The sequence below is a fragment of the Podarcis raffonei genome, chromosome 1, assembly GCF_027172205.1.
Source record: "Podarcis raffonei isolate rPodRaf1 chromosome 1, rPodRaf1.pri, whole genome shotgun sequence".
NCBI lineage: Eukaryota > Metazoa > Chordata > Lepidosauria > Squamata > Lacertidae > Podarcis > Podarcis raffonei.
This window is the reverse complement of record NC_070602.1, coordinates 79,399,765-79,688,122: the sequence shown is the minus strand read 5'-3', so window position 1 is coordinate 79,688,122 and position 288,358 is coordinate 79,399,765. Positions and strand designations below refer to the sequence as shown.

At 43.9% G+C, this 288,358-nt stretch overlaps 8 protein-coding genes and 2 long non-coding RNA genes across 16 annotated transcripts in view; 5 read left to right on the top strand and 5 right to left on the bottom strand.

The window, feature by feature from the left end:
• LOC128417672 (acyl-CoA (8-3)-desaturase-like) overlaps positions 1–8,745 on the bottom strand; it is a 20,369-nt gene extending 11,624 nt beyond the window's left edge. The window contains exons 1-4 of the mRNA XM_053396665.1: positions 8,465–8,745; positions 2,178–2,288; positions 1,098–1,295; positions 721–822 (exon numbers count right to left, since the gene is read on the bottom strand). Of these exons, the coding sequence (XP_053252640.1) occupies positions 721–822; positions 1,098–1,295; positions 2,178–2,288; positions 8,465–8,686 (633 nt within the window). The 5' untranslated portion in view covers positions 8,687–8,745. The remainder of the gene's footprint in view (positions 1–720; positions 823–1,097; positions 1,296–2,177; positions 2,289–8,464) is intronic.
• Positions 8,746–80,982: 72,237 nt separating this feature from the next.
• Positions 80,983–98,716, top strand: LOC128417631 (acyl-CoA (8-3)-desaturase-like). Its single transcript, XM_053396577.1, has 12 exons — positions 80,983–81,373; positions 87,660–87,770; positions 89,008–89,205; positions 91,350–91,451; positions 91,883–92,011; positions 92,243–92,300; positions 93,090–93,166; positions 93,721–93,818; positions 94,812–94,908; positions 95,156–95,235; positions 95,609–95,734; positions 97,104–98,716. The coding sequence occupies exons 1-12, from the start codon at positions 81,152–81,154 to the stop codon at positions 97,153–97,155; spliced, it is 1,350 nt and encodes a 449-aa protein (XP_053252552.1). The 5' UTR covers positions 80,983–81,151; the 3' UTR covers positions 97,156–98,716.
• Positions 98,717–109,638: 10,922 nt separating this feature from the next.
• On the bottom strand, positions 109,639–145,457 carry LOC128417642 (acyl-CoA (8-3)-desaturase-like). 2 transcript variants are annotated; one of them, XM_053396610.1, is made up of 12 exons: positions 145,240–145,457; positions 131,769–131,879; positions 129,874–130,071; positions 128,129–128,230; positions 127,853–127,981; positions 122,711–122,771; positions 120,956–121,032; positions 119,194–119,291; positions 117,587–117,683; positions 116,152–116,231; positions 115,194–115,319; positions 109,639–113,840 (listed from the first exon to the last, which is right to left on the bottom strand). In XM_053396610.1, exons 2-12 carry the CDS (start codon positions 131,829–131,831, stop codon positions 113,789–113,791), a joined length of 1,083 nt encoding a protein of 360 aa, XP_053252585.1. In that variant the 5' UTR covers positions 131,832–131,879; positions 145,240–145,457; the 3' UTR covers positions 109,639–113,788. The 2 variants fall into 2 exon arrangements, with proteins under 2 accessions (XP_053252585.1, XP_053252578.1); XM_053396603.1 differs by lacking the exon at positions 145,240–145,457 and adding an exon at positions 137,684–137,995.
• A 337-nt stretch (positions 145,458–145,794) lies between these two features.
• LOC128417635 (acyl-CoA 6-desaturase-like) lies at positions 145,795–171,070 on the top strand. Its single transcript, XM_053396589.1, has 12 exons — positions 145,795–146,337; positions 153,069–153,179; positions 156,640–156,837; positions 157,374–157,475; positions 159,596–159,721; positions 162,945–163,005; positions 164,129–164,205; positions 164,413–164,510; positions 166,103–166,199; positions 167,226–167,305; positions 168,558–168,683; positions 170,475–171,070. The coding sequence occupies exons 1-12, from the start codon at positions 146,131–146,133 to the stop codon at positions 170,524–170,526; spliced, it is 1,335 nt and encodes a 444-aa protein (XP_053252564.1). The 5' UTR covers positions 145,795–146,130; the 3' UTR covers positions 170,527–171,070.
• Positions 171,071–171,541: 471 nt separating this feature from the next.
• LOC128417682 (uncharacterized) lies at positions 171,542–176,545 on the top strand. The gene is made up of 2 exons (XR_008331524.1): positions 171,542–175,981; positions 176,017–176,545. It is a non-coding gene; the product is annotated as an uncharacterized LOC128417682 (long non-coding RNA).
• A 12,175-nt stretch (positions 176,546–188,720) lies between these two features.
• LOC128417614 (eosinophil peroxidase-like) lies at positions 188,721–210,279 on the top strand. 2 transcript variants are annotated; one of them, XM_053396533.1, is made up of 17 exons: positions 188,725–188,898; positions 191,606–191,705; positions 192,270–192,363; positions 192,522–192,697; positions 192,790–192,922; positions 194,632–194,761; positions 195,215–195,421; positions 196,153–196,513; positions 197,309–197,469; positions 199,661–199,919; positions 201,194–201,364; positions 201,509–201,746; positions 203,947–204,158; positions 204,828–204,992; positions 206,042–206,173; positions 207,198–207,294; positions 208,957–210,279. In XM_053396533.1, exons 2-17 carry the CDS (start codon positions 191,636–191,638, stop codon positions 209,048–209,050), a joined length of 2,700 nt encoding a protein of 899 aa, XP_053252508.1. In that variant the 5' UTR covers positions 188,725–188,898; positions 191,606–191,635; the 3' UTR covers positions 209,051–210,279. The 2 variants fall into 2 exon arrangements, with proteins under 2 accessions (XP_053252519.1, XP_053252508.1); XM_053396544.1 differs by lacking the exon at positions 201,194–201,364 and having other exon boundaries at positions 188,721–188,898.
• Positions 210,280–211,277: 998 nt separating this feature from the next.
• RAB3IL1 (RAB3A interacting protein like 1) lies at positions 211,278–240,251 on the bottom strand. 5 transcript variants are annotated; one of them, XM_053396622.1, is made up of 12 exons: positions 240,021–240,251; positions 226,457–226,706; positions 224,875–224,970; positions 223,950–224,027; positions 221,722–221,934; positions 221,085–221,213; positions 218,935–219,063; positions 218,699–218,811; positions 217,452–217,475; positions 216,485–216,584; positions 214,941–215,007; positions 211,278–214,065 (listed from the first exon to the last, which is right to left on the bottom strand). In XM_053396622.1, the coding sequence occupies exons 1-12, from the start codon at positions 240,029–240,031 to the stop codon at positions 213,983–213,985; spliced, it is 1,293 nt and encodes a 430-aa protein (XP_053252597.1). In that variant the 5' UTR covers positions 240,032–240,251; the 3' UTR covers positions 211,278–213,982. The 5 variants fall into 5 exon arrangements, with proteins under 5 accessions (XP_053252597.1, XP_053252609.1, XP_053252606.1 ...); XM_053396634.1 differs by having other exon boundaries at positions 221,085–221,162; XM_053396631.1 differs by lacking the exon at positions 217,452–217,475.
• Positions 240,252–259,675: 19,424 nt separating this feature from the next.
• Positions 259,676–263,880, bottom strand: LOC128417686 (uncharacterized). Its single transcript, XR_008331525.1, has 3 exons — positions 263,801–263,880; positions 260,586–260,788; positions 259,676–260,230 (listed from the first exon to the last, which is right to left on the bottom strand). It is a non-coding gene; the product is annotated as an uncharacterized LOC128417686 (long non-coding RNA).
• Positions 263,774–277,911, top strand: BEST1 (bestrophin 1). Its single transcript, XM_053396679.1, has 9 exons — positions 263,774–263,931; positions 264,952–265,046; positions 265,979–266,212; positions 267,263–267,417; positions 268,440–268,517; positions 271,284–271,436; positions 272,432–272,512; positions 273,287–273,438; positions 275,016–277,911. Exons 1-9 carry the CDS (start codon positions 263,780–263,782, stop codon positions 276,223–276,225), a joined length of 2,310 nt encoding a protein of 769 aa, XP_053252654.1. The 5' UTR covers positions 263,774–263,779; the 3' UTR covers positions 276,226–277,911.
• Positions 277,912–279,474: 1,563 nt separating this feature from the next.
• Positions 279,475–284,906, bottom strand: FTH1 (ferritin heavy chain 1). The gene is made up of 4 exons (XM_053396518.1): positions 284,628–284,906; positions 282,148–282,294; positions 280,601–280,726; positions 279,475–279,805 (listed from the first exon to the last, which is right to left on the bottom strand). Exons 1-4 carry the CDS (start codon positions 284,736–284,738, stop codon positions 279,641–279,643), a joined length of 549 nt encoding a protein of 182 aa, XP_053252493.1. The 5' UTR covers positions 284,739–284,906; the 3' UTR covers positions 279,475–279,640.
• Between the last annotated feature and the right edge of the window lie 3,452 nt (positions 284,907–288,358).

The window sequence follows — 288,358 nt, the reverse complement described above, 5'->3', positions numbered from 1 at the left end:
GTAGACTCAGGTTATATATACATGTGTGTAAATAAACCATATATCCTAAAGACAACACAGTCTCTGTTGTGTCTCATTTCCAAATGGAAACATGAACCCTGAGTAAGCGCCTGAAATCACTGGAATCTTGCACCACTCAGAGATTAGGGTGGCATGAAACAGTGTATTCTATTGGCCGAAGACTCTTGTAAAGTTTTAAGACGATATCTATGTTACAGAGATACGTAGTGCTTATTTAGTACCTTGACTTTATTTGTTCTTTACTTCCTAGTGAACCAGGATCCACTGCTAGGTAGTACCCAAATTATTCTTTAGCCATGATGAACTGAGGTATTCTAAAGAGCCCCCTTACTGCCAAAGTGAGGGGAAAGAGTTGCCATAGTCCTTCACCAGAGTGTTTTAGCCCCAACAGTTGGTGTTGTGTAGCAAGCTGTTCAAATCTCACCAAAATCATGAAGCCACTTAAACCATGCTTTTCATCACTTTGCCCCCTGAGTATGGACTGAGGCAATACTAATAGAGTTGTTGTAGGAATGAGTGAGATCCCATATCTGAAGCACACTGAATGCTTGAAACATCATATCATCAACGCTATTTTCATTATCCTTGTTATCATCACACCAGACAAGCCCAAGAAATGATCCTTCTTCCCCCAGTGAAGTGCAAAGAGGGCACTGCTATTGGGACATTGCCATTGTATCCATTTGCATATCATTTTACCTTACATATTCCCATCACAATGAAGTGAAATGGTCTGTTCCACTTGGCCTTCTGGAAGACTGAAAGATGCCCAAGATCATGTTGTAAAAATGCATACTGGATCTGGAAGGCAAAAAGCAACGCTAGGACAATGTGATGCAGTATGGCACCATATATTTGAGAAATGGTGAAGAATTCTGCTACTGCTTTACACGATAAACTCAGGAGCATCAGTGCTAATTTATTGACGAGAACGCCAACAAAGAGGCTGAAATTCCACTGACACAATAAAATTCCAGCATTGTGGCTAGGGAGAATACTATGAATCATAAAGCAGTTCATTGATCCTGGAGGTGCTGAGAAACACCCCAGAGATCTTCATGACACAAATACATTACCTGTGCAATGGTGAACAGTGCCACACCAACAAGGAAGGGCACCCAAGATACTCCAAAATACCAGATAGTCAGCCAGGATGCAGTATCTAGCAGGAAAGCATGCAGAAACATGAAGCCAAAGAAGAGAAAACGAGGTTGTAGGAGTCCCATCCTCTTCACTGTGGTGCGCAGCTCATGAAAATCATTGACCAGCATTGCCTGTGAGAGGTGCCTAAAGTTAATATCTCTTATCTGTGGTTATATATGATGCAGACTGCGCATGGAACAGACTTACTCACAGAAACATACTCTGGAAGGCACCCAGCCAGCAGGGGGACTGTGAGACCAGGGGATCTCCTTTAGCTCAGTGTCTAACCAGGGACAGGTTAAAAAAGCAAACAATCCCATCTCCACTATCTCCCCATCTTCATTTCAATGAGGGATGAAGAGGAAGCTGTAGCAAGCAGATTCTCCATAGGGGTAGGCGTCTTTGTAGCTTGGATTGTCTGCAAAAGGACAGCTGGCTACATTCTAATAATTTGAAATACTGAGCTTCTGCAGCATCATGAAAAATCACATGCCCAGTGTGTGTTTTCTATTCTTCAGTGATCTCTAGGACACAATTACTTAAGATGTTGAGAGCAAGGTTATAGGGTTACAAAGGGAGTCCTACACCCAGTTAGGTGCCACAACTAGAACATGTACTAAGCATGTTACAGAATTGTAGTTGCAAGCTACTGTATATTTCCTGTATTTGTTATCTACAGCGTTATTCCTACCATTAGGCAGAGTTGGTGAGGGAGGGCAGTACCAGACCCCCGTATTTCCTCCTAAGTCCCCCAGCAACTCCCCTTTATCAGAAAACAAAACTGTGTATGTCATGCGGCCTACTTAAGATATCCTGCTGGTCTCAGGTGTGACGATGGACACTGTCCTGACACCAGCATCACCAGCACTGAAGCTATGGGTCAGATTCCAGACCAGCAATATTCAGTATGTGTAATGGAGAGGGTGCCATCTTATCCTTCCTCCCAGGCAGCAAAATGTCTTGAGGCTGGCCACACCACATATCCTTAAAAGAAAGTTGCGAGGGAAACTCACATTTTTGGTTGGTTCACAGCTGGGTTGATCAGGTGCCAGCTCCCCAATTAGTAGGGGGCTCAGGTATTTCTTGACTAAGTCCTCATCCTTGTGGAAAGCGGTGAAAGCATCCTAAAACCACAGAGAGAACAAAATAGGGTGTAAAACGGAGGAGGCTGCTATGCTGAAGTGATGGAGCTGATATTCTGGGAAGTTTGTTTTGAGCTCCGCAACAAATGATACAAGGTGCTGGCTGGTTCTCTTCCTTGAGGGCTGGTAGTCTCAGTGATGCAGGCTGATGGGTGATTTTGGAATTACAGTTCATTGGACAGCTGGGATTGGGAGTCAAGAGCGGGGAGGGAGGTACAATCAGGGTTTTTTATTTTAAAAAAACAGTCAAGTGGTGTATAATTTTTATTAAATAAATAAATACAAATTCTGAACAATGAAGGAGATACGACTTGACATTTGGAAGGGGAAGTAACAGGATCTCTGTGGGCCAGTGAGGGGTGGGGGGAGAAGCAGCAGTAAAATGAGGGGGAGGAACTGTTGTGAAAGACTGAGAGAAATGAGAATGGAGGTAAAGTAGGTGGAAAAAATAAAGAGAAGCTTAAGAAAGGACAACATACTGAGAATTTTGCCTGGGGGATGTGTAACTTTGGGCAATTCCCTCTTGCAGATGTATGATGAAAGAAAATCCCAGTGACACATTTGGGAGTGACATACATTTCACCCGTTCACTGTTAAGTCAAATAAGGCACATATGAAGGCCACTCCCTACAGAATTTCCCCGCTGGTGCTGGTTCTCATTAGTGGTCCCCCACACAATTCCCCCCCCCAAGTTTCCTGAGTTTGCTGATACCTCCCTCTCTCAAGTGTGGGTGTCCTGCTGTTATCATTCCGTAAGTCCAAGCACTCCAAGACTGGGGTAAAGATAACAGTTGGGAAATGCTTTTTTTCTTCTGCATTCCCTTGGGGACATTTGTTTCTGGGCTGGCATATCAGCAATAGTTAGGGCCAGAGCCACACCATTCTGTCTCTGACTCTCTCTTAAAGGTGAAACAGGGAGATGTCCAGGGAAGTAATGAGGGGTGCTGGCTATCTCAAGATTATCACACACACACCCTACACTATACTCTTTCGATCTTATTCTCTCTCAAACAGAGTCAGAACTGGGTGTGGATGGATCCATTAAAGGATGGCTGTCTAAAACCCCCTCTCCCCACCACCCAAAGTAAGACCACTAACTCCAGCTTCTAAAATTAACCAGCTGCATTTTTGCACTCTCACTTTCACACCTGAACATCCAGCAGAGGCGGATTTAAGGGAGTAAAACTTTTCCTCCAAAGAAAGCAGCACAGGGAGAGTTTCCTCACCTTCTTTGTACCAGGCTCTTCTGCCAACTCTGTGAATGTGAGTATTTGTGTCCTCTGGACAGTCAAACTGAATGACCGAATTCACAGCAGAGAAATCAAGCCCCCGAGCCGCAAGATCCGTAGCAAAGACAACTGCTGATTTCTTGCCACAAAATCAGTGTAGACTTCCATTCTATTCATGTGCTGCTGTTTCAAAGTTGCTGGGGTACTGAACTTTGCCTTCTGGTGTACCCAGATATATGCTGGGTCTCTCAAGCTCAGCCAAGCCAGGTCCTCCACTGATTTGGTTTGCATGGCTGAGAAAAGCAGAGTCTGGTGCAATGCTGGGAAGACCCCAGAAGCCAGAGATGTAGTTAGGGCATTTCCTCATGTGCTGTGACGAGATTCTTGTTGTGGGAGTTTGTGCATGACTAACTGTCATGGTCCTGTGTGGCTGTGGCGCTCTGCATTTGGGAATTGTGTGGAGGAGAATATCTCTTTCAGGGGACTTAGATTTTCTTCTCCATTCCGGTTTGCCCTGCCCTGTGGACTGCAAGTGAACTGCTTTCAACCTTCCCACTTGGCCTGAGTGAAAGGAACTTAAACACAAGGACTACTAATGGTCACATTCTTCATCTTTTCTACCCTCCTCAAAGACGCAGAGGAAAAAAGACAACCTGATGACTTCTGGCTTAAATTGTTTTGGAAGAAATTCAGATAAATGGTTGGAGGGGAGTTGTAGCAACAGTTATTGGTCATAATAGCTCAATTGTCCCTAAACATGATGAACAGGTTGCAATTAGTCCTTTTCTTCTAGAGAAAGGGTGCCAGCACTCACCATGAAGTTGTTAAGCAAGTGCCACATTTTTAATTAGTGCTTTTCTTCTAGAAAAAGGGTATATACACTTGAGTACCCACAAAAAAAGATGCACTGGTGGCAACCATTTTTTATCCTGGCATCTGAGGAGCATCAGTCAGTGACAGACTTGTTCTGTGCACCATAACTCAAATCTAAAAACTCTGAAAAGTTCTACTCCCTCTGGAGTAGAAATCATATATCAAACAGATGGAAAGCTCTTTAATCTGAGCAGGCTGAAAGCAAAGAGTAAGGTTACTGTAACTTCTGTCATAGAGCTGATGACAACGTGGTGCATGTAGACTCAGAGGATGAAATCCAAACCATCCTAAATATCTTCACAGAAGCTTACAAAAAGCTTGGCCTATTGCTCAACATCCAAAAAACCCCCAAAGTGCTGCACCAACAAGCACAAAACAACCCCTCTACGGCACCACAAATCCAACTCAATGGTGCAACATTGGAAAATGTTGATCACTTCACCTACCTGGGCAGTTATCTTTCCACAAGGACCAACATTGATGTCAAAACCAGCATCGCCTGAGCTCTGTGAGTGCAGCTTTCTCCCAAATGAAGTGCAGAGTGTTTGAGGACTGGGACATTCACAGGGAAACCAAAACGCTTGTTTACAAAGCTATTTTACTACCAGCCTTACTGTATGCTTGTGAAACATGGGCCACTTATAAACGCCATCTCCAACTCCTTCGAAATATTCCATCAACAGTATAGCTGAAAAATTGTACACGTCAACTGGGAAGACGGGCAAACTAATGCCAGTGTACTAGAAGAAGCAAAGATCACCAGAGTCGAAGCAACGATCCTTCAACATTAACTTTGTTGGACTGGTCATGTTGTTCAGATGCCTGATTATCATTTTCCAAAGCAACTACTCTATTCCAAACTTAAAATAGAAAGCGTGCTGGTGGTCAACAAAAGAGGTTTAGAGACTCTCTTAAGGCAAATCTTTAAAAATGTAGTATAAACACCGACAACTGGGAAACACTGGCCTGTGAGCACTCCAATTAGAGAACAGCCTTTACCAAAGGTGTCATGGGCTTTGAAGACACTCAAACTCCAGTCGCAAGGGAGAAACATGCTAAAAGGAAGGCACACTTGACAAATCCACACCATGATCAACTCCTGCCCGGAAACCTATGTCCCCACTGTGGAAGGACATGTGGATCCAGAATTGGCCTCCACAGTCATTTACGGACTCACTGTTAAGACCGTGTTCACGGAAGACAATCTTACTTGGCTACAAGTGATCTCCAGAGAAGCAGAAGAACCCAACTCTGATCCAGCTAGACCAGCAGTGAGTCAATGTTAAGAATAGATAGGCCAGAACAAGTCGTGTGGCACACCTTTTTCTCTATAAAAATGTATAGAGCTTGCTTGCTTGCTAGTCTGAACAAAGGAACAATTGCATAGTTCCTATTTAATTCAGTGGATAATCAAGCATAGTGAGGCAATCCAAGTGTGGGCATGGTCCAATAACTAGAGTCATGAGACAAAGTCGAGTCAAACACAGCAGAGCGGTCCAATGGTAGGCATGATTCCAAAAGCAAGACATTATTGGCAGGCACAGGCAGTTTAGCGTAGGCCACAGAACAAGCTTCTAGGTTGCACATAATAATTAGATAATGATTTCTGATGTAATTGTGATGCTTAGCTTATTTTTTAGTTGCTGCTTTTTGAATAGTGTTTTATAGCGTGTAATTGTTTTATTGATGATTTGTTAATTTTGTGTTTTATGCTGTATTTGTGACGTTCTATTATGTCATTGGTTTTTTATTGTTTGTAATCCACTTTGAGATTCATTTGAATGAAAAGCATCATAGAAATAAAAGCAATCAATCAAAGGAGATTAAGAAACATCTAGGTCATGTCCAGGTGCTATGCCATTTCCAACATGAATGCTATTTTTAGTTGTTATAATGCTCATCGTTTTAGCAACAGAAATAAACTATTAGTTATTTCTTTTGAGATTAATTTCAAATGTGTGCTGCATACCACGAACCAAGTAAAATGTTATCAGTGCTAACTTTAATTCATCAAGGTATCCCCATTCATTTTCCTGCTTTATTGGATTTATTTTTTTATATAAAAAAAAGCTGCAGATGAAAAGACATAAATTATGCCCCTTACCAAGAATGCTCAATGAAAACAAGTTTTCTTTCAAACTCACCAAGTAGACCCACTAAAATGAATTTACTTAACTAGTCATGTTCATTAATTTCATTGGGTCTACCCTGAGTAAAGCTTAGCTGAATGCCACCCAAATAGCCTTTTCTTAGGCTACCCTTGATCATAGGCAGTGCTTTATGAATTTCAACTTCACTGAAAACACCACTGAATGAATTTGGTTGGGAAGCTATTGTGAGAGTATAAGGCTGTGCAAATAGAGAAATATGAAATCCTAAGCATAACTTAACAAGAAACCACACCCACCCACCACCCAAACCTGAGAAATCTCATTGATGTTTCTGAAATTCCTCGAGGCTCCCCAGCGTTATTGATATTTTGTCTGAGGAAAACCCCTCAAATCCACTTGAATATCACCCGGACAAAATTTAGGTGGTGCTTCTGAGCAAGCATTTTTTGAAGACGCTTTGAAGCTTAAGGTTGCAATCTCACACATTATTAGGCTGCTTAAATCCCCTGGGGTTGAAATGCTGTGGGATTTAAGCAGGCTAACATTATATAAGGTTCTAATCTACTATTTGCCCCATTTCCATGTCTGAAAGAGGAGTTGCAGACTCTTGCTTCATCCATCCATCCATTCCCAGATACAACCCAAATTCTTTTCTGAATAGCCTGCGACTTCTGGAATTTCCTTTTCTGTCCCTTCAGATGCTTCTTCCCTTAGTCTAAATTTTTTATTTTTTTTAAAGATATTTATTAAATTTTCCAATTTTTTATAAAAACACAAAAAAACAAAGAGATTAAAAAAAGAAAAAACACATATAGTTCATAAAGCATACTTTTCAATAACAAATTTCTCTGACCTCCTCATACCTCCCCTTCTTGTATTCCATTTCAAATTATTTGTTCAGCAAATCCTTAACTTAAAGCATTACAGCTTATAATATCACCTTATTTTCAAAACCCTTTTTTCCCATCCATGATCCTTTATATCATTACAGCTAGAAACCACTCAATTTCAATCCAACACCATTCAACTTTCCTTAATTTTACAATATTTCTGTAAATAATTCTTAAATTTTTTCCAATCTTCTTCTGCCAACTCTTCTCCCTGGTCCCGGATTCTGCTCGTCATTTCTGCCAGTCCCATACAGTCAATCAATTTCATCTGCCATTCTTCCAGAGTGGGTAGATCTTGCGTCTTCCAATACTTTGCAATGACGCTGCTGTTGTAGCATACATGAAAAAAGTTCTGTCCTTCTTTGGCACCACTTGGCCGGCCATGCCCAAGAGAAAGGCCTCTGGTTTCTTCAAGAAGGTATATTTAAATACCTTTTTCAATTCATTATATATCATTTCCCAGAAAGCCTTAATCCTGGGGCACGTCCACCAAAGGTGAAAGAATGTGCCTTCATTTTCCTTACATTTCCAACATTTATTATCGGGCAAATGATAGATTTTTGCAAGCTTGACTGGGGTCATGTACCACCTGTATATCATTTTCATAATATTCTCTCTTAAGGCATTACATGCCGTAAATTTAATCCCGGTGGTCCACAACTGTTCCCAGTCAGCAAACATAATATTATGTCCAACGTCTTGTGCCCATTTAATCATTACAGATTTAACCGTTTCATCCTGAGTATTCCTAGTCTAAATCTTTTTAGCACCCTCATATATTATACAACGTTGGCAAGTAAGCACCATATCATATGATCATCTGAGGCTGCCTTACATTAAGTCTAACCATTGCCCATCTCACCCAGTCCTGTCCATTTTGCCTGGCAGTGGTTCTCCAGGGAACCAGGCAGATACTGTACCTTGAAATCCACTGAGATAATAGGCAGTGCCAAGATTGAACCCGGGACATCATGCATACAAAGCAGATGTTTGGCCATTAAGCTATGGTTCTTCCCAAATGCTCTGGGTCCCCAGGCCCCACTACAAGCTCTCACCGTGGCATCTTGTCCTGCATAATGGCTGATGACACGGGTTCCTCCAGGGTGTCGCAAATGGAATTGGCTGATATCATAGATCTTCCTTCGGATTACCAGCCATCTCTCCTCCTTGAATTCTCTGTTGCCTGTGCGGAGTCCTATCTCCTCCCAGGTGAAAAACTGTGGGGCACCCGAGGCAAGTTCTGGCTTTCCCACACTAGTGCCCGACTCTGGAGGCATCCTGACCGTCCACTGAGCACGTACAGCTCAGTTTTCCAGCTAACTACTCTGCTTCCACTCTGTCCAGTGGAAAGGTTGGGGCAACTGTGTCTCTGTGCTCCGCTTTTATAGAGACCTATTGTCATCAGCACACCCCCCCCTTTCCATTCCATTGCTCCAGGCGTTTTCTTTCGGAGCCGTCCTATTTTGCTCTTCAGCAATGCTTCATAGGAGTCACCCTTCACCAGTCATGTCAGCTCATGATTCTTCTTATGAGATTCAATGAACACATCAGCGTACATAACATTTTATCCTTTGGGGCTATGCATTGTGCAAGAGCTACAGCCCATTCTAACAAAGCCTTTATCTACAAGTGCTATAATCCTCACCAACACTTTGAATTTCTTGAGCCACACAATGCGTGATTTCTATACCACACAATGTGTGGTTGTATGTTGTGTAATGCCAATTATACTAATCGCTAGTGATCTCTGCTCTGATACAGCCTTGAGTGTTGGTCTAGAATTCCTAGGCTTTGTGATCTGCTATAGCTCTATATTGTGGTAACCACTACTTCACAGCATTAGGCCCTCACTCTATTCAGTCAAAAGTATTGCTTCCCTCACTTGAGTGGTAGCCCCAAAGGCAGAGATTTGGGGGAACCATAGGGACAAGTATGGTAGAGGAACAGTATATGGCTGATGGTGATACCAGCAACCTCCTCCTTGACTAAGTAGTAATGAGAATATTTTCATTTGTCCCCATTCACAATGAATACATGGCAATGTCAAGAAACCACTTGACAATTTTGATTTGACAGTCTTGTCGATAACATTACTATTTTAATCCTGTGCCGCAGAATCTTAGTTCTTAGGCAGGAAGAACCAGATGCACAAATATAGGATGAGGGAGCTCTGGCTTACTACCAGTACATGTGAAAAGGATCTAGGGGTCTTGGTGGACCACAAGCTTAACATGAGTCAACAGTGTGATGCAGCAACAAAAAAAGCTAATGCTATTCTAGGCTGCATCAACAGAAGTATGGTGTCCAGATCAAGGGAAGTAATAGTACCACTCTATTCTGCCATGGTCAGACCACACCTGGAATACTGTGTCCAGTTCTGGGTGCCACAATTTAAGAAGGATGTTAACAAGGTGGAATGTGTGCAGAGGAGGGCAACTAGGATGACCAAGAGTCTAGAAGCTAAGCCTTATGAGGAATGGTTGAAGGAGCTGGGAATGTTTAGCCTGGAAAAGAGGAGATATGATAACCATCTTCAAATATCTGAAGGGCTGTCACATGGAGGATGGAGCAAACTTGTTTTCTCTTGCTCTGGAAGGTAGGACTCGAACCAATGGCTTCAAGATGCAGGAGATTCCGACTAGACCTATGAAAAAATGTTCTGACAGTAAGAGCTGTTTGACAGTGGGACAGTCTCCCTCGGGAGGTTGTGGACTCTCCTTCCTTGGAAGTTTTTAAGCAGAGGTTGCCAGGGATGCTTTAGCTGACATCCTGCATTGCAGGGGGTTGGACTAGATATCCCTTGTGTCCCTTCCAGCTCTAATATCCTATGATTCTATGAATCTTTAGAGCTGAGAGTATCCCAGCCCACCTGTTTCAACTAAAGAAAGCAACAACTTAGACTAGGTCTAGATTGATCCACCCCATGTCCTGGAATGAAGACATGAGATATGAATGCTGTAAAGGCCTCTAAGGCCTTACAGCAAAATATTATAAAGCTTTAACAGAATTTACAATTAACATTTTGTGATTATCAGAATTGAATAGAGAGTAAAGAGGGGAAATATGAAATGCAATTTAAAAAGATATAATTTAAGGTAATCATGGACTGGGAGGGGGGAGTCGTGTGCTCGCGAGAGCGGAAGATAATGTGAAAAATTTGAGTATTTATATAAAATGGAAACTTAATAAAAATGATTTTTTAAAAAGGAGATTCAGGTCTCCTTGTCAGATGTGTCCTTGTGAGCCCAAGTATCCTTTGGCCCAGGCGCACCCTGTTAGCTCTGGGCCAATCTACACTGTGCCCATCTCAGTAATTGTAGTAAAAATGCTGCAGACAGCATTCACTATCTGAGAAGGACTCACCTCCTCAGCTGAATGTCTCAGCTTCATTCTTCCTGTTTCTCCCCCCCACCCCCAATTATTTTTATTATCTATGCATATCTATGGTACGACAAGGTAAAGGCCCACAGGGGTTTTAAGAATCATGTAATTAGAAAGGCATTATACAATGTATGGACTAGATACAAAGATCTCTTAGTAAGAAAAACACCAAAATGGATTTCACCAATGGAAGCACAGGCCCAAAAAAAGTTAAATATGGAAAACAAATGGTTGAGGTATTCAGATTTGTTGTTAGAGAATCAGGAAGGTTTTAATTTAAAACCATTTGAACAAATTAAAGATAAAGTGAATTGGTTGCAATATTATCAAATTAATGAATTATATAAGATGGATAAGAGAAATGGTTTTGCAACAGAAAAAAACAAATTGGAAACGGAGTTGTTAGATACTAATGATAAGAATATGTCTAAAATGTACAGTTTGTTGTTGGAGTGGCATACAAAGGATGAACAAGTTAAATCGGTCATGATTGATTGGGCAAAGGATGTGGGACATAATATAATGATGGAGGACTGGGAGAGGCTATGGAGGAAATCCATACGATCCATGATCGTACATCACTGCATGTACGATGTTAAAGGAAAATATTATGAAGACGATGTATCGATGGTACTTGACCCCTGTAAAATTAGCAAAGATTTATCACAAAAGTGATAATCTTTGTTGGAAATGTAAAGAAAAAGAAGGTACTTTTTTCCATATGTGGTGGACTTGTCCCAAGGTGAAAGACTTCTGCGAGAAGATTTATAATGAACTGAAAAAAATGTTGAAATATACATTTATTAAGAAACCAGAGGCCTTTCTCCTTGGAATAATAGGTTTAGAATTGCCGAAGAAAGATGTTAAATTATTTTTGTATGCCACAACGGCCGCTCGAATATTACTTGCTAAAAATTGGAAAATACAAGAACTACCAACAGTGGAAGATTGGCAGATGAAGATGATGGACTTTTCGGAGCTAGCTGACCTGACAGGAAGAATCCGCGACCAGAAAGAAGAGGAGTTTCAAGAGGACTGGAGGAAATTCAAGGACAATTTGAACAAATATTGTAATATAAAAAATTAGAAATTACTTGAAAGAAACAAATAGGCCTAGGACAAATTAAGTTATAATAAAATAAATGGGATTCAGAATGTCAAGAAAAGTGGACTTCCGGAGGCGGCGCAAAACCGTGATGGCGGACCTCTTCGAGCTCTGAAGAGGGGCACCGCAGAAAAGGGTTGCTCGCGACGGCGCAGCGGCAACCCATCAAGATAAACCACGGGCAGAGTGAGTCCGTGGCCGTGGGACCCGGCGGGCACCTGGAGCGACCCCGAAATCACAAAAGGAACCCCGTAAGGGGCTCCGGAGTGAAGGAGGGGGAGCGGTGCTGTGGGTTCATCGCTCTTTCTGCGGAGGCGAAGCCGCGCGGCTGTCACGGATGAGCGCTGACCTTTCTTCCAAGAAACATCGGGCTGAAACATCAAACCCGTGAGTAAGGACCTAAGATTCTACAAATCAAATCGGAAAATTTGGCTAAAAACGGGAGACGAGAAAGAGGAAGTCCGTCTTCCGACACTGCTTTCAAGATCAAAGCAGACGGTCTAAAGAGCGGAAAGCGCTGTGAACAGGGAAGCTTTGAAGCTTTAAATCGGGACTTTCGTGCACATTTGAATTTTACTTTTAAAGAATAAATACAGCATAAAATTGACCTGGAGCGGACACCCCAAGGGCAAGGGAAGACTCTAACCCCAAATTCCCGGGTGGCCGGGTAAAGTTGTTTAAACTGCGGAACTGTTGCAAGCTTCCAGATACTTTTGTAACTGGATAGTGTAATTTTGAGCTCACCTAGCTGAAGTGGATACAATTGCAGGCACCTTGCTGGAACTTTGTTATATGTTTAAAAGGGCTCTGCAGGACCTTTCTTTTAGCGTGCTGGAACTAATTTGCTTTTAAAATTGTTTTTAAAGTTGGAACAAAGAGACTTTAATTGCGGAAAGTTACCTTCTTCTTACTAAAACTTTGGTGGCACTCCCCCTAGAGGACATTGGGAATATAGAGGCCTGGGAAAGTTTCTCTGTTTACCTTCTCTCAATAGACTGTTTTTAATTCTGGACTTGCCTTTCCCATGGGATTACAACACTTGACCTTGAACGTTGACTGATGAGTGGCACAGGAAAGACAAGAGCAGCCAAAGCTAAGGAAGCTAAGGAGAAAGAGAAAGCAAAAAAGCAAGCACAGCTTTTGCAAACAACTTTAACTCAGGGACGTAGATTATCAGTTCCAGCTGTGCTTGCGACACAAAAAGTAGAAACCGAAAAGCCTGAAAAATCTGAAGAGGAAGATATGGCAGCAGGAGGAGCTGAGGCAGTACTGAAACAAGTTTTGGAACAATTGTCAGCAATAAATCAAAAAATTGATAACCAATCAACAAAAATTGACCAAGCAACATCCTCGATCCAGAAATTGACAGATCAGGTTTCCCAACATACCCAAGCAATTGAAAAATTGCAAGGAGCAACAGAAGAGAATCGTAAACTGGCAGGGGAAGCCGTTCAAATTGCAACATCAGCTAAAAAAGAAGTCGAGGAAGTTAAAGCGGAAGTCAAGCCTCTTCATAAACAGATAGGGGACCAACAAACCTATCTCTCGTTGGTGGAATTGAAAAATCGCGAGACCAACCTCAGACTAAGGGCAGTCCCAGAAATTGAACAAGAAGATTTGAAAGGACTTTTGACAACAGAGTTTACAAAGTTCTGGGACTTAAAAGAAGAAATTGATTTCAAAATTGTATCGGCTTTTCGGTTGGGAAGATTAGTAAGAAAAGATAGATCCAGAGACTGCTTAATAGCTTTGAGATCAAGGGAGGAGAGAGACAAAATACTAGGCCTACACTTCAAAAACTCAATTGTGATACAAGAGAAAAGGGTGGAAATTTACCGAGATATTCCTAAACAGTTATTGGACTTGAGAGCCACCTACTCAGATTTGGCTAAGTTGCTGAGACTCAACACAATTCCTTACAGGTGGGAGTTCCCACAAGGGCTATCATTCACTTACAAACAGAAGAAGGTTAAAATAAGATCACCAGAGGACTTACAAAAGTTCCAGCACGATCACGGAGAAGACCTCCAAAAAGAAGCAGCAGCTAATTGGCCTATACCCAACCCAGGTGGAGCAATACCTGCACCTTCGGAACCAGAGGAGAAAGAAGATACACCGCTCTAGGTGTAGCAGAATAGTTCAGGATGTCTCTGCGGCTACTCAGTTGGAATATAAATGGCGGAAATTCCCCGGAGAAAAGAAGGAGGTTATTTCACATATTGAAGAAAGAACAATTGGACATTATTTGCCTACAAGAAACCCATGTGACCAGGCTCCACAGGAAGGTTTTGGTAAATAAAAGATTAGGCCAAGAATTTATTTCGTCTGACAAAGTAAAGAAAAGAGGAGTGGTGATCTACGCTAAGGAGAGCCTGATACCCAAATTTCTATTTAAGGATGAACAAGGAAGAATTTTGGCAATTGAAATTCAAACCCAAGGAGAAAAAATATTGATATTAGGAATTTATGCCCCAAATGACGGGAAATCAGAATTTTTCAAGAAGCTGCATGAGACGTTGCTGGACTATCTGGATTATGCTAACATCATAATGATGGGAGATATGAATGGAGTGGTGTCTACACATATGGATAAGTCTTACAACCAAAACTTAACATCAGACGGCAGACTGCCCAAAACTTTTTTCGAACTGACTGACAATCTGGATTTGATCGACATATGGAGGACAAAGAACCCCCTAGGTAAAGAAGGAACTTTTTTCTCTGAGGCCCACCTGTCTTGGTCAAGGATCGACCAAATCTGGACCTCCAGGGGGCTGGCACCCAAGACTAAAAAGGTGGAAATCTGCCCAAAAACATGCTCCGACCACAACGCCTTGAAAATAGAACTTAGATTAACTCAACCCGGTTCCTTCAGATGGAGAATGAATGACACACTACTAAGAGATCAAGAGATTGTGAAAAAGGCCCAAAAAACATTAAAGGACTATTTTGAGATAAATCTGAATACTACAGTTGAAAAAAGAACGATCTGGGACGCAAGCAAAGCTCTTATGAGAGGGTTTCTGATACAACAGAATTCAATCAAGAAAAAACTCTGGAACGGAAAGAAGGACAAAATATTGGAGAAAATACACCAAGGAGAAAAAAAACTGAGAACCAAACCAAAGTCCAAGGAGGTGCTGAGAGAAATTAAATTCCACCAAGCAGAATACTCAAAATTGATTAATCAGGAGATTGAATGGAAAATAAAACAGATGAAGCAAAGATCTTTTGAATCAGCAAATAAATGTGGAAAGCTGCTAGCTTGGCAGCTGAAAAAAAGACAAAAGCTAAACACGATAACAAATCTAGAGATTGATGGAAGGATCGTACAGAAACCAGAAGAAATTAGGAGGTGCTTCCACAGATACTTCAAAGAACTGTATGCACAGGGGCCCCAGAAAGAATCAGAGATAGATCAATTTTTAAAGATAAATGGACTATCAAAAATAACTCAAGATAAAAGATCAATCTTGAACTCTACAATAACCTCACAGGAAATTGAAGGTGCCATTCAGAATATGCAACTAGGCAAATCTCCAGGCCCGGATGGACTTACCTCCAAATATTACAAGGTTCTGAAGGACTATTTGATACAACCTTTGTTGGAGGTATGTAACCAGATTATGGATGGGAAGAGGGCACCAGAAACGTGGAAAGAAACCTTCATCACATTGATACCTAAGTCAGAATCTGAAAAGACTCAGCTTAAAAACTACCGTCCCATCTCACTCCTAAATGTGGATTACAAAATATTTGCAGACATTTTGGCAAATAGACTTAAAAAAGTCTTAAATGAAGTAATTCATAAAGACCAAGCTGGCTTTCTCCCTGGTAGACATTTATATGAGAACACTAGAAACATCATTGACATTTTAGAACTTTTGCAGACTAACAGGAACACAAGGGCGGTGTTAATCTTTATTGATGCGGAGAAAGCATTTGACAACATATCTTGGATGTTTATGAAGAAGAACTTGGAAGGGATGGGAGTGGGACGGGGGTTTGAGAATGGATTACATGCAATCTATTCAGAACAAAAAGCTAAATTAATAGTGAACAATGTGGTGACGGAGGAATTTAAAATTGAAAAAGGGACACGACAAGGGTGCCCTCTATCCCCTCTGTTATTTATTTCAGTCCTGGAGGTGCTATTGAATATGATCAGAGAGGACCGGTTGGTACAAGGGATAGAGGTCGGAGTGAAACAATATAAACTGAAAGCTTTTGCAGATGACCTAGTTTTGACACTGCAGGAGCCAGAATCCAGTACAAAAAGAGTTCTCGAACTTATATCTGAATTTGGTCGGGTGGCGGGATTTAGGTTGAATAAACAAAAAACTAAGGTTCTGACCAAAAATTTAACAATTACAGAAACAGAGGGGTTTCAGAGAGAAACAGAACTGAATGTGGTTAAAAAAGTGAAATACCTTGGGATCTATTTGTCCTCCAAGAATTTGAATTTATTTAAGGATAATTATGAGAAATGTTGGTTGGAAGTTAAAAAGGATTTAGAAATTTGGTCAAGATTGAAACTTTCCTTGTTGGGAAGAATTGCAGCTATAAAAATGAATGTGTTGCCGAAAATGTTATTTTTGTTTCAAACCTTACAGATCGTGGACAGAGTGGATTGCTTTGGAAAATGGCAGAAGGATATATCTAGATTTATCTGGCAGGGCAAAAAGCCCCGAATAAAGTTTAAAATATTAACAGATTCGAAAGAAAGAGGGGGGTTTGCCCTGCCGGACTTGAGGTTGTATTATGAAGCTGCAGCCTTCTGCTGGCTGAAAGATTGGTTTTTGTTGGAAAACACCGATGTCCTAGATCTGGAAGGTTTTAATAATGCTTTTGGATGGCACGCATACCTATGGTACGACAAGGTTAAAGCACATAAATTGTTTAAAAGCCACATTGTCAGAAAAGCAATTTTTGCAGTCTGGATGAAATATAAAGACTTACTAGAGAGTAAAACTCCGAGGTGGCTATCACCAGTGGAGGCCAAGGCCCGAAAAAGACCCAATATGGAGGCCTATTGGCCGAAATATTGGGAATTGACTGAAAAAATTGGAGACAATTGGAAGTTGCAGAGCCAGGACAAACTAAAAAATAAGGTGCGAGATTGGCTACATTATGCTCAAATTCAAGAGGTTTTCAAAATGGACAAAAAAGTTGGTTTCCAGGTGGAAAAGTCGAAACTAGAGACAGAACTGTTAGAACCAAAGACAAAGCTGTTATCTAGAATGTATAACTTGCTGCTTATGTGGAATTTACAGGATGAGACAGTTAAATCTGCCATGATTAAATGGGCACAGGATGTTGGACACAACATTATGTTTGAAGACTGGGAAAGGTTATGGAACACCGGAATGAAATTCACGGCCAGTACGGCCTTGAAGGAAAACATTATGAAAATGATATACCGGTGGTACATGACCCCAGTCAAGTTAGCTAAGATACATCACCTGTCTGACAATAAATGTTGGAAGTGTAAGGAAGCAGAGGGGACTTTCTTTCACCTCTGGTGGACATGCCCAAAGGTTAAGGCTTTCTGGGAAATGATTTACAATGAGTTGAAAAAGGTATTTAGGTATACCTTTCCCAAGAAACCAGAGGCCTTCCTGTTGGGCATGGTAGACCAGAAAGTGTTAAAGAAGGACAGAACTTTGTTTATGTATGCTAGTACAGCAGCAAGAATACTCATCGCAAAGAACTGGAAGACACAAGATTTACCCACGCTGGAGGAATGGCAGATGCAGTTGATGGACTACATGGAGATAGCTGAACTGACCGGCAGAATCCGAGATTTGGATGTAGAAACAATTGAGGTGGACTGGAAAAAGTTTAAAGACTACTTGCAAAAGTATTACAAACTGTATGAATCTTAAGACGGTGCATGATTTGGAAATGATACGCTTTAGCAATTATGATTAAGTAAATAGTAAACTAAGTGATAAAAGAGAAAAGGAGATAATATGAAATTGAACATGTTACGTTTATTTTAAAGGTATAAAAATTGTGACATAATACATTGAATATAGATACATAACATGTAAAAGTTACAATAAGGTATGACATAAGGTAACAAATTGCTGACATTGTTAATATAAAGAACGCAGAATCGGAAGGGGTGGGGAAGTCCAAGTTGGGATTTTTGTTAAAAAAAAAAAAAAATGGTTTCTTGTAAACTCCTTATTTGTTTGTAATGTATAAAATTTGGAAAGAAACGTAATAAAAAATATTATAAAAAAAAACAGAATGTCAAGAAAAGTGAATAAGATGACTATAATTGGAAATTGTTTTAGTTTAATAATGATATTGGAAAGCTGTTACTTTTAAATTACAAGGAAACTCAGAAGGGAGGGATTTGAGGGAGTCAATCAAGAGGTTTAAAAAGTTGGATTTGTGAAGAATTAAGTTTGTTGTTATTGTTTATTTGTTTATTGTTCCCCCTCTTTCCCCCCTCCTTCCCCCCTTTTTTCCCTTTCTTTTCTTTCTTCTTCTTCTTTTTTTCCTTTTCTTTTTTTTTCTTTCTGATTTTCCTTTTTTTTTATTTTTTTTAATAAAATTTTTTATTGGTTTTTCCACATATAATATAAAACAATACAAAAGACAAACACAAACAAACAAACATATAAACATGTATAATTTCATAAATTTTTTCATGTACCCAATTTCAGCGACTTCCCCATGCCCCCCTTTTCTGCATCTCTGTTTTGAACTTTTTTTCCAGCAACCCCTGATCCAAATTATTATTAATTCCTTTCTTTAACCTCTTTCTTTCCTCTTATCCAATCATTTATCGCTGCAAATCTGTTATGCTTTACCCATGACATTTTAACACTCAGTAATTTTACAAATATTTTTAAGATAAAGTTTAAATTTCTTCCAATCTTCTTCCGCCGTCTCTTTCCCTTGGTCACGGATTCTGCTCGTCATCTCTGCTAGTCTCATGTAGTCGATCACCTTCGTCTGCCACTCTTCCAGTGTGGGTAGTTCTTGTGTCTTCCAATACTTTGCTAGTAAAACTCTCGCTGCTGTTGTAGCATACATAAAAAACATCCTATCTTTCTTTGACACCAATTGGCCTACCATGCCCAGGAGAAAAGCCTCTGGTTTTTTGTGAAAGGTACACTTAAGCACCTTCTTAATTTCATTATAGATCATTTCCCAGAAGGCCTTAATCCTTGGGCACGTCCACCAAAGGTGATAGAAAGTACCTTCAGTTTCATTACATTTCCAACATTTATTATTGGGCAAATGATAAATTTTTGCAAGCTTGACTGGGGTCATGTACCACCTATAAATCATTTTCATAATATTCTCTCTTAAGGCATTACATGCCGTAAATTTTATACCGGTGGTCCATAACTGTTCCCAGTCAACAAACATAATGTCATGACCCATGTCCTGTGCCCATTTAATCATAGCTGATTTAACCATCTCATCCTGTGTATTCCATTTCAGCAGTAAGTTGTACATTCTAGACAAATTCTTCGTATTGGGTTCTAACAATTCTGTTTCTAGCTTTGACTTCTCCACCTGGAAGCCTATTTTCCTGTCCTGTTTGAAGACTTCATTTATCTGGTAATAATGTAGCCAATCTCTTACTTTAAACTTCAGTTTCTCATAAATCTTTAATTTCACATTTCCACCTTCATGTTCTACAATTTCCCAATATTTTGGCCATTTAGATTCCATATTAAGTTTTTTAACTTCCTTAGCCTCCATTGGTGACAGCCACCTAGGGGTTTTATTTTCCAACAGATCTTTGTAACGAATCCAAACATTATATAATGCTTTCCTGACAGTATGATTTTTGAAGCTTTTGTGGATTTTTACCTTGTCATACCAGATATATCCATGCCAACCAAATCTATTATTAAACCCTTCTAAGTCCAAGATGTCTGTGTTCTCAAGAAGTAGCCAATCTTTCAACCAGCAAAAAGCTGCTGCTTCATAGTAAAGTTTTAAGTCCGGCAGGGCAAACCCCCCTCTTTCTTTTGCATCAGTTAATATCTTAAATTTTATTCTGGGCTTTTTGCCCTGCCAGACAAATTTCGATATATCTTTCTGCCACTTCTTGAAACAGTCCATTCTGTCCACAATCTGCAATGTTTGAAACAAAAACAGCATTCTTGGCAAAACATTCATCTTAATAACAGCAATTCGGCCTAACAAGGAAAGTCTCAAATTTGACCATATTTCCAAATCTTTCTTAATTTCTGTCCAGCATTTCTCATAATTGTCTTTAAATAGATTCACATTCTTAGTTGTTAAATTAACCCCTAGATATTTCACCTTATTTGCTACCATTAATCCAGTTTCACTCTGAAACTTCTCTCTTTCCTCCACTGTTAAATTCTTTCCCAATACCTTTGTTTTTTGTTTATTTAACTTAAAACCTGCCACTCGACCAAAGGCTTGTATTGTCTCCAAAACTTTTTTTGTACTAGTGTCTGGCTCTTGCAAAGTTAAGACTAGATCATCTGCGAACGCTTTCAACTTGTATTGTTTAGCTCCGACCTGAATCCCTTTAACCAGCTGGTCACCTCTGATCATATTTAGTAAAACCTCCAGAACAGTTATAAAAAGTAGTGGGGATATTGGGCACCCCTGTCGTGTCCCTTTTTCAATAGCAATTTGTTCAGTAACCACGTTATTTACAATTAGTTTTGCTTTTTGTTCAGAATAAATTGCACCTATACCATTCTCAAAACCTTGGCCCACCCCCATTCCTTTGAGATTCTTTTTCATAAAACTCCAAGAGATATTGTCAAAGGCTTTCTCAGCGTCCACAAATATTAATACTGCCTTAGTATTAATGTTATTCTCAAGTAGTTCCATAATGTCTATTATATTCCTCACATTATCAGATAAGTGTCTTCCTGGGAGAAAGCCAGCCTGGTCTTTATGAATCTCACCCACCAAAACCCTCTTCAATCTTTTTGCCAAAATGTCTGCAAAAATTTTGTAATCCACATTAAGCAATGATATAGGGCGGTAGTTCTTAATCTGATTCTTTTCCTTCTCAGATTTTGGTATAAGTGTAATATAAGCTTCTTTCCACGATTCAGGTGCCTTCTTCCCCTCTAAGATTTCATTGCAGACTTCCTTAAACGGTTGAATCAGCCAGTCTTTCAAAGCTTTGTAATATCTGGAAGTCAGGCCATCTGGTCCTGGAGATTTTCCCAATTTCATGTTTTGAATGGCTCCCTCTATTTCTTGCTCAGTTATTTTCTGGTTCAAAATCATTCTACTTTGATCAGATATTTTTTGTAGTCCATACTTTTTAAGAAATTCTTCCATCTCTTTTTCCTCCACCGGCCCCTGTGCATAAAGTTTCCTGAAATAGCTCTGAAAACAGTTTCTAATCTCATTTGGCCTAAAAATGTTCTTTCCTTCAACCTCTAAGCTTGTAACCATATTCAATTTTTGTCTTTTCTTCAATTGCCATGCCAGCAGTTTCCCACATTTATCTGCCGATTCAAATGTCTTCTGTCTCATTAGCTTTATTTTCCATTCTATCTCCTGATTCATCAGTTCCATATATTGTCTCTGATAATACTTTATTTCTCTTAAAATTTCATGAGACTTTGGCTTTGATCTCAGTTTCTTTTCACCTTCTTTTATTTTTTCCAAAATTTTATTTTTCTTTTCATTTTGCCTCTTCTTTTTCAGGGTATTCTGCTGTATCAAAAATCCTCTCATAACCGCTTTACTTGCGTCCCAAATTGTTCTTTTTTCCACCGCTGTTTTCAGATTTATCTCAAAATAGTCCTTAATAGATTTCTGGGCCTTTCTGTACACCTCTTCATCTCTAAATAGGGAGTCATTCATCCTCCATCTAAAGGAGCCAGCTGTTGTTGTGTTCATTTCCATCTTTACGGCGTTATGGTCGGAGCAAGTTTTTGGGCAGATTTCCACTTTCTTTATCTTAGGTGCCATTCCACTAGTTACCCAGATTTGATCGATTCTGGTCCAGGTCAATTTTGCTTCGGAGAAAAAAGTTCCCTCTCTCTCCAGAGGGTTTCTTGTTCTCCAAATGTCAATCAAGTCCATGTTATCTGTCATTTCAAAAAAAGTCTTAGGTAGCCTCCCATCCTTGGAAACCACCTGTCTTAGTGCTTTGTCCATATTTGTAGAGACCACTCCATTCATGTCTCCCATCATAATTATATTATAATCCAAATAGTCCATTAATGTCTCATGTAGTTTCTTAAAGAACTCTGACTTCCCTTCATTCGGAGCATAAATCCCAATTATCAATAATTTTTCTCCTTGGACTTGTATTTCTATTGCCAAATATCTTCCTTGTTCATCTTTAAACATCAGCTTAGGGGCCAATTTTTCCTTAGCATAAATCACCACTCCTCTTTTTTTCACCTTATCTGATGAAATGAATTCCTGTCCCAGTCTTTTATTAACAAGTAATTTTCTATGTGTTCTAGTCACGTGGGTTTCTTGCAGACAAATCAAATCCAATTGTTCCCTTTTTAAAACCTCACGTCTTTTTCTGGGAAGGTTCAAACCGTTACAATTCCAGCTTAAAAATTGTAGAGCCATGTTGTTGCTTACTTTGTTGCTCCTCCGACTGCCCCCAGCAGTTGTTCTTCCTTTGTTGGGGTCTGAAGTCCAAATGTCAAGTTCGATATGTCCGCTAAGTCCTTAGCCTCAGTAGTCAGGTCCACCACTCCCTTCACCAGGTCTTCTTGATTTTTTTCCAGAAACTGTTCTTTATCTTGCACTGTTTTTATTTTGATTTTTTTCCCTTTATAGTTAAAAGACAGGCCTTGAGGGTACTCCCATCTGTATATTATGTTGTTCTTCATCAACAAGGTGGTCAGATCCCTGTAGTAGGTTCTTACTTCCAAGATATATTTAGGAATATCCTTATAAATCTGAACAAAGGAGTCTTCAATCTCCAGAGATCTTTGGTATTGTAAATTCAATATTTTATCTCTCTCCTCCTTAGATCTCAGGGTTATCAGGCAATCCCTTGGCTTCTTTTTATTCTGTCTTCTTCCCAGTCTGAAGGCCGTAACTATCTTGAATTCCTCCTCTTTCAGATTCACTTGCCAAAAATCCGAGAATTCTTTGATGAGGTACTCTGCCAAACTGTCCTGCTCACTTTCTGGCACGGCTCTCAGTCTCAAGTTCCTCTCCTTTCTCTGAAGATCTATTAAGGACAGGGCAGCCTCATGTTCCTCTAGCTTTTTGCAAACAGGTTCTAATTTAACTTGCGTTGATTCAGCTATAATTTTTGCCTCTTCAGCAGTCTTACGAATTGCAACATTTTCTTCAATTAATTTGTTTATAGTCTCTGTATTAGATGCAACACTTTTAGTGTTCCAGTCAAGCTTCTCCGATAGCTCTGTTAATTGTTTAGAATTTTCTGTACCTTGTTTGGTCAAAGCCTCTAATGATTCATTAATTTTTATTAATGCTTGTGTCACTGTATCCATCCCTCTTTCCTGCCCTTCTACACCTGCAAGGGCAAGGCCTGATATGGAGCCTCTTCTCCTTTGTGCAATTTTTGTTTTTGCTCTTGTTTTTATCTCATCCTCTTGGCCTCTCATGTCCCAAGGTCGTTCCCACAGGAATTGTTTCCAGATGGAAAACTCCACTAACTTATTCTTTACACTGTTAAATTTTCCCTCAGCCCTCTAGAGGGAGCGATTCACAGTTCAAGGTACAGGGAAACAAAGAAAAGGAAAGCGAAAAATGGCCACAACTTTTCAAGTAATTTTCCAGTCAGAGAGCTATTACTTTGTATCCTCAGCCGCCAACAGTAGCAGATAAGGTCTCAACTTTGTATCCAACTTGCAATACACCAACTTTGTATCCAATCTCAAGTGACAGTATCCAATCCCGGTGAATTAGTCCTTTTTAAAGCAGTCCTTTCCCAAGGGTTTAAAACAGCGGGTAATTTTCCCTTTCATCTCTTTCCAGCAGGTAATGCTAGTTCAGGTTCATCCCCCCCCCGCTCCTGCTGCTAAGGGGGAAGGTTCAGATTCAATGTCTGGGTTGAGTATAAATAGAGCTATCTTCCGTCAAATTGCAGCTTGTTTATCGTTGCTTTAACTGTCATGCAGTCCGGGAAAGGCAGACTTCCTTATTTTAACTCTTTCCCGTTTTCAGCCAAATTTTCAAACCGTTTTGCTTTAAATCCCGGAGATTTCCCAATCTTACTCACGGGTAATTGTAAATCCAAATCCGAATGCCAGGAAGGAATCGGCGCTCTCCGTTATGGCGACGCGGCTTCGCTCCGCGAGCTGGGTTGCGACTCTCAGCACCGCGCTCTCACCCGATGCCGCTCCGGAGCCTTTAAAAAGGCTCCTTCGCAGTAAGGGGGGGCGCTTCAGGTGCCCACCGAGTCTCCTTGTTCACAGGCTTCCGCGCCTGTGATTTTAGGGGTCCCCGCTTCGCCGTAGCGGTCGGACCCGAACTCACGGAGTAGTCTCCCTGAGCGGAGCTCAGCAGGAGACCGCCATTAAACGCTGGCGCCGACCGGAAGTCTCCTTTTTTTCCTTTTCTGTTTCTGTGTATTATTCTGACGGAAGTCCAGCCGTCATTAAATGGTGCACAGCATAGAAAAAAGACACAGAGAGCCAGCTATATTTTCAGGATGGTAAGAGCAGCTCCTTCGTCCGCTCTCCCCCGATTTTATTCTCCTTTGTTCTCCTCTGCCCGCATGGCCGTTTGCCAATGTCTCACGTTACCTCATCCGGTCATGGCTTTTACTACACCCATCACCATATAAGGTAATCACTGCCCAGAGGAAACACAACTCCATTTAAGGTCAATACATTCTAATACATTGTAAGGCACAGAGGTGCTGGTCAGCCGAGGTCAGGGGGCTCCCTACAGTATTACAAGCCTCTGCCATGGCTTTATGACTCCCACATTATTCTGCTTTGTGGCTTGTGTTATTATGGTGGAAAAAATTAATAAAAAATTATTTTTTAAAAAAATTAATTAAATTTCCAAATTATTACAAATCAAACCAAATTAATTTAATTGAATGCAATTTCTTAAAATCAGGTTTCCCGCTCCTGTTCCAAACATATGATTATCACCTCTACTTTGTTCTCTTTTGCAAACCCCAGAGAAGTTGTGATCTTCCTTCCAGGAAGCCACTACAGTATTTCCTTTTGAAATGGTGGACACAGGAAGCAAATAATAAGCGACAACTGCTGATTCCCAATAACGGAGTTCAAATCTTTTGCCTCTTGTAGATAATCCTTCTCTGTTTCTGAAATGTAGTCCTTCGAAAGGAAGATACATTAGTATGAGGTTCACAAACAGACATTCACACTTTGCCAGAAACTCTTTGCCAAATCAAGGACATAAATTTGTACTATAACTAAAGTAAAGAAGGAAGAGTATGCAGAAGATTTGAAAATCAAAAATATAAATGGGACGCCCAGTCAGATTTGTTTTTTGTTTTTTTTTAAATAATTTTTATTAACTGGCCAGTCACATCAAATTAAATCACATCACATAAATTCCGAATTGCAAAGCCAAATTTTGAATTTTGTTGGGGGGACCCATACTTCAAGATCCGAAGGGGAATTCTGATCATCTTCTTGCTACTGCGTTCATGTCCAAATCAGTCCAAATCAGTCCAGACAGAGTTCGTAATTCTATCTCATCTTATCTTGCTGTTTCCACATCACATCTTGTTCATATATTTTCTCTTTTTTCTTTATGATCTCTTCTGATAGTCTCCTTAAGCCGATAAACACCAATAGTAATAATAATCCTGTGTGAATTTTCCGTTCTTCCAATCCTCAAATCAAGATGGTTTCCATATATCATCTCCTTCATAGATAACATCGCTCTTTCCATCATAATATTACGAAACTGTTGCTCTTAAGTCCCACTGAGGAGTTTAATCCACAATATATAAACAGCTTTGTTTCTCTCTTTCTCCTCCCAGACTCAAGACCTTCGACAGAGCTTCCCAATATGGCAATGGCATTTTTAACTGCGTCATTCCAAAGCTTTTATACCTTCCAGGCTCTTCTTGAAACATGCTTTGGTTCGAAAGTTTGTCTCCACACAGCCTTAAATCCACAGCTTAAGTCCTTAAAACGACATTTCTGACTCATAAGGGGAGGGGATTCTTGTTTAATCACATAGAAAAAGAAAGGAAAGTTTTTTCCCCTTCCCCCATCAGTCATTTGCCGTACCGTGTCTTGACGTATCTTCTCATGTTTTATTCTTGTCTTGTTTTATCAGAGATCTCTTCTGTCAGCAGTCTTTACTCCCCCTCCTTCCTTGAAGTATGTGCAATTCGCCTCGTCCAAATTGTTTCTTTTGAAGTTCTTGCAGCTAGTGGCGCGAATCAGGGACGGCGTCCAGGAGTGCCGAAATCCCACAGGAGGGCTTTGTGCCTAGTGCCCCCATCCCCACAAATTCAGGGGTGGTATAGGGCACAGCAGGCAAGGGCCGTCCCCCCCCCATCCTGGGGGGTTAAGGAGGCTAATTACCCCCATCATAGCCTCCAAATTACCTTGTGTGGGTCGGAGAGATGTTATTGTCAGCCATCTTCCGATGCGCCCCCTAGTGGCCCCCCCAGGACGCCCAGTCAGATTTGAGGCCTGATTGACCTGCAGGGCTTTTTCTCCAAAGTGAATTGGGGATCTCTAAAGAGTTTGGGGGTGATTCAGATATTTGGATGTTTAAAAAATTCTGTAGACATCATGTCTGCGAAAATTAAAACATTTCTCTCCAAACTTGCAATATAACGAGGGCAGGGAGAAAGGAAAGAGCTCTTATGTGAATGAGAGGTCTAGCTTCTATCAGAGAGAATTATTTTTATCTGGGTTTTTCCCGCCACAGTGCTTTGGGGACTGGATGTTGAAAGTATAATATATCCCCTTGTTCTGTTAATCTTTTTTTTAATGTTATCCACAAACTGTAAGACTGCTTTCGGAGAAAAACTGCAGCAGTGTGCTGATCCCGGGGGCTAACCAAGAGGCAACGTCTGAGTCCAGTCCGAGGTCAATGAAGGCTGTCCGTCAAAGATGTAGCTGGGTCCAAGGTGGGGAGTCAGGTGGGATCAGGAACTCTGGCAGAAGAGCAGGTCAGGGTGCAGGCAGGAACAGGCTAGCAACAACGTAGCTCAAGCAACCTGGGACTGGGGCTGACTGGCTTTTATCTGCCCTGAGGCATAGGGCGGCCCCGGTCCACAGGTGACTCGCCTCTCCTGGCCCAGAGGCGAGCACTCCTCCCGCAGGAACTTAGTTCCCTCCGCCTCTCTGCCCTGAGCCTCTGCAGCTCAGGAGAGGCTGGAGGGTTACCGGACCCAGAGGCAACCTCCTCTTCCCCTGATGGGCTGAGAGTGGAGCACCTGCAGGCAATTGGTCCTCCATCACTTCAGGGGCCAGAGCAGACTCAGCTGGTGCCTGCACCTGAGGATCCAGCACAGGTAAGGACCCTTCAGGCTCAGGCCCCAGCCCCGGCTCAGCTGGTTCTGGAGGCGGGGACTCCTGTGCAGGCTGGGATTCCTCAGGTTCAGCCTCTGAGTCCGAATCCCAGGCCGTCACAAGCAGCTATGCCCACAAATTTCATCTAACTCTGCCGAATATCAAAAAGTTTTAGATGGTTCTTGGGGGAGGGGGGAGTGTTTAAATTTGATAGGGGTCCAGCACAGAAACCCTTAGTCTGATTTGTCTGTAACCTGTCAGATATTTTCTACTCTAAAAGTTAATGAGCTTGGAGATAGCCCAGTCAGTAGAGCACGAGACTCTTAATCTCAGGGTCACGGGTTCAAATCCCACACTGGGCAAATGATTCCTGCATTGCAGGGGGTTGGACTAGATGACCCTCATGGTTCCTTCCAACTCTACAGTTCTATGGTTCTATGATTAATATTCCTGCAAATTTCATCCAATGCTGCCAAAAATATATATTTATATAGCAGTTTTTAATTTTCCCTATAATGGAGAATGGGAGTGGCAGAAAGCATTGATTTTCCCAGTTTGGAATCAGATTTGGACCTCAAGACAAACCAGTCACCCCCTGAAGCACTTCAAACCAAACCTTGCTGTTTCCTCAAGTGCCAAAGTAGAGTCTTTACCAAATCTTGTGGGCAGTGAACACCCCTAGCAAAAAGTTGCTATAATAGAGGATTCCTACTGCCATTCCTATTTCTAAATGTGTATTGCTGTTGATGGTATACTAAACAGCATACAGAAAAACCTGAACCCAGCTGTACAGCCTTGGTTCTTCACCAACATTAAATGTACTTCTTACTAATTCTAATACAGCCTAATTGACCGTAGCCATATATGGGTTATCTATCCATTGCTGTTGGGGTTCAGCTGATTGACTACTAGAGAGGACAGGTGTGGAATAAAGTTTAAGACTGGCTTTAGGTTAACTAGGCTTAAGGAGGCACTTGCAAAGCTTTAAGAGGTGGACTGAAAAAACTGTAAACATGGTGATAAGGGGGGTTAGGTTTAAAGGAGCAGATCCATCAGAAAGACTGGAAACACCTTTGGACATTAAGCCAGTAACAGACATATATAAAGCTTCCTATAATGACCAATAATCCTTTGTTGCCATTTCCTCTCTCTCTTTTTTTTAATTATAATTTTTATTAGTTTTTTTTAACATATCATTTTCAACAGTAATTAAACATACTTTTACATCTTATTCAAGTTTTTGACTTCCATCAATCCTGTCTGAAAATTTTCCAATCTAATCTCTCAGTATGCATTTCTTATCTTCCCTATTACATTTCAAACTCATAACCAATATCTCTATCTTTTTCTACTTTGTAACACTTTGTATATTTCTCCTTACAAAACCTCTTGTAGTCCTACTAGCGTAATTTGTTGATTACAGTTGCTCTTCAAATAATTCATATACTTCTTCCAATCTTCTGTAAATCTCTGGTCCCGCAGGTTTCGAATCCTTCCTGTCATTTTGTCCAATTCTGCATAGTCCATTAATTTCGTCTGCCATTCTTCTTTCATCGGAATTTCTTCTTGTTTCCATTTCTGGGCTAACAATACTCTTGCCGCAGTTGTTGCATATAAAAACAATTTAACATCTTGCCTATTAATTTCCTGACCAATAATACCAAGTAAAAATGCTTCTGGTTTTTTAAAAAATGCATATTTCAACATCTTTTTCATCTCATTATATATCATTTCCCAGAAGTTCTTTACTTTTTTACATTCCCACCACATATGATAAAATGTTCCTTCTTTTTCTTTACATTCCCAACATTTATTATTTGTCTTATACATTTTAGCTAATTTCACTGGTGTAATATACCATCTATACATCATTTTCATCATATTCTCTTTCAAACCATTACAGGCTGTAAATTTTATCCTTTCATTCTACAACCTTTCCCATTCTTCAAGCTGTATATTATATCCAAAGTCTTTTGCCCAATGTATCATTACCGATTTCACTTCCTTGTCTTTCAAATGCCATTCCAACGGTTTTTTATACATTTTAGACATTGTTTTACATTCATTGTTTAATATTTCTATTTCAAATTTTGATTTTTTTATCATCAAATCCTTTTTCCTTTAAATCCTCTTTATATATGTCATTGACTTGGCGATAGTGCAACCAATCATTTACATATTCTTTAACCTCTTCATATGGTTTCATTTTCCATTTATTTCCTCCCCCCCCCCAACAATTTCTCATAGGTAACCCAATTTTTACTCATATTTATCTTTTTCACACTCATAGCTTCTAATGGAGATAACCACCACGGTGTTTTACGTTCTAATAAGTTTTTATACCTGTCCCATACTTCATATAAAGATCTTCGAAATATGTGATTACCAAATCCTTTATGGATTTTTGTTTTATTATACCATAGATATGCGTGCCATTTCCTCTCTTGACAGTTGTAGCAGCAACCACTCAGAGCTGTGTATTTCTGTCACTGGAGTTCGTGTTTTCTTTCCAAGAAACAAAAGCCAGACTGCCTAATCCCTGATTCTCTAGGACTTCAGCAATGCTTTGTTTAGAGTTGTTTAGAGACAAGATTCCTTAACTTTTTGACAAGTGGCCTACCTTCTGTTCTTCTTTTCTTCTTATTATACATGACTAGTACTGCTGCAATCTGATAAACAGGACGTACAGTATTATATATGAGGGAAAACTCCACCATCTCCTTTGGGGCTTTTACTAAATCCCATCAAATATATTCAAAGTTTCTCATCAGGAGAGGATTAGGACATTCTGAAATAGCATCCCTGTAGCTTTTGGCTTCCCAAGTTGTTGTCATTATGAAGGCTTTAAAATTTAGCAACAGGTCTGTGATCAGATTAATTCACAGCAACGAGCAAACAAATTCTTCAAGTCTGAACTTGTACTCTTAAATATGAAGAAAAAATATCATCAAAAAAACCATAAGGAAAAGCTGCAGCTTTCAGAGGCACAGAAAAAGCTTTCCTAGAAGTCCTTAGATATTGTTAAGAGATTTATTTACAAATCACAGTGGATTATATCAGAGTAGTCCAAAAAGAGGTGTCAACTCAAATGATGTTTGTGTCCTACTGAGATGTATCCAGGGTGGGAGGTAGGTGAGACTAGACCTGACTTAGCACTGCATGCTTGGGTACTTGGTGCAGCACCAAGCCAAACTGCAGCAGCAGAGTGGGGGAATTGCTGCAGTCCACCAGGGTTTGCTGTCCATCACCAGGAAACCCCTCCTTGGAGTGGGACTAGTGGGCCTCCACCCAGTGCTGGACCAATGAGACAGGCTAAAGATGCGATTGTGGTGTTCTGCTCTCTCTTCCACCTAGTGGCCTCCCTGACCAAGCTGATCAAGGTGATCCCTGGTGTGGTGCTGGAGCCGTCTGGAATGGTGAGTGACATCAGCTTAATCTATGCTAAGGACACCTTGGGTTCGGCTTGGGATTTCATGGCTTCCAGAGCAACCATAGGGCCTCTCTCATATGGTTATCTGCACAATACACAGAGCAGGACACATACTTGATCTGGTCTTTGTGGGGAGCTGATAGACTGGAAGTTGTATGTTTTGATACTGCATCATAGTCATGGTTAGGCCACCTCTTGGTGGTCTTGAGGCAGCTATTCCCACCTGCAATTGATAAATACAATGGTGTGTGATAAGTACTGGCCAGCTACCAATACCCTTTTTTTCCAAGAGAGGGTGGTGGAGAAGGTAGTGTTGGAGCAGTTAGAAGAATTCCTAGATGACACTGATTATCTGGATCCACTTGAAACTGGGTTCAGGTTTGGCTTTGAGACTGAATTAGCCTTGGTCACTCTGGTGGATTACCTTTATCAAGAACAGGATAGGGGAAATGTGACCCTATCACACTTATTAAGAGCAAAGGCTTGAGTGAATACAAACATTCCCCTGGCACCTAAAAATTGATAGTGATGGTGTTAAGTGCATCTTTCTAGGGAAAGCATTCCACAGGTAGGGAGCCAGCACTAACCAGGCCAGCACTCACATTGCCATCCTTAGCATCTGCCCCAGGTTTCATTGGAAATCTTGCTTTGCACACTGACTGGCCAGCCTGCCTGCCTGCCTGCCTTTCTGCTCGCTTGCTAATTCTCTCTCCGTAACTTACTGCCCAGCATCTAGCCACAGTTCTTGTTTAGAAGGAAGAGCCATTCATTTAAATGGGACTTATTCCAAATGAAGCGGGTTTAGGACAACAGCTGCCAGTATTAAGTTCTGAGAGTACCGAAACTTTCCCAGATTTATTTTCTGTACAAGGCAAGTTGACACAAGAAGAGGGCAGATAGGTGATTGTGTGAAATAAAAAAATTCACAGGAGGTGACAAAAAGAAGACGAAAATTGCAGGAAAGGGAGAGAAGGTTCAGTTCCCCAGGTAAAGAGAACCTTAACCTTAATTAAATTAATTAACACAGCCTATGCATGTCTACTCAGGTCTAATTGTTTGAATGGAACTTACTCTCACATAATTGGGTACAGGGCTGCAACTACAGCGGCGATTTGGAGTGGAAATGGTTTGCAAAATGGCAACTGTGCAAACTAAAAGGGGGGGAACCCTTTTGTTCTTGGCATGCAACTACATGTTGCTTCAGTGTGGGAGAATCTGGGGAGTTTCGTCAAACTTCATCAGTAGAGGGGCAACAAAGACCAACTGCCAACTATATTAGGTCCCTTTCAGTCAGGTGTATACCATTGGAAATATATATATAATCATGACCAGGCTTGGCTCTATAAATCTATGTACATAGGGAGACAGTGGAGGAGAGAATAGAGTGGTTTTTAATTATGTTTTTTTGGTTGGGGGGGTGAAACCATGTGGTGAAAGAGGAAAGCAGGCTGACTGTTAAGCAGCTGCTTATATAGCACAGCAATATAACCATTGTAGAAGAGTCTTCTATGAGATGCTGGCGGGCAAGGTGTGTAGGAAATAGACTTTGCAACACCGGCTGCCATGGCTGGGCAGGCCTCTAGTGTGGAGGGATAGGGATGTCATCTCTCTCATTTTGGGGAGCCTTGTGATGCTTAATTGCGGGAGTGTCTTGTGGAATATATCCAGCCTCATATAATCAACATGTTTAACTCTAACGAATGCACAAAGAGGTTAAGACCACAGAGTAGGCTGTCCTGCCAGGCTTAGCTAGGTCACCTTGGGAGGAAGGGTTATCAAGCTCTTTGTTTTTTCCCTTCAACCATGTGAACACTACCACTTAGGAGGTCTAAACTGGATGGTCCAAGCTTAGACCAAGTGGCTTAAGCAACCATCTTTGGTGTTTCTATGCAAATAATTTAGAAGCCTTTTACATTTTGGAACCTAAATTATACTGCCTGTTGCTTCTTGCTGCTGTATGGAGAAGCATATGAATCTGATCTCTGAAGGGTTTGTAAGTAAACCATTTATAATTTTCCAAACGTGTGGTCTCCTTTCATGCTAAGGCAGGTGGGGAACTTTGGAAGCAACTGTTGAAGGCAATGCAACAGTGTGCACAGGCCAATGGGGCTTGAGGCCCCATATCATGGCCTTTCTACCACAGGTAAGTGGCTGCGCCCTGCATTTCTAGGGCCAACAAAAGGGAGATCCGAACCCACTCTTGGTGACCCTGGCAGTGGGTGCATAGGCATGCGGCAGTGGCGCTATTTTTCATTTTGCCTTCAGCTGCAAAATATCTAGGGCTGGCCCTGCTTCTTTGGATAAATCTGATTTCTATAGGGTTTCATCGCTAAATCTGATAACCTCATATTAGGAGATTATAATTTGTCCCTGTCTAGCTTCCAGTGTGTTTCATAGAGCTTAGAAATTTCTAGCATATTTTATGTAAGACAATAGTGCTGCTATCTCATATCTATCTGCTACCAGCCAAATCGTCATGTCCCAATAGCTATGTAGTCCTTGAAAAGATCGCCTCGTTAGGCAATTGTAATTTGTCATGAATTTAAAATACCGTAATTAGCACACATAGTTTAGCATTGGCTTTCTTTCCCCAGATAAAATGCCAATCTCACATAACTTTGATGGAGGCGGTGTTCTTAGCCTCCCCATTTCTTCATAATGATATATGCATTTTGTGCTGTCCATGGCAATTTCACGTTCTCAATTTGTGTCCAGGCCTGCATCACTGCTGTATAGAAGAAAGACCAATTGAACACACTGGATCTTACTTCGGTGTAGAGGGGCAAAGGATTTCATTGTTTGTTGATAACATGATCGGAACAATCAATTAAAAACAATGTTATTAAATTAAAAAGCTGTCCAAGTTCAATTGGGTAGTTGATTTTAAAAAAGTGTTTTTGAAAACACATTATCCAAAATTAAGCACCCACCAACCTCTGTAGAACTATTGTTTATTGACATGCGAAAGCATGTGATCTTTTAATTAATTAATTAATCAATTAAAGCTGCAATCCTACACACACTTATCTTGGACTTTGCAACATAGAATTCTGTGGGTCTTACTTCTCAGTACACATGTACAGGGTTGCACTATTAAACTAAGAAAATCAGTCAGCTAAGATTTATTTAGTCAGCAGATATCCACAGTGATATGTGATGCAGTGAAATGTGCTGCATTCAGATACCCACATTCAAATCGTCTTCAGCCATGAAACCCATTCTGGGAAAATTTATCATCCTCACATAGTTGTGAATGTAACTGAGGACAACTTATCAATATACCACTCTAAACACAGTTTAGCTGCTCAGTTATATTGGTGCAACCTCTGAAACCCTTTAGAAGGAGATGAAAAGTGGCAGCATTGTAGGAAAGAGATGGCTGTTTCACCTGGGATTCTATCAGTGCCATGTTGCCTTGAGTCACTCAGACCATGCAACTACACCCGCTTTTACGGCTGGGCCTCAAAGCATATGGTCTGCCACAAAACTACTCATTTCCCCAGCATCTCCAAAGCTAACGCATGGGGTTGGGACAACATGCTGAGCATGCAGGTGCATGTTGCATCCACACGAAAGCTACTCTGAGGTTAGCACAAGGGCTATCAAAGTCCTGCCAGCCCTCTGTGAATTCACCTTGGCACCCTGTAGGTCAGACTTTATTTACTCTATTGCAAATCCAAATCCAAAGTGGGTTATAAATTAAAACAAATCCTGGTGCATCAGACAAGTACTGGTACTAAAAACAAGGCAGATAGCTCCAACTAGCCAACTAAAATAAACTTATACACCGGCACTGAAGTCCACCCATATTTAGCAGGCATCAAAAGGTTAAAAGAGTAGGTGCTAGTGATATCTTGGGGGAGGGGAGGTCTAAAGCTGGAGCACCACCACTGAGAAGGCTATCCCCTGTGTTGCCTTACAGCAGATCTCAGCTGTATGGCACAGGTAAGAGAGACTGTTGTAAACAAAAATTGCCCTTTTCCCCTTCTGGGGTATCCAAGAGCCCATATAGAGACTGTTAAGTTGTGGGTTGACATAGCAGACGACACAGCGATTTCTCCAAAGCAGCTCTTTATTTTGTAAGCTGGAACAGAACTAAGCTGAGGAGCTCAGTCAGCCTGCTTATATAGAGCTCCAGAACAATGTAACTGTTGCCATTTTCTAAAACTATCCAATCACTGAACGTCACTTTTTGATCCTTCATTTGCATACAAAACTATCCAATCACTGAACATCACTTTTCAATCCTTCATTTGCATAACTATCTACAGTATCCCCCTGCTGGCCCAGGGTGAGAACTTCAGTACATAACAGAGTCCTTACACAGGTTCCCTATTGGTAGGAGAGAATAACAGAGGCCAACCAGAGAATATTGAGAAGCAAAGCAGCTAGTAAGCTTGATATTTATTGATCTGTTGCAACAGGGTGCTTCCCTCACCTGCAGGAGAGGAGGAGGAACCCAGAAAAATGGTGCGCAAGGCCTTATAAAGACTTTTGAAATTGCCACCCTGTAGATCAAGACCACCCCCATAAACATCATACATACATCACAGAAGGGGTGTAACCTAAGACCACCCCTCAGATACATCATACCTACATCACAAAAAAGGCGGTCTAAAACAGAAGTTCTGAATGTTGTTTTTCTCCTGTCGTTGTTTATCTCCTGTCTGGCAGGTTACTTGATTGGATTGCCTGGGTAGTCTGGCCAGTCTTTTGTAATGATAAATGCATAGTTCCTGGGCCATGTCACAGGCTCACACCCTATTCATATCTTAAATGTGCCCTTAAGACAGGATTTGTGAGGAAAGAGACAATGGGAGGTTTCCCACTTTGACCTTGCAGAGAAAACATTTGCTCAGTTTAGGAATCAAAATGGTTCCAGGTCGGTCTTCCTGTGCTGATCTATGTACGTGCTTGGTTGGTACACTTATGAACATTACCATATATCTAAGACCATAAAATTCCTATCACAGACTCCCTTGTAATATATGGTGAGCTGATGATACTGAAGGCTTTTCTTACTGTCTCCAGGTGCTGTTCAGGTATGAGCCCCATTTGGTACATATATCATGCTATTAATATGTTCATCCTAGCCACCATTTATCACTGATAATTTATCACCTTGGTTTATCAATGTAATTGATCCCAGAGACATAGGACTAAATGCATAGGAGCTAATCAATATATTGGAGACACCATCCGCACCCCAACGATAGAGATTATACTTTTATTCTAAGATATTAATACTCCATCAAAAAGTGATGTTATTCTGTTATCGCCTGGTCTATGTTGTAAGATGTTAGAAGCAAACATGGGGAATATCATAGTTTTGGATCACAATCACTGGAACTCAGACCAGACCAAATTTCATAAAATCATACACAGACTTTACTAAAACAAAACTATACAAGAGAGAAAAACTCCAAATAATAAAACAGATTAAAATAGCTCAGAAGGTAAGAAAACAACAAACACTAACTTATCCAGCTAATTAACATAAACGCTTACACTTAAATCTCAGTAGGCTGAGCAATGGAACAAGATGCTTTCAAAAGCCCAAATAGATGCTGACCTCGGCTTGCCTAGCTGCCAAGAGTTTCCACCAATCCAGGTTTTATGGGAATTTAGACCATGGGTGTTCACCTCTTCCACCCAGTTACCTTGTGACACTGGCCCTGAAGTCTTAATAGCAGACAGCTATATGTAAGCTTATTATTTCTGAGGTTCTAACCCATTCCCATAAAGCAGTCTTAAAAGGGGTGATATCATCACACAGCCTCCCAATGCTGTCTTTGGAAGGTACATCATATGCTTTTGCTGAATGAGACGGAATCGTCTTGCAACAAGCAACTCAGTTCCATGCTCTGAAGTTTATTACAGGTTCAAATTGCTACATCCTGTTACAGCCCATTATTTTTATTCCAACGATGTAACATACCTTCTCAGTGCCCCAATTTTGCTGGGACAGTCACGGAGTTCCTAAAGCCATCACAGCTTCTGACTTGATCATGGAAAGTCCCACTTTCTCCTGCCAGCTCCTGGGGCGGCAATGGCATTGTGAAGGAGGCATGAAGTGACAGCAGATGGTGACAGCACTCATGAAATTAAAAGACGCCTGCTTCTTGGGAGAAAAGCGATGACAAACCTAGACAGCATCTTTAAAAAGCAGAGATATCACCTTGCTGACAAAGGTCTGTATAGTTAAAGCTATGGTTTTCCCAGTGATGATGTATGGAAGTGAGAGCTGGACCATAAAGAAGGCTGATTGCCGAAGAATTGATGCTTTTGAATTATGGTGCTGGAGGGGACTCTTGAGAGTCCCTTGGACTGCAAGAAGGTCAAAGCTATCCATTCTTAAGGAAATCAGCCCTGAGTGCTCTTGTTTTAAAGCTGAAGCTCACTCAAGGGTATGTGAGGTAGATTTTTTTAGTATTAAAAAAAGAGAGATGAGTTGCACCTGAGTGTGTACTAAGTTCCTCTCCTGTCTTGCTATACGAAGCTCACAGTCCCCTTCGCTGCATCACTTAGGAAAAGGGGCTTCTTCCTTCCAGTCAGTCATGGTGGCTGCCTGACCCTCTACTCCCATATTCCAAAAAAGATGAATTATTTGGGCAGAGGACTTGGCCTCTTCACCTCCTCAATGCAACTTTGCTTAGTTTTTCAGGGAATGCCATCATTACTCTTCCGTTTCTTCAAAGTACAGGCTGTGGTGCATTTTGTTTTTAATAGCACAATAAATCACTCCATTAAAATCTACCCATTTCCTACTCTAACTAGCCAAATCTCTATAAAGGTTTTATGGCCCCATGATGGTAAAAATGTTTGGAGTTTTGAACAGTCATTTTAAATTATGATCCATAGCAGCAGGGGTGGGGTGGGGTGAGGAATTCCCAGTAAAATATAGGTTATTCAGCTTTATTCATCCCTTTCTATTTTTGGAAACAATCTTTTATTTAAGAGACATTGTTCACTACATATTGAAGCTCTGTTTGGCTCACTTAAAAACACCACTGAAATATTGTGCTCGTTCGTATATTCATTTTAGCCAGATCAATTCATGCTACCAAATTATGTATGAGGCAAAAACGTTGATGACCTAATAATAATAATAATAATAATAAAAAATTATTTATACCCCGCCCATCTGGCTGAGTTTCCCCAGCCACTCTGGGCGGCTCCCAATTGAATATTAAAAACAATACAGCATTAAATATTAAAAACTTCCCTAATAATTTCTCACACTGCCATCTGCTGTGGTTCCTGTGAAGTCAGCCACCAAAAACCTAAGAATGTAAGCTGGAACAAACCAAGATCCAGTATAACCAGACAGGCACCTCCTGCTTTCACAAAGGGGGCATAAAGATTACACCCTTCTCCTGGCTCTTTGCCATGGCCAGTGGTGCAACTAAGTAATTTTAGACTCTGGACTCTGGCAGCTGGGGGAGCAGAGCATAAAAGCCCTGTGGGATCAGGCCAAAGCTTCCTATCCTTGTTCCTGTTCCTGTTCTTCCTGATAAAGTCCAGCTACCTGTTCTTACATTGGCCGTCCAGATGCCCCAAGCGGAAGTCTACTAGCAGGACCAGAGTTCAACAGGAGCAACTCTTCCCACTTGTGATTCCTAGCAGCTGTTATTTGGAGGCACTTACTGCCTCCACGGTGGAGGTAGAATGCAGCCCTTGCGGCTAGCAGCCATTCATAGCCTTAACCTCCAGGGCACTGATGGCCATCACTACATCTTGTGGGAGAGAAATCCACAGTTTAGCTATGTGCTACTTGAAGAGGTTAAACAAATAAATACCATACTGCTGCTTCTGCTCTCATGTGTCTGGGGCTCTTGCTAGTGGAAAGACCCAATACCAGCTGATTCTAGTCATAAGGATAATTCAGTAAACCAAAGATATTGTCCATGTATAACCAAAATTATACACTTCCCCTTTAAAACAATTCACAATCCCCCTATTGTCAAAGAAAAACCAGTACAAACTGAGCTGGTTGCTTTATGTTGTTATTATTTTAAATGTAACTTGGATATAATCATATATTATCTGTCCATATTATCTGTCAGTGTGGTCTTGTGCGTTTGTTATGCTATGTTAACATAACAGATGTTCAACTCAGATAAGGATTGGAAAATTAAACTATGTATGCATATAAAGTAAATTCTCCAGAGACTGTGAGGTAAATGCAGCACTTTTTTCTGGGGGTACTCAAGGGTTTAGAACCAGCACCCTTTCCTCCCAAATGTTAAAAGTGTGGCACTTATTGTAACAACTTCATGGTGAGCACTGACACCTTTTTTCGGGGGGGGGGGAGTACTGGCTGTGAAGCTACCCCACTTCTTCTTTTTATTTATTTTATTTATTATTTGCTATTGGATTGATATTTTAACTTCATAATAAGGTCCTGAGTTTATTTTAATTTTTTTAAAAAAATATTTAGGCATATAAGAAAATCCAGAAGCAAACCAACTAAGAACTTGGAGGGCGAAACTGTTTTCTCTCACAATAAAAGGGATACTTGCTCTCCCCAGTCTTCCTTTTCCCTTTTCTAACCAGCTCTTATCTTCCTGAAGGAGCAGCTTTATAAACTTATTTCCCCTCTTTTTTATTTTAGATAGCAGGTTTTGTTGGAACTGATTAGCTCCCTGCCCACACACGACAAGTATTTCATAATAAAATACCACAACAGTGCTCAAGAGAATGGCAATGCTGTACCATAAATGCAAAACAAACCTTACATTTATTTCCACAGCAGCTATTCTCCCTATCACACACCTCCCCTTCGTCCCAACTTTGAGGGAAAACTTCTAATACATTTGTAAGCATGTGGAGCAAGAAATAAGTCCTCTGAGCTCAATGAGACTTATTTCCCAACAATATTCTATACATGAAAATCCTGCAGGTCTGCACACTCTCTAGACAAAAATTCACTTCTCCATACTTAAAGAATTGTGGCCAAACCTCATCATATGCTTCGCAGATTCTCTTGTCTGAACAAATTTCTTCCTTAATTCCGTGGTCCCCCAACTCCTGCTTTGCTGGTTGGTGGCAGCCATTTTCAGGCAGAAAACATGGAGAGAGAGAGAGAGAGAGAGAGAGAGAGAGAGAGAGAGAGAGAGAGAGGAGTGAGGGAGAAGCTTAGCTTTGTGGGCACAAGAGGAATCCTTCAAAGGTGTCATTGGACCCACAGGCACCAAGATGGTGATTCCACAATCAGGTGGTGTCATTACGCTTCTCTCTGACGTCTGTGCTTCATATTTTGCTGAATGCTGTCAGGGACTGGTCTGAGGAGGAATGGTGGAGACACCCCCCCCCGCACTTCCCAGAGAAGAGGAAGACAGTATAGATTTAAAACAGTGATTTGCAGAAGGCTGCAGAGGCTGCAGAGCGGAGATGCTGGGAAATATTGGGAGAGAAGCAGGAAGAAGAAGCACCAGGGGTGAGACAGCTGACAGACTCAGTGTCTTTAGACAGCATTCCTGACCCCTCCTCTCCCAGGACCCGGCGTGCATTGAGAGTAGGAGAACAGAAAGCACAGAGGCAGAAAGCACAGATCAGCTGGCGCAGGGATAATGTAGAATAGGAGAGATGGAAGGGGTGGGACCTTACTTGGAGCAACGCCATTATCTGAGAGGCGGCATCCTCTGTCTCTCTCTGTGAATATTGAATAAAATACCATGGTAAGAACTTCTTGTTTTCCTATTTCTGGCTCCCAGCCGGGAGGGAGGGGGATTGGATTCCCTGCAGCCTGACAAATGCTCTGTTGTTCTTGTTTCTCTTTGTGCATCACTTTGTGAGGGCTGGACCTGGAAATGTTACAAATAAATAACAGAAACAAATAATTTAAATTATTATTTAATTCAGGGAGTTATGCCTTTGGGTGTTAGATTTCTTCTTTCATTATAATACACAGTTATGTATAATCATTTTGGGAATGTCACTACTTCCAGAGCAGCCAGCTTCAAAGCAGGAATCTGGTCTTGATCCGGTTCAAGAAATAGCTGCACAGGTGTTTGGTGTACATTAAATCATAGAATCATAGAATCATAGAGTTGGAAGAGACCACAAGGACCATCGAGTCCAACCCCCTGCCAAGCAGGAAACACCATCAGAGCACTCCTGACATATGGTTGTCAAGCCTCTGCTTAAAGACCTCCAAAGAAGGAGACTCCACCACACTCCTTGGCAGCAAATTCCACTGTCGAACAGCTCTTACTGTCAGGAAGTTCTTCCTAATGTTTAGGTGGCATCTTCTTTCTTGTAGTTTGGATCCATTGCTCCGTGTCCGCTTCTCTGGAGCAGCAGAAAACAACCTTTCTCCCTCCTCTATGTGACATCCTTTTATATATTTGAACATGGCTATCATATCATCCCTTAACCTCCTCTTCTCCAGGCTAAACATGCCCAGCTCCCTTAGCCGTTCCTCATAAGGCCTTTGACCATTTTGGTTGCCCTCCTCTGGACACGTTCCAGTTTGTGAGTGTCCTTCTTGAACTGTGGTGCCCAGAACTGGACACAGTACTCCAGGTGAGGTCTGACCAGAGCAGAATACAGTGGCACTATTACTTCCCTTGAGCTAGATGCTATACTCCTATTGATGCAGCCCAGAATTGGATTGGCTTTTTTAGCTGCCACATCACACTGTTGGCTCATGTCAAGTTTGTGGTCAACCAAGACTCCTAGATCCTTTTCACATGTACTGCTCTCGAGCCAGGTGTCACCCATCTTGTATTTGTGCCTCTCATTTTTTTTGCCCAAGTGCAATACTTTACATTTCTCCCTGTTAAAATTCATCTTGTTTGTTTTGGCCCAGTTCTCTAATCTGTCAAGGTCATTTTGAAGTGTGATCCTGTCCTCTGGGGTGTTAGCCACCCCTCCCAGTTAGCATCCTATTCCAACAGTACAGGGCTCTTAATAGGCTTCATCTGAATCATGTGAATACATTTTTCTCATCAAAAAAGGAAAATCCACATACTGTTTAGTAAGAAATTCTAACTGAAATGTTGACATTGGTCTCCCCAACAAATATAATTTGAGCCCACACAAAAGATCCATGATCTATTGGTTATCTCACATGCTTATAGATTCTCTCTATGCTCATTCTTTGCCCTCATTCATAAAACACACCAAATATCAGCACTGTGTCAAAAGTATCCTCCTAGATAACATGCTGTTGTTTATTTTTTTTATAAGATATTTATTAAAGTTTTAAAGATTTATATAAAATAGAAAAAACAAAATTGCAAACAGAAACAACAAAAATACATACAAAACAAATACAACAACAAATATAATTTCAATCCCCTATATTCATAAAACTTACTTTCCCTACCTCCTCATACCTCCCCTCTCTGTATTCCAATCTCTAATTAGTTCAATTCAGCAAATCCTTCCCCTAATTTCTATATAGTTTTTGACCTTTCTTAATTACAGAATCATTACAGCTAAAAATCCCTTAATTTCAAAATCAACATCGTTCTAACATTCAATAATTTTACAATGTTTCTTAAGATAGTCCTTAAATTTCTTCCAATCTTCTTCCGCCGTCTCTTTTCCCTGGTCTCGGATTCTGCCGGTCATTTCTGCCAGTCCCATATAATCTATTACCTTCATCTCCCATTCTTCCACGGTGGGTAGATCTTCTGTCTTCCAATACTTTGCGATGAGTATTCTTGCTGCTGTTGTAGCATACATAAAAAATGTTCTGTCCTTCTTTGACACCAATTGGCCGACCATACTCAGGAGAAAGGCCTCTGGTTTCTTCAAAAAGGTATATTTAAATACCTTTTTCATTTCATTATAAATCACTTCCCAGAAAGCCTTAATCCTTGGGCATGTCCACCAAAGGTGAAAGAATGTACCTTCAGTCTCTTTACATTTCCAACACTTATTATCAGGCAAGTGGTAAATTTTTGCGAGCTTGACTGGGGTCATGTACCACCTATAAGTCATTTTCATAATATTTTCTTTTAAGGCATTACATGCCGTAAATTTTATACCAGTGGTCCACAACCGTTCCCAGTCCTCAAACATAATGTTATGACCAATATATTGTGCCCACTTGATCATAGCTGATTTAACTGTTTCATCCTGTGTATTCCATTCCAACAGCAAGTTATACATTTTTGACAAGTTCTTAGTTTTGGATTCTAACATTCCTGTCTCCAATTTTGATTTTTCCACCTGGAAACCAATTTTCCTGTCTAACTTAAAAACCTCCATTATTTGATAATAATGAAGCCAGTCTCGCACTTTATCTTTCAATTTCTCATAACTCTGCAATTTCAATATATCCCCTTCTTGTTCCAAAATTTCCCAATATTTCGGCCATTTGGACTCCATATTAAGTTTTTTCACAGCCTTTGCCTCCATTGGTGACAACCACCTAGGAGTTTTATTTTCCAGCAAATCTTTATACCTGATCCAGACATTATACAATGCTTTCCTGACAATATGGTTTTTAAAAGCTTTATGAGCTTTAACCTTGTCGTACCACAAGTATGCATGCCACCCAAAAGTATTATTAAACCCTTCTAGGTCCAAAATATCTGTGTTCTCAAGAAGCAGCCAATCTTTCAACCAGCAGAATGCTGCTTAACATGCTGTTGTTTAAACGGACATCAAAGACACCTGTAGAAAGCAAGATTTATACAAAGACCAACATATCAATTAATTGTGAGGAAAATTAGTAGCAATGAGTCTCATTTCAAAAGCTTGCTGATCACAGCAAAAGGATAATTAAGTCTAGCAGCTCAGAGGAAAAATAATTTATCATTATTGCTTGGATCAACCCTTTCCCTAAAGCAATGCAATCATATTCTGAAAATAATTAATATCATGATGCTTAAAGATTTGGCAGAATTACCTCAATATATGTATATTGCTACAATGTGATAGCACTGAATGCAGAATAATATTTAAATTAAAAATAATAATAATGCAGACCCTGAGTTGATGCAGTACTGAGTGAGGAAATATATTTAGCCCATTGAAATGAGAGAGAGAAAACTTTTTCCAATGCTGATTGCATTTTGAATACAAAAGAAGTACATTTTTAAAAGCACAAAACAGATTTCTTACATACAATATTTTTGGGGTTAGCTTATTTAGTTCTCTACTTTTAATGTTACTGAAACTATTTAATTATACTGTACAGAAAATCTTAGCGTAACTTTAAGTGCTACACATCCAAACTCATCAAATGGCATAACCTCAGAATTGTTCTCCTTTGCAACTTCTCATTTTAGCTGTCAGCTAACTTCTCTGCAGGTAATTGTTGCAGAGTGAGTTGTTTTCAGAAACCGTGAGCAGGAAAATACAGATATTAGCAAAGCTTAATTATGTTATATGATTGATTGTTTTTGCAACGGCATTTTGAAAACAGTTGTTTCGTAAGTCCTACTCTGCAGCACAACTAAGCATGAAATGGGATGAGCGTTAAGGTAGCATCCAGAATACATGTGTGGATTTGGTCCCATACTCTTCTGAATGCTTTCAGTAGTTGCCCATTAATGTTGTCACTGTGTGCAGGCGTACTTCCCATTTTTAAAGCTACACTGGTAAACAGTCAGACTTGGAAAATGGACTTACTTGCCATAGATTGATTCAGATTCCAAAATGGTGTGGCTCACAGAACATATTTTGTGTTGAACTGTTAGAAGCAGCAAAATAATTATCATACCCAAGTGGATCAGTACTCAGCAAATACCATCCCTAGGCTCTGGTAAGGGCTGAATACTTATTACTATCATAATCTAAGCCACGGGTGTCAAACACAAGGCCCGTGGGCCGAATCCGGCCCGCCAGACCTCGTCATGTGGCCCGTGTAGCATTTCCAGGATCGTGGGACGAAACTGGCCAGGCAGCCGCGGCCCCGCTCCCCCGGGAAACGTGCCCCGTCATCCTCCGCTTCTGCCTTGCTCCCTGTGACAGGAATTCCCCAAAGTGCATCAGCATCTGCCGCTGCCCCAGCAGCCCCGGCGCCGCCTTGCGCCCGGCGCCCCCGCCATCCTCGGCGCAGGGAGCGAGGGGCGCGCAGGCAGGCGCTGCCCGGCGGAGCGACGGCTCCTTCCGAGCGGCTGGCAGCGTCTGGGCATGACTGGCCTACCGCCTGGTCCCGCGGTGGCTGCAGACGCGGCCGAAGCAGCGCAGGGAAGGAGATGCCCGGCCGCCCAGCCCAGCCCCGCACGCTCCCGCTCTCTCTCGGCGGCCGGGGAGCGGGGCCAAAGCGGGCCCCCACCCGAGTGGCGGCTGCGTGAGCCAATAGGTGAGCTGGGGGAGAGGGGGAGGCGGGGCTCCGGAGAACAAAGGAGGGAGGGGGCACCCGGGAGAAGGGGGCGGGGCAGGAGGAGTGGGGAGCACGGCGCCCGGGACGCCCCAGTTCCGCCGGGTTAGAAGCCGGCGGCCTACCTCTGCTGGCCGCGGAAGGCAGCCGGGTCTGGGTCGCGCCCCGAGAGCGGCGGGGTCCCACGCGCAGCCTGCCCTCCAGGCCGGGAAGCGGCTCCTGGGCTCCGCCTGAAGCCACGCAGAGCCCGCAAGGCGCCCTCGGCGCAACTTGGCCGGGGCAAAAGGCGAAGCTCTGGAGGGAAAGGCGGCCGGATTCCCCTCCTCGGCGGGTCCGGTGGTCTCCCGCCTCCTCTGAGGAAGGGTCTCTTCTTCAGCTTTTCTGATCCTTCGTGGCCCCGTTGGGAGAAGCCGAAATAAATAATGGCCGTGCCATTAAAGTTCTCTCTTTTATAAAAGGGATCCTAATAGAATCGTAGAGTTGGAAGGGATCCCCAGGGCTATCCAGTACTGTACAACCCCTGCAGTGCAGGAATCTCAGCCATAGCATCCATGGCAGACAGACATCCCACCTCTGCTTAAAAACCTCCAAGAAGGGAAAAACCTCCCGAGGGAGACCATTCCCCTGTTGAACAGCCCTTACCAGCAGAAAGTTCTTTCCCATGTTTAGTCAAAATCTTTATTGTAACGTGAATCCACTGGTTTGAGTCCTACCTTCCCTAATGGAAGAATACAAGCTTGCTCCATTTCCCATGCGAAATGCCCCTTAGACATTTGAAGATGGCTATCATATCTCTTCTCAGTCTCCTGCCTTAGGTTGGTGGATCGGTGGACCTCCCATGGGAACGTAGTCCAGAGGGAGCATGCCTGGACTAGGAACCCTTGGCTGAATGCTGAAATCCTCACCACAGGCAGGAAACTCACTGCCATCAACAGAGGAATAGCAGCCCTTACTCCCCATGACCCTACAGTAGCTGCTGCAATAGTATTTTGACAGGCGTGTGACACCCATATCTTTATTCCAACAGAAGTGCATGCTTTTAGTACTTTCAGGTGGGATCTGTCTTGGTGGTGCATCCTGGAGGCTGCTCTTTAAAATGAAGGCTAGGGACCCTGTGAAGATTGAAGCACCCTGCCAGCTGACTATAAAAAAGCTGGCGGAACTGGGGATTATGACCTGGCCTAAGGTGGTGTGAGTGTGTATTCTGTGTCACTCCCCTCTACACTTGAGGTTCTGGAAGTGCAGTTGCGTTCCCAGGTGCCAGAAATGGTGGTACCTCCCTTCTTCGCACTAGAGCACGGGTGTCAAACACAAGGCCCGCGGGAAGTCACAGCTTGAAAAAGACAGTCAGACCTAACGCCAGACATTGATGGACTGACCTCAGGAAAATGATGTCAGCCATCTAGTCAGAAAAGTTTAAAAAAAGTTAATGCCTTGTGTTTGCCATATGTGTAATAAAAAGTGTTTGGCAATATTTGTATGTTTTTTTAAAAAAATACTGTCTGTTACCAAAAATCATTTTTCAATAAATTGTACAATAATTGTACATTTGAATATCTACTTGCCATTATTCTGACTATGTTTCTGCTTTCAGAGCTAGTTGTTACTTACATTATTACAAAAAACAGTAATAATTAAATGCAGTGACAATAATTTATGATAATAAAGAGCGGACACATAGTCCTACAGATACAACCGGCCCTTTGAGGGTGACCAAACTGCTGATGCGGCCCCCGATGATTTTGAGTTTGACACCCATGATCTAAGCCAATGTGCCCACCTTCGTCAACAACATGATCTGCTGATCTCTTCTTCTCCCACTTAACAAATGATGGGCTGTATCCAACTACCTTATTCCATCAGCGCAAGGATTTATGCCTGTGCAACAGAATCATCCCTCCCTCTTCCCACCATGCATGCCCCAGATCCTTCCCAAATCTGCTCCTGTGGGTTGAGGGGAAACCTCAGAACAGAGGTTTAAGGGGGTGCAGTAGGAGGAGGAGCAGCAAGGTTCTTTGCACAAGTGTAAATCCTTGTGCTGACAGACCAAGTTGTTGGATACCACCCTATGTCATTAAAACACAGCCACTATCTTTACCTGCCTTGATCAGGTACTCTTGCATTCCAAGGTGGAGAACTCTTCTCACAGCCCATCACAAGCATGTGTTGATCCTCCTCACTCTCACTCAACTTACTTTGGCACCCCTCAAAATACTCTGCTCTGGCAGCTTCTCCAAAGCCAGTGTGTCTTGTCCACGGTGGATTCTTCAAGAACAATATCGCTTGGGATACAGCTCCTGTTGTCCTTCACGAAGGAAAGGATCTCCAAGTATGCTGGTGTAAGCAACATCTTGAAGCTATTGTGGATTTTACCAGCAGAACAATTTAGTCTCCTGGAGCATGGGCGTACCCAAGGAAGAGCAGGGAGGGGAAGCTGCACCTCCCCATCAATAAAAAGACATAGGTAACTGAGGTTCTGCCCCCCCCCAACAAAATCCTGGCTACTCCCATGTCCTGGAGTGCCAATAGTCAATAGACTTATTGTCAATTTTATTCAGCCTGTGCAAAGATAGCTAGGAACTCTGTATGAGCTACATTGGGGACATTCTTGACCATCAAATTGATTTTTACCCAGATCCCTTGGGACATCGAAGTTCATACATGCATGCTTTCTTTCCTTCTGTCTCAGGCAAAATGGCAGATAACTGACCAGAGAAGGTGGTGCTCACAGTATTTCCCCAAATGCTGGTGACGCCTGAGGTAGAGTTTACATTCCTTAAGAAGGAGCCTGTCTTTCTTATGTTCCTCCACCTTTATAATATATTAAATAACCCGAGTCTTAGCCTCTCTTCAATGGCAAATTTGGCCCAGTGGGGACGGTGTGGTGCAGTGGTGGCTTCAGGGTAGAACCTTTGGGCAGATCTCCAAAACACTGTAATAGAATGAGCAAGAGAACTCTGAAATGCAGCAGAGCTGGCTTACTGCCTTTCAAAGGAAAAGAAGCAATACAAGTTACGATCTAAATAAGAGCATTATAACCAAATAAGCTCATTAAATCCAGAGTCTAAAATTACCTAACTACGCCACTGGTGCTGCTGCATGCTATCTTTGCCTGAGATCCATTCCCATCAAACAAATATTCTCAGGTGTCTCACCTGTCATATTTGACCCAACGCTATACCACCTTTGCTTTGGGCTAGCTGTTTTGTGTTACCATGCGTCAAACACTCTTTGTAATGCTTTCATTCTTATTTTGCAACAGGAATTGCTTGAATAATGCTAGCTGCATCTTTCATAATTGCAAACCTATTTCTAAACAAAGGATGCAATGCATTTGGATTTTTGAAATAGCCTTTGGAAGGATTTCAAAAGAAGGGATTTTGAAATTGGCAGGGATATATCAGCGATGTGACTTGCCTCAAAAAGCAGACTCATCCTAGCAGTGTGGGAAGCTCTGTTGCCAAACACGTAAGACTTCTCATATATGTGCAGAAATATGGGCCTTAGTTCTTTTCCAGTGAGTTGTTGCCCTGACCAGAGGTACTTTGTTCTGTTTGTCTCCCTGTATTTACCATAGCAGCAGAAATAGGGAGAGAACATCCTTCCTTCTAGGTGAATTTCAGGCTGGTGGCATTAGTACAGAAGTGGCGCTGGAAAGACTAAGGGGGGTGCGCAGGGAGTCGTAGATTTGCTGTGTAGTTGCAGAAGAAATGTCTAGGATTGTAGCTACCTGCGGGAAGAAGGAGAGTTTGGAAGCTGTGTTCCACCAAGTCACTTACTGTGGGTGCAGTGCTTAAGATAATGCGGAGAGGTGCAGGAGGAGGTAATGGTGAGCATTTTCTTTCCCCTTCCCATATGATAATCTAAAACATGTCATATGGATTCCAGTTTGTTAATCTGGCAACGCTATAGAAAGAAAATCCTAGCTACTTCACAAAAGTTAACACTATGTGTTTTTAGTCACTAAATAATTAAAATGCAACAAGTGGGACCTGCAACAAAATATTGCAGTTGGGATGGCCAGGTTGGGGTGGGGGGTGGGAACAGGACAGGACGGGGCTTCTGCATCTTTCATAGTTGCATAGACAATTGGCAGGTTCAATTGGCATGCATGCCCTTCCGTTAGGCAACCTGAGGCAATTGGGCGTAGGCTGGTAAATGTGAACCCTGGCTCACATGTCTGGCCACCAAGCTCACTCACCCACTGCTGCCGAGCTTTCCAAGTTTGCCTTGCTGTCTTGCTGTGTCCTCTTTTCTGTGTAAAAACCTACATTTTATTTTCCCCCACTCCTGGTGCTGGATTTGTTTGGGTGGTTTAAGTGTGAATTACCTTTCTTAAGCTGCAGCTTTTTCCTTTGCCCAGCACATGGTCTCTCCACCACCAGCGAGGTCTGAGTGTGAGTGCCGTCTTTCTATCTCCCTTGTCTCCTCACTTTCCTTCCCTGGCCTCTGCCTTGGTGGCTGTGCGTTTTATTTTAATTTTGGCCAGGGTGCCTGTATGTTTTTTCCCTCTATTGCCCTTGCCCGTCCGATTGCCTGGCTGGTCTGGGTGACTGAGTGGGTTTGCCTTACATTTTAATTTGTTGGCCAGGGTGCTTGTCCATGTCATTTTGGCTTCAGAAAAGAACGTTCCCTCTCTACCTAGGGGGTTTTTAGTCCTCCAAATGTCAATCAAGTCCATATTGTCAGTCAGTTCAAAAAAAGTTTTTGGTAGTCTGCCCTCTTTCGTTATAGTCTGTCTTTGTGCTTTGTCCATATTCGTAGATACCACTCCATTCATGTCTCCCATCATAATAATGTTGTTATAGTCCATAAAGTCCATCAATGTCTCATGCAGTTTCTTGTAAAACTCTGATTTCCCCTCATTTGGTGCATAAATTCCTAAAATCAAAAATTTCTCTCCTTGTGTTTGAATTTCAATTGCCAAGATTCTTCCCTGTTCGTCTTTAAAAAGAAACTTTGGTGATAGGCTTTCTTTTGCGTAAATTGCCACTCCTCTCTTTTTGACCTTGTCTGATGAAATAAATTCTTGGCCTAGTTTTTTATTAATTAACACTTTTCTGTGCAGCCTAATCACATGTGTTTCCTGCAAGCAGATCATGTCCAATTGTTCCTTTTTTAGTAAATGAAAAACTTTCCTCCTCTTTTCAGGGGAATTCAAACCATGAATATTCCAACTTAATAATTGCAGAGACATATCGAAATAGTACTATTTTCCTCCTGTTGCTCCCAAAAGTGGCGTCTCTTTCTCAGGATCTTTCAATCCCCCAGGTGCAGGTGTTGGGCTTGATGATCCAGGTCCTAAATCGCTTGGCTCTTCAATCCCTTTCTGAAGGTCTTCTCCGTAGTCCTTCAAAAATTTGTCCTTGTCTTCCACCGATTTAATTTTAACTTTTTTCCCTCTGAAGGTAAAGGATATCCCCGCCTTACATTTTAATTTGTTGGCCAGGGTGCTTGTACGTTTCCCCCCTCCCTTGCCCTTGCCTGTTCCTCTCTAATTTTAAGTCGTGTGTGTGTGTGCTGGCAGCGTGTGTTTGTGCCTGCCGTTTGTTGATTTATTACTCTTTTAGTGTGGGTTTGATTTACCCTGCCATCCCTTCCATTGGTACCACTTAAACCTCACCCCTCTTACTTTATCTAAGCCACACACCCCTCTTCGCTTGGCATTTGGGGGAAGAAATAAGGCAGGGCTTGGGGCGGACAATTCAGGGTTTCTGATCAGGGAACCATTCCTCAGCATTGTACATTCATACGTTTAGAACCTTTGAAGGTGTACCTCTGCCTGGTTCTTGTCATTGGCTTCACTTGCCAGTACAGGGTCCCTAAAGAAAACCACTTTTAAACAAACAAACAAACAAACAAACAAACAAAAGGTTGTGGCTTATAGACCCTTACTGAAAAGTCCAGGCTAACCCACGGTTTATATTTCCACTTCATTTTGGCTCACTGTAAAGGACAGCTATTTTCCTTTTCTTCTAAACTTTTCCTTGCCCTGAGTGTTCATTTTACCCCCTCCTCCCCCCCAACTCCCCCCAGGCTTTCCTTCTCCTCCCTCCACCCGTCCTCCCTCCCAGCACCCCCCACCCTTGCAGAGTTCCCTTTGCTTCTTGCCTGAGTCATCACAGTTACCAGACAGGTTTTTCAACTGAATTGATTGCTCTCTGAGTGACTGGCAGTTTGTTAGGCATTGTCTTTAAGCACCTGGCAGTTCAGCAGCTCTAGTTGCATTGTCAGTTTAACTAACCAGCAGTTTGACCATTTGCAGTCTTTTGTCTGTTTAAGCACCCTTATGGAGCTGACCTTGTGGGCAAAGATTTACTTTTTGTTTGGCAAAGTTTCCTTTGTTTGGTAGATGTTTTCCCAGTAGTGAGATATTCCCCTTAAGAGCAACCTCACCCCTCCTTTTCAGAGGGCCACTGGTGTGGGCCTGGAATCTTGTTGATTTCCTTTTCTCTTAATTTGGCTGCAGCTTCTGGGCATTTCCTAGTAAGCAGTTATTTTCAATTCTGTTTGATTACTTGGTGTTGCTTTGCGCCTAGATTTGCCTATCATTTAAAAGGGGCAACATTTAATTGTAGGCAATTATCTTCCAATTCTGTCTGACTGTAGTTGGGGTTTCTTTGTGTATAGGTCTGTTCCTTGGAGCCAGGTGCTAACAACTAGCTGAGTGCTGCTGCTTGAACTCTTGCTGGGTTGTGATTTAATAAATATAAATAAATACAAGTGGTGCATTTAAGTGACGTATAGCTTATTCTGTATGGGACCCCGTGCATATTCCTGCTTTGCAGAGGATTGAATGAGAATTTATTTATTTATTTATTTAAAAGGCTCACTGTTCTGCTGAAATGCTGGTAGAAGGACCATTTCCTTAAGTGTATTTTCCTACATTTTCATTTGATAGCAGTTCTTGTGTCTGTTGTTCTCTGATTGTTCTATTGTACCATCCCTCTAAATCACTAGGAGTTTTACCTGAGGAAGCAGCTCTATATAATTGATTGTGTGCATCTGCCTGAATTGTATATTGACTAACAGATACATAAATTAATAAGGAAATACGTTCTGAGCATACTATTGCATGGAATTTGCACAGTGTAGTTAATTCAGCTGAAGTTAAGAATTTATATAGCCAAGCGTTAATAATCAACTGAAGGAAACATTGTCTTTGGCAGCATTTTCCTTCTGCTGGGCCTCCAGCATTACCTTTTGTTTTGCAAAGTGTTAGTAAAGGACATTTCCCTGAGAGCGATTTTCTTTGATTCAATTTGATTGCAGTGGGGGGGCTGCGTTGCTCTGCTGTTCCTATTGTTTCATCACTACATGCTTGTGAGTTGCTCCTCAGGAGGCAGGTTTAAATATTTAGCTGTGTCTATCCACCTGACCCATTAGTTTGGTGGCAAATAAATAAATTTATAGACATATACAAACGGAACAGTCAAGTGAGGAATAATTATTTCATATCATCGTCAGTTACAATAGACAATTGATAGTATCAGCAATTAATTCTACTTACAGTGGTAATTGATTGAACAAATAATACTGGTTTAGATTTTAATAATAACACTAATAATAAATAATAATAATAATAATAATAATAATAATAATAATAATAATAAATAAATAAATAATAAATAATAGATAAATAATAATAGAATAATAATAATAATAATAATAATAATGGATAAATAAAAAATAAAATAAAGAATATTAATAATAATAATATATAATAAAAAAATAAAGAGAATAAGTGGAATGGCATCACATACCAAGATTAAATTGATTAATTAAATAAATAAATCTAAAGATAAATATATAAATAGACAAATAAAATTAATAATAATAAAAATAAAATTAATAATAAATAATTTACATATATTTTGGAATCCTCAGTTGCTTAGATCGTGGTGACAATAATGCCAAGGTTGCAGGTTCGATCCCTGTATGGAACAATTACATATTCCTGCATTGCAAGGGGTTGGACTGAATGACCCTCGGGGTCCCAAACAATTCTAGAGAGCCTGGATAGCTCAACTGGTTAGAGCATGGGGCTGATAATGCTCAACTGGTTAGAGCATGGGGCTGATAATGCCAAGGTTGCAGGTTTGATCCCTGTATGGAACAACTGCATATTCCTGCATTGCAAGGGGTTGGACTGAATCACCCTCGGGGTCCCAAACAATTCTAGAGAGCCTGGATAGCTCAACTGGTTAGAGCATAGTGCTGATAATGCCAAGGTTGCTGGTTTGATCCCTGTATGGGTCCCCTGCATATTGAATGAGATATTATAATATGAAGTAGGAAGCATCATATATATATATATATATATATATATATATAGTAATAAATAACACATGCACGCACATACTAATTGGATAAACAATTGAACATTTAACCAAATACTTGGAAAAATTGTTATTTATTATAAGTAAATCAATCGTTAATTAGTACATTCGTTTCAGAATCTATAACATGTGCCTGTACAACCGCTTGTAAACAGTAGCACGTGTTTGTGGCAGTAGCTTTAGCGCGTTATCCATGGCACCTAAGAGGAAGTGCTCTGTGGCGGAATCAGCTCACACCTCAGGCTGCATGGGTGCCACATGGACAGGATAATAACCCCAAACCTATTTCACACTACCTAAATGCCTTTAGATCGTTCATTGATGATTATGAGCAGCATTTTTTCGAGCAATCCCTAACCCCATGCCCTCCGCTGCTACCCCTGATATGATACTAGATTGCCACGTGGTTCCGGAGAGCCCACCTCTCACCCAGGTTGATGACCTCCCAGGCACCTCTGTCGCCCTCTTCAACGATTTTCAGTTCTCAGGCGCAGGCCCAAGCTCTCGGGCAGTAACTGCGGCAGTGCAAACTAGGCCTCTGGCCCTCAGAACTGCATTGGGTCGCCTGTGTGGAGCCCGCCAGCCTGTGTCAATAACCCTGTTGCATCCAGTTCTTCCGGTTCTTTGCAGAATAAGCAGCCCAGCAACTGGAGGGGGAGCTTCAGACAGTTGAGGGGGTACAAACCGTCAGGCAAAAGACGCACCAAGAAGAAGCACGTGTGTAAGAAGAGCAAGTCGAAAACGGGCGACATGATGAAGAGTCAGAACAGCCTGTGCGCTTTCTGGGGTGGCCGCCACCATTAGCTATGATAAAAGTCCGAAAGAAGGCTTCCAGGATCCCTCTAGCATGCTGGGATCAAATTGAAAATGGCACCAGGTCTGTGGCGGTTGTCCCGTATGTTGAGAAGAAGCCATTAGATTCTTATTGCATGGGTAAGCCGGACCTGAGAAGGGAGCCAAAGCGCAAGGTATGTTGGGAATTCAATAAGGGGTCATGCCAAAGGCAGTCTTGTAAGAATCTGCACGAGTGCGAGAGGTGTGCAGGGCTACTCCCAGCCGTAGCGTGTTACAAAGGGAAGCAGCCCTTTCGGGGAGGCGGGGTTCCAGTTCCAGAGAAGCCCCCGCAGCAGGGAACAGATGATAGGGACCCTCCGGGTCTAGCATTTTCCCTGATCCAGCTCCCTCCTCTCCGCATTCTTCGATCGAATTCTTCGATCGGGCAGGCTGTCAGTTGGTCTCAGACACCCACACCACAGGGTCCGACTTTCCAAGTCGGTTAAGGCAGACCTGAAGGTGTGGATGACATTTTTGGAACACTACAATGGGGTATCCCTATGGCAGGATGTTCTAAATTTGTCCTCAGATTTCCAGGTCCAATCAGATGCGGCAGGGTCCCTGGGCTTTGGCTTGTACTTCAGGGGATGATGGTGCGCGCAACGATGGCCAACGGGGTGGCAGGGCCAGGCCATCACGTGGGATCTCACCTTTCTCGAGTTTTTTCCAATAGTAGTGGCCGTTCACATCTGGACGGAGGAGTTTCGAAATCGCCGTGTGTGCTTCAGGACCGACAACCTGGCAGTGGTGAACATACTGGCCAGGCAGTCATCTCGGTCTGCGAGGGTCTCCTCCCTTCTGCGGGTGTTCGTTCTCCGGTGCCTTGAGTACAACATAATTTTTTCAGCCAAATTCATACCAGGGACCAATAATGATACAGCCGGTGCCTTGTCTCGCTTTCAGATATCTCACTTCCGGTCGCTAGCACCTGGAGCACAACTGTTGCCCGAACCCTTTCCGGAGCACCTGTGGAACGTTGGAGACGCAAAGTGATACAGGGAGTATTAGCGTCTGTCGCACCCTCCACTCTCAGGTCTTACAAGAAAGCCTGGTGCAATTTCCTGGGTTTCAGGTCTGGGATATCTGGGCTTTCGCATAACGTGCCACCCACCACTGATGATGTTCTGCAGTACCTTTCCCATCTTGACGATTTGGGACGTGCTCCCAAAACCTTAAAGATACACGTAGCCGCCATCAGCTTCTTTGCTAAAGCCACATTTTCCTCCGATCCGTGTAGTGACTTCCTGATCCGCAGACCTGTTGAAGGTTGGGGCAGGCTACAGCCCCCCAGGGCCGAGGGCCGTAAGCCAATTTCTTATGGGTTGCTATCTCAGATACACATAAAGCTCAGGTCAATTTGCTGGACCAGGTTTGAAGCCCGCCTCTTTTCCGCGGCGTACGCTATCGCCTTTTTGGCGCTCTGGGAGTTGGTGAAGCTGTGGTTGAAGTTAGCGCAGGAGGTTCAACGCGCGCCCTCCTTAGGGAGGACGTGCAGTGGTCCGAATCTAGCTTGACGGTGCGGATACGTCAGTCCAAAACTGATCAGGCCGGTATGGGTGTTCTAGTTAAGCTTACAGCGTCTGCGCAGCAGGGCCCATGCCCGGTAAAGGACACTAGATGGCACCTTTACCTCAGACCGCCCGGTTCTGGCCCGCTCCTGGTTCACGAGGATGGGTCACCTTTGTTGAGACACCAATTCACAAGGGCACTCCGCAAAGCTATTGATGCCTGTGGTTTATCTTCCCAGGATTATGCGGCACACTCATTCAGGATTGGCGCCGCCACAACAGCTGCATGCTTGGGCCTGCCAGCGGATAAGATTAAGGAAATGGGCCAGTGGAAATCCGACGCTTATAAAGGTTACACTCGTTAGAATGCGCTCTGCTCCTTTACCTCTACTTATCCGTAATTTTTTACTTTCCTTTATTCTCAGCCGTTCTCAGAAGTGTCTGGATTTGTGGCCATGGTATAGTCCACGGGTGTCAAACACAAGGCCCGCGGGCCAAATCTGGCCCGCCAGACCTCGTCATGTGGCCCGTGTAGCCGCCGCCGGCCGCCAGCCTTCACCTTTTATTCTCGCTTTTTTTTTTTTTGACACAAGAAAGCCGCCTCTTCAGCACATGCGCGGCAGCCTACAAGCCAGAGAACGTCTGCCCTCTAGCGGCACTGGCCGTTCTACACAGGAAACCTCCACTTTACATGCATTCCTACAGATACAACCGGCCCTTTGAGGGTGACCAAACTGCTGATGCGGCCCCCGATGAATTTGAGTTTGACACCCCTGGTATAGTCCATTCAGCCCACGTACAGTCAGTTAGCTGTGGCCTCACCCCTAACCTTGGATTGCCACCTGGAGTGCGAGTTTCCTGGTTTTCGAGACGAGGCATTGCTTATGCCATTGCTGAGTGTGAGTTTCCTGGTTTTCGAGACGAGGCATTGCTTATGCCATTGCTGAGAGGGAGAGTTGCCGCGTTTGGCCCTCCTGACATCCTTATCCTTCAATTAGGGGAAAATGACCTTGTTAGCAGAAGAAGTGTGGACTTGTCGTGGCACATAAAAAGAGATTTGGATGAGATTGCTGCCTTGTGTCCCGGAACAACGGTGTTCTGGTCCTCCTTCCTGAAGAGAGTTGTGTGGCACGGTGTGCAGAACTGTATGGCCATTGAAAAATCCAGGAAACTCTTGAATCGTGCAATAGCCCGTTGGGTGCACTTTTTGTATGGCCGAGTCATCTCTCATGACCGTATCCGGATTGGCGACCAAGCCTTGTACCGGAATGATGGGGTTCATCTTTCAGACCAAGGGAATGACATTTGGTTAACTAGCATCAGCAGCAGCATCAGGGATTGGTTACAGCTGTAAGGGTATTGGCGGCGAGCCTTTCGGCTCAGGTGGCGGTTAGGCATTGGAATAATGTGTTGTGGTGTGTCGAAGGGCTAGGTGTGGCCATCGCCTATGCCTTCAATTTTGGGGTATTCCGTTAAAGGAATCTGGTGGTCATGTATTCTGTCCGATGCCTGCTTGGCGGGAGGCGGGAGGCCCTCGGTGACATCAGGGGTGAGCCTATAGTTGGATTAGCATCAACAGGCTCCACCTACTGGTGAATAAACCCACTTGTTTTAGAGATCCAATGCCTAAGCCAATACCTTTTCACTGCTGTAATCAATAAAGTTGTGGCCTTTCCTTGCCCATTAACCTTATATCATGTGTCCTTGTGTATTCATTTCACATTGCGGGGGTCGGGTCCTCAAACCACAACACCAGCCCCATTTACAGTGGCGTAGCGTGGGTTGTCAGCACCCGGGGCAAGGCAAGTAATTTGCGCCCCCTAACCCGTGGATTTGCGCCCCCTAACCCTAACCCCCAGGTGTTGCGCCCGGTGCGGCTGGCCCCCCCTGCACCCCCCACGCTACGCCACTGCCCATTTATATGCCATACTCTGGGGAGTGCCTGATTTTCTGGAGTGGCTGGAAATTCTTTTTAAACATGAACTAACGCTTTGAAGTGACTAAAGTATTTTCAGCTAAATTTAGAAGATATTATCTAGCTACTGCAGAATAACGGTGATGGTGAAGGCTCTCTCCAAAGCCATGTCACCCAGAATGCCTCACTCTGAGGAAGTAACCTTTTCTTGGGAGAGAGGAGAGGGATGCGGCAAGACCCATCAGTGCTGCTGCTGTGCTGACAGCAAAATGCTTTAAAAGTAAGGGGCGGGGAGGAAGGGCGGTGGTAGCAGCTCCTCAGGTGGCACCATGTTTTGCACCAGCCTTATTTAATGACAGGCTATACCTGCTGAATGTTCCCTCGTTCCCACAGCTATAAAGGACGCAGAAGACCTGCAATGCTCCTGTTTGGAATTCTGGCCCCTCTATTCCATTCCCCTCTAACTCAGCATAAGTAAGCACATAAGCAGCTTCACGGAACAGAAAGAAGCATCACATTTTCACAGGTCAGGCTCTGCTACAGCGAGATTTCCCCTTTAGCTGCTTCTTCTGTCTGAGCCACCACTAATTATTGTGCTCCAGACGGAGACTTAATGTTGTGAATGGGCTGTTCGGGTATCGCAAATGCCCACTGGCAACAGGTGTTTTTCAGCTTAATGGGGGGGTGTTCTTCAAAAAGCCTACACAAACACCTTTCTTAAAACATATTTTGATATAAGTGAGGAGACGGTATCCTTTCTTGCAGAATAATCCGATGCATCAGTCAAGTCCCTTATGATGCGGTGGGGTTGCCCAGGTGTTCCTGTGAGGTGACTTTCTTATGCTGTTGCTTGGCATCGCAGGCAATTGGATCCCCCTGAACCCATACAAGCCTTTCAGGCCCCCCCCCCACTGTTTTAGTCCATCTCTATCCACCACAGTCACTCCCAGAACTTTGCCACCAGTCTCCACTCACTGGATGCCCTTCACAGACTCATGACCCTTTCTTCTTCCTGGCTAGCCCACCATTCCACTTCTCTTCTCTCTCCACTTTCTCAACACTCTGATCCCCTTGGCCACAGTTGCCCAAACTGTCCAGAATCTCCAACTAATCCCTTAAAAAAAACCCAACACCCTTGTTTTCCCCAGGCAACTAGCCTTATGAAATATATGAAAAACCAAAACAGGAACATCAAACAAAGTTTTCGTCACAGAACATGAATATGCATGCATTTTCTGTAACACATTGCCTGAAGAGAGCTGGAGCTACATTGCTGAGGCTGGATATTAAAGGCTCCCCTCCCTTTAGAGTTGTCTCTGCAGGATTACAGTGAGAATAAGAGTGCCACACCCTTTTTGTTCACCCAACGGAAGTAAGGAATGTTGTTTCCGCACCCGCTAGTGAAAGGAGGACTTGGTGATTGCTGGGAAATATTTTTTTTCATCAATGAGAAAGTGATTTGTGTATACCGTATATCTTCTTCCATAATTCTGCCCCAGGATTTATTAAAGACTATCTTTGACAGCCCTAAGGGCTACCCACAACTCATTTCTTAATCTTGATTAATTATGGCTAATCAATTAATTGTTAATAGTCTTCGCATTTTATTTCACTTTTCCAGGGCTGTTCATATTAATTCCTATAAAATTCCCCTTAAATATTTTATCAAGTTGAGCCTGCAACTTGCTGAGTGCATTTAGTTGGTTGGGGCAAAGGTTGCAATCGTGTACCCACTTGGAATAAAGGTCCACTGAACTCAATAGGACTTACTTCTGAGCAGGTATGTATAAGGGACTGGGCTGCACATCACTATTACCTTGTAATAAATCATAAAGACAATGTAGCATCAAATCGGCTACAGCTCTTTGAATCATTCCTTTAGATTTTCATCTTTTAATTAAATGCTTAATTGGCTTTTATCCCGGGGTTATCAGTCATCTCTCCTATTGTTATATATGCTTTCTATGTTATTGGACACTTTGAGTTACAATTCTTGAGTCAGATTTCTTCATCTATTCCCCATGTTCATTAGTTGCTCCATACCTCTGGAAACCATTGCCACTGTCCCAGGGCGTTCCCCCCGCCCTGCACCCTCCCCGTTTGGTTCTGATTCTGGGGCGGATGTAAGTGAAGTTGTTCCAGCTTGGTTCTGTTGCAAGCCAACAAAACAGTTTGGCAAACATCTAGAAGCAGCTGGCACGTAGAGGAAAATATCACTAATTATATTACGGTGCTCATTGGCACAGGGAGCCTTAGAGGCAGGGAGTTGTTATAGGAATTCTAAGGGCTCAAATACAGAATATATGTTGATAATTGCACAAGGTAAGCACACATACAATGGTACCTCGGGTTAAGAACTTAATTCGTTCTGGAGGTCCATTCTTAACCTGAAACTGTTCTTAACCTGAGGCACCACTTTAGCTAATGGGGCCTCCTGATGCCGCCGCACTGCCGTCACACAATTTCTGTTCTCATCCTGAAGCAAAGTTCTTAACCCGAGGTAATATTTCTGGGTTAGCAGAGTCTGTAACCTGAAGTGTCTGTAACCCGAGGTATCACTGTACATAAGTATATTAGCCACATTTCTAAAATAGTACAGGAGAGCAATCCAAAAGCCATCTAAAGACACTAAATATTTCCTCTGCCTCCTTAATCCCCCTTGCCTGAGAACATGTAGGCAGATAGCAATCAGGAGAAGTTCCTGAGTGGTTCCTCTCCTATATCTGTGAACCTCCTTTGCATTAATTGTCAGATACTCATCACTGAGGGATGCGGGTGGCGCTGTGGGTTAAACCACAGAGCCTAGGGCTTGCTGATCAGAATCCGCGGTTCGAATCCCCCGCAACGGAGTGAGCTCCTGTTGCTCGGTCCCTGCTCCTGCCAACTTAGCAGTTCGAAAGCACATCAAAGTGCAAGTAGATAAATAGGTACCGCTCCGGCGGGAAGGTAAACGGCATTTCCGTGCGCTGCTCTGGTTCTCCAGAAGCAGCTTAGTCATGCTGGCCACATCCCTCGGCCAGTAAAGCGAGATGAGCGCCACAACCCCAGAGTTGTCCATGACTGAACCTAACAGTCAGGGGGCCCTTTACCTTTACCTTTTATTCATCACTGAGGGATGGCTGATGGGCATCCTGATTGTCTTATCAAATGCTAATGTTTTATGTAAACTGTGTTTGGAACTATTTAAAACTTGTGGAATCCTCAGGTATATCACACCTTGACTTGCCTGAGCCACAGTAACCCCGCCTTATGTGTGATGTAATTTCTGACTCTTTGTAGAGGGGATGTCCTTCTTCTCCACCCCAAAATGCAAACCCTTAAAAGAGATGCTTCTTCTTGGTTCTGAGTCTCTCTTGTCTCCTTGCTAGGAGGGGAGGGAACTACCGGTATGTTGCAACAGAAAAATAAAGATCTACCTTGCTTTCGCTGCATCCTGCCTCCATCCATTCATCTCTGACCAGTCATGGACTTGGGGGACTCAGTCCCCTTAGGGAGTTGGGCAGCAAAAGCCAACAACCCCTATTTTTCTATATCGGAGTAATCCATGAAAGAGAGGGGAATATATAGATATGGGAATACAGTTCACTATAACTTAACCTCAGACTCTGTTTCCATTGTATGGGCTCAATCTTGAAACCAAAGAATTAATAATAATAGTGAACCCTGAGTGTGAACCAAGTGCCTTTCCTTGATTAGTTCATAAGCCCACATCACACCATTAAAATGGGAAGCTATTAGGTATTTAATAGGACTTCCTGGCAGGCTTGTGTCCTGTAGGATGCACTGGGGAAAACATGGGGCAAGCCTAGAATAACCATGCCTCTCAAGGGACAAGAGTAATGCTGCTAATACCTTCAACAGAGAGGTATTTTTGTTGGGCTCAGGTTCCCTCAGACCGTTTTTCGATAACTCACGGAAAGGACTAAAACTTTTGAGACTTACTTGTGAAAGTTTGCAAAGGCCTAGCAAACTGGGAGGAAGCTCCAACTGTAGCCAAATGCTGCAGCTAGACTGTTGGTGGGGCCAGACTACTCCCCTGAACAAAATAATAATACATAACTCTGGTGCTTAAAAGCTACCAGGACAAATCTGAGGCACTTGTAATAATTTACAAGGCCCATAACAACTTGGGGCCAGGGTACCTTAAGGTTTGCTTGATGTTTCATATCCCTGCCCAATCACTGAGCGCTTGGGGGGAGTTGCTGTTAGTGGTCCCCATAGTTTAGAAACATGGCTCTCAACCACCAGGAGCTGTGTGTTCAGTTTGTGGGCCCAGTTCTTTGGAGCTTCCTCCTGGCTGAGGAAATGATGATGATGCAATGGCAGAGCTAGCTGCTCCGGCTCCTGGAGCGGTGTTGTCAGGGAACTGCCATCGGAGCCAGAGGCGGAGGGAAGGCTCCAGAGGGATGCCGGAGAGGGTCACAGTAGGGAGAGAGGCAGCCCATCTGCTGGGGAAGGAAATCAGCGTAACACCAGTGGAGAAGGGGGGCAGATGGGGGAATCGACGAGGGGGCTCCAGGACTCCACGCCGGAGACCAGCGGGGAGAGCACGGGTCCTCCGCTGCCCACACCCTCCCTGCGCAGAAGACTTTCGCGCAGGGAGAGTAGGAGGAGACTAGGCGTCAAAGAACTTCTTTGCTGGAAGAAGTTCAAGAAACACCCACTGACGGATTCTGCCAGCGATTGAGACAGCCACGGATGGGTGGCTGTCCGGTCAGAAAGGGTTCACCCAGGTAACCCAGCCAGGAGTGGCGACAACTTACGCACGAGCAACCCCTAGAACCATTACAGGTGTGTACCGGGGGGCGGGGCTAGCATCCGGGGGGTGAGCATCCCAGATGGTGCACCGCCCATAGCGAGCATCCCAAGGGGTACACGTCTCAGGGGCGCACGTCTCAGGGGCGCGCTATCTATGCCGAGTGTCCCGGGGGGGGTGTCCGAGGGGTGCGTCGCCCACGCCAAACATCCCAGGGGGCAGGGCGCCGATGTCACCCCCCTCATGGATGACACCTGGGGCAGACTGCACCCACCGCACCCACCTTTCTCCGCCTCTGTGATGATGATGATGATATTATTTATATCCCGCTCATCTGGCTGGGTTTCCCCAGCCACTCTGGGCAGCTTCTATCACATATAAAAACAATAAAATATAAGACAACCTCCACCCTGTTGAACTTCCAGCACTTGGTGATGGTTTTTCTATTTCAGCAAATATTTTAAATCTGATTATGTTAATATTTTTAAGAGATGTTATGTTGTATCCGTTTTGCATCCCTCTTGGATACCACTTAGAAACTCTGGTATTAAGTGGCAAATAAACTATTCAGTTCATTTAAATAAATAAAATCTCACAATCACTAAAATAACTTCTCATTTTCTGAAAGCTGAAACAAACCTAACGAAAGGGCTGCTTCATTTCTGGCATGACTATGGCCTGATTTCTTGCAAGAATTTGTGTGCATTAACCCACACCCAACAATACACATTAGGTGGCCTGATTTGGCAGGCGGTGTATCTTGCCTTTATTCAAAAGTGAAGGCTTGCATCACTTTATTCTTATGAATAATTTTATCGAGGGCAGAAGATGATTGGATGCATTTAAGAATGCTTTGCAGGTGTTTTTATAGTTTTCAAAAAGAAGCGATAGATTAACATCACCACCTTTTTATATGTAAGCACATGCAACATATGAAGCAATATACTAAGCACCTTATGCTTTGAAAGATAAAGCTCAGCCTGCAGGCACTGAATCCAAATCAGATGAATTTATTTAAATAAAGGGAATTAAATTGGTGTTCTAAATTAGCAAAGAAATAAGACCAGTGTGAAGCTCCTTTTCCAGTTTTGGAGAATTGTGTTATCAGTACTTAAATCAGTGGCTTTATACATTTTAAGGAGGGGAAATCCCTTAAAGTGTGATATCAAAAGCTGTGTTTAGTGCGTAGATGTTCACCTCTGACCATTGCTCATGTTGTGGTCCAGAAACATCTGGAGGACCTTTCTCCCAATGACTGACCACTATGCATCTACACATTAAGAGGATTTAGTAAATCCATTTTCTTGACAACAGTATGCAACTCACAAAAATTGTTTGGATGGGGGAGAAAATTGATTCAGTTTGCATTCAAGGGCCTTGTTTGTATTTGGAGCATAAACAGTTACCACATTGAATTTTTCGCCTTGATGGTTAATTTCAACTCCCAAGATTCTTCCTTCGTCGTCTTTGCAAATTAATTCAGGTTCCCATTTCTCCTTGACGTAAATCACCAATCCTCTTTTTTTATTTACATCTGAATTAATAAATTCAACTCCCAACTTTTTATTTATCAATATATGTTTGTGTTTTTTGGCGACGTGTGTCTCTTGACAACAAATCACATCGTAATTTTTATTCCTCAAAACTTTCTCAATTTTATTCCTTTTAAATTTTTCATTTAGACCGTTTACATTCCAGGACAAAAAATTCAAAGACATTATTTAAATTAGTTTCTATTTATTCAATTTAATTTTTCAAACTTGTGTTTTGGAGCTTCTGTTCCCTGTATATTCTTCCTCTTCTGCTTCTTCACCTCCCACAGCACCTTCTTCCTCTTCTGCTTCTTCTTCATCTTCTTTCTCATCCCCTACCCCTCTCTTCTCTTTCTTTCCTCTTTCCTCGTTTTTGCTTCCTTCTCTATCTCTTAACCTATCCTCCACCTTACCAAGCTCTTTCTCATACCTTCTCAGGAATTTTTCCACCTCTTGGGCATCTGTTAGCTTAAATCTTTTGTCTTTAAAAAAGAAGGAAATCCCTTCAGGGAACTCCCATCTATATTGTATGTCATTTCTCTCCAGAGTGCCTACTATTTGTCTGTATCTTTCCCTTTTACGCAAAAGTCTAACTGGTATTTCTTTAAAAATAATAATTGATCTGCCATCAATTATTAATTTTTTTTGATAACTCATTTTTAATATTAAATTCTTCATCTCAATTGAATTAAAGATTACTAGACAGTCCCCAAGAGGTTTTTTTAACTTGTTTTGCCGGGATCTCATTCTTATTCTAAAAGCATTCTCTATCGTATATGCCACTTCTTCTTCTTTCAGTTCCAGCCATTTAGTTAACTCCTTAGTCATTTTCTCTTTTATATTCTCCTTCACTTCTTCTCCCACACCTCTGAATTTTAAATGAAGCTGTTTCTGTCGCATTTCTGTCATCGCTAAGTTATCTCATATTTGATCCTGCATTTTATTCACCTCTCTCATTTCTTCCTTTATTTTTTCTGTCTCCTTTTTCTGTTCTCTCATCTCTTTTTGGATTCTCTTATTAGCTTCTTCAATTGTTTTTGCCTTGGCTGATAAGTCTTGAATTTTAGTGGAAAGTTCTCCTACTGCTCCTTCTATCTTTCTGTCTATCATCTCCTGCACTTCTCCTAATTTATTTTCCATGTGTATTTCACTTTGTTTAAATTCCTCCTTAATTTTTAACCACAAAAAAATCTAGATCTTTGATTTCTTCTTGTCGGGATGTCTTCCTTTCCCCTGGAGTCCCTCCCACCTTTTCCCTGTTTTTCCCCGGCATTGTATCCTTATTTTCACGTTTTCTATTTTGCACCTAAATCTCTTCCTTAAAGGGCTCACAATCTCTTTCTTCCTTTTTCAAAAATTTCATTTATTTATTTATTTATTTATTTATATATAAGGCTCGGAAGACCCTTCTGTGGAAATTGTTAAATTATACTCCTCAACCACATCCAAAAATATCTAGAGTCTTACAGAGTGTCTCCATCCAATATCTGGACTATATCTGCGGGTGTAACTGCTGAGCCTAATTTACTACACTTTCAAATTATTCATCAATCATTTATAGGTCAGAAGAAGAATAACCTCATTAGATGAGCCCTTTAGGTTCTCCCTCCCACTCCCTCAATCCCAAAATAGATTCAGAGCGTTTCTTCCAGTTAGTTACTTCAGGTATCCTGCTGTGTTCAGTCAGATAGTCCCATCACACAAAATTATAGATATTTTCCGAAGGTAGTAAGAATATAAACCCAGCAGTAAAGAAGATTAACCCAATATTCAACAGTGAATATATCAAGCTAGTGAGGGTATTAACCCAACAGTAGAAATTTCCCTTCAGTTTAAAGTAGTTAACTGGGCTAGATCAGGTCAACAGTCTTTTTAAAATACGCAGAAAAAGATATGATCTAATTCGGAGATGTTTCCAAAATGTTCCAAAATATTTCACAATAATTAGTCCAACCAAATTTGAGCAGCCCTAGCCTCTTCAGCCACTTGGCGGCCTAATCCAGCATCGATAACATATGAAAAGAAATGTAATCCGACCCACTTGACATTCATAAAAAGAAGGGGAAAAACCAAAAAGAGAAAAAAGAAGATCACCCCTTATTCTGCAGCTTTCGTGTTCGTTCAAGAGATGTCCAATATAATCCAAAGGTAGGTGATAAGTATTTGTCCAACATGAACTTGAATGCGTCTGTTACTTTCAGAGTCAACTCTGGCTGGTTAGAAACACAGCCCTCTTATAATAAGGTGGGGTCTAATGCTCAAATTTATTATCAAGTTCTGCTCAGACACCAGAGGGGATAAAGGTCAAGTCACTATAGTTATTAAACAAGTGAAAAGGAAACTAATCCCACACGTCGGAGTGAAAGAGGAGAAAGGGGAAATTCCGGAAAGAGGACACGTGGGGGGTTGTAAATCTCCTTAGAAAAACTTTGCGCTCCCCACTATACTTTAACTCACTGTATTCAAATTTCCAAAGCGTCCATTGTGGATTTCCTTTTGTCTTTTCCTTTCTGTCTCTTAATATTTTGTCCTTTCAGCTCCACTCGCAGTAAACTCTTACAGCCTCTCTCTTTATCCTCCCCGACCGCTGGATTTGGTTAGTTATTAGAGACTATGTCCCAAAAGTAGGAAACAAAGTACGCGGGGGGGGGGTAAAAGAAACAAAATTCAAACAGGCGTCTTCTTTGCTACTTTGTGTTTAACAGTTAATTTGCCTTGGCAAAGTTGCCATAAACGTTCCGTACTCAGTCAGGCAAGCAGCTACTTCCTTTTTTACTCCTGCGATTCTGTAACCTGCGGCATTTTCTGTCCTCAACCGGATAGATTCCTTGCCAAAATCTTAAGGCATCCAGGATTCTCCTTGCTTAATCTCCAATTTTTTAAGATGTTTTAAATCATGACATGCAGGGGAATCCATTTTTATATTTGTGGAGGTTCGTCGCCTTTCTCAGCAGAACCTAGAGGCATCACAACACGGAGTCGGTGCTCTCCCATTTGCGCTCACGGTCTCGTCATCCCTGAGTTTCTTCCGAAAAAACCCCCGAAAAAAAACGTGAAACCGCTCCCACGCTGCTGGGTAGCCTATCCCCCAAGGGTTTCCCCCCTGGGATTTTTGGGGGGCGCAGTGCCTTTGCGGCTCCCCCAAGCCTCTGTGTTGCTCAGAAAACCCTAACAAGGGCTTTCTGCGCTTCCTCGCTGTCCGTGACCCAAACCGGAAGAAACCGGAGAAAACTCATTTCTCCCAAACCAGAGAAAACTCATTTCTAAGTATGCCACAACTCCATTTTGCCACTCCAAAACCGAAAGCATTCCAGCGTCTGGCTGTGACTCCTGGCTTACTTCCAGCACTTATCTTCTTTACTCCTTTCCAACCTTCTACTGTTAAGGTCTTGCTCCTGCCAACCATTGCAGGTTCGGCAGTAGTCACTTCAGGATACCATTCCTCATGGCACAAACGCTCTCCTCGTTCTCGCCATTCCTCGCTAACAGGGAGCTCTCACACCTACTCATCCATCAGCAAATTGTCTGTACACTTCACTGCCTCTCCAGTCCACACGTTACCCCCACAGACGGCTTTGGCTCACAACAGCGCGGCAGCTGAAACTGGATACCCCACAATGCCCACTTTCATCTACCTTCCATCGTGGAATTACAGACAAGACCTAGCGGACAAAGGGGTGTAGAAATTCACAGATGTCCTGAAGATTATCCACCACGGAAAGCCACCTTTCTGCAAGCCATCCAAGACATGGGATTGCCCACAGAGGAGGAGCTGACCGCATGGCTAGGGGCTGCTTCCTCAGGGCAGGCAAGATGTTCATCTGGTGGATGAACCAGGACTAGCACTCCAGCATGTTTGGGAACGGCTTGACTAATGCTATGGGGCGTTGAGACTTCATTTATGCAGATGGAGATTAAATGAGAATTTATTAAATGATCAAGAAAAATTAGAAAAGGAGGGATCTTAAAGGATTATTTCAGAATTAATTTAAATCAGGAGACAAATTTGAAAGTGGTATGGGATGCGAGTAAGGCAGTTATGCGGTGGGGGGGTGTTTATTCAGCAAAGTGCATACCAAAAAAAGAAGAGAGTAGAAAAAGCAATAAATTTTACAAGAAATAAAAGGAAAAGAATTGAGAAAATCCCCTCGAAAAGAGACAGTAAAACAGGATATTAAAATATTGATGTCAGGGGCTCAGAAGCACAGGGGAGAGACGAAATGGAGAGCGAAGGGGAGGAATCCGAGGGGAGCGTAGGGGAGTATGACAGTGACCCGAGAGATTCCATGAGCTTCTCCAGCGAATCAGAAGATTGCCAGAAGGGGGCGCCGATGGTGTGGGCAAGGGGGGTCCCAGGGGGGACGCACCAGAAGCAGGGGGCCAGCAGGGACTCCCAAGGCAGCAGCGGGGGATCAGGACCAGCTCCCCCACCAGAGCGCAGTGGGGGGGAAGAGTCACATGTGTCAGGGCCAGCCTCTCCTCCAGCAGGGAGAGAAGATGAGTCAGGGGTGACCACGCCCCAATCGGAAAGTGGGGAAACGGAGGGGAGGTCAGTTCCAGCTAGCCTCCCCGAAGGAGGGATTAGTGACAGCAGTGTAACGGTCAGAAGGAAAGTGGGAGGCTCGGCGCGCGCGCCAAGTTCAAATGTACAGGCGCGCGGGACAGCAGGAAACCCGGATTGGGAGCCAGGTCCTAAAGCCCGACAGAGGGAGGGGGAAGAGTCAGGGGACTCAGCGTCAGAGGAGTCTAGGAAGGGAGAGACCCCGACGGGCAGGCGGACCCAGAGGAGGAAAGAACAAAGGAGGAGGTGGAGCAAGGCTAGAATCTTAAACTGGTGTCAGGGGGGAGGAGATTCAGATGGAGCTTCGGCGGTCTAGGGTTTGAGACGTAGTGCTGCACGCTGTGGCTGTGGAAGTGAAACTGAACTTCAATAAAGACTTTTATACTAAACAACGAAGCAGCGTTGGTCCTTGGTGAGCTGGGACCTCGGGCGGCTCTGACAATTGCGAATGCGGTTTTCAATGATAATCAATCAAGAAATAGAGTGGGAAATTAAATATTTAAAACAGAAAAAATGCAAGCAGGCTAATAAACAAGGGAAATTATTAGTATGGCAATTTTTTTAAAAAGACAAGATAAATCCTGTATAACTAAAATTAATATAGGAGGTAAAGTTGTGGAAAATCCCAAAGAAATAACAGATCAATTTGTGAGTTTCTATATAGAATTAAATCGAGCTAAACGCAGCAATATAGATGAAATGCAAAAATATCTAGAGGATAGTGGAATATCTAAAATACCAAAAGATAAAGGAAGTATTTTGAATGCACCAGTGACAATAATGAAATTACAGTAAATAATCTCACAGGCAAAACTTTCAAAAGCACCCAGACCTGATGGACTTTCAGTAATATATTATAAGAAGTTGCAAGATTGCCTAATACAACCATTAAATGACATTATGAATATGACTTTAAATACAGTTGAATGGCCAAAATCTTGGAAGAATGCTTATATAACTTTCATTCCTAATCAAGACAGGGACTCTGAGCAGCTAAATAATTATTGACCTATATCTTTGTTGAATAATGATTATTATTCAATAGATTCAGGTAGGTAGCTGTGTTGGTCTGACGCAGTCAAAATATATTTAAAAAAATTAAAAATGTCCAGTAAGGAGTCAGGGCAATATATACTGAACCACCAGCTAAATTTATAGTACCGTAGATTCTGGCATATTAGGCGACTGGGCATATTAGATGACCCCCCAAATTGGCAGCTGCAATTTGGGGATTTGTCTTATAAGCCCATTCGCCTAATACACTGGGCAGTTCCGTGCCGGGAGAAAGCAGCCCGGTGCGGAGCTGAGCCTGCTGGTTGCTGCTGCTTCGGAGCCGCAGCAGCAGCAGTGGGGGGGGGGGGCAGGCTCCGCTCCACGCTGCCCACCTCTTTTCCAGGGTTAAAAAGCCGTCTTATACACTGGAATCTACGTTAAACAATGTCCTGACTGAGAATTGTAAAATAACTAAAGGAACAAGACAAGGCTGCCCATTGTCACCTTTTTTGTTTAAATTAGTCTTAGAAGTATTGGCGCAAAGAATAGGATGTAATCAAGACATTAAGGGTAAAAGAGTGGGACAGAGCCAATATAAATTAAAAGCATTTGCAGACAATGTCGTGATAGCTGTAGAAGAGCAAATAGAGTCAATCCCGAAAGTATTACAAGAGATTAAAAAAACTGAGGCGGTAGCAGGTCTTAAGATTAATAAAGATAAAACCAAACTCTTGGTTAATGAATGATGAGAGTAAAAATAAATTAATTGGCAAAAATGTATAAATCAAAATCAAATAAGTGTTGGAAATGTAAAGAAAAAGGAGGTTATTTTTATCAAATGGGGTGGTCTTGTAGTAAAGTTAAAGTTTACTGGGGAATGATATATAATGAATTGGAAAAAAAATGTTTAAAATAACATTTGTTAAAAACCCAGAAGCTTTCCTTTGGGGAATTATAGGGGCAGAACTACCCAAACTGTATAGAAATTTATTCATATATGCAACTACAGCAGCAAGAATGTTATTTGCCCAAAAATGGAAAGAAGAAGACGTCCCAATGAAAAAAGAATGGTACAAAAACTTATGGAATACACAGAAATGGTGAAAGTTACCAGAAAAATAAGAAATCAAGATAATGAACCTTTTATAAAAGAATGGAAATGGTTTATTGAATATTTACAAAGAAACTGTAAACAGATAAGAACATTGGCAAGATTATGTATAATAAGCTGTAGTTTTATAAGAGTATGTGTTTAAAGTAGGTGAATAAATGATTAAGTTACGTGAATGTGAAATATGCAGAAAATATAAAAAATAAATTTAAGGAACTGCAGACAGGGGGAAGGAAGTCGAGTTTTGAAATGTTAAAATGATTGTAAAATTATTGAAATGTATAAGATATAAAATCATATATATATATATATATATATATATATATATATATATATATATATATTACAGGAGAATTTCCCTTGGTAGCCTGCAGACGGTGCGCATTCCCTGTAGCTATGTGGCCACCTCTCCTGCCGCCGCTTCCCGCAAAGAAACACACGTGTTTTCAGATGCAGCGACTAAAGCAACAGCAGCCGTGGCATTTCTAAGGGTGAAAGCCAAGTGCACGTGGGTTTCGTCTTGGAAGGGCTAGCACCCCTCCAAGGACACACCGTTCCAAGGCTAGAGCTTTTCGGCACCATGTTGGCAGTAGAACTGTCAGAGTTGGTAGAAAATGGACTGGATCTCCAGTTTGAGGATGTGACGCTCTACACAGACAACAAGGTTGTACTGGGCTAAATACACAATCAGAAAAGAAGGTTCTGTGTGTATGTGAGCAACAGGGTGGAGAACATCAGAAGGTCAATATGTTTCCACCAACCAAATTTCAGTAGACCAAGCAACACGCTCCATTCCAGCAACACGCTCCATTCCAGCATCTCAGCTTGTTGGGTCAACTTGGCTAAAGGGCCCCAAGTTCCGCCTAGATCCAAACTACACAGCAGAGACTGAGAAGGCTCTCTACGAACTCTTATCCCCAGACCAGGATTGAGAAATGAAAGATGACAATTAGCAGGTTCAAGACTAGAATGAACAGTTGTTTTCCAGAGAGAGGGACTGGTGTTCCTAAGCCATTTGAAGAATTATCCAGTACAGTCATACCTCATGTTAGGTCCGCTTCATGTTACATTCTTTCAGGTTACATCCCGTGGCGACCCGGAAGTACCGGAAAGGGTTACTTCCGGGTTTCACCACTCACGCATGCACAGAAGCACAAAATGACATCACGCCCATGCACAGAAGCAGCAAATCGCAAGCCGCACATGCACAGACGCACTGCTGCAGGTTGCGCTCTTTTCATGTTGCAAATGGGCCTCCAAAACGGATCCCATTCACAACCAGAGGTACCACTGTAAACCATTTCTATACATAGAACAGATGCAATTAACCAGCTTCCAGAGCCTTGCAAAGTAATTAGATTTAATTTCAAGATCCAGACCAAATCATAAGTTGCTTTGTTGATGTGAGTTCTTATAGCTCATGGGATATTGAATACTTCCTTAATCCAAAGAGATTTAATACTGCAAAGTCAGTTGTGCGTTTTGATCTGTCCTCAGATAGTCTCTTTTCTCTAATCTCTTTTCTCAGCTTCATAAGAAACCTGTTCAAATGATTGGGATTTTCCTGATGAAACTATCTAGCATTTGTTTATTTGTTTGTTTGTTTGTGGAATATATACCCACCTTATTTCTGTGGTTGTAAGTTGTCTTTCAACTGTTTTAAATATTGTGCTTCCATGTTGTAGTCTGCCCTGGGACTTTGGTGGTGGTGGTTGTTAGAATTTATATACCACCCTATACCTGGAGGTCTCAGGGTGGTTCACAGAATAAAATCAAAATATAAAACAAAATACATAATCAAAATAAAAACAACAGCCCAATAACACCCCCCCCAAAAAACAACACATTTTAAAATGGCATAGGATGTCAATTAAATCAACAAAGGCCTGGTTATAAAGGAACGTTTTTGCCTAGCACCTAAAGATGTACAGTATAATGAAGGCGCCAGGCAAACTTCCCTGGGGAGATCATTCCACAGACGGGGAGCCACCGCAGAGGAGACCCGTTCTCCTGTTGCCACCCTCCAGACCTCTCGAGGAAGCAGTACATAGAGGAGGACCTCAGAAGATGATCTCAGGGTCAGGGTAGGTTCATATGGAAAGAGATGGTCCTTGAGGTATTGAGGTCCTGAACCATTTAAGGCTTTATAGGTCAAAACCAGCATTTTGAATTGGGCCTGGAAACTAATTGGCAGCCAGTGCAGTCAGACCACGATCGGTGTAATATGCTCAAACTGTCTTGCTCCAGTGAGCAACCTGGCTGCTGAATTCTGAAATATTAATGATAATTATAGTAATAATAATAATATTCCATCCTTTGACCTGAAAAGCAAGGCAACAAAAAATCAGATTTTAAAGAAAACCAGTTGAATCATAAAATAAAGCAGAAAACATCAACACAATAAATGCAGTAAATAGTAAAACAATAATATTATAAATAAGAAAACAGAAGATAAGAATCTGCTGGATCTCTCAGTGGGGTTTGATATCATCGACCATAACATCCTTCTGGACCATCTTGAGGGGCTGGGAGCTGAGGGCACTGTTATACAGTGGTTCCACTCCTTCTTCCTGGGCCGTGTTCAGAAAGTGGTGGTGGGGGATGAGTTTTCAGACCCCTGGGCTCTCACTTGTGGGGTACCTCAGGGTTCTGTCCTCTCCCCCATGCTTTTCAACATCTACATGCAGCCGCTGGGAGAGATCACCAAGGGATTTGGGCTGGGTGTTCATCAGTATGCGGATGATACCCAGCTCTACCTCTCTTTTAAATCAGAACCAGTGAAGGCGGTGAAGGTCCTGTGTGAGTGTCTGGAGGCGGTTGGAGGATGGATGGCGGCTAACAGATTGAGGTTGAATCCTGTCAAGACAGAAGTACTGTTTTTGGGGGACAGGAGGCGGGCAGGTGTGGAGGATTCCCTGGTCCTGAATGGGGTAACTGTGCCCCTGAAGGACCAGGTGTGCAGCCTGGGAGTCATTTTGGACTCACAGCTGTCCATGGAGGCACAGGTCAAATCTGTGTCCAGGGCAGCTGTTTACCAGCTCCATCTGGTACGTAGGCTGAGACCCTATCTGCCTGCGGACTGCCTCACCAGAATGGTGCATGCTCTGGTTATCTGCCGCTTGGACTACTGCAATGCGCTCTACGTGGGGCTACCTTTGAAGGTGACCCGGAAACTACAATTAATCCAGAATGCGGCAGCTAGACTGGTGACTGGGAGCGGCCACCGAGACCATATAACACCGGTCTTGAAAGCACATTGGCTCCCAGTACGTTTCCAAGCAGAATTCAAAGTGTTGGTGCTGACCTTTAAAGCCCTAAATGGCCTTGGTCCAGTATATCTGAAGGAGTGTCTCCACCCCCATCGTTCTGCCCGGACGCTGAGGTCCAGCACCGAGGGCCTTCTGGGGGTTCCCTCACTGCGAGAAGCCAAGTTACAGGGAACCAGGCAGAGGGCCTTCTCGGTAGTGGCGCCCTCCCTGTGGAATGCCCTCCCATCAGATGTCAAGGAAATAAACAACTATCTGACTTTTAGAAGATATCTGAAGGCAGCCCTGTTTAGGGAAGCTTTTAATGTTTGATGTATTACAGTATTTAAAAAAAAAAAATTGGAAGCCGCCCAGAGTGGCTGGGAAAGCCCAGCCAGATGGGCGGGGTATAAATAAATTATTATTATTATTATTATTATTATTATTATTATTATTATTATTATTATCTGTAAGTGGCAGGGCACGCAGCGTGGAGCATTGAGGGAGTGGCAAACAGCATCAAGAAGGAGCTTAGGAGGCACAAGTGCCAGGACAGCCGCCAGTCATCTAAGAAACGTAACCAGTTTGGTGGCCTGAAATGTCATAAAATGCATCTGGCTGCACTTATTTATTTATATTCTGAAAAAGCATTTGAGGAAGTTATATTGGCAGTTGGTGTTTTGGAAAAGCTTGGATTTATAAAATGGATCAGAATTTTATACAACTCTCTGAAATCACAAGGGGGGTGCAAATGGAATTCTTTCAGATCAGTTTGGCTTGGAGAGAGGTACAAGACAGGAGTGCTCTCTTTCTCCACTGATATTTGATTTATGCTTGGAACCACTGACATGTGCAGTTAGGCAGAATAAGGACCCACATACAGTTTCAACAACCTCATGCTGAATCAAATGATTGTGTCATCTAATGCAGGGATTAATGTTAGCTCAAATAGGATTAAAAATGTTGAGAAACATATCTAGTTTTGTTTAGCATTCATTCTGATCTGCTCGCAAGCAGTTTATTCAGGTTATTCACCCTGATTTGCATTTATACATCTTCCCACTGATTGGTTAGAAAAAGTTAAATTTCAAAATAAAGTTGGATTTGTTGTGCAAGAATGGCAGTGTTTTAATTCACTTGAATTGTGCATACCTTAATATCTGGTATGCACTTGAATCTCTCTTGCAAAATACTGACATTCTGGAGGCACCATAGTTCGTTACTGCCTTCCCTGACTTGCAAGTGGTTCCCCGGGGAGACAAGAAGCCTAAACACTTTTGCAAGGCAAAGAACTGGAGAAGAACTGAAGCAGCATTATCAGAACTCTGGCTAGATAAATTCAGTGATAAGGAAGCCCCTTCCTTACATATTTAGGGTATTCACATCTTGCCCACTACAGCTATTGGGTAAACAAATTAAAAACCATTAGAAGTGGTTTTCCCCATGTGAAAGAGATAAAACTGATTCAGGTTGAGCAATAAAATAAATTAAAAGGTCTGAGAAAATAAAAGGGTATTTGTGTGGGTAAGCATCTCTCAGGAGGGCATGCCCACAGAAAATACCCTTTTCCCTGTAATCAGCTGCCCTGCTACACTTCTTTTCATGTGAGTATGCAGAGAATGCTATGCGAAGAAGCATTTGGGGAGATCCTTGTGGAAACAGGTAGTACCTTAGTGGAGAACCTGTACCCCTCCAGATGATGTTGGACTCCAACTTTCCTCAGCCACAGGGGAGCTTGTTGCAGCTGGAGGGGGAGCCAACCATGACTTTTCACCAGTTGCGCTCATCTCTGCCTCTTAGCCTCTCTCCTCCCACCCTCCTGTTTCAGCTTCTGTCTCTGATTCTGGACTTCTTTCTGCCATGGACTCTCCCAGCTTACTAAGCCCTGTTACCTCTTCAGCTTCTGACACCTCCTCTCCCCAGTGTTTTCCCTCTTCTCCCTCTGACCACTCACTGTAGTCCTGAGCTGGTTCCTCCCACCATTCCTCTGCGTCCAACCAGTCCATTACACCCATTGACCTTCAACCCTGCGATCTACAGGCTAACACTAAGCATTGTGGCCAGGGTCTCTGTGTCTGTCACAAATAGCAAGAGAGATGTGCCTAAGGTTTAACACTAGGTTTCAGTTAACACAGCTAATATAATCTGTCAAGCTCTAAGAGGAACATCATTCTCTGAAATGCTTAAGGGTAAATGGAAAACATAAAATTCAGATGAGTAAATGTGTTGTGCTCTATAGCTTCAGAAAAGATCGGATAACAGCCCAGAAGCCAGTATGTAGAAGACTTCCTGTATATCTAAACATTAGGACCTACATCTTATCTTTGTAGCTTTTGTTTCCCATGTTATTTCCCCATTTCAGAGTTAATATTTAGCAACAAGCTTGTGACCAATTTAATCTATGCTAGTTGGGATTGATGTCTTCAAGTCTGAGCCTGTATCCTTAAACACTAACAACAGTGTTGTTATTAAAATCATAAGGGCAAGGAACATATTTTAAAAGCATTAAATTTGCCTTAATGTGTGGTATCACAGAACCTGAGATATTGTCCAGGATAATGAAATTTGCAATTTAAATTATGGGAGAGTAGCTAAAAAAGGAATGAAACAAGTCAAATCAGAATCCCATTTATAATCTACTGTCATGTGACTCTAGGAACAACAATAGTTTTCCTGCTGAGTTTTTCTTTCTTCAACTGTCCTAGTCTCTCATATATATATATATATATATATATATATATATATATATATATATATATATTCAATATTCTCTTGTTGTTATTTTATTAAGTGTAAACTCAACGAGTCTTCTATTTAATTGCTTACCTGGTTGTCATTGGAGACCTGCAATTCCATTCAGTCAAGTGCATGGAATTTCCTTGGGGCAAGTGATCAGCTGATAAAACAAGAGAGTGCTCAACTTCTCCTTTTCCTCTCTGGATCGCCATCTGTACTGAAAGCTCATTTCCTCCATAGCCAGGAAGGAAATGCAGCGGACGTCTTCCTCAGATCACTGTGCTTGTGGCCAGCTGTCAAGTAGGGTTGCCATATTTCAAAAAGTGAAAATCTGGACACAAAAGTTTGCCCAAAGTTGTTGATATATTTTTTAAGGAAATTCGCCAAAATCTAGACTTCCTACATGGGTTGTCATAAAGCCGGATTTTCCCGGACATTTAAGCAATTTCCACACAGACACTGTTTCCAACTGCAGTTTTCTGACTATGTCCGGGAAATTCTGGGATGTATGGCAACCCTATGTCAAGGGACCAGCTCCCAATAGCCTTGGAGCTAGCCTTCTTGCTGGGATAGCAGTAGCCAAATGAACAGAATTGAAAACCAACCCTAGAAGGTAGTATCACTGCCACCGCTTCTTAGTACAACAGCCTGGGCCAGGAGACTCCCTGAACCTCTACACCCACCGGCCGCTCACCCACAGTTCACCCGCATCAATGTGCCTGCCCTTCTGGGGGTAGAAGGAGATTAGAGATGAATGGGCATCAGTGGACAGGTGGCAGGTGGGCCATAGGCATGCAGCAAAAGAAGGGGGGGAAGGCGGTGAGCAGCATGCTCCTTGGAGGTCAGATCTGCTGCCCCCTAGCTGTCCAGAACCTGCCATCCTGAGGCAACTGTCTCACCTTGCCACATTGAGTATATGAGCTTGACAAGCAAAGCATGGCCCCACCAGTTTGTTTGTCATCCAGTGTCGGAGCCAGCCGTTACAAATGGCGCTTATTTAGCATAAAATAAAGACGCAGAGAGCCAGCATATTTCCATGGACGGAGGGCAGCTCATTCAGACATCTTCTCCTCTCCTCCGGTCACTTTTATTATCCTTTGTTCTCTCCAGCCGCATGGCTGCATTCCAGTGTCTCATGTTACCTCATCCGGCCAAGGCTTAAACCCACCCACACCATATAGGGTCATCACTGCCCAGAGGAAACACAACTCCATTTAAGGTCAATACATTCCAATACATTGTAAAGCACGGACATGCTGGTCACCAAGGTCAGCAAGGCACCAGGTGGCACTACAAGCCTTTGCCATGACTTCCTGGCTCCCACAATCCAGATCTACATGCCAAGCCTAAAGGGAACCTTGTGGTTGCTCAAAGCCATCTAGCAAATAATGCCACATATATCTACCCTGCCAGATATTTTTTTAAATCCCAAAGAGACACACCAAAAGTAGATGAGACAGCTTTTTAAATAAGATTACGGCTGATACATAGGACCTGTCATTTGCATCATATAAATGAAAACATATTTTCCATAAAAATCATTATCTTTCAGATTAGATATGTACAATTTTGATCTAGTTAAAATGTAATTCACAGATTCCTATATCATTTCAGAGGTAAATGTAGTGTAACTCTCCTAGCAAGTGTACTCAAGTGAGAACAGTGGTGTTCAGAACCAAGGGAGTGGATTGTGGGTTGAAGAAAGTCCATTTGCCCTCCCAGGCAGGCAGTTTTGTGGACAGGCCCTGAGCCACTCTAGTGAACCGGTGAATGGCAGGCTGGATCATCCACCTGCCAAGCATTTGAACTATGGTGGCAGGAGGTCTTTGGTGTTCCCCTGGGTGCAGGACCAAGTGACCAATAGGGGCACTGGGACCTGGGACAGGATAAATTGCAGCCTGCCAGAACAATTGGCCTCTTCCTTTTGGTGGATGGAGGGGATTGTGAGTTGAAAAAACTGCCCCCTTAACATGCAACCTGGAGAAAAACCTGAGGATCATAAAGTCTCCCTGCTAATTAAAATGAGATGAGGATAACAAGTTAATGTCGTAGTATTTAAAACCAAGGACTTGATGTTCTTTGGAAGCATCATTACTCAGATGCAAGCCCCACTGAACCCAACAAGTTGGAACAAGTGCAGTCTGAAGGCCTGATCTGCTCCACCAAGCTTTAGCTGGTGGCCCATGAGCCATAAACTCAATATTTTGGAGGTGGTAGTGATGCTACAGGGAGAATAGGGTGCAGACCTAGGCAGGACTTGTCTGACTTTCACTCATTCTCATTATGCTAGGCTGGCTGAAGAGATTTAATCTTCTCTTCATAGCCTGTGGCTGTAATGGGAATGAAAATCCCCACAGCATGGAAAGAACATTGCCTCCTCCTTAAGTGACCTACATGCATCAGCTGGGTGGGGTCTCTGTATGTGTATGTCCTATATGTATGTGTATGAAGGAGTTTTGTACGTGTCCCTAAATGTGTGTGTGTGTCTCAGGCCCTCCATATGTCCTTATTTTCCAGGGACATCCCTGATTTAGAGAAGCCGTCCCGGTTTCTGATTTGATGGAGTGCCATCACAGCTGCCCTCCCCGCCCGTGCTGGGCGCCACACCCCCACAGGTGGCGCACCATGACCCTGGGATGCGCGCCAGGCACTCCCCCGCCTGCTCTCCGCCCCCTAGTGCCAGAGCATGACCTCCGCCACTGGGCTTCAGGCCCGGTTTTGGTACAGAAACTGCTTTGGTGCCCTGTATGATGACCTTTGGGATGCGGGTGGCACTGTGGGTTAAAGCCTCAGCGCCTAGGACTTGCCGACCAAAAGGTCGGCGGTTCGAATCCCCGCGGCGGGGTGCGCTCCCATCGCTCAGTCCCAGCGCCTGCCAACCTAGCAGTTCGAAAGCACCCTCGGGTGGAAGTAGATAAATAGGGACCGCTTACCAGTGGGAAGGTAAACGGCGTTCCGTGTGCTGCGCTGGCTCGCCAGATGCAGCTTGTCACGCTGGCCACGTGACCCGGAAGTGTCTCCGGACAGCGCTGGCTCCCGGCCTATAGAGTGAGATGAGCGCACAACCCTAGAGTCTGGCAAGACTGGCCCGTACGGGCAGGGGTACCTTTACCTTTACCTATGATGACCTTTGCCAAGAGAGAGAGAAGGGAAATGTGTCCTTGTTAATTCTTATCAATGTTCTCTGTGGCTTTCAGGACAGTGGTATCATTCTGGAGCGGCTGTCTGACTTAGGGGTGAGTGGCACAGCTTTGTGGTGTTCCCAATCCTATTTGGTTGGTTGTTTCCAGAGGGTGATGCTTGGGAAATGCTATTCTGCCCCATGGAGTCTTCACTGTGATGTTCCTCAGGGTTCAGTCTTACCCCCCATGCTGTTTAACATCTACATGAAACCACTGAGTGGGGTTATCCAGAGGTTTGGACTATGTTGTCAGCAATATGTGGATGACACACAGCACAGGTGTGGCAGTGGATGATTGTCTTGCCTCAGTAATGGATTGGATGAGAGCCAACAAACTGATGCTCAATTCAGATAATGTTGAGGTGGGTGGTTTCTAGAACAGATGGATGGGGGGTGGCCCCATATCACTCCAGTGAGTAAAAAAGCTACGTGCTCTCTGAGGGAACACATACTTAGCTCTTTTCACTCACTGGAGCAATATGTGGCTAGGGATAAGGGTTTTTTTTATTCTCTCAGTTTCTCATTTGGTGCTTATTAAATCCAGTTATCCACATTTCTGCAGTAACTTGCATTAAAAAAAATCCTAATAAAAATTCATGCGGAATTTAATGTGAATTACTTTAATACAATTTTATACACAATTTTAACTAACATACAATTGTTTGCAAACAAGTTTCCCCAATATAATACAATTTTCTGTGTTATTTTCATTTTCATGCACACTTTCCCCTAATATATCTATTTTCGTAAACTATGGTTGGAGAACTGAATTGCATGATTTGAAAAATTGCAGGTATCAAAGGATGACCGTGTTTCAATTCTCATAATGTTTCGCAACGGGAAGATTTGGCTTCAAACACAAACATTAAATTTCTCACCTGTCCCTTCCTGTGGCATAATTGTTGTGATTATATCTCCATGTTCTCTTCTCTTAATGCTGTTGCTTGGAAAAGGAAGCAATATTACTCTGGAAGTGATCTGTGATGGTGGCTGGCAAATATCAAACTTCTATTGGGGTGAAGCTATAACTCTCGCACAATTCAGAGCACCCAAAGATAAATGGCTTCTATGTATGTGGCTGTATTTATTAAAGCGACAATTATTCACATGCTCGTTCTCCCAGTTCTGAGGTCTAGTAGGTGTGAAGGATGCACAGGCATGACGGAAAGGTGACTCTTGCAAAATTATGGGGAAAGGAAGCCAAAGGGAGGAGCAGGAGAAAGGCAGCTGTTTTGAAAGAGAATGCCTGAAGTAACAGAATGTCCTGGGTGGTGGGTTGGATTGCTGCAACAGGTGTGTGTATCTATATAAACCTGTCTGAAATATGAAACAGGTGGCTCCAACCCGGATAAAGAGCACAGTAACTAGCTGGAGAAGCTGGTGCTGCACTGTCAGTCAGAATGCCTCCACAGTCAGGCACTGTTCTAGGAGGAAAGGAACCTTGCTTAGATGCTCCACAGCTTTTCACCTGGGAGGAGATAGGACTCCGCTCGGGCAAAGGGAACTCCAAGGAAGAGAGGTGGCTGGTCATCAACCGGAAAGTCTACGATGTCAGCAAGTTCTATTGGCGGCACCCTGGAGGAAGGCGCGTCATCAGCCACTATTCCGGACAAGATGCCACGGTGAGACCTTATTGCGGGGCAGAGAGCAGTGGAGAAGGACCATCACGCAGTGGCAGAGCACATGTCTTGAATCAGGAGTAGAGAAACTCCAGCCCATAGACCTGCTAGGGGATCCCATTTGGTCCATGAGGTCATGGCAGTCTAACATCACTGGCTTGCATCAGCTGATGGGGATGGGGCTCGATCCTACTGGGTGCATCTTTGCCAGCATGTTCCCTGCAAGAAACACACTGGCAAAGCAGACCCTTGTAGAGAGCAGGGTTGCACCCTCTGCTCAACAGCTGGAGAGGGGAGAGTTCAATGCAGGGAATGCATTGGCAAAGCAGATCCATCCCTGCAGCCCTCTGAGTTTAACCCTGGTAAGTACACTTAGAATTACAGCCACAATTTTATATTTCACTACAGAATGTCTTAGCTTTGCAGATTAAATTGGCAAACTATGAAATATACTAATCTGTTGTACACCTGAAATTAAAATTTAGAAAACACCACCTGAGATTAAGAATAGTGTAAGTAAAGGATGTTGTGTTTGGGATTGTCTTGACTGAACAGTTATGAGCCGGATATTGACCTTGGTGATTTAAAGTTTTCTCATTTTGCCTTGGGCACACTTTCTAGCACACTTCTTGCATGTCAAAGTAAACTAAAGGTATTTTATTTTTACATATATATTTTCTGTTCCTAACCAAATGAACATTCTGGCACCCACAAAAACAGGTTTATTCAAATTACATGTAACTGAAGTTGGTGTTAATTGACATGGTGCAATCCTAGAGCCTGTGGCTCTCCAAATGTTGCTGGGATGTGACTCCTATTCTCCCTGATGACTGGTCATGCTGGCTGAGACTGATGAGAGTTAAAGTCCACCTAAATCTGAAAAGCTGCTGATTCCCTGATGTCTACTCAGAAGTAAGCCTCACTGATTTCAGAGGGACTCACTCCTGGGTAAAGGGTGTACAGCGTTTCAGCTTAATTTGCATAAAACCTGGTGCAATTTTTGTCTGATAATTCTCATCTGCCTTGTGAGGAAATTCCCATGACAAAGAAATAGAGATGGAGAAATACCATGGTGCACAAAGAGAGAAAAGAAGGCGCCAGAATGCAGGGTTCCAGTTGAAGGGTGGGGTTCTTTGAGAAATTCACATGCCTCTGACCTCCCCCCACCCCCGTTTTAGTCCAATCATGCCCCCCCATAGTCTTTTAAATGCAGCAACTAAAGGGGCTCTGACCCAGCATGCAATTTGAGCATCACCTCACGGGAAAAGTCTAGACTTCTGACATGGGTTGCCATACATCTGGATTTTCCCGGATGTTTAAGCAATTTACAGAAAGGGTTTAACTAATAACGCAGGTGCTCACATTCATGCACAGCCACCCTCACAGGGATCCAGAAAGTTGTGGTGGAGTTACACTGCCTAAAGGTGTCTTCTTTGAAGCGAGTAGCCAGACCAACTTTCCCCCTAGTAAGTCCCTGGCCACCTGTTTAATACCCACAGGGTAATACGAACAGGAATGAAACATTGGCTAAGAGTCGCAAACATCAGCTGCGTTCTCACATGCCTATCACTGCTTCAGATCTCAGAAGTAGTTGCAGCAGGTGCCAGTGAGTTATTCAGTGCCAAGAAGACTGAGGCAGGCAGCCCAACTCAAGTTATAGATTTAAGGACTAGTGTTAAAAGGCTGGAACGTGTCAATTATTTAGTTTGCCGTAATATTTCTACCAACATTAGGGTGTGTGGGCAGGAGAAGGTGTCAATCGGTTTCTCTACCTCAGGCAGAAAACATGCACTGGATTCCTTCTGGGCGGGGGGGGGGGGAGGAATATATCAGTTCTCTCGGTTCTCTTCCAATCTTCCAATCGATTCTCCACATTTCTACGGGAATTTACAATTATTCTTTTTAAAATCCTCATAAAATTCTTCAGTGGTTTTGACCAGTGCCATTTTTCTAGAAAAAGGTGCTGGAACTCAACATGAACTGCTCTCTTGTTCTCTTAAAATGGCAATGGCGCCCACCTGGGAGGTGCTGGAACTGAATTCCAGTGAATTCTGGCTGAGAAAAATCCCTGGCATTGACTAATGTACACATGTTGTGATGCATTTGTGTATTATTATTATTATTATTATTATTATTATTATTATTATTATTATTATTATACCCCACCCATCTGGCTGGGTTTCTCCAGGGTCTCTGGGCCGCTTACAGCACATATAAAGACATAGTAAAATGTCATTTTACTATTCATGCTATTTTCATGAACATATTTATTTGTATGCACACCTTAACCCAATATATGTATTTTGGTAAATGTTGTTTGCTTAAAGAATGGCATCGCAATATTCAGATAGGTGTGAATTTCAAAGGACAGCTGCATTTTGTTTATCATATTATTTTGGAAACTGTGAATTTATAGGTTTGAATTTAAATGTGAGCTGAATTTAACCCAGTCAGATGAGTGGGGTACACAAAATAAATAATTACTATTATTACATATTGACTTCCTCCCCCATCCTTGCTTCGGGGCTTACAACATGGACACATGGCTGATGCCCACAAGTTAGAATATTCCTCAGTACGACATGTGCTCACCATGCCCATGAAATCTCCTCATCTGATATGCCTTCACACCGCGTTTGTACCTCCTACTGGAATGGACTGGCTTAGGCCACAAGGGCCATTTAAAGATTCCTGGGACTCCATCGTGTTCTTACATGATTGTCTTTCAGTGTCACAAACCACAGACGCTCTTGGATTCAGATGCCAGCGAAATAATTAGGGTTCCACCTACCATTAGGCAAGTGAGGCAGCGTGCCTCAGGTAGTAGGATGGAGGGTACTTTTAAAGCCTATAAATTACCATTTATATTAAGATTGCTGCAATATGTTTATCAACACTGGGTGAGTGAAGGAGGAGATGTCATTGGGCTTTCTACCTCAGGCAGAGAAATGTCCTGGGCCATATCCAGGCTTACAGATTTTATCGCTTCTGAGAACATGAACAAGAGGCTGATGCATAATTATGACATCTGGTCATGCTAGATGTTTCTTAGTCTGATATGTCTTAAGCTGGAATGAATTGACTTATGGGGCCCTCCAGACTGTTTTGTTGTTGTTTGTGGGTATATTCTTCAACATGTCCTTGATGCAATAATAGTGCATTAGTAGTGAATTTACACTGGACTGTCCACACGCCATGCCACTTGGTTAGTTGTTCTCCAGTGCTTCATCAGTGTTACTGTATTACTGCCATCTGGAGGGATGTGCTTACCCTATAGTGCACCACCAAAAGAGGGAGAAAAGAATAAACCCAGAACATCAGTAGCATAAAAAGTTCCAGGATTACAGCAGGTGGTTAAAGGGTGTGTGTTGATTGGAAATGAAACAGGCTATCTGCCCCCAAAACATTTGCAGGCACAAACAGTATTGAAAGCAGGACTGTGTAAAAGTGCCCCAATATCATCGTGAATACAAATCATCACGAAGTGACATCTGGAGGGGTCGTCAGGCTGGAATGTACTGTTTTAATGGCACAACGTAACATAGGAGAAGGTATTCCTGGCACCACTTTTGAGTGCAAGCAGCTAATGGAATCACGGCACCATCTGATGTGCCACGTAAGCACAACACTGGAAAAGTTTTCTGACTGGTGATGCATGCTGTGTCGGGTTGTTTGAATATTACTTCTAAACATATTTATATACCACTATGTGATTTTTATTAAAAAAACAAAGCAGTTTCCAGCAACGAAAAATGAAACCACACAGTAAAAACCACAAAAAGTTAAACATCCATCAACCATTGCGAAAGGATTTGTTTTGAATTGCCCGCATAGACCTGGCAGAATAGAAAAGGTTTGAGCAAGTATTTAAAAGTTGGCACAGAAGACACATTGCTGTATCTATTGGCAGAGTACTCCACAAGAATGGGCCAATGGAAGCAGGAAGCATGTGTGGTAGGAGAACCCATGTTTACATCACTGCTGCTGTACTCTGTCACCCCAAATCAGAAATCGGCCTTTTAATCAATGCGGGTGGGAAAGATACTGATGTGCACTGACTCATGTTGACAACAGGGGGCAGTGCTCAGAACGCCTCTGCATTTGACTTCACCCACCAAAACTATAACTAACATAGGGTTTGCCATTTAGGGCATTGCTGAGTGCTTTGAGGTTTTGAGTTTTTTTCTACAATCAAGCAGTATATACATTTTATGAAGAAAATAATAACTATGTTCTTCCTTCAATGATTTTTCAAGTGCCTTCTGTCTTTAGCTGTGATTTTCATGTCTCCTCCTCTGAGGGAATAAGAAAACACGGAAAGACTTCTTGCCTATCCATCTGTTGAACTTTTGGTAATATATGTCGCTGGAAAGGTGTTTGATGAAACTGAAATGTGACGTGAGAAAGGAATTGGGTACAATAAAATGTGATTCATTTTAAAGTGAGTTCATTCTGAAGTTTGGAAGCTCCTTTGAGAAATCGTGTAAACTCTGTTGGCATCTACAGAAGCCTTCTGTGGGTGGAAGATTTCTTGCTGGTTATGAAACTCACAGTCATAAGCAAAGAGTCACTGCCTGAAGGCCTTTGGACTCAGCTGGACTGTTACATTAAAAGTTATTTGTATGTGTTGTATATGTGATATTGCCACCAGATAGTGGCCTGGAGTCCTGTTTTTCTTTACCTGCTTCCCCTGTTTAAACTGAAATGCTTCTTTGATGTGTCTAGATCCAGCCTCTGTACACACACAAAAACACATCCTCAACCCTCAGCATTGCTTCTTGTGCTCAGCCCATTTGGCTTCTGAGACCTCACCAGGCACACATGTTTCTGAGCTCTTTTCAGCCACAAGGCCAAGGCACTTGCTTTGTTTATTTTGAATGACCACTGAGATTCTATTGATGCTGAATTCTGAATGCAGTTAATTAGGGTAGTCTCTTTACAGGGCTAATTCAAATGTAATGCTAAACAAAGGCTTGACCTTCCTTAGGCTGATGTGCTCCCTCTTTCTCTCCTTGTATACTTCAGTTCTCTTCCATAGTTTCCTGTTACATCTGAATGAGCAAACTTTGGTTGCAAATTGTTGCTCCAGAGGACTACCGCAAACTATTGTTCATGGTTTGGATTCTATGGCAAACTATAGTTTGCCCGAACCAAAAATCAAGGAGGCCCATGGAAAATTAAAAAAAGGAGAGTGCTTTCCTGAAGATCAGACCAAATGACATCATAATGGGTGATCATTACTATCAGTCTTGGACCTCTAGTTTCTGTTAACTCATTTAACAGGAACTGTATACCAGTCTTGATTTGTGAATCACTGGCTTCACAAGTACTTACAGCAAAATGTGAAACTTACTTATCAGAAATAAAATATAGTTGTTCATTTGTTGTTGTTGTTGCTGCTGCTGCTGCTGCTGTTGCTGTTGTTGTTGTATATGTATTTATACCCCACCTTTCCTTGAGGGAACTCAAGGCAGCTTAAAGAAAAAAATAAGAACCGCTAAAAGCATAGAAAAAACAATAATTAAAAAACATAAACATTGATAAAATTAAAACTATATACATATATAAAATCTATTAAAACCATACCAATAATTACAATATAAATAGCACAGCACCAGCCCTTTCATTAAAAGCATCTCATTTCATCATAGGATTCAGTGAAGAATATCCTGCTAGATAGTCCTTTCTAGAATGCCCAAAAATAAAAATAAAAATGGAATGATCAACCCAGAATGAGCTTAGTGATCACTTACTGTCAAAAAGTTCTTGGTCAGAATATCAAAAAGTTCTTGTTTGGTCAGAATATCTTTCCTTGTAACTTTAACCCATTGGTTCAGGTCCTACCCTCTGGAGCTGGAGAAAACAAGCTTGCTCCATCCTCCATGTGACAACCCTTTAGTTATCTGAAGATGGCAATCATATCTCCTCTCAGTGTGCTCTTTTCCAGGCTAAACATACCCAGCTCCTTCAACCTTGCCTCATAAGACCCTTGATCATCTTGGTTACCCTCCTCTGCTCACATTCCAGCTTGTCAATATCATCCTCAAATTTTGGTGCCCAGAACTAGACACAGTACTCCAGGTGGGGTCTCACCAAGGCAAAACAGAACAGTACTGTTACTTCCCTTGATTGGGACCCTATAGTTCTGTTCCTACAGCTTAGAATAGCATCAGCTCTTTCTTCTTCTTCTTTTTGCTGCATCACTTTGTTGACTCATGTTAAGTTTGTGGTGTACTAAGACCCCTACATCCTTTTACATTATTGTTTGTTTGTGTGTGTGTGTGTTTAGGATGCCTTCACCGCTTTCCACAAGGATGAGGACCTAGTAAAGAAATACCTGAGCTCACTGCTAATTGGGGAGCTGGCACCTGATCAACCAAGCTGTGAACCCACCAAAAAAGTAAGTTTTCCATGTGGTGTGCATGGCAAAAGCAACTGGACTAAAATGCTTTACATGTTCTAATTGAGCAAAAGCACATTGTAGATACCAAAGAACTTAGCTGCAGGATTTCCCTTTGGTGGCTTAGGCCCCATGGATCCCTAAGGGTACACTTTTCATGATGCTTTAGAACCTCAATATTGCTCCTCACCCCTTGTCCCCATGGTAGAGATGTGAAAGAGAATGGCTTTGCACACAGCCACCATGGAAGAGACAACCATAAACTTGTGCAACTGGGTAGGTGGTGGAGGGATCTGGTTGGATATTTAAATCTCTCTGCCTTGATCCTTCACTAAGCACCTGCCCCATTCTTCACTGGTCACCAGTAAAGTTGTGTTTATGGCTAAAATGGGGAGATTTCCCGCACAATTTAGAACCCTGCAAAATTGAGGATCTAGATCATGTGAGGAGCAAAGGCATTCCACACTTTGGATTTCATCCTCATGGAAGGAGATGAGGATAGCAAAGCAGAGTTGGAGCCTAGTGAGATTGCCCTGCTTCCTTGTAGGATTTACATGCAACTAGCATGCCAAGTGCACTTCCCCTGCGTGCGAAGACAGGCTCTGGCAGATGGAACGGACAAGTGGCTCTCATGGTCAAGAAGGCAGAGAAGGGAAATTCTGGCCCTAAAACTCTGCTGCCTTGCAGGATATCTTTGTTAGAAGGAAAGGCTAAGGAGTAAACCCTAAACAGATCCAGAGTGGAATCCCTAAGATAGTTGGATGGTGTCTTAGATGCCTCATTCTGGCAACTCCAGCAACCAAGCTGGTGCCAAGTGTGTTGCTCTGCTTTCCTTTGGACCACATCAGTGAGGCTGAGAAGTCAGGGTCTTGACATCTGAGCATTCCATTGTCTTTCGAGATAGACAGATGCCAACAACAGCACAGGAGGCATCTGGGTAGAAAAACCTCAACTCTTACAGAAAATCCATTCATTACACTCCTTGAAGTTACTGTGGAGAGACAGAGCAGAGAGTGGTTTTCCACTGCTCCTGGTTAGACAATGCCCTGAAATCATCACGCCCCTCTTATCTTAGAGTCCTGTCCCATCCCACCCCCTGTTGAAGGAGAGCTGACCAGCTGGCTTGGCCTCTCTGTTACCATCGTGATCTCTCTAGAGAAAGTGTAGTAATGCTACAGTTCAAATCAGATGCATGTACTTTGTGAAGGGGGAACTTAACCATGGTCATTTCTCACAGGATATGCTGATACAAGATTTTCGTGAGCTGCACAGCACAGTGAAGAGATCTGGACTCCTGAAGGCCAGTTATCCCTTCTTCGCCTTCATGTTCCTGCATGCTTTCCTGATAGACATTGCATCCTGGCTCGTCATCTGGTACTTCGGAAAAACATGGACCCCTTTCCTCATTGGTATAGCATTGTTCACCATTGCACAGGTAAATGTGTTTGCATTACTGTGTGCAGCAGGATTCAGTCTGGACTATTCTGGACCAGTTACCTGTCTTAGTGCTTTGTCATATCCTCACCCCCCTAAGCATTTGGCATAGCTTGTGGAATTTCAGCATATCATGGTGATTAGCTAAATACTGCCTACAGTGACTTTCACATCCCTACTAAATGAGTTATCAGGCATCAAACCTGGGAACCTGAACACACAAATTTAATGTTACCAGCTGAAAATTGGTCTAGTTTGTCAAAGTGGGAGTTCAAGGTACCACTTAAAACTACAGCTAAACTTGCACTTTTAAAAGCGTGCTCTGCTCTGCAACAGGCAAAAGCTACTTATTTTTTATTAAAAGTTTTAAAATAAGAAAATTTCCCAAAGGAGTTAATTTGCAGTCATCTTATTCCCCATTGTCCAGTCAATCAACATCCACTGTTTGAGACTACTACTCCCTTTTTCAAATCCCTACTTTCATGAATTTCAGCCATACACCTGACCTTACTGACTGCAACAGCAGCTGGGAGGAACTAGCCAGGCATATAAATTTAGAGTGGGGTTTCCCAAACTTGGGTCTCCAGCAAACTTGGGTCCCCAGCTGTTTATGGACTTACAACTCCCATCACCCCTAGCTGGCAAGACCAGTGTTCAGCACTGATGGGAACTGCAGTCCCAAAAAAACAGCTGGAGACCCAAGTCTGGGAAACACTGATTTAGAGCAACCTAGCAAAAGGAGCCAGCTCCACAAGCTGCAGGGAGCCCCAGCGGACAAGTGTCAAAGCAAGTTAAACAGCCAGGCAAGTTCGGCAACAGGGCCTGGAAGCCAGGACGCACTATGCTGCCTGACCTTTCCTTGATCTAAAGAAAACCTGTCCTGAGAGAACTTCTCCAGAGGTGGAATGATCCTAGTAGTGGGCAATTTGACAACTGGGTGTGTGATCGGTGTGTAGGCCGTAGGATTTATTGCTTGTCTGATGTGAAGGTTGTGGATATCACCTGTCACCTAGATAGCATAGCATAGTAGATAGTAGTAGTAGATAGTGATGCGGAGGTTGCGGTGCACATTGGCACAAATGGCATGGGGAAATGTAGTTGTGAGGTCCCAGAAGCAAAATTAGGGTTGTTTGGTAGAACTCTGAATGCCAGCAGCTCCAAGGTAGTTTTCTCTGCAATGCTGCTGGTTCTGTGCGAAAGGCCAGTTAGACAGGCACAGCTTTGTAGTCAAAATGCATGTGGTCTCAATGTGTGTAAACAAGTATGAAGTGATGCATGTCAAGGCAAAAATAAAATAAAGTTCTTAATTTCACATGCATGTTCATGAGGTCTGAACTGGTGGAACTGACTGTCTAGGAAGGAGACCTTGGAGTCACAGTAGATTGATAAAGATGTCAATCCAGCATTTTCTTCTTCATTTTGAGGCAAAAAAAGTCAGTTGTTAACAGAGAAATAGCAAAAAGTTGCTTCATTGGAAAGAGATGCTGGCACCCTTTGATGTTATGGTAGTGCTGTGTGAGTTGCTTTTTTAGGAATTCACACACACACACACACACACACACAGCTGTTGACCTTGAAAGGCCAGTGGCCATTTGGTAGAGCCATTTGCAATGGAATGGGTCCTTATCATAAATATTATGCCTGGCTAGTATGGGAGCTGATGATTTCAAGGTGAAGATCTGTGTGACTGGCCTTGTTTACATAGTTGTGGGCCTTTAAAAGTTACACCACCCTGTGGGATGAATCCATGGACTGTGGCTTCCACAATGCTACTGTAATACTTAAAATCTTCCATTTCATTGTTCTGTTGTGTTGTGTCCGAACTTTTATAAGCAATATTCATGAGGCAAGCCTTTTTATTATGCCACCGTGGGAAGTGAGGATATATACCCATGCAGGAAGGCCTAGTGCCCTTTTCTATAGTACTAACTTCATGGGAACCAGTTCTCCTTCTGATAAAAGTGCCCAGGCTTCCTGCCAATTTCCGTTGCAAATGTGTGGGGAACTAAACAGGGGCAGAATGAGTAGGATAGCTGCTGTTGCTTTTCCCAAGTCTTAGTGAAAGAGTGAGCCATTTGTTCCTACTAACTCATCTGTGGAAAATAGCCTATCAACATGTATTGATATTGCTTTTTTGCTTTCCAGATCCAGTATGGCTTTCTTCAGCATGATCTTGGGCATGTTTCCGTCTTTCAGAAGCCCAAGTGGAATAGACTGGCTCACCACATTGTGTCAGGAATACTTAAAGTAAGAGCCCAGTATTGAGAGTGGGGTTTTTCCTGCTTAGAACTCATAGAAGCTAAGCAGGAATAGAATCAAACTTCCTGATAAATTCTAGTTCAATAACTTCACTTTTGATACTCTCATCAAATACTTTGTTAAATGACTGCGACTCTCAGGTCAACATCAGAGTATAGCTGTCAATGTTTTCCTTTTTTTAAGAGAAATTCCCTTATTCCAAAAAGGATTCCTCGCAAGAAAAGGGAAAAGTTGACAGCTATGCATCAGAGTGCCCTAGGAGGCTGAAGTTGTCTCTCTCTGTTTTCTCATCGTTGTCATTTTGGACAATTTTTTTTTCCAATTTGTGTGTCAGGAATAAGCACATAACGTAGTTACTCTAACACCACCAACATGAATAATGAAAAATTGGTGGAATTTTCTTTTTATTCTGTTTGCAGGGAGGGCCCCCCAGCTGGTGGAACCATATGCATAACCAGCATCATGCCAAACCCAACTGCTTCCGCAAGGACCCAGATCTCAACATGCATCCACTCCTGTTCAGCCTGGGGAAGTCACTCTCTGAGGAGGTGAGTAGACAGGGGAATGAACACCATGAATAACAGGCACAGTAGGTTAGAGCCATGGTTTGGTTTAGCCTTATGTGCAAACATGGCCATGGAAGCCAATTTCATGTTGCAAACATATATCATAGGCTTCTTTCCTGAATCAAATTCTCTAAGAAAAATCTGTGCAGTGGCAAAAGGTCAGCAAAGTTGTTACCTATGTTTAAACGCATTACTTCTGCTCTCCATTCGCAGCTTGGGAAGAAGAAGAAGAAATACATGCCTTACCAGCACCAGCATAAATACTTCATCCGTGAGTCTCTCTCAGTTGTTTGCTACCCTCAGCAAGGCTGTGTCTCTTTGGGGATTAGGACCGAAGCTTGTTAGATCAGAGGCTGGAGGTTTTGAAAAAAAATATGCTAGAGGCAAATGGATAGATAGAAGAAATGTTATCTTTACTAGTGTTACACAAACCCCAATCTCTGAGCAGTGAGAGACTTCAGACTCCCAGCTTAGGGTTTGTTTCTGCAGAATGAAGATCCCTGGAGATGAGTAGCATTTCCCCACACATTTATACAAGCTGAGCATAAGAAAGAAATTTAACAGCATCAAAACTCCAGCAGATTAGAAGGGGGGACACCAATTCCACAAAGCAAGTCGAGCTGCTCCGTCTCTTTTCAGCTTCAGTTTCAAAACTCTCGAGGTTTTGTTTTTGTTTTGGTTCTCTTTCTCAGATACACACTTTCCTGACTTCACCTCCAGCCAGGGCGGGAGGGATGAAAGTCAAATAGCCTTGAGCTCCTATGGCAACAAATCACCTGCTCTAGGCCAGCTCTTTAATTATGCCAAGCTTGACCATTTTCATTTTTAAAAAATTGTCCATTTCTACAAATGCAAATCAGACAGCTCTAGAGTCACAGGGCTGCAAGGGATCTTGAACGGACACCCCCTCCAACTTAAATTTAGCTCAGTATGATTGCTCCAGAATTACCTGGGAGATGAGAAATACCCAGAAATACTTAGGGGCTTGGATAGCTTGGTTATTACAACTGAAGGAAAATACTCCTCTTTGTTTTATGTTTGCTTTTCTTTTTCTCCATAGTCTTAGCACCGATGACTTTCGTTGTATTTGTGCAGTTGATTATAATACGCTTCGCAATTCAGAGGAAAAAATGGATGGTGAGTCATCTGTGAACTTGTAACTGCACTGTTTCCTCTATGGATAATAATGTAATGGTGGAATGCAGATGTCCTGTGTCCGCACTGCCTGCAGCTAGCCACCAGAGTTGCATTAGAGAAATCATTATTTTATTCCTGTGTCACATGAAGGATGAGTTTACTTTAGTGAATAAACAGAGTAAACAAATCCACTTGGCCTGTGTATGTTGGAACCAATGTCAGTTTGGGGAGGGCGTATTAGATCTACAGTAATCAAGAAGACCAATGTCCATGAGATTTTCATTTGTTCATTCCTCTGATTTGTTATTTGTACGGCCTTTCATAATATCCACTCCGGTGCAGAAACATATGTCCCATCTGCACTGATACTGATCCCCTTCCATACCATGGAGGCAGTTCTTCTTAACATGATGCAGTTCCCAGGGCATTTCCATACATGCAAACATTGCTCTGAGTCACATAGCATCATGGCCTTTGAAGCCATCATAATTGCACCATACAAAGGCAGCGGTTTTCAATCTTTTTTATTGCCTTAACCCAGTTTTCTTTCGCAGGAGTTTTCTTGCATTGTGTTCTACAACATCCGCGTTTGTCTCATGTTTGTTCCTTTAATGGGATTTAAGACCTTCATGGCATTCTACTGGCTGGCCAGGTAAATAATCTGTATGCAAAACGCTCATGGGTGGGGTGGGTGGGGGCATCTGTGCATGTACAAAGTGCTTCCTTTGCATCTCAAATTATCCCACCAGCGTGAACAGATCCGCCATGCAGATGATCTCCCCTGGCCTGGCCTAGCGAAGCAGTCCAAGAAAGTGTCCGTCAGTCCCAAGAGAGACTGTTCCTCTGCCCCCTACTCTGCATTCAGATAGTGGAAAAGTAAAATACAGAAATGGGTGGAATTCAGCACCATGCAGTTACAGACATTTTGTCTGCACAAAGTACATCAGCTTGTGAGATGGAACAATCCCCCTCCCCTCCCCCCACATGCTGCTCTGGGCCTACCTCTGACTCCCCCCCCCAGCTAATGTTGGGGGGGCATAAGTGCTGCTGTGTGAGCAGAAGTCCTTGCACAAATGTGTTACATTTGTTAAGAGATCTCACCCTATATGTTTCCAGCATTATATTTATCACCTGGTATGTGTGGTGTTTTTTTTTTAAATTGAAACTTCAGTATCCATGCAATGTTCTTATGTGGCAAAAAGGCTCATTCACTGGCACAAGAGGCTGCCTAACTATTAATAGACTCCTCTGGAGTTAGCAGTGCCAATTCGATGAAATACAAACAATAGCAGACATCTCCAAGGCAAAGATCCCGTAGTTTCCCAGGTCTTCCAGGCTGTTTGTGAGGCCTTGGTAAAACTGCAAATCCCAGAGATATCTGCACTGGAAAATTCCCATAAGTAAGTCTGCTGGACCTAAGGAAGGCCCATGGAGCATTTGCTCCTCTTATTCCCTTACTCTCATCACTCCTACAGGAGCAGAAAGGGAATAGGGCCTTGTAAGCGGAAGGAGGGTGTAGAAAAATACTTGCTTTGAAAGAATTAGGCCTTTTCATTCTGTATGAGGTGGTATTGGCCAATCTCTGACAGAATGGTGATTGTTGTTGTTGTTGTTGTTGTTGTTGTTGTTGTGTTGATCTACCCAGGTTCCTAGAAAGCACTTGGTTTCTCTGGGTCTCACAGATGAACCACATTCCCATGAATATTGATTATGATAAGAATTTGGACTGGGTGTCTACTCAGGTGAGTTAATATGTACTTCTTCCTCCCAGAGACAATGACTTTCTTTCATCTGATAGGTTTGGCCATCCATTTGCGCTTTCAAGTGCATGGCCTCCTTAGAAAGGGCAAGGTTACATTTCCGTCGAAGAGAGAGTGGTTCAAATGGCCCAGTTGCCATGGTCACATTTTGGTGGGGTTGGTTCTGGAGGCAGCTGTTCCCCTTTGCCGGGCCGTTTAACGGTCTCTCTCCTTTCTCGTTCTCACTTAGCTCGCAGCGACGTGTGATGTGGATCAATCCCTGTTCAATGACTGGTACACGGGGCACCTGAACTTCCAGATTGAGCATCAGTGAGTATGTGACATATGGAAGAGAGACGCTGGCACAGTGTGAATGTGTCTGGAAAAGGCCTTCATTTAAATGACAGCCCATACTCATATTGGGTGGGAAAGGGTTAGGGAACTTCAATAGAGGTGGGATGGCTTTGGCTAACTGAAGGCTCTGCCACTGGTTTATTGTTTATTATTTCCATCCCACCTTTCATCCAAGGAGCTCAAGGTGGTGAGGTAGGTTAGGCTGAGAGCCTAAGACTGACTCAAGTCACCTCCCCCAGCGAGGTGCATGGCTGAGTGGGGATTTGAACCCTGGTATCCCAAGTCCTGGTGCGGCATTTTAACTTCTACACCACACTGGTTCCCCATGTTTCTTGTTCTCTTTCCACAGCCTTTTCCCAACGATGCCTCGCCACAATTATTGGAAGGTAGCGCCTCTGGTGAAATCCCTCTGTGCTAAGCATGGTATTAAGTACCAATGCAAGCCCCTGCTCACGGCTTTTGCAGATATATTGCAGTAAGTTCAATTAATGGCTTTTCCCCACTTGCCTTGTACACCCCCCCATCCTCCAGCCCTAGCAGCCTTTTCGAAACCCTGACTTTAGGAACAACAGAACCAGCTGGGAAGAGAGAAGTTGTGTAAATTGATTCTCAATTTGTATTGTGTTGTTATACGGGCTATGGTCTGCTGTTATTTTTATTGATAATAGTTCAGATACCATATTTTTCCATGTGTAAGACTAGGGTTTTTTTACCAAAAAATTAGGCTTAAAATTGGGGCTCGTCTTATACACGGGTAGTGCTGAGGGAAGTTTTCTTAATTTGAAGTTCCCAAAAATAGGGGGCGTCTTATACATGAGTACATAAGGACTACCGTATTTTTCGCTCCATAGGGCGCACCGGACCATAGGGCGCACCTAGGTTTTAGGGGTGGAAATCAAGAAAAAAAATCTTATTTCCCTCCCAGCCCCAAAGAGCAGCGTACAGGCTGCACGCAACCTCTCCCTTCCGGAGGGGTTGCACGCGGCTATGGCACAAGCCAAGACTGCGCTGTCTTGGCTTCCTCTTTAGCTGTGTGCAACCTCTCCAGCCGGGAGAGGCTGCGCGGGGCTAAAGAAGCCATAGCCACGTGCAGCCTCTCCCTGCCAGAGGGGCTGCGCACGGCTATCCCTGAAGCCTGGAGAGAGAGAGAGGGGTCGGTGCCCACCGACAGCTCTCGCTCTCCAGGCTTCAGCAAAAAGCAACACAAAGCCTTTGAAGCGCAGAGGGAGCACTCCCTCTGCGCTTCGGAGACTTAGCGCTATCGCTGAAGCCAAGGAGCCTGCATTCACTCCATAGGACGCACACACATTTCCCCTCAATTTTTGGAGGGGAAAAGGTGCGTCCTATAGAGCAAAAAATACGGTATATATTTCTTATAGACGGAAAAATACGGTATTGTTTGTTGTAATTGCTGAGAGTGAATTTCTGTTCAATAATTATTTGCTGATATTTAATTTTATTGTATGCTATTATATTCTAATGGAATATTGAATATCACTTTATTTGGCTTAAGTTGCTTATGCTTTATGTTTTTATTATGACACTTTTGTATTGGATCAGATTGTGTTATAAGGTGTACAGTCTTTGTCGCTTCTTCGCACCGCCTTTTGTTTCTCTACACTGCCCAGTGTATAGAATCATAGAACTGTAGGGTTGGAAGGCACCCCAAGGCCATCTAGTCCAACCCCCTGCAATGCAGGAATCTCAGCTAATCTCAGCGACAGTAATACAGAAAGGCGGTGTGCAAATTAAAAGTGAAATTAACAGCGCAAGGAAGAAAGACAAGCACTAAGCTGAAACTAAGCTGAGGATTAATGAGAGCCCTTTTCTTTTTTCCTCTGCAGCACGCTGAAGGAGTCTGGGGAACACTGGCTGGATGCTTATATCCACGCCTAAGGAGAGAGAGGACTTTGGGGACGAATCACCTCGGGATGAACTGTGATCTCCTGTTCTTCCTCTTCCCTGGCACACACACCTTGAGCTGCTGATCTCTGAAGCTTTAGGAATTTGAGGTGGGGCTGGAGCTGAACTTGAGTGAGTGAGAGAGAGAAGGGTGGCTTCTCTGCTGTCTTGCCCCTTTCTGTTTGTGGGGGAATGAAAAATGAAAAAGAGCCTTCGTTCAACTTTGAGACCTTATGAAGAGATAGGGAAAGGGAAACGGTGCTTTGCTTCCTCTGTATTTCCACCTGCAACAACAGTTTCAAAGGTATATTAGGACAAGCAGCCTCCCAACCATTCTGAGTCCTTACACCCTGATCGTTTCCTTTAGTAGACTTTGCACAGTCCTTTAAATGTCTCAGGCTCCTGCCAGATTTGAACATCCAGATTGAATCTTCTTCGTTCCACTGAATGAACTCCACAGATTGCTCAAACAAAAGCATGGTTTGCATTTACTGAGTTGACCTAGAGTCTGCCCAACTTTCAGGCAGAGTGAGGCAGTAGCACCAGGTAAAGGTAAAGGGACCCCCTAACTGTTAGGTCCAGTCGTAAACAACTCTGGGGTTGCAGCGCTCATCTCGCCTGGTAGGCTTTCCAGCTCTGAGGCCAATCTCTTCTTTCCCCTGCCCTCCCTTTCTAGTTTTTCCTCCTCAATGGAGAAATCCAGGATTGTGCCATAGCTTTTGTTGACTGGAGCAGCACACTGCTCCTTTGAAACAAAGACACAAAGCACTAAAGACAGCTGCTGTTTTGGGGAGACAGTGTAAACCCAGAGGTTTTGCCTCCAAATAATGGGACAAATTACACAATGATACAACTCATGGCACAAATCAAACGCTTTCTTATTTTGGGGGTGGCCACATTTAGCTTCCAAACTGATAAGCACTCAGTCATTCAAGTTTCATAATAAAGGGAACAATGATTAAGCAAGATCCAATTTTCTGTGGTTATCAGAAATCTTTTCATTAAGTCCTAAGCAGGCTTCTTGAGCAAGCAAAGCCATTTTCCATTTCTCCCAAACTAAAGTTCTTGCTTCTCATGATGATATAGTTCAGCTTAGCATATAAAGTTGTCTGTTCATGAAGATAATTGGATGAGACCCTATTCTGGGTGGACTTGCCTTCAGAGGTTAGATGGTGGCAACAACCAGGCAGAGGCAGGCCTTCTCCATGAGGCAACCCTGATTAAAACTCCCTCCTATACTCTTATTTAAAACAAAAAAATCTTTCAGGTGCAAAAAAATTAAAAATGTATACTTTTGGCAACCAATGACACCATCTCTGTTGCTCTTTTAATGTCGCTGCTATTGTCTTATTGTATTATATTATTAATTTATGTAATTTTGTTGTAAATTGTCACCATGAAGTCCTTCTATGGTAGAAGAGTTGTATGTATATCAATAAATAAATAAATAAATAAATAAAATAATAAGTAGCCTGCAAACGTGAATGTATGCTGTTTTGAAATTGATGGAAGAACCAACTTCAAAGTTGGGCCTGGTGTGAAATGACTGGGGAGACATACACATCAGCAACAGATGTTTCATGTGACTGGGTACCATAGCTGCTTTTGTGAAAGATTTTGAAAGTAGATAATGAGTGCAAAATTTAACACATCTTTCTACAAAAAGAAATCATAGGAATTCAAACTGTGGTGTGAAAACCTACTTTTTTTTATTCTAGGGGTACGTTTCTCTAGTTTCTCTAGTCCTCTTTTATTTACTCTCAGATTATGTATGCATACTCAGAGTAGTCTTTGTAGTTAAAAGAATTTATTTTGATCTGACTTTGTCCCCACGTGGGGTTTGTTGAAATGCTCAGAAGAAATCTGATTGGTTCTTACGAACACTCTGTAAAAAGTTCTTTTGTGACTAAAACGACCTGGGCCAGGGGCTGGAGGCACAGAGAGACACAGAGAGAGATTATTATATGCACCCTTCCCAGAGTCTTGCTGGTTCAAGCCTCTGTGTGTATTCTTATTAATCAGAGTTCAATCCTTTCTTTACTTTGAGAACGCCTCAGTTGCCAACATTCTGCTTCATTGAATGATTCTAGTATTATGAGAGAGGGAGAGAATTGTCTCCCTATCCACCTTCTCAGCATAATCCAGTAAGCCTTTAACATGCCTTTTTTCCTAAACTACCCCATGTTGTAACATTTCCTCATGGAGTTGTTCTTGGGGTGGATTTAAACTCATGTTTTTAACGTTAGGAAAGAGTTAAGGAAGGGTTGTGGTAACGCAGAAGGACAAAGGACGCATTGCTCTTAATGTTCTTAATCTGTTATTAAGAGCAACCAGCAGCGTTTTGATGAAAATAAACCCACAACGAGGTAAGAAAAGCAATCTAAATTACAAGTACGCCCTGTGATGTTTTAGAAAGATATATCAAATATCATTCTAATAATGTTAAACAGGTCAGGGTCGATTCAGCCTTGATCATGGCATTATGATTATCGGCAGTTTTATTCTCAGTCCTTTTGACCCTAACATGAATTTTGCTTTTTCCATGGCTGTCGCATAGTGGGTCGACTAAAATAGCTCAAACACTTCATTTTCTTTATTGATAGCTTGCAAAATAATAAAAAAACCTCAACTTTTGTGTCTGGATTTTCACCTTTTGAAATTTGGCAACCGTAGTCAACTAACATCACGGAGTGTAAGGGACGAAGGGGATTAATTTTGTTGTTTCTGCCGCTAAACAGTTAGGAATCAGTTCTACTCCCTGATGTACTTCAAACTACCCAGATATCTAGCAGTAGACCTACTTTCTGCCCACACTTTCGCTGAAGTGCTGAAAGCTAAATATTGTGAAATAAATGTAACGAGATGTTACTCGTGAGAACCTTTTGATACTAAGCTGTGAACATTTCAGCTGAAAAACGATAAAAATAAAGAAGACCGCTGCTACCTCCCACAGCAGTCACCCAGACTTTTCCTGAGTGTTCCCCAAACCCCAAGAAAGGCTCTTCAGGGATACAGTATTCTAAAGTGAGAGGGTGGCTCCCAACCTGGTGCCTCCCTCAAGGAGTTCTTGACTACAACAGCCCCAGCCAATGGAAAGGAGGCTTGCCACATGTGACTTTGTGAACTACTTGGCTCATTTTCCTAGCAGTACCAAAACTTCCTATGCAATGCTGTCCATTTCAACAGAAGAATGTCATTACTTCACTGTTTCTGATCTCAGTGCCAAGGATTTTGCAAAAGGGATAAGTTACACCCTTCCTATGATTTTTTTTTTAACCGGGAGATGCCAGGGAGTGAAACTGAAGACTTCGGCATGCAAATGATGTGTTCAGCTTCTGAGCCAAAGCACTCTCCCGGGGGCATTTGGGGAAATAACCCTGCCACTGAGGTACTAAGTCAGGGCAGGGGCCAGCAACCTTTTTCAGCTGTGGGCCAGTCCACCGTCCCTCACACCATGTGGTGGGCCGGACTATACTTTGGGGGGGGGCGAATGAATGAATTCCTATGCCCCACAAATAGCCCAGAGATGCATGAGGCGTTCACAAAGTAAAGGAAGGATTGAACTCTGATTAATAAGAATACACACAGAGACTTGAACCAACAAGACTCTGGGAAGGGTGCGTATAATATTCTCTCTGTCTGTGTCTCTCTACCCCTCAGCCCAGGTCATTTTATTCACAAAAGAACTTTTTACAGAGAGTTTGTAAGAACCAATCAGATTTCTTCTGAGCATTTCAACAAACCCCACTTGGGAACAAGTTTTTTTTTTAATAAATGTTTATTAAGATTTTACAAAACATAAACTTGACAAACATCAAACAAACACATATATCAAAACAAAAAAAGAAAATAAACACATAGTAAGAAAAAAAAGAAGAAGAAAAAAATCCACTTTTAAATTTCATAGTTCCATATCCCTCTTTCCTGACCTCCTCACATCTCCCTTTTTTGTGTTCCTCTTTATTCCATCAAGTTCAGCAAATTCTGATCCTCTTTCAAACTTCATTTATAATTATATATTCCAACTTATTATGTCTCTAATTTCCCTTTCTAATTCTTTTTGCATACCTCTTTTAACCATGTCACAAATGCCATATTACCTTTACATCCCACATCATTTTAACATTCAAACATTTTACAATATTTCTGCAGATAATCTTTGAACTTTTTCCAATCCTCTTTCATCGACTCTTCTCCCAGGTCTCGGATTCTGCCGGTCATTTCTGCCATCTCCATATAGTCTATCACTTGCATCTGCCATTCTTCCACGGTGGGCAAATCTTGTGTCTTCCAATATTTGGCGAGAAGTATTCTTGCTGCTGTTGTTGCATACATAAAAAATGTTCTGTCTTTCTTTGGCACCAATTGGCCGACTATGCCCAAAAGAAAGGCCTCTGGTTTCTTAAGAAAGGTAAATTTAAATACCTTCTTCAGTTCATTATAAATCATTACCCAGTAAGCCTTAACCTTTGGGCACGTCCACCAAAGATGAAAGAATGTTCCCTCAGCCCCACTTGGGAACAAGTTAAACTAATTAAGCACACATATTTCTGGGGTAAACAAAAAACAGAACTACAAAGGAGGACATTTGGCAACCCCGGGAGGTGATTAAACAAGCAATACATATGATAAGAAGGATGGCCAGGAGGATAGCGATCATTATCACCTTCATGTGAGATCTGTTTCCTGGCCCTAAGATTAACATCCTAAGAATAACATATCAGAAAACTACATCAAAGAAACTTGCCCACTATCTTTGATGACCCAGGATGCCTGCCTGTCTACGCAACTGGGCTGTGTACGTGACTTGTGAAGAGAGAGAAATGGGCAGTAGAGAAAATGGCCAGAGATGCAGAGGGTTGTGGGATTTGATCAGAAATTATTGTCAATGTATCAAACCCAGTCAACACAATGCATCCATCGTGGACACAATGGCTTGATGCATATTTTATAATTCCTCATAGTAATCCCAACTGACCCCACACTCTGGATATTTGCACTCCTACAGATGCATTTTAAATAAAAGCACACATTCTACTCATGTAAAAACATCAGGCTGGCCCCACAAGTAACCCAGAGATGCATTTTAAATAAAAGGACACATTCTACCCATGTAAAAACACATTGATTCCTGGACCGTCCGAGGGCCGGATTGAGAAGCTGATTGGTCTGCATCCGGGCCCCGGGCCTTAGGTTGCCTACCCCTGTACTAAGACGGTACATCATATAAAGCAACACTGAACTCCTGGAAAAAATTCTGGAGGACTGTATTTTCAGGCCAAGTTCTATGTAACTTTATGTAAATAATAGCCAAGGTGAAACCTGAATGGAAATTAGGGGGGCTGTCCTAACAGTGCACACACAGAGAGAGAGTGCTTTATTGTGGTCCATAGACCAAAAGGGGGAACAAATGCAGTCAAAGGGAGCCATGGGTGACACTGGTGGAGAGTCAGTGACAGCACAACATTTAGAATAGCTACTTTAGAGGCCAGTGCTCCTGTACCTTTAATAGATGAGTGGAAGAGAGAATTGCAGCAGGTACAGAGTGCACAACTATTCTCCATTGAACACCCTAATGACATTCACTACTGGCATCCAGGTTTTGAATTGTTCTTAGTGCTGGGGTGGGGGCAGTGAGAGGTTCTGTTTTTGCCTTGCTGAATACATAGCAAGTAAGGGAGTACCCAGCACGTGTTGCTGGGTGGTGCTGTTCCACATGCTTTGTTCTTCCCTAGCGTTCTATGGCTCACCTTGTTGCTGGTCTGTTGCGTTCTTGCAAAGAGCAGGTGTGTGTTGTCAGTCTCACTGGCGGATCCTGTTAAAGGTCTTCTTGCCCCCATAAGGGTGGTTATGTATGAAAAATATGTCGGGATGCCTCTGAAGATGGTTTGGAAACTTCAACTAGTGCAGAATTCAGCGGGCAGGTTGCTCACCGGAGCAAGGCAGTTTGAGAATATTACACTGATCCTGGCCTGACTGCACTGATTGACAATTTGTTTGCAGGACCAATTCAAAGAGCTGATTTTGACCTATTATTAGAGTACTTAGATCCACAAACTGAGGGCCTTCTGGAGGTACCCTCACTGCAAAAAGTGAGATTATAGGGAACCAGGCAGAGGGCCTTCTTAGTGGTGGCACCCACCCTGTGGAACACCCTGCCATAAGATGTCAAAGAAATAAACAAGTATCTGAGTTTTAGAAGACATCTGAAGGCAGCCCTGTTTAGGGAAGTTTTTAATGTTTGATGTTTTCTTGTGTTTTTAGTATTCTGTTGGAAGCCGCCCAGAGTGGCTGGGGAAACCCAGCCAGATGGGCAGGGTATAAATAAGAAATTGTTATTATAAATTATTAAATAAACCATAAGGAGTTAATATGGAATTTGATAGTAGCTGCTTGCATGCTCATTGTACAAAAATGGAAAAATAGGTCACCACCAAGAGTTAAAGAATGGGCAACAAACATTTGGGAGGTAGCAGTACACGTACAAATGTGGTATAAATGTGGGTGAATATACGTAAGTTTTTCTGTGTGGTAAAATATTAAGTATAACATAATTATAATATCAGTTACAGATAGGTAGCCGTGTTGGTCTGCCATAGTCAAAACAAAAAATTTTTTTCCTTCCAGTAGCACCTTAAAGACCAACTAAGTTAGTTCTTGGTATGAGCTTTCGTGTGCATGCACACTTCTTCAGATACACTGAAACAGAAGTTGCCAGATCCTTCTATATAGTGTTTTACTACAAAGGAATTTCAGAAATAGACTGGAAAGAGAAGCTGCTGAATTGCAACTCATTACCAAACTTAAAACCATGGAGAGACCTGGTCTGAACAAAGACATTGGATTCTTATCTCATTATACATGACAAAGCCATTTTTCACCTTCTCACCCCTTGCTTTTTCCTGTAAGACCTATTGCAGTCGTTAAGAGTCGTCAACAGGCTCATCACAGCTATCTGCCAATCACCCATTCCCACCACCCTTCTGAGTAATACCCCTCCCCACCTTCTCACTATATAGAAGGATCTGGCAACTTCTGTTTCAGTGTATCTGAAGAAGTGTGCATGCACACGAAAGCTCATACCAAGAACTAACTTAGTTGGTCTTTAAGGTGCTACTGGAAGGAAAAAATTTTTTTGTTATAATTATAATATGAACATTTATTAAATGTGTGTATTTTGCTATCTTATGTTACACACTATATCTATATATGAGATTTAATAAAGTTTGTTAATTCTTTTTTTAAAAAATAAACAATGGCTTTTATAATGCAGTAACTGTGTTGCAACTCAGTTATCATAAAAGCCATTGCTTCATTTTATACTTGCATGCAAGTATATTTTCTCTGTGGCTGGAAGGCTGGAAGCTAGTGAGCAAACAGAGGAGTATATCTGAAATCTGGTATATGGACTTGCAAGCTGATACTTGACTCTTAAAAAAGATCTGATAGGAGCAACCTTCTCAGGCCCAAGTATTTCATTAAAGAGATAGGAACTGCTTTGAGACTAAGGATTTTATCATGAACTGTGCATTTCAATGTAGGATGATCTACATTTATTCCCAGAATATATTTTAAGGAAATGAACTACAGTATTCTAAACAGCTTGGGGAAGTTTAAGATGACAGAGGAACTGCTTTGAGCCTACAATGGGCCTGAGTTGGACACTTCAGTGGCAGATTTGGGAGAGGTGGCAGATTAAGGTCCTAGCTCACCTCCTTTCTCCTGTCCTGACTGGCAACCTGACATCGGAGGCACCAGGGCCTTCTTTTTCCACCTCTCAGGTGGGAGCCATTGCCATTCTAAAAAAACAAGGAAGGCATTCATGGAGAGTTCTGGCACCTCTTTTTCTGGAAAAATAGCACTGGGAGGCACACACTGTCAGGCAGAGCCTTAAAGGAACAGCGACTGAGGGAAGGAAAACACTGGACAATGGAGGCAGTAGGATGGACTGATGGAGGGGAGGGGAGGCTGGGAAAAAGAGGAGAGTCACTAGGTAGGATCAGTCTGCAAATCTCTTTGAACTCAATAGGATTTACCAGAGTAAACATGCATAGGATTGGGCTGTATTATTAACTAACTAACTAACTAACTAACTAACTAACTAACTAACTAACTAACTAACTTTGTATATTGCCCTTAGTCCTCAGATATCAGGGTGCTTCATAATATAAAATCGCCTTGAAGTGGTAGTTCAGACTCAAACATCAAAACAATTGTTTAAAAACAATAAACTATCCACAGAAAATGGAACAATAAAACAAACAGATATCCCAAAATGTATTATTTAAATACATTATTTCCTTCTCCCCCCCCTTTGTCTAAAAGCTTATTTGCCATTTGCCAACCTCCCTGTTTTTATTCTGCTTTTGCCCAAATAAAAAACAAAACACCGCTTGCGCAGCTAAGGAGCTAATTTGTTATATATGGAACTCTGACTGAAAATCAGGTCATCTGCAAATGTTTTAGCAGCATCAGGTTTCCAAATGTAAGGTGCTATGTGCCAGACATCTTCCCTTTTCACTAGCGATACCAAGAATAAATATGTGTTCATCTGGTTGATTCTATTTAGAGAGGAAGTAGTATTTCATGAGTCGCAGAGACAATGCTTCTTATATGATATGACATCATATAGTACATTATTGTAGGGAGGGATGTTAGCTTTGTGGTAGAGCACATGTTTGGTATGTAGAATGTCCCAGGTTCAAGGCCTGGCAGCTCCAGTTTAAGGATCAGGTAGTTATGAGGTGAAATATCTCTTCCCAAGAGACTTGAGAGCTGCTGACCTTCACAGAAGATCACACTAGGCAGCTGGACAAATAGGTAGCTGGAAGGAAGTTGTAGGCAAGCACAGATCTGTTCCTTCAGAAGAAGTGCAACCCTTCCCAGATCATCCTTCTAATCCAGATCATTCTCCTAATCCCAGAAGTGAGAATGGCTTTGAAGGAACAGGTTGTCCAAAACAGCTTGTCCAAATCACCTCTATCTCTACCTCAAAATAATGACCCGCCTCCAGCCCATCACTGCTTCCAGGCACCAACAGCCTCTCCTGATTCATATGAGCATAGAGCTGTGTGTCATCAAAATGCTCCCAATGGCTTCATATAGTCAACGTAGTCATGTGATCAATGACAATGACTACAGTAGTCTTGTGACCTCTGCACTGGCAGCCAATCTACCACTCCTGGCTATCACACCAGATACAAAGCAGAGACAGGGCATCTACTACAATTGTTTTAACTGAAGATCTGAGTAGCCCACATCTGCCACCTGAGGCAACCACCTCACCTCGCTTCCCTGGATGCGACCTCAATTACATGAATGCACCAATTGTGCATGTTTTTGTTCTGTGAATAGCAGTCAAAGGAGCAGCCTTCTCCTTGCCATGGTCCCTACAAAAATTCCAATGGAGCTTCCCTTGAAATGCAAATAAGCAGCTTCAGCAGGAGACTTTTGTCATGGCAGAGAAAGTGTTAAACCTCTCCTCACCCAGCAGCTTCCCCATAGTTCTTATTTACATCATAAAAAAAACCCAACTTGCTTGTTAATTCCATACAAGCAATTTGCTTGGTTGCTAGGTTTCTAAGGTGACCCATGTCAGGACAGAAGTGCACAGGAGAAAATCAGCCCCCAGTGAGGATATTGGGAAATTACACACATCCTCATCAGAAGGAGGGGGGATTTAGTTAAGGGATGGGAACCTGTGGCTTTCTAGCTATTGCTGGAACCTCAGCTCCCAATCTCCTGAGCCTGAGTTGCAGTCCAACAACATAAGGAGGACCACAGTTTCCCCACACAAAGTCGAGCTCTTTTCCTGTCCCCAATGAGCATTCCTAATGTATGGCAAACGCCATGCTTTCTCAAGATAAGGAGCCATACTTCAGCAAGGACTCAGACATGCTGTGGTTGGTGTGGGCTGAATAGAGGAAATGAATGAACACGAGTGATTTTTTTACATTCTCAAGAAAGTATGAAGAAAGTGCACAAACTGACAGCGTTTGGGGACTGTTCACATTAGGTGATCACTGTCAGCGGCAGAGGAAGCCTCGTGGGCGCCTGGGGAGGCACGCCCAGGGGTGGGGCAAGCTGCCCATAGGGGCGGGACACACCATGGGGCCTCGGGAGTCTGCCTGCCTCCTCCCACTCAGCCGCTCTACAGCTGGGGGGGGGAGGCAGTGGGCAGAGAGATGCGTGGCTCGGGAGCGCTGCAAGCCCCGCAGTGAGTGCCAATTGGCATTTTGTCACCCCCTCACTGGTGACACTCAGGGTGGGCTGCACCCACCGCACCCCCTTTCCTCTGCCCATGATCAGTGTATCATGAATTCACATTCTCAGACACCCAAGTGGAATAAAATGGGAAGCCTTTTGTGAGCGGAATAATTAAGTTCAATATTGTGAGTGGAGTTTTTTCCTGGTTAACATGCAGAAACCTTGTAGGTGCTACAAGGTGCTAGGCGGCTAACAGATTGAGGTTGAATCCTGGCAAGACAGAAGTACTGTTTCGGGGGGACAGGAGGTGGGCAGGTGTGGAGGACTCCCTGGTCCTGAATGGGGTAACTGTGCCCCTGAAGGACCAGGTGTGCAGCCTGGGAGTCATTTTGGACTCACAGCTGTCCATGGAGGCGCAGGTCAATTCTGTGTCCAGGGCAGTTGTTTATCAGCTCTATCTGGTATGCAGGCTGAGACCCTACCTGCCAGCGAACTGTCTCACCAGAGTGGTGCATGCTCTAGTTATCTCTCGTATGGACTACTGCAATGCGCTCTATGTGGGGCTACCTTTGAAGGTGACCCAGAAACTACAACTAATCCAGAATGCGGCAGCTAGACTGGTGACTGGGGGCGGCCAAAGAGACCACATAACACCGGTCTTGAAAGACCTACACTGGCTCCCAGTACATTTCCAGGCACAATTCAAAGTGTTGGTGCTGACCTTTAAAGCCCTAAACGGCCTCGGTCCAGTATACCTGAAGGAGTGTCTCCACCCCCATCGTTCTGCCCGGACACTGAGGTCCAGCGCCGAGGGCCTTCTGGCGATTCCCTCACTGCGAGAAACCAAGTTACAGGGAACCAGGCAGAGGGCCTTCTCACCCTAGTGGCACCCACCCTGTGAAATGCCCTCCCACCAGATGTCAAAGAAAAAAACAACTACCAGACTTTTAGACGACATCTGAAGGCAGCCCTGTTTAGGGAAGCTTTTAATGTTTGACGCACTATTGTATTTTAATATTTTGTTGGAAGCCACCCACAGTGGGCGGGGTATAAATAAATTAGTAGTAGTAGTAGTAGTAGTAGTAGTAGTAGTAGTATTACAAGGTCTGGATATGGTTAGAGCCTGGATGGGAGAGGGCTTGGAATCTCTATGTACCCTGTTTTTTGTTAAATGTTAGAAAGATTGAAATATACAAATAAATGTGGATGCTGCAGAGGACATTTATTCAGCACTGTCCCCTTTGCATTCTGTTGGAGAACGGTCCAACTTTGGGACTTGGATGGTTTGAGTATGATGTTGATATATAAATAAATAGCAGCAACAGCATTCATATAGTTAATTTCAAAATTTCAAAGTGGAAGGTTCCTGCAGCTGTTCCTCTAAGGAAATATGTAGACATCTTTTGCCTCAGCTAGAGTAGCAGTTAGGGACATGGGTGGTGCTGTGGTCTAAACCACTGAGCCTAGGGCTTGCCGATCAGAAGGTCGGTGGTTCGAATCCCCGCAACAGGGTGCGCTCCCGTTGCTCGGTCCCTGCTCCTGCCAACCTAGCAGTTCGAAAGCACATCAAAGTGCAAGTAGATAAATAGGTACCGCTCTGGTGGGAAGGTAAACGGTGTTTCCGTGCGCTGCTGTGGTTTGCCAGAAGCGACTTACGTCATGCTGTCCACATGACCCGGAAAAACTGTCTGCGGACAAACGCCTGCTGCCTCGGCCAGTAAAGCAAGATGAGTGCCGCAACCCCAGAGTCATTCACGACTGGACTTAACTGTCAGGGGTCCTTTACCTTTCAGAGCAGCAGCTGACCAAGACAACTCTTCTTGCAGAGAAGAGGTGTAGCTATTTTATACTACACCTATACTCAGTATTATCAAATGTGTTGCACTGCACACCCATCCTCTTAAATTTGCAATTGATTTGTGTTACACCTAATCATCATCTAGCAGAATACATCACTCTGTGTTGCAACAGCAGCCCAAGAGTGTGGGAAAGGAAAATCATCTGTGGGTTTGAGAAACTATGGCACTCCCCACCCACACATACACACCAGGCTTTATATCTCTGGACTTATCTTATGTCCCAGGGTGTTGCCTGGAGAATGTGTTTTGTTGCAAAGAGTATGTTCTGTAGGCTGGCACAAGTGAAAGATACCTGCCTCTTGACCAATCTCCACCCCATATACCATCAGAGGCACCATAAATCCCTTCCCACATACATAGCTCTGCATGTGTCAGGAGCAGGTCAGCAATAAATCACATGGTGTCCGTGACCTCTTTTTGGACACGTATTTATTAGGAAAACACACCCATGCAATGCACTTCAGTGTGTCCAGTCAGGTGACATGCAATTTTATATTAGATTTTATTCCTTTATCAGATTATCCTACAATTGGGAAAATCAAAATTTAGCGGAGGGAAACTGCAGGCTGCCACTAAGTTGAGGAGGGTGTTGTGTGAACACCTCAACAAACAAACAAACAAACAAAGGCACAAGCAGCTTCAAACCCACATGAAATTTGAGTGGGATGGGATTCAACTAAGTTGCTGCATGCGTGCAATAAGGTCAGCTCATACAATAGGGCTTTCCTCTCTCTCTTCCCCCCATGTGTGCCCCCACACCCCCTAAATCTGCTCTAGGTAGTTGGGGGGGGACCACAGAACAATTTCAAGGAGTGCACAGGGGTAGAAGGGGGAAGTCCCATTGCATCAGCAGACCTTGTTCCCCGTGTGCATACCTCACTTAATGATATGTTGAATTCCAGTTCCGCCCATGGTATCATGCCATTCCAAATGTGAACATCAGAAAATACTGCTTTCCAAACTTCTCAGAGAGCCTGCTCAGGTCAGAAGGACTGGTGGCAAAACCATCCACAGAAAGGAGCCCTTTCTTGCTAGTGATGCATGTATGTCTGCCAAAGGATCATGGCCATGGACACAATCGCCCTACCTCCTCACACACTCAATGAACATATGTGTTTGTTGGGGAGCAGGGTGTATGGTATGAAGCAAGAGAAGAAGGAAAATTAACAGAATGGTGGAAAAGATAAAAAGATGCACACACAGTTTGCTTCACCTACTGTTATTTATTCAACACTCACATTATGGTTTCTTTGTGTTTTTTTTACAGTATGGTTATCCCCATCAAAAAATTCACACGCAAGAGAATACTGTATGTCCAGAGTTTTCATCCATGGGGGAGCCAAACACTCCTCTGCCTCCAGCCTTTCCATCCTCTCTTAATAATAAGCGCAGGGGTAGTGGTGTTTTTTATCCTATGCCACAACCCAGCAAAGGGCACTTCTATAATAAGCAGGGCCAAACTAGACAAGGCAGCAGAGATATGCCTCTTAAAAACTGACAAATAGCAGCCAACTACCTGAAAAGTTAATACTTGTGCTATTTTCCCACTGAATTAAGCCATTCAAGTTGCTTTTATTGCCCCTTTATGGATGCAGCCTGTGCACATTTACTTTTTCCCTAATGGCAAATAGCAACTGGAGTCAAGGGTGGACCCCCATTTAGATTTTGGACACAAACACCTGCAGCTCCTATTTGTCAAAATTTTAAGAAACTGATGATCCAGTCCTGGTTCTCCACCACCACATCTAGTTTGGTGTCATTGGCAGTTTTTGGCAGACGGCAACATGTGCAATCAGGAAAGGTTTACTGGAAGGAAGGAAGGAAGGAAGGAAGGAAGGAAGGAAGGAAGGAAGGAAGGAAGGAAGGAATCACATGCTGCTTATATAAAATCAGCAGATAGTGAAGATTGGAAGAAGAAAGGTTGGCATCAACTCACGGAAGGAAAGACTAGAGGTTGAGAAAAGAAAGATGCTTCAATGTTAGGGCTTCATTTTCAAAGGAACATAATGCCAGGAGCAAACCCACATGTCTAATTCGACAGATGTGCTTTTTCGTGTTTCTATCAAATGGCAACATAAGGCTATGGTGGCAATCCAAGGCAGCATGCTTTTTCTCCAAAAGCATTCCTAAGAGGCACATTATACAAGAAAGAATCAGAGGTGATATACTGGCTTGTTTTGAAGGCTGCATCACCCTTCCCTCTGGGCTGGAATGTTAATGCTTTAAAGTTTATCAGTGAGTGACAACTCCTCTCTAGAGCTATGGGTCTTGTCTCAAAGCACCAGGCATTCATATGGAAAGCTAATGCCCAGTCACTGGGAGGTTTGGCAACTCCATTCTAACAGATTTTCATTATGAATGGATTTCTGGTCTACTTCTCAGCTTAGGTCCCTCTATCCTAATCCCTGCTATGCATATAAACCCAGGGCTTTTTTTTCCAGCCAGAACTCACTGGAACTCAGTTCTGGCACCTCTAAGGTGGCTGCCATTGCCATTATAAGAGAACAAGGGAGGCGGTCATGGTGAGTTCTGGCACCTCTTTTTCTAGAAAAATAGCACTGTGTAAACCCAATCATTGAACTGCATGGCAAAACCCATTTTGTGGGGAGATACATTTCCATATGGTCTCTCCTTCGGAGAATCAAAGTCTCACTTTATTATTTCTTATTATTTTTATTTATTCTATTTATATCCCGCTCTTCCTCCTGGAGAAGCCGAAGGCAGCAACTTGGGTCTCAACCTTCCTACTATCTGCCTTTGGAACAGGAAGTACAGAATGATCCAGCAGATGCATCTCTTAGCTGTTAGACAAAGTTGATAACACTCGAATTGTCTGGGGGGGGACCAATGTCACCATGAACTGCCATTTGTTTTCAGTAGCCAAAATGCCCCAAGGCTATGCTTCCCAGTTTCACCATAAGGGAAGACATCTGTGTGAATAAGAAGCCATGAAGGAATTACAGACACCTCATGGTGACTTTTCCCCCATAAAAACTAATTGTACAACTAAGAGAGCCAGTGTGGTATAGTGGTTAAGAGCAGTAGACTCGTAATCTGGTGAACCGGGTTCGCATCTCCGCTCCTCCACATGCAGCTGCTGGGTGACCTTGGGCCAGTCACACTTCTCTGAAGTCTCTCAGCCCCGCTCACCTCACAGAGTGTTTGTTGTGGGGGAGGAAGGGAAAGGAGAATGTTAGCTTGCTTTGAGACTCCTTCGGGTAGTGATAAAGCGGGATATCAAATCCAAACTCTAATCAGACACCAGGTGAAATAAGCATGAGAAAATTCAAACCCTTCTTCCCCTCATTCTCAATTGCAGCGGTTCTCAACCTGTGGGTCCCCAGATGTTGTTGGACTACAACTCCCATCATCCCTGAGCTCTGGTCTTGCTAGCTAGGGGTGATGGGAGTTGCAGTTCAACAACATCTGGGGACCCACAGGTTGAGAAAGGCTGATTTAGAGACAAGGAAAGACTATGACAACTTTGAGAATGCCTGCTCTGGACTTGTGCTTTAGTTGCTGTCACCCCCTCTGTTGTAGCAGCAAACACCCCAGAGGTTTAGTCCTGTTTGTGGAACAGAATTAGTGTAATCAGGTATGTGATCTAGAAACAGCCCTTAGCAACTGAGCAATACAGAAAGAGTGCAGTTCCAGTTGTGTGAAAGTATATACTATTTGTTCTTGAGGCATATCAGTAGCTAAGCTGAGAGACTTGGGCGTCTTCGTACTCCCAATTTGCCTCTGGAAGTTTGAGCAATAGCCAGACCAGACATTCATTATCCCCCTTTCAAAATATGGCCCTGTGGAGTGGTCGTAGTGCCATGGCTGTAATTAAGGCACTTTTTTGTCTTTGTGAAAAGTACACCCAGGAATGTCTTGGACTCCTGAGCTCAGAAAGCCTAGCCCAGACTGCTTTCTGTAGTTAAGATAGGCTGGCCACTCTCTAGCCTGGCCCTGGAATGTGTGCCTGTATCAGTATTTGGCTGCTCTCTTCTCACAATCACCTGCACAGCAGTTTGGCATCTGTTGTCTTCTCTAATCCTGGCTATGCCTCATTTCCCAACTTCAAGCTTTCGTGTCCTAATCTTTCTCCCAACAGCTCCTCAGATCCTGCATTTTCTTCTCCTTCCCTAGGCCTTCTCCTCTCCACCTCGCTCATCAGACTACATCCACATCCTCGGTCCTTGTTTACTCTAGGAGGGAGCCAGGCAAGCTCAACCCCAGGGCGACAGAAGCCTTAAGAGATCCCTACGTAAGATTTCCCTTCTACATACAAAGCAAGTGAAATGGCGGCAAAGAAATGAGCATCGTTTCCTGGTCCTGAAGAGTTCTCCCTGGTGAACGTGCACATCTGGAAAGGTTGCAGTATCTTCAAGAGCAGAAAGGAGGAGAGTGAGGTGCATGAGGGAAGAGGAAGGAACAAGACTTCTTGAAACATCATACTCAGTCCCAGCATTCAGCTCAGCCAGCTGCCAGCTCAGCCAGTTGATTAAGCCAGGCCTCTGCGCTCTTCAAGATGCCAATGGCAGGAGGCAGCAAGGGTGAGAGATGCCAGCTGCTTCTTACTGATGCAAGTACGCATCGAGCCAGAGCTCTCCTGAATCCTTCAGAGAACTGGAACGAGGATAAAAAGGGTCAAATCAGGAAACACGAAGAAGGAAACCAGAAAAAGAGATTCAATATTGAGCCAGGAATTCTCAGGGCACTATAGTCATTGAGTGAGCATGTTGCGATAAGAAAAAACCCACAATAGAGCAGCAAGTGGGGGGGGTGGCATTAAAAGCACAAGGACGGATGCAGCACCCTCTCATGGAGAGAGCCACAGGGCTGGTTCACACATGCAGGCTCACCACCTGATTGCTGCAGCAAATCCTGTATGAATGAGCCATTCCAGGTGAGACAGGACAGAACTTTCAAGTCATCTCAGAGCAGTTCTTTTCAGTGGGCTCAGTCTGCACACTTTGTCTGCAGGTTTTGAGGAGCCAAGCAGTCAAGAGATGCAGTAGGTATGTGTGAACTAACTCACAGAGCTCAGAATCCACAAATGCTTGTTTCGACTTTGCCACCATGCTCTTGCAAAAGCTCAGGCAAACTACTTTCACTAGCTATTATCATCATCATCATCATCATCATTATTATTATTATTATTATTATTATTGAATTGACTATTATCTTTTTTAGTAAAAGTAAACTCAAAGAGACTTACACTATATACATAAATTAACATTAATATCAACAGCCTTCCCAATTAGCTTTCCACCTACTCTGTGCTCATTCAATGAAGGCTGTCCATTTTTCTGGGATGTGCATATTTTACAGACCTCCTTGCATACTGCACAGGAGTTATGCTCTAATCATGCACTAATCTCTGTGTTGTTGTTGTTTCTAAGCCTTATGGTCAGATAGGAATATTTGAAGGGGGAGAACCAAGACACGGGCAGTGCCAACATTTTCAAACTCCCCCAACCTGCGTTCAAGGTGCTTTTTAACAACGGCATTAGATTCCAGTGGTTTCCAGTATCTATTTCTATTGGCTATTTCTGGCAGAGGCTGATGGGAGTCTTCTGCTGGGCCACACGTTTCCCATCCCTGACTTATGTGTGTGCATCTACCTTGCATAAACTTGGCTCAGAAATGTTCCGATTCCTTCGCACTAAGTTTTGATGTGTTTTTAGGAGGAGGGCAAGCAGAATGTATGCAGCCCTGATTATGATTTCTAGAACAATTAAGAGAGTGCTGAAAACTCTGAACGTTAACAAATATTGTTTCCTCAGAGCATTCTTCCCAGTTCGCATTATTGGAAGCAACGGCTGGAGGCTGGAGGTCCCATATTAACCCCCCCCTTCCCTTTTCTTTTTGTGCCCTTTCACAAGATGTCAGTCTGATGTCTCTCCCCCCGCAGGAGAGCTGTCCTTCCTCCTGGAACTTGCAGGGGGTGCTGGTGCTTTCACATTCACTGATACTTACTGTACAATGTCTGCAAAGGCTGTGAGCAGAGGCTTGGACTGGTACTCGATGCCGTGCTTTGCGCATAGGGACTTCACCAAGGGGGTCACCTTGTGGAAGTTGTGTCGAGGCATGGTGGGGAAAAGGCTGTGGAGAGAGGGAGAGAGGCAGCTGCCAGATCTCATGGCTTCCTCAGAGCTCTAGAGAGCCTTCTTCTTCCTCCCAAAATCTCATTAGTGTGTGCAATACTTCTTTGTGAAGCTTGCCCAAGCCAAATAATCACTTACAAGCTTAATGATTTCTTCTGTAAACAACTGTTGCAGAGGGCCTTATCCTAAAATTATAATCATAGCATTGGGTCCTCTTGCATTGCCAGCTTAAGCTTATCATGTCCTGGGTGCCTCCCTGGTCCAAGGCTGTTTTCACACAGGAATTCAACTTCGTGATATCCCTTGTCCTCATTACAGTGGTACCTCAGGTTACAAATGCTACAGGTTACAAACTCCGCTAACCCGGAAGTAGTACTTCAGGTTAAGAACTTTACCCCAGGATGAAAACAGAAATCGCGTGGCAGCGGTGAGGTAGCAGGGGGAGGCCCCATCAGCTAAAGTGGTACCTCAGGTTAAGAATGTTTTTGGGTTAAGAACGGATCTCCAGAATGAATTAAGTTTGTAACCCGAGGTACCATTGTATACCCAAAAGCCTACCCACATGATGCTTCAGCAGCAGCACGTGAAGCCCCTACAAGCTCAGTTGTCCACATGACTGAATCACACGTATACCATAAAGGACTCCAGGCTCTTGAACTGTTAGGTTTCTTATGAGGCCTCCATCCTCTTCAACCCCCTACAAGGTCACTTACTACTACAGCATGAAATAAGCCTCTCAGGGAAATAGATCCCATTCTTTTTCTAGGCTTCATATTAGTTGATATCCTCAAGACACCTTCCAACTGGTGAAAAAAGAAGAATATACTCACTGGTGCTCAATTTGGAAGTTGAGGTGCCCACTGAACCAGTCGTTGAACAGGGACTGGTCTACGTTGCATGTTGCCTGGAGCTGGAGAGAGAGAAAATATATTTTAAAAGGCACCACATGAGGATATTCATGTTTCAGTTCTAGCTAGGCACCCCAATGAACTGTGGCATACCCTCATCCCCCCATCCTAGTCCTTAGAATAAGAACAACAATAATAAATAGATGGACCTAACAACTGGGAGCAGTTTACCTATGAGATCGCCTTGCCCCACATGGGCCTGCTTGACCGCAGGGCTGTACAAAATATGTCTGTGTGAACGCTAGCAAAAAACTTCAACACCTCATATTTTTCGCTCTATAAGACGCACTTTCCCCCTCCTAAAAAGTAAGAGGGAATGTGTGTGTGTCTTATGGAGCGAATGCAGGCTGCACAGCTATCCCTGAAGCCAGGAGAGGGAGAGGGATCGGTGTGCACCGATCCCTCTCGCTCTCCTGGCTTCAGGGACAGCCACGCAAAGCCTCAGGAGCGCTCCTCCCGCTGTGCTCAGGAGGCTTTCCGTCCTCCTGGCTTCAGGGATAGCCGCGCGAACCCTCTTCAGGGCAATGGGAGGAACGCTCCCCCTGCCCTGAAGAGGCTTGGCACGGCTATCCCAGAAGCCAGAACAGTAAGCGGGATCGCTGCCTTCGCTGAGCAACGATCCCTCTTGCTGTTCTGACTTCGCTTCGCTGGAGAGGCGCTGCACAGCTTTCCCTCTCTGCGCAGCACCTCTTCAGTAAAGCGGGAGGAGAAACAGAGCCCCTTCCGTTTCTCCTCCTGCTTTGCTGGAGAGGCGCCGCACAGAGAGGGAGAGAATATTTTTTTTCTTGTTCTCCTCCTCTAAAACTAGGTGCATCTTATGGTTGGGTGCGTCTTATAGAGCGAAAAATACGGTGCCTTCCCAGTTCCCATGTCAACCACAGAGGGTCAGCACAGAGAGTAACAGCATTATTGCCTGACTTCTGGGGCCCAAATGTGGAGCATGTGAGCAGCCACCCCACCCACCCATGACAAAATCCCATGTTCAAAATAATGAATGCAGTGAGAGCGGTAGGAAGGATGGATTAGGGTTTCACTGGACATGGGACTCAACCTGATGGGGCCTTTAAGCAGCAGTAATTGATGGGAGTTCCATGTGTTTACACAAGAGGTATAAAAGTTCTGGATCAAGAAGACACTTGCAAGCATTCATGTTATTCTTTTTCTAATCTTCTTTTACTCCCACAGTCTGTCCTCTTTCACCTCAACCCATTATTAGTATTCCACAATTAGTTCTTACATACAGTTACACCCAACCCTTCCGGGCACTCAATTATACTTCAGCTCCTAAGATGCTAGACACCTCCTGTATAAGTCTCATATTCGTGATCATAACTGCTGGGATCGTTGTGCACATTACCTGGGTTGAAAGCCAGTCAACATTCTTGTCATAATCAATGTTCATTGGGATGTGGTTCATTTGTGTCACCCAGACAAACCAGTGACTCTCTATAAATCTGCACAAAGCACAGAAGTAAATTATTGTGTTTCCATCCAACCAAACCCACACAACCTATTGATAAGATAAACTTTATTCGCATTAGCCAACGGCCATAGCAACATAAAACAAGCAATATATACAAATAAAATATATACAAATAAAAAAGACAGCAATGGGTAAAAAGGGCAATCAAATGGCCAAGATTATCATTCAGATGGTGGCCCTTAATCTCATTGCACCTTCAATAAACCTAGCAACCTTTGGTGTTGTCGGATCATTTAGAGCTGATAAAAGAAAGAACAATGTGGCCTCAGATGGGTGGCCTGGGAGGGTAAGTAAGAGTGGGTTAATGATTTCATTCCTCAGATCTTTATAAAGAGGACAGGACAGGAGAACATGAGCCACTCTTTCCAGATTACCATCTCCACAGGGGCAGAGTGTTTCTCAGTTGGAATCTTTTGGTATCTGCCCTCAAGTGTGGCAGAGGGCATCACATCCAATCTGGCCAGTGTGAAGGCACGTCTGTATTTTGGGATAGTTAATTTATACAAATATGGTGCCAGGGAATCAAACTGAGAAGGGGAAAAAAAGGCATACCAAGGACAGAATTTCTTTATAATGTCCAGGTTGTTCTGTTGCTCTAAGTCCTTCAGATGCTGTCCAATTAGCCTTTTTGCTTTAACAAAACCCATCATGAGAAACTGATGTGGGTGGAGTCCACAGGATAAGAGTTTTTGGTGCACAATTTTAAACCACGCACTTTTATGGGGGTCTTGTGTCAATAAGGGCAGCAGACCGGGTGGATTTAAATTTAGACGGAGCCAATAATTAAGAGTTCTTTGCCAGGACTGAGCTTCTGCAGAGGGAAGACTTGCCTTTGTATTGAACCTATTGAAAAGCACCAATGCTTGACTGAAACAGTTTGTTTTTTAAAACAACAACAACAACAACAACAACAACACACACACACACACACCTTGAAGGGGAGTAGAGAGAGGAAGGGTGAAGAGTAAAACTATATAGTTTTCTCTTAGCGAGAAAGGGGTTTTGTTGCTGTTGTTTTAGAATGTATGTTCAACATTAGTCAATACAAATCAGTAAATCTTAAACCTCATTTATGGCTGGCATATGGCAGTGGGGTCCATTCTTCTGGTGCAAGCTTGTGAGTGCAATCTAACTGTGAGAGTGGCCTCTGGGAGGGGTGGCTACTTCAAGTTAGTATTGCAGGAACAAAATACCTGCTGCTATGGTGGGCAGAGGGATGTGGACAGGTAGAGCCCAGACTGCTGTGACCCTGGGGAAGGTTTGATGCATCTGTGCATGCAGAAACACAGTGTGCATGCCTGTGTGCGCACACACCATGGGGCCCTTCTCAATGCATGGCTCAATATCCTGGAAAAGTTCTGTTTCTTGACCATGCCAGAATGTGGCGCTGCAGTGCAAACAAAGATCTTTGACTTGCAGAGACTATATGGTAACCCCAAATAATCAGTTATGGTGAGGGTATGCATCCAAATGAAACTCACCTGAGTAGAAAGAAGAGACCAAGGAGACCCTTCAGTTCCAGTAGGTATGAGTAAGTCAAAAAGAAACGGATGTAGAAAGTCACCATCCAGGCCAGATCCTGTTGCAAAGGAAAGGATGAATGCTCTGCAGAAGGCCATGTGCTTCAGACCTGCCCCACCAATTTGCTCATGTAGGGCACCAGTCTCAGAGGCCACCTATGCAGTCTCCCATCACTAAACCTGTGCTCACCCTCAGTCTGATATATTGAAAAGGTAACAGCCCAGACATCTCCCAAAGCTATTTTAAATATCCACATGCTTAAACCTGTCTCGGTCAGGAAGTTTCTTATACGCATTCCTGTTATTCCTCATCTAATCTTTCACTTCCCACATCCTGCCCTCTTTCTGCCCATCCAGGCCCAATTCAGAGTGTTGAATTTGACCTATAAAGCCTTAAATGGCTCAGGACCCAAATACCTCAAGCATTGGCTCTCCCCATACAAACTGACCTAGGCCCTGCGATCATCATCTAAGGCTTTGTGTGTCTCCTCCATGAGAGGTCCAGAGCGTGGCAACATGAGAATGGGCCTTTTCTGCAGTGGCTCCCCACTTGTGGAATGTTCTCCCTGGGGAGGTTTGCCTGGCGCCTTCATTGCATCTCTTTAGGTAACAGGCGAAAATGTTCCTTTTCAACTAGGCCTTTTGCTAATTAAACACTCTATGGCCTCTTAAATATGTTGGGGTTTTGTTTTGTGCTATTATTTTATGAATTTTGTGTTTTTATGTTGTAAACTGCCCGGTGATCTTCAGATGAAGTGTGGTAAATCAATTTAATAAATGATAATAGCAATAGTAATAAAGTGTAAGTTTAGAAAAGTGCAAGCTTAGCCAAGCTTAAAGCAGGTCATACTCTTTGGCTCCCAGAGGATCCTAACTATTTTCCCTATTTATTTATTTATTTATTTAGGCAGGCATATCTATACTACCCAACAAACTGTGGCCTTTGGACAATTCAATCCCCTAATCCCATTGCCCACACTGTAAGAATGCGCAATCCACACCATTTGCTCACCCTTGTGATAACTACTGCTATAATAGGTTTTAATAGGGCTGGATTTCAAGAGAGTCCATCTCTGTGATCAGGTAATATCCATTTATATAAATCTATAACCCAGAGCTGAAAAGGGGCACTGCATCTCAGGAACTGAACCATAACTCTTGAACAGGTCATTCTGTTGCGAAATTGCAGTTCTTCAGCTCTAATGTAGCAATTAAGCCTTGACTGTCCGAGGTTAAACTTTAACTGGAAAAACCTAGCGGCAAACTAATTAGAAAGAGGAAAAACCTAAACTGAGAACGGCCCAGTGTAGAGGAAATGTTAGCATAAACACTGAAGAGTAGCTTTAAGTCTTCAGTTCCAGTTCATTTCCTTTTTAAAGAATGAAAGTGCAGCGTTGCAGCCTCAGCGACAAACAGGCTAGGAAAACAGAAAGCAGGTAAGCTAAGCAACTTGTGTGAGTTTAGTGACATGGCTATGTGCTAAAGATCTCCCCTCTCTACAGCAAGTTTACAAACTGAATCCATAGTTTTGCCTTCTTTTTTTTCAGACTGAAAGACAATATATTTTTTTGGAAACAGGGAAACTAAGTATGAGTGTGAGAGATATGTAGAGTGTCCCGTTGACAAACGTCTGGTGCAACGAGCTCCTAGCTCTCATGGAACAATCCTGTTCCGTTGATGCCAGGGCAGCTGATCTGGGGAAGCTGGGCTCAGGCATACTCACCGCCCATTGTTTGCGCTGGACAACAAAGTAGAAGATGTACCACTGCAGGTAGAAAGGCACCAGAGCTGGTGGTCCAACTAGGGAAGAATTCAGAGAAACATTCTTAGTTGGCTCAAAAGAAATGAGTGGCCCATCTTCTCCACACAAACCTACTCAGCTCATATTCTCTAGGTGCCCCTGCAGTCTTGAATAGGGTAGGAGAAAGGGGCTTTTCAGTTGTGGAACCCCTCCTGACGGCAGTTTCCTCCAAGAGGTTTGACAGGCACCCACTCTTGCTGCTTTTCGTTACCAGGTGAATGCATATTTATTTCCCCATATTTTTATTTCCCCATATTTTCATAGTCTGAAATTGTATTATTTCTGATGTTCCTATTATGTTTTATCTTCTAAAAGGTAAAGGGAAAGGTACCCCTGACCATTAGGTCCAGTCGTGGCCGACTCTGGGGTTGTGGTGCTCATCTCGCTTTACTGGCCGAGGGAGCCGGCGTACAGCTTCCGGTTCATGTGGCCAGCATGACTAAGCCACTTCTAGCGAACCAGAGCAGCACACGGAAACACTGTTTACCTTCCCGCTGGAGTGGTACCTATTTATCTACTTGCACTTTGATGTGCTTTCGAACTGCTAGGTTGGCAGGAGCAGGGACCGAGCAACGGGAGCTCACCCCGTCGTGGGGATTCAAACCGCCAACCTTCTGATTAGCAAGCCCTAGGCTCTGTGGTTTAACCCACAGTGCCATCTTCTACTACCTCTTTATTCTGTGCTTTTTTCCCTCTTTGCTTTTAATATGGTACTTTGTTTTAAACTACGTTTCATTACCCAATAACCATTCTGGAAGCAGAAATACTGACAGGTAAGATACACCTTTTAAAATAATAGATGGATGGATAGATGATAGATAGATAGATAGATAGATAGATAGATAGATAGATAGATGATGATAGATAGATGATAGATAGATAGATAGATAGATAGATAGATAGATAGATAGAGATAGATAGATAGATAGATAGATAGATAGATAGATAGATAGATAGAGATAGATAGATAGATAGATAGATAGATAGATAGATAGATAGATAGATAGATAGACAGATGATAGATAGATAAATAAGAGCTAGCATTGGTCGTGTTGGGATAGTCTTGTGGCACAAGACAGAAAGACAGCAAGCATCTCCCACCCTATTGGGAAACACTGGAAGCAAAATGAATCATTATAACGGCAAACAACCACAGAAGAAACTAAAAAAATAAAAAAAGGCACCGAGGGGGAACTCTAAATTTTGCAAGTCCCCCCCCCCCCGTGAGCAATACTTTGACTCAGTTGTAGTAAATTTTCACTCCCCTGGGTCACCTATAGAGAGTAAGAATCACCTACAAGTGACCAAGCACAAACACTTTCTTTTCTACTGCAAGGTTTGTTCCTTGTTTCTGCATTCTGCAGATGACTAGCTTAGATACCTACAGGAAAGCAAACTACTAAAACTTCTTGTGAGATGGCAGGTTTTTTGTGGACTTCTGATAAAAAATAATGTGGTAAGATCCTAAGAAGAGCTGTGCTGGATCAGACCAAGGGGCCACCTAGTCCAGCATCCTGTTCTCTCACACAGCATGCTCCCCACTTGCGCTCCCCAGAAACTGGCAGACATACGGCCTCTAGAACTGGACGTAGCGCACAGCCTTGCCGTCCATAAATTTGCCTAAAACCATTTCTGAAGCTATCCAAAAAGCAACTGCAGAAAAGAAATTATACTCACGGATAAAGAAGTATTTATGCTGGTGATTATAAGGCATGTACTTCTTTTTCTTTACACCAAGCTGTAAGAGGGAGAAAATGGTCACAAAAAGTGCTATAGATGGATGAATCAGTTTACAGTGGTACCTCTGGTTGCAAACAGGATCTGTTCCGGAGGCCCGTTCGCAACTGAAAAGAACGCAACCCATGTCTGCGCACACGTGGGTCGCAATTTGCCGCGTCTGCGCATGCTCGAGTGGCAAAACCTGGAAGCAGCCCTTTCCAGTACTCCTGGATCGCCGCGGGATGCAACCTGAAAATGCGCAACCTGAAGCAAACGTAACATGAGGTATGACTGTATTTCCACTTTCATTTTTGCATGATTTCGTCCCTGTCTGTTCCATTTCTGCTTTACTCTAGTCTTCTCAAATACACACAAAAATACATGCAAACACTTATTTGAATATGCATTTCTAAATATATTTTCTCTCAAAACACATGTTAACTTATGCTGATAATTATTTTTTTAGCTGAGAGCTATGCTCAAACATTTGGGAAGGGCACAAGCTGGTGGAGAACAAAGTTCTGTTCCACATATTAATCCAGGAGGTGCAGAGGGGCAACAGAATTCACAGATCTCTAATTTGTCAAGCATCCTTATTCCAAATCAAATCACATGATCAGCATATACCAGAACCCCTCTTCCCAATACAGTCGTACTTTGGAAGTTGAACACAATCCATTCTGGAAGTCCGTTTGACTTCCAAAACATTTGGAAACCAAAGCGTGGCTTCTGATTGGCTGCAGAAAGCTCCTGCAGCCAATCGGAAGCCATGATAAACATTCAGCTTCCAAAAATAGCTCGCAAACCGGAACCAAAACGTTTGAGAACTAAGCTGTTCAAAAACCAAGGTATAACTATATGCTAATTTTGTGCGTGCACTGAGCTTTTTATATGGGAAAGTACTGAAACATTCAATCTCTCACCTATAGTTTGAAGTGATACAAGGGAAGGGACCTTGCTCAGTAGTAAAGTGAGCAAAATGGTCAATTACTGGCATTTCCCAGCCAGGGTTGGAAAAGCCTCCTGTCTGAAATCCTGGAGAACTGTTGCCCATCAGAGTAGGTAATAGTGAGTTAGATCTGGTCAGGCTCAGTATGCGATGTTTTCCTTTGCAAGTTCAATATAGATTACATGAGTCAGTGGATGATAGGCTTCCAAAATGGGACTGTGCCACTTTTCCCAACCCTGGAAGCTCTGCCGAGAGTCAGGCTGGCTAATTGCTTGCTCTTCATTGGCCCGATTCCTCAAGTCTTTCTAACTAACTGCCACAGTCTGGCAACCTTATCAATGGCTGAGCCCTTGCTGTGCCTGCCCAGCAGCTCCACCTGCTGCTCACTCCAAGCCTTTCTGCATTCAACCCTGCTTGCAATTTCTGTCCACCTCCAACCTAAAGCACAAGAGCATCAGGCTCTGTTCTCTTTGCAACATCCCCCTTTGCATTTTCAAACCTGGCCCTCGGGCTCCCTCCTCACCACTCACTCCTTCTTCCCCAGTTTCTTCACCCAGCCTGTGCAAGCTCCCACTCCCTCACTACTGCTGCTGCTGCTGCTGCTGCTGCTTGTCATTACTAGGAATATTCATGATTCACCTCAGAAGGCACTTGTAGGGAAGAACTAAATAAGGAGAAGAATGCATTGTACACTGAAGTAGCTACGAAAATGGATAAGGTCAAGATGGAGTGAATCAGGATAAAACAAGCCTGAAGGAGGCCCCCAGCCTGCTCACAGGTCCTTGTATGATCAGTGGAAAGTTGGTCCTGGCAAGTATTAACCACTCTCAATTCCAACCTGATAATTGCGATCTGCCCAAATTTTAACTTGTCTGAATTAATTTTAAGATATATTTTAATTAACTGGTGTCTGTTTTTATGCATATTGTGTTGTTTTTATGATGTTAGCCGCTCTGAGCCTGGCCTCGGCCAGGAAGGGCAGGATACAAATAACATTATTTTATTATTATTATTATTATTATTATTATTATTATTATTATTAAGAGAGGAAAACTGGGATAGTAAAGTGGAGTAGGGGGGAACAAGTTTCCTTCTGGGGGAATCTTCTGTCTTGTGTGAGCTCCTGTTTGCCTCCACTTATCCTTTGCTCATATAAAGCAAAAGTTACAAAAACATCCAAAGGACTCTATCCAGCACTGTGCAAGAGGATTTCTGCTCACACAACAGAACTTCCTCTTCTCCCCCTGCAACCCCCCCCCAAAAAAAATTCTGCTGTGGAGGGTCTCCCAACCTTCTGGAGCAGGTTTTGAGACTGCACAGATAGCTACAGGTGGCAGGAGAAGAAGGGGAAGTTCCACTGAACACACAGAAGTCTGTTACACGAACAGAACTGCAGTGTTGGATACAGTCCTTAATCTCCAGGGCTCCCTCATCAAAGTCAATTAACACAGCAGTGCAGGCCGTAGAACATTCTGCTGTTCTGTGAAGAGGGGAATGCATAACACTGGTTTTTTTTGGAGTAAGACACATACTGGAAATAAGGTGATTGCTAGCAACCAGCATACTTTGCTATGAAGTTTCTTTCTTTGGCAAGCAAGCAAGTTTAATGGATGAAAGGAATGTCTCAGACAAAGGGAGCCTTTTGAAATACTACCATGTACCTAAGTACCGTAATCAAAGCAACATGGGCTTGAATGGAGCTACTGTGAACAGAGATTTAGGTGAATTCTTTCATGAATAATCTAACCACTAACAAAACAGGAATTTTTTTAATAGGGGCTTTTTTTGGTCAAGGGGAAGTATAAGGAAATGATGAATAAGCCACTTAAGATAAAAAATTATGAGACTATGTCAACAATCCTATTTATATTTACTCCCCCTGGAGAAACAGCAAAAATCCTGAGATAGAAATGTCATATTGAGATTCCCAGCTGACAGCCTGCCAAGCAGCAAATATGTTTTAATGTTGGAGAGGAAAAGGGAGGTGCTATCACATGCTGGTGTCAGGGGAAACTGTAGGAGTCCAGGAGGTGGACATTGAAAAGAGCATAAGTCTTGTCACTGAGAGATGAATGGGTGGACATTCCATTGCCACTTATTGGTGTATTGAACCATCAGTCTGCCAGGCTATAGTTTTGATTGGGAGAGGAGTTGGTTGCAGTGAATAAAAAGCCACACTTATGTATCAGAGAATATTAAAAAGAGAAAGTTTGGGGTCAAGGGGATTTGTCAAGAAGAAGCTGAAGCAAAGTTGGACTGGAAAATCTGAAAGGGGTCAAAGGGGACAGCAGAGGGACAACTTAGCTTAGACTGTGCAAAGGATGGCAAAAGAATTCATGTAGGTAGAAACTCATGAGGAAAGACCTGGAAGAAGAGGAAGACTTCTGAAGTGGCACTTCAAGAGAGTCGGTGTATGTTCGATATAAGAAGGTGAGCTCAAGAAGCTGTGATGTCTTCAGAGAGTGTCAGCTTGTAAACCTCTTCTGTTCTGAACCTTTGTCAGTCTGGTCCTGACCAGAAGAAAGGTTTCGGTTCAATAACATCCAAACAAAACAGTGAGTTCGAACTGTGGACAAGTTAACAGAAGGCAGGGATAGGAAATCTGTAGCCCTCCAAATGTTGTTGGTCTCCAACTCCCATTATCCCAGATTATTGGCCAAGTTCGCTGGGGGTGATGGAAGTTGCAGCGGGGGGGCAGGCAATTTAAACGAAGTTAGCCCTGTTAATTAGGGAAGCAACCTAGTTCAAGATGATTTCTAACTTCCTAGATTATAGTATCAATTAAGCAAATACTGAACAAGGCCTATTTGAATATAGTCCAACTATTAATACTTGTCCTAAGTTTTTTTAAAAAATGAATAAGTTTTAGTACATTGGTTCAATTTATGTCTCAAGCCTAAAACCTATCCCAGCTATGAGGAAAAGAAAGGAAAATACAGTATGTATGTTTTTACCAGGAATGTTAAGTAGAAGATAAGGAACAAAATGAACAAGCTGGGTTATAACATGTGATACTACATTTTTATAAATAGTTAAAACTTCCCAAGGAGTTAAATAGTGTTTTGATTCAAAAGGCTCCTCACAGCACAGGTTGTATTGTATTATTGTATTGCAGATTTCATACAAAAAAGAAGGATTCTTTAAACAAGAGATCCACGAATTATCAGATTTCTCAGGACTTTTGTTTACTTGAAACCAGCTGTGGAGGATTTCTGTTTTGACTTGAACAGAACTGGTGGGAGGCAGCATGTGCTTAAACCTTCCTCTTCATGTTATTTCCCCAGTCTAACCCAATCGTGCAACCCAAAGTTGTGGTTAAACTCTGGAGGCGGGGAGAAAGAAATAAAGGTACCCCAAATCAGAGCTGCAATACTTGCATCCTAGAAATAGTAGAGCAGAGCTTTCCAAACTATTCATGTTGGTGACACACTTTTTTTAGACATGCTTCATCTTTCGGTTTTAAGTAGCAGATGATTTTCAAAATTTTGCCCAGCATAGGTTATTATGAAAAATCTTACCTGCTCTACTTTTATTTTTAAAATACTCCAAAAAGCCACTATTCAAATGAAATTGAGTAGAAACTTCTGAATCATAACAAGGGGGTCAAATAAAAGTCAGTCAACCTTTCAAATTGCAATAACACTTAACCAGGATTAACATATTTGCTCAAGGCTTAGCAGAATCTCTTCTGCCTCAAGTCCAGAACTTGTTTCCCAATGCAGAAACAAATATATACTTCTGAGTCAATATACTTAGAAACAGGCCATAAATCTGGTAATGATTGCAAAACTGTGAACCTTTCAAAACAATATAGAGCATGCATATTGTTGTTGTTTAGTCATTTAGTCGTGTACGACTCTTCGTGACCCCATGGACCAGAGGACGCCAGGCACTCCTGTCTTCAAGAGCATGCATATAACTTCTTTAAAAATACGTAAAGGAATGTCACTTTGGCTGTGGAATATAAACTATAAACTTATTCTAATCTCTCCCTAACATTTGGACCTCATTCTGCCTCGATTCAATTAAATTTAAGCAAGGAATCTGCCTTACCCAGGCCTTTCCCACAGTACCAAAAAATGCACAGAGACGCCAATCTAATGTCAATGCTTCCCATTCCCCTGCCATTTCCAAAATATTCCAAGACTCACCTCTACAGAGAGTTTCTTTCCCAGTGCAAAAAGCAAAGGATGCATATTGAGATCAGGGTCCTTGCGGAAACAGTTAGGTTTAGCATGGTGCTGGAAATGCCAGTGATTCCACCAGCTAGCTGGTGCCCCCTGAAGAGAGAAATAAATAAGAGGTCTAAACTAGAATCTTTATACTCTGCCCCAAATAAAGGACACAGCAAAGTCTCAGCCAAAGGGGTTCCGTCATTTATTACCACTGGAGTGATGCTAAGCAACAACCCCAGCTCCATTACTCACCTTCAGGTGTCCAATCACAAATTTGTGAACCCAGTGGTTCCACTTAGATTTGCCAAAGACCGAAAGGTGTCCCAAATCATGCTGCAGCCAGCCAGCTTGTGCCTGGAAAACATCAGTACAAACACAATGCCACAATGACTGAAGTTTGTCAATGAAGGGAAAAGCAAAGGCTGGGAGAGGTTTAGGACAATATGGAGAGAAAGTGCTGTTAATATGCATATGAACCGACCCAGACTCTGTGTGACGATCATCAGAGGCCTCTTACACAAGACGTCTGGAGGTTGGCAACACGAGAACGGGCCTTCTCTGTGGTGGCTCCCAGTTTGTGGAATGCACTCCCCAGGGAGGCTCACCTGGTGCCTTCATTACATATATTTAGGTGCCAGGCTAAAACATCTCTCTATAACCAGGCACTTGGTTGATTAACATTCTATGACCCTTTAAATGTATTTGTGGGAGGGGGGGATAATTGGTTTGTTTTTGTTTTGTTTTTTGTCTTCTCATTTTTTGTTTTTATGTTGTTGTCAGCGCTGCCCAAGGTCCCAGCTCACACAAGACCAACGCTGCTTCTTTCTCTAGTATAAAAGTCTTTATTGAAGTTCAGTTTTACTTCCAGACGCGCCGCGCGCAACGCTACGTCTATACCTTAGACCGTCGAAGCTCCATCTGAATCTCCTCCCCCCTGACACCAGTTTAAGATTCTAGCCTTACTCCACCTCTTCCTCTGTTCCTTCCTTCTCTGGGTCCGCCTGCTAGTCGGCGTCTCAGCCCTCCTAGACTCCTCTGACGCTGAGTCCCCTGACTCTTCCCCCTCCCTCCTTCGGGCTTTCGGACCTGGCTCCCAATCCGGGTTTTCTGCTGTCCCGCGCTCCTCCACATTTGAACTTGGCGCGCGCACGCAGCCTCCCACTTTCCTTCTGACCGTTACACTTGTGTCACTGCTCCCTCTTTCAGGGAGGCTAGCTGGACCTGGCCTTCCCTCCGTTTCCCCACTTCCCGATGGGGGCGTGGTTACCCCTGACTCATCTTCTCTCCCCGCTGGAGGAGAGGCTGGTCCTGACTCATGTGACTCTTCCCCCCCACTGTGCTCTGGTGGGGGAACTGGTCCTGATTCTCCGCTGCTCCCTTGGGAGTCCCCTCTGGTCCCTTGTTTATGAAGCGTCCCCCCTGGGACCCCCCTTGCCCTTACCATAGGCGCCCCCTTCTGGGAATCTTCTGATTCTCTGGAGAAGCTCATGGAATCTCTCGGGTCACTGTCATATTCCCCTACGTTCCCCTCTGATTCCTCTCCTCCGCTCTCTATTTGCTCTCTCCCCTGCTCTTCTGCTCCTGAGCCTCTGACAGTTGTGAACTACCCTGTGATCTTCAGCTGAAGGGCACTAAACATTTTTTTAAAACAACAACAATATGCATAGACTTCGTTGTGACTGGAGACGAAGGCAGAGGAATTAATCCAAAAGCCTGATGGAGTGATTTCAAAGAAGAGAGTGAGACAGCATCCCCAATGTGCTTTAAGGAGTTCCTGGCTTAAGCAGAGTGTGGGTGAGTGGAAAGAATTGTTTGAGGGTAGGAAACCTTTGGGCAGCCATGGGTGGTAAGCTGGAGAAGCAATAGTTACAAGAAGCCAGGAGGAGAATAGGCACTTTCTAGAAGTATCTTGCCTCCTCTTGTGCAGCCTCATGTAGTCAATCCTACCCCACCACCTGTCCTGTTCATTGCCCTGTTGTATTTGATCTGTGGGTTACCTGTACAGTGCCAAGCAGCAATCCAGAGAAGAGGAAAGGCACCAAGGATGGTCCAAAGTACCAGAGGTTGAGCCAAGCTGCCACATCCAGCAGCAAGATGTGCATGAGGTACAGGAAGAAAAAGAGGCGGTTGGGATCCAGAAGTCCCATCTTCTCAACGGTAGCACGGAGCTCACGAAAATCATCTACATGCAGTTTCTGTGAAGAGAGACCACATTGCAGTTTTCTGTCCCCTGAAAGGGGACCTCATCCAACCTCCTACAGAGAGCATGCTGAAGTCCAGCTTTTCTATCTCTAGAACCATCTCAGGTGAGCCTATTGTTAGAACCTAGATAGTCTCACAATTCATTTTAAAATACACACATAAACAGTTGTAACCAAAAAGGCTTTGAAAGATCAATGTAGTATAGATTCTGTCTACATATGTGCTAATGTATACTTTTTCTAAAAATCATAATACAGTAGGGTACTGGTGCTGAACCATTGTTCTGATGGCCATTCAGTATTCAGCATATTATATTCTCACACTTAACGACCATGTTAAAAACCAGTTCTTAACAACAAAAGATATCGAGGCAGAACCTCAAAACTGTGCTGCGGTATAGAAAACTTTAGTAAAGCATATGAAATGCGCCACGTGTTTCAAGATACATGTTCTTCGAAGTCAAAGGAATACAATGAAGTATGATACTTCATGCAGTGAGACATGGTGCTTTTTAAAATTATGCCCAAATAAGGTATCAAGTTCTATTTCTTTTCCCGTGAAGAAGGTATGTTCTAAAAAATTGTTACATATCTCTGGACATTTCGTACTTCTTATTATAATTTCTTAAACTGTATTTCATTACCATTTTGATAGTAGTAGCTTTGCCAGTAGTATTTCTTTTTCTTTCTTGTGTTTTGGCAGTGCCCTCATCTTTCTTCAACTGAAAACTAGTTCTTGCCTCTCTCACCCCCAAATAGATCCTTTTTCTGTATCTCTTGTTTTGATAGGCCACCCAGATACCTTTCCACTGGCTTCACTGATCTTGCTTGACTTCAAATCCATGGGCTGTATTCAATGAGATAGTTGTACATGCACAACTATGTGACTTCCACGTTCCCACCAATACCATCCTTAAATCTGTTCCAGAGGGATGGAGGATCTCCCAGAACAGATTCAGGAGACATACATGGGTAGAATAGTCTATTGCACAAGGAAAAAGTCACCTGTTCTAGATGAGGTTGCCCTCACCTCAACAGAGTCAGTGTGTAACTTGAGAGCACTCATGGATTCTAAGGAGTGCTAATTCGCAGATGCAGCTGGTTCATCAGCTATGATTGTTTCTGGATCAGGATAGCCTGGCCACTCTTACCCATGGATTACTGTAATGTGCTCAGTGTGGATCAAAAGCTACAGCTAGTGTAGAATGCTGCAGCCTGGCTGCTATGCAGCAATCATAGACAGAATCATATAACATCAGTGCTTAAGGGAATTCACAGCCTGCTTGCATACTGGTGGTACCACCAATGGTTAGTGCCTCTTTGGTGGCAACATGTGGCAGGGTCTCCTCTGTGGTGGCACTACAACCATGAGACATTATCCCATTGCAGATACCATTGGTTCCCTCTTTCAGTTCCATCAGATGAAACATATTTTTATAAGGGGGCTAACTGAGACTTTAAAGCTATGTATAATATATGGAGTTCTAGTGACTGACCATCAGTCTCACCAGTCCAACATATCCTATGATGTTTTAAGATTTTAAGTATTTTTAATATCATGTAAGGTTCTAGATATTGTAGTATACCAACCTGCAGTTATTAGATGGGTGGTCTCAAAATAAATCACCACTACCAACAATAATAGTAATGTTATTACTATATTTTTTTTTGTTTTTTTTAAGGAAACTTACATTTTTGCTGGGTTCAAAGCTGGGCTGATCTGCTGCAAGCTCCCCAATGAGCAAGGGCTTCATGTACTTTCTTACTAGAATCTTGTCCAGGTGGAATGCTGTGAAGGGATCCTGAAAAGCCACAGTGGAATGAAGTGAGTAAACTAGTGGTGCTTCAAGAAGGCAGAATTTAAATGTTAATTTAAAAAATGTCAAGAAATAGGCATGATACTATTGGCATCCCTAGGTCAATGTGGGGAAATCTAACTAGTGAAGCTTGCTAGTCCCATTCTGCACTTCCTAAAATATACTTTCCAATCCAAAATGGCCACATTGTTTCATTAACTTTTTCCTTGAATTGGTAAAGTTTTTCAGTGTAGGAATCTCTCATCATTTCCTCTAGAGGCCTTCCAGTTGTTGCTGAACTCGAATTATCAGCCCAGTCATGACAGGAGTTGTAGTCCAATATCTGGAAGGCCACAAGTTCCCCATCCCTGCTCTAAACAGAGACCTGTCAGTCATATCCTGACTATTTTCTCTTATCCAAATAATGTTCTTTTGTCTCCTCTTCCAAAAGTCTCTTTCACCTTCTGACTTGAGTTTCTCTAAAGGCTGCAGCTTCACATTCTGGCACATGTGGCATTGGCACAGATACTGATGGTCCTTCGACTGATTTCTAGCCAGGACACTGGTTTCCTTGTTCCTGTGCTTTTATTTTTATTTTAGGCATTTGTTCCCAAGACTTACTGAAGGGCTTCAAGACGACAACCACAAGTCCTGGGTAACAGTTATTCCTTCTGGCCACTAGGTGCCGCTCTGGAAATGCCTTTGCATTTATAAACCAGACAATTACCTTTGCCTCCTTGAGAACTGCATTTACAGCTCTCTGCTTTCAAACAATGCCCACATCATTCCCAAGGCATTTAAGATTTTGTATTTGTGGGGTAGGTGAAATAAAAGATCTTCCCCATTATATACTCCATTGTCAGCTCTATCAAAACCCCAGAGAGAGATGATTGATTGATGTCTGCCAACCATTCATTCAGTCCCTGAGTGTTATAAACAGGACAAAGCTATTTAGCTTGTCTGTATAACAAGGCGCCAGCCCTACCATAAGGCAGAGTGAGGCAGCCACCTCAGGCAGCAAATGCTGAGGAGTTGGGAGTAGGTAAAACTGTGTGTATCACATGGCCTGCCCTGTGTCACCTAAACAAGCCTGTGCCCTCAAGTCAGTGTGATAATTAGGTGCACAACCTGACCAAGGAGCCCTAGGTGGCATATACAGTTTTCCACTCTCCTCACAGCAATCCACTGAGTTTCAGGCTGAGTAAGAATTGGAACCCTGGTCTGACACACTACCCCCTACACCACAATGTCCAGGGAAGGCGTGCGCTTCCACCCAAAGAAACAGGTTTGTAGACAGGGGGTACTCCAGACTTCTAACATCCCCCATTTGAGGTAAAAGTGCTCACAGGGGTGGACTTTGGTCATTCAAATCTCAGCAGTGCCATGTACAAGGCCAAAATTAAGCGCCCCACCTGCCTCTCGCCTTCCATTCTGCTCAATTCACTATGTCATAGTTGTGACACCCTGTGGCGCTCACTAGGCTCAGTGCCCAGTGGGGAAGAACAGGTCACACTGCCCTAAATCTGCCTCAAATGCTCAAGAGGGTCTTTTTAGTTCAGCTGAAAGCACTATTGGAGGAAACAGATTGTCTGGACCTATTCCAGTCTGTGCTCAGGCCTGGGTTTGATGCATAATCCACTTTTTTATATATAGCATGTTTTAAACAGTTTTATTATTATCATGTCTGCTGCCCTGGGCTCCTTTGGCAGGAAGGGCAGGATATAATAAATTGTAACAACAACAACAACATATTTATATCACACTGACATAGTGTCAGTCACTCTTCTGTTCAAGCAGTGTGAGGACCTCAGGAAAGAAGCTGGTTTCTTCTTGTCTAATATAATGCCTCTGCTGTTGACACCCCTCAGACCGAAAATGTCCCCTTTCTAAAAAATCTCTGTATTGGATTTTATTCTTTCTTTCTTTTCCACGATACTGATCAACACATGCTATCCTTAATTTGTGTGCCTTTGGATGGTGCTGGCCTTTTAAGGCTGGCCAGGAAAGTGTTTTAAAATGCTGCTGATATAACTATTTCCAGAGCTGGATGGGGGGGGGGGGAGAGAGAGAGAGAGAGAGAGAGAGAGAGAGAGAGAGAGAGAGAGAGATTGTATCCGCTGTTCCTAAGTTTATCTGAATCCTGGGAGTGGGGAACGGTATTTTCCTGTTAGTTTTCTCATTGGAAGGGGGAAAGGGGGTGGTTCGTAGGCTGATCTGTAGACGGTGGTACCATAAGATTCAGCCAATCCTCACAATGGCTGTTGTAAAAACCCGGCAGTAATGTAAAAGGGAGAGGAGGGAGGCGATAGAGAGGGACCTTGTAAATCACCTTCTCAGAACTGGAATAGTTAGCTGGGCAGCAGGAAGTAGAAGGAGAACCTCTCATTTTCTTACATTTTTTAGATTTTCCATGTATATATATATATATTTAAAAATAAGACTTATAACAGCTTTTTTTTTGCCTGATGAACAGTATTTCATCTTTGTTTCCAATTGCACAAGTGTTAAGCTTTCAGCATGTCCTCAAGGCTGCTAAATCCAGACTAAAATACATGGCTTATTCAGAGTCAATTCACACTGCCACGATGCACATTGCCAGATGCATTTTTTTGTGTCTGGATTGTGCTATGTACATGATGAGTCAGACAGCTGAGCCATTCATCACAAACGCAAATTGCCGTTTAGTATGCCACCACTATCCTTTCTAAAAAGGCTAGAGTGGCTGCACGACCGGTTGAAATGTGAGTTTGTGAGAAGTGGTTCAGACAGAAACCTCACTGTAAGCACAAGACTATCTGAGTTCCATAAAAAGTACAGCCACGTAAATGCTATGTAAACTGGAGGTCCGTTAATCCAAGCTTCTGCTGTTCTGGGATCCCATCAGTGAAGTGAAGTAATGACTTAGGTTCAAATCAGAGCTTAGCCATGACTGCAATAAGTCTATGCTGTGGTTGGGTTTTAAACCCAGATCAAATACCGTATTTTTCGCCCTATAGGACGCACTTTCCCCCTCCAAAAATGAAGGGGAAATGTGTGTGCATCCTATGGGGCGAATGCAGGCCTTCGCTGAAGCCTGGAGAGTGAGAGGGGTCAGTGCGCACCGACCCCTCTCGCTCTCCAGGCTTCAGGAAGCTAGAGAGGCTGTCCCTGAAGGCAGAAGAGGGAGACGGAGCGCTCCGTCTCCCTCTTCTAGCTTGGGGATGGCTGCGCAAACATGGGGGGGAAATAAAAAAAATTTCCTTGATTTCCTCCCAAAAAAACTAGGTGCGTCCTATGGGCCGGTGTGTCCTATAGGGCGAAAAATACGGTACTTCTACGTGGTTTTCCACTTCAGCTCTCCAAGGCAAAATACAAAGAATAGCAGCCAGCCCCACAAGGTGGTTATGAGGATGTGCAAGAAGAAAATGGCATTACTTGACTTGACACTTACAGCTTAACTAACATTAACACACAATGCATGCAACAAAATCCTGATAGACTCATCTTCCTTTTAGAGAGAAGCCATTTCTGGAGGAGGAGATTTGGGGTGGAGAGCTGATGGGCTAGGGCAGAAGGGCACAGAGACTACTTAACCTTTATCAAACCTACTGCTTCTTTACTTCCCCCAGTACAGTGCTTCCATGGAGTTACAAACAAGTTTGTGTAGATAAACAAGCACTTGGACTCTTAACAGGTATTTATTGTATCTATCACAGTTTAGTATGAAGATAAGCGAATGCTCCCCACTTCTCTTTCCACAGAAAGGTCTGGAAGCTCCCGTTTGATGGTTAACCATGTTTTGTTGCTGATCCAAACTATGGTTAACTTTAATAAGGGTTGGTTTCAGGCAAATCAACTTCATGCCATAATTATCAAAGTTAAGTTTTTATTAATCATAATTCCAAGTCTGGATGACATGGTAAGCTATGGTTATGCAAAGGGGGGCACATTAGGCTTGCTATGGCTGATTCCTGGTTGCATATATGTCATGCTAAACTTAAATTTCGTACATGCAAGCAGTGGGGCAGATTCACAATACCAGATGTCACTGCCACTTGCCAGGAAGAAGGGTGGAGGTCAGTGTAGTGCAGACCCACCGACAGGAGCACCAGACTGACTCCACCAGTGTGCCTGCAGCACACCATTCTCCCCGCCACCTCCCCCCCCCCTCCACTGCCAGAAGGCTAGTGCTGTAGCTCCACCCCATCAGGAGAGCCACTTCTAATGTGAACACAAATAGAACACTGCATAGATGCCTAATAAGCAGGGCCAGCCTGAACACATTTTGCTGCCTGAAGCAAAGGGTAATTTGCCACATACGTACACACCCAGATACTGACTAGACTGGCAACTGAATCTTACTTCAAGGCTTGCAACAGGATAGCATCCTCCAGTGCAACCAAGCGTAGCAGGATGGTTATGGGGGTGGATGACTGGCCTGGGGCACACATAGCTCTGGTCTCTAACAGAGGAAAATGTTCAAGAGAAATGGCTGGATGCGTGAAGCCACTGCTGCCCCACCAAGCCTCTGAGACCTAAGGCAATTGACTTGCTCTGCCTAATGGTAGGGTCAGCCCTAATAGGTTGCAGTCATCTTTTTGAAAAGTTATCCTCATTCTCAAGTTGGTACTTGTACAAGACGGTACACATGGGAAATTAACGTATCGGGGAGAAACGGTCTGCCTAGCTCTCTCCCTGACCATGTTAGTTTTCTATGGGGGATATTTGAACATGCTTTGGGAAGAAGAGTGAGGCATATAGCCCAACAAATAGATAGACACAGTACATACAGACAAACAAACTAGCACACAGGCCAGTCACCATGCTTTCCTCTCTTCCAGAGTTCCTGCTCTCTCTCACAAATAGGCATATATTCATTCATAGCCTTCTCATTTTTGTCCAAGTCCTACAAAAAGGATGGGGAGCCTGTGGTCCTCTAAACATTGCTGGACTCCCAACTCCACCCCAGACCACATGGCCTATGCTGCATAAAGCTGAAGAAAGCTGGGAGGTCCACAGGTGATCTGTCCCTGCAGCATAGTGAATGTACGGCATGTTCTTACAACTAGAAAAGTGATCACTGTGAGACATGTGAAAATACAGTGTTTCTGAGCATGTGCAGAGTTATTTTTCTTTCTCTACCTCCAGTCAGAAAATGTAATGCATGTTCCACCCCGCACCATATATGCATGGGCATAGCTAGGATATTTGTTGGGGGCAGCAGGACTTTGTTGGGGGGGCAGAACCAACGTGATTGGTCAGTTAGTTATTTCTTATGCTTAAATATTCATCATTGCCTATGACAACTCCTGTTCTTTTGAGTATAAAGCACGGCCTCTCCATGAAGAAACCTCTGCAGGATCTTTAGGCAGCTCCAGGGCCCTCGGTGTGGCTGAGTGGGCTCCAGATGTTGGAATCCGAAGCATGGCTTTGCACTGAATAGCTCAGTAGGTAAAGAATGAGACTCTCAATCTCAGGGTTTCGGGTTCGAACCCCACGTTGGGCAAAAGATTCCTGCATTGCAGGGGCTTGGGCTAATGATTCACGTGGTCCCTTCCAACTCTACGATTCTAAGTCCCGGTGATTGCTTCCCAGTAAACACGTGTAGGATCGGGTCGCAACAACGATCACTTCTCCAGTAAAGCCCGCGCAAAACACCACACACATGCCGCCCTATCCAGTAACCTTATTCCTCCAGGCATCTCTCGCCCTCCAGCCCGGCCCCTGAAACATGATCTCCGCCCCCACCGCTAGCCCGGAAAGGAGCTCCCCGGCTTCGCTGCGTGGGGCATCCCCTCTCTGGCGCCCGCGCTCTCCTTCGGCCCCCTCACCGTGGCGTCCTGCCCCGCATAGTGGCTGATCACGCGGGAGCCCCCTGGGTGCCGCTTGTGGAACTGGCTGATGTCGTAGACTTTCCTGTCGATCACCAGCCACCGCTCCGGCGCCCTGCCCGATCGCAGCTGGATCTCGTCCCACGTGAAGAGCCGCGGGGCTGCCGCGGGGATCTCGGCCTTCGCCATCTCCGCCGGCGGCTGTCACGATGCCACAGTCAGTGACCCCCGAGCGGCCGAAGCGCTTCTGCCCATCCAGCGGCGCCGAGCAGCCGCAACCCCTGAGCGCCCCGCCGGCCGCGCGCTCCGCCCGGGACACGCCTCCCCGCGCCCTGCGCGCCCGGCTCGCGAGAGCCCATTGGCCGCCCGCTCTACCAGCTCGCTGGGAGAAAGAGAGCTCCGGCTTTATTGTGCAGGAAATCCCTCGCGCGCATTGGACGCCCGCTCCCTCTCGCCGCTGCCTGTGCCCCGGCAGATGCCGGGCTGCGTAATCCCACGGCCTTTGTTCGTGCCGGTCCCATTCCGGATGATATTTAGCAAGCCCTTGCCTTTGCCAAGACGTTACATAAAAAAGGACTGCGGGGGGGGGGGGATGGTGCGCGCGCAAATGAGAACCGGTTGCTGTCTGGGTGGCTTCTAAGAAAGTCCATGGTCCTTCAGTAACTTCAATGACTGTTTTATATCGCCTGGGAAACCCTGAAATCTCGCACCACTCGGAGACTGGGGTGGCATGCAACAATACAATGTGCAGCACAGAATAAAAAATGCCAGCACAGTTGATCTGATGGCAAACCAATGTGCACCCACTGCAGCTGATCCAAATCTTACCTCCACCGATGCCCATTAAGTTTACCCTGCAATGCCTTTCTCTACCCTGATCCCTGCGGCCTGGGCCAATCAATCTGTAAGGAAAGGGTCACACTTCAGAAGGACAAAACTGAGCAGGAGGGAGTCAAGCAAGCACTGACCTTAGAGTGACATTGCTGGTTCTAAAGCATCACCTGATTTTCAAAAAGACTATTATACACTTGCAAAATCTTCAGACTTCTTTCTCATTTCCTTGCAGCAGCCAATCTCTTTCTGTCTTGCAATAAACCAGTAGCTGGTATCTGCTGCATGACGCTGCATGACGCCCAATAACACTGCCTTGCATAGACAGAAAATATATACCACCCACAGAGAGAAAATGTTACACTTCGTTGACTTGCCAGACCCCCTTATAGAAGGGGTGCCCAGCCTAGATATCAGGTGCTAGTTGTCTAGTAGGTAGCCAGAATAAACAGTGCTTAAACTGGTGGCTGGAGGAGAAAATTGCACAGTGGCCTTGATTAGTAGGCAATCTAGAGCAGTTTGCTACTAGTCTTCTTTCTTTCTTTCTTTCTTTCTTTCTTTCTTTCTTTCTTTCTTCTTGGCAATCACTCATAGCCAAGTAAGATTGTCTTCCCTGAACACAGTCTTGGACAGTGAGTCCGTAAGTAACTAGAGGCCAATTCTGGACCCACACGTCCTTCCACAGTGGGGACATAGTTGATCATGGTGAAGGTTTGCCAAATCTGCCTTCCTCTTAGCACGTTTCTCCAATTCCTTGAAAGATTCCATCAACAGTGTGTCCGAAAAAAAATACATATCTTCCCGAACTAATGCCAGTGTACAGGAAGAAGCAAAGATCAACAATGTTGAAGCAATGATTCTTCAACATCAACTTCGTTGGACTGGTCATGTTGTTTGGCTGTCTGATTATCGTCTTCCAAAGCAACTACTCTATTCCAAACTTTAAAATGGAAAGCATAATGCTGGTGGTGAACAAAAGAAGTTTAAAGACTCTCTCAAGGCAAATTTTAAAAAATGTAGGATAAACACTGACAATTGGGAAACACTGGCCTGCGAGTGCTCCAATTGGAGAACAGCCTTTCCCAAAGGTGTAATGGATTTTGAAGACACTCGTAAGACTGGTCCAAAGAGTCAATTCTTTCACACTTAATATACACAGAGCTCCAAAGGACCTCACACAGCCAAGAATAAGGTCATTGTTATGAAAGCAACATAAGAAGAAAAAGCAGCTGCTACTATATGCTCACTGGCATCCAGCTGTGGCCATCTGCATTTACAGTGAGTTCATCTCTGGCGAAAGGTAATTAACAGAAACATAGTAGAACAGACTACTCAGTGAACTCTGCTATTCCAACAAAATGTCTGATTGCCTGATTGCCTTGTTATCTAGTCTGTCGCTCACACTTTTTCAGTTTCTATGTGAATAACTTCATCGATGTGACAAAATCTATAAACTGTTGCATGTAGCTGCACAGTACATTTTCTGAGCAATATCAGGATGAATGGCTGCTACAGACCATATATGTTTTGCCTTGTGACACATTCTGATTAAAACAAGCACAATACCATGATTAGCTAGCTATCTGGCAAGATGTGTGAACAAGCCTCAGAAAAACATCAGATTCCCATTACTATCATATCTCCAGCTTCAAATCCTGGGGTTCATGCCTTCGTTTGTATTTGCCTGATCTCATTTGAACTACTGAATTCCCAGACTGCATTCATTCATTCATTCATTCATTCCTTCATTTCACACTTTCCAACCCAAACGCCATTTATTTCATTGAGAAAGATGTGAGTTAAATCTCTCCTATTAAAATCAAAACTGTGGCTGAATAAGTGCCCACACATTTACTACACTGTGCAATGTTGTTGTTTTTAAAACTGTTTTTAACGTTTATTTTTTTCTACACTTAGGAAAAGTTGACCCATCATGGGACTCCCATGGCTGCTTACATTAAAATGCTAAAAGCAGTAGAGGCTGACCCGGCTCACCAGGCTCACCTGGTTCATAGCATTTCAGATTGATATATTTCAATCTGCTCCAGGTCTAATCAATTTTATCTTTGCCATTTTTTATTTATTTTCCATGTAGCATAAAATGTAAAGGTAGTTGTGTTGGCGCTTTAGAAAAATTCCAATGTCATGAAGGCTTCAACATCAGACAAAAATATTTCCTCCCCCTCCCCTTGTTCTGTTTACTATCTATGAAGAGTTCTGGAGAACTCAAAAGCTCACAACACTGTTCTGTTATATTTTGATTGGCCTAAGAAAGGAATTGGAATTAGTTTGTATACGTTTAAAATATGTATTATTGTTGAACTCTTTTATTTAAAATCTATGTATTTTAGATTTCCTTTTATTCTTGTTGTAAGTTGTTTTGAGAATCTGGTTTCAGGGTGTCATAGAAATAGTTCCCATTCTTGATATGTAGGAAATAATTATCCATGTGGATGATGTGCACGTTGAAGTGAGGAAACTGTGACCCTCCACATACTGCTGATCCACAATTCCCATAAACCCTGACCACTGGCCATACTGACTGGGGCTGGTGGGAGTTTGAGGTAAACAACATCAGGAGGACCAAAGGTTACCCACCTCCGTTTTACATGTTAGGAAAGATCGTACAAAAACATTGTATTTTAACTTTGAGGCAGAGATGTACAACTACCCAATACATATAGGTTACCCAATAAATATGGTGAGAAAGGACAATGCAAAGGAAAGTGGGAGGTCAGAGAATTTACTTGAAGTGGAAAGGGGGGGAAACAAGCCCAACATCTAAAAGGTTCATCATGCATAAACTGCCTTTCGACAAATGTTAATGCAGCTGTGGGGAATAAATTATAAATAAAAAGGTAAAGGTAAAGGGCCCCTGACTGTTACGTCGAGTTGCGAACGAATCTGGGGTTGCAGCACTGATCTTGCTTTACTGGCCGAGGGAGCCAACGTTTGTCCACAGACAGTTTTTCTGGGTCATGTGGCCAGCATGACTAAGCTGCTTCTGGCAAACCAGAGCAGCACATGGAAACACCGTTTACCTTCCCGCTTGGAGAGGTACCTATTTATCTACTTGCACTTTGATGTGCTTTCGAACTGCTATGTTGGCAGGAGCTGGGACTGAACAACGGGAGCTCACCCCGTTGCGGGGATTCGAACCGCCAACCTTCTGATCAGCAAGCCCTAGGCTCAGTGGAAGCATCTCCTTCTGTGGTAAGAGACACGTGATAAATAAGAGAAACGAGCAAAATAAAAATCTGAAGGGCAGGGCAATTAATTCTGATACTTCTGTGTAGTCTTAAATACATACTGTAGTAGTCTTCTATTTAGTCATGTCTTGCACAGAACAACTCCTCCCCTGAGCTATTTCCCATGTGGTGCTTCTGCATATTGGCAATTAACTTGTAAAAATGAAACATTTTACTCATTCTGTAGAAACATACTATCTCAAGCAGTTTTCTACTCATAGCTTAGCTGTGCAATTTATGCAATCAAATGCCCATGTGGCACATTATATAAATTTTTGATTGATTTATATATTCATCTATCTTTTGTACAAAGGAACAGACTACCCTGCCACCAATTAATTAAGTGGCTTGGATTTATTCTTGTTTATCTTTGCTTGTGTGCTGTTTGTGCATTCATTATTGCTTATGTGCTTCTGGCTTATTTTGGAGAGGAGAAAGCCCTTAAAACTACAGTTGTAAACTGCACTCTCTGAGGCTTACTTCTGAGTAAATTCACTGTTGATTTAATTTTTAGGACAGTAGAAAAGTAGGTGATAGGAATAAACTACTGTGACTCAAGAGAGATGTGCTTTATCAAGCCAGCCACTCTATATTCTTTCCCATTTTCCCCCCCTCTGCAGAATGACTACTTTCAGACTACTAACATTCGAAACTCTGAAAACTGTCCCCGTTTTCTATTAAGAGGAGAAGCAGACAGGAATACAGATAGCCAGAGCTCTGCTTGTTTGGAATTCTGGAAGCTTGACTTCTATACATCTGAACTGGTATTCTCTCCAACATGCAATGAGTCGCTAACATTGGCTCTTTGACTACATTGTAAAATTTATTACCATTAACTGACTTCTGCTACATTGCAACCATGTTACACTTTGAAATGATTTCCTGGTCCAAAACAAAAACAACTTCTACTCTAAGCAGCTTTTCTATGCTAAATAACCACCTCCTTTGTCACTCAAGCATAGATTTATTATAAAGTATTCTGGGGTTGTGTTTTTAACCTAAATAATATCCTGGGTATCTATCTGCTTCCCTTCTTAAGAGACAGAGATAGTAGCTAAAGACAGACAGACATTCCTTATCCCCCAGAGAGGTTTCATAGATATATCATTGGCCATGGCACATACATCACTACAATATCTAGTAAACAGAACCTAGCAAACATTTCTCATAATTGTGGACTAGGAAATTGTTCTATATGTGCAAAGTTGGTATCATACAGACAAACATTTTTTTTAAAAAAAACCTTTAGCTTTACAGCTGTTGGTTTCAGGACAATAATGTTTCAGTGTAGCCAGCTATGCCATGAAGGCCACAGCAAATACCCATGGTGATTGAATATAAGAACCTCTGACATCAGTACACTAGTTGCTGGACTGAGATGCCTATCTGAAATTAATTTTAAAAAAATGAAAAAATGAGATGCCTATGTGAATATGAGGCAGCATGGCTGTATGAGGCATGCTCCTCAATACTAGAGATTAAATGTACCTGTCTCAAATAAATCTGTTAAGCATACTCCTCCCAGCCCCCACCTCCGCATTTGATTTCCTCTATTTTATTTTTCTTTCCTCTTTGTATGTTCATTCTTCCTCTCATTTTCTCTCTCTGTTTGTAATTCTCAGCCTAATTATCCCACACATAATCCTCCAACTCGGTGCCCCTCTCCTGCTTTCTAATACACAGCATCTTTTGTTTAATCAAAGCTACTCCATACCCTTTTCCCAAGCTGCAGTTACAATGTGCAGCCTTTTGCCTATTTGGCTACCAGCACTATCCTCAAAAGTAAATACAGTGAATTCATTCCCCTTCTTAGTCTTCCTTTCTGTGGCTGAGGATGAGTGCCAAACCCAAGGCTTTGACACTGGAGAGAGAGGTACAAATACTTCCCAAACATGCCAGAGGGCTGGATTATATAATGACACTGCTAGTGCTGTATAGGACACTGCCAGAAAACATGACCCTTCCCAATTTTCCCGTATGAAATCAACCCTAAGAACTGAAGTAACCCTTCATGCCAAATGGTGTTAACACGGCACAACCGCTGCAGTGTTATCTGAACATTTGAAAGCTCTAATCACAAAACAAAATTTGAAACACAACTGAAACCAATAAACCAATTGCAATCTATATAAAATGCAAAGAAGATTAGAGACAGACAAAAAAAACTAAACGTGGCCTCCAAAAGCTTAGGAAAAACTGTGAGACTTCACCATTCATTGGAAGCTCATTCCTGTTGTAGCCTCCAAGGAGAGAGTGTGCCATAACAGGGGCACCACCACAGAGAAGGCCCCACTCCAGGTTCCCTTGCAATGGGTCATCCCTGTTGGTAGGAGCACAAGCAGGATTCCCCTGATTTTAGGGCTTGTGCTGGATGATATGAGAAGAAAACCCATGTCATTTTTACATCGGTGCTGGCACCTAGAAACATACAGTGCATATAGTGCAGATCCTGCAGAATAAGTGTGATGTGAGATTGCACAGTGGTGTCAGTTAAGGCTCTATCTGCTACATCCTGCCCTTGTTTTAATTTTTGGATCATCTTCAATGGTTGCCAAACCTAAAGTACATTCCAGTGGTCTATGCAAGAGGTCATCAGAGCATGCGGCACTATGGTAAGGCTGCTTTGATCTCTAGATAGCCATTACTGTCAAAAGAGTCATACCTGGAAAGAGGCACTCCGTTTTGACTGTTACGCTTCTGATTTGAGTGCCACACTTCTGTTTTCAGTGTTATGTTGAGGTCTATCTGTTTCAGCTATTTATTTTGCATTTTTGTTGCTTTTTTGTTTTGTTTTTGTGACTCTGTGGAACTGTGTGTGATCTGTGGAACAAGAGTGGCATGTTCCATGCCTGCAAGGTTCTCTTTCTCCCTCAGCTTTAAATCTGTAACATCAGAGATTCCTCTGCAAAGTTTCATAGCCTTAAACCCAACAAATCTGTCCTTGTGAACTGCAAAGTGAAAAAGACTCGGTGCCTAATCAACAATTTAAAACTACACTTTTACCTCTCATAGCTTGTTTATAAGTGAGGGAAAGGTTTTTCAGCGACAACAAATAAAAGGTGATCCATGGTGAAAACATTTGTTTTACCTTCCTGGGAAAGTGGCAAAGGTACGAATTTATGACATCTCCCCTGACTCCAGGGAAGACATGCATGAGGTGCTGCAATGTGACATGTATTTATGGCAAAATACATAACATTGCAGTCACATGGAAATGGGTATGGTTGTGACAGCCTTCTGGTGGCCACGAGTTTTTAACAGAAAAAACCAACACCCTATCACTTTTATGTACTTGATAGAAGCAACTTAAAATTAAAAAAACATTAGGAAGAAAGAACCCTTTGTTTCACTCATGTAAGTGCAATCAGAACACAATGTCTATAAAACCAACCTTGCTCATTTTGTTATGCAAACATACAGGGAAATATTTATGGATCCTGAACTGAAATTGCCTAAATCTTGAGTTAAGTTACCTACCTAAAGGTCTGAATAAAGAAGGGCCACCCTGCAGGATATATTTTACAAGTTGGTATTCTTGATAGACAATCCTGGGAGAACTGCCAAGATCTCCTAGTTGGGGAGATAAGACACTGACATGAGGAGCAGATTGGGACGCTCTTAGGCTGAAGATAGCGGGTAGGCAAATCTGCATAATTGTAAAAACTCTTCTTCGTTTTGTGTGCGTGTGGAATCTTTTCAGGAAGCCGGCTGTCCTGAGTTATGACAGCTTCGTTTCTTGTGCCAATTTTGGAGACAAAGATAGGCGCGTTGGCGGAAGGCGCGAAGCTTTCCTTGAGGCGCGCGCGCTCGCTCCTCATGCCTGATGCTGCCTCGGTGGCGCCTCTGGGAAGAGACCTGGGCCAGCGCCGCGAGCCCAGCGCAAGCACTGCGGCGGCGGCCCGCTTCACAATATCAAGGCTTCTTCAAGTTTTAAGCTGAGGTCAGCCGGCCTTCACCTTCGAAAGATTAGCGCCAGCCAATGGCAGAGCCCCGCTTGGCCGGCGGAGAGCGGCGATTGGAGGAGGAGCTCTGCTGATACCCTCCGGAATCCTCGTCGGTGATTCATGGAATGGGATGGAGAGGCTGAGGTTCCCCCCTGGCTGGCTGGCGCAGGGATTATTTGCGAGGGAAAAGTCCGCCGCTGCAGCCTAGGGGGCACTTCAGAGCAGGCGGCGGAGCCGGCAGAAATTGCACAAGGGCTGGCAGGCGGCAAGGCGAAGACAAAGAGCACGCGGAGGGGGCGGCGTGGGGGGGGGGGCGGCGCAGTCGGTGAGTTAAACCGGAGCGGAGAGGCGGGGAGCCTTTCGCTTCGCAGGATCGCCAGGAAGCGCGAAGCCGAGCCGTCGAAGCAGCGCGCCGAAGGCGGTCATGGGGAAAGGCGAGGAGCAGGGCGGGATGTGCGCCGAGCGGGAGGCGCCGAGCCCCTCGTACACCTGGGAGGAGATCCAGAAGCACAACGTGCACACGGACAAGTGGCTGGTGATCGAGCGGAAAGTGTACAACATCACCCAATGGGCCAAGCGACACCCGGGGGGGCTGCGCGTGATCAGCCACTACGCGGGCGAAGATGCCACGGTAAGGGGCTCCGGCTGCTGCCGCCCGGCTCCTGCGCCGCCGCTCACCTGCTGCTGCTGCTGCTGCTTTGAAGAAGGGAGGGAACCGGCGGCGGCAGCCGCTGCAGGGCTGGCAAATCCGCAGCGCGGAGCTCGCTGCAGCCGCAGGGCTGGCAGGAACCGCCGTTTGACATGAAACGGGGACTGGATGCAAAGAGGGAATGGGTGCTTGCAAGCTGGAAGGTTGCCGGCGGCTGGGAGGCTGCAGAAGGAGCATTGTAGCAATGCAAGAGCGGGGAGGAGAGAGGTTTGCCTGCAGGCCGGCCAAAGAGCTGCGCTCGATCGGCTCTTTCTGCAAGGGTTTTTTTCTTGAGACTCCCCACCCCCCACGTAAGGAAAGGAGCTGGTGGCTTCCTCCCCTCGCCCGGGCAGCTGCTTCTTTTATCTTCTGCAGCTAGTGGTTGGCTAGCCTCATTCCACCCCCCACCCCCAAACCGGGCTCCTGTTTCAGTAACGGCAGCAGAGGAGGCATAGCGGCGGCGGGAAGGAGCAAAACCACGATGCCTTTGCAAGATTAGTAGCTGCGGCTCCTGAAAGCGCAAGCTGCAGGGGAGCAGCCGGCCAGCGGAGGCTTAGCTCCGGGCAGGACGCGCAGCGCGGGGAAGGTAGTCGCGTGTTAAGAACTGTGCGGCTCAAAGCAAAGGTCCGTCTCGCCCAGCATCCTGCTTCCCAAAGTGGCCAGTCAGATCATGTCTCTGAGGAGCCCACAGGCTGGACATGGGCACAAGAGTTGCAGCTCTCCCCAGCTGCTATTCCCTAGCGACTGGACTCCTGAGGCCCGCTGGTCCTGGAGGGAGTCTGTCTGTTGGTGGCCTTATTCTCCATGAATTTGTCTCTACCCTTTTCTTTTTTTTTAAAGCCACCGTAGTTGGGGGTCCTCCTCACATGTTGTGATAGTATTCCATAGTTTAACCATATAAGCTTTGAAGAAGCACTTTTGTCTACCCAGGTTCTGGTTTACTGGATTACGCCAGGAGAAGAGAGGTTTGGGGAAAGTGGCCAACTAGATGCCTGTGGGAAACAAGTTGTGTGTGTGTGTGTGTGTATGTGTGTGTGAGAGAGAGAGAGAGAGAGAGAGAGAGAGAGAGAGAGAGAGAGATGAATGAAGGGGTAGAGGGAAGACATAGCAGAGAGGAGGGGAAGCTGTGCTGTTCCTCACTTCTGACTTTAGCCCTGTCCACCGCTTGCATGCGCCCCTGATCACTTTCCCTCAAGTGAATGTGGACCTCAGCTTCAAAAAGTTTGCCCTAACTGCATCCCATTAAGATAATTGTATACTGCTGCGTCTCTCTATTTGACCAGACTTCCTTTATGCCCACCTTTCTATGATTGCTTTTGAAACCAAGCACCCCACTTCCTCTATCATAGCTTAGAGACCATATCTGCACATGGCATCCTCTGTGGATTTGCTTGGCATGTTCATTCCCCCTCCCATGGCCCTTTGGGCTATCACGGCCTACTGGATGCTCAGCATCTTGCTGTATCCCAGCCCTATCTGAATGACCACAAACTTTTTTTTTTACTCTCATTCCATTTGGGGGTAATTCATTCTGAACTGGATATTTCCCCAGCTTCTGCTGGCCTTCCCCCAGGAGCCTGCAAGCTTTTAGATACCAAGGTCCATTTATGTTCAAGAGGACCCACAGTGGGAAACAAAAAACTGAACTAGATAGGCCTTTTGTATAATTATTATTATTATTATTATTATTATTATTATTATTATTATTTATTATTTATACCCCGTCCATCTGGCTGGGCTTCCCCAGCCACTCTGGGCGGCTTCCAAGAAATATTAAAATAATGTGATACATCAAACATTAAAAGCCTCCCTAAACAGGGCTGCCTTCAGATGTCTTCTAAAAGTCTGGTAGTTGTTGTTCTCTTTGACATTTGGTGGGAGGGCGTTCCACAGGGTGGGCGCCACTACCAAGAAGGCCCTCTGCCTGGTTCCCAGTGAGGGAACCGCCAGAAGGCCCTCAGAGCTGGACCTCAGTGTCCGGGTAGAACGATGGGGGTGGAGACTCTCCTTCAGATATACTGGACCGAGGCCATTTAGGGCTTTAAAGGCCAGCACCAACACTTTGAATTGTGCTCGGAAACGTACTGGGAGCCAATGTAGGTCTTTCAAGACCGGTGTTATATGGTCTCGGTGGCCACTTCCAGTCACCAGTCTAGCTGCCGCATTCTGGATTAGTTGTAGTTTCCGGGTCACCTTCAAAGGTAGCCCTTTGTAGGTGTATGAGGTCTTTTTATCATTTCAACCACCTGGATATGCCCATTAAGAGAAGCAGGAAATGCAGGGAGATTGTGTACCAGCAGGTGGGACGTAGAAGGTGATGGGACTCAGCAATGTGTTCCAGCTGCATTTTCTGCTCTGGAAACCTTTCCTCAGGTGAATGTGGTTTGTAGTTACCTGATGATGAAGGAAAGCCTCTTTGCATGTGCTCAGAGGCACTGCTTTCTACTTTTTTCTTCCATCCTATTTTTGAAACTGAGGGCAGGGGAAGTATTCTGGACCTGAGAGGCACTGAGGACAAATCCTAAATGTGTTACAGCTGGTTGTGATCACTCATGGGAAAGCGAAGCACCCTGGCAATACTCAGAGCATCATTATTGTTTTCCATCATCCCTATTGATCATACTGCTTGGGGTTGATGGGAGTCCAGCATACCTGGAGGGCTACAGGTTCCCAGCTTTATTCTCAGGCTAAGCCTCGGTATCTAAAACAGATCTTCAAAAGTGAGGATGAAATTACACATTCATGTAATGCAGCAAAGTCCACCTTCAGAGGTGGCAGGTGAGTATGCCTTTTGTTCTCCACCCTTCTACATGCATGTCAGACAGCATGTGTACCAGTAACTTCTAGGAGTGTATTTGCAAACAGTTGTGTTAATCAAAAGCAGCCACAGGCTTTCACATATAGAGAAAATGTGAATCTGTATCGAGTCATGGCTCCATTAAGTCTCTCTTGTGCTTCTCCATTGGTTGTGTGTGTCTGTCATACGGGATGAACAAGAATTGTAGCCAGAACAGATGTTTTTGGCCAGGTACATTGGCTGCATGTTTCTGGCTGTGGTTACTTCTGTCCACTGTCTATAAAGCATTTGCTGCATTTTGTGTTCTTGGGAAGAACTACATGCTTTCAACTTGTCATTCTTCGAAACACAGCCATCATGTATTAAAATCAATTGGTCCAGATGTCCTGCCAATCTGCAAGTTTTATTGTTAAATCATTTACATTGTAATTTTCATTTCCCACTCATCTCTGAACTTCACAAACTGAAACACACAGTGATTCTATTGTCTTTGTTGTCTTAAATCACAGTGGGGTTTTTCAAAGCAACATTTAAAAAGAAGACTGAAGAGACACAATGAGCTGAAATGTCTGGATTGTGTGATTCTGTGGAGCAACGTTTTAAAAACAAATTACCTCCTTTATTTTATGTATTGTTGTGCTTCTTAGTCTCAAAGCAACTTAACAATATATATATGAAGTCAAATAAAAACCAGGAAATTTAAACACAGTGTACAATACAAAATAATTAAAATGCTCATCCAACACAATAAGGTTAAAACCTATCTCATATCAGTAAAAGGCAAGCACCACAGTAGAAGCTGGTATAACTACCAAAGGCTTAGGCAGATAAAAATGTCTTGGCCTGGCCCATAAAAACCAAGGCACCAGGCATGTTTCCCTGGGGAAAACATTACACACACAGGAAGAACCACTACCAAAAAGGCCTGTTCTCATGTGACCACCTTCCATGCTCCCTTGGATAAGGCACATAAAGAAGGGTCTTTGATGAAGATTGTTTGCTCTGAGCGGATTCATATTGGGAGAGGCAGCCTTTGTGGTATTGTGGTCCTGAGCTGCATATGGCTTGATAGGTTAAAACTAGCACTTAATTGAATTGGGAAACTCATCAGTAGCCAGTGCAGTCAGGCCAGAATCAGTGTAATGTGCTCAGACCTTCTGGACCAAGTCAGTAATCTTGCGACTGCATACTACACTAGCTGTAGTTTCCAAAGTGTCTTCAAAGGCTGCCCAGTGTAAAATGCATTGCAGTAAACTAACCTAGAGGTTACCAGATATGACAGTTTCCCAACTTGCAGAAGCAAGTTTGATGGCTCCCAGCTTTTGTCGCTGGTTTAGCTGCATTGCCTTTTCATCCCTTCTAGGATTTCATGAATGCTCCTTCTCCCAAATGTTGTACATCCACTACAAAGCTATCAGTCTCATGAACCAGCACATGTGGAAGTGTTTGTACTTATGGGGGGTGGGGGAACACACAGAGCCAAATCTGCAGCATCATGTTCTTTCAAGTGTATTGTTGAAGGTGACCATTGCTTGCTTGCTTGCCACCATAATTCTGTTTGAACTTCAGGAGTGTGGTGACAGGCCTGATCACCTTCTTTAGGATGTTGCAAGCTAGTTTTTCATTTTGGGTGAGGCAATGATAGAGACTTACGGTACCTTGTATATATACACACACAAACACACACACAGTTTGAGCAGGTAGCAAGGAAGCTGATAGTGCAAGCCCCAAAGTCACATCGAGCCCTTGAAGCTTCCGTCAGCCAATTCCAAGACCATAGGACTGTCTCCTGTTTGGCCAGGTTCAGACTGCATAAACCCTTACTGCAAGTGTGACTTCATTCACAGTGCATTTTTGAAGCCATTTAGTGCTTCCCAAGGAGATGCCACTGTTGCTTGCCATCTGCTAGCAATGTGTTCAAGAACCTAGAAAGAGATGGATATCTGTTCAACAAAATAGCATGGCTGCTTTGCAAAGAAAATGTGGTGTGCATGCAGTATATGAGTCTGACATATAAGTCAGAAAGGCCTATGACCCCATAATATGATCCCAGTAGAGGGCTTGCCAGGTCCTTTAATCCAGTGCTAGCAAGGTACGGTTACTGGGTTGTAATGAAGACCATTAGTCAGTTCCCAGGAGGCTCAAATTTTCCCTAGCATTAAACAGTGCTTATCCAGTATCTTTTGTAAGGCCAATTGTCATCTCCCTAAACACTTAGCTGTTTCTTTGGTGGGCATTGTGTGACTCAGCAGCAAGCTTCCCTGGCTCCCCCCCCCCATCCCACAACCTTTCATTTTCCTTCCAAGCCACTGTACCATTTGTTTTGGGTATCAGAGGGGGCTGAAGTATGTGGGAAGGGTTTCTTCCCTTCGCTTTTTTCAGGTTTATACTCGTTTCAAAAGGAGGAGGAAGAAGTCCAGTGATGCTGCATCCAGTGTTTTGACAGGGAGTGGCACAAAGGGCCTGCCCACATAATGGTTGTCTACACTCCCCTTGTTTGGCTTTATATTATACAGTGCAGATAGCTCTCTCACATCTGATCCTCTTGCAGTGACAGTAGGAGTTTTGTGCTGCAGGCTGAAAATTGTGCTCCAGTACCCCCAACAACGCCTGTTCACCACATGGAAAAATTTGGTACCAATTAAAGGTGAAGCCTTCATTTCATGTAGACTCTGGAAGTTAATGAGCACACCAAAATGTTCATTGTCTGGGTGCGCCCAGCCTTAGATTATGTTGCCGCAAGGTGAATTAGCAATGCACAACTTTAAGCAAGAGTGTTGTCTGCTGGGAATTAGGAAGGAGTTAGGGATTTTATATGGCTCTAGGGGAAGATAAGGAGTTGGAAATTTCCCTCAGTTACAAATCCTTTAGGCTTATGCACATGCTTGTTCGTTTCTTGATGACTGCAGATTCAGGTAGCAGCTTGCACACAGAGATCACATTTGGTGATAAAATTTCCATGGTGCCTCACATTTATGCTTTAATAGTTATCCTTATCTGTATATTATTTCCTATCTTGTTTTCTCCTTTCCAGCATTTTCTAATTTATTTTCTCCTTGTCCCCTGTTCCAGTGCTTTTCCCAAGTGAATTAAGCTGCTGAAGCTAATCTTACTAATTAAGGTTTCCTTATTTTCCATAAGCAAGGACAACAAAGGACTCATTAGAGACAATGACTTGAGTCAGACCAGTCCCTAGGAATAAAGCACCGCAAGATTAGGATTCCTAGTTCTGCCACCCACTCACTCTTTGGCTGTGAAAATATCATGTTGCTTTCTGTTTGCTTATCTACTAATAATTATGCTGGGAGATGGAGATTTTCAATGTTATACACTATTTTATACGTGTGTGTGTGTGTGTGTGTGTGTGTGTGTGTGTTTTGGGAATCTGTAATCAGAAGGAATATTGTTTGATTCCTACAGTAAGGCCCTGTCTGCACAAAACATATAAACTGGTATCACCACCTTAAACAGTCATGGCTTCCCCTAAAGCAGGCATCCCCAAACTTGGCCTTCTAAATGTTTTGGAACTACAATTCCTATCATCCCTGATCACTGCTCCTGTTAGCTAGGGGTGATGGGAGTTATAGTCCCAAACACATCTGGAGGGCTGAGTTTGGGGATGCCTGCCCTAAAGTGTATTTTGTTAAGGGTGCTGAGACTTGTTGGGAAACCCGAATTCCCCTCACATAGCTACAATTCCCAGAGAAGAGGGATTGGTTATCAAACCACTCTGGGAATTTGCTCTGCATTGGCTCATCTGTAAGGATTATTGCATGTAGAAAGAAGTTTTTGGATTCTAAGGGGAAAATGATTACGAGAGATAAGGAAGAGTGGGTAACAGCTCTTTGAACAGCAATTGTGTATTTCTTCATTCTAGGATGCATTTAAGGCCTTTCACCCTGATCCTGTGTTTGTGAGAAAGTTTCTTAAGCCATTATTGATTGGAGAACTTGCCCCAGGAGAACCCAGCCAAGACAGAGGCCAGAACGTAAGTAGGAGCAATTTTTCCTATATGTTCAGTGAATATTTGAAGGACGGCACTGGGCTGTTTGCAGAAGGGCTTTCAAACAGCCCTCTGATTTTCAAAGGTTCAAGGAGCAGTGCTGGGAGGGAGAAGTGATTTCCATAACCACAGTTCCAATGGAAACCACTTTCCCCTCTTGGAGCAAGGCATGTTCCTGCCAGCCATCAACTGATGGCCGATGAAAGCGTGTCTTGCTCCAGCAAAAGAGCAAACAGGAGTTCCGCCTAAAGTGCCCATTGTTCCTTTTAGGCTCTGTCCTTACTTGCCTCACACCTAATGTCATATATGATGTCAAGTGCAGGGTGAGTGGATATGGCTTGGCCAAAACAACCTTGCGACCCAAATAGGGATGCCATCAGGCTAAGTTTGGCCCACGGGCCAGAGGGTCTGCACCCCTGATCTAGAGAGTTTTCCTTTTTGTGTTTTACTCTACATTAGTATCTCTCATGAGCTTGTTCTGTAAAGTGTGTCACAATATTTGAAGTGGTGCTTTGGAGGACAAATGTTCATTGGAGACCGAAGAATTGCACTGAGTGTCGGAAGGGGAGTATCTTACAGACAATCCAGCATATCACAGGCAAAACTGTTTAAAAGCTGAAATTATTTATCCCATGGGAGAAACTTGGTGAAGATGAATTAGTAGGGCTGCCATTTACTTTTTGAAATATGGTAAACATAGCCTGGCTTCTGCAAAGTGCAGTCCTACCTCACAAGCTCTGGGAGTTCTTTGTATGTGGATAGGCATGAACCAGTGACAGTGGCATGCACTTGGAGGCTGCAGGCACAAATTCAATATTTTCCTGCAAAGTAATCTACCTTAAGACTGCACAGATATACTGATCAGAGTTTAAACTAGTCTGTGGATACCCAAGAAAGAAAACAGGATAGCAGTAGAAAACACATAAAATATCAGCACAATGATTATGCCGTAACGCCAGATTCAGGGTTTCTGTGTAGACATTTCTATAGGGTCATAAAATACATTATAGGACTGAGGTGTCAAAGAAAGCATAGAACATTGATTCATCTGAGGATTAAATACTACCATCCAGAACCGCATCAAGGGTTGTAATACAGTGGATATTTGACACTGTAGACCAATAGGAAGAACTGATACTGCAAGACTTCTTGGGTTTCAGCTTGCCTTTGCTTTATTTGAACTGAGGTACCATGTCCCTGGAGTCTACTGCTATCTCCTTTTGCTGTATGTGAAAAAAAGGTTTTAGGGAAGGTGGAATATTTAGTAAACTTCAGGTTTAGAGGTTTCCCTTTTCTCAAATGGGCTTAGGACAATGTAAGTCCAACCTACCAACATTGACTTTGCTTAATAAATACTATATCGTAGAATCCTCCAAAAAGAACTAGAACAATGATCTGATGGAAAATTATGACGATAATTCCACCACCACCCAAGGTCACACAGGCTGTAAAAAAAAAGAAAAAAGAAAGAAAAGGAATTGTAAAGAATAAAGCATGAGGTGGACACAAGTTTGCAATTAACTTTCCATTTGAAAGCCATCCCTAGCTATTAGATGAGCTGTTTTGTTAGATGCCTTAATGAGGAACGGGGAGGGACACATCTCCAGAGACATGTGGCTTCAGGACAGCTTCTGACTGCCTTTAATGTGCAGATAATTTATTATTTATTTATTAAGCTTATTAGTCGCTAGTCACCCTAAGGTCTCCAAGCGACTTAACATTAAACAAAAATATATGCAAATGCCATACAATTTGGGGGGGGGGGTTGTGATAAAGATAAATGTAGTCCTGAAGAAAGCAGGCTGCAAGAAACAAGCAGGGAGAGAGAAGTGGGGGGGGGGGCACTATTAGAAAATAAAAAGGGAAACGCCAGAATATGGGAAGGCTGGAGGGAGACGACATACGAAGACGAGAGACAGGGAAAGGAGCCCGCTGGAAATAAACCTGTGACTTTTACACACACATGCACAGAAAGAGTGAGAGAGCTTGAGAGAGAGATTAGCTGAGTTGCTATTATTTCACAGAATCCATATTCTGAAGGAAAACCTCACACAAGGCCTAGGTATAGAAGAGGAGGCAGGGAGGAGCAGGGGGAGTGCTGCAAAGAAATGAAGAGTCCTGAATGTAAATTAACCAAGTAAAATAAAACATCCAGAGAATTTTCATGGGCCTGTCAGGAGTCTGTTCCCGGTACAACTGGTAGATCTCTCATAATCTGAAATTTTGAGCTCTGGCCTGGAGGGCAGCTTTGCAAACAAGATCCACAGATGCCTTTCCCATCGGGCCCCGCGTCACCTTGTCACTCAGGATCCCTCAAATCCCAAACGGTCCGGCTATCAATTATTCAGGGACTTCGTCCCACTTGGCTGATTGCAAAAAGAAGCCCTTTCTGTCGCCTCTCCTTCTTGGATGACTGCATTGATGACAGCCAGCCGGTGTCTAAACATTAACCTGCAGGTGCCTCGTGAGCTGCTTTCCCTCAGGAACACCACTCTGCAGAGCTCAGGGCTTCCTATGCCAAAGGGAATAGCGGTTCAGACTACATTTCAGCAGGCAGCAGCGTTTCCTAGAAAGCTTATCAGAGACTCTTCCATGAGGAGTTCAATACTGTAATGGCAGACCAGATTTTCTGAAAGAAATCTTGACTAGTGTCCCCCCTGTTGCTGACCTCCCCTAGCAAGGTGCAAAGCTGCTCTAGGGTAAGGTTACCAGATTTTATTCAATGAATCCGGGGACACTTTTCAACTTCAATGGATTTTGCCAGGAGACTGATTTGTACATCTGGGGACCGTCCCCGGGAAATGGGGACGTCTGGTAACCTTACTCTAGGGTGCATTCACAGTCGGGGTGCAGTGACAAACCCTGAGAGTCTTGGATGCTTTTTGCTGGAAACAGAGGCTGCGCTGTTCCAAAATCTATTGCCGCAGTAAGGGGTATTTTGGAAAACAAATTGGGGCTGCAGGCAGGGGCAGTTGGAAAACGGTTGAGTTTTATGCTGCAGCAGTGCCACGGTTTTGCAGAACTGAGTTTGCATAACTGTCTACAGACTCCTCCCCCCCTCCGTGTCACCCCAGTTTCCTTACGAAACTTCAGCATTGTACCCTTGCCAAGGTTATAATGGCCCTGTCTTGTTTGGTTATTATTGTTTTTTAAAGGAGGGGGGAAATAGACAAAATAAATTGTTGTGTGTGTGTGGAAATGGCAGGCACTTCCTTCACTCATGGATGGGCTTTTCTGGATGTTTGTGTGTGGGAGGGTCTGTTTTGTGTTCTTTCTCATCGAGAGAGATGCATTTGTACAGAGAGGGAGAGCCATCTTGCTGTTGCCAAAAATGCTGGCATATAATTTTCTTTTACACAATTTGCAATCCAGAAAAAATTAGTGTGCCTAAGTCCCTTTGGTATCTAGAGGACCTCTTTTAATATCCTTTTTTTCTACTTTGCAGTCTCAATTGGTGGAAGATTTCCGTGCCCTGAGGAAGACAGCAGAAGACATGAACTTATTCCAAGCGGATCCTGTGTTTTTTTCTCTTTACTTGGGTCATATCCTTGTGATGGAGGCTCTGGCTTGGCTTATGGTTTCATACTGTGGTACTAACTGGATTACAACCTTCCTCCTTGCCATCATCCTTGCAGTTTCCCAGGTGAAACTTTGTTCTATGGATATTGAATGGGCAGTCACCTGCCTCCTAGTTCATCCATGCCTTGAAAGTTGCATACTGTCACTGCTTCAAAAAGGCACTGAAGATAGCATGAAACAACTTGTAACTTAATAATTGCCAATCATTACCGGAAGGGTGGGCCATCTTTAATACTGTGTTGTGTTTCATTCCCTATTACAATATTATAATACAACTGAATCAAAACACCCTCAAAAAAATAAACCTACAATTTGTATTGTAATGAAACACAATATGTAAGAAATAAAATAAGCAATAAAAGAGCAATTTAAAAAACCATACAGCATCTAACACAGCACATTACAATTGCTAGAACAGGCAGGGAAATCGTTAAGTGGTCCACAAAGCAACAATTTTCAAGTGGTCCAGGGCGGGGAGAAGTTTGGGAACCATTGATGTAAAGGAAACTGAAGAGAAAGCACTTATAGTTAGGTTTTGATATAAAGTTTCTCTTAGGGGTGCCTTTCCTCTCTCTCATGATCATTCTCTTTCCTCCCAAGGCCCAGGCTGGATGGCTACAGCATGACTTTGGACACCTCTCTGTGTTTAAGAAGTCTACATGGAACCACTTAGTTCATAAGTTTGTGATTGGCCACTTGAAGGTAAGGTCATTTCCCATTAAGGAAATAACTGCAGTAAGAAATGATGGGGTTAAGGTTGCCATCTTTCTCCTGGTAGGAATGTTTCTTTAAAAACTGCAGAACTGACAAAGATTCCAAGGATCATGCATTCCCCATCACTGAGAAGTGCTGTGCCTGTTGGATTTCTGCCTGTCATCCAGCTTTTAAGGGAGCAGAACAAAAAGAGCACAATCTTAGCTGGAGACCAGCTTACTTCACTCTTCCAAGTGATAAAAAACAGTAAATTCTAGCTCTTGTGTCTGATTGCTTTAGCAAGGAATAAACTGAAATGAATCTATTCTAGATGAACGGGTTGTTGTGCCCACAGAGGGGTATAGCTTGTGAACTGCCATAAATGTGTCTCAAGCAATATACCGGTATATACTGTATATAAAAAAATCCCTTCAAAATCTGAACCATTAGCCACAGTCAAACTTGTATGACTATATTATTCCCTTTAAGTTTGTTAAAGAATCCTGACAGAGAATTGTAAAATAACTAAAGGAACAAGACAAGGCTGCCTGTTGTCACCTCTGTTGTTTATAATAGTTTTGGAAGTATTAGTGTAAAGAATAAGATGTAATCAAGATATTAAAGGTATAAGAGTGGGACAGAGACAATATAAATTAAAAGCATTTGCAGACGACGTGGTAATATCTGTAGAAGATCCAATAGAGTCAATCCCGAAAGTATTACAAGAGATTTTTTAAAAAAATTGGTGAGGTAGCAGGTTTTAACATTAATAAAGATAAAACCAAACTTTTTACAAATAAACTGTAAGCAGATAAGAACACTGGCAGGATTATTGTAATAACCTGCAGTTTTATAAGAGCATACATATAAAGTAGATGGATAAATGAGCAAATTAAGTTAATTTGGATATGCAGAAAATATTAAAAATAAATCTAAGGAACTGCAGAAAGAGGGGGAAGGAAGTCATGTTTTGAAATATTAAAATGATTGTAAAATAATTTAAATGTATAAAATTGAAAAGAATAATGGAATCAGTGTGTGGGCATTCAGGATCAAAGCATGTCTCACCTGTTTTACCCCAAAGTGAGGGATTTTTTAAATTCAGAACTCAGAAGCTGGAAGATCTGAGTCCAAGAGATTTCACAATAAATACAACGAGTTTAGAGGCTCAAGAGCTCAGGATGAGGAAATCACTTCTTGCAAGAATCCATTAATAGGCTGAAGAGCTATGGCAGAAGATAAGGATCGAACCAATAATAGTTACCACCTTTTTAACCAACAGAGGGCCTGTGCCTGAAAGGCAGAAATTCAACAGATCTAGCCAGCCAATCACAGCTAAGAACCACCAACTTGAAATACTCCAGGAGAATTAGCAGTATAGCAGTATGTCACCTAGGACTGTCAACTCCGCCGCCCCCCCCAGCTCCTGTGCCTTTAGCAGCAACCTGACACACAGATGGAAAGCAGATTAAGCTTTTCCTGGTGTGGAGATAAAGTGTCAGGAAGAGCTTTGTTGCTGCAGTTACCAGGCAACTGTTAAAGACACAGAGCAGCAAGACTAGCATCACCTGGAATGGACATTCATGGCCATTCTTTTAAGTGACTCCTTTCAGATTATCATTCAAGATCACAAACCATGGAGCAGTAAGGAATGCTGGCTGGAGCAGTTTATCCATGCCACATAAAACCCAGATAAGGCTTTAGGGACTGGCTAGCTAATTTCTCGATAATGCCCACATTGTTTGCCCCAAGCTGTAGACCTCCAGGGTCTATGAATAGGGTGTTGTACTTGCTTTCCATAAACATGGCCTGGGGCTGGAATTGAAAGCTTCTTTGTGAGCAAAGGCTTTCTGTCTGTTCTGAGTTTTTGGAAACGATCTGGAGCAGCCCCAACAGCCAGCTTGCCTACCAGGCCAGTGATGAGCAGCAAGCTGGCCTTCTGGTCCGCCGCTTTAAATTGGTACTCAAGAGGTAAAAGGAGCTAAGAGTTCGAGGGAGCCAAACTGACTATTGTACCTAGTTCCCAGCCCCTTTCATTATTATAATATTGCACGGCATCTTTTTGTGTACACGAATGCATTGAAAAAGCAGAGTTCCCCATGTACTGTGCAAATCTTGTCTTCCTGCAGGGCGCCTCAGCAAACTGGTGGAATCACCGTCACTTCCAGCACCATGCGAAGCCAAACATCTTCAAGAAGGATCCGGACGTGAACATGGTGCACCTCTTTGTCCTGGGAGACACGCAGCCTGTTGAGGTAAGAAGAGGGGGTGTGAAATCAAGTTGCATTTACTCTGAAGCTCTTTGTTTCCAAAAGTTGGGAACCCACTTCACATGTTTATGGGGGGACGGGAACCCAGCGCAGTTATGTGGCATCTCAGTGACTAGCAAACAAGAGGGGCAAAACTCTTTCGCAGGCCAGTTTATCTAGACTTTGTGACTGGTCAAGTTTTGTAGGGAAAAACTGTCTAATCCGTGGCTTAATACTGACCCTACCAGTTTTAGAACTCTGAATTTCATACCAGTTGGATATGAATTAAATGCTATGGGTTGTATCAAACAAAGCTGTCTCATTAGTGCGAAGACTTCCACCTATGCAATGGGACTTCCTTTCCCTGTAAGCCTCTTACCCACCCCCATCTGCTCTGGAGGATTGGGGGCATGCAAGGAGAGAGGAGGGGAAGGAAGTCCTGTTGCATAGCAGAACCCCTTGTGCTAATAATGGGATGACTTCATTAGGCACAACCTTGGATTTGGATGACAGAGCCAATGACTCGGAGACTATCCGCAAACAACGATAACAACAACATGGTTTTATTATTATATTAGTTATAGGCTGCTTTTCAGGGCTAGCCCGCCCAAGGCAGATCACAACACATTAAAACACAAATGATTAAAACCATAAAATCATAATCTACAGCACAGCACATCTGAAAACATGATGTTTGGCACAGCATCACCAGAATAAAACTGACCTATCTTCATCCAAAAGCTGACCGGGGGGGGGGGAGTCTTTAGAGTTCTCCTAAAAACCAGTCACATCTCACGTTGAAGGCAGTTTCATTCATGTATGGAACTGGCCATTTGGTGCTACTGTTAAATAGTGAGGCCATCCTTGCTACTATCATACTTCCATGTGATAGCAAAGCTGGCTACTCTGCGTGGCTGGTTTGCAGAAGACTCACCTAGAATGAAGCTGCACTAATTATTATTATTATTATTTATTTATACATACATACATACATACATACATACATACATACATACATATATATCCCACCCATCTGGCTGGGTTTCCCCAGCCACTCTGGGCAGCTTCCAACAGATTAATAATAATAATAATAATAATAATAATAATAATAATGTGATAAAACATCAAACATTAAAAACTTCCCTAAACAGGGAAAGCTCACTGCCTGCTTTGAGGACTGGATCTTGCCAATATTGTCTACACTGACTGGCAGTAGCTGTTCAGGATTTCAGATGGGGGACATTCCCAGCTATGCCTGGAGATGCTGGGGTTTGAAACAGGGACCTCCTGCATTCAAGGCCAGATGCTCTCCCACTCTTAGATGTGCACTTATCTTCAGCTAAAGATGTGACTTGCAAGAGCACACCTGCCCCTTTAATATGAGAACCACCTCTAAAAAAACGTGGGAAAGAAAAGGGGGCAGTAAGATGTTATTATTTGATACATTTTTTTGGATAATGTTGGGGCACTGCAGCTGTATGTTGTCCTTGTGATGGGTTGTTTTCTTGGAACACAAGTTTCTTCTGGTTCAAAAGTGCAAAGAATGATCTTCAGCCAATAATAACCAGAAATAAATGCAGTTTTCAGTGGAGCTCTGCAAAATGGTTGCCACAGCAACCCTGAATCGGCAACGCTCTGTGTGCTGTTGCATCACATACTAAGAAGATGCTTGCCATTAAATCCAAAGCCTCAGCCAGGAGGAGAGCACTCAATATTTTCAAAGTAAACAGGGATGGGACAAACTGGGCATGGTTGTGTACAGGTTGTACTTTGTGTCGCAGAGGAATGCTGTTTGATCATGGTGTCTAGAGCGCTGCGTGCCCTCGAGGAACACCGCTTGATTTGGCCTGATTCATTATGTTCAAACAAAATTAACAATGGAGCTATGCCAACCTTCAACACTGGGCCATTTCGAAGCTGATAATTGTAGCCTTATCAACAGGTGCCTGAATTTGCTTGCACTCTTCTTAACATTGTGCCTATCAGATTGTGAGCCTGCTGGCACAGACCGTACAACATGCAACATTTAAAAATAATATCATTATTTATAAATGGTGATTATGATCATAATAACAGCAATAAAAACTGAAAAATGATTTAGCAGAACATAGAAAGTTGTGAAAAGAAAGAGGTTGGTTTTCCTTTCTTTCATGGACATAAGTGTCAGCATATCATCCAGTTGGCACTTGTCTAAAGTCCATCTAAGCAGAAAATTGGCATTTATCTGACCTTTGCAAAGGCGAAGCAATCGGTTTGAGCCAGCAGACTCAAGAAATATGTGTGCTGTTTTCCAACAACGAACCTTTAAAAGAAAGTGGTGTCATTTCAGTTTTTCAAAAAATTGAGGAAAGAGCCACCATATTGTGAACTGTGGAGAATGGTAAAGGAGTTCTGCCATCCCCACTATGCATAGAGCGTAGGTGTAAAGATCCCATCTTGCTAAAACCATGGTTTTAGAAAACCCAGAATGATTGTTGGGGACACATTCTCCTCCCTCAGTCCCCCTTCCATTTCCCCCTCCCATACGCTGGGCGGAGTATAAATAATAAAATTATGAAGAAGAAGAAGATGATGATGATGATGACTTGTTGCCTGGTGGCAATTCTTACTTACCACAGCTGACAAGAAAAGTGGATATTTAAAAACCTGACTGTAAATACCGTATTTACTTGAATCTAATGTGCACCTTTTTTGGCCAAATTACATTGCAAAAATTAAGGTGCGCATTTACATTTGACAGCATATACTTTTTTTTGTTTTGTTTCAAGGTTTTGAAAATTGAGGTGCACATTAGATTTGATGGCTCATGTAAATACGGTATTAGGGGTTCTTGCGGGGGGTGGGGTGGGGGAATTATAGCAGAAATGAAATGTAATAACAAGTGGGCTTAAATGAGTGAATATAATCCTCTATCGTCAGAAAAAAAGCTTACAATATTAATCTGATACAATTTCAAACAATAAAAAATCAATATAACAACAATACAAGAAGCACAATGACAATTTAAATAGGAGTCCACTAAAACAAAGGCAATTACGGTATAATCAGACTTGCTCCTAGGCAATGTACCTAGGATTGTAACCATAACAGGCTTTCTGAAACAGGAAGGCTTTGAAGTACACCTAAAAGACCTAAAATGAAAAGGAGCTTGGTAAATCTCCCTGGAAAGTGAGTTCCACAACTGTGGAGCTACCACTCAGAAGGCCGTTTTCCCCCCTTTTTTCCTCAGTATGGAAAGAAGAAGCTGAAATACTTCCCATATAACCATCAGCACAAATACTTCTTTTTTGGTGAGTATCTCCATTTCCTTCTTTCACTTTCCTACATGTAGGTGCAGGCAGGAGTCTGCTTGTAATTCCTTTGTGATTAAACAGTTATTCTTTATTTCCTAACAAGCCCCTCCCTGTGTAGGAATTAAGATCCCTCCTGCTACATTTCTGATGAGCAGCAATAGGGTAGATCTCCTTTCATTCACTTCTGAGCGTTCATTGTATTCCATATTTGGAAACTCATAGAATCCAGTCAGAACCATGCCACATATTTTCTCTCTTGACTCTATCCTTTCTGCCATTGTTTCATTTTTATCCCACCCCTCCAACGAGAAACTCAAAGCAGTATACATGGTTCTTCTCCCCACGTACTCCATTTTATCCTCACAGCAATCCTGCAATGTAGGTTAGGCTGAGAAGTTGTGACTGACTACATCCAGTGATCTTCACTGCTGAGTAGGGATTTGAACTCAGGTCTTGGGAGAGCTAGTCCAACTTGCTAACTACTACACCACACTAGCTGTTGTGGCATAAATGATGCAACTCCACACAACTCTATTAAAGAAAACATGGAGCTCCATCATAGATTTTTTCCAGGATCTTGCAATGTGAAGAATAAATGTTATTGGTCTATAAACTCTAGTTAAACTAGGAACAAGCATCAAGAGATCCCTCCTGGGATTACAGCATTTTAGAGTGTAATTTTTAAGTATTTCCTCATGTCTTAAATTCTCTGTATCCAGAGAGCTAGCTATTCTAAAACTGAGGTGCTGGTTCCTACATACGGGGAATCATTTGTCCTAGTGGAGAATTGAAACTTGGCATTACCCACCTGCACTTTGAAGTGGTTCAGAATGCTAGTTAAAATGGGTGGTTGCTGTTTTCTAAATAGCTGAACTGGTTGTAAGTAGAAGCACTGGGCCTTTCTGGAACGGTACAGAGGTATCCTAGTCTCTTTAACATCTTGAGATGTTGGATAGAACACAGACCAAAACAGAATCTCTTGCCATGTTTTCCCAGAGTGATAGCACTTCCCTCCAGACCCTAACTTTCATGTTAAGGTCATTGTCCAGCTGCAGGGTGCCATTTTATGTTTCATGCCTGCCTGCCTGCCTCCTCTAATGCCTTCTGGTTTTCCTTTCAGTTTTTCCACCTCTCCTCATTCCAGTTTACTTCCAAATGCAAATCTTCATGACCATGTTCAGACACAAATTCTGGGCGGTAAGTGAAAGATCCTCCATACCCTGCATTGCCTTCATTAAAACCCATTCATTCCATTGGAGTTGAATGGCCTGGGCCACTCCAAGGAGATCTTCCTGGGGGAAATGAAGAGGCATCTCTCTGCATATTCTGTGGAAGTGAGCACTGGTGGAAGGAGGGAGGCAGCAGCATCCCTTGCAACACGTAACCTCTTCCTTTTCTCCTTAGGACCTGGCCTGGGCCTTCAGTTACTACCTACGCTATTTCACCCTATATATCCCCTTCTATGGAGTTCTGGGATCCTTGTGTCTCCTCACCTTCGTCAGGTAAAGTTTCCCTCTTGCTGAACCTCCCCTTTCCAACAGTGGAACTAAGGAGTGTCTTCCGAGTAGCCTAATCACACTGTTTCTACCTCTTTCAGTCATCCATCTTTGGTCTACTACGCTGTATTATCTTTGCTGACTTGTTCTGCCTCAGGCTTTGCTGCATCCCATCTCTTCCCAGCTTATTCCTCCCTTTTAGCTCTCTTTTTCTGAGGGCAAGTTTCCCTGTGCTTGTTTACTGTACACCAAATGCTGTGCCGTGAATGCAACACGAGACCAGAGGAGGAGCAGGAGAGCACAGTTTTCAAAAGTGCTTCATTGGTTTTATTTATTCAAGAGTTCTCAAACATTCAACACATTCACACATGTTCTGCAGGGATTTAGTTACCAGAGATGGTTGCAAAGCATGTTTGGATCTGTTCTTTGAACTAGAAGGCTTTGGGATTGCATGGCAGGCCTCAGGATTCCAAGGTCTTTTCATTGCCACCCTCACTATGGTGCTTCTTCTTCTTAAGAATGCAAGTTCTTCTGCATGGATTTTCATGCCCCCACTGGGGTACCTCTAGGCATATGAGTACAACTTTCCTGAAATGTGACATTCCTCTTCCAAGGAATGTTGTGTTGCCATCCCATTCTCCGGTATTTTAAATCCTGTTTATTTCAGATAGCCATCAGCAGCTGTTCCTCTGATAATCTTTGCAAACAGCTCACATTCATTCCAAAAAAACCCATGCATTTCTGAATTGATCCTAGGACAAATAGTAATATTATTAAGGTAACAGTATGCAGGGCATATTAAAAAATAGATCTTCAGACTCATTGGATAAATGACAGTCCTATGAATCTGGTGAACTCCCTCCATTTAGCAGCCCTTTGCTTGAGGGGAATCTGGCAGTGTATCTGTGTTAGGCTGTTCAGATAAGCTCCCATTATCAAGTGAAAAAATAATCATGTACAAACCAGTCCTTTCTGCTACTATAATTGTCACTGACGAAATCCCTTGGAGAAGACACAAAAAAATGTCAAGCAGTCCAGTGGAAAATTCCAGCTTCACCTCCTTCCCCAGTATTGTTGCCAGGAGTAAATATGAGAAACACAGTCTGCTATGAAGCTGGGGTGTCTATTATTTGGGGGGTTTTATAGCTTCTTCTTTGAGCTGCTTAAAATACAGGCTACCTGGCTACAGCAGGGGCAGGGAATTGATGGCCAATAGATGTAGTTGGACTCCCACTAGTCACAGCCAGCATGGGCAGTGGCTAGGGATGATGGGAGCTGAAGTCCAACAACATTCTTTTATCCCAAATGAACAGCTGTCTTGTCTCTGCTTAGGATAGAAAATGAATATGCAAATTATTAAAAAAGTAAATGGAAAGTGTCTCACAATATAGAAAGGCAGAGCAAAATGCCAATTACCCTTCCCACTGGAAAACCTAGCAACCACTAAGATGTTTGTCTGTACAGAATGGGGGAGGCTCTCCTTTGATTATTCAGGCAAGATTTCCATTTCCCCTGCACTAACGGAGCACAGTTTTGTCCAAGGATTAATCTATCCAGATATACAAGGCTGAATTGTGTGGGTTTTGTCTTTTTTTAAGGTTCATGGAAAGTCACTGGTTTGTATGGGTCACACAGATGAATCACATCCCAATGGAAATCGACAATGAGAAGCACAGAGATTGGCTCAGTGCTCAGGTAAACTGGGTTGCTAAATTCTGAAGTATTGAAATGTTGCACAGCCTTAATGAGACAGCAAGCGCCGCTGAACTTGGTGGGCTTTCTGGGATTGCACTGTGGGGTGCAATCTGGGGAAAATTTAAGCCTTTGTGTCCGTGTCATGGGATTCTTCTAAAAATAAAGCTAACTGAGGAAGTTTGGTGCTGTGCAGGCAGATCAGTGGGAGTGGCAGATGGTCTCTGTCGATGCACTGACACTGCACCCAGCAGCTTCCCTTCTCTCGCTCCCAATAAGGAGCAGTGATTGCTGCTGGTAGGTCATGTGCAGAGCAGCAGCAACCCTCCAATTGCTCCTGACCTCTGCCATAACTAACCCTTAAAATTACATTTTTGGTGGTAGATAGCCTGTTCCCCATTGATATATGGATGAATGTCATATTTCTGACAACTGCACTACAGACTTCCATGAAGTTCTTTGCTGCCATCTATACAAGGTATATTTGAAGTGGCTCCAGACCACATGTTATAACTATTTCCAACATTAGATTTCTTGGTTCAGGCTTCCAAAACTGATGGGCCTATTTAAGCAGTGCAGTGGCCATGAGAAGAACATTTGCTTAAATTAGATGGCCCTCATTTAAACAAGAGGGCCACATGGAAGCCCTTGCACAATTACTATTATTTCTTAATTTATTAAACCTCTATGTGCCAAAATGGGCTTCTTGGCAATTTTGAAAATATAAAAACCAGTGACACGAACTTTAAAATACAAACATTCATAATTAAAAGAGGGAATAAAGCAATCCCCTTAAAACAACACAGCAATTAAAACCGGAGATTGGTAGAGAGATCAAGGGAATTCCTGTGTAAACAGGTGCAATCTGAGACTTCCTTGGATTGTGGCTTTAGAATAGAAGATGGCAGAGTGTGGCATTAGAACCACAGACAGTGACAGAAGAGCAGAGCTTGTTATGAAATCCACTTGATCTGCTTCCAAGTCTGGGCTTCATTAAGATTCACTGTTTTGTCTCCTTGAATTCTGCAGTTGGCAGCTACCTGCAACATTGAACAATCCTTTTTCAACGACTGGTTCAGTGGACACCTGAACTTTCAAATAGAGCACCAGTAAGTATGCAATGTTTGGGCCTGAAGGAACTTTGCTAGAAAGAATAGACCCCATAAGATACAATAGAATCCCCTTGGGGGAACTGGAAACCCATAAAAAAGGAAGGGCGAAAAGCAGGGTAATTATTACCTTGTTGTTATTTTTGTTTTTTGTTTTAATAATATTTTATTAAGTTTTAACAATAAAAAGATTAAGAAAAATACAAAGACACAAAAATACAAAATTACAAAATACAAAAATACAAACATTAAACATAAAAAGAAAAAGATAAAAAGAAATAAGAACACATACAAAAGAAAACAAAAATCCCTCTTTTGTTTTAATTTCTCATCTTTGATTAACTTATTTTCCTGACTTCCTCACGCCTCCCTTTTTTGTATCCCTTTTAAAATTTAATTCAGCAAATTCATCAATCCTATTTAATTTATCTATTATCTATTATCAATCCAATCTTAACCTTATTGCTAGAACCCCTTCAATTCAAATCAATGCCATCAACATTCAAAAATTTTACAATGTTTCTGTAAATAAGTTTTAAATTTCCTCCAATCTTCTTCCACCAACTCTTCTCCCTGGTCTCAGATTCTGCCAGTCATTTCCGCCATTTCCATATAGTCTATTAGTTGCACCTGCCATTCTTTACCTTGTTGTTATTTTTGAAATCATTATTTCTATCCCACACTTGCACACTAAGTGGCTGCAGTGCCTAACAGCAAAAGAACATAACATTACAATATGATTGAAATAAAACCCCAGTGTTAGATACAAAAAGCAGAAAACAATTGCTCATGATGTTTGGATGATTTCTGCTAATGTTTCAGTGCTGGACTGTCTGCACTGACCACACACACACACACACACACACACACACACACACACACACCAGCACCAGCCGTGCACTCAGGCAGCAGAGTGGGTTGGCAGAGCCTTGAGGGATGTACAGGTATGTTCACCTTCAAGCTACTAGATGAGGCGGCTACTTTTGAATGCCTTCCCATATTAAAAAAATTACTGCAAGTAAAACCCAGCATCAGGGTCTAGGGTTCTAACCCAGCCTCCTCCATACAATGCTAGTTTTCTACCAGCAGAGACCATACACTTGTAGTCTGAAGTGGGTACAGTCCCTTCTTCCACTACTACATTTTGCTGCTTATTCCTGTAAGCAAACGTGCAAGGCAGTGCATTGCATTTCCCCAAGGACGGAGTCTATGGAGGCCTTCCTCAAGCTTTCTCCTTTCTGTTTTACCATAGCCTGTTTCCCACGATGCCACGCCACAACTACCACAAGATAGCACCGTTGGTGAGGTCCCTCTGTGCCAAGTACAATGTCCCTTATGAAGAAAAGCCTATCATGAAAGCATTCTCAGACATTGTTGGGTAAGAGAACGGGCGGGGGTTTTCAGTGTGTTCACCTAGCGCATCTAGAAAATCTGGCAAGACATCGCAAGGCCTGTAGCCCATATCCTTGGCAGAACCTTCAACCAACTCAACTGCTGTGCAGACATTTGCCGCAGACATGTTTAGAGCTGGGAATTCTCTGCAAGTGAGCTTGGCCTGTGGACATTACCTTGCCTATTCCTTTTAAACCACAGTAGTTGCCATTGCTCAAGCCAGCCAGCTTTGCTAGGTTGTTGTGAAAGAGAAAAGGCAGAGCGAGATGAAATTGACAAATATAGTGTTTATGAAACAAATGATATGCTGGAACCTGGTAATGGAAGGAGAAAAGGAGGCAGCACTGGAATGCCAGGCACCTTAACAGGCATTTAAATGCTCCTGTGCAATCCATTGGAAGAACAGTCCAGGAAGACAATGTGCCATGGTCATTAAATAATTATTGGAATTCACAATTTAAGTACAGTGGTGCTTCGCAAGACGAAAAGAATCCGTTCCGCGAGTCTCTTCGTCTTGCGGTTTTTTCGTCTTGCGAAGCAAGCCCATTAGCGGATTAGCGCTATTAGCGGCTTAGCGGATCAGCTGATAAGCGGCTTAGTGGATCAGCTGTTAAGCGGCTTAGCGGATCAGCTGATAAGCGGCTTAGCGATCAGCTGTTAAGCGGCTTAGCGGATCAGCTGATAAGCGGCTTAGCGATCAGCTGTTTAGCGGCTTAGCGGATCAGCTGTTAAGCGGCTTAGCGGATCAGCTGATAAGCGGCTTAGCAGCTTGGGAAAAGGGGGGGGGAGGAAAAAAACCCCGCAGGAACTCGCAAGACATTTTCATCTTGCGAAGTAAGCCCATAGGAAATTTGTTTTGCGAAGCACCTCCAAAACGGAAAACCCTTTCGTCTAGCGGGTTTTCCGTCTTGCGAGGCATTCGTCTTGCGGGGCACCACTGTATAGGTTGTTATCAACATGCTCTATAAATCCAGATTTGGGAAGATGAGTGTAGCCCTATTCATGTTTTTACTTGCATGTAGGGCACCCATGCAAGTAACATGCAAGGAGGGACGTGGGTGGCGCTGTGGGTTAAACCACAGAGCCTAGGACTTGCCAATCAGAAGGTTGGCGGTTTGAATCCCCGCGACAGGGTGAGCTCCTGTTGCTCAGTCCCAGCTCCTGCCCACCTAGCAGTTCGAAAGCACGTCAAAGTGCAAGTAGATAAATAGGTACCGCTCCGGCGGGAAGGTAAACGGCGTTTCTGTGCGCTGCTCTGGTTCGCCAGAAGCGGCCTAGTCATGCTGGCCACATGACCTGCAAGCTGTACGCCGGCTCCCTCAGCCAATAAAGCGAGATGAGTGCCGCAACCCCAGAGTCGGCCACGACTGGACCTAATGGTCAGGGGCCCCTTTACCTTTACCTAGGGCACACATATATAGCAAGAGGAGCAGGACTGCCGTTGACATTGCATCCACCCTTGACCTTTCCATGTTGATTGTGGAGGTCTGAAAGCGAGACTCTTCATGCAAGCAGCTGCTCCTGCAGAGGGGCTGCATGTGAAGAGGACGCTCACACAATTGTGTGCCCTGCTTTGTGTGAAGAGTTTGCTTTCCAGTCCTCTGAAAAGGTTGGGGGGGTGCAGAGACAGGAATGCAACACCTGAGACAGGACTGAGAAGCATGACCCCACCCCGTTGCTACACGCGAGTATCCTACACACAAGTAAATGCAGGAACATGGCTCTAGAGACCATGCCAACACTGGAATGCCATGCCTCTCTTCTTCTTCCTCCACAGGTCCCTAAAGAAATCTGGAGCACTCTGGTTGGATGCCTACCTCCATAAATGAAGCTGGGTTTCAACAAAGGGGAAGGTGTTAGGCAAAGGGGGGGGACTGGGGGCTGGGGGTGTTCACATATGTATTCTTATCGTCCAATTTCAGTGTGTATCTGTGTGTACACAGCTTGAAGGGAATTTCCTGTATTTTAAAATTGATGCTGGGGTGGGTTCAGGGGACCTATTTAAAATCAGAGAGGGTTTTAGACAGGTCAGTTAATGTCCATAGAATCTGAATGGAAAATGCTGATCTGAACACGTGATGGCTGAGAATTGGCCCAGTAGGTTGGGGGGGGGTATTTTGAGAAGGGAGGGTGAGTGAAGAAGCAAATAGGCAGAGATACTCTCCTGTTCCTCTTCCTGAGACTTACTACTTACTATTATTACTGTCCCAGACTCTCAGGTACTTGATTCATCTACACAGATTTTATTTTTCAAAGCAATCAAGCTTCTGCAGATGTTTGAATTGCAAAACAATCATGGCTGGCTCTTTTTAACAGACTTGGGTCCCATTTCCCCTTAATGATGCTGAAACAAGAGGAGGGAAGGCAAGATAAGTTAATCATCGTGATAATATTCATTATTTGTGAAGTGCCTCTGAATGCAAAACTCAGATGAAATACAGTACTTGCATCATAGGCTTACATAGAATCTTAGCGTTGGAAGGGACATTTGAGATCATCTCATCTGACTCTTGTTAGCCTCCAGCTGAGACAATAAATGCCAGAAGCATGTTTCTGAAAAATAACAACAACCACGCAGTAACAAAATATTGTCACCAATCTAATGGAGAATTACATTGGGGGATTCTCTGCTCTCAGCTTTTTCAAAAGGAGAACTCTAAAGCCCAGGTCCAAGCAGCTAGGCCAGGTCTGTCTCCTTTGCTCAGAGCTGGTCCTTTCCATGTATGCATGTACATGTATGCAGACCTTTCTCTCCAGTTGCCACACTGTTTGAACAAAATTCCATATACCGTACTTGTTTTGCCTTGACGTTTCTGCAGGCCACTTCCCATTCTCTGCAATGGGGTGTAGTTCCCATTCGCTCTGGGTCAGCTAGCCTGATCCAACTAGGGACCACGTGTGCAAGGAAGCAGGCTTTCCAATGTGTGCTCCTCACCAGATAGGGGATGGTGCACTTAAATGGCTGCTGCATGCATGATTCACCAATCAGGTCTGCGCATATGCAGTTCCAGGGCAAAAGCAGACCAGGCTTCGGGATGAGAAGCAGGCACCATCTGTTTAGTCTTCCCCCACTTTTTCCAGCCTGGGCAGCTGACTAGCTTTATTCAGAGCTGCATGTGTGCGTGGGCTTTAATTGGGCCACTGCGTTCTGGGCCCACAGGAGCATTCTGCCTCTAGTCTCAGATGTAATATCTGAGGGTCTGTCATGAAACAAGGTACTCTCTACAGCCGGTAGCAACTTACTTTAAAGATCAAGATTTGTTTCTGGATCCATTAACAGTGACAAGATCCCAGGTAACTCATGTACAGTGTTGCTATATAGTTCAACCACCTTAGGTGATTTTCCTTCTTCTTTGCAGCCCTGTCTAGCTCATGATCTCAGTTAAACTAGCTCAGATATTTAGGAAGCATGCCTCTTGCCATCCATGCAAAAGTCTGTTGGTCATATGTGGAAATACCCAGGTCACTCTTGGGGCAGCAATTAAGTGTGTTGGGACAGTGGAGGATGCCTAGGTTCACTCAGCAATGAAGTTTGCAGGGTGACTTGAGGCCAGTCATTTTCTCTCACCCTAATTTGCATCTCAGGAATGTGAGGAAGAAAATGGAATAAGCCCACATATACTGAGCTCCTTGGAGGAATGGCAGGATATAAATAAAATAAATACACCCATGAGAACATGCTTCCAGGGGTTTCTGGGAGTGCTCTCATGGGCAACCAGTTTATTCAGTGAGCCAGCTCAATGGGCCAGAACCATGAGATATGTGAATGAGGCATGTATCTTCAAAGATGGTTTCTGGGACTTTTCCCACAGTTCATGGATCTTATACTTTCTGCCGACAATTCTAGCACTGTAAATAAAGTACACTGTTCATCCACTTTTTCTACTAATGACCACATTTAAATGCCAGTGGGCCATTAGTAGAAAGACACCTTGCTGCCCACACCCAGTGAAATTTTGGGTTAGTCCTTACTAACTAAAAGTTAATGAGATTGCAATTATTTCCGCTTCTAATGCCTATTCAGTGCCTCTTGACTATTTGGCAGGTAATATAAATCTTACTTGCCGCCAAGTATGTGTAGCTACCATACTTTATTCAATAGCATTTCTACTGAGGATCTGGAAACCCCTGGTTCCAGAACTAAAAGGAACATTCCATATTTTATAACCTTGATACATAATATAGGAAGTAAACACCAGAGTGTTAATAGCACAACTACATATTGCCTTAATCTACCTGGACATAATCAAGCCAAACTTGAGTATTAAACAAAAAACACAACTGAGCAGTTTAAGCATGTAATTAAGTATTGAATGATTACATAAGTGCTTAGGTTTGGCTGATTCATGCCCTCTGCCTCTTTCTGGTTCCATGAATGCAGTGCTTTTTTATTATTATTATTATTATTAAAAAAACAATGTGCCAGTATTCATAAATTGATAAAAGTGCTGTGGGTGCCAGCACAAAATGGCTGCCATGGGCAGCAAAGAAAAGAGAGGTGCTGGTGCTCCAAACCAGTCAGTACTGTCACAAAAAAGCCCTGCATGAATGTATTTCAATTTCTCTGCTCCAGCAGGAATAACCACCCAAAAATGTACTGTAGCATCTCCTATGCAGTCTTCCAAGATGAAAGCTCATTTGGTCTGAAGTCTTCTGATTTTCTTGTGGTTCTGTTTGCCCAACCTTTGGTTCCAAAACAAATTCTGTCATACCTGTAGCAGCTTTCTACCTTGTTTCGCTCCACCCCAGCACCTTCTAATCTTGTATTCCATCCTGCTCAGATGATTTCTCTTTGCTTAGCCACAGAAATCTGGGGATTCAACCATTTCAACTCAATAGCCTTCTTCTCTTCAGCTGAGGGCAAGTGCGGGCAACATTTTGCCCTCCAGATGTTACTCAGCTACAATTAGCCTCAGCAAGCACAGCCACTGGGTAGAGATGATGGGACAACATCTGGAGGGCAAAAGGTTCCCCACACCTGGCTTAGGGGGAAAATGCAGGCTGCAATCCTATACACACACACTTATCTGGGACAAAGCCTGAATTAATTCAGTGGGACTTCTGAGTAGACCTGTATAGGATTGTGCGGTTAGTGGATTATTAAACATTTAAGCAAGAGAACCAGTACTGCCAATGACTGTGGGAAATGGCAGTTGCATCCTCTGATAGTGATACGTAGGTGTTATTTGGAATAAAGAACAATGTTGCTGGGACAATCCACACAAGTAGGGGTCAGTATGCAACTTATACAGAGCAATTCCTTGAGTGAAAATGTAGCAAGTGCTGAAGAATATAGGTACGGTAAGGAGCCTAAAATAGACATTTTTTCTCTCTTGACTAAAACAAGCCCCAATGGCTGTCTTTATTCAGACCTTAGAATCACAGAATTCTAGTCCAACCCCCTGCAATGCAGGAATCTTTCACCCAAGTTTCATGCTCTATTGACTGAGCTTGTTCATGAGAAAAGCACAGAATTGAGTGATTGAAATAAACATTAGCATTTGCATTTGGGAGATACTTTGTGTGTTGTGTTTCATTGCTTTTGCTGAAAGACAATGTTCCACTGCTCCCCAGACATTAAAGCACTGATTCTTAACTAATGTGCATGTGTGTCAATAGGTAAGTTGTGACAATTGTAAATACTAGCAGTCCTGTGTTCACATTTTCTTGTCAGGTTCTCTTATCAAACTAGTCCTGAGTCAATTATTTTCTGAAAGCTGTGTTCCTTCTTGTCTTAGAGGGGTCTTACAAAACATTAGCACAGAGTATATTCGTCCATACTTGCAAAACATGCGTAAAAACTACGTTTACTTGGGACAAGTGCTTAAATGCTCTCTTTTTCCAATGACATATCAGTCCCTACCCAATCTAACATCAAAATCCCCCACTCAAGGAAAGTTGTTTGTAAGAAAAAATAAAATTGGGACAATATTTATTTATTCTAATCACAGGCCAAGGTGGTGCTATGCAGTTCCCAGGCAGTCACCCACCCAGGCGCTGACCAGACTCAGAGCTGCTTAGCCATCTGTATAATGCATGATGTTAGCATGGGCTAAAATCCATTCCTGGGTGATACCTGAGCTAGACAAAAGCATATACAATTTCCACATTGAGATTGTATTTCTAACCCAGGATATTCACTGAGATTCACCAATGCTATTGGACAAATATAGCCCTCGGCTTGTTTTAAGCAATGTAGAAAATCAAAGCTTTCACATGGTTTGGCCATTAGCAAGGCAAAATTAAGTGTGCTTTCATGGAAACAGAACACATGCTAGGAAAAAAATCCATCTTTTCTCTTTCTCCTTCTCCAGTCAAGTAATAATGTAATGGTATGTTGAATATTTTGATGGTTTTTGTTCACGAGGAATAATGATTAAATGAGTGAAGAATGGGATATGTTCTTGCTGCATTTCAGCCATTTTGCTAGGCTATGGCATGTCTCGAGTGATGTCTACTTAGCGGAAAGCAACGCATGTTCTGGGAATTGTTGCTTCTGTAGCAGTTGGAGGGTTCAAAGGTGAAATGGAAGCAAGCATTCCATTCTAGAACCCTTGGGAAAGGGGAGGAAAGAAGGAGGGGAGGAAAGTTGGGCTAAGTAGGAAAAGTAAAGGCATGTGAGAGCAGGGAAGTATTAGATGTGATGTGTGAGAGGGGGAGATAGTAAAATTAAGTAAAACAAGCCAGTCTTCTTCACTCTTTAGGGTGTAAACAGTGGTGGAAGGATGCACCAGGGGCAAAGAGCAAATACATTCTTAAAGAAAGTCAGTTGCAGCCTCTCTGGTCTAGATTTGGAGATCATCTTATGCAGGAGTGGGCTGCAGATTCACTCCCCTACTTCACAAATTGGTGATAAGCAGAGTCAGCCGTACAGCACTATACGTAATGAATTGTGACGGGTAGGGACCCAAGACCTCCTGATATTGCTGGAATACAATCGCCATCAACACTGACCAATAAGCCCATGTGTCAGAAAGCCAGCTCTAAAGATCATGTAATGTATGTGGTACAGTCCTCCCAGGACTTACCCACCTCAAATGAAACTGTACTATTCCATGTTTTCATGCTCACCCATGTCAAACACATTAATGCACATGGAAAGCTAAGCACGCCGAGGATAAACTTTGTTCCATGCAGTGAGGTGGTTATTTCTTCCTTTCAGTCATAACATCTGAGCATATAATAAAACGTAAAATCTAGATTCAGCAAGTGAGTCCTGTCAATGGAAGCCCTAAGGGCTTCCACAATGGGGCTTGCTTCCCAGGGCACACTGCGAAATTGGCTGTGGGGGGGTTGGAAGAACCCCCAGAACAGTGCAGCAGGGGAGGAGAAGCTAGATTGTGCCATTTGGAAAGGCAAAAGGCTTGATGGAACAATCGCCTTAGCATTTACATTGATTGTGTAGCTACTTGGATCTCATGTGGCTATCAGTGATACAAAAGCAGTTGAAAACGGCTAGGCTGCAAACGTATCACATTAAATATTGGATTAATAGAGCAGAATTTGGGCACTAGATATTAGTAATGAAATATCCACGCAATCATGGGTTTTAATGGTTAAGTCGCCAAATGTTTAACCTCAAAAGCAAAAGCTCTATTTTCAGCAGCTTTCCCCCCATCCCATTCAATCTTGTACTTTGCAGGCTTTTTTAAAAAAATAATAATGAGTTATTCTAACAAAACCCGTAAACCTACAGTGTGGTCTAGTGGTAGTCAAAGAAGGCTTTCTTTACACACAGAAGCTCCAATGTGTATCGGTCCCTAATTCAAATTTTGTTGTTAGGAAATCAATTTACCTATTTTTTAAATGTCTGCTGTTAAGCTCAATAAAATCATAGCTGTTGAATACGTAAGTGGTTTGTGTCTTAATTATTGTGTCTTAAGATATCTAGTGTAGACATCCAAACACATTGTGATTTCTCCAAACACAACCAGGAATGTTAGAAAGCACTTAATTGGCTCCACCTAACTAACCTAAGAAGGGCTTCCCATGTTATTCAAAGTGCACCAAGGCTGAGTGTGATTCCTTCATTACATGGTGTGATCCTGCCATATTCAGAAGAAGAAAAACCTTTGCAGCTCCTTAAAAAAAAATTGAACAGATTGATTTTGAGCCAGCTGTGGATTTGATAATATTTTGTTGGATCCAGTATCACTAACTTAAGCCCCATTGATCTCAATAGGACTAAAGCATTACTAGCTTAGGCTGTAACCCTGATCTTATATCTCCCAAGTGCCCCAGGAAAAATGGGACATCCTGTTTTTCCATGCAAGATCATGGCAGCCTAAAAAACCCCCAAAAATATCTGAAAAACTTGTTTTTGGGCATCACATGCAATCACGGCCCTGAAAAAGCATTTTTGGGGTTTCAGAGCATAGTGCAGGTCACGTGGCTCTCCTGGATGATGCGCGTCCTGGTTTTGGCTCTGGAAAAGTTGGACAATATGTAATCTTTGGTCAGCAGAAGTGGGATTTGATAGATTGCTGCATCCACAGCCCCAGCAGGGCAGGAGGAGGAGAGAGCAAGGAGAAAATGCAACTCCCCATACTGCAGCAGCTCCTAGGCCTGATTGGGCCCATTGTCATCATGTGATGGTAACACAGTCTGCACAAGATCCAGCAGATCCTGTGTCTGCCCCTAAATGCCCCATTTCAGGAGTTTCCACTGGTGCTGGTAGCTTCTGCCTCCTGTTTGGCAGACAAGAGAACTTTCAGCCAGCAATGGGGAAGTATTAATAGTTCTCTGATGGGCTGCTTCTTGTAAGATGATATAGGGGCAAAGTGCTTAAAGACACTGTTGAATTGGGGCCCTTTGTGAAGTGCTCAAATACTAAAGGCAACAACATACTGCAAACTTCAGAAGCGGCAACATTTGCAAATGTAGTGAAGCCTTCTTCCAGAACTTCAGAAAATTAAGGAAGGATCTTCCTGTTGAACCAGAAGACATGCTGTGTCTCTGATGAGGAACTGTATTGCAACTCCTAAACAGGAAATCTGTGACATTGAAGTCACACTTTTTAAAAAGGACCCAGTGACCTCATTGTGGTGTAATCACAGTGGCAGGACCATTGAATTGGCTGTGCCACCAAGCACTAAGCTTCCCATGCCTTGTGCCTCTCAGTAAGTGACAGTGAAGCTCAGGTGCGCAATGCCGCCTGCCTGTCCCACTCTCCCTGCCACCATCCCTGTCATCAGCTGCTGGGGAAGGGTGTGCATACAAGTGCTTATATTCTTGGAAATAGCATACAAAAATGCATTGTATGAGAGGAATCTGCTTGTTAGGGTGTATGTGCAAAATGTGCTTATTAGGAGAAATTTGCACTAAAATGCTGACAAATTTTCACGAGGGAATTTTTTAAAAATGCAGATTGCTAAGGAAAGGGGAGTAACTGGAAAAATGAGAAACCAAGTGGACAGATTTTGTCCATCCTTGCCTGGGAGTAAGTCCCATTGAATTCAATAGACTAGACATGGTTAGGATTGCATTGTATGCCTGGATCTATCCAACGAGACATATTTCTCTTGCCGATGGAATGAAGACGGATAAGAAGTTTGGTTAAATCCTAACTGACATTTCACTTGAAGAAAAATCCTAAGGTTAACTCTCTAATACGATTAAGTTAGAAAGCTTATCTCATTGTAACAAGGGGACAGAGGAAGGCTGTTCCTGGACTACATTATGCTCTTTCATGGACAATGTTACAGGCTATGTGTAGGATATCTTATCCCAAGTCTGCATAAACACTGGGAGATGTAGTTTACCCACCACAGAGCTACATTCCCAGCACCCTTAACAAACTACAGTTCAGATGCATTGGGGGAAGTAATCTTCTTTAAAAGTGCTTTAGAGGCAAGATGTGTACCCAGCCTTAGGCATATACACTTTGAAAAGATTGCATCTGTCATCCTATTGTTAGCACAAAAGTAGGGTTTCTCTTTAAAAATCCCTCGTAGTTTGTAAGATCCTACGTGAGTTCTTGAGGAGTCAAGACATTTCAGCTAGGGTAGTATATTGCAGGAAAGGTGATCTGTGGCAACCCAGAGGTTGTTAGACTACGAGTCCCATCATGCCTGATCATTGGTCATGCTGGCAGGTAGTGATGGCAGTTAGAGTCCAACCACACAGGTTCAGGTCCAGGGCTACAGGTTCCCCTCTCTTTTAAATAGAACTCTCTTCTGAGCAAAGCTGCTCAAAATGGACTCTAAGAAGACTACAGTCCCATGCACACTTGCCAAGAAGTAAAGACCTACTGATTTAAGTGGAAGTTCCAAGTAAAAATGATCAGGCTGTCAAACTGTCAAACTCCAGGAAATGGGCAAAACCTTTTTTAGTTCAAAACACTTTTATTAATTTAATTTCAATTCCAGTTTCAGACAACTGATAGATTCGCATATGGCTGCAACCCGATACACACTTATCTAGAAGTAAACCCAGTGGGGCTTACTCCAGAGTAGGCATGCATGGGATGGTGCAGCTGCTAAATGCGTTTGAATTATGGTGAACAGTGGTTTGAATGATGATTGGAATTGTCATTGTGGCTTTATTGGTGTTGTTGCATTTATTTTACTAATGTAACCCACCTTGAGCTTTCATGTGAGAGAAAAAGGCAGAAGAAAATCGGACAAGGCAAAGAAATTTTCCAAACCTGAATCCCATGGCTTCTTGGGAATCAGCTGCAACCCGGTGGGTGCAGCTATTGGCTGGCTTTGGTGGGGTGACTGCACATTTGCATAAGTCCCAGTTCACAGGGGTTGACTTTAACCCTCCTGTTGTTTGGAGAAACAGTTATGTGACAGCACAAAGTCCAGCTGCCTTGACAGCTGGGGTGACCGCTCCATTTCAGTGGTTATTATCTGCTCTTTATCAGCCAGATAAATAACCCAATAGGCCTTGTTTAAACACCTAACAACTGAAATCATGCCCAGGCACAGTCAAGGAAAATTGATCTGCTCCAACAGATAATGATGGTACAAGGGACAGTGCCACTGGAACCAGCAGCAGCAGCAGATCCTTGAGCATCTTAAGCGTTGGCCTGGTTGTATCTTCCCAGCCTCCAAGCTCACACATGTTTTGAATTATTTACTTCCTTCTAAAGCTGTTTTTAGATAGCACCTTTCAGCCCTTAAAAGGGTCTGAGGTGGCTTCCACTTACAAACAAAGCAAGCAATTTAGAGAATATTTAAAAATCCAAGAGCATGAAAACAGCACATTGAAAACCATCAGAAGCTCAGCAGGGAGAAAATAGGCACAAAACACATGGCAACATAGAATGGTTTTCACAGAACATCTAAAAGCTATAAGATTAAGAAAAGGAATCTCCCTAGAGTTGGAGTCCCACAACCTGGGTGCCAGAACCAAAAAACCCCCATCATATGTCCCCACAACTGCACCACTGTACATGGCAGAACATGGCAGTACATGGAGCTTATTTCTTCTCCTAATACAGAATATTCCATCCACATGGAAACTTGCTTCCTCTTTCCCTTACCATTGTAATTAACATTGCGCTGTCCCATCTACCAGAGTTCTCCAACTTGGAGGACATATGGTACCCTGCTGTTGACCCCAGGGGCAGCACTCACTAGAGACAATGCAGCATTTGCCAGGCTGACCTCATGAGGAACAAAACTAGAATGCTGTTTGCAGGTAGGATAAAGGAGGAGGCTTACAGTGAAGCACTAAGGCAGTAGGATGGGAGACGCTGCTGCAGGGCCATGCCCTGGGTCTAGTGTTAAAGCCAAAGGTGCCGTCTCTGAGTCAATAGCTGGTCATCCTCCCTGTGCACTGTGAAGAGGCACAAGAGGTAGATTGGCTTCACAGGCACATTTCAATTACTTCCTGTGCTTCACAGCTGCATCCATATTATTTTCCCCTTGCACAATAGTAATAAACTGACTAACGATTTTCCCTTCGAACTCTACAATTCTGAATCTATTATTCCCCTTTCATAGCACTCAATATCAGCTGCCTGAGGTGGCTACCTCACTCTGCCAGGTGGCAGGGCTGGCCCTGGAAAAGGAAGCTCATTTACTTCCATTCTTTTCCCATGAGAGACTGAACAATGGATCTCATTTAATTGTTCTTTGTCTTTGTTTTCAAGCAGTTCGTTATTTATTATGCCATTTCCCTCAAGAGGTTGCATTTCCCTCAAGAGCAGCCACAGCTGCCAAAGGTGTGGATTGCATTGCTTTTGGGCCTCTTGTGGGGAGTGGGTCAAAGTGCTCGGTGTTATGTTCAAGGAAAAGATAAATCATTCAAAAGGGCCAATCACCTTTTGTTCTGGACTGAAAACTGGGTTTTGCTCAGCTTTGGAATAAAATGCCACACTTTGTGCCATCTCCATTCATAAATGAATGTTCTTTTCTGCAAACAGAATCTTAGTTGAGGGCCAAGACAAGGTATACATAAAAAAGGCTCACAGGTTTTGAACACTCATTGTTCCTTCATGAATGTACCTGTGTCAATTTGCTCTGATACGCTACAGGCACACGTATATCCAAAAGAGAACTAAAACACACATTCATGGTATGGTCTTTTTTAACATGTACACATGTCTTGGCCTTCAGTTCACCCTAAATAGCAGCACCTATGCCTCTGTATCAAAGATGGCCATCGGGGAGTCTATGGGGAAACAATTTTGGTTTCTCTCAGTTCCCCATTTTTCTCAAGTTTAAGTTCTGTTCTTCACATTGCTGCATCAGTTTGCTGAATTTTTCAACAATTTTTCAACACCAACAAATAAATTATGAAACTTCATCAGTGACTGCCTACTCTACACTTTTTTTGCCAGCCCTTCCCCCTAATAAAATCCATTTGTGTATGCTTTTCTCACTAATGTATGCATTTCAAGCACAATTTCTCCTAAAATACACATTTTTGCACACAATGTTGGAAAACAGCTTTGCGAATTTTGGAGAAGTGCGAATTTCGAAGGATAACTCTGTTTCAGTTCCCATATTGTTTCAGGAAGTAACAATTACATACGTTTTCATTAAAATGCAAACCAAACTGAATTTCTCCTCGATCAGTTTTTGCCAGCCTGGAGCCTCCCAGATGTTGTGGACTCCAACTCCCATCCGTCCCAGCCAGTAGCAAAGGCTGGAGAAGTCTGCTCTAAACTGAGCTAGGAAATGATACACTTACAGATTTTTCCAAATGCAGAAGCAATCCTGGAGCTGGACTTAATTTTTTAGCAGTAGCTACTGCTGAACCAAACACTTCAGAGTTCTCTTTCCTTCCTCAGACCCCTGCCACCCGTCACCATATGTTAAACTTCCCTGTTACTTCCTTGTAATGCAAATCTCTGGTCTGCGTCTCCAGGGGCAACCTGACCTATTTTTACAAAGCTTGCCTTCTTTCGAATCTATTCAAGTCTTCCACGTCACTGAGACAGGGAGGCCCGGGTCGCACCAGGCAGTTCTGGAAGATTAGTGTCAGTGATTACATCCAGACCCGAAATCCCACTTAGAACTGACATTAAGTACGCATGTGTGAATACACACACAGACACAAATATATATTATGTTCTCACAATACAAAGCAAATCTCTTCAGATACAATTTTAGCACACATAGGTCAAAAACAAATCAACAGCATCTCTTCTCAGCCTGCACGAATAAGCACAGGTGAATTTCACCCTGTGGCTGTGACCTACCGGTACTCTTTTCCTGCTGCTCCCCTGCAACCACAGCCAAAGGTGAAGAAGCCCAACATTGGCATAACAGAGATGACACTGGGGGGAAAAGACCCTCCCAAACTGAATCTACAGGTATGAAATAGGAACGGCAAGAAAAGCATTTATAAATTTAACCCTGATACTACTTCATCTTCTGTGTCCAGTTACTTAAGCTTTCTTTGCAATTTGAGAACTATTTTATTTCATGGCAAAAAAAGAATGTGTGTTTGTATGGATTGTGGGATTTTGTTTTTTAAAAAATCCATATTATTGAGCTTAAAAGTCAGCAACATCATCTAACCTCCCCTCAGACAAATCAAAATGAATGCTTATTAAATAGCCAGCATCGTCTAACCTCCCCACAAACTTTGTGCAAATAAATTTGGATGGATACTCCTATTCTTTTATCTGCTCTGGTTTGCCAGAAGCGGCTTAGTCATGCTGGCCACATGACCCAGAAAAACTGTCTCTGGACAAACGCCGGCTCCCTTGGCCTGTAAAGCGAGATGAGCACCACAACCCAGAGTCATCCGTGACTGGACTTTACAGTCAGGGGTCCCTTTACCTTTTTACTTGCATATTAAGCTTTTTTGGGTGAAAGGGTGGGATATATATTTAGTAAAATAAATAAATAATGTTGAATTACATTAGGGCTTAGTCCTCAGAAAAGTGGCTATAGGATTGCTGACTGAGAGGCCATTTTGTTGTCCATGAATGAGTCTAATTTTTTCAAATGCAACACAAATCACATCCCATGAGTTCCATTGCCTAAATGTAAATGCCATCTGTTTCAGATAATTCTGTTAGAATAGTAGATTTCCCAAATAAACAGAAAATAGTAGGATGCCCAATCCAGAGGGACTAATCCATGGGATTTAAGAATGACTCACCAAGGATTGCCAACAACAATAATAATAAAAACAAACAAACACAGCAACCTTTTACCTTGAACTCCAGATAGTTTGACATAAAACAGCAGGTGAAGTTTTCACAATCTGGGAGATAAGCATTTGCACCTGCTAATATATGTTCAGCAAGAACATCCTGGGACTGTAAAAAGAAGGACATTGTAACCTCAATTGCCCTCTGAATCCAGGCCTCAGCATCCCTCACAATTTAATATTTAGCTGCAACTTAATCAGCAGAAATTTGCTTTTATTTTTTTCAGTTTCATAAATCAATCACTGTAGCATATTTAAATATCACCCAAAAACAGGATGCAGAGAAAGCCTTATTTTAAACTAGTAAAACCTCATTCACATCCAGAATTGCTATTTTTGTTGCCTTTGGGAAATAAATTACTGCCTTGAGACTGAAAATGCTGCCTTTGTGTTTCACCCATTTTGTTCAGCTGCTTAATTTCACAAGAAAGGGGATCATCTCCCTGGTTGCAAGCCAGATCACCAGAGGAGGCAAAAAGCCGAGGAAGGTGAGATCAGTGCTTCCAGGCTCAGGTACTAATTAGAAGGAACATAGGAAGCTGCCTGCAGTCTATAGCGTCAGACTATTGATTGACCCAATTGAGTATTATCTACATTGACTAGCAGTGACTCTCCCGGGTTTCACCACAATTATCAAGTAAATCAGGCAATAAAAACAAGCAGTAGACGGTTTTATGAAGCTGGCAGCCTACAAGGGTCATTCAAAGGTAAATGTTCTAAGATGAAGTCTGCATCTTGCTAATTTCAAAATAAAGGAGTGACTATTCTCACAATATAGCCAGCCATATACACAGTCAGAGACCATCTGACCCAGGAGTCTCATTCTGAGGGCAAGTCACTCCTTCTTCTTCTGAACGCCTTTTTAGCTACCAGGCCTTAAGGGGACGCATGTGGCGCTGTAGGTTAAACCACAGAGCCTAGAACTTGCCAATCAGAAGGTCGGCGGTTCGAATCCCCGTGACAGGGTGAGCTCCCGTTGCTCGGTCCCAGCTCCTGCGCACCTAGCAGTTCAAAAGCATGTCAAAGTGCAAGTAGATAAATAGGTCCGGCGGGAAGGTAAACGGTGTTTCCATGTGCTGCTCTGGTTCACCAGAAGCAGCTTCGTCATGCCAGCCACATGACCCGGAAGCTGTATGCCGGCTCCCTCAGCCAATAAAGCGAGATGAGCGCCGCAACCCCAGAGTCGGCCACGACTGGACCTAATGGTCAGGGGTACCTTTACCTTTACCTTACCAGGCCTTAAACCTGGGGCTTCCAACATGCAAATCAGGTGCAGTTCCACCACAGCCACCCAAAACTAAATGTACATATCAGCTGCTGGAATCACTTTTCTAAGAAGAGGAGAAGAAGAAGAAGAGTTTGGATTTGATATCCCGCTTTATCACTACCCGAAGGAGTCTCAAAGCGGCTAACAATCTCCTTTCCCTTCCTCCCCCACAACAAACACTCTGTGAGGTGAGTGAGGCTGAGAGACTTCAGAGAAGCGTGACTGGCCCAAGGTCACCCAGCAGCTGCATGTGGAGGAGCAGGGAATCGAACCCGGTTCACCAGATTACGAGTCTACCGCTCCTAACCACTACACCACACTGGCTCTCCACCTAAGTCTGCACCTCAGCGTGTGTAAGGCTGTCTCTTCCTTTCTAGGGAATATAACCTTAATAGGTTGGGGATGTTGAACTAAGGTTGCTACTCATACACCCATTTTTAGCATCTGTGTGAAAGAAAGACACTTAATAGGTGGGGGAGAAGCAGCAATGGAAGGACTTCACTTACTGAATTTCTGCCTGTTGTCATTGTTTTCTAAACTGCCCCCGTTTCTCTCTAAACTGCTTCCTGGGGCAAGGGCAGGCTAAAAATGTTTTTAAAAATAAATGTGAAAATTTCTACCAGGAGGGAAAGGTTAGTTACCTCAGGTTGCATGCACTTGCTTTGCTGCATTAAAAAACAACAAATAAATCATTTTAATTGAACTTTGTCAACAGAAATACAAACTTAGTGACGAACACACAAACCTTGGTTTATAGAGTCCACGTTTTAAGCACAGTACATTGATGACAAAGATGAAGATGCGATATTGAAAAAGAAGAAAAAACACCTGCCATCACCTTTCTTCTTATCAAGAGGCTCAGTGCTGAGCACGCTAGGTGGCATAAAATGTGTTTATAACATGCAATAACAACTCAAATCTTAATGGTAAATCTTGATAAGAATGTTTTTTATGACAGGCAAAGAAGATTAGTCTGTGAGAGCGGAGAAAACAAAGCAGTTGCTTTTGCCTGTTTTGCTTGCTAGACACTGAGTAAAGTAAATAAACTCTTTTATGGAGATAGAACCCTGTTTCTCCAACTCCTGGCACACTTTGGTTCTCAAATACAGTGGTACCTTGGATTAATTACTTAATTCATTCTGGAGGTCTGTACTTAACCTGAAACTGTTCTTAACCTGAAGCACCACTTTAGCTAATGGGGCCTCCTGCTGCCGCCGCGCTGCCAAAGCACGATTTCTGTTCTCATCCTGAAGCAAAGTTCTTAACCCGAGGTAATATTTCTGGGTTAGCGGAGTCTGTAACCTGAAGCGTCTGTAACCTGAAGCGTATGTAACCTGAGGTACCTGTTAAGTTGTGGGCGAACATATCAGACGACACAGCGATTCTTCCAAAGCGGCTCTTTATTTGTAAGCTGAAACAGAACTGAACTGAAGGGCTGTCAGCCTGCTTATATAGAGCTCAAGTATCTCGTTACTGTAACAACTTTCTAAAACTATCCAATCACTGAACGTCACTTTCAATCCTTCATTTGCATACAAACTATCCAATCACTGAACGTCACTTTTGATCCTTCACTTGCATAACTATCTACAGTATCCCCCTGCTGGCCCAGGGTGAGAACTTCAGTACATAACAGTACCACTGTACAGTTAGAGGCATGTTTCACTCTTACATTGCAGGAGATTTGGCTTTTTTAAAGCACCAAACTAGTTCTGAGGACAGCAGCAGTTTCAATGCGTTTTAAACAATGTATTGAACCAATGGTGAATACCCCACAAGCAAATCAGAATGGATGTTCATTGTTGTATAACCACCTCACAAATCACTCAGAACAAATGCTTAGTAAAGACTGGGCGTAGTCTAACCTGCATGTAAGCTTTATGCAATCTAACTACGTCAGGGGTTGGCAAGGTTTACCGGCCATGGGCTGGATCACTCCCACGGAGATGGTCCATGGGCCGGACTGGGGCAGCGCGACGCCGGAAATTGCTTCTGCACATGCCCAGTTTAGCACAGCGCGTGGGGGACTTGCTGAGCAGGCAGCTTGGTTCAAGGGCAGCTTGTGGGCCGATAAAACGGTCTTTGTGGGCCGCATCTGGCCCATGTTGCTGAACCCTGAACTACGTCATCTAGGGGAGCCTGTTATCATTACCGAGTGAGGGTCACCGAACGTTAATGGTCCCTGCTCTTGTGTCTTTAACAGCATCCTTACATGCAGAAACTTCAACTGCCAAACTTGAACTTTCATGCTTAAAACTCTAGATGGCTTAAACTTCTCAAATTTGGTAAATGAAAATGGTTTCAATTGTTACAAGCATTGATTATCTTTTTGGAATGAATGCTCAGGTTCACCCTCTTCGGCATATGGCTGATCAAAGTTGTTGACCTTTTTTTTAGGATTGAAGTTGCTTAGCTTTTTTTTTTAAAGGATTTTACCCCAAAGTTGTTGAACATTTTTTTAGGATTTCTCCCCCAGAAAATAAACTGCCGCAGGGGCCACATTAAACCAACCGGTGTTCCTGATTAGGCCCCCGGGCCTGACTTTGAACATGCCTGGTAAATAATGAAAGTGCCCGATGTACTTCTGGGTGTCTCCCCTGCCAGGTAAGTATGTGCCCGATGTACTTCTGTGGGAAGGAAATTCCACAGCTCCAGAGTTTGGGCCACCCCCCCCCAAAAAAACCCCACGTCTGAGGATAGTGGAGCTACCAAGAGAGCCCCTTGTGCTGATCTTAGAGGCTGTAGGGTACAGAAACCATGCCTTCTTTTGCATGAGACCATTTTAGTTCCCACACTAGCCCCCAGTGCCTTGCCTTGAGCTAAGGCTGGCTGCAAAACCACCCTGCCCACTAATATCACTGCAGCATCAGGAACAGGAGCAGATGAAGATGCCTGCTGAATACTTTTGCAAGGAAAAAAAATCAGTTTGGGGAAAGAGTGGAGCAATTCATCTGAGCATAATACCTGTGTTTGGCTTCCTGATTGAGAAAGATGTGCCAATGGGCCTTTACCCTTTAATCTGGATCCAGTCCACATATTTTGGGCTTGCTTTATCTTTCAAACATGCCGTTACTCATGGAGCTGTCCACACTTGTAAATAATCACCCAATCTTTTGGCTTCAAGGCTTTCCTCTGAGGTATCTTCTCGAACTGAGCACTGTATTGCAAACATTATTCCGGTTTCTGAATTTTCCAGCACCCCAGCTGGCATTTTGCTGATCTCCACTCCTAGCCAGGCTGCACCTCAGATTCTTGTAGCATAAAAACCAATTTCTGGTTAGCATTATTAAGTGCAAGAACTGCCTAGTGCCAACTTTTGAGCCCTCTGGGGTGTCACTGTATGGCCTGGGCAGCTGGGGGGAGTTATGCTGGGGGCACTAAGCTATATAAGAACATTAAAAAGAGCTCTCCTGGATAAGACCAAAAGCCAGCATCCTTTCCCATGGGCATCCAGATGGCCACTGTGAGAACAGGATGCTGGCTTTTGGTCTTATCCAGGAGAGCTCTTTTTGGATAAGACCAAAAGCCAGCATCCTGTTCTCACAGTGGCCATCTGGATGCCCATGGGAAATTTGGAAGCAGAACCTGAGTGTGTGCAATCCTCTGTTGTCATCCATACTTAAGGATGAGACCTAATGTGTTTAGGAAACAATACGGTGGTACCTCAGGTTACAGACGCTTCAGGTTACAAGCTCCGCTAACACAGAAATAGTACCTCGGGTTAAGAACTTGGCTTCAGAATGAGAACAGAAATCGCACGGCGGCAGCGCGAGGCCCCATTAGCTAAAGTGGTACCTCAGGTTAAGAATGGACCTCCAGAACGAATTAAGTTCTTAACACGAGGTACCACTGTAATTGTTTGCCTTTGTGTTGGCTAAAGCTCCCCCTGCTGGCTGACTAAGGGCACTGCAAAAATAGCATTGGATGCACAGAGGTCCTCTTCCATTTGATCACAGCAACTGTGTTAAAAAGTGTTCTACATTTTCCAAATATGAAGCTGTTTTCTGGACCTCCTGTTTTAACTTGAATTGTTTTATCCTATCTCCAAAGAGATGATCTTTGTTTTCCAGAGAGAGAGAGAGAGAGAGAGAGAAGACCATATCAAGAAGATAAAATATCCTCATGCTCTGTAAAACTAATTAGGTTTCTTTGAAGTTACCTTGAAAGGGCTTTGTTCTGGCAAGGTGATAATAACATTCTGGAAATGCCTCCTTAGAAGCCAGCAAATAAAAGGAAGGCGGCTGGAGAAAAGACTCAAACCTTGCAAGGCCTTTGGGGGGCTTTGGGGGACATATGGACGATAGGACACCAAGCAGTGGTAAGTCCAGGGGCTTCATTGGGGTGGCCCCCCAGAAGCCTGACTAACTATAGGGTGAGAGCACCCACATTTGTTATATGCAGAAATTATGCCTCCTTTCCATGGACACAATAGTGTGTGCTAGGAATCTTAATATTTATGCTTGGAGGGGAAATTGGGGTGGGATCTGCTGGCTTCATCTCTGACCTCTGTGCATTGATCCTTACTTCAAGGGACTAAACACTCTCAACCAACCATTTGTACTCTCAGTTTTTGCAGGGTACAGTTTGGTTGGGACTTCTGCAAAGAAAGCTGCACATGTGTACATTTCAGCTCACAAAGACTCCTAAGTGTGGGCAGTCCGTGCGCTGCAAAAACGGAAGATACAGATGTCAATGCATGTGGAGGTGCCCCTGGGTCTGCTTCTGTGCAGAGGTTATGATCAGTGTGTGCCACAAAATTCTATACACACTGCTGTACACCTCTCCACACATGGGCCAGCTGGACAGGGGCAGAGGTGGAAATAATTGGGTGGATCTGTTCTGTGTGTTGGGGAAAGCTGTACCTTTTGAATTTCTGCCTGTACGGTTCTTTAAAGGCTGCATTTTATTGTAACCTCCCTTCCCTACCAGCCTGATCTGTATTTTGTCAGCATTGCATATAATACCGATCCAGCCCAGATTACTCAGTTCATGGTCCTTTTATTTGTTCTTTTGGTATAGATTATATTGCTTCTTGGTTGAGGACATTCATTTGTATTTTTCTGCCCCTGATCTTTCACCTTCAGCCCCTCGCAGCCTTCCTGCATGTCTGCTGTTTGTTTCCTTTGGGTAAGGTCACCCAAAGTAAAGTGTCCAGAGCGAGTATGACTTTAATAGTTGTGCAGAAGCGGGAATAGTAGCAGGTGTAGCTTTGCCATGCTGAAATGCCTTCTGCTGCACAAGTGGGAAGGGTGCAAGAGCCCTGTCCTCTTTGTTACATTTAATACGCATGGCTTCTCCGCAAAGGAATCCTGGGAACTGTAGTTTGTTAAAGGATGCTGGGAATTGCAGCTAAGCTATGTGCTTTAAATGTGTGGGGTGGATGTGGACACCTCATTATCTGTGCACTATCTCAGTCTTTATTTAGCTAAAGTTTCTTATTCTGCCTTCTGTTCCTGCTTTCTCTGTATCCTGGTATTTCTGTTTCTTCCTCCTCTCCTGCTGGAATTGTGGGTGCGCTTTAAAAAAAATATTATTCCCTTTCTTTTCTTAGCTCATGCAGAGCTTCTGCGTGTGCAGTCTGTATCCCGCCTTTATGGAAGGTATAACATCTCTTGGGTGCTGCTTATTAAATTGCAAGTTTCAAGACCAGGTCATTTAAAATATAAAATAAAATAAAATGCAGTACCCTAATTTCCATATGTGCTTAATTAATTATTCCTACTAGTGCTGTTAACTTTTTAAACTGCTCCTGTGCTTTCAACAGTGGTTTGATCTGCACACACTGGCGGGTGAATAATGCTTCTCTGTGCTGTGTTCAGCTGCTGATTTCTGGAGCTGACATTCCTCTCTAAAGGCACAAGTGCAGGAGGCCTAACTGGGTTTTTTTTTTTGTTGGGTCACTTGGCAACCTTAGTTCCCACTAATAAACCAGGCTTCTAGGAGAATAAATAGGTTGACTGACTGCCATTTACTGCCTGTTCTTTGGAAAACCTGTCTGCAATGAATGTTATGTAAAGATTATCATATCTCTCAAGCAAATAGGAACCCTTTCTGATAGTAGGTAGTGGACACATAGCCCTCCTGTTGCCTTTGCCCCAACAGCTGATTTTGCTTCCTCAGCTTACCTGCTAATCTCTTCTTTTTCAACTGAAAGCAGGTGATGACAGGGACCGTCACTGATAAAGGGCTGGATATTTGGGCAACTTCATAAGGGTGATGCAATGAAATCTATTCCATCAAAATCAGATGGCCTTGCACTTCAAAGAGTGATGTGTGCAGATCTCTGAATCCACTCTCCTTAACGCAATCTGACCTAGCAAATTACACAGGAGAGAACAGATAAGAAAACTGTTACAGAGAGTGAAACCAGGACCACAAATGGATATGGAAAGGTTACAGGGAGAGAAAAGCAGGGGCACAAGCAGTTCAGGAAGGCTGTGCACACAACCATACATTTAAAGCAGCAGGCAGGGATGTCGCCATATTTCCTTTCTCTAATCAGATCCCTTCTTCCTCTCTGGAGGGTGGAGCTGGGAGGCAGAAGGAGAGTCAGGCTGCTCATCTTTTCTCTGATCCCCTGCTGAGGATAAGGCATATCACTTGCCAGCTGCTAACAAACTTTTTCCCAGAGTGCTCTTAGGCAGAAAGCCTACTGATCAGTTTCTGTCCTTAGGCTGTGTGAGCACATTACTGGCTTAAAACTATTTTTTGCAGTTCAGATCGAAGCTAGTTTGGGAGAGAAATGCATCAAAATGAAGTATTTCATAAGAAACAGTAGGGTAGACATGTATGGATTGTGGCTCATGTTTTTTCCACACAGCAATGAGAGCACACTGGAGGGCATACACCTGCATGTGGATCTTTCGATGACATATATTGATTTTTACTTACTTATTTCCATCTATGCATAATGTTTAAGTTTTAAATCATCTACATAAACACCAATTTTATCTGAAAGGGGGTTGCTGATAATTTATTCACAGCACTGTAGCAATTATTAATCCGTGTATGTGTTCAATCCTCAGCACTCTGTGGCGGCTTTTCCAACCCAAGTGATGCTCCCTGGACTTGTGCCAATTGTGGTCATATCCCTATTCAGCACTCATGCCAATCTGGCCCATGCAGGTAACCTATACTGTGCACTTTCAGCTCTAATCGGTTATAGTTTTCAGTATACTGTAAAGCCGTCAGAAGCAAAATTACAAAACTATCAAATAAAATCCTTTCCATTTTTTAAGACCAGTCCCAAAAAGCAGAAATCAGGAATGGGTACCAGTCAAATGCTCCCAGAGCTTAGATGTAAACAAAAGGTCAAATGCAGATGGTTAAAATCCATTGGGATTGAGAGGCTCAAGTAATTGTTAAAAGCTCAGTGGAATAATAAAGTTATTTTCAGTAGTCATCTGAAAATGGTGAGAGAAGAAGCAGTCTGCAAACTCACCAGTCGCACTTCAGTTTGGGATGGGATACAAAGCAGAGGTTCATGAGATGATCTCTTAAGCTGGGCAGAGGCATATGAAAGAAAGCAGCTCTGCAGGTATCCTGACCCCTGGCCATCAAGGGCTTTAAATGTAATCATAAGCACCTTGATTTGGGCCTAGAAACAAATAGGTTTGTATTGGGCCATGGAAACCAATGTGGACCCTTGTACTTCTTTTCATTCTGGGACTACTATTTTCCCTCACTCAGAAAATGACAGCAAACCTGAAAGGCCATTGGTGAAAGAGGCCCTGGCACAGGCAAAGCAGCTGGTCTCCTTGGCGTATCAGCGCTCTAGAAGCAGGTATGAATTTCCAGGTGATGCAGGTGGCAGAGAGCATCTTTCTTTCCCTACTTGTCATGCTCTCTGCTCCTGCCCCCCCCAGCTGTGCCTACACCCCAGGCCTTGTGGGGGTTTCTGGTCTTCTTTGTTCAGCCATGCCTCATTCTGTGAAATCCTAGAGGGAAAGCAGTGCTGACCAAGGGATCCCTCAGTGCCAGCGACCTGCTGAGCCTGTTCAAGCACCCCGAGGCAGAGACCAACACGGCGGTTCATGCGGCTGAGCTGATGGACACAACAGTGGAGCTCATTCGGCAGCTTGTGTACACGCGGGAGAAGCGTTATGCCAACATGTCAGGTGTGTCTTGCAACCACCACCCAGGCCGCAAAGTACCAGTCTTCACCTCCTGACCTTCTTGAGAATCTTCTTTCTCCCCTTTCTTCTGCAAGGAGTCTTAAGCGGCCATGATCTCTCCACCTTGGCAGAAGTAACTGGCTGTGCTGCTCAACTGCGGCCCATCAAGTGCTCAGACACCTGTTTGACTGAAAAGTACAGATCCATAGATGGGACATGCAACAACAGGTAATTCTGCTGGCCCAGTCCTTAGGCCTGCAATCTGCAAAAGCACTGGCCATATTATTAAATGCAAAATTGCACTTTTCAAAATACCCTTTGACCCACTACTAATTTCAAGTAACTCTTGAAGACCTTTTTAAGCCAGGAGGCCTCTTCAGTTGCTTCATTTTTTTCAGGACAAGCCTGTCTTTTTTATGACCCTTTTGTGTTGTTTTTATGACATTTTATGTTTTATTGTACTTGTAAATGTTGCTGTGTTTTGTTGCTGATGATTTATATGACAGGGCAGTCTATAATTTTTTTTAATAAATAACATAAACTGTGAAGAAAGTCAGCTATATTTAGCTGCACCTTTTTTGCAACAGGTCTTGCAGGTAGTAGGGAAAATCATAGAGATGATTTCACACTCCCCACTTTCTGCTGATAGTAGGATGTTCCCCCAGGGCATTTTTACAGAGTCACCTTTTCTTTTGAAAACAGAATACTGGGGATTCCTGATTTTTATTTTTTGTAATTCTTGTTTGTATGCAAATACAGAGAGAGCGATTCCAGAAAACTTTTTTTCATTCTGACGTGCTTGCATGAAGTTTGCTGGGAAGTTAAACAACCCTGTGCGAATACTGCTGTAAGACATGGGATACAGCAGTTGAACACACAATCCACAGAAGACCTCCAAAGGAATCATTTTGTTTTTGATCCATAGGCCCCACATCTAGCATACACAGAGCAAACGGTAGCCAGGCTGGAATCAGCTAAATACTGCCATACGCTATAAAACAATCAAGAAAGGTAGAGGAGGAAGAATGGGGAAAGGCAGAGAAAACAATGATGTCGCCAGCAGAACCCTTAACATATCTATTTTTGTTTCATAACAATTTAAAACACCAACTGTGGGGAATTGTCCCTTTGCCAAATAGAAGCAAAAAATATCTGTATATTTTACCATCTTTATCTAACTCACCAATCTCAGCCCAGCCCTTCCTTTTAAAGTTGTCCTTTAACAATTTCAACCCTCCATAAAATTTCATCTTTATTTTGAACATGGCTAGTAATCTTTTATATATATTTAGTCATGTACTCATGAGGAATTATACCTCCATAAACATCATAACATACCATAAACATCAATCATACCTCCATAAAACTAAATAGCAGTATATTGAAATAAAGGTCATATACAGTGCTAAACCAATACTGAATGTTGTTTTTTTAATAATAAACCAAGTTTTAAAACCGCACAAAAATCTGCTCACAAACCTCCCCAACACACAGTACAAACGACTCCCATGGTTGTCCTAGGCTACGCATCAATACACCACAGAAAGCTGCCTGTTTGCTGTTATTTAGGAAATCCTCTGTATCAAAGAAAGCGTCCCCTGTGCTTCTTTAGTTTGCACAGATGCGGTAGTAAAATGCTTCCACTTGGTAAATCCTCTGGTGAGTAGGAGATATCTTGGTTGAAGTTTTCCCACTGAAACAAAAACTTGCAGATACAGAATAGGCATACCCAGGGAAAGGCTGACATCTTTTTCTCCCTAATATCTATTGCTTTCGATGAGCCAGTGTTTTGGATATGGAAGACCATACAGTTGTGATTCCCTCACCTGCAATCTCAAGCATTATAATTCAGGAGCCGTTTCCCCTCTCCACCTTCTACTTATGTGAGCCCACTTGCCCATTTTCTGCAGTTTATGAGATTTCATTCTCCCTTGCAGGAAGAACCCACTTTGGGGAGCAGCAAACACAGCCTACACCCGCTGGTTGCCCGCAGACTATGAGGATGGCTTCTCTGCACCCAAAGGATGGAATCAAACCAAGACCTATAACGGCTTCTCATTGCCTTTGGTATGCAGTAGCAGGCAAGACTTCGAATCTCTTATGAATGGAGATGGCAGAGTTCACACAGGGTTTATAAGACAACTACAAAGCTTTCCTTCTTAGCTTGCTTTAAAATAAATGTTAAGATGTTAAAAAAAAGCACCCTTTGGTTTGCATGACATGCCAACATTACTGGGTCTTTACACAGAAATGTTGGAAAGTGTATCTGTGAAGGCATGAAAGAGTGAGGAGCACGTGACATTTTCATAGTTTCCCATGGACAAGTTAGACACTCCATGGCAATTGCAAATTCCATGTCTCGTAATACTGTCAAAAAATACACACTCAAAATGTAACTTTTTAGAATTTCCACGAAGAGCATGACTAGTTTGGACTGTGTTTCCACAGAAAGTAGAAAAATATACTGCGTTATTCACAAAGACCAACAGTGTTCATATTTGAAATGAATTGTTCTTCCAGGTGCGCCAGGTGTCCCATGAAATCCTGCATACACGGAATGAGAACATCTCCCTGGATAGCTCCTACACCCACATGCTGGTGGAGTGGGGCCAGTGGATTGATCACGACATGGATCTCACCCCCCAGAGTGCCAGCACTGTTTCTTTCACGGACGGAGCAGACTGCTCCCATGGTTGCATCAACCGGAATCCGTGCTTCCCCATCCAGGTAAAGACACCGATGAACAACCAAAAACTTAGGAAGAAGAAAACTCACCGTAGTCCTCCTAATAGTAAGGACCATCACCTTTACCTTTTACCAAAATGTGAAGTAGAGCTGGTTTATATATGTCACAACCCCCATGAGAGTGTTTCAGAAGTACATGGATTCACAAATACTTTCCCCCACTGTCATATCCAGACAGGTCCACAGGGCTTGCTTATAGAGCTTTTTAAAATACAAAACCAGACGTGAAATCTGTACAATGTAATTCATTCCATGAGGTGACTTTACAGCCACGTTGAGCATGAAAGCAAAAAAAATGAGGCCTACCATTTTGAAATTAATCCATCCATTGCTAGGTCCTTTTTTAAAAAAGCTCAGAGTGCACACCAGTTAAGATCATTTATATATGCTAATACATATGCAGAGATGCCAATTTCAGCTTGCTGTCTTTCAGCAAGAAGGCAAAGTTTAAGAAATAAATAATGAAGGAATAGTTTTTAAAGGCTAGGAAAGGGCAGTAGATTTTGGGGGCTCAGATTCCCCTGGGTCACTCTGTAGCTATGTCCCTGTCTCGGGGTGCAGTATGGCATGGGGGAGAACCACCTCTGTCTTTAGACTCTGGTTCTGTGTGGGAAGCTGTGGAAACTCAATAAAGAATGTGAGCTCTCCATTCTTCCTGGCCGCCTGTCAATAAGACCCAGGGCTTCTTGACCACTCTGCTTCTCCTGTGCCAGATCCCTGCTGGCGACCTCCGTCTGGGTGGGGGAACAATGAAGTGCATGCCTTTCATCCGCTCTTCGCCAGCTTGTGGCAGTGGACAATCCAGCTTCCTTCAGGGGCAGCTGCAGCCCCGGGAGCAGCTGAACAGCCTCACCTCCTTTGTGGACGGCAGCATGATCTATGGCAGCACGGCTTCGCTGGCCAGGAAGCTCCGCAACTTCACCCAGGCACTGGGGCTTCTGGCCGTCAACCAGGAGTTCTCCGACGGTGGCCTTCCACTCCTGCCCTTTGCTGAGAAGAAATCCCCAAACCCTTGTGCCTTGACGCGGGACTCCTGCCTTGCCAATGCGTCTGACGTGCCCTGCTTTGTGGCAGGTAAGAGGAAGGCTTCTCAGTTATTGAGAATACAGCTGGAATGGGGGACCTGTGGCCCTGCAGGCATGGACGGACTCCAGCTCCTAGCATATTTGTCTGTTGGCCATGCTGACTGGGGACTCATGGGAGCTGGAGTCCAACAACATCTGGAATGCGCAGGCTCCCATTTCTGCTGAACAGTGTGGCCAGATGAAAAGGAAGAGCGGACTTTCGTTTCTTTAACAGAGGTGATTTTTTATCACAGGCAGCCCCTGCTCAGCCCTGCAAGACAAGATGCCAAAATGCCCTCTTCTGTGCAGCCCCGTTCTCCTTTGCAGTGGGTCTCCTAGCTTTGCACAGGAGTCCCCTGAATGTGTGCACGGCTTTTCAGGATTAATGGGATCTGCTTTGTCTGACTTGTGGTTTAACAAGTCCAATAGCACCACCTATAGGCTGTAGGGTTCTCCCCCTCCCTAACTGACTTGTGTGCTTGGTCCATATATGGGAGCTTCGTGGGTGAGTTTTCAGAGGGATACCAGTCCTGTTGGATGCTGGGAACAAGGTGAAAAGGGACTGGGGAGATGGGTGGCTTCTACCTCAAGGTATCAGGGGAAAACATCTGGAGCCAAAATTCCATCAGTGGGACCTCCACTGATGGAAGTGAATGGTGAAAATACTAAAACAGGGCTACCACCACCCAAAACATGTATGTAACATCTCTCCCCCCCCCCCCCCCTTTGCAGGCTGCTTAAAGCCTGCCAAAGGCTGTGTAGCGTCTGTCTCATTAACTGTGTGCATTGGTCTCTTCCTTGCCAGGAGACTCGCGGTCCAATGAACATTTAGGCCTTCAAGTCCTGCACACAGTGTTCCTGAGGGAGAGCAACAGGATCGCTACCACCCTCCACCAGCTCAACCCCCAGTGGAGTGGGGAAATTCTGTATCAGGAGACTCGCAAAGTCATTGGGGCCTACCTCCAGGTGAGGGCCTCAGGCATGTCGTTGCTTAGTTCCTTCAACAGAGGGCTGGATACAATTCCCATTGAGGGGCAGATTATACATAACATCCAGATTGTATGTATGTATGTATGTATGTATGTATGTATTATTATTATTATTATTATTATTATTATTATTATTATTATTATTATACCGCCCTATACCCGAAGGTCTCAGGGCCATTCACAGAAAAGATTTGCTGGTTAATAGGGCCTTTCCCTTGGTCCTCATTTATATCCATTCAGCTGTCAACAGCTTCTATGGCATCACAAGTGGTCCACAGTCATCCTAAGCACATTTGCCAAGTAGAATGTTTCTGGGTAAACAGTCATAAAATCACACAGCATAACAATTTTGTATCTGTGTTTTGCAACACAGGCTAGCATGTGCACTTGATTTTTAAAAAATAATTATGTCCCAGTTTCTATCCAAAATTACAATTTTTATGCATGCAGATAAATGATCGGTAAGTAAATGCAAGATGATTGATTTTCAATGCGTATGCTGAATCAGTGATCAATTCCCACTGAGTTCAATGGATTTTAGGCTATGCTCCTATTTGTTTACTTGGAACAAAATCCTTCAAACTACTTGAAAAGTATGTGTAGATCTGCCGTGGAAAACGGCAGTCGTGTTTGGGGACTAGAAGGGTTGGGCTATAATGAGGGCCCCTCCCTCCAACTCTATGGTTCTACAGTGTAATGCACCACAGTTGCTGTGATGTCAGGACATGACTAAATTTTACTAGATATTATGGGGAAGATGGAGGGGATCTAAACATGCAGCTGGTGTTTTCTACAGCAGCTTTGCATTCTGTGTCACAGCTTGGCTCTGAATACGCTGCTATTGCCAATCACTCACACGCTGCTCCACCTTGCTTGCTTTGCGGAACCTGCTCTTATGTCAGATAAGAGCCGATAATTCTGAAAACACTCAACAAGCCATGTTAATGCAGGCGGATATGTTTGCACAAGAGGCACTCTAATCTTACCAGGCTTCTTGTGAAGAAATGCAAGAACCACAAAATTAACACCAGGGTCAAAGTGCAGCTGGCAGTGAAATAGAAAAACTCTTTAACTTGCAGAACACTGATCTCCCTCCTGGGACTCAAGCTCCCTTCTAGAGCGTCTGCAAGGGATGGAAAGGGGGAGATATCCCATTCAAGTCTTTTCTCTGAGGCATGGTTCAGTTTCACCAGATATAAAAGTTCCTGAGAAGAAACGCTGACATTATTAGAAATTTTGTTCTCATAAATCCAGATGGTTTTTTACAAATTCATTTTTAAAAGGTCATCAATATTATGCTATCCTAATAGGCAATGAAGCACCTGACACCAGTTTGGCTGACCCAGTGTGGTGGCACAGAATATTCAGAGACATCCCAATTGTTTAGAGAACAGAACTCACAGAATATTTTTGCAGTCTCAGAGGAAAGGGAATGTTATTTTAGCATGTTTATCCTCACAGCCAACCTGTGAGATGGATGAACATGAAAGCTACTGCCTGGGAATAAGCCACCAGTGAGCTTCATGGTTGAGTCTCTTGCGTGCATCCCAACACTTTTATCTATTGCACTGCAGTGGTTGAGGCCCAATGAGCAATTTCTTCCCAACAAATCTGTATCTTCCATGGTACAATTCGGTGACTGAGCTGCCATTTTGACTGCTTCTCTCCACTTTAGCCTGAGCACAAATGAAATAATGCTTTTCATTTGTTGCTCCTGTTGCACATCTCCATGGTTCCCCGCTTGACTGAGATTCCTCCTCTGGCAACCATGCATCCAGTGAGTAGCAGTGGCACTGCTCAGGAAGGGACTCAAAATGGAGGCACACAACCATTTTACCTCAGAATGCACTTGTTGTGTGGTGAAATTCTCTTTACTACTCGGCAGGATAATGCAGCCAGCCAGTTACCATGTATGCTATAGGTTACATATATGTAAATTAGGAAATTAGCCGTTCATAAATGGCCATCTCTAATGGAAGAGCAAGGCTCTTTTCCTCTTACCTTCTCCAGGTGGTGTGCTCTCACCTTGTTTTTCAGTGTTCATATCTACTGGACTTAGCCTGGTACAAAGCAGATAGAAATAGCATCCATTGGTTTCACTAGATGCTCAATCAAGCCCACTGAACTCAAGTATATTTCTCCTTTTTATGTTTGTTCACTTGATGTAGATTATAAACTGGAGGGATTATGTCCCAAAGATCCTTGGCCCAGAAGCCACTGAGGCCTACCTTCCTCCATACTCTGGTTACGACGAGTCTGTTGACCCCCGTATCTCCAATGTCTTTGCCACAGCTGCATTTCGCTTTGCCCACGTCACCATCAATCCTTTCCTCTCCCGTCTGGATGAAAACTTTGAGGAGAATGCCAATCACCCCAGCATATCTCTTCATCAGTCATTCTTCTCCCCATGGAGGATCATTGAGGAAGGTACAGAACTGGCAACACATGAGATGGGAGTGGGTGGAAAGGGCATGTTGTCTTTGGTGACATCATTTATCAGGTTACACAGTGTTAGTCCCATTGAACCCAGATCTGCCCCAGAGACCAGCAATGTTTAGGGCAAGGGTGGGAAACCTGTGGCCCTCCAGATGTTTTCCCAATTCTCATCAGCCACAGTCAGCATGGCCAGTGGTCAGGGATGTTGGGAGATGAAATCCAGCAACATCTGGAGGACCAATGGTTCCCCATTCCTCATCTAAGAACTATTGTACTCAGATTGTGCTATGTAAATCATGTTTTTGAGTGTCTGAATTCCAGAAGTGTGGCTGCCTTATTAATCCGTTGCAGCAAAATCAACTAGAAGCTCCTGCAGTAGGTCCTTAATATTTTTATTGTGGCTTGAGCCTATAGCAGACTTCATTGAATGTATGCGATAAAACAAGTCTAGGGAAGCCTGTCACAATGCATTTAGGGGGCCTTGAGACCCTCCTGGTGACAGGAATCTTGTAAGGGAGTGACAAGGCTGTCATAGGGTTACCACCTTTATTCATTCTAAAAACAGCCTGAAACAATATGTTATTTAAATAAAGTGTCTGTACTTTTTCTTTTTCTTTTTAAGCCTCTGCTGTTGTTGAGGAATTTGAGGGAATGTGAGACTGAGTGGCATCCTTTACATATGGCCAGGAATGGTCCTGTGGAGAGCAGTGAGAGAGAATTGTTTGCAGGGTTACAACATTCAGAGATGCTGGAAGGAAATGTGCACCATTTCTGTTAGGCTTAAAAATCCCCAGGGTTTCTGCTTATAGACATTCCACCTCTGAGTTATGTGAATATAGTCAGCCGCAGGGTTCAACCTACGGTGCTTTGTCATGTCAGTTGAGTGCAGCTTGTTTCTGTGCCTCCCTGGGCCTTGTGGGAGGAGGCCACCTTTCAGCCATCCTGTGGCCCCACCCCATATTGCCATTGCTTGTCCTAGAAACTGGGGCAAATGTAACACAGACAAGGGGAGGAGCTTCAGGGTTTAACACATGAAAAGGGCCCTTGCTAAGCTGATCGGCACAAATGCTTTGTCCACAAAACACCTGCATATTGTGTCTGGTGCTGAGAAGGCTGTGCACATGGATTATTAATAACAGTGTTTTCTACTGAATCATCTGCTTCAGTATGCCAAATAGTGTGTGAGAAGTTGCCCTAGAGCTTTGCCATAAAGACCGAATGCTGGTTTGTTTTCGCTGGCTTTGAAGTTCTGTCACAAACTTTAGGAGGGATCGATCCAATCCTACGTGGAGAGATCTTCACCCTTGCAAAGCTCCAGACAGCTACTCAGATGATGCCAGAGGAGCTGACAGAAAAGCTGTTTCATCCCAAGAAGGCCCTGTCCCTTGACCTGGCAGCTCTGAACCTGCAAAGAGGCCGGGACCACGGACTGCTAGGTGTGTAACACTGCTGCAGGGGTAGAGGCAGGTGAGAGAGAAAAAGAGAGAGAGAGAGAGAGGTCATCAGAAGCAGAGGGCACCTCCCTCTAGAACTAACACTTGATGTTCTCTTCAAATGCCATTTTCTGGTGCTCCCTGCAGGTTACAACTCCTGGAGGAGGTTCTGCGGTCTCCCAGAGGCCCACACTTTCTCTGACTTGCAGCATATCCTCAACAGCAGCTACCTGGCTCACAAACTACTCAAGCTGTATGGGACGCCTGAGAACATTGATGTCTGGATCGGGGCCATCGCAGAACCTCTCCTACCTAGTGCCCGAGTGGGGGAACTGCTTGCCTGCTTGCTGGGAAGGCAGTTCCAGGCCCTGCGAGATGGTGACAGGTAGGGAATCTTTGAGGAATGTAGTCTTTGCAAATTCCGAGATAGAAACTTGTCTGACCTGTACCTCCCAGACTAACGTGCAGGTCAGAACTTTGTTATCTGCTTACTGTGGCACTCATCAGTTGTTTTGACACCATTGTCAGCTATAAGGGTCAAAGTAAGTTAGAAATGCATGCTCAAGTGTGGGCTTTCGTTTACAAAAAGCCACAGAATAATGAGGAAATGAAATGGAAAGGATTTATGGGTGAACACATGTGGAAGTGACATGGATCAGAAACAGACTGATTCCTAGTTATTCCTAGCAAATGAAAACGAAAGATACAATCACTGAATAATGTAACCCCCACCCCACATGTTCAGTGCAAATTAACAAGCACAGGAAGGGCGGTAGCCAACCATATCAGCACCACAGCAGGTAGTACAGGCTTAAAGTTCAGCCTACATGAACAGAAAATAAATAGATCCTTACCCTCAATGAGCTTACAATTTAAAACCTGCAGAAGGATGAAGGGTTCTTTGTTGTTTAGTCGTGTCTGACTCTTTGTGACCCCGTGGACCAGAGCACGCCAGGCACTCCTGTCTTCCACTGCCTCCTGCAGTTTGGTCAAACTCATGCTGGTAGCTTCGAGAACACTGTCCAACCATCTCATCCTCTATCGTCCCCTTCTCCTTGTGCCCTCCATCTTTCCCAACATCAGAGGTTTTTTTCCAGGGAGTCTTCTCTTCTCATGAGGTGGCCAAAGTATTGGAGCCTCAGCTTCAGGATCTGTCCTTCCAGTGAGCACTCGGAGCTGATTTCCTTAAGAATGGATAGGTTTGATCTTCTTGCAGTCCATGGGACTCTCAAGAGTCTCCTCCAGCACCACAATTCAAAAGCATCAATTCTTCGGCGATCAGCCTTCTTTACTGGGAAAACCATAGCTTTAACTATACGGGCCTTTGCTGGCAAGGTGATGTCTCTGCTTTTTAAGATGCTGTTTAGGTTTGTCATTGCTTTTCTCCCAAGAAGCAGGTGTCTTTTAATTTTGTGACTGCAGTCACCTTCTGCAGTGATCATAGAGCCCAAGAAAGTAAAATCTCTCACTGCCTCCATTTCTTCCCCTTCTATTTGCCAGGAGGTGATGGGACCAGTGGCCATGATCTTAGTTTTTTTTGATGTTGAGCTTCAGACCATATTTTGCGCTCTCCTCTTTCACCCTCATTAAAAGGTTCTTTAATTCCTCCTCACTTTCTGCCATCAAGGTTGTGTCATCTGCATATCTGAGGTTGTTGATATTTCTTCCGGCAATCTTAATTCCAGTTTGGGATTCATCCAGCCCAGCCTTTCGCATGATGAATTCTACATATAAGTTAAATAAGCAGGGAGACAATATACAGCCTTGCCGTACTCCTTTCCCAATTTTGAACCAGTCAGTTGTTCCATATCCAGTTCTAACTGTAGCTTCTTGTCCCACATAGAGATTTCTGAGGAGACGGATGAGGTGATCAGGCACTCCCATTTCTTTAAGAACTTGCCATAGTGTGCTGTGGTCGACACAGTCAAATGCTTTTGCATAGTCAATGAAGCAGAAGTAGATTTTTTCTGGAACTCTCTAGCTTTCTCCATAATTCAGCGCATGTTTGCAATTTGGTCTCTGGTTCCTCTGCCGCTTTGAAATCCAGCTTGCACTTCTGGGAGTTCTCGGTCCACATACTGCTTGAGCCTGCCTTGTAGAATTTTAAGCATAACCTTGCTGGCGTGTGAAATGAGTGCAATTGCGCGGTAGTTGGAGCATTCTTTGGCACTGCCCTTCTTTGGGATTGGGATGTAGACTGATCTTCTCCAATCCTCTGGCCACTGCTGAGGTTTCCAAACTTGTGGCATATTGTGAGAAGTACAAAACTAGACTGGAGATTGTGAGAGGTGTGGGATATATGCTTGGAGTTAATGGGTTTGTTGCTGGACTGGTTTGCTGCCTGGTCCTGGCAGACCATTCCACAAATAGGGTTCACTGTGGCATTAACACCATCTACACAATCCACATGACTGACTTCTCGATTTCAAACTTGGGGCAGGGTGCAGGGTGAGGGAAAGATTCCTTCCTATACATTTCCTTATCTTCTGGCTACACTCAATAGCACGAAGCACTGCAGGAAATAAATGAATTCAGCCAGATAAGGTATTCATGAACAGGCTTTTGCTCCCCCTTTTCTTTTGCAGGTTCTGGTGGGAGAATGAAGGAGTGTTCACCCCTCGCCAGAGGGAAGAACTAGCAAAGGTGACTTTGTTCCGGATCCTCTGCGACAACACCCACCTCCACCACCTCCCTGCGGACGTCTTCTCAACCAGTCACTTCCCAAGTGACTTTGTGTCTTGCAAGAGCTCCCAGATTCCAAGGGTGGACCTGGCCGCATGGAGGGAAGATTCAGCAGGTAGAACCTGGAGTGCCCACAACACAGAACACAGTTCACAGAGGGTTTGAAAGCCTGTTCTCAGCCACCTTCAGGAGTCTCAGGGATGGGAGGAGGGTGTATAACTTATATATATATATTGCATGCTTTCCTTTATGTAAACTGCTGTAGGATTATTATTTTTTACGGAAGGGTGGTACTCACCATGTTGTTACAGTACGTGCCACACTTTTTAACATTTGAAAAAATAAAATGTGCCAGTACTGCATACACTTGAGTACCCCCAGAAAAAGCACTGATAATAAATGTAAATTTATTACAGTTAGTACCTTTATAATAAAGCTAGTAATAAATTTCTAATACATCTGCCACAGCCCAGACGTTTGTCACTGTGCCTGTGTAAACAGTAACTTGGGAAAGCTGCGTTTTGAAAAATTGTTAATTTCACACATAGGCAGTCATTATCTGTTGTGTTCTGTGTGTTCACAGCCAACTATGCACACACTGCCCTGCCCTATCCAGAAGAAGTCCTCTCTTTGTTTTTCCCTTCTCCTCCCCTCCTGCAATATTCACTCATTCCCATTTGGGAACATGGAACATTAAGAAGCCTGCATCTGGGAATTGTGCAGCTTTCAAACTGGTGCATTTCCTAGGAAGTCCTTCTGCTGTGTTCTTCTTCTCTCTCCACAGACACACCTTGTGGGCCAGTCCCTCTGGTTGAAGGAGCCCACTACGTCCAGTGTAAAGCCTCGGTGTTCTTTGAGTGTTGGCCTGGCTACATTCGGGAGGGTCCTTCCTCTATAACCTGCAAAGTTGAGGACAGAGAGTGGAGCACTGTGTTGCCTGTTTGCCGAGGTAAGACCGACCACAATAAGAGCCTTGTATGTATAAAGTATGTCCTGCTTTCTTTTTTTAAAACAATGACGCCACCCCTCTTCAGCCTCACTCCTTGCCACTTTTTACCTCATGCCCCTTTCCCACTTTTATTTACAGCTTTGCTATCCCCTTCCCACCTAGATGTGTGACATACATTGCAGGCAGATTTCTTGTCAAGTCTGTATGGATACACTTGTAAGACTTGGCCTTACAAGTGTATCCATACACATGCTTGGCTTGCGCCTCTGACGCTTGTGTGTTGCGGTGGTGGTTACAGAAACTGCTGTCCAATTCCTCCAGATCACACTGCTATTCACGCCCAGATCAAGAGACCCAATGCCTTGTTGCATTTAAGAGGCCCTATAGCAATGCTTTTAAAAAGTGTAATATTCTGTTATTATTAGCCAATTATGTGAAACTTGAACTTTAGTATTTTGTGTGTGCTTAGAGGCCCCCTAGTAATCTGAGGCCCTAAACAGTGGCTTACTTAGTTTGTGTATCAATCCAGCACTGCAACTGTGAAAAGGAGCATCTCCACCCCCATTGTTCAGCCCGGACACTAAGGTCCAGCTCCAAGGGCCTTCAGGCAGTTCCCTCACTGTGAGAAGTGAGGTTACAGGGAACCAGGCAGAGGGCTTTCTCAGTAGTGGTGCCCGCCCTGTGGAACGCCCTCCCATCAGAAGTCAAGGAAATAAAGAACTATCTGACTTTAGACATCTGAAGGCAACCCTGTTTAGGGAAGTTTTTAGTGTTTGATGTTTTATCGTATTTTTAATAATCTGTTGGGAGCCACACAATAAATTATTATTATTATTATTATTATTATTATTATTATTATTAAGTACAGAAGTCTATCTTTGATGAGAGTCCCAAATAAGGAGGCTCTAGAGATGCTAGTCCTATGTCAGGAAATCAGGAACTTTGGACATTTTCTTCCCGTGAGTTTCATTTTCTTCATTGATGCTGCAGGGACTGCTCAAAGCATTTCCTTTCTTTCTCTTTGCCCCCCCCTCTTCTTGTCACTTTAGACATTGATGAATGTGAGCACAGCCAAGAGAATCCTTGCCCCTCTCTGCAGATTTGCGTGAACATACCTGGGAGCTTCAAATGTGCCTGTCAGGGCTCCTTGATTCCGTCTCAGGATGGCACCACCTTCATTGGTAGGTTGGGTCGAGGGACAAGGCTGTGAGGAAGCCGGAAGGTCTAGCAAAGCCCTTGACCTCATTTCCTCACTGGGAGAAGCCAATTGGAAGGGTTTGGGAGATGTCTGCATCCTTATTCAAGCTGCGTTTCTCCCTTATCTCATTGCTTTGATTGCTCAGAGCAATCTTATACTTGGAACTAAAAGAGTCATTCCTGGAGTCTTCCTCCATCATAGGGGTGGTAAACTGTAGGCCTGGGGGGGCAGCTTCTCTTTCTAGCCCTCAAGACTCTCCCCACACCACATGTCTCCCCTCGAACGCTGATAATGCCTTTTGCTTGTCTGAAGGATGGTATGCATTAGTGTGTGCAGAAGCAGGGGATTTTTTACTTTTGTTGTTCTGCCCACTTTTAAGAAGGTTAGATGGGGCTGCTGGATCAGACCAATGTCCCACCTAGTGCAGCATCCTGTTCTCACAGTGGCCAACCAGATGCCTTCGGGAAACCCACAAGCAGGACCTGAGCCCAAGAGCATCTCCTCTCCTGGCATTCAGAAGCATTCCTGCCTCCAACTGCGGAGGCCCAGCAGAGCCATCATGGTGCCAATAGCCCTCTCTCTTCCATGAATTTGTCTAATCTTGGTGACTATCGTTGCCTCCTGTGGGGAGTAGTTTAACTATGTGCTGCATGAATTAAGTACTTTTATCTTTCTCAAATCTTCCAACCTTCAGCCTCATTGGATGCCCATGAGTTCTAGTGTTATCCACTCTCTTCATGGCATGCATAATTCTATAAACTTCCGTCATGTCGCCTCTTGCTCACCTTTCCTCTAAACTAAAAAGTCCCAAACGCTGCAACCTTTCCTCACAAGGGGAGTCGCCCCATCCCCTTGGTCCTTTTGGTTGCCCTTTTCTGAACCTCTTTCAACTCTATAATATGCTTTTTGAGGTGAGGTGACCAGAACCGTACAGTTTTCCAAAGGCACCACAGGTTTTGCAAGGCACGTGAGATCTGCCCTAAAAGCGCTGCTGTTTTCTGTCCTAGGGGGCCAAGGAGTCACTGTTACTTCATTGGCTGCAGCTGCAGCTATTGTGGCCGGAGCTATTTCTCTCATCGCTGTAGCTGTGGCACTGCATAGAAGGTATGACTGAATTACACCTCTGGAAATGTTTTCTTCCTTTAAAAAAATGTATGTAGTCGCATTGGCCCACTTAGAGGAAAAAAGCCAAAGTGAAGTAATAGATTCAGTAGGACCAACTTGGTAATTTTTGGTTGGCCCTGTGAAGGTTTCTTGTGGCCTTTGGGTTTCTTGTCTTTTCAATTCTCTGCTCACATAACTTTTCCAAGTGACACAAATGGACCTCTGGCCTCTTCTGCTGTTTCAGGAAAGCACGAGGGGTTTGTGCTTCCCCTCTCCATGTGTTGGGGATGTACATTCTCCCTAGTTTAGATGAATCCTTCTTGAAGGCCAGGGAAGAGGATGGGAAAGTCATTGAATATTGCTGCAGCTGGCATGTACTTACATCCAATATTATTCTTGTTTTTCTCCATGCATGTCAGTGGAACTAAATTCCTAGTTACAGAAGTGTGTTTATATAGTGCAACCTGAGGTACAAAGCTATATGTCTGGTTGCCATCTGATTGCCACATCTCTCCTCCCCACACACACTTTGGTCACTTTTACTTAAAGAGGAGGGTTTTAAAAATCCCTGCTGCATCTCATTGGCTGTCTCCTGCAAAGAGGTAGGGAACCAGAGCACAATATAATCCACATCATGTGTCCTCAGATGTTTCTAGAGAGACACATGGAGATATAGGCTGACTTCTGTGTGGAACAACACCTGTATGTTTCTCCTAATATGGAGATGTTCACTCCTAAGAGCAAGAATGGAGTAAAGCAGCTGTGTGTGGAAATCCTTTGAATGGAACCTCAGAAAAACAAGTATTAAGACACATCACAGCTCATTCTTCACACATTTAAGTTGTGAAATGCAGAGTGGCTCACTATACAACTACAGCTATCCGGAGGTGGGGACTCCTATTGACATTTGCTGTTTATTTGGGTTTTTTTTTTACTATTTACAAAGAGCTTTACCACTGCAAAATGTTTTAGTTCTGTACATTTTGGATTAACTGCAAGTGTTCTCTTCTGAAATGCAGGGTTGCACTGCAGCTATAGGCTTGTTTGCCCCACCAAGTCAGTGGTGGGGCCCCTGTGGCTCTCCAAACATTGCCAAGCTGCAACTCCCATCACCCCTGACCATTAGTTATGCTGGTTGGGGCTGCTATGGGTTGGAAATCCAACACCTAGTGCCCTGCCTTAATAGCACAACTATGAAACGTACTGTTATGATTCTTAGTTTCCGCTTTGAAACATTAAGGGCCAAGCCCAACAGCCTATACCACCTTCAGCCCAGAGTGTGTTGTCCCATGCCTTTGCCTCTGTGTGCATTAGTGACACCCACATCTATTATCTCTCCATGCCAGCACTTACAGCAGGGGCAGGAAAGCTGTGATCCAACTCCCAAGAGCCCTAGCCAGCAGCCTGGAATGATGGGAGCTGGACTCCAGCAGCATCCCAAGGGCAACAGAGTCTGCACCTCTGACTCACAAGTGTGTCTTTCCTCCTTTGGTAAAGATCTCTTCTTTCACAACTTCCTGCAGACTGAGCTGCTCCAAATGTGTAGCTGATCCAAGAACTGAAGGTGGCCCCTGTTCTTTAGCCTCCAGCCCCATGCTGCTTGAAGAGCCTGCCCTGCCCCTTCAGCACTCATGACCATTTGTTTTGCTCTTTGCTTCCTAGGTGCTTCAGGAGCAAGGAGGAGGCCTCCCTTTCTAGAGATAGTCGCTGTCCCCAGGATTGTTCCAAAGAAGGCCAGAATCCTGACTCAAGTTAGCTCTCCCCAAGTTCTCTTCCAGGCCTTGCATCTCAGGAACCCAAACCACTGTGGCTCTGAATTAGTATTATTTTCAAGTTTAAAGATTTCTCAAATCATTCTTACCCAATAATTTCTAGAGAATGCCCTTCCTCCCCATCTTTCTAGAGAGTTGCAAAGAAGATTTGACCACTGAAGATTGGTCAAACTTAGGGGCTTCGCTGGGTGCTCTGGGCACAGCCCGTGGTGTGATTGGAGGAGGGGGAGGCAGGTAGCCCTCTCAGACTGGGCCTAGGGAGAAGCCTAAACTGGCAACACTTGATGATCCCTGCTCTAGTCTGCCTCTGAAGCACCACTCCAACTCTTAGGATTCTAACATAGCCTTTCAAAACAGTAAGGCAAAGAAAGCCTAATGGATTCCCAGCCAATAAAGGGACAGCCAGAGGTGGCAAGTTAGAAAATACCTGCAAATAGATTGGGGTCATATCAGGAGGGGGTTTTTTTATGAAAGGAAGCAATTTTCTCTCACCCAGACACGAGTTTGCTTATCCCCATCAGGGTTCCAATGCACATGCAGTAGAGTATGTCCACAAGGAAACTTGAAGCAGAAGAAATGGTTGGTGGGGAACTTGTGACATTCCCGATGCTGTTGGACTACCACTCCCATCATCCCTAACAGTTGGCCATACTGGTTGGGGCTGATGGGGGGTGAAGTCCGATGCTACCTGGAGAACCACATGTCCCATCTCAAGAGTTAAGCAGTGCCACATCTGTTGGTGCCATTCCTCTGTTCCAACACCTGAGACTACTTATTTTTATACTGTCAATGTTGCATTGCAAATGTCCATTCGTCTGCTTTGCCCCTTGGCTGCTTGTCGAGCCACGAAGAAGGCAAGACAGAAGTATCTGTGTTCGTTTGCCAGCTGGACCCAACAGGCTTTTGAAGTCTCAGCCTGAGCTTGGCAGTTCCTATCCTTGGTTAATTACCGCTTAATCTATTCAAGGCCCAGGTGGCAGGTAATCCTGACACAAACTGATGGCGATCCAAGCTTAGTGTGTGCTAGAGTTAATTCTGGGCACACCTCTTCCCTACAGGAAGCTAAAATCATCTCATACTTAAGAATTAATCTTCGTAGGGGTTGAGGAGAGAAATACAATGAACTCCGCTTTGAAAATGTCCTGTTTATTTTGCAGCTGGAATACATGCAGGCTTCAAAAGGAATAAAACAGCCCAAAGGCAATAAGAACCAGCCTCACTGTCAGTACTGCAGTCTATTTATTAAATAGAGATCAGTATATTTTATTAAAATATGAACATGTGAGTAAGGAGATAATAAAGCAGCCAAGAGAACAGCTCAGCAGTTGCCCCTTCCCGTAAGAGACAGGAAGCAAAACAGGTGCTTCCTCCAGCAGTTTGGAGAGAGTGGCTGTGAGTGGTGGATGAATTTAGAAAGCCAGGCTCTTCAATAAATTTATCATCATTGTTAGAATTGACGGGACTCCCACTTACAGCATCTGACCCATTAAACGGAGACCAAGGAGAGCCACGTGCAGACAACTTTGAGCTAGGTGGAGCACAGGCCAAACTCAATAGAAGGCAGCTTCCAATGTCATTACCTGCTTCCAGTAGAGCAGTGTCTGTTTATTGTAAGGAATTTCCAGACAGCACTCCTCATTTGCTGCAGCAAAAACCAGGGAGATAGTATGGGAAGTCTTTCTATGATAGAAGAAATATGGCAACTAATAATTATGCTTTTCAAGGTGTGGAGATGATGCGTGACTGAATGCTTCTCTTGGAGCAGAACTCTTTCTTGGAGAGGCACTGAGAGCTTGCCCATCACACTAAGCAAAACCATGACTTAACATGAACATGCTGGTGCTTAGGCTTTGCTCCTTCCTGGGGGGTTTTTTAGGTCACTTTTGCAGAGTCTGGCTTAGCATGTCATCAGATCCTGGGCTCTTCACCTAGCTACAATCAGAAGCCAAGTTTTGTCCTACAATTACAGATTGCAGTTAAGGGAATGAGATCTTACTCAGGATCCCACGAAGGCCAAACCTTGGCTTAACTGCTGTCACATGTTGACCTAAGCAGTCTAGGGAGGAGCAAAGCAGGTGCAAGCTCTTCTCAGGGAGCCATCACGTTCAAGTGGTCATGGTAAGTCAGTCTGTGGCTTGCCATAATGTGCAAAGCAGCATGTAGACTGTCATTAACCGGGAGCTGGCCTGGTTTGATCATTTGTAGAAGCTCCAGCCAGCATGGCCAATAGGCAAGGATGATGGGTGCTGTAGTCCAGCAATATCTGGAGGGTCACAGCTTGCCCTGTGGAGCATAGTATGGGAATCCTCTCTTACTGAATCAAGGATTTAATGTTCACAGTGAAATTAGCTGTAGGAAATAAGGGCTAAACCCTTTCACAAACACAAACGCAGGCAAGGAAATGGGAAGCAGGCCATGGTACTAGGATTTCTGCCATTTCAAGATTTGCTGGATGTAAACCTGCTTGGCAGTTCACCATCCCTACAGAGGTGAGGAGCAGAAGGCTGAGAGCAAGGTCAAGAGGATCCTTCGAGAAGCTGACCTTTCACTTATGGCAAGCCTTGTCTAAAGCAGGAAGAGGCAAGTGTTGTTGCAACATTTTCTCCTGTAAGCATAAATTCCAATAATATTTTCTCCCAGATACATCTTTGGGGAGAATAGCTTTTTAAGTTACATATATATATTTATATATATATTTACTATAATCCTTAGCATGCAAGTGCTACTACATATGATCAAGATGAAACCAAGCCCTGGGCCACTGAGCAGCCAAGTGGAAGGGAACCCACAATTCTCCTCCAGCCATCGAGGTCTAATAGGATAGCCACTTACCTGTAATACTAAGGAGATACTGCACTCAAAAGGAAAGGAAAGAAAAGGCATTTACTTCAATGATACCAAAAAGTGCTCTCCATTGCACACAATCCCAAAAGGCAGGCGATTCTTTCCTATGAAAGCAGATATGGTGCTCCTCCTCCAGGGAGTGGAATTGGGATTGCCAGTCACAAGATCACACAAAGCCAGGCGTACAGTGCAGGCATCATGGGGCAACCAGCAGCACTGGGGTGTTCAAGACGTTTTAGCACCAGCCAGTAGCTTCAACCTAATGGAACTAGAGGTGATGATGCAACCACTCGCTATGGCCAAGATGATTTAAATGTACTTCATTGTATTTATAGTGAGATGCTCTGGCCATGGATGCTGTCAGGGCTTCATGGATACCAGGGTTCACCACTGAAGCCCCGTTCTCAGTGCCAGAGCTCATCTGTGGAATATAGCATAGTGAGTGTTTTCCAGCACGGGCAGAGCACCTCCCCTTCACTACTGAGCAGCCACCAACCAGCCTCCCATTTGCCTGGGAATAGGAGGAAATGGCTCTCCGGGCAGAGGATGCTGCTTCCAGCTAGAGCACAACCCTAGCCGCTTCCCTTTTAGAAATCAGGCACAGCATCCAAAAGATAAGCCTCATTCTCCCCTTCCCATTAAAAAAAAATTCGTATCAAAAGCTAAGTGAGGAAGACTTTTCACTTCTGTCAACATTCAACAGGTCTTCCAACTCTGATTTACAAATTCAGAATCAAGTGTGGTTCTTTTTTTTTACAGTACCAAAACAATTTAGGGGCCAAAATTTATTTGTATCACTTGAATCCGAATATTATCCCCATCCCCCCTCCCCTTTAAAAAAATATAAATGCAGGATGTACACAAGGGGTGGTGAACATGGTGTCCCCCAGTCTGTGGTCGGACTTCAACTCCCATCATGCTTCACCATAGGCTGTGTTTCCTAGGGATGATGAGAGGTGCAGCCCAAAACCTCTGGCGAGTGCTAGGTTGGGGAAGGCTGAGCTGTACAAACCCCCAAATTGTGCCAGAATATTCAAGATGTGAAGTCCTTCTTAAGCTCCAACGTGAATGAAGCAAAAGAGAGAATGTTTCACATAAGAGTCTATAATACTGTCAAGGCAGACGCAAGCACCAAATGGGAAGCTGGAGCGGAGCTGAAATGTGTTGCACAAAATACCACAAGAGTGTCGTTTGGACTGCAACAAAGCACAGTGAAGGAGCCTGTGGGGAGGAGGGTGTCAGCTGAGGACAGCTGCTCCCTAGAAAACTAATGTGGAGCAGCCAACTCTCTGGCCTGTAGAGTGGGAGTAAAAGCATCTGCGGTCTCGCGCAGCTGACCTCAATGTGGTTGTGGGCACTGCCTCTTATGCAATTTCCCCACTTTTACATCACAAGTGAGGCTCCAGCCAGAGTTTTGGCCTAGAACAGATGCCTGCCTACACAGAGCAAGGTATCGGATCTGTCACACAACCAAACGGCAAACCCTGAGCTATAAATAGAAATCAGCCCCCGGCTGACTCTTGCGGGCTCCTCAGGAGGAGAGCTGCCTGGGAAACAACTGGAAGAACACACACGTAGAGGCCATCAAACAAGGCCACCGTACAGCACTGACACCCCCGTGCCCAGTCGCGATTGGAGTTGGCAGCTGCGTGGAAGAGTCCAAATCTCTCTCTGTTGTGTGGGAATGCCCAGCTACATTTGCATTGCAGAGCAGCAAGCAGATAATGAGCCCAAGGGCCAGCCATGGCTTCAGAACCTGCAGAAGCAGATCTTTGAAGAAGACTTGATATATAATGGCTGTGGAATGCATAGAGACAGGGGAAGGGAGGAGTCCAGAGACAACTTCATTCAGTTGAGCCACAGAAGGGCTGGTCCCTTGGCCACTCCGCATCAGGCTAAGCACTGTCAGGAAGCTCTGCAGATAATGCAATGGGGAAATCTGTGCTTCTTATCTCTTCAGTTTACATCAGGCAGCTTCAGTTTATATCCTGCCAGCACCAGGAGATGTGCTGGGTCAAGCCCTCTAGCTGCCTGGCGGAGTAGTGGTAAGGTGATGCCTTTCCAGTCCTCAGCTAAATCTCACTGGGAAAGAACCCCAGCTTAGCTATGGACATTTCCTTTCTGAGACGCATGATTTCCCAGTACATCAATTCCACTGCAAGGGGAGAGAGGGAGAGAGAGAGAGAGGAGAGTGAAGCACCAGAGAGAGCCATAAAGTAGAAGACCAGTACGCCTCTTTGCTCTACACCGGGGTGGAGAACCTGTGGCCCTCCAGATGTTGTTGGATGACAACTTCCATTACCCCGAACCATTGATTGTGCTGGCTAGGGCTAATGGGAGCTGGTATCCAATAGATTCTACATCCTCCTTTTGGAAAAGCCAACCCATCTAGTGTCTAGGAGAGCAACACAGCAGGCTGATGTTCAGCTTGTCTTTCTAAAAAAATACATTGATTAAATGTGCATACCACCCATCATCCATTAACATTAGAAGCAGCACCTTCTGAATGTCACTAATGAAGGCTAAGGATTGGCAAAGCTACTTCCCTTGTGGGTTAGAGGCATGGTGTTAGAATACTCTGTTTAAGCATATGCTTTGACATTTCTGACACCGCATCTTTCCCCATGCACTGATCTGGCAAGTATCTGTGGACCAGAGCTTGGTTTCAAAGGGGCCAAATTCTACCAGGATCAAATCTGGACTTGCAGCCAACCAAACTTCTCCATCACCTTGCTCATCTCATTTTATCTGGTTTCCCTGCCCCTCGCTTTGCGTTCTGCCTCGCACTTCATTTGGCTAGTGTGGAAATGTCATTCATCTTCAGCCTGCCTTGGGTAAAAATGACAAGCTGTGCAGAAGAATCGATCCCTCCCTCTTGGGAGCTCCTTGCCAAGTCTCTGAAGGAAAAGCTGAGCTCTGAGTCAGCAGTTCCTCCATGCCAGGAAGTGGTTGCACAGTCTTAGGAGCTGGCCAGTAAGCAACAAGCCAAGACTTCACATCCAAAATGGGAAAGGCCTACACATCACTTACCATCCTGCCTCACCAGTCCCTGCTGGATGTAACGGATATAGGTGAAGAAGTTGCATACTGCTGTAATCTGGAAAAATAAAGAGGGAGGGAGTACTGGTTAGAATGTTGGACTAGGACCAGGGAGACCAGGGTTCAAATCCACACTCAGCCATGAGGCTCACTGGATGATTTTGGGCCAGGCACTGCCTCTTAAGCCTAACCTACCCCACAAGGTTGTTGTGAGGATAAAATGAAAAGGGGGGACAGACCATGTATACCACCATGGGCTTCATGGAGGAAAAGTGGGATATAAATATAATAAAATATTATTAGTAACAACAACAATTGACATACTGATAACTAAAATATTTACAATATATTGATATACATTTATAAGTTACATATTTATGCAGCCTTTGCAAAGAATGGGCTCAACAGAAGAGGGAAAACATGTCTCAACAGGAGGAAACAATGGGTCTTTGGATTCACTACAGGATTATTTTGGTATCCTACAAAGGAACAGAAGCCACACTAGAGAAGGAGAGGCAAATCCAATATGACTAAGAGAGTTTCATGAAGTTTTTAAAAAATGGAAAAAAGAGGCTCAGGTATGTTTATAAGGATAAACATAGCAGATATGGCAAAGAACATTTGTGTGTGTGTGTGTTTCAGGGCTTTTCTGCACACTGTGAGCAATAATGTGTTCTAATGATTGTGTTTTATGCAAACACATGGCTTATAGAATATCAAATATTCCAGTGAGAGATTTGAATATGTATTTGGTGGTACTACTATGATTACTATATGGGGGAATAGAATGAAGAGAGGTAACTCCTCAGAACCATTCACAGACTTCCGCTGAAAAAGTAAGGAAGCATTTTATTTGATTACTTGGAACCCATAATGAATTCCTTAAATGAAAAATGGAACAGTGTTATGTGGATATCTTCAGTTTAACAGCAAACTCTGTTGGTGAGTGCTGATAGATTGGAGCCAAACCCCAAAGTTTATAAAAGTGCAATATATTTTAAAAACCTACTGAGGAGGTTTTTAAAGAACAGCCCAATGCAGACTGAGCCTAACCAACAGCAAAAGAATCTTGTGTGTCAGTTGGGAAAGCAAAATGGAACCAGGTTTTTATTTTGGGTGAGGGGGGTAGCAAGAAGCGAATGCCTTGCTAGAACCCTTTAGCATCTTGGAGGATCAGATGACTGGCTGGGTCCATGAAGAGGAGAACCTCAGCTGGGAACAGGTCCCACTTGTGTAATATCCACCACTTCACAGCTTACTTAATGCATCTGATGAATTCAGCTCTGGTTGAGCCTGAAAAATACATGTTAGACTTAAAAACACAGTTTGTTTTGTACACGAGCAGTATGTACAAGAGCACTGGGTGCTTCAGAAATGGCAGAAGGACATCATGTTCTCAGCAAAACAAAAGACTGCACACATTTGTAGTGCAAGTGTTAACTTCCACAGGATCATGCTGAGGACCAGACAGTCCCATGTGATGGTTGTTGCCCCGCCCCTATGCAAATAATCTCAGGGCTTCTTGGGAGACTTACCCTGGCCCTGCAGGAAGGGGAGATGTAGTAGTAATTCCCAGAGTCTCCCAGCTTGATGCGATGCCTACAGGCCCGAGACAGGCCACTTAGAGCACATTTCCTGCAAAAGGGGAGAAAGAAAAAGCAGGTTGTCCTCAAAAGACAGATCATCAAAGGAATGAAGAAGAAAAAGAGAAGCCAAACTATGCTGGTGATTAGTGAAAGCCAAACCAAGAGCACCAAACAGTTTAATGCATGATGTTATTGAGAATGTTGGGATATGGAATTTTAGTGACATAGTCTTCAAGATACTGTACACCATATTCTTGTTTCATCACGTTCAGTTATTTGCAGTGATGAAGGCTGCAATCCTAAGCATATTTCTTAGGGAAGAAGCCCCACTGAACTCAGTAGGGCTTACTTATAAGCAGTGCTTTTTTTCTGGGGCGGGATGCATACCCCTAAACATTTTGTGAATCTAAATTTGGCCTCATTGAGGCAAAGTATTTCAATATGAGTAGGAAAATGAGAGTACCTCTAAACATTTTTTTAAGGAAAAAAAAGCACTGCTTGTGAGTAAGCATGCTTAGGATTGGGTCATGTGTGAAATGGAGGCTTCCCAGGCTACTTGCAGGCAGGCAAACTTTCTTGCATCTGTGTTTGAAAGTGGAAAACGTTAGTGAAGCATTAGGTACATTTTTGGCAGTTCTGAAAGCCAAGTGGGTTTAATATTCCAGAATAACATTGAAAATTATTGGCCAGAGGTCTCTTTAGGCTTTCATACCCAGCACCACAGAAAGTCAGGCCATCAGCTTCAAAGAGAATTCCAAGCAAGGATGACTGATATGCTTTCAGTGGATTAACCATCAGGAATTTTTAAGAGTTACTTTCTAGTTCCAACTTCAAGGCCATTAGTAAGTAGGCAAGTTAGTAACTTATTAGTGGAGCAAGGCATCCTTTCATCGTTGCCTTAAAATAAGTAACTTACGTTACAATTTGGGACCGGAAGCCACTGTGAGAAGAAACAAGAGGAGGAAACCAAAATCAGGATGAAAATACAGAAGGTGTTCTGTTTGGCATGCCCCAGAAAACATGGTTGATGCTGGAGAAAGACTTTTTTTAAAGAGGGGAGAGAAAATCCATGTGATTTCAGTCATGGCCTTGGCTTCTGATACTATGGAAGGTAAGTCTTCACCTACATGAGCTGTTGCTCAGAAAAGGAGAACCTTGAAGTTAACATGCCCATCAGAGGCCCTGCTCTCCATCCTGTTGAGACCAGACAAGTGGGGACATAAGTCAGAACAATTTTAGTGATGGCACAAAGACTGGAATGTCTCCACGCTCCCTTGCTTTCTGCTTTTAAGTATGCAATAAAGTGCTTTTCATTTGAACAAGTTTCTAATGGTCAATATTCTCTTGTTTTATGGCTTGTTACCTTTTTAACTTGATATGTAATTCTTTATTCTATGAGGTGTATTCCTTTGTTGTTCCTCCTTTCACAGAAGGCTCTTTGCACTCAAAAACCATCCCTGCATACTTAGGTGAATGTATAACTGTTCCAAATGTACCAAAATGCCCCCCACCCACCCCCGCCACAACCTTCTGGGGCAGCAGTTATTAAGCACAGGCATTTCCTCATGGTGCCACCATATTTATTACTATTGGGTATTATTGTTTTACATATTTATAAACGACTTCATCACCTGAGGCTATGAAAGCAGTGTCCAAGATAAATATTAAGTAATAATACAAAAAACAAAAATTCTAAAAACAAAAATATCTGCAAACCCTTATGGGGAATCTGTGGCCCTCCAGAGGCTGTTGAATTCCAGCTCCCATCAGTCCCAGTCAGAATGGCCAATAGCAATAATGGGAGTTTCTAGTCCAACATCAGAGCCAGAGGTTCCCTTCCTCTGCTTTACAACTCCCTTCTGGTTTGCCTATTTCATTGCAATGCAGCTTTATTTTTGTGCCCGTTCAAGATTTCATTCCCCTCCCCACTTCTGCTGTCATTGATTCCTTCCCTGCTTTGATTTCTCCTTCCTATCTTGTGAGTCACATGGGGCATGCTGAAAAGTGGGATATAAAAGGAAGGAATAAACCAGTTGCACTCCATGAACGGCTAACCAGCATTTCTCTCTGCTAGGCAACTGCTCCTGGAGCAGTGAAGGAGGCCAGATGTGTATCTGTGTGAGGAGGGAGGGGAGGCAGCAGAGGCGGCCAATGTTTCCTTACTTTGGTCCGCCGCATTCAATGGCTGACACCTTCACCACAGGCAGTGCCTGGGTAGCCACGGGTTCAATGGTGAGCGTGTTCTGCTCCACAGCTGCCTGAATCAGCTCCGAGAGCTGCAACAAATAAAACAAAGGCAGGGAAATCAAGGCAAGGTTCCAAGGAGGGAGCAGTTGCTGGAACAAATCCCAGCACGTCAGCTCTCTCAAAACCTCGGTCCAAACCTTTTTTAATCTCACCTCATGCTTAGTAAAGTCCAGACACGGGCCTACATCTTCCTGGTAAATCCTTTCGAGGAAAGAAGATGATTTATCTAGTGTTGGAGACTCTTTCCAAGCCTGGAATTCGGCAAACAAGATGGAATCCACCTACGGCGACAAAGAAACACAGAAGAGCAGGCAATGGGGTGAGGGGAGAGACAAAGAAGTCAGCAGGGTTTAGCGTACAAGAACCAAGAGGTTACCTCAGACTAAGCAGTATTTGGTGTGCAACCTGTGAGGCAAACAAGCAGAATAAGTGTGGCCTGTGGGTCAAAACAGCAGACTTTATTGCCTTGGAATCTCTAAGACTCCAGACACAAAGCAATGTCTACAAGAAGAAAAAGAGGGCCATGCTAAGGGAAACAGCATTAGGAGACAGCATACTTTCTATCCATCCTAATACCAGATAAATTTAAGCAATGGGAGCGTTTAGCTGCAAAATGCCCAAGCCAGTATGTGTCCACATACCCACCGCAGGAGCTGTGGAAGGTTAATTTCTTCTTCAGGATGCTTACTGCCGCCACCCAGATGTTTTGGATTCCCGACTCCCATCAGTCAGCATGGCCAATGGCCAGGGAGTTGGAGGCCATTGACATCTGGAAGGCCACAGGTTCCCCAGCCCTGTGCCAATGGGAGATAGAAGAACAGCAGCCACTAAGTGGGTTTATTCCACTGCCATCCCATGTGGTGCCTGTCTGCTGTGAGCTTAGCTGCCACCTTGCTTTGCTGGAGAGAACTCACTTCCCATCCAAGCAAACAAGGGTCACCCAAAGTCCACGGGGGAAAACAGGCAAATTTTATTGTGCTGATCTTGGGCCCAATTCCAGAACCCAGAAACAAGCATGTTGGGAGGGGAAATCAGCATAAGGAGCCCTCCATTGAAGGCCTTTTATGGGACACTGCAGAAAGGCAAAAATACTCCAGGGAGCAGGCTCACAAGACAAAAGACACCCATAGCTTAAACTTGCAAGGGGACAAGTAAGCCCTGATTCCTTGAAGATTCTGGTCACCTCTTTCTCCGCAATTACTTTCTGGTTTCTGAGCTCTTGGGTTTCCACCCTGTGGCACTGTCACATATTACATCCTACGCCCTTCCAAATTGTGTTTTTTTTTGTGGGAGGGGGGCACTATTGAGTTGTTGTTTTTATTTTTATTAGGTATTTTGTGGTTTTATATCTTGATTTTATTCTGTGAACCGCTCTGAGACCCCTGGGTATAGGGCGGTATATAAATTCAATCAATCAATCAATCAATCATATCCAAAGGCAATAATACTTCTGCTTTTTCTAACACTCAGTTTTAAAATCCAGAAGTGACTCCAGATTCTCCCTCTTCAGCCAGAAAGTCACTGACGGGATTCCCCAACCACTCCCAGCATGCCTTGCTCTAAAAGACATATACCAGAGTTTAGGATTCAAGGCCTATCAGCAAAAGCGGCACTATTTTTCTAGAGGAGGAGGTGCCAGAACTCACAATGAAAGCCTCCCTTGTTCTCTTATAATGGCAATGGTGCCCACCTGAAAAAATGCCCTGAGCAGAAACAACTGTACTATGCTGTGTCCAGTCGCATCTTTAAACGAGTTAGCTGCTTCCCAAGCTGAATATTTAAGAAGAATTTGTTCCCTCGCCTGCCCCCGCCACGCTGAAGAGAAGAAACAGCTACAACACAGGCATGATATAACCATGAAAAAACTTCCTCCTGGCCCCCTGGGAAAGGTCTCAACCAACAGCATACAAGCGCTATGTTACAGAGACTGCTCACCTGATACCGGGAGGCAACTTCAGAGTCACAATATGGGGTGAGGGAAGGGAGGAAACAATTAAAGAGAAAACAGAACAAAAATGGGTGTTAGTATTAAAGAAAGAACGGAAAGCGGTGGGGAGCTGTAAGAGGCTACTGCATCCAAGCCTTCCTGCTTTCCCCAAGCAGGACAAACCGATGTCAAGGAGAACGAGGCTCTTGTGCCCTTGTGTGGTTTTGTAGAAGAGATTTCACCTCAAACTTGCTTAAAGGGCTTTGCCTGTCAAAACCATCTCTTTGCCAGAGAGACTAGAAAGGCGGGCGAGCCCCATCCTCCTTCTCCCCATCGGGTCACCCTGCTGCCACCCCAAATGGAGAGAGAGATTACCTGCCATGAGAGAGAAGAGGAGAAGGAAGAGTCTGATGCCAGGGACTGCCAGCCTGGCTCATAGGTGATGTGGATGGCCTTCGCAGGGACGATACAGAGAAGGAGGGAGAGGAGGGTGGGCACCCCAGACTTTGAGGAATGGGAGGGTCAGACAGATAGGCAGACAAGGGTCAGGAAGAAGAGACAGAAAGACAAGGAGAGAAAGCAAAACGGTGTGAGAGGGAGAGAAGATTTGGAAGAGGAAGACTCCGTTCATAAGAAAGCACAAAGCCCCAGGAAGCTGCATAAAGGTGGTAGTCAAAGCAACTCAAGGAATTTTTCAGGTCCTTGCCTACACCTGCTTTTAAGGTCCCCCTCAACCACATTCCTAGTGCAATTGTTGGCTCTGGCCCGGGGCAGCTAAAGAACCTGGCCAGGCTTATGCAATGAAAAGAGGTCAGTTTAAGGCTATTCAATTGCTTTCTGTAGTGGAGCAGAGAAGGGTGTGCAAGTTTCAAGATAAAAAGGACCTTTCCCCTCTGAACCCTAACCTCACCACACACCCCACTCATGTGCACCCCCCTCCATGTGACGGATGCTAAGTAGCCCTTCCTCCCAAAACCTCAAGCGAGAATGCTGACCCATAAACTTGACCCACCTCTTTGAACTCACTGCTGACTGGCTCCACTGGTTGGCTGGCGGCAGTGGCAGCGCCCGCACTGCTGGTGCTCTTATTCCGCCCGTGCCCTTTTCTGAAGACTGCCTTGGAGGGGCTTTGGAGCTGGGGGTGCAACTCCCGGTTGGGAGAAGAAGGCGTAGACGTGATTACCAGAGTCTTCAAGGCGGTCACCTCCGCCTGCAGCATGTCAATCTGGGTGGCAGGAGACAAAAAGGGATCACCGGTGCCTTGTTCCCCATTCATTACAGGACCTAGTTCCACGCAGGAAGCAGGTGCTCTGAATGTGATCCAGGGACCTGCCTGCCTGTTTCCTGCAGAACATGTAATGGCTCACCCAAACCCACTCAGTTCTGTTCTCTAAAAAGGAAAAGGGAGTCTGATGAAGTCTAGAGCATCAAGCTGTGCAGCTGAAGCTGCATGTGCTCCTTGTTCCATGCAGGTGCAGAAACCTATCTAAAATATTAAAAAATATCTAGTGCTGAAAGTGCATGAGTAATGCCTGGTGAAATCTCAGAAGCCAGAGGTGGGTCAGATGCCCAGAGGTAAGGAGGCATCTGAAGGTTAAAATGTCAAAATATTTGGACTTGAAACTCAGCACTTCTCAGGAATCTAATAAAAAAATACACCCAAGAATCCAGCTTGTGTGAAGAGACAGAAAGCATTTGTATGCTTTGCCTAGGACCTGTCAACAGGTGGCACTGCAGCCATATGGTAATGAGATTTTTTTTATGACTATATTCTGGACTGCTGGCTACAGATCCTTTTCAGAAACCCTCAGGCATTGTTTCAGAGTTTTGGACTTTCAAGTAGTTCTAGAGAAGCTGGTTCTACCAAGTTTATCAAGAAAGGGATTACAGGGACCACTGCATTAGCGAGGAACAACTAACCTTCAATGGCCTCCCTGGCAGACGGACTGGTTAGGTGGGGCCACCTACCACTGCATTCCCTTGCTTTTCGCTGGGAGCAGTTATATGGGCAGGCGAAATTTGAGACAGGGACCTTGCAGGCTTGCTGGAGTGGAACTGCACTGCTCTAGGCATTAATTATCTGTCCTCTCCACCCAGTGCGCTCTGCAAATCTCTTGCCCTTTCAGCTAACAACAGAATGTTTGGCCATATCTGCTCTTAGCCTCACAAGTGTTCCCTGTGTCCCGGCTGGAACTGAGGCACAAAGATGCACCTCTGTCCTTGACCTTGCTTGCATATTTATTAAATGCCTTGCATCCTTGTTCCCAAAAAGCCACTTGGAACTGTGACTGAATTGAGCATTCATCCAAAACAGTCACAACATGAGCAGCCAAGTAATGCCAGAAGTCTTCGGATAAAGAGCAGGCACAGAATCCTGGGCCAAAAACGGAGGAGTGCAGAGCCATCTGAAGAAATTTTCTCATGGTAGAGGACCCAAGTTAAGACATTGTGTATCAGGGTGGGAAACCCTTTTTTTCAGACATTCCCTTCTGGGAAGCTTTCAAGGAGGCCAAACTTCAGAGGTGAGCAAGGGTCAGAGGCAAGAGAGGGTGGAGCAACCGTAGGTCATATTCCAGCCAAGAATGCAGAGGTTTCCACACACACAAACACCCCCAAAATCTCTCCTTTACAGGCAAGTTAAGAGGGGTTACCACAGCTCAAGGACATGATCCAGCCAGGCAAAAGCACATGCGGAGCATGAGGAGCAGGGCCAGGGAGAGGCGAGGCTTGGGCTGAACAGGTATGAGCTGCAGAAGGTTTGAGGCCTAGACAGGGAAGAAAGACTTAGGGAGCTAGGTTTGCTGCCTGGGCCTGAGGTTTCCCATCCTGCTGTATGTCTTTTCCAAACTCAAAAAGGTCTAGAGTAGTGGGTCCCAAACTTGTTTTGTTTCTCTTTTCATGGAACGTGAGTTGGACCAATGAGAAAGTCACCTTTACCTGCTCCTTGCTGCATATAAGCCCTTCTTTCAAAATGCCCCCACATTCTGCTGGCTGCCAACTTCTGCACATTCAGTGCAAAATCTCTGAAAAGGGGAGCTGGCACCCCCCAACACTTAGATGCATGTTAAGTTCCCCATGTAATCAGGAAACCCAATCTCATGAAGAGCCAATGCATGAAGGTTTTCTTTACTGGACATTATGTGGACTTCGGGGCAGAGCCAGCAGGCATGGTTGCCCTTCATCCCATGACATGAGTATATGTAAGGGGGACATGGCTCTCTGTGGCAGAGCAGGGCTCACCTTCCCTCGGGCTTCCCTCAGCTGCTTCTCGGATGCTGCTTGCTTGGTGTTTGCCTCCCGCACCATCTTATGGGCTTCCTATAGCAGAGAGAACAAGAAACAAGGGAAAACACACCTGTATACAAAGCAGCAGCATTCGCCAAACAGCACTGTAATATACAAGTTTCCTCCTAGGCCTGGGGAGGGTACTACAGAAAATTACATAGAACCTTTCTTTTTTAAAGAAAGGAGGTTCCTGTCAGAGCTGAGGCACATGATCATGAAAACAACATGATGCAGTTCTTCACTTCTGGTGATGGTTGAAGGGGGTGGAGGACAGGAGAGAATAACCTTTTAATGTTCCTGCATATTAAGTGCCCTGGATAGAGACAACTGTGATGCAGGAAGACATCTAGGTTACAAGCGTCTCATTGACATGCTAGTTTTCTGTGAGCGGGCACACATGTAGCCATGCCTGATAATTCTACTGCTTTGTGTAAACTTGTTTCTCAAAAGCAGCTGTGGCATGTTTGATGGGGTAGTGCTACTGTGCCACCCTTCTGGCAGTGCTTCTGTTTGCGAAGATCTGGAGGGAGCAGGGCAGCAGTGAGGGCAGGGGAAGCACTGGGCTGGCAGCAGGCCCAAGCACAGCCAACCGTCCCGTCCCCACAACCAAGTGTTTCTCCCGCCCTTGCCACTCCCCTGCCTGCTCCAGATCTTGGCAAACAGAAGCACAGCCACAACTGAGAGGGCAGCACCCCGTCCCATGCACTGTGACTGCTCAAAAGTGCCTCAGAAGCGGATGCGAAGGTGATAAGGGTTTAAATATGCACACTCATACAGACCCACACCACATGCCTGTTCCGATTACATAAGGAAGGCCTTGAAAGTGGTTCCTAAAGGTGAACAGCACCATCTTGGAGGCTCTAGGATTCATTTCAGGTACCTCAAACAAGCTTGCGGTTAACTCTTCCAGTTCCTGCTCCAGCTGCTCTCTGACTTTTGAAAGTCTCTCGCATTCTTCATCCTTCAACTTCAACTCCTGCAGAACAGAACATGCAAGTAAGCAAAATGGCACACCTGGGGCAAAGGCTCCTTGGCACAGTCACAGATATAAGGAGTCGGCAGGCACCAAGTCGCACCTCATGAACAGTGCTTTCCAAGGCCTTAGCCAAAAGCCTCTCCATGGGTATGCTAAGAAAAGACCTTCTCATGCTGGTGAAACTAAGGCATCACCCCTCATCCCCACAGCTACTGATCGAGGGTTTCTAAGACACCATCATGAAAAACAGCATGTTTTCCTACCTTGGGCTTCCATATATGTCACAAAAGATTGAACAAAGATACTTAACTGTCAGCATTAACTCTTATCTCTGGCCTACAGGCAGATAATTTGGTGGGTGGGAAAGGGGAGTTAGGTTGGAATCTATGTCTCCCTTAGGCCAGCACGTCTTGTATCTCCTTAGGAAGGTCTGTCACACCCTCAACACCAGTTTGGATGTTTTGTTATGAAAAAACTACCAGTGCTGTCGACTGCCTGCTCTGCAACCTAAGGACATACAAGCTGTCCATTGCCCAACAGACATTGAAAGAATAATATCAATTGATTTCTCCAATCTCCTTTAAAGCAAATCACACTTCTTTAATTAAAGAGTGCAATTGTAACTGGAAGAACAGCATGAAAAAGGATAAGCAACGTGCACAAGTCCAAGGTATCAGGCCACCATGAATGACCAGAAATATAAAATGTATTCCTATAATGCTTGAAGGTGCACACATGCATTTATAATGCAAACCACACAGTATGCAGTGGCCTCTTTAATTGAGACTGAGAGATAAAGGCAGACACTCTTTTTCTGCAATTGGATTCTGGTGTTTTGCCCACTCAGCATCTGCCTTACTCACAAGACAGCATGAGCCTGCTTTTGACAGAACAGAATCAATACAGAAGGCAAGCAGGTAAGCCTTACTGTGGAGTGAACCCAACACTGTGCAAGCCACGTTCCACTCACTCAACAAGATTTCTTCTTCTTTTCCTCGCCACCCCCAGCCCCCAACACTCCCTGCATGGTGCAGTGGGGAGGAGGTGAAGGTGAAGTCCCGTTGCATCAGCATTCATTCCACTCATGCACAGACACCACTGGATACAACCCAAAATGTCAATTGTTCCTTGGAGCAGCTTCCCACTGCATGCTAATAACAGACCCAGAATGCCCCTTAGTGAGCAATGCAGAAGAAGCTTCACATAGTCACAGATATGTGGGGATGGGCCACAGCTCAATTGCAGAGCATCTGCTCTGCACCAAAAAGGTCCCTGGTTCAACCCCTTGCATCTCTGGGAAAGGCAGAAGCCCCAGGAGCTGCTGCCGGTCAGTGTGAATGAACTACACTGAGCTACATGGACCCAAGTGCTGACCCAGAAGGCACTGCCCTGTGTCTGTGGCTTGTGCTCACCAATATCTGTTTAGAGCTTACCATGGCATTTGGATGTGGCCTTCCTGTTCTCCCATCTTGACCAAACCTCTTACCTTCTGAGCTCTATGGAGCTCTTCTTTCAGGAATTCAGATCCCTTCTCACGGATCTCCACAGAGGAGCTGCGCAAGCGGGAGACGTTGAGTTGCGCCACGGACTGGTTCTCCTCCCCACCTGCCGAGTCCTTGGCAGAAGGCTCTGGCTGCTGCAGCTCCTGGCCCCTGTTGCTAGGTGCAAGGGGCTTCCATTGTCCCACCACTGGCTGCTTTTGGAGATGCTGCCGGGTCTCCTCAAACTGGGCCTGGCTGTTGGAAAGAGACCAGTGAGCTTTGGGTGGCTAAAAAGGGCTCTCAGCACACGGAAGATATGCTGCCATTCCCCCACCACAAGACACAAAGACTGGTAAATGGAAAACACAGGAGTGGCCCCCTGCCGAGAGAGAGAGAGAGAAATGTGCTCAAGAGATGACAAAACAGGTACTAAGCAGGTCAAGATCCAAGGGAAAGATTCCCTTTTCTCCTAAGGTGTCCCTTTTCTACCAGTGTCTTGTGCCAAGTGGAAACGGTCCTCTCATCAGAAGGAGAGTCCATTTTACTGATGTTCCTCAAGGAAGCTGTCTCTTCTCATCTTATCTAGGACATAAAGCAGGCTGATAATAAGCCTGGACAGAGCACTCCCCCACCCCCCTGCAAAAGAAAAAGAAAAGAATGCAAACCCTCCGCCCAAGGAGTCTTAATGTTGCATCAAAGTTGAACTGAACTTGTACGGATTTTCTCACTCACAACAAAATCTGAAACATGCACACAACCCAAAATCAGGGGAGAGTTAGGTAGTTATTATTGTGTTGTTGAAAAAAGCGGATTGCAAGTGACTATATAGGCACAGACAGGGCAAAAGGTCCACTAAAAATGGAAAGTGGTGTAGGTCAAAGAAGCACTTCCCTCGATGAGCACCCTCTTGCATCCCTGAGATTTCTGCAGACACACTTCTTGCATTCAGACATTTTTCTCTGCTATAAAGCAGGCTAGGAGCACTTGCTTTCGCCTTCCTCCATGCACACACACAGATGCACATACACAGAGAGGAAGTGCGCTTCATGCAGGCAGTTTTCAGAGATATGGAAATGCGCTTGTCTTCCATTTGTCGCACATGGTTCTTTCTTTCTTTTTCAAAATGCTTATGTTTGTAATGATTATGTTTGCCAGTAGCCACTAACCTAGCATTTCATGAATGTGCTCCTACTGTGCATAAGGAGGTCTACGCACACACCCGCTACCAGCCCTGGAGGAGGGACCATAGCTGTGTAATAGAGCACCACTTCTTCATGCAGGTTCAATCCCTGCTACTTCCAAATAAATGGATCAGGTTAGCCGATGAGAGGGAAGACACCTGCCTTATACTCTGGAGAGATGCTGCTGTCAAGTGTCAACAACAAAGGACCCCGGCAAAACACAGGAAGGACTTACTGGGTGCAATGCGGGGCTACCAGTTTCACAAGGTGTGGCACTTAACATTTAATAAGAAGTTGACACCTAAGTTGACAACACTTTGGGGTACCTCAAAATCCAACAAATTGATTCCGACTTGGTATTGGCTTACGTTGATATAAGACAATCAAAATCCAGCATCCCATTATGTTAGAATTTGGAATGCGTGAACCTTTGGCTTTGCCTGTCTACTCTATACTGACTTATATTTGGTTGAGAATTTGTTTTTGGTTTTTTTTAATTTCTGACAATTTTCCCTAATTGCCATTTTCCCTGTTTTTACCAGCTCTTGATTTTGTACCTTTTTGGTGTAGGTTTGTAATATGCTTATTACTTTCATCGAAGTCAATTTCTCATGGATTGCAGGTAAGTGGAGAGGGAGGGTTATGTTTTTCTCATCAGTTCTAGGGGAGTCCACAATGAATGCATTATTGCTTTGAACTCCAATTGAATTGTATTTTTGCACTTGTTTTTGAAAGGTACAAAGTGCGTAGTTTAAAAAGAGGCTCAATGGGCAAATAAGCACCATCTGGTATAAACTAGTTTCCTATATTAAGCGTATAAATCTCCTTTCTACTTCCGATAGAAACAAATAGGTTCCACCACCATCTTTCCCTTGTCCAAGGTTATCGCCACAGCAGCAAGGCACACATTAGATTTTGTAGTTACCACACTACACTGGCAAGAATAAAAACTAGCACCACTACAGCTCTATGGGAGGAAGTCATGCTCATTGCATCAAAAAGGTGAACATCTGCAAAAGCTATTCAGGAGCCAAATTCCATTAGGGATTCCAGATGTTGTTCTGCAGGAGCCTGCATGCTCCGAATGCCTGCACACCTGGCCACAGAGGGGCCTCTAGGTCAGAATGCTGCATTATTTCCTCACCCTGTGAACTACTGGCGAGCCAGTGTCTGTTAACAAGCTTTTGAGCCTTACGACATCACAGAACACTGCTTCCTTCCCGCTCTGTTGCCCAGTTCAGAATAGTGCAGAGAACTTCCAAGGAAAGGTCAGGGTGCAATGGCAGAGTACATGAACACATTTCAGAAGATCCCAGGATCAATCCCTGGCATATGTAGACAGGGCTAGGAAAGATCTCTGCCTGAAACCCTGGAATTCTGCTGTCAGCCTGGGTAGACTGAGCAAGAGGGACCAATGTTCTGGCTTGATGTAAGGAAGATTCCTATGTTCCATAAAAGTGGATGTGTGTATGGTGGGGAGTGGGGGAGAGAAAGGAAGAGAAGCAGAGCACACAAACACACATACAAGACAGGATGGGTGTTTCCCTAAGAGTTTCCAATACTCTCTTTAAAGCTGGAAATGATCCAAATTCTGAAGAGTTTGCAGTTCTAAACGAGTGCCAAAAGTTTACGAATAAATCTTGGAAGGTCCATCCAACATGTTGCATCTACTCCTCCTTTCTAGGGAATAAAAGATAGCTTTCTAACATTGTTTTTGTTGGGGAGAAAAGAAGAAACAATGGGCAAGCAATCAAGCTGCAAGTGAACTAAGGGACAACATTCAGGTTTGCTTAGTCCAATGCCTGTGGCTCCCCCAAAATATGGCTAGACTCCAGCTCTCATCAGCCCCAGCCAGCATGGCCAATGGTCAGAAATGATGGGAGTTGCTGTCCAATGTTATCTGAAGGGCCACAGATTCCCCATCCCTGCCTGGGAGAAATGCCCCTATTTTCTCCAGTGGGTAGGACAGTCCTGGTTACCTCAATGGGAAGGCACACAAAAGCCAGAGGCAGTCTGTGGAAGGAAGATACTGAAGGTAGATACTTCTGAATTGTTGGTATAGTCAGTTCTCTAAAAGTAATTCTCAGTCCTTTGGAGCTAATCCTCAGGTGGGGGGGAGACAACACCAGATGGGCTAAGAAGTCTGTACCTGAGCTTTAACCACTTCGCAATGAAAGCAGGAGCTCTTATTACTACGGGGAATATATGTGGAGGAGTATTCAGTCCTATGAACTCCCAATTGTAATTTGAAGTGGTACAGTTCATGCAAACATTTGTCATCCCATCTGCTGATTGTGAGAACGATGCTATACTAAATTTAGAAGGTATGTCCTTGGGCTTTGGGGGGGGAAATGAGTTGAAGGAGGAAAAAATAAGACACACACAAACAAAAATCACTGTAAGTAGGTAAAAATGGCATATGGGGAAGAGACACAAATAGCTTGGTAAAGTCTAGGAGTTGGATCCTAGTTTAAAACAACAACAACAATATATGTGCTGTATAGGAGAGGGGGTGCAGAAGCAGATAATGAAGACATGACCTTTGCCAGGTTTGCAAGGACTAGATAAAGGCAGCCAAGTAAATGTGCATAATCACTCAGAATAAAATGTCCCTTCCTGCAATGGTACTGGCATCCTGCATGGGAGTTCAGTCTTAAGAGTCTTAGAAGAACTCTTGCTGCTATCAGCTTGCAAACAGAGGTGCTAATCTCAGTGTGTGTGTGTGTGTGTGTGTGTGTGTGTGTGTGTGTGCTTGCTAATCTCACGTAGCAAGAAAGATCTTTTGTGCATATGTGGAAGAAGCCAAAATTTGATCCCAGAGACAGCAAGATGGCTACAGAGGTGGAATGTTGGATTTGGCCAGAGAGGCCTGAAATGAAATTCTACCTTGGCCCTGGATACCAAACCTCTCTCTCTGCTTCAAATTTCCACCAACAAAATGGAAATAATAATAGTATATTTCACAGGATGACTACAGAGGCAAACACCAGAGATTTTGCAAAGCCATTTGAAGGTTTCTTTTAAAAAAGGAATTCCCCAAGCATAAATAATTAAGAGCAATACACTTATTGCAAAGCCTTTCGACTTGGAAGAAACCTCTCCAGGGAAGAGTTTGGAGAGTATAAGAGAATATCATGGTCATGGCTGCTATTCAGAGAGCCATGTGGGTTAACAATGGGATAGAAATCATTCAAAAACCAATGATAAGAAAATGCAGGCTGTGCTTTTGTTGAATTATAGTCAATATCTTATTAGATCAGACCCTGAAAAAGAGGTCTGGAGGGAGAAAGGACGTGCAATTGATATAACCAACTACATGATCTCAAAGTATCTCATACCCAGGTCAGAGAAATCTCTAAATTTGTCAATTCAGAGTCATGCGACCTACATTTTTAACAGGTGCTGGTGCATCAACTCTGACATATCAAAGCAGGTGTTGCTTTTTTAGAAAGAAGTAAAGAAACAGGCACCTTAGAAGACAAGAGATGGATCTGGGTGAGCTGAGATGCACCAAAGAGAGAGGCTGAGCAATGGCAATTGTATTTTAAGATTAACAGAAAGAACAATCAACAGGGAACCAGTTCTGCAGAAAGGAATATGATATTTAATCTGGCAGCTCTTCCCCTTACAATTCCAATTTTGACTCCAAGTAAAATAGCACACTGGGCAGCCAAGCAGCATGAGTAGGAGAAGCGATGGAAGGCATCCAGAAATTTAGGCTCAACACTTATGAGCCATTACAAAAACAAAAAGATACAAGGAACACAGATGGATATTAGCCCCACGTATCAATAAATTGGCACACTCTTAACAGTGCTAATCAATTGTGGTTAAAAGACCAGGAGCTCCCTCTGTAAAAGATCCAGTGATGCCTCTGTTTCCTGAAGCAAATCCCTCTCTTTGCCTTAAAGGCTCTTAAAGGGTACATTAGCACAAATTTTAACCCAAGATAACCAGGATTTGTAACTAGAGTTTGGAACAGAATATCTGCAAAGGGGCCCTGCCAGGGAAGAAGGGATGAGTGAAGATCTACATCAGGACCAAGCAGGGCGGGGTGTGTGTGTAAAGATCTACATCAGAACGGGAGGGGTAGAGAATAAAGATTTATATCAGGAAAAAGGGTGAGTGAAGATCTACATCAGGAACAAGATCTACACTGGGAACAAGTGATGAATAGGAATCTACAAGAAAACAAAGTAATAAAAGTTTTAAGAATGAAAGTTTAGGATAAAGATAACTCCATCCATTCCTTAAGCTTATGAGGAAAGTCACGATTCATACAGGCTGGCCCCATTTCCTTTGCAGAAATGGGAAACCTTGGTCTGCATGAAGAAGGCAGAAGTCTTGAGCAGCTAGCCTAGCCCATCTCTCTTATTTACAGCCAAGTTGATAAATTATGAAGCAGAATTGCAGATCTTCATATTACAAAAAATAGCACTTTCGAACTGCAGCTATCAAAAGGCAGGTAAGGTTTCTCTGCACCCTCCCCCAATCCTAACAGACTTTGTTCCCTGCTTCAACCTGTGCCTCATCTCATGCACTTTCTAAGTCAGGGGTCGGCAAACTAAGGTCCGCAGGCCGGATAAGGCCTAAGGGGCTCTTTAATCCGGCCGGAAGACCCTGCTGCCCGCCCGCCCAGCCCCCATGCTAAACTGGCGTGGCAGTGCCTTGCCGCGTGGGGACTGACTTCCATGATGGGTGAGCAGGCGGCTCCGGATTGGGTCCAAGAAGCTCCCACAGCCAATCTGAAGCCAGGGGTGCCTCTGGGCAGGCGGCAACGCTGGCCAATCTGAAGCCGCGCCAGGTTTCTTCAGCATGCGGGCGGCGAGGCTTTGGATTGGCCAGTGTTGCGGCCATGGACCAGAAATGAGAGGTGCCACCCCCACCGCCGGCTCTCAGCTGCCGCCACCTCCCAGCCAACACCAGAGGAGTTAAGAAAGCGGCGGGGGGGAGAGGCTGGGGGGAGAGAAAAGCCCCCCTCCGCCAGTATGTGTGTGAATGCGAGCATGCATGCATGTGTGTGTGCATGTTTGTGTGTGGTCCGACCCGCCAGAAGATTTGAGGGACAGTGAGCCAGCCTGCTGGTAGCAAAGTTTGCTGACCCCTGTTCTAAGTCTTCCATCTTAAGTTCACATTTGGACAATTCTGCTTTGGCATGCATCTGCAAAGCAGAGCTAAAAATGAGGGAGTGGGGATAATAACTGAGCAGTGACAACAAGTCCATTTGTTCTCTTCTTTTCTCTCTCTCACCCTGCAAATCAAATAAATCAGGAACTGCTGAAAACATCAGGTTAAAAAAGGGGAAGTATGTGGGGAGAATGGTTAAAAAAAGTGCAAGTCTGTTAGAAACAGTGAAGGATGAATGCTGACGCAGAGAGAAGCCAAATATTTGGAAAGTATACTTTGGATCAGGCACAAGGGGAATATTCATGGGGCACATTGAGACAGTCACTATCTTTAGGTGGGATTCAATCACATACCAGCAAATATAGGTTGCACACTTAAAAGTGCATTTGGTGCTCTTGCACAACAAAACCATTTCCTAAAAAATCTGGGCCTTTTGCAATAAGCTTATTGACCGTGAAATGCACTGGAAAGTGTGGGATAACACCTGTTTGACACAATGTCATCTAACCGCCCTGCAAACAAATCAGAATCGATGTTTAATAAATAGCTAAGTTCATCTAACCTCCCTGAAAACTCTGCAAATAAATCAGGGCAGATGCTCAACAAACAAGTCATCTGGAAACTACCAATGAGGCACTAACTGTTTACACAGCAGCAGAATTAGGGTGCAAATATCTAACTCTTAGTGAACAAATAAACCTGCTCTGAACCATCTTGAACCAACCTGCAGATGGGGGTTCAAATTGCTTGTATGTAGAAAACCGTATGTTGAAAATAGAGATTCCAGTCCAACCTTCTCCCTTACATCTAGCTTTCTATATTCTGGGGACTTTTTTGTATGAAGGAGCACTTGATCGTGCAATTACCTAACTGTAATCTGAAATGGTATAGACTAAACTCTGGTTTACCAGTTTAGTGAAAACTAGGCCAGTCTTACCCCCATGCTAGGTTTAACCATGATCAACAATTGGGATATTTTCAAAATATAGATGCAACACACAACTTTTTATAAGGGACGCGGGTGGCGCTGTGGGTAAAACCTCAGTGCCTAGGACTTGCCGATCGTATGGTCGGCGGTTCGAATCCCCGCGGCGGGGTGAGCTCCCGTCTTTTGGTCCCAGCTCCTGCCCACCTAGCAGTTCGAAAGCACTCTTAAGTGCAAGTAGATAAATAGGTACCGCTTTATAAAGCGGGAAGGTAACGGTGTTTCCGTGCGCTGCGCTGGTGCTGGCTCGCCAGAGCAGCTTCATCACGCTGGCCACGTGACCCGGAAGTGTCTCCGGACAGCGCTGGCTCCCGGCCTCTTAAGCGAGATGAGCACGCAACCCCAGAGTCGGACACGACTGGCCCGTAAGGGCAGGGGTACCTTTACCTTTACTTGTGGTTTCACAGAATGCTATCTTAACTGAAAACTAAAAGAACCGAGATTATTCCAATGGGAAATTTAGAACATGTATGGCAAAATTGGCAAGAGTATAACTCTGTGGAAACAAGGCATGATGGTGCCAAAGAGCAAAGGTAGCTTGCCAACTGTTGCCCCCCAAACTTCCCTTATGGGGTTATTAATTAATTCATTTTCATCCCACACTCCCCCCCCCAAAGGAGCCCAGGGCAGCAAACAGCAAGAGATAGAACAATAAAAACTTTAAAACATCTTTCAGTAAACTTGATGACTTGGATTCCAAAGAAGTTCTGGAAGAAGCAGAGTGCTGAGCAAAATGTTATTTTTATGCTCCTTCCTCCTCTGCCAGCCCTTCTGAGGATCCTCCTGAATGGAGCATGCTGAGTTGTGGGGGCTGAGGAGGAAGGAGGCAATGCTGATAAATTGGGTCAGGCACCTAATTATCCTTTGTTCTAAAATCCCTGCAATATTGCCTTCATCCAGGCGGGTTTCCCCATGCAAAGTCTAATGCTGCTGCGTTAAAGGCAAACAGAAACAGAAGTGAGGGGAAAGGCATCAAAGAAGCATTGCAATGGTTGCTTCCTACAATAGTCCCCACTTTGGATGATGCCACATGATTCTGTTACACCCCTGTCTTGCCCTCTGGACAACTAGAGAAGAACCAGCAGAAAAGTGTGGCTCCCAGATACCAGACATGCTCAGTCAGCAAACCCAATGCTAAAATAAAGAAAAGCATTATCCCTTTTGTAAACACCCTTGAGGTAATCATTATTCCAGTTTTAGGATGGAACAACAGAGTTTGAAATGAAGAATGGCCAAAATCATGCAGCTAGTCCACAGTAAGGTTGGATGATAAGCCTAGGAATCCCAGGTTCAAGTTCAAATGCCCTATAGGGCATTCTGCCTTATTTCTGTTTCTCCTACCAGTGTTGTAGGTTGGGTACACCTATGTTTCAGCCTTGTGTCTCATGCAGCAGCAATTCCCTACTCCAGGGATGGGGAGCCCATGGCTCTCCTAATGTTTTGTTGTTTAGTTGTGTCTGACTCTTCGTGACCCCATGGACCAGAGCACGCCAGGCACTCCTGTCTTCCACTGCCTCCTGTAGTTTGGTCAAACTCACGTTGGTAGCTTCGAGAACACTGTCCAACCATCTCATCCTCTGTCACCCCCTTCTCCTTGTGCCCCCCATCTTTCCCAACATCAGGGTCTTTTCCAGGGAGTCTTCTCTTCTCATGAGGTGGCCAAAGTATTGGAGCCTCAGCTTCAGGATCTGTCCTTCCAGTGAGCACTCAGGGCTGATTTCCTTAAGAATGGATAGGTTTGATCTTCTTGCTGGACTACAATTCCCACCATCCCCTGACCATTAACCACACTGGCTGGGGGCTGATGGGCAGTCAGAGTCTATCCACAGCCCAGAAGTTCCTCACCCCTGCTCTATGGAGTAGATTCCTAATTCCTGGCTCAAACTGCCAAGAATGACTACTGCTTTCCTTCCATACGTCATTTTATTGTGAACCCAGGGGCTATTTTAAAGGGCCTTTTTGCCAAATGGGCAACAAAGCACTTTTAAACTTGATTCACATTTGACATACACCCTTTAAAGATACAAAAGTACAAAAACATTATTCACAAAAAGAAGCAAGGCGAAGTACAACATAATTGGGCTAGCCTAGTTTGAAAGGGCTTTAGTCAGCAACAGTTTTCCAGTGAAGGAAACTGCCAGCTGAACAAAATAGCTAAGGTCCAAATCATTTCCTACAGCAAAGCTAGGAAAGGGGTACTGCATATCAAAAGCCTTTCTTCTCACCCCACATGAAGTCCACTGCCAGCTCTCTGGGAATACTTAAGAGTTGCTTTTAAATGGCAGAAAGCGGTTGCTCTCTCCTTCTCCTCCTGTCCCCCTCCAAGAGTTTTTGGCAGCAACATGTCTGTTCTCTCAAATAGAATTCAGGCGCTGCTTCACAAAACGTGCAAATGATGAGTTTTTATTTTGGAAGGAACACTTTCTAACAAACTCAAGAAAGGCGGGTGGGGAGCAAGAAAGCATTTGCCTCATTGCAAGCGTCTTCTAAAGACAGATTTTCCTCAGGTGCTCATAAAACCCAAAGTTGTGGACTCCCATTCAGGTTAAGGTGGAAAGCTGAAGATGATTTTATCCTGTAGCATATGTATGAGAACCCAGTGCAAACTTTATGAGCAGCTTTCCCAGCTCACCACTGCACATGGGAGTAAATGGTTCTTTATATAAATAAGGAGCAGCCCCAGCAATACTTTCAAGCAGTGTTCTTATTCTTTCGGGAACAAGTTTTCGCTTCTTCTCTTCCCTTTCTGATGATTCCCCCCATCTTCCTTCAAGCCCATCCCCATCTGTTGTGTTGTTTTTATGATGTTAGCCGCTCTGAGCCTGGCCTCAGCCAGGGAGAGTGGGATACAAATAAATTATTATTATATTATTATTATTATTATTATTATTATTATTATTATTATTATCTCTTCCATCCTGCTGTGCTGCCTCTCAGCTGCAAACCCACCATGCAACATGTGTCATATCTCCAGATAAATGCCCATGGATGGCAGCTTGTCATTTTACTCCTATTTCTACCCCGCTCATTTATCACACATTGTTTGAATTGGATGACCAATTGGAAGCTATGGACATCAAGACGAGGACACAGATTCACACACACTGTGCTGTGGCTACTGTTAGACTGGATTAGAATTGCCCCCTTCTGCTTATCTCAATGAACTATCCCTGATTAAGTTTTAAGATACAGTACATCTTCCCTTTGAAGACGATTCTCCCTAAGTGTATTACATCTGCTACATTGTTTAAAAGGACAGAAGTGCTGTCAATGTTCTGACACAAGTAATAACTTTGTTCTCTTAATTGTTTCACAAATGCAGTCTCTGTTTGGGATCCCTTCAGGTAGCAACCCTAAACTGGATGTGGACTTCATCCTGCAAATCTAGTTCAGGAGCCCAATGCATATCATCAAGTGTCTTCACAATGGGAAGTATTAGGTCAGATTCTGCCAAAATGAAGCAGGGTGGGTGTAAACGTGCAAGATCTGCATTTTTAAGATGAGGCCCTGGCGGTTTCCTGCAGAACTGATCAGACAGGGCTGTTTCCTGTACGAAAAGCCTGTGGAACACTTTCAGCACAATTCTGCAGGGAGCACACACATCAGAGCGTGTCCCAATGATTCTCATCGTCCACTCCCAAATCTGCTAGGAATACGTTCTGTCACCAAGAGAACAAAAATATTCCCTTGCCGATGCAAGGATAAGCCTGCTCTTTGTCATTCTACTAATCCTTGCACTCCAGAATAGATGCCATCTATGTTTCACTGTACAAAGTCTTTCCTTCTTTTACTAATGTGGAGAGGTAGTTAGTAGCTGGAAAACTACAGCATCATAAGGTTTGCTATACAAACTGACAAAGTTTCACTGCGGCCTTCTGAATACAGGATTGTATTACAGTAGCACCAACTATTAGTACGGGAACAATGCTGACAGGTTTGTTTTCGGGGGCTCACTGCTGTACTTTAATTAGCAAATCATGTTATTCCTCAAACTTCTGCTTTTACAGATCAAGAGCCTGTCTTGCGCAAATGTCATATACACCCCCCAATTTGATTCTAAAACTTAGAACAAAAATATGAATCTTCTGCACCAGTGCAAAGCTGTTTTTTCCCTAGCCTAATTGCTGTGCAGCAGGGGTGGAAAAAAATGGGGGGGGGGGAATCACAACATGCAGCAACAAAAGGTTAACTTTTCCCTCCTCACCTATGAGACATACATCGAAAATCACCCCCTGCAGCAAATACGCTTAAAAGTCAGCTCCCATTGACAACTATGGAACCTGCTTTTTAAGCATAATTGTTGTGCAGGGGAGGTTGCAAGAAGGAAAGGCACAGGCCAGAGTTTCTCTAGTCTCCTTTGACATCCTTAACTAAAGCTAGCATGTGGTGCAAGAATGAATGGATGGATGCCTAGACAAATTTTGATGTAGACCCACATAATTTTTTCCAGGCACAGGTAAAATGTGCACACTTTGCAACAAATGTACCCAAAAGTTTGAAATTACCATGCTTCTTAATAGCTACTGCTTCAGACTGGATCCCCTTGCACAGAATTCCTCAAATAAGCCTTGCCACGAGAGCCCACAGTATCTGGTTGTCACGTGATGCAGGCAGCATCTCTGATGTCCTAGAGACTTTGACAGCATGTCAACAATTAAACCAAGGTCACTGCAGGGTTTTGATGTGCCTCATTTATATCGTTTTGCCAGCCAGAAAACTTTTCAGCATGGGGGTTGGGGATGCAATTCCCTTCTCTGTGGCTAATATTTCTGCAGCAAACCTGAGGTCACTGTCCCCTATTCATTAGCAACGATCAGACAAGCCACTGGCATCCAAAGATGAAGAACTGGATTTTCAGAATTTCCATTTCCTTCCTAGAAGCAAAATCACTGACTTTAAGCCTCCCTTTGCAATCCTGAGCATGAGGACATGAGAGTGCCAAAGCTGTTTCTTCCCTGGAGCAAACAGCTCACCGTGTACTGTAAAACTCATGGTCCTCCTCTCAAGCCAAACACCAAGAGAGTACCAAACTGCTCTTGAACAGAGCCCCTAAGAATTCCCATAAAATCCTGGGGACTGAGTCTCTTGCTACACACTGGCACTTAAAAAGTGATTTTGACCCTCTGAGATGCTCCAGTTGTTCTGCTTTCCAACTTTGTGAATTTATGAGAAAACACAAAAGAGGAATCCAACGTATATCCCAGCCAATTTAGGCTTTCTATTCACAGTGTGGATTGGTTTTAATGCTTAAATGAGTAGAAATGCCCTCAGGGGAAAATAGGCAGCACATCTAACTAGGAATTTCATCAAACTGGAGGCTCATAAGAAACATTTCCCTAATGTTCAGGCTACCTGTGCTGCCCTGCATCTTAAACCCATCCTCTGTCCTGTATATCTGCCCTTAGTGGCAAAACATGAAGTTATTCCAAGTACAGGTCAGTCAAGGTTCCACCTGGGACAGTCCTTTCTCCCTTGGCTGTGTACACACTACCTGCTTAAAATGCGGCCAGGTCGTTTGTTTTTCTCAATTCGGTTTGAAACTGGATTGTTTTGTTTTTTTATGGGGTGGGGCATGTAGTATTAGGAACCGAAATGATTTGCGGCTTGTGTCCTGCCTACACCACTTTCCAAACTAGCTGTGGGACCGCATTGCATGCAAAGTAAACGGGAGCCTCTGTCTGTAAAATGGGGGTGACAGTAGCCTACCTTGCAGGGTTGGCGGGAAGCTGAAGGAGGCTGGGTTTTTAAATCGGAGTTTGGACGCTAAAACTTCTGGAGACAGGGTTATTAACGCTCTCCGACGTTGCGGGAACTAGACGGCAACCCTCACCCGACCGCATTGCCTCGTTTCGGGCAGCGACATCCCAAGCGTCCGGGAGAAAGTTTGCGACCGGCAACGGGGGAAGGCGAGCGGGAGGGAGGCCGCGCAGAGCCTCGACGGCACCCGGAAGGTCCAGGGAGTCACCTCGCCGCCCGCCCAGACAGACGCGTCTTCCCTCAGGCGGCGGCGCCAGCGCTCGGGACCCCGTCTCTCTCTCTCTCTCTCTCTCCCTCCCTCCCTCCCGGATCCCGCCACTTTCCCCCGCTGCCTCCCGCCGCTCCTTCCCTTCCCTTCCCAGGAGAAGCAAGACCGGGCTGCAAAAGCAAGCGGCGCATTCCCTCCCCGAGGTGCAGATGAAACACAGGACAAAAGGCCAGGGAAAGTGCCAGGGCCGCCTCTCCCTGCCTCCGCATCCCGGTTGGAAACGGGTCACCGCAGAAGGGCTCCCCACCTACCCTCTCCACATGCTGCCTCCGCTGCGCTTCCAAGGACGTGGCCCGGAGAGAGAGAGAAAGAGGCTCACGAGGAGGAGGAGGAGGAAGGGGAGGCGGGCGCAGCCATGGAAGTCTCGGGGAGACGGCGATCGACCCGCCTCTGCCTGCGCTCCTTCCCTGCCAGCTCCGCTGCTGCAGTGGCGGAGAAGCCCTTCCAGGCAGCTGCTCGCCGGCGCGTCTCTGCAGCGCGGGGCGGGGGGGGGGGCGAGTCAGCCGGCGGGAGGGGTCACGTGACCTCTCGGGAGGCTCTCCTCGCCCCCCCCCCACTTCCACAGCGCCAAGATGCACGTGCACATCCAGCTCGCCGGCGAGTCACGTGACCGCCCCCCCCACAACACCCCCCATCCATTCACTCGGGTTCTGCGCGGCGCCCGAGCGCGGGCTGCCCCTCCCTTCGCGTGGGCCTCCTCTGCGTTTCATTCGAGTAACGGGGCCGGCGTGACTCTCCTCACAACCCCCAATTCCTTCCTTCCACGCCAGCCCTGCCAGCTGCCAGCTTGGGCTTTCTTCCCGGATTAAGGCATTCTCGCCAAGATGCGCCCCCCGCCGCTTCCGCTCTTCAAGCGTCTCGCCTGGATGCCGGACCAGAGCGACGGAGGGAGGAGACGTGGATCGCATAACGCTATCCGCGCAGCTCTACAGGATGGCTGTTGAGACAGAGATACCAGGCGCAACCGAAGTCCTTATAAAAACTGCCCGGACACTTGGGAGAGGCTGTGTGGCTCAGTGGTAGAGTGCCTGCTTTGCGTAACGAAGGTCCCGGGTCCAGTCTCAGGCACCCTGGTGGGGCTGGGAGAGACCCCTGCCTTCAGATCTGCCAGTCAGTGGAGACCCTAGAAGGACCAGTGGTGACTCCTTATAAGGCAGCTCCTACTTACTAGCCTGGTGCCGGAGTTGATGGGCATTGCCATTCAAATGGCATGCATGTGCCACGTCTTGTGATCAGTTATTCAAGGTGGGGCTTACCTGCCCCTTCCCCAATATTTTATTCAAGTTGGCACCCCTGGCTGGAAACACAGGCATAGCCAAGGGGCTGCAGCTGCCTACCCTAAATCAATCAAAATCAAGACAAATCTGAGGTTCTCTCCCCCCCCCCCAACAAAAGCCTGCCCCACTAACAAAAACCCTGCCTAGGCCCATGGCTGGAATTATGAGTAGAAATAATTCATGGACCCACCCCACTCCCTCCTCTCCCCAATTTTAGGCAAACTGCCCTCTCACAGCCTTATAAAAACAGTGGGAGGGGGATCACCAAAGGAAAGGGGCCAGTCTCTCTCCACTGACATAATTTGAGCAGTTTTTATATGATGACAAATTGCTTTTAAATGTTGCCAAACCCTGAGCCTTTAAGGGCAGCATGGCTTACCAATCTTGGGCTGTGCCTGTTTACTCGGAAGAAAGCTCCCCCTGACATCGAGAGCATTTGCTCAAGTGTGCATTAAAGCAATCTTAACAAATCCATCTATGTAATTGGATTTCAAGACTCTGAAGGTCAGGGGCCCATCCCTCACATTTTGACTTGGAAGTCAGCTTGAGTTCCTTGGGAACAGCTTTCAAGGAAATGTGCAATGTGACAGGTAGTCTTCCAGCCCCTGCTTCAGTGGGGAGGCAGTTCAACAGCGTGTCAGCAAAGCATGACAGGCTTGCTATACCTGATTCAAAATGTTCAAGGTCTCAGGTGAGGGGAAGCACTCAAAGGAACACACTGTTATTGTGATCCACCATCGCTATGCATGGATTTTCAGATTTACGTAGGCAAGATACGTTGCTGTTAGAGAAATAATACACCTTTATATTAAAGCCCTACTGAAATGTGACAAGAAATTGATGTTATAGAGCAGTTTCTTCCCCTTCTTCACCAGACCTAATAGAGGGAAGGGTTTGTTTCCCTGGAATTATCCTTCACAAGTATTTAAAGAGGAAGTTACCTATAAAAGCTCTTGCTGAAAGTACATTTGAAAAGTCTTTTACGGTGGCATAGCGCTGCTGAAACATACTAGAATTCAGGAAAAGAGTGGCTGTAATAATGCGTTGAATCAGAACCATATATTTTTCATGCATTTCCACAGGACTTTAATGTAAAGGCACATTATTTTCCTGGCCTCCTTACTAGCAAAAATGACATTTGTTTCCCCTATATAAACACCACACACACTGATGGTGTATAATAATTTTTTTAAGTGTTCCCTCTGTTGCCCTTGAATATTGTGGTGATAAAGAGAAGCAAGTAAAGAGGGAAGAAGAGAGAGAAATGCTATATAAGCAACAGACTGTCTTTGGCATATCAAGATGTTCTTGAGGCTGGGTAATGCTGATGTCTTGTCCAGATGTAGTTTCATGGAAAGCCAGAAGCAAATGAAAATGTCAGGTTTTTTATGCAAGGGACTGTGTTTCTCCCTCTTGCATTTAACTCATACAGTAGCTGATTGTCATACCTTCTTCCTGCAGCATGTCACTCCCATTGGACAAATTCAGAGTTATTGATAAAAAAAGACATGCTGCCCCCTTAATCCCATGCTCTTCAAAAACAAGGTTCCAATTGCTGTTGCATAAATACCAGGTGAAACAGCAGCAGCCCATCCATGGCAAAAGTGGAAGAGAGGACCTGGTAAAAATTAAACAATAAAATGAACCATCAGGATTCTGGACTAGATACACCTTTGGTCTGATCCAGGAGGGTTCTGAAGCTCTCGTGTTCATATATTAATATCAAAATCCCATTTCATTCTAATGCATCAAAACTATATAGTACTTCAGAGGGTCAGCAACACCTGCTACACTTAAATGCAAGTTCATTTAACTTTTAAAGTAAGACCAGACTTACTGGGCCACCCAGTCCCATCTTGAACGGTAATTTTAGACAGCAGCTTTTAGCAGCATGGGGGCTCCAATTTTCCTGCCCCAACCTCCACTAACTTTCTACATTTTAGGACAAAAGAAGAAAAAGATATCCAAAGCTGTTAACAGGTCTGAAGAAAGTGGCAGATTTCTATGTTTCTTGCTTCTTGTCTCATGCATGTGAACTCATTATTATAAAGCCCAGAAGTTCCAGCTACCTAATCTTACTCCTTGGCCCAACAAGTATGCATAGGATTGCAGTCCTTATCCTCTTGGTAGCATTTTAATCCAGGATGATGACCGTAATTCCGCAAGCCCTTTTATGCCTATTACATGGATGTACAGTATGTGAGTGGTGTGTTTCCCTTTATTTCCCAAACAAATTCCACAAGAGGAATTTACAAAGCCATTCACAGTGTTACATGGGGGTAAAAAAATCTCTTGCTGATTATATGGGTGTTCTCCAGATTAGGGGCCCTGCTTCTTATCCTACCATTAGTCACTAATGATAAGCAGGCATGACAAACAACTGTTTCTCCATCTTTCTGACACCCTTATAAACATTTTGAAAGCTATAAACTGGTTTCTCCCCAAAGTCCTTTTCGGTAGGCAAAACATACCAAGTTTGTGTAATGTTTGCTCTTATGGTTTGTCTCTAAGTCCTTTTATTATCCTCGTAACTCTGCCCAGAATCCTTTCCAGTTTGTCAACATCCTTCTTAAATTGTAATTCCTGGAACTGAACATCATCCTCCAGATAAGGTCTTTCCACTGTGAGCGTATGAGGTTCTTCGATGTTGTGCAATGGCAACTTGAGCCAAGTAAAAATGCATTGTTTAACTAGCTTGGGGAAAAGGAACAAATGTAGAGTGTGTTGCAGCCAGTTCACAGGTTGGCAAATCTAGCAATTCCAATACGTTCAGTGAGATCCACACATGAAATTACTGCTCTATGTAGGAACTGACATGCAAATCTGGCATTTACACAAATATAAGCCCATTTTCCATTACCCATGTTGAGGTGAAAGAGTTATGGAAATTTGGACATTGTATAAGTGTGCCCATATGTCCTCAAATCAGTTCAACTAAATGTGAGTGGAACTGTTCTGTTCCACACAAGTTAGTTCACTAGGACAATGGGAATTTTTCCATCCAGAGTCTGACAAATAATCATTTCAGATTCCAGAACAAAAGTGCAGCTCAGAACAGCTGCTGGCCTTTTTTCTAATGTACGGAAGTCTCATGCTTAGCTTAGGACTGGCTGGTATCCTTGACCTGAATCATCACAAGAGATCTTTCCATATGCACAAAGTCTCTTATACAAAGAAAGCCCAAAAGAATGTGTGCTTCTTCCCCTTCCAGAGGATTTTCTGGAACCACCACCAGATTCCATAGCCAATTTGTTGAGGAATCTCTCCAAGATGGGGAATCTGCTAACTAATTCCAGTATGTACAAAATTTGGTAGCATCCCTACTTGCTGTGTAGAGTGGCAGTCACGAGTACATAGTTTTGCTCCACTCCATATAATGAACTGTCAGCTTTATGTGAAACGGCCACCGGGAGCCATGTTTTAAAATGGGAAAGTACAGACTACAGTCTTGCTAGTGACCCAGTAAAAGGTAAAGGGACCCCTGACCATTAGGTCCAGTTGTGGCCGACTCTGGGGTTGTGGCGCTCATCTCGCTTTATTGGCCGAGGGAGCCAGCGTACAGCTTCCGGGTCATGTGGCCAGCATGACTAAGCCACTTCTGGCGAACCAGAGCAGCGCACGGAAACGCCGTTTACCTTCCTGCCGGAGCGGTACCTATTTATCTACGTGCACTTCATGCTTTCGAATTGCTAGGTTGGCAGGAGCAGGGACCGAGCAACGGGACCTCACCCCGCCGCGGGGATTCGAACCGCTGACCTTCTGATCGGCAAGCCCTAGGCTCTGTGGTTTAACCCAGTACAAACTGACAAAAGTGTGAAACACCTGACAAGAGTTCATCTAACTTTATTTGTATGCATGCATATATTAATGTTTTAAAATGGTGACAGCAGGGTGAGTCTGGCTATCAAAGACAAGCCATATGTCCTCAGGTTAAAAAGAAAAGAATGTTGCTAATGAAGGATGGAAAGAATTCAGAGACAGACAAACAGACAGAGCAATCTAGCCAATAGCTGGTTGCGTTACAGACCCAGTTCATGGAAGCAAAATAATAATAATAGTAATAAATTTTTATTTATACCCCACCCTCCCTGGCCAGGACTGGGCTCAGGGCGGCTAACACCAAATATGAATTACAATAAAACGTAATAGAAAAACAACAAACAACAAACAAACAAACAGTTAATTAAAATACAGCTTAAAATGCAGCCTCATTTTAGCATGTGCCATGCATCCTGAGCCAGCACCTAATAGTCTACAAATCACTTTATCAACAACAACAACAACAATATTATTTAAACTGAAACCTTAGGAATAGCAACACACACCCCCACACACAAATTGGCTTCAAAACGAAAGCAAGGAAATGATAGCTGAGGGAGAAGGAACTTCCAGAGGGATAGCTGGGTGAGTCTGCTCTAGCAAAAACCACAAAGCATCTTCCAGCACATCTATTACAAGCATTTTATTTATTTACGTATTTCTTCACTACTTTTTAAGTCATGGCCCTAACAAGGCAGTTTAGAGAACAACAACATAATGAAAGATGTGAAATGCAAGGAGGTCCAAACAATGTTAAAATGTCAGCATAGAAACTAAGGCATCGCCTATATAATTTAAACATGAATCAAACAGCAACTTAAGACTCAGATATATAGCATTAATGTACTAGAATCCACTTCATCAAGCACTAATGGAAAAAATACTTCTCAGTTGACTGTATCAGGAGGAAAAAGGAAAAGTCCCTTCACTGTGCAGGCCATTTTGCCAAAACCAACTCCAGAGCAGTTTCAGCTGTGCAGCTGGAGGAGCTAATCGATTGCAATAACATATGGCTGGGGATTTAAATTGGCACCAGATCCTGACTGTGGCTCCTTCCCTTCTGAAATACATAACGGTCTGGAATGCAGGATCCCCTCAGACGAGTGCTGAGACAGCTTTAATTGGCTCAGCAGGAAAGACTGGAGTTTAGAGAAATAATACCGCACAGGAAATAAACATGGACAGCAGCCGGGGGGGGTGTGGGGAGAGGGGTTTCAAATGGAGGTTAGATGGAAGGTTAGATGGTTGTGATTTGAAGCCTTTGTGACACATGAGCTTTAAAGAAAGCTGGAAAGCCTGCAAGCATGAGGTCGAGAAATTGGTAGGTGAAGCCAAATTGCGTATGTGGCGCCAATGCTCAGGGTGGCTTTTCCATTTTTTTATATAGATCAGGGGTGGCTAACAGGTCATAGAGCGGGAAGGCGATCCAGGCCAAGGCAGCATCCTAGGAAGGGCTGTGGCTCAGTAGCAGAGCATCTCTTTGGCATATAGAAGGTTTCATGTTCTACCCCTGACATCTCAAGGTAGGGCTGGAAGCAGATGCCCCCGTCTGAAATCCTGGAGAGCCAGTCAGTGCAGACAAGACTGAGGCAAATGGATCCGTGGTCTGACTTGGCACAAGGCAGCTTGCTATGTATTTTTATGTTCCACCCCTGGGCAGATGGCCATCTAGCCTGCACTTAAGTAATTCCAGCTGAAGGAGAAGCCACCTCCTTCTGAGAGAGTCTCTTCTTCCACCATCAGAGAGCTCTTACCACTGGGAAGTTTATCCTCATGTGGCAGAGGGGCCTGAACTGTGCCCTCGTGGCCTGTAGGCACATGATAAGGGTCACGTGCTCAAGCTATCTGTGTAGCCCTGCATGGTGTCTGTATGAGAGGCTACTTGCGGAGGTCTCTTTGAGCTCCTTGAAAGACGTTTGTATTATATTGGTCTTCTCTGCAGCCTGGGGGAGAGAAAGGAGGTCTAACCCACCTCACTCTTCTCCACTCTTGCTCCCAGCCACTAAACTAAAACACATTTTTAAAGTTAAAATGGCAGATTTTAGGGGTTTTTGGTGAACCACAAAAAAACAACCTCCAGCGGGGTGGATACAGCCCCCAGGACACAGATTATCCAACTCTGCTAGAGTGTTTTGACAAGCAGTTAACAGCTATGCACAAGTCACCATCCCATCACTGCCCTACTGAAATTCTCTCTCTCCTCACCTGTTTTATTATGGGGTTAAAAAAAAATGCTGCATACTTTGTCTTTGGTTGACAACCCCTAAGGTCATCACCTCAGTTCTAAGCTAGCATCTGCATGAATCCGGAGCGATTCAGGAACTTATTTGGTGCCCAGAAATCTGCCAGTGGAAACAGACAAGGAGAGTTTCCATGTTTCTTACACATCATATAAGTTTGGCACCCCGTTGTTTTGTGGTTTGCAGATATTGCTGCCTTTGCATGTAAGCATCCATTGATGGACACTGTTGAAGCTAATATTTAAAATAATGGCTGGGAAGCAATAACAACTTGTCAGCAACCAGATTATCTCTGGCGGCTTAGTTATGCGAAACTGTCTGTCAAACAGCAACTATGGCAGATAGAGGCTCCGTATTTGTTAAACACAATAGCCACTGATGAAAGGCAAGCTAGGATGTGATAAGCTTATCACTTGATTACTCCCACGGCAACCATCTTAAATGGCGGCAAGGTTTGTAAGGCAACGAGAAATTGTAAAGTGTGAAGATGATGATGATGATGATGATGATGATGATGATGATTTCTACCCCGCCCATCTGGCTGTGGGCGGCTTTCAACAGAATATTAAAAACTGAATAAAACTTCAAACATTAAAAACTTCCCTAGCAGATAGACTGCTAGGACTTTCATGAGCTGATGATGAAGATAGGCTAGTCTATCTTTTGCCCGGCTAGTGCCCTCCCATCAGCCTCAGCCAGCTTGGCCATTTTGGCTGGGGCTGATGGGAGTCATAGTCCAAAATGTGTGATGGGAACCAGCTTGGCAAAGGCTTTATGCCAGTGCATCATCCTCCAGAGTCAAACTGCCAGGACCACAGCTGTTTGATGTATACCTGTGCCCGATTGTCCCTCCTATTTTAGTCTTCTGGTTGCTGAAAGTGATGAGGTAAATTTATTTATGATGTTCTCCTGTACGGCTTGTATTTTAAATTCTTTATGCAAGCCACTCTGGGATTGCTATTGCGATAAAGAGCAGGTAATAAATATTTTAAATAAACATGAACGGATGAATAAAGAAAGGCATGGTCTCTCCACCAGTGCCCCTGCCAAGATTCACACACAAAGACACTTGGAAAGAGCACTTTATTTCCCTCTCATACCATTTTGCCTCCTTTAAAGTTCTAGCTATAATCCTGCCCACCCCTCCTTTCTCCGTGTTGCCTTTTGCTTTCCTTAATCCTTGTCTCCATACACACACCATGCCTCTAGTTGGTTCTGGCTCAGAACACTGCCCTGTTTCGAGAGTGGAGAACAAAGCTAGCAGCAATGAATGAGGAGGAACCTCCAGGTTTAACAGGGCTAGGGAAACATCATGATGCAGATCAAAATACAGAGTTCTTATTAGGGGCACGCGTGTGACCTTGCTTCCCCACATATCTCCCTTGCTGGCTCAGAAGAACATATAACTCCAATCTTTGCTACCTCCAAGGACCAGAAGAAAGGAAATGAATCATCAGCACAGAGGGTGCTCTGGTAACTTATTAGTCCATGTAATAATTAACTCCCAGATCTTAAGCCATCAGAGTAGAAGATCCACAAGTTCAGAAGTGCAGAAAATTAAAAATTAGCAAAGTGAGAACCGAAAGAGTGAAAGCTCTGCAGAGTGCTCAGGTTGTTCTGCTTTCACAGAAATGCTGGTGACAACTGGGGTCTCACAAATTCATCATTGAGGATGGAAACTATGGAAGTGTAGAAATGAAAACATCCAGGTGAATTATTTGAAGATCTGATGGGGGATCTGTGGGAGAGAACTAGCAATCAAGATGCATAAGGAGGGCCATATCAGAAGTGTATCAAATTAGATCTGGTGCAGAGAAAGTGGGCAGTGACATCTTTTTCCCCCTTCCTCATGCTAGAACCTGGGGTATTCAATAGAGTCCATTCTTAAACCATTCTGGAAGTCCGTTCTTAAACCAAAGTGTTCTTAAACCAAGGCATGCTTTCCCATAGCAGCAGGGGACTCAATTTACAAATGGAACACACTCCACAGGAAGCGGAACATGTTCTGCTTCCAAGGCAAAGTTCACAAACCAAAACACCTACTTCCGGGTTTGCAGCGTTCTTAATCCAAGTTGTTCATAAACTAAGCTGTTCTTAAACCAAGGTACCACTGTATGTTGGAAGATTCAGGACAGAGAAAATGAAGTCCTCCCCACAGTGCATAAATTATGGGATTTGCTACCATAACATTTAAAACCAAATTCACCATCCTCAAACACTATCTGCCTCACAGAACAAAAGTCTGCTAGAATCAAAAAGTCTTCAACAGCCAGTGAAAGAAAATGAGCCTAAGGGCTGGGCTACATTTCTGCTTGTCCCGTGCTTAGAAAGCATGGGTCCAAGCAGTTTCGCCTTTGTCCTGCTGCTTCCCCCAGAAAACCACTCTTTGGCACTAACAGCAATCAAATAGCAATCCACAGAAAACCCAGTTGCTGTTTGTTCTGATTCAGCACTAAATGGGGGGTTGGTTTTCCTGGGAGAAAGCAGGGGAGCAAAGCAAAGTGTGGATGAACTGTATGTGTGTGTGTGCGCACGCGCACAATCATAGCTGTAGCTCATTGGGAGAGCATCTGTGTTGCATGCAGGAGGTCCCAGGTTCAATCCCCAGCATCTCCCTTGTCTGAAACCCTGGGGAGTCACTATTAGCCAGTGTAGACAATACTGAGCTTTATGGCCCAACGGTCTGACTTAATATCAAGCAACTTCCTATAGTGATGTAGTGATCATGAGTTGTAGTGATGGGCATCAACTTGGATGAGTTCACCTAGGGATTGGATCAATTTGCAGAGGATGTTATCAATGGCTCTTAGTCATAGTGGCTATGTACTACCTGCAGTATCAGAGATATGCCATCTACCCTCTTGTACTGTGGAATACACCAGGGGTTGACTTCAACAGTGTCCATCAGTTGATGGGCAGAGTATTGTCAGTGGAACAGGGGAGGGAAGCAATGCCTGGCCATTCCTTCCTCCTTGCAGCCCTCCGCGCCCCCTGAATGTAGTCTAGAGGCCTGGAAAATCCTAGTTTAGAGCACTGCTGGGGGGGCAGGCAGTTCCAGGGGAAGGGAGAATTTCTGAAAAATGTCCCCCACCCCCATCCTGCTGTTGGAAGCTGAGAGACACTCTTGGACACAAGCCCACACATATGGTAAAGTCTTCTTTATCCTAGAGTGGAATTGCACTTTGCCACGTGTTCCCAAACTTGAGGCAACACAAATGCAAGGCTGATGGGTATTTGGTGGCCAGGACATGTGAGGCTGCTTTCATTTGGGAGGAGAAAAGGCAGAAAAAAGGTCTGGTGCCATTTGCAGGAGGGAATCATCAGACAGGGAAAGGGTTAAATAGCCCTCCCATCCACCATTTTTGCCCCCCTCCCAATACAGAACCTATGCCCAGCCTCATAATATGGAATTCTGACCTTGAGTGCCTGTGCAAGCACACACGTACCCTAGCAAGGCCGAGAAATGGCTGATGTAAAACAGAGCCTTGGCGCCTCCTTCGTTGTTGCTTCTCGCTTTCCATATTTCAGCTCTTTTAAACACCCCGAGCCAAAGTCTGCAGCCTGTGTTTATAAAAATGTGCTTACTCTAATTCCTCCATAGTACAGTGTGAGGTTTCCAGCACCCCACCCTCTGAGGGGACAGACAGCGAGTCAAGATCTATGACTTGCTGCAGGAGACAATCATCTGAGATCCTTGCTTTTCATTCTAGCAGGACAGAGAGCAGCTGCCTGTGCCAAGAGACAAACTGCCGAATACCAGCTGCTGATCTGAAGCCAGTGAGAGAGTGTGGCCTCCAGAACCTGCAGCATTTTTTTCCTTCTTTGCTTCCAAACTGAGGTTTGCAGGAAAGTCAGGTGCAAAGGAATGAAAAAATGAAGTGACATGCATCCTGGAAGTTGTTGTTGTTTAGGAGATGGTGTGGTTGCCTAAAAATTAAGAAAAGAAAAACAAGAGCTTTGGAAACACAGGCTCCGACCGCCCACATGCCCCCCTCATCCAGCTGTGTGGAATGTTTGCACAACTGGATGGAATGTTTGCACAGAAGATCCCCCTGGGATCCATTGAATCTAAGATCTCCGGTTTCAAAGATCTCCAGTTCAAGGGAAGGAAGACAACATTATGTCCCAGTCGGCATTAAAGAATTCGCTTTTTGCTACAAAACAACTGTGGCAGGGGAAAGAGACATGCTAGAACCAAGGAGTGGAGAGAGGTGAAAACAGATGGGATATGGCCCCGTCCGGTCGTGCAGAAAGCAGAGATGTAAGAGGAACCCATCCCAGTGGGAACAAGAGGAGAGCCCGAAGTAGAAAACAGTCTTCCAAAGCGTTGGTTAAAGCCCAATTGTGGGCTCTTCCAGATGAACCTATTTATTGATCATTCACCCTGATTTGTTTGCACTAAGCTTATACAGAGGTTAGATTATAGCCAGTCTTGACTGAACATTTGTTCTGATTTGTTTGCAGGAAGATTATCCGACAATGAGTATTCATCCTGCATGCCTCTGGACTGCATGTTTATACAGCTTTGCATTAATCAGTTGTTCATTCCCCAGTTCAATTCATTTCCCCATCAATTTCCTAACTAGGAAAAGGTGTTTCTTTTTAAAAGTGGATTTGTTGTTCTAGGGCAACAGAATGCTTTGATCCACTTTAATTGTGCAAACCTAAATTTAATTGTGCAAAACCTAAATTTCCCAGTATATGATTGAATCCCTCCTGCAAAATGCTGCCAGTCTTTCAGGGACATAAAGGCAAAACTGGTATGTATGGAGCCATGCCACTTATGCCAAGAAGCTTTGGAACGGTGAGAAAAGAAAACATAATAAGTGTGTGGTATATATCACACTTTTTCCTCGCACGGCAATATGCTATTTGCACATCACAGGAACTGCATCCACAAAGTACACTTCCCCTATGGATACCACGTATGGCAGCCAGATTTTCAGAAACTGCATTAGGAACATAGGAAGATATTCTATGGAGGCTGACCCATGGGAGCAAATGGGGCACTGCCCCACCTAGCCTAGCCTGCTCTCAGCGTATTGCCCCCTGCCTGCCTTCCTATGTGCAACCAGTCCAGAGGGTGGCCACTAGTTGATAATTCAGAAGCCGTGCAGTTGAAAATTCAGTAGAGTGGGAAAGGCACAGAGGTGTGGATATTGCTTCCCTCTTTCCTTCTTGCTCTAACTCCAGAAATGTCCATGTGGAAAAGGACGACCGAGAGTTTGCAAGCTGTAATGTAGTATCTGTAGTTTTACTCTGGCACCTTGGGGGAGCAGGCTGAGGTGTGAGTCTGAGTTCACATGGAGCCAGAATAATTCTAGATTACAATTTACAGCCTCTTTCCTAGTGGGCCGCTGGTGTTGGAGCGAAAGGAAGAGAGCAGCGCAAGAAACTTCCAGCTTCTTCAAAAGCCAGTGCTGCAATGAGGAGTGGCAATGAAATGTCACAGCCATCATGGGCCATGCTCTGGAGCCTCCTAGTGGCAGATCTTGTGCATGCAACCTTTGTGGAAGTGTGTGGTACTTGGGCTGAGCTCAGGCAACAGTTTCAATAAAGCAATGGGAGAAATTCCCCTTTTTTGCCACTTTGGCACTGCTACAGCTAAGTAGATCAAATGCCATGTACGGTACATGTAACAGAGATTAAGAAGACTCATTGAAGGGATAGGGAAATGCTGCTTATTCTGTTTTCTTTTAATCTTTAGTTGCAGACCAGCCTTATACAAATTAATATGCATACAATTCTCTTTTTTACAAGCCTCTTTTTTTATCCAGTCAATTTTATTCATAAGGAAAGCTTTACTTCCCCCCTTCCTGCCCCACAGTGGAGATATGGTGTCACACATCCCTCATTTCACGTAACAACAGAAAATAAGAAATAAATTTTAAAATCAAAATGTTCCAAAACTGCTTCAGGGTTATATGCCCAGGAAAGCCAAACACACACACACACAAAACAACATTACACTCCACCAACGCTGGACATGTGGAAACTTCTGGGGGCTAGATTTGGCTTATAACTTGGAGCATGGGTAAACAGGATCAGTTCTTCATATTTGCACTCACACCAGAAGACCAAAAAAGCCCCTGTCATAGATCAATACCCATTATAGTTTATTTATCTTTTATCTACAAATTCCCAGGTTTTTATCTACAAAACCTCTTCAAAGCAAAATGCTTCTGAGACCAGCTTTCCGTACTTGAATTCACTTCTTTTCCAGTTGTGTAGATTAGAAATATTCTCTCTCCATCCCCTCTCTTTAAAAATGAAAACTTTAAAGGAAAGTTATTTCATATTAATTTTTCCCTATACAGTGGTACCTCGGGTTAAGAACTTAATTCGTTCCGGAGGCCCGTTCTTAACCTGAAACTGTTCTTAACCTGAGGTACCACTTTAGCTAATGGGGCCTTCTGCTGCCGCCACGCGATTTCTGTTCTCATCCTGAGGTAAAGTTCTTAACCTGAGGTACTACTTCCAGGTTAGCAGAGTCTGTAACCTGAAGTGTCTGCAACCTGAAGCGTCTGTAACCCGAGGTACCACTGTATGGAGATCATTGAGGATCCATCCTGATTTGCTTGTCCAAAGCTTACATGGAGGTCAGCTTATATCCGGTCTTTATTTGGTTTTCATTCTCATTTGTTTGTGTGGTGGTTATATGACAATGAACATTTGTCCTGATTAGTAGTGTTTATGTGTCTTTCTTCCTGTTAGTCATTCGTCCATCCCACACTTTTCAGTGCATTTCCCTTTCACTTCCCTGACCATAAAAATCCTTTTTTTATTATGGATTTGTTGCACACTAGGTCAACAATGCCTTTTAATGCATTTTTATTGAACAAACCTACATTCCCAACATGCGCTTGAATGTAGTGATTGACCAGAGGCACCTCTGTTATTGGGGTGATAAAGAAGCCAATTCCACTTGATACCACTAGATGGTGCTACGTCATGTTTCTAGAACATAGCCTGCTGGCAGGGATGGGGAAGAAATTCGATTTTGTTTGCATTTTAATAAGAAACACTTTTCGAACTAATATGAGAACTAAAACACAGCTATCTTTTGAAATTCGTACATCTCTGAATTTTGCGATGCAACCAAATAACATGTACCAAAATGCAAAAAGGCATGGAAAGAAGATGCAAAAATGCTTTACACCAGGAGGGGGGAATCACTTTCAAAAATGTGTATGTCAGTTAAAACTTCATACAGAAATGTGTTTATTAGGAGAAATTCACACTAAAACGCTAATGAATTTCCATGAGGGTTAAAAAAAAGGAATAAAGAATTGCAGGTTGCTGTGGAAATGTGCAGCACTGAATTGAAGAGTGGAAGGATGAGAAACTGAGATAAACCAAAACTAACAGATTCAGCTGTACCTGCCTGCTAGTTAGTTCAAATGTGAAAACGACAAGGAGACTTTGGCACCTTAAAGATGGAGAGCGGAATTCAACATCATTCCACGAGATGGACATGCATGCTCTTCTGGAGTTTCTTCTGACCCTCCTGAGCAGATCTGTGGAGGCCGTTGGGGGCGCACAGGTGGACAAGGGGGGGAACCCCATTGCACAGGCATGTATTTTTGCACTGGCTTCCGCTAGCGCAACTTAGTTGAATCCAGCCTCAACAGATTTATTATGGCGTAAGGTTTCATGGACTACTATCCACTTCATCAGATGGTCTAGGAGAGCTTATGCTGTAATAAATGTGTTAGTCTTTAAGGTGCCGGAATAATCTTTTCTATTTCTGCTGCAAGAGACTAACACACCTATCCAGACAAATTTAGACGACACAGAGGAAGTCCAGAGGAGCTGTTCAGCACACCATCAGGTCCAGCTGTCCTGGTTTCAGTTATTAATGGCAGGAGGTTGTGGACACAGTGCTTGAAGGGACTTGTCCTCTCAACTCTTGCCCATCTTGGCTTATTCAGTCTAGCTGAGAGGGAATCACTAGGTGGGTCCAAGGAATCACCAGTGCCTTGTTGTAGGGGAGGGGGTGCCACCTGCCTTGAAGGAGGCGGTTGTGGTGTACCACTTCCTCAAGGGGCCCTCCCTGACCCCATAAATGTCAACCTGGTGTCCTGCTTTCGACTCCAGCTCCCATCAGCCCCAGCCAGCTCAAAATATCTGGACGGCACCAAGTGGCAAGAGGTTGACATAGGGTCTGAGGATGAAATGATGGACAGGAACTTCTGCCTAACTTGGATTGCCCAGCAGAAGGCAGTTGCAAAGTTTACTCAGTTGCCCTCTGAAGGAAATGGGGCAAAAGTATTTTGACTCCCTGAGGTTAAGCTCCTGAGGTGAAGACAAAAAAATTAAACTGCCTCTGAGAGTTTGAGGCAGTGATACCCAAGGAGAAGTTGGGAATGGGCCCTTCCTGGCCACATTGACTGGATGTGAAAGAAGGGTATGTTTGAAGGCAGGGACAAGAATCCTCCCTCAGATAAAGCACCTGCCAACTATAGTTTAAAGAATTAAGTGTGACTGACCAAGAGAGGCACTTTGTGAGCAACACAAGCAGATGACTGAGCTCTTTGGTTAGTCCCACTGGCAATATTTAAAAACCTATTGAGGAGCTGGGGAAACTGACCCCAGTGAAAAACCAAGATTTGGGTGCTTAGCTCAGCAGGCTCAAGAAGTTTTGGGAGGAAGGGATGAAGGTTGCTGACAAGGTCATTATAGCTTTTATATGCTGCGCTTTTAACTAGAAACCCCGCCTTCTGCCCCCTCCCCCTGTCCTACTAGATGAAATGGAATCAAACCATTAGAAAATAGTTCTCCTCATCATCAGAGCGAGAGTGAGTTTATGCAGGTCTTCCCCAACCTGGTGCCCTCCAGATGTTGTTGGACTCCAGCTCACAGGAGCCCCATCCAGTGTGGCCAATGATGATGGGAGCTGTAGTCCGACAACATATGGAGGGCACCAAGTTGAGCAAGGCTGATTTTATGTGGATGAATTGGTGGGAGAAAGGAGAATGGCTGCAAAGCAAGGACAAGATTTGAGGGTTAGAATATGAGAAATTGTCATGAGTCTTGTGGAGACATCATGGAGAGGGCAGTCAAATGACAAGGAATGGGAGGTGATTGGGGAACTGGAGGAGTCTAACCAAGGGGAAGGTCCTAGTGGGTTGGTGACCTCCAGATTCCAGGAGGAGTCTGATCCCAGAGACACATGGATCTAGGGGAAGGGCTGAGCGGGTAAGTCATGAGAATGGCTCACTTCCGCATGCAACATCACTGCCAGTTGAGAAGACTCAGGCGTCTCCCTATCAGCACAGATCCATCCTCTCCTAAGGAAGCACTTGGGGATAAATCTGACATCAAGACTCCACCTCCATCTCCAAGGACATGGAGTAGCAGCCGCAAGAACAAAGCAGTGTGAATTCCCCCCTGCCCCTCAGGTCACTTGGCAGGTCTAAGTTGATGGTGGCAACCATATACAAGAAGAGCCATTGCAGATCAAGTCCCACAAGAGAGAGTCTCCATATCTCCACCTATGCTTCCTAAGTGGAGAAGCCCACATGTTCAATTTCAAGCCACCAAATACTGAGCCGTCAAGTGAGGAAAGAACCCATGGAGTGATGAGCCTTGAATGTGTGAACTGGGCCCGAGTTCAGGTGCCTGGAGGCCAGAGAGCATCCCAGCTCACAGGAAGCCATCGTTTGGAGCCCCAGAAGAAGGCCTGTGGGTGGGTTGTGCTCAGCGCAGCATGACAAAACCCTTATAAACTGTGTGGAAAATTCCAGCCCCACTTAATCCCCGGGGCTTCTGAAAAACGGTGACATTCAGAAAAGATCCAAACAGGAAAGAATTAGCAGGAGAAATGCCTTTCTTCTTGCGGCTGCCACGGCTGTGCCAGGAGTGAGTGCAAGCAGGAGCGGGCGGGCGGCAGCTGAGGGGCCACCCCCCGCTCCCCCCCCCGGCCTGCCTCTCTCTAAACACGCAGAGCTTACTTGGAAGATTAGGAGAGAACACAGCAAAAGACAACAGAGTTCCTTTTGTAATGGGGGTGGGATTAAGGAATCAAGTGACCGGTTGCAACTCCCAAGTGGGTTTCAGGCTTCTTAGAGCACCGTGTCACTGTCAGGTTCAATCACCCACAAGCCACAGAGGTGGGAAGAGGTGGAGTGTGGCGTGTGCCGACAAAGAACCTCGCCAGGACACATGCGAGGCCAAACGTCTCCAGTCCCAGCTGCAGGGCCGGAGCCTGCTTTGGTAAGTAGCTCCCCGAGGGCTGCTGTGGCGCTGTCCTAGAATGGGACAAATTTTCTTTTTGCTTAGGGATGTGTTTCCACTTTTTTAAAACAAGGCACCTTATTTAGTTTATTTGGGGCAGAGGGAGGCTGCCAGTTCTGTACATTTGGCCATCACGAGAATACTGTGTATACAGATGCAAAGGAGGAACCACCTGGGGTTCTTGTATCTTTCACAGGAGAGGAGGGTGGTGCAGCAGGTGCAGCCTCTCTTGTTCCTGAAGGTCAAGCAACTCTTGCCACAATTTCCTCTTGCATAAACTAGGTCTTGTTCTCCTTTGCGGTTGGCCATGGGGTCTAAGGATGCACCTTAACATGCAAAAAAATGGCATTCTCACGTTGGGCATTCCAATGTTGACGTTTAAAATGATTTAATTTTTGAAAGCTGTTCCCCTTCCTCCCCTAAAAAAAGCACATTGGCAAACTCTTTTTTCCTCAATGTACCCAGTGATCTACTGTTCTATGAGATCCGCAGAGTATTTGCATTATAAAGGCCCCCCGGTGGGTGGGTGGGTGGGTGGGTGGGTGTCACAGCTTTGTATTTTAGAACAATTCACCTGAAATAGCAACTACCATACTCACAAGTCTGGTTCCATGCAGAGGAATCCGTGAACTGTAAAATAGTAGGAAATGCCACCATCAGCTGTGTTTTCCAAGCCTGTGCATGTTTGCTCTGCTGTAGGTCCCACTGTCTTCAATGGGACTTAACTCTCCCTAGTAGGTTCACATAGGATGTTAGCCTCAGCCAGTCTAACAGTAAGGACGAAAGCTGTTTCAAGTGTGTTACAAGGTAGTTCCTCCATGTTATGTGACTTTGGATATGGATCCTTCCTTATTTTAACAGTGTACGCCTGTCTGCACATATAGAGTTTATAGGACTGTTTAGTGTCTGTAACTCTACCAGCTCCTGAGCCAAGGGAGCCTTAACCGGTGAGTACCAGGGAGAAGTTTGACTGGAGAAAACAATGAAGATACCTCTAACCGTAGGATATCAGAAGATGTATTTGCTTATTCTCAGATTGAGAATAAGGAGGAATTAGTGTTTTTGTTTCTCCATAGGTATTCCAGGTGCAGTACAAGGATATATCGAATCATAGTATACACCAATTTTTCCAACCCCACTGCTGAGGCAGAATACCTGGTGCTATAGCATCTCTGAAAAGCAGCCATCCAGGCTCTTTCTTAATATCTCTAGCGAAGAAGAGCCCACCCAACACCTAATTCAAAGCACCCTGGCATCATATAATATAGAATATGCTCTTTCGCTTCACCGAATCCCACAAGAGGAAGCATTACAACTTTCTTTTCTTCTCTTCTTCTTTGGCAATCAGTGCATTCTCTCCTCTGCTTCTAGAAATTTGATTTGGCATGGTTAACCTTCCAGTTTCCTCCCACAGTAAGCAATATAGCAGGGCAGGGGGGCATTCTAGACTAGGAGGGAAAGGGAAAGGCACAGGACTTTCCTATATACTGCTGAAGAATTCACGGGCATTATTTACACAGGCAAGGCTTGGAGTTTTCCATCTTTGGTAAAAATGCACTCCGCATTTGAATTGCATGAGAAAAATTCTACCTGGGTGCGGTGGAGGCGCAAAGGAAGTTGCCATAACAAAACACACACACACAATCAAGGAATATCTTCAAGTGGTTCAAGTATGTGTGTGTGTGTGTGGTCATTTCCTTTATCTTTTCCACATTTGTGGATTTGTTGTGTTGTAAGTTTTGGAGGGTGAGGTGGGGGTGGGGGTAAGCTGTAAGCCTAAATCCCTTCTAATTCCAGGGTCCAATGAAGATTCAAATGCTGGAATAGCCAGGCAAGTTTCTTGGTAATGGCAACTAAGTATGGGTCCTTAGGGTAACGAAGGAAGTGGCTCTGTGCCAGAGAGGAAAGGGATGGGGCCCCCACCCCCACCAGGCTGTTAGTGTGAAGGACAAAGTTGTGTGTGAGCTAGAGGCTAGAAGCAGGCTGGACAGCTGCCTGGACACAGCCATGCTTGATTTCTGCTGGAATCTAATGTGGTTATGGGAGAATGCAGATGACTGTAGATTAGAAAATGAAATTAGCATTGGTGAACATTATCTGACTGGCATGTTTACCACCCATCTAGGAAAGAGGTGAAGGGGGCATTGTTTATGTGGTTATTCTAATATACACAATTTTAAAAGGTCTTCAGCAGCGTTGCTAGCATTGATGACAATTTTTAAAACAAAAGTATCTAGCTGTAAAATTACCAAATAGCAGCCCCAGACTAGACTGGGGGTTTATCTACACTCACTTTTTGTTGAGTGTGGGGTTTTTTGGGGGGGCTGAGCTTTCCCCATGAGAACCTGCTCTTTAAGACTCAGTTGGAGCAAACATCAATTTGGGTTTCCCACAGATTGCTGTTTGCTCCAACTGAACTATAAAGAGTGGGTCTACACAGAGAAACTCTGGAGCAATGGGGAAAAAAGGCGTTTGGACATGGAGTTTTAAGGCACAGACCATGCCTGGAAAGCATTGAGGGAAGGTAAGTGTGGATAAGCCCTGGCATTTTCTTGCTACCAATGCAGTCAGGTGCATAATCATCTTGGGGGAGGGAAGGGTTTGAGAGAGAGAAAGAGGCACAGCAAGACGGACAATGCAGCAGACAATATGCTTATTTGGGGGCTGAGCTATTCTTACAGATAGACTGGCTACCATACAACATTTCTGTGTTATGTATTTGGCATTACATATTGGAATAATCTTCAAGCTGCCTCTGGCAAACACGTGGCTAGGAACACAATAATATAAACACTGGGACCTTGTGAAAGGTTCATCCATCACATTGAGCAACTCCAGGCGATGACATGACTGAGCCAGGAAATCCACATCATCAAGATACTGTTAAACCTACATGGTCAGGGGGAAAAATATTCCATAGAAAACATTTTGTTGTGTTTCTGCCTGCTTGGACAAACTCGTCTAGAGGATAAGTTTGTGCATTTCTGTGAAACATTCATAGTACGTGCAGAAAGTCTCTCCCACCTTTTACTGTACCTTATTTCTGCACCATACTATACAATCATCCCTCCTGCTCACCCCTATCCAAACACAACAGTCCAAACCAAATGTTGTTATTGATGGTTTGTGGGGAAGGCCCTTCTGAGAAGCAACATACTTTGGTGCTCTCTTTAATGTGTAAACTATCTCCTGGGCAGCAGTCCAAACCTGAGTTGTTAGTACTACTGAATAAACTTTTTCTTACATCTCGCCTTTTCTTTTCCCATACTCCAACTTTCGGTTCCTTTAGATGTTCCCCAATTTCCTTCTCCTTATTTTCCAGTGTTGCTTCTTTATTCCTGCTCACTTCTTGCCTCAGTAGGAAAAGTTTTCTATTTGAAGGACTATCATAGAGGAAAGTCTTCTGTTTCAAGGCATCCTTTATTCAACGAACCATCCAATCCAAGTCTGATGTAAAGACAAATAATCTTAAGAAGAGAGAGCAGGGGTCTTGAAGTTGCCCACCTTAGCACATGGGCAGCAGACAGAGCAGGCACAGAGGACATCTGGCCCCAGCCTTCTCCATCATGGGAAGATGCATTCTGTTTCTTTCCAAATTGCACAATGGAACTTCCTGCTTCTCTCCTCTCCCCTGTAGGCCCCTGTGCACCCTCAATATCTGCGCATGATGGTTGGGGGAGCCTCGGGACACTATTTAAAGTATTTGGCTGTGGTTGTCTTAAAATGCCTTGTATATGTGTATCCAATATAATCTGACATCCTTACTTTCTGGAACAAATCGTGTTTGTGACATCAAGGATCCACCCACTGAGATCCTATCACATACTTTTTTCCAACATGGAAAATATGTCCATGCAAGAATGCCTCCTCAATGCCTTCTTTGCCTCAATCTTCTCCGATAAAGAAAACAATGCCCGACCTGAAGAATTTGGAGCAAATGATTCAGCAGAGGAAACACAGCCCAGAATAACTAAGGAGATAGTACAAGAATACTTGGCTAGTTTAGATGTATTCAAGTCTCCAGGGCCAGATGAACTGCATCCAAGAGTATTAAAAGAACTGGCAGATGTGATCTCAGAACCACTGGCAGTCATCTTTGAGAATTCCTGGAGAACAGGCAAAGTCCCGGCAGACTGGAGGAGGGCAAATGTTGTCCCTATTTTCAAAAAGGGGAAAAGAGAGGACCCAAATAATTACCACCCAGTCAGTCTGACATCAATACCAGGGAAGATTCTGGAGCAGATCATTAAGCAAACAGTCTGTGAGCACCTAGAAAGGAATGCTGTGATCACCAATAGTCAGCATGGATTTCTGAAAAAGAAGTCATTTCAGACTAACCTGATCTCGTTTTATTACAAGCCTGGTAGATGAAGGGAACGCAGTGGATGTAGCCTACCTTGATTTCAGCAAGGCATTTGACAAGGTGCCCCATGATATTCTTGTAAAGAAGCTGGTAAAATGCGGTCTTGACTTTGCTACCACTCAGTGGATTTGTAACTGGCTGACTGACCGAACCCAAAGGGTGCTCATCAATGGTTCCTCTTCATCCTGGAGAAGAGTGACTACTGGGGTGCCACAGGGTTCTGTCTTGGGCCCGGTCTTATTCAACATCTTTATCAATGACTTGGATGATGGACTTAAGGGCATCCTGATCAAATTTGCAGATGACACCAAACTGGGAGGGGTGGCTAACACCCCAGAGGACAGGATCACACTTCAAAACGACCTTGACAGATTAGAGAACTGGGCCAAAACAAACAAGATGAATTTTAACAGGGAAAAATGTAAAGTATTGCACTTGGGCAAAAAAAATGAGAGGCACAAATACAAGATGGGTGACACCTGGCTTGAGAGCAGTACATGTGAAAAGGATCTAGGAGTCTTGGTTGACCACAAACTTGACATGAGCCAACAGTGTGACGCGGCAGCTAAAAAAGCCAATGCTATTATGGGCTGCATCAATAGGAGTATAGCATCTAGATCAAGGGAAGTAAAAGTGCCACTGTATTCTGCTCTGGTCAGACCTCACCTGGAGTACTGTGTCCAGTTCTGGGCGCCACAGTTCAAGAAGGACACTGACAAACTGGAACGTGTCCAGAGGAGGGCAACCAAAATGGTCAAAGGCCTGGAAACGATGCCTTATGAGGAACGGCTAAGGGAGCTGGGCATGTTTAGCCTGGAGAAAAGGAGGTTAAGGGGTGATATGATAGCCATGTTCAAATATATAAAAGGGTGTCACATAGAGGAGGGAGAAAGGTTGTTTTCTGCTGCTCCAGAGAAGCGGACACGGAGCAATGGATCCAAACTGCAGGAAAGAAGATTCCACCTAAACATTAGGAAGAACTTCCTGACAGTAAGAGCTGTTCGACAGTGGAATTTGCTGCCAAGGAGTGTGGTGGAGTCTCCTTCTTTGGAGGTCTTTAAGCAGAGGCTTGACAACCATATGTCAGGAGTGCTCTGATGGTGTTTCCTGCTTGGCAGGGGGTTGGACTCGATGGCCCTTGTGGTCTCTTCCAACTCTATGATTCTATGATTCTAAGAAAAAAGCATGCAACAAATGCAGCTTATCATGTACGATGATGGACATTTATTCTGCTGACCTGTATATCCGATCATTGATATATGGTTAGATAGATAGAAACTTTATTTGCATTAGCCACTAGCCATAGCAATCTATATATGGTTTTCACAGTATATTTCCATCAGCATTTGTTGTCAAATTGAGATTGATTCATTGGGGCTATTATTCTAATAATTATCATCAATTTACTAATAGGTTTCTACACAATAGTCTCAAGACCGCGTACATTAAAAACAGTTAAAAATACAAAAAAGCCAATACATTCCAAACAAAACCAAAACCAAACAGAAGGGCCCATTTATCTGGCTGGGAAAGCCTGTCAGAACAAAAATGTCTTCATTTGTTTCCTAAAAGTGGATGCCTGTCATATCTCGATAGGAATTAGCTAAAGTGGTCTTCAGGTTAAGAACAGTTTCAGGTTAAGAACGGACCTCCAGGACAAATTAAGTACGTAACCAGAGGTACCACTGTATTGCACGGAACAGGGGCAGTCACTCAAAAAGCTCTGCTCCGAGTTACTGCAAGGCTACCTTCCCCCTCTCTCACACAAACACAATGAAATTGCATATAGTTTTGCCCAGTGCTTCCTTGCTTCCGTGGGTGTTGGTGTGTAAAAAAGAGGTGCCAGTATTCCTGTGGGTGTCAGCACAAAATGGCTGCCACGGGCAGCAAAAAAAAAAACAGGTGATGGTTCCCTGCCCTGGTAAGAACCTTCACCCACAAAAAGCACTGATTTTATCCAGGTTATCCAATTCCCCAACCTGCCAAAGCTGGTTTTGTCTTTTTACAGGACCCGCTCTCCCGCAATGGGCCTCAACCCCCACCATGTCGTTGTTTCTTTCTTAGCAGGCCTTGTGATGACAGTGACATACACATACCGTGTAGCTGATGCACGCCTGGGCACCTTCTCACAGCTCCTGCTCCGATGGAAAGGGAGCATCTACAAACTCCTCTATTGCGAGTTCTTAATCTTCATCTCTTTCTACTTCGGCATCAGCCTCATCTACAGGTGAGCACCGGCATTTCTTTTAAGCCTGTTGGTTTCTTTAGGGTCTTTCTGCACGCATCATGCAAGCATGTTTTAGATTTGGCACATGACTTCTGCAGGGGAACAATTGGTAGAGGACGGCTCAAATATCTCATTCACTTGTAGCCGATCAGTCTTCCTTTTGAGAGACAGGGAAGGAGGAGCCTGTACTTCAGGGTCTGCCTCCTCCTCCTCCTTTTAACCTGCATTCCATCCAGGAATAACTCTAGAGGGTAAGAAAGGGGATAGTGGGTGTCCCATCAAAAATGCTTCCCGCTATGCTTTCTGTTCCCACATAAGTAGAGACAGAAAAACAACACAGCTTAATATGAACCACAGCAAACTAATTGAAAAAAACAACACAAAACCACAGTAGATTTTGGCCTTCGTTTTGAGCTCATTCTTTGGAAAGGCAGTGGGTGCTTTTAAGGAAAGAATGTTCCCCTCCTCCTCTTCCCAAACTCCCAAACCAACAAACAGGAGTCTGTTGAGCTGTAGGAAGGAGGCAGCTCTCCAGAGAGGAGGCCTGAGGCCGGGCACAGTTGCCTGACTCAACCAAGGAGGCAGCACCCTCAGAAGTCAGCGAAAAATAAAATATTTTTTTATTTATAAAATCTGAACACTTATAAAAACAGACCCAACGGTGAGGGGAGTGTGTTCAATCTTGTACTAGAGCTGTGCAATGGAGGAAACATAGAACCATAAAGAAAAAATTATTCTAAAGATTATATTTCCCCTAGATTTGAGTGTTTGAATGCTCAGAGAAATGTGAGGTTATATAAGCAAAGCATTACATTGCTACATTGAGGGACAAGATCTTACTGCACACAACAAATGAAAACAAAAGTGAATTTGTTGTACGGTATTGTCCAAATAGCAACCAGAGCCCATGATTCTGCAGGAAGCTCTTTTTCTTCCTTTTTGCTTTTCTCAGTACCCATTACTGAGAAATCCCCTTTGTAGTTTTGAAACTGGAAATATTCCCCTGTGCTTCCATTACAGGCTGGTTCTGAATGAGAGCCAAAGGCTGATGTTTGAGAAATTGGCTATGTATTGCAATAGCTATGCCGAACTGATCCCGGTGTCCTTTGTACTAGGTAAGGCATGTAAAAATGGGGAAAGAATAGTGTGAAACCCTTACATTATTTATTTGCTTATTTGTAACATGTATAGCCAGGGCCAGCAAAAACATTTTGGTGCTTGAGGCAGAAAATCCAAAATGGTGCCCCACCCATCCCTAATATCTCTCTATCTGTACCTAGAATGATCAGTGGCAAAGCACTTCAGCTGAGAATCACAGACTCTGTTGTTTCTCAATTATAACAATAGGGAAATATTTTTCTCCCTCTCTCATAACATCCTTTTGAAGCTGAATGTTGGAAAATTTGGAACACACAAAATAAAGTACTTCTTCACAAAGGAGGACATAATTGGGCTATGACAGCTGTTCCTGCCTGGCATGAAATCTGAAGGCTGCTGGAGAATTTCTCACACCCCTTAAGAAACACCAGACAGAAGTTCGCATAAATATGTCTTCTCTGAGAGGCAAGATGGCGCTCTGCCAAGAGTACCATTCTTACTGACAGTTTCATGTCAGGCTTTGACAAAGCATTCTCCCTACTCTGGGCTCATAAGACTATGAGGAGCAGTGTGGTAGTGCCCATTCTGACAGGGTATTGCTAAATGAGAGAAGAGCAGGGCTGAGGGATCTTTCTCACAGGATCAACTGCATATACTGCAGACAAAGATCTCGCAAGCTCAGGTACTACAGCCAGGGTGCTGAGCATATAATGAGCATATAATGAAGCAAACATAATTTGGATTCCAAAGATTTTCAGCTTTCTTCAGTTTTGTGAGACAAAAAATTGAACATGCACAAGTGATGTCTTGTGAAAGCTCAAAATGGAAAAGGTTTGTGGCTCAGAGCTTGTGTGTGTGTCCCAATTTTGCTCAAATTGGATCTGTTCCTGCAGCCCTTTCCTTTTCGTTCCTATCATCCTCACTAACCATCTCTTTGTTTTCACGCTAGGTTTTTATGTCACCTTAGTGGTGTCTCGATGGTGGGGACAGTATGAGAGCATCCCATGGCCTGACCGCATTATGAACCTGGTCTCAAGTAGCGTGGATGGGAAGGACGAGTACGGCCGCCTCCTTCGGCGCACACTCATGCGCTACATCAATCTGCTGGGTGTGCTGATCTTGCGCTCGGTCAGCACTGCTGTCTTCAAGCGATTTCCCAGCATCGAACATATTGTGACAGCAGGTACTATCCATCACAGTGATGACCAACTAAGACAAAATGTGCTTAAAGTGATTCCCATCCTCCGTGCCACAAATGAAGACGTCCAGGGGGACACTTTGTGAGATGCCAAGAGTTGGTTAGAGGAGGGAGGAAGGCAATCTTTCTTGTTAATTACATTTATATCCTGCTTTTTTTTTCCTCCAAGGAAACTAATAGGCAGCGTACAGGGTTATCTACATTGCTTTTTATCCCTACAACAGTCGTGTGAGATAGGTTGGATTGAGAGACAGTGACTGGCCCACGGTGACTCAGTGAGTTTTAGGACTGAGCATTGATTTGAACTTGGGTCTCCCCTTTTCTAGTCTGAGATTTAATCTCCCACACTACACTGGCCCTCAATCTTTGATGCCTTCAGCCTATCAAATCTAAGGGTTCAGAACAACTGGGCAAGTTATAATTGTTATGGGACCCACTCTGAAGCTACCGTTAAGCTCTTCCCACTTCTCCAAGTGGTTAGCAGTTCTAGGAGTACAGCACATATCCAGGTTTGGTTTCCTTTGGAAGGTGGTCATTGGAAGCTTTTGGTGTTTTGTACGGTATTGGCCCGAATTTATGCCACACTTTTTTTCCAAATTCCGACCATGAAAAGTGGTTAAATTTGTGACCTTACAAAAATTGGGTTTTGCGATATCGCTGCTGAAACAGACATATGGTAAAATGGAACAGGTGTGAGTGCCTGTGGAATTTTAAGTGAGCAACTTATATTCGAGTACAGTATTGTCTTTTTTTCCTTTTCCCCCTTGAATTTTAAAGGTGCTGCTTATATTCGGGTACGGCTTATATTTGGGCCAATATGGTAATATCTGTGTTTATTTACAAATATATATTTGAATTTGTGCTGTCTATTGTGTTATTAATTTTTGCTGTTTATTTTTAAGGCGCTTCAATATTTTGAGGTCCCAAAAATTGTTTTTGAGATCAACAGGTTTATTTCCTCTCCAAAATACAACCTGCGTGACAGGATTCCTGTAAACTGTCCTCCTCCTCTCCCCCATCTTCTTGTCTGCATAGGCCTGATGACTCCAGAAGAACACAAGAAGTTTGACAGTTTAAATTCACCCCATAACAAGTTCTGGATCCCCTGTGTGTGGTTCTCGAACCTGGCAGTGAAGGCACGTAATGATGGAAGGATCCGTGACAGTGTGCTCCTGCAAGGCATCTTGAATGTGAGTTCATGATATGCAAGTGGGTGTCAGCCAACCATGCTGTAGTCTCCTGAACAGAGAACATCAGGTCTCTCTCCAGGAAGGAGCAGAGGCAGAATAATTGCTGCAGGCCATCAAGGATGGGATATGATGATAGGCAGCTTAAGACCAGACAGGACAGTGGTATGCGGGGAGCTGCGGACCCAAAACCTTCTGTGTCCCTACTGACAAAATAACAAAACAATATTGCAATTGGCAGTGCTCACTTTGGGCTCAGAAATGGCAAGTCAATAGAAAGGATAAAGCAGGGTCATGTGAGTCTGTGATGTGCTTCAAGGACCACAAGGAGGAACCCCTCGCAAAGAGCGGAAGGATGAGAAAAGGAGGGAGAACTGTTTCACTGGGTGCTTCCACACAGCAGCCGATTTTGACTCAGTGCTGCTCATGAACGCAAGTTTTTCACAGTGTCCACACAATTTCATCCTCGTTAAAACACCACCCCTGTCTCCCCATTTAATCTGGATTTACCAGTTCTGGGTTTATTTCTTTTTAACTTAATGGGTTTTCCATAGAAACAATAAATCCTGATTAAATGGGAAAATACAGTGGGATGGCAATTTGATGAGGACATTGTGAGAGAAACACTCTTAATATTTTTGCATTCTCCCAAGTTTCTTCTTATGTCTACAAAAACAGGACTTTTCGTGTTGCGGCATCTGCCCTCTGGAATGTGCTCCCAGTAATCATCAGACAGGTGCATATAGTACTAGCATTTAAGCATCTCCTCAAAATGCATTTGTTCATCCAGGCTTTCCTTGAGAGGCAATCCAGTTAAGCTGAGTTATTAATCTGATTCATTGATGCATTATTTGTAATTTGATTTTATTTATTATTTCATGTTGTTCACCGCCTCAATATTTTTTAAATGTTTGGCAGTATACAAATATTTGCAAAGAAAGAAATAATAAAGGCAAAATGGGTGGGACGGGACTCTGTGGTGGATCATCTGTACCTTTATCAGTACTTGTCCTTCCCTCCAACAGGAAATGAACACTTTGCGCAGTCAGTGTGGGAGACTCTATGGGTATGATTGGATCAGCATTCCATTGGTCTACACACAGGTGAGAACTGGTATATATTCTCCAGACAAAATTAAATGCGTCTTGGTCCCACTTAAAATCAAGCTAGCTCACTTAACACTCATTTATTTCAATGGGATTTAAAATAATCAGAATTGCTATCAAAATGCAAAGCAAGCTGGAGCAACTCCCGTACAAGGAAGCGTAACAACATTTGGGGCTTTTTAGTTTAGGAAAAAAGGGGTGAGTTGAGGAGAGGGCAGTGGCAGAGCTTCATGCTCTGGCACCGGGGGGGGGGGGGCGGAGAGCAGGCAGGCAGGGACGGGGCTGGTGTGGCACGTGTCCTGGAGGTGTGGCATGTTGCCTGCGGGCGCATGGCACCCAGCGCGGGTGGGGGGGCCAGCTGCGATGGCACCCCACTGGGATTGCGCTGCCGGGGGTGGTGCGCTCCCCCCACACTCCTCTTCCTCCGCCAGTGGGAGAGGGGACATGAATAGAGTGGGTTCCCCCCCCACACACACACACTTTCTTTCTCCTAATATTAGAATATCTGGGGTTATGCAAAAAAGCTAGATGATTGAAGTTTCAGAGCAGACAAAAGGATGTATTTCTTCACACAGTGCACTATGGAATTTGCTCCCACCAGATGTGATGAAGGCCACCGATGTAAGGCAGCTTTGAAGTGGGATATGAAAAATTCATGTAGGATAAGGCTGTCAGTGGCTGCTGGTAGTCATGGTGGCTGTTGCTACTTCCAGGAGCAGAGACAGCATGCTTCACAATACCAGTCAGTAGAAGGCTGTTTCCGCATGCCCTGCTTGTGAGCATGGGCATCTGGTTCACCACTGTGAGAAATGGAAAGCTGGGCTAGATCAGCCTTTGGTCTGACCCAACAGGGCTCTTCTATTATTAGCCTCGGAATACATCCAAAGTCCTCATGTACAAATATGTACCTGCCCTTAAACCCCTTCCCCTTGAATCTCCAAGTGGGAGGGAGGTTACTGGTTTGTGGCTGTTTCCTTTGCTGTCATTTTTGTTGTGTATTTTGTGTTTTTATCTTGTATTCTTTATGTTGTGAACCGCCCTGGAATCTACAGATGAAGGGGGGTATACAAATTTAAGAAAGAAATAAAATTGTTAGTTTTCCCCACCACAACCACAGATATGCATACTGCATGCATGATCTTCTGTAGCCTTCACACCCAATCCTTGCATCACCTTCTCACGTAACCTTTGTTTATGAATCCCATACACACAACTCTAGTGTGCCAGACGTTGTATGTTCAAGTCACAACGTCTTATGCGGTTGCAGTCAAACACATAGCACATAATAACTCCCCATACAATGACAGGGAATTTTCAAGACCAATGAGTTTGGGTCCTTATTTTCTCTGAGTACATGCTCTTTTTCTCCTTGAGCATATCAAAACTTGCCTTACTAGCTCACTCCCATCCACTGAATCATGTTTTTGCCTGAGCCCTACAAACACAGCTTCGCAGCTCTTGGCATGCTGTTCCTGCCCTCTGTGCAAAAGGAAGGCTGTTATCTACATTAGACACCAGGCATGTTAACTGCTCACCACCGCCCAAACTGCAGCCTCGGGGTAGACGTTATGGTGCCAGCTTCCTCGCATGTCTTATGCAACCCTGTTGCTTAAATAGCGCACTCTGCCAGACTCTGTTGTGCCGAGAAAAAGGATTTCAGGTTAATGGAAGGTATATATCGAACCCTGCAAGCCAGGATGAAAGGCAGATAAAGGTCAAGGCTGTACATGGACAGTCTATTTCCATGAATTAGTTGTTTTCTGCATAGCCATAGGAACTTAAATAATGACAGGTGGCATTCTGAGACAGATTTTGGTTTGCAAATGATGTAGAAATGATATGGGACATTAACCATGGTGCCTTTAGAGGCCCCATATATTGGAAAGATCAAATAGAGAATTGTAAAACTCAAAAAAGCTGAAGAATTAGTAGAGAATTTAGAGCCAGAGTAGTTCTTTTGAGCAGTGGCGTGGCGTGGGGGGTGCAGGGGGTGCCGGCCGCACCAGGCGCAACATCTGGGGGTTAGGGTTAGGGGGCGCAAATCCACGGGTTAGGGGGCGCAAATCCATGGGTTAGGGGGCGCAAATTACTTGCCTTGCCCCGGGTGCTGACAACCCACACTACGCCACTCCTTTTGAGGCAAAAGGGATGAGGAAGTGAGACAATAACTGAGTTCTTCAAAATCTTTGGGGCTTTCCAGACAAAGGTCCTTTTTCATGGAAATATAACCATGCTTTCACCTAGTGCTTTTTCTAATACTAGCCACATTTTAAAAATCCCCATAGATCTTCCTAGTGTGGAAGCAAATGGGCCTGAACTTGATGCAAGAAGATAACATGGGTTGTTTTTTTGTATTGAAACTGTACGAGGGATTCACTCAAGTACTGGAAGATGTGGAAGAAGAAAAAAAGGAATGAAAAGAACCAATGGAAGGGGTTTAGAACGGTGGTGCTTACCCATGTGGTAGGCAGGTGGGTGAGGGGCAGGTGATGTGTCTTGCAGCAGTCTCATATGCATTTCAGACCCCATGGGTACATGTGGCATCAGTGAAACCACAGCAAAAGAGACAGAACATAGTTGTGCTTGTGGAGGGTGAGAAGCTTGTTTTCTTGGGTTAATGACTTTAGTCTGGGTCATAATGATACTACCCCTGCAGAAGCACTTCCTTTTGTGAACCATAGCTTAGCAATGGCTGTGCAACTCCCACCCCAATAAGTCACGGCGTCTTAAAAGGCCCTAACACACTGTGTCTCTTTCTCCAAGGTGGTCACAGTGGCTGTTTACAGCTTTTTCCTGGCTTGTTTAATTGGTCGACAGTTCCTGGACCCTGCAAAGGAGTATCCTGGCCACGAGATGGATCTCTTTGTGCCCATCTTCACCTTCCTGCAGTTTTTCTTCTATGCTGGCTGGCTAAAGGTCAGTTCAAAGGAGAGAGTGTGAATTCCCCCAGAAACTTCTGCCCATCAGGATAGAACTTCTGAAGTTCTTTTTTGAGTAGCCGAGATACACCCTGAGGCCACCTTAGACAGAGGCAAATCCAGGCTTTATAGAGTGGCCAAAAGTCCATGTGATGGCAGCAGACCTAGATCTTCAAACATAGGTCTGCCCATTCATGGGTAACTGGAAGATGGTGGGTGATTTAAAGGACCAAAGGGGCATGCAAGTGCGAGGTGCTGTGCCTTCTGTTCCAGCCACCACCTCTGCAGTCCATCCCATCAAGAGGTTTTCTTTCTAGTGAGCTAGCTTAAAAAATATATTATTAAGCTGCTGGAGCTGGCAAGGTCTTCTTCAAATGCAAATTGTATTGGTAAGGCAGTGCATAGCAAGCAAATGCATCAACATCTGACTTTCTTTTTGTCATTTTTTTACAAAGTGACAGATCCTTTTGGTCTGTTAACCTTGCCTTTTAATCCTGCTGACTGGACAAGATAATATTGTCTTAAATATAATAGTGAAGCCCAATCTGGGCTTTAAAACAATCTGGACCATCCTAGGTTCCACAACTAAGGAGCTATTTTCATTTCATTTCATTTAAAAGCAGTTCTAAACAGCATAATATGTAACAATCTCTAACCAGTATGTAAGAGTACAAAACAAAAGCAATGAAACATTATCGTAAAGCTAAAAATACAACATAGAAACCAGTAAAACAGCATTATGAAAACATAAACAGGATTTCAGCAATAACAGACCAACCTTCTGAGTCAAGGAAAGCCTAGGCTAACAGGTATGGATGGTATTCAACTAAGTTTTACTTGACTTAGTCATGTCCATTAATTTCAGTGGGCGTACTCTGAGTAAAACTTCGTTAACTACCAATCTATGTTTTTACAAGACATCTGAACCAACTGATGGATGAAATTCCATGTCCAGTGCTGATCAGCAATGCTTTCATTGCACACATTTCACAGGTAGCTGAACAGCTCATTAATCCATTTGGGGAGGATGACGACGACTTTGAAACCAACTGGCTCATTGATAGGAATCTCCAGGTGAGTTTGAGGCCTGGCTATTACAGCACTCAGAGAAGGCCTTTCTTACACTTCCCACAGGGCAGCTCTTTCCCCCTTGAGGCTCAACACTCCTTCTCAGCGATTCATTAGACATCCAGCATTCAATAAGATGAAATCATGGCTCTGAGAAAAAGCTTCATATAGCATTAGCAGGTCTCTGAGCCAAGCATGACTTTCTTGGTGTGTGGCTTTGTTATCAGAAGACCTAGTGTGCTTCTAAGTTAACGTATGACATTTCAAGATGTTTCTATATCAAAATTTGGAAGGAGGCTTCCCATACTCGCCCCTCCTTGAGCTTTCACTCTTTACTGCACTTTGATCATTTGCCTGCTACTCATGATCTCATGCTGCTTCCTGTACATCAAAGGCAGCTCATAATCAACCTTTCCTCCTAGGCAGGCCTGCACAACTTGTGGTCCACCAAGCTGAGCATAGCCCCACTCAGCCATGTGCTGAGCCTACTACAGACGCCATAAACCTCCACCTTTTTTTTTGTCTGCCTGGGACTCGCCCACTCAGAAAAGGAGAGGGTTATCAAGACTCCAGCAAGCCACAATAACATAGTTATCTTAGTGAGCTGCTCTATTATCATAAGCTCTCCAGCACTCTCAACTGAACACAGTTAAATTGCAACCACCCCAAATTATTAGAAATGGATGTTTTCTCAGAAATGGAAGAATAAGAGCAAACGCATTCACAGTGCCATTGAGTTTTGACCCCATTGTGCCTGGCACGTATGTCTTGTCTACGCAGGTCTCCCTTATGGCAGTGGATGAAATGCACCAGGACCTGCCCACTCTGCAGAAGGACCCATATTGGAACGAACCAGACCCACAGCCACCCTACACAGCAGCAACTGCGGATTATAAGCGGACATCTTTCCTGGGCTCGACCTTTGACATCAGGCAAGTGAAGCTACCTAAAGCAACCCTTTCCTGACCCAGGAGATGAAGTAGGCGTTTGCCTATGGAAGCTCATGGCATTATACACGTGTTTGTCGTTATAGTTCCACAAGAGTTTTGAGAATTACTAGCAGAAAACCCAAGGAGGAGATAAAATAACATGTTGCAGTGGGGAGTGCTCCTGTTCAGGGTTCCAGCCAGCCCGCCATGCCCTCTTCCTGCACACAAAGTAATAAACCAGAAGAGGACAGTATTCAACAGAACGTATTAAAAAAAAACTTAAAACATTTTGTACTTCCGCAAGCCTGCTCTTGTGCATGGATGATGCCATTTGGGCTACGTAAGGAGAATGAGTTTGCAGTTAGCATATAATTTGACATTCCTCCAATGCTCACGCCACTCTTTTTACATCAGCTTCTACCAGAACGTGTCATTTGGCTGTTTTGAGGTGCTGTGGAGCTTGTTTTTGCTGTTGCTATGGCTCCAAGCAGAACCTCAGTCATCCAAACCACAAATAGCCAAATTCTTTGTGATATGTTGCCAAGACTCACCTCTTTAGCTCTGCCACACCTCACCTTGTGGCCTGCAGGTAATCAAGTGAATACCACCGGCCAAAGTAATCAAGGCGCAGACTGCCAAATAAGCTGTTTATGAACATCTTCGTCCTCTGAGGTGTTTGAATAAATAGGACTGTGCTATATGTCATGTCTGAGCAACTTGTCTCATAGGTCAGCTTCTCCTGGTGCAGGATTTTCATATTTTTGTTTTGTAAGCACACAAAGAGCCGGCCCTATCATTGGGCAGAGTGAGGCAGCCACCCCAGGCAGCTGATTTTAGATATCATAAGAAGGCAGCAAATTGTTAGTGATTTATTATTGTGGGGTTTTTTTAACTGCCAAGGAGTGGGGAGAGCTGCTTGTGGAATTTTTTTTGCCTCAGGTGCCAAACTAACTTGATCAGCTTTGGATATTGCACCCCTTGACGAGGAGGAATTTTGCAGCAAAATGTCTTGGGCCAAACCTGGAAGTAACAAACAAGCATGAGTAGACATGCTAGTACAAACACAGAAGTATTCCTACTGGGCACAAGAATCATTGACTGGCATGGTCAAGCACCTACCAAGTCCCATACGTCAATAGTTGAGAGCCCCCTGGTCCCACCCCTTCTCCTCTTCCTTGCTGCTGCTGCCCACTTGCTCACCTCTTCTCTCTCTCTCTCTCTCTCTCTCTCTCTCTCTCTCTCTGGCCCACAATGGGGGTGAGCAAGTGAAGAGCCATGTTAGTGAGGAGCAGCAATCTGTGCCACATTTGCTTGCTCACTGGTTCTTCTCTGCCTGGTGAACACTGAACAGGTGGCAGCAATAGTCAGGGGAAGCAGCAGCAACAGGGGCTGGAAGTGGGACCCCTGACATAAGTTGGAGAGAAGTGGTAAAGGGGCACTGAGGCTGTTTTCTCTCCAAGGGCTCTCCAGAACATGGAGATGGCACTGTTCAGAGTGCACCCAACATAGGAGTTTAGAGCCACCCTACATGTTCTAATCTCTCCAGTCACTGTGTGCAACTGCCTATTTCCCTTCTCCAGCATGCAGAAAGAAGAGATGGAATTCCAACCCCTGGAACAGATTAAAGAGAACGAGGAAGCAAACCACTCCACCCCATTGCTGGGCCACATCAGCCGCTTCCTGAACGTCCAGTCCCCCACCTTCCCCAGGTCGTCCAGAATGAACCTGATGCGCCGGAGGAATGACAGTGTGCCTTCTTCCCCTTATTACGCATACCCAGATGTGGGCAAACCCGGCAGCCCAACCAGTATCAACCAGCAAAGGGGAGACTGCTCCCCGGCAAGCTTCAGCTCCCAGGACCAATGGGACAAGGCGGCCAGCAAGCTGAGAGAATTTGACGCCTTCATGTCCACTCCGTTCTACGAGAGGCCTGGCTTCTACAGCGCCCCACAGACACCCATCAGCTCCATCCCCATGATCTTCCCATCCAGACGTCAAGGCCGCAAGAAGCCGCCTGCTCTCTCCAGCATCGCCGCCTGCTCCTCTTCTTTGAGGGACAACTCCACCAGCCAATCCCCTGGCAGAGCCAGCGACATGGACAGAAGTGAGAACTCTCTTGGATCGGGAACTAGAGAAACTTTTGTTTGGCCAACGGAGAAAGGCCAGGCTGCAGACTCCTTGGCAGTGACCATTGAAGAGGTGGCAAAAAACTTGACCAATGGATCGAAGGAGATTGCCCCTTTGGGAAGCCCAGGAGGGCCTCTGTCCTCAGCGAGCTCGGCAAGTCCCAAGTTTCCTTTCTTTGCGGAGTCCCCAGATCCTGAGATGCAGGCGAACGTCAAGGGTCTGAAAGGCCACCGGCAGCCCTGGTTTACACCAGACCGCTCAGCAACTCCAAACCCAGACTACCCCACCTACCTCCACTCCTATGGTATCAAGACCCCTAGCAGCAATGGCCCTCCCACCTGCTTTCCCTTCACGCCCTTGACATCCCCAGTGCTTGAGAGATCCCGTCTGGGCAAAGCAAACGCTGCTGTTGGCTCTGCCTCGGAGGCTTCTCCTGGAGGCATGGAGCAGGATTCGCCAACAGTGCCGGGGGCTGCCAGAGATGCAGGAAGTGGAGTCACCAACACTTATCATACCAAGGATCAGAGAAAGGCAGCCAGCTCTTCTCCCAATGACTCGGGCATCTCCCTAGCAGAAGGAGACTTTGTCGGGTTAATGGAAGTGATCATGGAAACCAGCGAGAGCACAGCTGATGAAGGGAAGGAGGCAGAGATAACTAAATGAAATGGGCTCACAGATGCATTTCATCTAGGATGGCATGGTTTTTTAAAAAATGAAGCTTCATGGGTGCGCAGCCTCTTAAGAGACACCAGAATCACATACAATGAGCTACAGAAGAGCTGAGAAGGTACAAACATTGGGTTGAACAGATCACACCATAGATAATGCATAGGCTTTTGCTTACATGCTGGTTAAGAGTCATTCAGGGCACTTGAGCACCACACGATTATGAAACCAGTTCTCATTCCAGCAAGCCAAGGAGAGTGTGGGAGTCCCAGAAATATCCCAGTTGCTCCCAAAGCACAATCCCATCCTTGAGCGGAGGATCAACAAGCATCAGAAAGCAGTACTAATTGGTCAGTCCCACCATTGCAAGGAAGAGGCCCACCCAATGTTCTGAGACAATATAGTGATATAATCTTTTTGAGAATGAGAGTGAAGTTTGCTTCCACTTCTAACACTGCAGAAAAAAAGGTGTCAGGTCTCAAAAATTTGGGGAGCGTACACACAACAGCACTTATGGATAGAAAGATTAAGGCTGTGGTTAAAAACCACTTGCTTGATAAGCATAAAGAGTTTTTTGCTGGCTGTCTAAGTCAACTGTAGGACAGATAATGAAGAAGCAGTTTTGCTGAGTGGCCATAGCATACAGAGCACCGTCATTTGCGCTATATCCCTTTACTAAACACACATTAGCAATAGACAGCATCACAGCTTTTATTTGCCTACAATCTATTTCTAAAAAGCAGGTGACAAGTCAACTGAAGAAAAAGTTTCAGTTCCTTGTAGCTTTTAATAGCACGAACAGAAAGCACAGCTAGACAATGCCCCTGTTAAATTACAGAGAGTTGGATGTTTTGATCTGGCTATGTTTTAACACAGGATCTTGAGCCATTTACAGGTACAATAAACGGCTCCTGTCAGGATACAGCAATTGCTGTAGCAACATTCACGGGGGCAGGAAGAGAATCGCTTACAATTTTGGGTGTCAGCATTTGCAGAATATCATGCTCACTAAACTGGAAACCTTCAAAAACACCTACACTTCTTAGGGTATCAAATGAGAACCACCTCCACTTTTTATTTTCTGCTACTGCTCTGCCATTTTGGCCTAGCACACCACAAAGCACAGGAAACCCATTTGGGGCCATTGTTGAAAGTTCCAAAGAAGAAATCCCTTCATTGGATCTAATCCATTGATTTTGGCATCCGTCTGTCTCGGTAGACGGTAGGAGAGTACGCCTTCGAGGGTGAAGTCAAATGGTTGGAGTTGTAACACCTGCTGTGGTTGCAGAGACTGATAATGGAAGGGACATGTTTTGTTGCAGCTGGGGCAGATGAAGGCATCCGGTTTAGTTACTTACAGGTGCACCATGGGGTTTCTTTCTGCACTTCTCCCAGCAGTCATTCATCCTCTCGTAGACACACAATCTAATCCAGATAGGGAAACTGTGGTTTTCCAGATTAAGAGTCTCATGCTGTACCGACTGCTCATGAGTCACAGCCAAGATGGCCAGTGGTCAGACATGACTGCAGCCCAACATCTGGAGGGCCCCAGGTTCCTCATCCCTGATTTAATCTGTTCTCTAAGGAAGATTAACCTTTTTTCCAGTTTACAGGAGGAATTAAGATGGGTCAGAAACATACCAACTGTAAAAGCAGTTATTAGTAAAGCAACAGACTTCCAAAGAGTGTAATTTCTTTCCATTAAGGGTGGAGAGGCTTCAGGCATGCTTTAGGTATAAGCAAGGCTGCCTACATTCCACACAAGACAACCTGACATCAGCTATCATTAAAGGAAAGAGGGGAAAAACCAAGTTTCTAAACCTTTTGGATAGGAACCTCTCCCAAATATTGTACCGAGGACACAAGATTAAGACAGAAAATCCCAAGCTGGGTTCTGTCGTGGACATGAATCAAACTTCCCCCCATAACTAGCACAAGTTGTTAACTGTTTCCCTCCAGATATGTTTAACTACACCTGAATCACTCTTAACCTTTGACATGAGTCTAGAATTTAACAACTCAGAGCTGCCCCTCAGAGGTATGGAGCGCATGAAACAAATGGGAAAATTACTCTGGAATGAACCATTGTTTCAAAAATTCATTGTGGAAAGGTACATTTCATGGCAGCTATCAATCCTTTACCCAGAACTGCTCCAAAGAGAAAGTTAAGATCCAAACTAATTCATTAGCTGTGACATGATTTCAAAGGATCTTAGGACAGTGGCTAGAGCAGATCTTGTGTATCTCTATATAGTTTATTGGAGTGCCTTAAACAGTTTATAGATCCTAAAGCATGAGTTCACATCCTTCACTGAACTTACTGGAAAAGGAATGGGCTTGAAAATGGCTTGACAGCAGCAGCTCACATCCAAATGGAGTTGTGTGGCAATTCTGTACCAGAGACATTCATTTATGTATGCATATGCATATTCTGAGTGCTAAGGCCCAGAAATACCATACTAACAATATCCGCAGTGGGGTCTTATCCCACCCTTCCTTAGCATTCCCAACCATCTTCATTATAAGGTGGCAGAGTAGCATTTCATGTAGTGATTAACTTGCCAAGCCTCACTAAAGAATCAATTTTTAGAAAATAATTTACCCAGACATGTCGCCAGGTTCATAGTTCAACACTCCTCCATGAACTTTAAAAACAAACAAACAAAACATCCCACTTGTTAAAACTGACCCTGCCCCCTTATGAAAACGTAGCTCATTTCCACAATAGCATGACTTTGAAAGATTTAAGCTACATGTATAATTTCTCTGATGTAGAGGTCACATTTAAGTGCTTTTATATAGAAGACACAGGATGAGAGTCCAGCACAGAGAACAGAACGTTCAAGAAGTCTGAAAACATGCACAGCATGTCTACTCAGAAGTACCACTGAGTTAAATGGAGCATACTCTTCACATATTTCTGTATCCCATTCCTGTATCCCAAGGGGTTGGGCTAGATGACCCTTGGGGTTTTCAAACTTTACAATTTTATGAGAGCATATAGGATTGCAGGGTTGAACAAGTCCCAGTGTGGGCAATGGAGCGATGTTTAGAAGTTTAAGCCCCTCCGCCTCACTTAAAAGGCCAGTGGGATAAATGTGAAGGCCTTGTGGTGGAGTTTGGGGGCGAGAACTGGGTGGCATTCCTAAAAAGGAAGGTATAAAAGATTTATTAAGTTTGGAAGAAACCCTGCTCTCACAACTCTGCCAACACTTGATCTATATACATACTATAGGACAACTGAAATTTAGTGGAACCAAATCACTTTTATTGGGCATTTGAGTTGCAACACAAAAAGAACAATAGATGGTTTTATACAGTTATGGACAATAGTATGGATAAACAAAAAACAAACAAACATGCACAGCTGAGTAAGAAGGTAAGAGTCCCTGCTGAAGCATTCACGGGAGGTTTAGTTTTCACTGTCACTTTCTCCCAGGGTGTGCTTGTCAAAGAGATACTCTGCCATTCCAGATTTTGGTGCCCCCATCTTGCGCAAGTTGGTCACATGGTCACCCAGTTCTTTGATGGATTTGACTTGCTCATCCAAGTAGTGGGTCTCAATGAAGTCGCATAACTGGAAAATAAAACAATGTATTAGGCACACCACACTATCGATCCTGCCAGCAAAGCAAAACAGTCTTCAAAACTATCATCAAGAAGTCAAGGTTTCCTGATGAAACCATGAGCAAAGTCAGCAGTCAAGGTACTGCCAGTAGTTAAAGCCTGGTTTGACCTTAAAATGCAGCTCTGCCTTCAGATTCTCTTTGAACAGATGTAGCACACAAGTAGCGTGTGGGGTTTTTGTTTTTACGAACTCCCATTAAAGGACAGCAGCTCAAGAATTAGAGCACGATCTACTACTTGATCCAGGCAGGGATGTACTCCATGCTAAAAATGAAAAATCTGTATCAATGAAGACCAAATTCTGTTGCATGTATAGACTATGCAGATTTTGCAATCTGTCCTGCAGTTTTTGCTAGCTACTAAAGAAGTAAGGACTCTAAGCCCCACCCAAGCGTCTAAAACAAAAGAAAACTATCTGAAAGCTTCTCACTTCTACAATATTAGTATGCAGTGCAAACATATACCTGGAAGTGTGTGGGCAGGCATAAAGGCTAGAAATGGTCTCTTTAAATAAAAATGGCAAAAAATCTCATGGTGTCGAGTTCTCTACCCACACGAACACATTCTGTAGTCCCACAGCTTCTCTGAACACACAGTTCCACCTACCAGCGTGGAATTCCAATTCAGCCCAGTTCTTTTACTGTTTCAAATTTCATTTACTTCTTGCTTTTTTTCAATCGCAGCAAGTATTTGAGCATATCATTTACAAAGACAAACATGCTATTTCCATTAATTTCCAACTTACATGGGGGTCATTTTTGTCAGTTGCCAGCTTGTGCAGTTCCAAAAGTGACTGGTTCACATTCTTTTCCAAGTGCAAAGCGCACTCCATTGCTGTCAATCCACTCTCCCAGTCATCACGATCTGGTTTCTATTAAAAGCAAAGGAAACCACTCTCAAAGCTGAACCACTGGAATAACAAGGATTATTAGTACAGCATACACCTATCAGAATAACTGGCAGGTATTTACAGGACAAATTTAGGGCCCTTTATCTATGAATACACTTTAAATACTTCATTACAGGGCATGTTCCAGTGCAAAATGTGTCTATTGCAACGTCCTCCAGCTCCTGAAACTGTAACTGGCTGCTTCTAACCTGGCTCCAGGCACTGCCAGATTCCATCTACCTCTCCTCTCATCCCTAATAGCAAGGAAAGAGCAACAAAAACTACAGCAGCTAGCTAAGCACGCCCATAAACACCCAAATGCTCTGAAAGAGCCAAGTGGCGATTTAAACTGCTCTTGATCACACTTCAAGTTACTTGTGATCAGACTTTCCCCTTACTTCCCCTGCCCCCCCGGTCAATATTTTTTCCTTTGACACAAGCCACTTGCTTCATCACTGAATACTGAAGTTATTTATCTGCAGATTAGAGCTGTTCCCTGTTTATTACATAATCACCAGAAGATTGGTTGATGTTGCAGTTTCCATGGCAACTACATTCTCAAGCTGCATTTTCACTGCAGAACGAAGGGCATGTTCCATTTTGCACATATCTTTCAGCCAAGCACTAGTAACTCAAGACACCTCAAGCCACTTTAAGCTTGAAGGAACTCTTTCCTCATCAGCTTGGCCAGCAAGACCACCTGCAAGTTGCAAAGAACTGTAGGAAATCCTAGGTAGCTAACACTTCATAGTGTTCAGGCTAGGCCTGATGGGACCCACTTTTGGCCTGTGTGAACTGACCTTAACTTTCCTTTTTCATGCAGAGGTGGTAAAGCTGTATTTCAGAAAAGCTGGCCCTACAGTTAGAATTTATCAGAGAAGCCACCACAATAACCTCCCTATGGCTCCTTGTCACACAGTCTGAAAACCAATACTTCAAAGCAAGACGTGATCAGCAACTACACGTAGTCCTGCAGTTTATCTACTGCCGGACTGTACCACTTCAGATTGGTCATGGGGAGGGAATCCAGTTTTGAATCACCCTCATAACTCCATGCATAATTAAAATGTGAATGTTGGTGAGGGTGTTCTAGTTTCAAATTACCCCCAAGTAGTTTTGTACAGGCAGCAAGGAGTTTGTTTTACACAAAGGGATATTTCCCCTTCCTCAACCCCACCCTGGTGTACAGGTATAATCTAGCAATGCTACATCCTATGAGGCCCGTTATTCATGAACTCTTCTTAAGCAGATTTAGCTTCTGTATCCTCTAAACTAGATGTTGATTTTGCATCTAATGATACATTCAGTCTTTGGAAAGTACATTTTAGTTCTTTTCATAATTTTAACCTTGATCCCAGTCCAGGAAGCAACAGTGCTGTATTTACCACACTTTTACAACTCACTTTGATGTCCTGCAAGAAGATGCGGCCGCCTCTCTGGTTCTGCAACTTCATAAGTTTCTCTGCATGCTCACGCTCCTCGTGGGACTGGTGAAGGAAGTACTTGGCAAAGTTCTTCAGGGCCACATCATCACGGTCAAAATAGTAGGACTGAAAATAAAGTTCAGATTCATTAATTAGAATCAGGGGACCATGTATTTCAACCATCAGTGTTCATATCACTTGACATATGCAGGTGGGAACTTGCTGCTACTGGTTGGCAAATTTATTTTCCTACATGGCAGTTCTTGAAACTACTGATCAACAAATCTATCAAACTTGGCCACATTAAAGGTTTCCATTACTGTATTACTTGTTTCTGGTATACCACACATAGGCTCAAGGGTCTAGAAGCACTGGAGCTCCAGCCTCAGTCAAGCCACAACAAACTAAAGTGACCTCAATGTGGAAAATCTAGTTGACTTTATTATTTAGCAGTAGTGGTGAAAAACTGGCCCTTAACAGCACAATGGTGCTTACTGAACACTTAAAATGATTAACGTGGTCTAGGAGTAGGAAAATAACTATCAAAGTGACAATTATTGATAAGGCTAGTTATGAAATAAATCATGACATTCCAAAGCAGGATCGGAAACCTGTGGCTTCTTTGAGACCATGTTGTCTCAAGAATCCAGCCCTGTATAGTCAGTTTTGACGGTCCAAGTCTAATCCCTCTAATACACTTGTAAAACATAGTCCAGGTGAATAAATTAGTTTTAACAGGACTGTGGAAGCTCCAACAGCAACTTTATAGGTTCTAACTTGCTCAATTGTGTAATTTAGTTGTTTAAAGCACTACTATTCATTTGCTTACAAGCTAGTTGTATGTTCCGTTCTACTTTCCAACTAACGCTGATAAAAGCTCTAGGGTTGAAGGAGTCATCCTAGTCCTTTAGTGGAGTTTGTAATATGGCAGCCTGCTTTAATTAATGCAAATTGAACCGTTAATGCAAGTTGAAATAGGCAGGCCAATCTGTTATTTGCTTATTAGATGCTGCCAGACAAATAATAAAGCTTGTTTTACTATACCAAGCAACAAGCAGTAGATTGCTCACACGTGGTCCGCTTATCAAAGTTCACAGCACATTACAGTACATTCTAGCACTCAAAACAGTGGGCATCAAGTGAAAGGCAAACATTTTCAAGGTAGGGTCGGAGAAATGGCTTGTAACTACACCTACACCCAAAATGACATACTGTTTTAAGGTTCATTGAAGATTCTTGGCGTTAACAAGCCCATGAGTCCCACCCACCGGCCCTCCTCCTGGCAAGTTTAAGATAGACATCTTGAAGTCCTACTGTTCTCCACGTTCACACAGGCTAGTACAAACATTACAGTGGAAGCCTGTTTATACCAAGCGCGTATCTGGAAGGACTGGTTAAAGATTAACTTTTAAAATGCAATCCCCTTTTATTCAGAGGCAAGCATACAACCAACTACTTATTTGTGAGTCCACCCCATGTTGCCTCCTACCAGGGCTGTGTCAAAAGGTGCCCCCCCCAGCTGCTTTCTGCCCTCCTCGCCGGTCCCGGCAGCAAAGTGCCCAGATGTTTGCCAAACCCCAGCGGGCCCGACTGGCCAACAGGGCCGCTCCCCCCCCCCCGCCAGTCCGCCAGTGGCGCAGAAGTTGCATTGACCTTTAAGCCGAGCACGGAGCATCACGGAAGGCCCCGCTGGGCGCGAGGCAGGGCGCACTGCGATGCGCTTCTCGTTCCCGCCGCAGGTGCGCGCAGCAAAACTGCCGCTCGGCAGGAACGGAGAACCAAGAAAACCGCTACAGCTCAGCGGGAGCGGATCAAACCTCCCGTCTCAACACTGGGATCCCAGCAGCGGCCAAACAAACAGCATAGAAATGCAAGCTTCAAGGATTTTTTTTTTTTATGGCGGTTCTTCGACTCCCGAGCCGATTCACGCTCGGAACGCGTTGCGCAAGAGGCTGGCTGCTCCAAGGGGAGGAAAAAAGGAGGCGGAACGGAGCGCCTTGCGGCTCCTCGGAAAAAAACAAACCACCAGATTTATTACGACATGAGTAGCGAAGTAGCCCGCGGCTGAAAAAAACCTGTTGGGCCTTTTAAGGCGTCACAAGACGTTGTCGTTTTATGCTCCAACGGGCAGAGGGCAAGCCTCTCTGCACCGTCTGCAGAAGGGCAGCGGAGCGGCTCGAAGGGCGCAGCGATCTCCTCGGGAAAGGAAACCGCTCGGTTGTTTACAGGGAGGAATCCCGAAGGGATCCGCCTGCAGGAGCACGCAGGCCTCGCTCGCCCTCCAAGGACAAGGCACGGCTAGTAAACAGAGACGGAGGCGGCGCCCCCGGGGAAGGGAGGGAGCTCCAGTCACCGCCGCCGCCGCTTCCATTTCCTTCGCCCCCGCCTCCAGCAGGGCACCATTCCCTGCTCCAGTTCAGGACCCCCCCCGCCCGCCTCCTGCCCAGGTCGGAGCTCACCATGCTGAGATACACGTAGGAGGCGTAGAGCTCCAGGTTGATCTGCCGGTTGATGGCGGCTTCGCAGTCCTGGTGGTAGTTCTGGCGCACCTGGGAGGGAGACGAAGCCATGGCAGCGCGGCTGTAGGTGGTGCAGCTGGGTCGGGCAGGCGGAGGCGCGGAGGTCGGGTGGGCCCGAGCAGGGGTGGGTTCCGTCCAATCACTGTTGAAGCAGGAACCTCCTCGGCCGGGTCTGGTGGAACGTTCTAAAGCCCTGCGCCTTACGTAGCTGCCGTATATACCCGGACCCCGAGGCTGCGTCACAATCCGAGGCGGGGAAAGCCACGCCCACCGCCGCGCGAGGAGGGGGGCGGAGGGAAGGAAGGGGAGCTGCGCTCCGATCTCGCGCCTGAGGAGTAAGCGTGACGCAGCAGTTTCTCCGGCGGGAGCGAGACGAGGGCTCCAGCTCCAGGGAGAAATCGCTGAGTCGTGGTGTTATTCGAAATTCAAATAAAAGTTGCATGCTGAAATATGGGAATGAAAGACCCGAAGGCAGTGGTACCCTATAGAGAAGGAAGCCAGTTAACGCATAACCCAAAACAGTGTGAACGTGAGCGCGCGCACATATACTTCGGGTAGTGTAACATCCATAGGAGCCCACACCCCCCAACACACCCACACCCCCAACAAAAATTTTGAGGGGACCATTCAGATAAGTGTGCGTGCGCCGCATCGTGTGATCGATTATGAATGGCGGGGTTTACCTGCCCCCCACCCAATATTTTATTCCAAGTGCCTGGCATCCCCATAACATCAAGTGATGAACTGCTACCCAGAGACTGGAAAAGTAGTGACACAAAAACATCTCTTCTGAGAGAAGAATCATTGTGATGTAGTGCAATGGTTCCAAAAGTGGGTTGCAAGCCAGTGTTGGCAGTGCAAAGGTCATCTCCAGCCTTCTCTGGGTGGTGGGCATCTTACCAGCTTGAAAGCAGAGTACCCAAGCAACTAGCTGTTGAATCAGTGCGTTATTTCAATGCAAGGGGAGGTAGAGGGGCAACTGCCTTTTTGCAATTATTTTTTTTTAATTTATTTAAACTGTTTTTAATCCTACTCTTCAGAAGAAGAAGAGTGGGAGAAGGGGAAAAAGGAAACTCAAGATACCAGTTCTTAAAGTTACAGTTCTTTTAACAGGTCAATTATAACAAGTCTGGTAGCCTGAAGGAATGGCTATTGCTAGGTTGACCAATGAGGGAGAAGACTAGCCAAAGGTAGCTGGTCTCCCAGCAGAGCAGCTGAAATAGCCCTGTTGCCTTTTCTTTCTCACTACTGTAACCTGATGGAACAGGCAAGGCTAGGATGCTGTTCAGAGAGAGCCCAGAGACAACTCGTCTCTCAGAGCAGCTGATGGCCAGGTCGCAGCTTCCAGAGAGAGAAAACACATTCTTCTGTTTTAATGTGCGTTCACAGTTCCTGTAAATGTAGCACCTTCTTTTACAGCAGTGCTTTTTAGGGGTTCCTCAATCAAGAAGAGAGTTGGAAAAAACTGCTTTATAGCACTGTATACATTGCACACATACTTCACTCCTTGACAGGAGAAAATATAGCTGTGTACATACACCGTGCTCATTGTACATAAAATAGGCGTCAAGCCAAAATCAATAAGGCTCTTCTGTGAGGTCTGGTGATATGTTCTGCCAAATGATTTTTTAACAAACAAACCTCCAAGTATACATTTTCTTGAATGTGCCAGGAAACACCTTTTCACAATGATGCACTATATAACTGTACTTCTTTTTTTTATCATCGCGTCATCTTCAGCATCCTTCACATTTTCAGAATTTCAAAACACTGGCAGAATTGTGAAATTTAGTTCCCAAGTGAGAAAGTCCTGAATCAGCCCCAGTAACGTACTAGTGGGAAGGGAAGCTGCAGAATCAGGTATGGATTCAGAGACGATTCGGAGAGTAGAAAAACACTGTGCAGTGATTATAAAATAGATGCCCTTAGTGGCTGTGGATTCTCTTTAAACTCTTGTATTACCAGGGAGCATTGTCAAAGGCTTATTGTTTCAGCCCATAACTTGTAGACTGAAAGTCGGAAAGAAGCAGCAGACTTCAAACTGCTACGAATTTAAAAGTTTTATTCTTGTCAAAGAGAGTAACAGGATAACTAAAGGATTTCAATAGCAGCTTGGTCAGGGTGATGCGATTTGATATTCAAAAAAGGAAAGCAACTCGCAACATGCTGAGTACAAATGATGATGATGATTAAAATTTGTATACCACCATCTGAAGATCACAGGGCAGTTAAATATTGATTGATTGTTTAGAAATGTCATGGCATCTAACCTGTTTCAAGCTACAGCTCTTCCTTGGGGGCAATAATTAGCATGCACTTTCAACATGCAACACTATTATGTATATTTGGTTTATAGCTGCTGGTTTTATTTGTATCTTGATAAATTTTATATTTGTGTTTAGCACTTGATTCTAAATCAATTATTTTACATTGTAAACTGCTCAGAGGTTTTTGTCAATTAAGTAATATATAAATATGGTCAAATAATATGTCGCAGGAGATTCCTCCATCCTCAAAGATAGCGCATCAAAAGAAGAAGTAGAACCAATAGGCAGCCAAGCTAAGAGAGCCAGGAAAGGAGGGGAGATAGTGGACAGTGTTGGTAGTGGGTTAAGAGACAAAAAAGCAACAACAATGGAGAGATTTACAGGTAAAGGAGGCAGAGACCTCAAAGAAAGGCAAATAAGAGACAAAACCCCTCATGGGCTTCCATTCACTGAGAAGCTCTATATGTATTTATCAGTTTGCACGAAGGGCTCCTCACATATGGGGAGGAGCGGCTACAGGCATGGCAAATGGGACAAGCTAGTCTGTGCAGCCGCATGGTCCTCTTATGCCTTTTGAACATGTGACACAGACTAGTCCCACATGGGACCCCCTTCTACAACAGCTCTACTGGCTAGCTATTTCCAGGCTCAATTCAAAGTGCTGGTTATGACCTATAAAGCCCTACACGGTTTAAGAACTTTTTTTATGTATGCTACAACAGCAGCAAGAATACTCATCGCAAAGTATTGGAAGACGCAAGATCTACCCACTCTGGAAGAATGGCAGATGAAGCTGATTGACTGTATGGGACTGGCAGAATTGATGAGCAGAATCCGTGACCAGGGAGAAGAGTCGGCTGAAGAAGATTGGAAAAAATTTAAGGACTATTTACAGAAATACTGTAAAACTAATGAAAGTTAAATGGTGTTGGATTGAAACTGAGGGGTTTCTAGCTGTAATGATATAAAGGAACATAGATGGGGGGGGGGGAAAGGGTTTGAAAAATAAGGTAATGTTATAAACTGTAATGCTTTAAATGAAGGATTTGCTGAACAAATAACCTTAATTGGGATACAAGGAGGAGAAGTATGAGGAGGTCTGAGAAATTTGTTATTTAAAAGTATGATATATGAACTTTATGTTTTTGTTAATGTTTTTGTTTGTTCTGTTTTTGTTTGTTTGTTTAAAAAAAATTGGAAAATTTAATAAATATTCTTTATATATATATATATATATATATATATATATATATATATATATAAAGCCCTACACAGTTTAAAAGGGTAAAGGTAAAGGGGCCCCTGACCATTAGGTCCAGTCGCAGACAACTCTGGGGTGGCGGCGCTCATCTTGCTTTACTGGCCAAGGGAGCCGGCGTACAGCTTCCGGGTTATGTGGCCGGC

Bases quoted from the DNA above. Each gene is read 5' to 3' on its own strand.
- LOC128417631 (XM_053396577.1), top strand. From the start codon at position 81,152: ATGCCTCCACAGTCAGGCACTGTTCTAGGAGGAAAGGAACCTTGCTTA. The intron at 92,012-92,242 runs GTGAGTAGACAG...CTCCATTCGCAG, and splicing joins GGAAGTCACTCTCTGAGGAG to CTTGGGAAGAAGAAGAAGAA. The intron at 93,819-94,811 runs GTAAATAATCTG...TGATCTACCCAG, and splicing joins GCATTCTACTGGCTGGCCAG to GTTCCTAGAAAGCACTTGGT.
- LOC128417642 (XM_053396603.1), bottom strand. From the start codon at position 137,872: ATGGCGAAGGCCGAGATCCCCGCGGCAGCCCCGCGGCTCTTCACGTGG. The intron at 130,072-131,768 runs GTAAGTTTCCTT...CTCTCTTCACAG, and splicing joins GCTTTGAACCCAGCAAAAAT to AAACTGCATGTAGATGATTT. The intron at 121,033-122,710 runs GTGAGTATAATT...ATTCTTCCCTAG, and splicing joins GCATAAATACTTCTTTATCC to TTGGACCACCAGCTCTGGTG.
- LOC128417635 (XM_053396589.1), top strand. From the start codon at position 146,131: ATGGGGAAAGGCGAGGAGCAGGGCGGGATGTGCGCCGAGCGGGAGGCG. The intron at 146,338-153,068 runs GTAAGGGGCTCC...TCTTCATTCTAG, and splicing joins ACGCGGGCGAAGATGCCACG to GATGCATTTAAGGCCTTTCA. The intron at 159,722-162,944 runs GTAAGAAGAGGG...TTTTTTCCTCAG, and splicing joins GAGACACGCAGCCTGTTGAG to TATGGAAAGAAGAAGCTGAA.
- LOC128417614 (XM_053396533.1), top strand. From the start codon at position 191,636: ATGCTCCCTGGACTTGTGCCAATTGTGGTCATATCCCTATTCAGCACT. The intron at 191,706-192,269 runs GTAACCTATACT...TCCCTCACTCAG, and splicing joins TGCCAATCTGGCCCATGCAG to AAAATGACAGCAAACCTGAA. The intron at 196,514-197,308 runs GTAAGAGGAAGG...CTTCCTTGCCAG, and splicing joins CGTGCCCTGCTTTGTGGCAG to GAGACTCGCGGTCCAATGAA.
- RAB3IL1 (XM_053396622.1), bottom strand. The intron at 224,971-226,456 runs GTAAGAGGTTTG...TCTGTTCTGCAG, and splicing joins AGCTCCATAGAGCTCAGAAG to GAGTTGAAGTTGAAGGATGA. The intron at 219,064-221,084 runs GTAATCTCTCTC...TTGTCGCCGTAG, and splicing joins CCTCTTCTCTCTCATGGCAG to GTGGATTCCATCTTGTTTGC.
- BEST1 (XM_053396679.1), top strand. From the start codon at position 263,780: ATGACAGTGACATACACATACCGTGTAGCTGATGCACGCCTGGGCACC. The intron at 268,518-271,283 runs GTGAGAACTGGT...TCTTTCTCCAAG, and splicing joins TTCCATTGGTCTACACACAG to GTGGTCACAGTGGCTGTTTA. The intron at 271,437-272,431 runs GTCAGTTCAAAG...CACATTTCACAG, and splicing joins TCTATGCTGGCTGGCTAAAG to GTAGCTGAACAGCTCATTAA.
- FTH1 (XM_053396518.1), bottom strand. From the start codon at position 284,738: ATGGCTTCGTCTCCCTCCCAGGTGCGCCAGAACTACCACCAGGACTGC. The intron at 282,295-284,627 runs GTGAGCTCCGAC...CTTTATTTTCAG, and splicing joins CCTACGTGTATCTCAGCATG to TCCTACTATTTTGACCGTGA. The intron at 280,727-282,147 runs GTGAGTTGTAAA...TGCTTTTAATAG, and splicing joins TCTTCTTGCAGGACATCAAA to AAACCAGATCGTGATGACTG.